General features: G+C 33.2%; 7 protein-coding genes across 8 annotated transcripts; 4 read left to right on the forward strand and 3 right to left on the reverse strand.

The window, feature by feature from the left end:
- Positions 1-9,665: 9,665 nt before the first annotated feature.
- Positions 9,666-85,020, reverse strand: LOC124371370 (probable cleavage and polyadenylation specificity factor subunit 2). The gene is made up of 16 exons (XM_046829703.1): positions 84,690-85,020; positions 71,908-72,064; positions 65,337-65,496; positions 64,565-64,670; positions 61,520-61,765; positions 59,873-60,060; positions 58,490-58,612; positions 57,627-57,727; positions 56,929-57,081; positions 56,345-56,551; positions 51,421-51,506; positions 46,192-46,469; positions 30,962-31,121; positions 25,699-25,769; positions 21,774-21,911; positions 9,666-9,957 (listed from the first exon to the last, which is right to left on the reverse strand). The coding sequence occupies exons 2-16, from the start codon at positions 72,054-72,056 to the stop codon at positions 9,865-9,867; spliced, it is 2,259 nt and encodes a 752-aa protein (XP_046685659.1). The 5' UTR covers positions 72,057-72,064; positions 84,690-85,020; the 3' UTR covers positions 9,666-9,864.
- A 528-nt stretch (positions 85,021-85,548) lies between these two features.
- Positions 85,549-129,656, forward strand: LOC124371379 (meiosis-specific coiled-coil domain-containing protein MEIOC-like). 2 transcript variants are annotated; one of them, XM_046829716.1, is made up of 11 exons: positions 85,549-85,729; positions 100,448-100,528; positions 103,086-103,195; positions 104,040-104,148; positions 108,342-108,398; positions 108,630-108,723; positions 109,672-109,796; positions 112,724-113,074; positions 117,721-117,959; positions 121,561-121,967; positions 127,616-127,787. In XM_046829716.1, the coding sequence occupies exons 1-11, from the start codon at positions 85,664-85,666 to the stop codon at positions 127,744-127,746; spliced, it is 1,770 nt and encodes a 589-aa protein (XP_046685672.1). In that variant the 5' UTR covers positions 85,549-85,663; the 3' UTR covers positions 127,747-127,787. The 2 variants fall into 2 exon arrangements, with proteins under 2 accessions (XP_046685672.1, XP_046685668.1); XM_046829712.1 differs by lacking the exon at positions 127,616-127,787 and adding an exon at positions 127,830-129,656 and having other exon boundaries at positions 85,552-85,729.
- Positions 129,657-160,731: 31,075 nt separating this feature from the next.
- LOC124353201 (39S ribosomal protein L43, mitochondrial-like) lies at positions 160,732-179,861 on the forward strand. Its single transcript, XM_046803095.1, has 4 exons — positions 160,732-161,007; positions 167,324-167,430; positions 169,653-169,855; positions 179,775-179,861. The coding sequence occupies exons 1-4, from the start codon at positions 160,871-160,873 to the stop codon at positions 179,859-179,861; spliced, it is 534 nt and encodes a 177-aa protein (XP_046659051.1). The 5' UTR covers positions 160,732-160,870.
- LOC124371392 lies at positions 173,213-177,074 on the reverse strand. The gene is made up of 3 exons (XM_046829726.1): positions 176,484-177,074; positions 176,141-176,297; positions 173,213-175,462 (listed from the first exon to the last, which is right to left on the reverse strand). Exons 1-3 carry the CDS (start codon positions 176,640-176,642, stop codon positions 173,340-173,342), a joined length of 2,439 nt encoding a protein of 812 aa, XP_046685682.1. The 5' UTR covers positions 176,643-177,074; the 3' UTR covers positions 173,213-173,339.
- A 213-nt stretch (positions 179,862-180,074) lies between the features above and the next one.
- LOC124353209 (39S ribosomal protein L43, mitochondrial-like) lies at positions 180,075-191,614 on the forward strand. The gene is made up of 4 exons (XM_046803106.1): positions 180,075-180,101; positions 183,216-183,384; positions 185,602-185,804; positions 191,440-191,614. The coding sequence occupies exons 1-4, from the start codon at positions 180,075-180,077 to the stop codon at positions 191,542-191,544; spliced, it is 504 nt and encodes a 167-aa protein (XP_046659062.1). The 3' UTR covers positions 191,545-191,614.
- A 4,480-nt stretch (positions 191,615-196,094) lies between these two features.
- LOC124371402 (E3 ubiquitin-protein ligase BRE1-like) lies at positions 196,095-215,397 on the reverse strand. Its single transcript, XM_046829736.1, has 7 exons — positions 215,159-215,397; positions 210,868-211,070; positions 207,458-207,608; positions 206,772-206,928; positions 203,082-203,239; positions 196,909-197,054; positions 196,095-196,583 (listed from the first exon to the last, which is right to left on the reverse strand). Exons 1-7 carry the CDS (start codon positions 215,253-215,255, stop codon positions 196,455-196,457), a joined length of 1,041 nt encoding a protein of 346 aa, XP_046685692.1. The 5' UTR covers positions 215,256-215,397; the 3' UTR covers positions 196,095-196,454.
- Positions 215,398-220,648: 5,251 nt separating this feature from the next.
- On the forward strand, positions 220,649-244,464 carry LOC124371410 (DNA-directed RNA polymerase II subunit RPB11). Its single transcript, XM_046829742.1, has 4 exons — positions 220,649-220,848; positions 230,053-230,142; positions 236,735-236,909; positions 244,313-244,464. Exons 1-4 carry the CDS (start codon positions 220,796-220,798, stop codon positions 244,346-244,348), a joined length of 354 nt encoding a protein of 117 aa, XP_046685698.1. The 5' UTR covers positions 220,649-220,795; the 3' UTR covers positions 244,349-244,464.
- The last annotated feature ends 13,750 nt before the right edge of the window (positions 244,465-258,214 follow it).

The following is a 258,214-nucleotide window of genomic DNA, read 5'->3' on the forward strand; positions in this document are numbered from 1 at the left end:
ACTATGTGAACTGTAAATAACTTAAAGGCAATATGATTTCTTGTTAAAACTAATCCCTCAGAAAATACTGTGTGTCTCTTGTGTAACCCATTTAATTAATTTACATCCTATTAATATTAAATTAAGCAGGAAATCTTAATGTTCTGTTATTTACCCGGTTTTAACAAATGGCATTCAAAACTATTCCTGTTTTTTTATTCTTGGCGTAGTTTCTGATTGACACCAAGTGTAAAATGTTGGTATGCAAATTTAACTAATGGCATTTCAAACTGTATAATGTACTTGTTATTGTTTTTACAATTATACCATAATGAGGCAAGCAACCATTCTTAATTCGGTTTTTTGACCACTCGTCGTTTATAAATTTCAAAATAGAAAAACAGGTGCGTAATAAAAAATATAAATAAAAAAATAAGTAAATTTGCGACTAAATAATCTAAGAACGGAGAGGTAATTTTCATTGCATAATACGTAAATACATAACTTAGTTTTCGTGAAATCAATGAAGACATTTTCCCTGATAGAGAAATCAAAGAAAATCACACTAGTTCCGGAGGTTACCTAAATAATTAAAAATACCAAACTGTGTATTTTTCCATGTCATCCTTTATCATGACACGTTTAATCCCAACCGTCAACCACGTAAATAAAAGAATGAATGAGAGACCGACATTTGTCATTTTCAGCCAGATAGTCGTCGGCCTTGGTATGATTTGCTAACACTAATTTAATTTTCAATAAAATGTCAGATGCAAAGGTTGGTTGTGTCAAGTTAAATGACACGATTTGAGAAAACTTATCCCCTTATACTCTCCCATTACGACGACCACCAAAACTAGCGCGATTAAAGATCGATTCCCTAAAGACAATTTCTTTGTCGTTTTAAGAAAAAACATGGCTTATGTGCTTATTAATGCATTAATGCATGTTGGCTCTCGACTCCTGGACTAAAAGGAGACGGTTTACTTTTTTTGATCCAAGGAAACTTCCTTGCAGGTTTAGGGAGTTCCGTGGCAGCTCCGTAGATCGGAGAACAAATCCGAAACCGGTGACTAATCAGCAGCAGCCCTGCCATAGCCAATTATCTGTGTTTAGAACTGTTTAGTGGTTGAGGAGCGGAAGTGCTATATTTACCCTTGTTGTCGCCCATCTCGCCGATTCGCGAGCTATTTCCAGGCTGCCCGCTATATTTAGAGTCGCCACTATTTTCTCGTATTGCTAATAACTCTCACGTATTATTGTAGGTGAGGGTTGGCACCTCGGGCGTCACCTTCCACGCTTCCCGGTCTTACACAAATATCGCGTTGTCCGCCGTTGATTTATCTGCCACTGAATCTCGCTGCCGCGGACCACCCGTGCATTTGGAACGGCCCCTGATTCTCGACACTTCGTTCGGGAAAATTAAATATTGTGTGTGATTTACGGAGAAAATAAATCATTCGTATCTTCCGGTAGTCGGGACGAATTAGCCTGTTCATAATTAGTGATCATTTTACTGACTACTGACTCATAATGATTGATTCTTTGAAAAGAATACACAACTGTACAGAATGTACGCATTTATTGTGCAAATCGCCTATCTCTATCTGAAAACAAATTAATATAAATAGTCTTATTTTCTTGTCAAAGAATAATTAATAGGAAAATATCAAAGTAGAATTAGAAAGTACCGTGAAAGACACCCTCAAATGCATCAACATCGTATTTTCTATTGTCTATCTAGCATTATATTCTGAAACTGTTATAACTATACAGTCAAATTGTATAACTGGTTAGACACTTCTGTTGGTCTGATGTAAAATCATTTTAAAATATATATAGTATAGAAAAGTTTGATGATAAATAATTTTGCAACATAATGAATAATATTTACCTATTTGGTGAGTCAATGTAAATATGACGAAACCATTTTCAAAATAAGATTAATACAGCTACAGCTACAAACAATATTTAGTTTCTTTTAACATTACAGAAAGAAAAATATAAATCACTTTATATATCAACTAAACGTGGTTCCTTCATTTGCATAGATCTGCAAACATTTAACGGTTTGTAAATTGCGTCTGATCCCTTGAAGGCGGTCTATACAAAAGTATTGCAGTGACTGTACTTCTTTTTATACATTTCCTCTGAGAAGAAACTATTATTTGTTAAAAGAGCTCATGGTGCATTATTATTTAAATCTTTAGAGTGCAAACTTTTGTTAAACGTATCTCTAACATGTTCAGTATTTATCATATGTGACCTGTGAAATATCCCGGCACTCACTATTTTATTTGTTTTGGAACTCTCAACTAATTAATTTATTCTATTTTCCCCGAACCAAATTAAATTTGTATTTTCTGAAAACAATTTTATGGCAAATTCACATAAACATCCTTGCACAAGTAGGATTATACTAACTAGGATTGTAATATATGAAGTGTACAGGACTGTACGATAAAATAGAGTGTGACAGATCATCCATGTTATATTTTTCTTCTCCTAGTATGATTATAGAGAACCGAACTCAATAAAATTATTTTCAACATTAAAAATACCTCAAAAGGGCTCTATTTTGAGGTTGCTGACGTATTTGATATATGTATGATTGATACTATTATATATGATTAAATTTAACCAGTTTTAATTTCACAAGTGATTTTTATTTAGTACTAGCAGATACCCAAAGCTTCGCACAAATATTAAAAATTTACATTCGTAGCCTTTTAATTGAAAACACTTATGATGGGAGGCCGATGATATTTTTCAAACTAAAGAAGGCATATATCAAATATGTTATTTCAGTGTTCATAGTAAAGAGACTGGCTGTTAATCAGTTTTGCATGTGTAGAAACATTTCTGTTTGAATTATATTTCCAATGTCACAGTTGTATTTGCCTTATTCTCCCAATCAAGAAAATATATATATATATATATTTGTATTTTCCTACTTCTGCCAAAAAGCAGTTACTTCCGGCCCTTTTAATATACTTCCAGTCTAAGATAAGTATTTCTGGTACTATAATTTTGCTTTGTTACCTCAATGAAGAAAATACATACAAAGTCAATGAAGCTAACCAGTTTAAAGTACCTTATATTTGCAAACATCCACAGCTTTGTTCATTAAGATGGGGTTTATAACAGTGTTTAAACAGCATACCCAACATATAAATGGTTTAAATTCATCCCAATTATTCCTGACAACTATTCATTTTGCAACTACTGTACTACCTGTTCATGAGATACTGTGAAGAATGGTAGATCAGCCCCTTCATCAAATTGAGGTAAGCAACATGCACATCAATTTAGTTTTTAATAATTAACTTACTTACGGGCTGAATGTTTTCTTAGTACCGAGCTACAAAATTTTACATATTGTTAGTGTACATGAAAAATATTTTATCTCGTATTTAATGGACCACTACGCTATCCGGGGGACGACCTGCGAGGAGTCAATCTTTAATAGGAGCTCAGGTCGAGTTCCATATCCAATTAAAGACACTTATTAGATGTGATCACTGATCGATCCTGTCTATCAAACATCCCGCCTGCCCAGCCATTGGTGGTTGTTCAGAAGTCACCTTTAAGGAATTGGTCCCGAGATTAAGTGTTCGAGAGGGCTTCTTAGTCCTATCTCTGCCTGGTAAAATAAGACATCTTTATTTTTCTTTATTTTAATACAGATAAATACTGAAAATATTGCTCATTTTGACTTTTTACAAGTATACCCGCTAATCAAAAACGTTTCTAGTCTCCAATAATTTCTTCAAGTACAGACACTTGTCTTTCATTATGCGATATCCCTGGTAAGCCAGACGTTTCATCAAATCAAAGACAATTCAATTCTTCGCTAGATAGCAAGATGTATCTAATTTTCACAAGTTATGTCCCTTCTGTTTCTCTACTAATCAGAGAAGAAACTGTTGTTTTTACAAAAAAACTTTTAATTGCAACTGTGGGAAATTGGATCATGTCTCAAAAGTTTGTTGTTCTCAGTCATAACATGAAGCAAACAATTGAAGAAATTCATTCTCTTTCACAAACTCATACTTGCATCTCTTTTTGCTTGCATCTATATTTGAGCCGGTTTGGATACATGTACATTGTTTAAGGCCTCTTTATATCTAAAAAATGGAGCCAGGACAAAATTCTTCAGGCCAGGGCCCATTCCTTTTTCTCAACATGAATGAATCTGATAAGGCCGAAAATGATAGACATTTTTGGATTTAGGCACAACCAAGACAATTATAGTTGTCAGTGAACAGCTCCTGTATTGATGTGGTTATTTCAAAGTCACGATTAATCCTAACAGTGATGTTGAGAAGTACCTTTACCACATTTTGAAAGCCTTATATAAATAAATTTAAAGGTAGATAAAGTAGATAAAGGTTGTCTTTAGTGGATCTTTAAGATAATTACTTGTTGCTGGAACTTTATGATGAACCAAATGCTGAAATTTAGAGCTTTTCATACTCTCTTAATGCCAGAATCTGCCTTTTGTTATCTCTAGTGCTCCAGCAATATTTCAGTATTCCCTATAACAGACTATATCTAGAATTTCAAACTATTCTGATTAATTATCTTGATAACTTAATTGTTATTTGAAGTAACACCAATGAAAACTTACTTAATTTAGATGAACTGTATGCTCGATTACAAGAAAATATCATCTATAATCTGAAGAAATGTTTTATCCAGGATGTGATTAAATATTTGGGTAGTGATACTTTATCTTAAGTAATTTTTGTCCATCTGAGTCCAAGCTTAAATAACTTTGGATAAGATATTATCCAAAGAACCTAACTGAATTTGTGTCTTTTAAGGGAATAATTTTATAGGTTCATTCCTAAATTGCCATTATTGCTACTAATTTGAAGAAACTTCAGAAAAAGAACATGTTATGTAAATGGGAAAGTTTCTGCTTTTGAAGAATTGAAGGAATTACTTCTTAATACAATAAGGCAGGAGTAAACCACACCATGTGTCACACAACAGGCTTCGCTGAGATTGCATACAAAATTTCAAGCCTATAACTTATTTCATTAGGCTATTATTATGGGGATAGGACTTAATTTGAAAATAAATAAAAACTACTCACCGAATTTTAGCATTGAATTTCCACTCTATGAATAACAATGTCACATGTTAGGATCTCATATGATTGTACACAGTTTGTTTATAAATTTATATATTCTGTTAATTTCTTGTTGCCAACATGGTTAACCATAAAACAATATAAAATATTCGTTAATGCTCAGCCAAATGCCATGGTGAAACATGCACCATCATTGAATTCAGTGTTGCCTATATAGAAATTGAGCTTTATGTAAAATTTTAACTCTATAGCTTACTTTGTTTTCGAGATCTCGTGCAGACTATGACTATAAAAATGGAATTCTTTCAGACCCTTGATTGGTAGGCTTCACCCACCCAAAAAGACTTGTCCCTTATAACATTGATTTTGCTACCATAATCATCTACAGGGCTTTATTGACATATCCAGTTCGTTATGAACATCCTGTGCAATAGTTTCTAAGACTCTTAACATTCCAAATGTCTTGCCTACTTCAGGAATCAAGTAGTATAACCTACTTTGTCTCGTGGCGGCAAATTGCTCACACCTTCTTGCCGTGGCTATAAGTTGCAATTATAATGGGCTAGCAATGAAATTGGATGTTTTAACTGTTATATATATGAGAATAATTGTTTGGTTGTTTTTTATTATTTAATATTATTATACAAGTAATGGAACATCAGCAATATGATGGCATACATAAAATAATTGTTTCTAAAGAACGTTATAGAATAAAATTTATGGTTCCTTAAAATTTATTTGAATTATTAATTAAGCTATAAGATAACATTTAAGAAAACAAATGAACAAACAATTCGTGCAATACAACCATTTATGTAGTATTTTACCATTATGAAAACCATCAGTCAATATCCATTTCTTCATTGTTCACTGCACATCAGTACAACTTGGTGTGGTATGTTCATCTAAAATAGGTATTTGACAAGCACTGCACTTCTCAGTGGTTTGTGTCTTGGAAAATATTTCAGAGCAAGGATAATGTCCCTGTACAGCTGCACGAACAGTTTGTTGCTGAACATGTTCAATATTGAAAACCTCTCTTATACTCAATTTCATTCGTCTTGGAATGTTGTAGGCATCAATAATTACTCTTATTTTAGCTTGATAAACAAAAAGCTGTCATCAATAAAGGTGGTTTATTCCACCTACATTCAAGAAAATAAATCATTGTAAAAGGCCAGCAGTTAGCTAATCTAGATACTGTTAAATTCTAGTACTGTTTCTGCATTGCATCGCATACATGTACAACGCATTTGTACTTATTGTTGAATGCAATTATTTTTGGCATGCAGTCTTTCCTAGTTGTCTTGTTAATTTTGTCCATCTTTTTTTCTTGTCACATATGAAACCAGAGTCTCTCAGTTTGTTAAAGCAAACATTTAACTGTTTACTTTTCAAGTAGAGACAGCTGGAAGTGACAGAGCTGTACTGGAACTTACCTCCTATTTTTCCATTTATACCTACTAAAAGTCAACTTTTTCAGGTAAATCACACACTGGAGGCAGGGAGGTAAATAAAGTGATCACAAGTTACGTTGTGACCTGTGTCTGTATTTTTGTTGATATAGAGGAGTCCTGATATAACAAATTCCTTGATATAAAGAATTTTTTTGAATACCCTTCAAATGTCCATAACACTCAATGTAAAATATATGCTTACATAGCCAAATATTTTGGGTTTGAATCCTTGATATAAAGTATTTGTATGACTTCAGAAGAGAAAATAAAACCCCTCAACCCGTGAATTACGAAAACAATAGGACCTGCTTCCCTCCCCTTCCCCTACAACCCATCAGTCAGTCAGCGCTGCATTGTCATTATATTTTCTGTGTTCGGTAGTGTTGTCATTGTACATTCACAGTGTTATCGTTTTTATTATGTGTTCGTGTTTGCTATGGCGCAAAAACACTCAAAAAAATCACTAACAGTCAACTTTAAATGTAAGATGACACACTTTATTGAAGAAAATCATTCCCTCCACATTAGCCGCAATAATAAAAAGTCAAGAAAAGTACAGGTCCCATACTACAAGAAAAGTCTCAATTTTGCATAACAATTAGGACATGCAAACTTTTGAGCCAGTAATGGCTGGTTGGATCGGTTAAAAAAAGGCACAAAATAAGTATCAAAACAGTTTGTAGTGGAAGTGCTAACCGTGGATGATGCAACGTGCGAAGCGTGGAAAGCTAAATTGCCAAACTTGTTCCATGGATACCATCAATATGACATTTACAATGCAGATGAAACAAGTTTTTTTTTAATGCCTGCCAGATAAAATGTTAACTTTTAACGGAGACTCTTGCAACGGGGAGAAAAACAGCAAAGATCATTTGACAGTCTTGCTCCGCACTAACTCATCTGGTACAGATAAACTGAAACCTTTGGTTATAGGAAAATAAAAATATCTCAGACTTTTCAAGAACATATCAACCTTACCAACAGAATATAAAGCAAATACAAAAGTGTGGAAGAAAAGCTGCTTTCAAATGAATTATCGTAACCATAACCAAGATGAGGACGATCCACAAGTTCAATGTACAGAACCAATCGAAGGATGTTGACTGAGTGAGGGAAGCTTTAAACATGGACTTGGATTTTGAAGATTTTGTCAACTTCGATGACAACGTTGCAATCTGTGGAGAGCTCACTGATGATGGAAAAAAAACAGTACAAGCAGAAGACAACGAGGATGAAGAACTTGTTAGTGATCAAGCAGATCACAACGCAAGAAACGCACTTAACATGTTCAAATGTTTTTTCTTAAGAAAAAGTGCTTTAAATGGTTTTGTCATTAAATCTATAACTGTGCTGGGTTATGAAACGGATAAGTTAACACAACAAGGTAAATAATAAAAAATCACTTACTTTTTAGTGGTAATCAAGGTACTGAATAACTATGTAATATTCTCTTTCTGAAAACTATGTAAATACATATGTAATTTTCAATGTATGGTGTAAAATAAATTACGTAATTTTCAAAAACATTGGTTTTTTTCGCTGTTATAGATAACTGTACTTGGAAATAGTTACAGTTGGACATAGGTCTACAGTTATGTATAAATCATTTGTAAAACAGAGGTTAAGTAGTGAGAAGTGCGTTTCATAGAGCTTTGCATTCAGCTTTAAGAAACCCTTTATAACGAATATTGGCCGCAATTAACCTCAATATAATGAACCCCGTTATTGAGAATCTCCTGATATACCAAATTTTATTTTGGACCCTTGATATTTGTTATATCTAGGTTCTACTGCAATACTTCTTGCTGAGTTGTCTAAAAGATAGGATCCAAGTTTTTGTTTTGAAATGATAATTTTCATGCTGTAAGAATAAAAAGTCTACGAGTCAGTCATAGCCCATATTCTGAGGCCAAATTTCCCTGGCTTATTGGCCATGTATCCTGAAAGAACACTTAACTCAGAAGTTAGATCATGAAGAGGAGGTGCGGCAGAATTATTAGCAGGGCTGCCAACAAACAGTGAAATTAGGGCAAACTGCCATGTGCACTACACATCTGGTGTGTTAATGATGCTGAGACTGGGTTTAGCCAGATTGAGAAAGAAGCTATGTATATAATTTTTGGGGTCATAAGAAGTTTTATTGTAACATTTATGCAAGCAGTGTGAAACGTAATGCTTTTTCAGTTACAGGGTACAGACCACAACAAGCCATGCACTACAGGAAAATGTACTGAGCATCCTTAGTGTTATCAAGCTAATACAGTAGATCAGTTCAGACATCAACATTTTGTACCGTAAATAAACCAGGTTTGATTTTACATTAAGTAAATATAGTCATGTATTAGTTTAGTTTAATCTGACAGTGTGCTTCAAATACAAGTTGTGGATGAACTGTGCATTGGGTAATGGTGGGAGAGCCAATGATTGGTAGAAACGTTGATCTTTGTTTATTTACTAAGGTGTATATTTTATTTCAAGGAGACACAGTAACATTTAGATCTTTAAAATCAAGTGAAGGCGCATCAATTCAACTTGTTCTTCATAAATGAATAAGGGATTTAGCTGCAAAAAATAAACCATATAGTATAGTTAAAAAAATCAATAAGTGATGATATCTTTTAAGTTCAAAAATTAATAATGTATTTCTTAGTGATATTGTTACTGCTGTATTCAGATGTATTTTACTGTAGCAATAGATATACAGCAAAACAAAATAACTTCATAAAATGTCTCAGTACTGTGCCAAGAACATTATGTTTTTATAATGTTTTAAAGTGTTAAAATCAGAGTACAGTAATGGTTTTATTATATATTTTATATACCTTCCATTAAACAATAAGAGTAAATTATGAATGATTGCAAGAAGATTTCTGTGTTGAGTTGTTTAATCGAGATAATTTGAGGATAGTATTGTGCTATAGATGTAAAAAACCTATGTTATGCCAATGGTAAGTTGTAGTTTTCACATTTTAAAAGATTTCGTAACAGAATAAAAATGTACTAAGCTCACTCACAGATAAAATGAATGGTATTTAGAGAAATAAATTTTAAAATGTTTGCTTCTTCAGTGAGAAAATCACAATATTCCAAAAACACAGAAAAAGAACTCTAGGTAATTAAATAGATGAAGATAAATTTCATGAAAATAACATATATTTATAACTATAATACAGTAACGTGTAAAAAATACAATAGTAAACACATAAAAACGTACTTAACTTAATAAAAATAATTGATATATTTCAGCGTAGTTTATTAATCTCACATTAATGTTCAACACCAATACTATATGTACAATAGATAAAACACAATAGTTAAGTAACCATACACTCAGACTATAGCGTACTGCTCATACAGTAGCTCTCTCACTCTGTAGTAATCCTCTGACAGGCAACCTTCCAGCGTCACCCTTCCAGCTTCATGCTACAACAGAAAATCAGGAATCTCATTTTTTACACGTTTCTACAACCATATTACTGTATTTCGATTCATGTGCAAGAAGGTTACCAAATATTCCCCAAAATATTGATGCATTGGACAGAGGTTTCTAGTACACAGCTTACTCCCAATTCAGGTCAGTCAATTTGTGACCTAGAATTTTGCCTCTAATTAAAATACATATTTTGGGACAGTTTTTCAATTCTCCCTAGATTTTTTTTTTTATCACGGTGATTGATTTTAATTGTGAGCTATTGTGAAATTTCCTGTCTGTCAAAGGAAAACATGATAGAATCCATTGTGATTCTATTCTATTCAATAGTGCAAGAGTAGTTTTCTATATTAAAATAAATTGGAATATTAATAAATTTTAATATGACATGTAGAATCTTGGAGCGTTGGAAAAACGGTTTATTGTAGTATCACTAGTATAAAGGAATACAACATTTTCTAATATGTAATTTTTTTATAATGTCCAATATCACATTTTCCAATAAAAAATTATATATTGGAAAATGTTGTATTCCTTTATACTAGTGATACTACAATATGACATGTATATACTCCTTAATGAAAAGAAACTGTAAGAAATTTTGCCGATATGTGGTTTAAAACAGAAGAAATTACTAAGATTTTCGGAAACCACTTGAACTTCAGTTCTGCAAGCATTAGCTTAAGCTATTGGGACAAGAGTTACTGTAATATTTGTACCTTGAAACCGCCCGCCCAATAAACCTGATCATGCGACAATCACAACTTCAAAGTTAAAGTTTGTTAAACAAAAACTTACACAACTCTACAAACTTGTGATTATTTTTTTCACTAATTAAAATAAACATGGAAGGACAGTGTTTTTAAGAAGTGCAACAGATAAATAACTTTGAAGTAAAATGTTAAAATGGGTAAAATGTTTACTGAAAAAAGCCAATAAACAAGTGAAAATATTTTTACAAAATGGCATGAATTTTCCAAGTGAATGATCCTATTTAATATGTTGAGCTTGGAAAATTGATTACAACTCTGTCCTTGTAGAATAAATGCATATTACACAAACTCAGTTAAGTGTAGTACCAGGAGCACTTGGTTGGATACTCTCTTCTAATACTATGTGAACTCAAAAGTCAAAAATCATTATGCAAGCTATTTTGCAATCACTTTCAGTTCCAAATAGTTTTGACTGCACTATTCTTTAAGAGCTTGAGCAAATACTCTCCTTTTTTAAACTGACATTTGTTTGTACCTTCTGTGGTTAGATTCAAATACTGAAAGGAACAGTTTATTTAATGTCTTAAGAGTTGATCAAATTAGACAGTCAAGCAACAGGTTAACAAAAATTGTTACTGCTGGATTCACACCTGAACCCTAACATGTGGGCTCTACACATATCAGAAACTGAAACCTTGAAGCATCACCAAAATTCAAATATATTGATAATTTAAATAATATGGACATTGAAAGCAATCTTGAATTTTTACATAATATGCAATTTTATATATCATATTAAAGAAGAGCAATCTTTGTGTGTGCTGTCAACTTTAGAACATTGTAAAATTTATAAAAATGCCAAAACTACTTCTGACATACAATTAAATAACAATTATGTATTTGCAAATCAAATAATTTGCAATACTTCATAAAAATATCCCGAAAAAATATTATGCTATTTTTCATCGATTCAGAGATACATTGTCTACCACCTGATGATTGTAGAAGAAATATTGAGTTGGATCTTCCATACTCTTGTAGAAATATAACTAATACAAATTTTAAAAGCCCTAAGAAATAATGTAAACAAACAAACGTTTTAACTGTTCCAGTTAAAATCTAGAAGATTTCAATATGTTTATAATACAGTCAATCGATAATAGACAAACTTCTTTATCTACAAATTCTTTGACAACAGTAATTGAGTCAACAGTTTTACATCAAACAAAAGTTTGGTTTAAAAAAAGTTCAGATATAATTTGCCTTGACTAAAATGTATGTAAAGTTAAAAACAAGTGAGATGAGTCTGGTTATTCCTCCAGTTAAAAAATTCGTCCAAGGTGTAGAAGGTGTGCTCCAGCAACCATTCCATGAGATACTTGTTGCAGGTTTTGTCTTCACGTATTCTTTTTAACTGTTCAGGTAGGAGGTTTAACAGCTTGGCTCCTGCGTAGCACTTTTTCTTCTCATAGAAGGACGTGTGGTGAATCGTAATGGCAAAGTTTGTGTTATTATTAGTGCTGTATTGGTGAGCTTTTCCTAGCTCTGGTGATTCCTGTCTACTGCATGTTTGACCACTTCAAGAATGTAAAGTGATGTGACAGTCAGTATTTTAAGTTCTCGGAACACACTTTGACAAGAGTCATATTGGTTTAAAGTTCTCACTGCTTTCTTCTGTAGTACCAAGACTCGGCTTACATTCCTTGCAAAGGAGTTTTCCCACACTATAAGTCCATATTGAATATGTGGCTCAAATAGCGAGTGGTATGCTACTTCAAGGCCACAAGAGTTTTTTTATTCTCTTGAGTGCATAGAGGCTGGTATTTAATTTTCTACAAAGGTTGTCTACATGTGATGCCCAAGTGAGTTTGCTGTCAATTATAACTCTGAGATAATTTGCTTCACTTCCTAGTTCAATCTCTGGTAGCCCTGGAAAGTCAGTGGTTCTGTTTCCGAAATATAACTGTTGATTTTTCTTTTTTCAAGTACAAGAAAGTTGTTTTGACAATACTGCTTAGCCATGTTGTATGTAACAAAGGATGAAATTTCTAATGTTTTTTTCTGTTTGTCAAGAGTGCAGTGTCATCAGCGTACATAATTGCTTACCCATATTCTTGAAGATAGCTTGACAGGTCATTGGTCAGCAGGATGAAAAGGATTGGTCCTAATACTGAGCCTTGGGCTACACCTTTATTGATTGGGAGTAAAGGTGACCTTGCTATATGGCTAGTGTGGTTTTTGATGTATGTTAATTCAACTATTTGTGTTCTTCCTGCCAGATAGCTTGAAAATCAATTTGCAGCTTTGCCTTTTTTTATTCCAATGTTCTTCATTTTGTTTAGCAGTAGAGAGTGTTCTAAAGTTTCAAATGCCTTACTGAAGTCTGAGAGAAACCCAGTAACAGGTGCTCATTCCGCCATCTGATCTATAATGTACTCAACAAGGCTAGTCAGGGCTGTGATGGTTGACCTTCCCTCTAGGAAACCATGTTGTTGACTATTGAGGATATTGTTATTAATAATATGACTCATTAATCTGTCAAGCATTGCCTTTTCAATTACTTTGGATATTGTAGATAAGAGGAATATGGGTCTGTAGTTTTTTATTGAGGTTGTGAGTCCTTTTTTAAATTTTGGATGATTTCAGGGCTTTTGGGAAAATACCTTCCTTAAAGGATAGGTTGATGATGTGATAAAGCAGGCATGATGTCCTATTTGCAATGTTTAAGTAGTTTTGAGAAGATCCCGTCTAATCCTGAAGATGGTTTTTATTTTACGGTAGTGTTATTTTTTGACATTTCAGATCTTGCGGTTGGGTTTATTATGAGTTCAAGCAGATTTTGGAGTTCAAATGCTTCTGTTTTGAAATTAGGTACTGTACAATGACTCTGGGTGTTATCTGCAGCTGTACTGAAATGGTTATTTAGATGTTGTGCTATTAGGAGAGGATCTTTATTCAACCTCTCATCTATTACCAACTCTATGGGGGTTGAATGCTCTCTGTTTCTGCATATCTCATGCTTAATTACATTCCAGACGGTTTTTTGTTTGTTTTCTGAATTTTCAATTTAGTTTTATGTGGTTTCTTTCCTTAACTTAAATGATTCAATCTAAGGTCATAGTCCTTCTTTGCTTGAACTATAGTCACCTTCTCAGCCAATTCCCCACTTTAAACCTCGTTTTCTAATGCCCAAAGGTAAATATTTTAAATCCTGCATGCTTCTTGCTCGATTGTATTTTTGAAACTAAATCCTCTTTTTGATCTAGATTTAATCAAGGTGCATTTAGAATTCAGGGCCCAGTTAAGTGTGTGATTGAAATTGTCATATGATTCGTCAACAGCCAAAGCACTATAGACAGTTTGCCATGACTCATCCTTCAGGACTTGTTTTAGATTGTTAAGGTTTGTCTGGGAGAAACATCTACTTATTGAGATCAGGAGTACTTTATTTTGAGTTTCCAAGTTTAAGTTTCTGAGCAGTGTGATCACATAGGCCAGTTGCTAAGATTTCTGCCTTGATGCCGTCATAGTGAATGTTGGTGCATATAGAGTTAATAGAAGTTGAAGTGCTACGTGTGACTCTGGTTGGTGGGAGGTGTAGCCTTCGGATATTATGGCTAGGCAGCATGTTTATTAATTCCCTATTACCCATATTATTAGTTACATTATCAAAATTAATGTTCCCCATAACAACAGTAGAACATTTCCATGTTGTTATCATATACAATGTCTTGGATAGGGCGTCAAGGGCTACATTTAGATTACTGTTTGGGAGTCTGTATACTCCTAAAAGGTAGGTTTGAGTTTTACCAGAATTAATGCGGATCATGGAGAGTTCACAGACTTTTTCAATTGTGTTATCTGTAACTTTTATATTTTCAAGGCTGACATTTACGTAAATGGCAACACCCCGTTTTTGGATAACTTCTCTTGAGAAACCTCCTGCAAGGATGTAGTTGTTAATTCTGGTACTAGTCAGCTTCTCACTTCGAAGACTGTGTTCCGTTAGTAAAAGTTAAGCTGGGTTTATTTGTTTCTAGTAAATCATTAAGTCTCTTTATCTTACTTTTCACAGTGCACTCTCAAAAATCAGATCGCACTAATCTGAACTGCGTAAAGTCCGGACCAAATATTAAATAAAAAATATTTATTGAAAGATAAAAGTTTTAACACGAATAGTCCGCATAACACAATTTATTTTAATGCACTTCATATTTTCGGGCGCTTGTTGTTTAATACAATGGTTTCATTTGTGTACCTGATGGTGGAAATTTCCAAGTGGTTGTGGAGAGGGGAGTGCTTAGCCTTCGCCTGTTGTACGCGACCTGCAGTAGTGTCAGTTTAGTTGCTTTCTGTTCAGTGCACCAGCTTGTTCCTTTATTTTTGTGTCACATTGAAATAAGAAGAGCGAAACATGTAAAAAAGTGTTTGTGTCAGTGGAAGAAAAGTTTTGAACCATAAAGTGCATCAGTGAAAACAATTGCGTTAGAGTTAGGCTTTGGAACAAGTACAGATTTCGATAGGAGAAAAACAAATTGAAAAGTGGTGTTACTCTCAATCTAGTTGAAGTGCAGTGAAAGTGAGGAAAACTATGCATAAAGAAAACAGGCAGAAGTTGAAGAGGCATTATTTTTATTATTTCAGCATTTAAGGAGCAAGGGTGTTCCCGATAATGGTTCCATGCTTCAAGAAAAAGCTCTAAAATTTAAACTAAAAATTGAAGGAGGTGAATTTACAGCTAGTGATGGTTGGCTTGACTGATGAAGAAAACTGTATGATATTATTCTGAAGGGTTTAAGGTGCTAAACAGGGCACTAGAGTACATCACTCAACAATAACGAACATCAGCAGCCGGCATTATGTGTTTTAAAAATTGAGAGACTTTGCGGCAAGAACACAAGCCAAAAGAGTAAAGCAGACGCCCTTTATTGACTTCTTTAAGAAATAAGTTCCATTCCTTTATTTGTTATACCAGTGAATATTTCATACATTCAATCTCATAATGTTTATCCCTTGTATTTTTACTTAATTTAGTTGTACAATTCTTAAGTATAATTTGATTTTACTGTGTTTAGTTTAGAGTGTACTATATTGTGTATATGTATTGTATTTGTACATGATTTTACGTTTTATTAAAGGTTTAATACTCAAAAAAGCTCATTGTTGTCTTTACATATTACCAAAACGTTTTCTGCCATTAATTTCCACCGTAAATCATTATATTTTTCCGTAATAACGACAAAAATAATGAGATGTACCAACCTCCAGCAAATCTGGATTTTTTAAAGTCCAGATCTGCTGTCCGCTACATTAGTCCGGATTTCTCAGAGTGTACTGTATTTAGTTTTATTTGTAAAAACAAAAAAGCAAATTATAGCTTTATATGATCATTAATAATGATATACATTTTGTTGTAAAACGTTGTTAAATATCTAAAACTGGACTGGTAGTTTTCAGTAATATTAAAAATGCTAAGGGTGTTTTATTCTTATTAAATTTTATTTAAAACTTTTGGAGGCTACATTACTAATATACAACTTTTTGTAACATATAATGCTATGTGTTGGAAGATGGCGTCTGGTAGTAAGTTCAAGTGTGGTACATGTGGAAGAAATGTCCCAAAAAACTGTAAAACTATTCTATGTGAAGGCAAATGCCATTTATGGTACCATTCGGATTGTGTCGGTATAACTAATCAAGAATACAAGTGTTTCCAAGACTTAGGGAACAAAGCATTTTGGAAGTGCAACAAGTGCCGAAATTTGGAGGTTAACGTGAGTTCTACGGCCATCCAAACTGATTTATTAAAGGAAAATAACGAACTAAACTGCACTGAACATATTAAAATTTTGACGGACCAAGTTTTTGAATTAACAAATAGTTTAAGACAGTTAAGTGAGTTGTAAGATATTTTGAAAAATGAAATAGGAAGTGTTAAATTTTCTGTGGCTAACCATACTGAAGCCATTGGGGACCTTTTAGTAAATGACAAGGGAATTGTTTCCTATGCTAATAAAGTTAAAAATAGTAATAAAAACGACATTTATAAGGAAATGGATGGTGTTACTGTAAGTAATAATCGTACAAGTTCTGTTTTTAATAATACATCTGACCTCGGCAATAGTCGGTTCTCCTAAAGACGTGACTCCACAATCGTTGAGAGTAACAAGATCTACATCAAGTTATTCCAATACACCAATTCTTTATTCCAATGTACAGGAGGAACGTTCCAACAAGCATTCCAGAGAGGAACGAACCAGTTCCCCATTACCAGTCTCAGTCTGTGAACCGGATCTGGATCAATATTCTGATGTGGACCAGTGGAACATGAATATGATCGACCAACAGTATCACAAGAATGTTGTAGGTGATGAATACGTTGGTTGTGGATCTAACTTTACGGAAGTTAAAACAAGAAGACATAGAAGGCTGGATTATAATTTCTGAAAGAATCATAATAATAATGATAACAAGAGACCTTATCCATCTAAAACGTCTAGGCCTAAATTCATTACTGGTAAATCGACCGAAACTCATAACCTTACTATTGCTGAAAACAAAGTGTTTTTATTTGTGTCCTGATTGAGGCCTAATGCTACCTGTGAAGAACTAAAGTCTTACCTAAACACGAAAATTAATGGTAATTACATAGTGGAAAGTCTACGAGGGGGTACCCAAAAGTAACCGGAATTGTATTGCAGGCAGCCGGCAGCGTGTAGTACACATTCCTGCCGCTAGGCGTGTGTCGCACAACCCATTACGAGCTCAGTGACCCCAGTTCCGTTGTCCTAGTGCATTCTGTTCGTTCGTAGTGACTGTTTTCGCTAACCCTGTTTTGTTCTTGTTTCGTTTTTTGTCATGGCAAGTTTAAGTGAACAACGTGCAGCTGTGAAATTTTGTTTTTTACTTGGTAAAAATGCTGCAGAAACTATTTTAATGTTGAATACAGCTTACAAAGATGATGCTATGGGGAAAACTCAAGTCTACGAGTGGTTCGCTCGATTTAAAATGGCGACATGTCGATTAGAAGTCGCCATCTTCACCTCGTCCAAAAAAATGTCGGCAAGTCAAATCAAACATCAAAACCTTGTTGATTTGCTTTTTTGATGCTAAAGGCATTGTTCATTCTGAGTTTGTTCCTCCAGGTCAGACTGTCAACCAAACATTTTATTTGGAGATTTTAAGAAGATTGCGCAACAGTGTTCGCCAGAAAAGACCCGATTTGTGGCAGACTGGAGACTGGTTCTTCCACCAGGACAATGCACCGGCACACACAGCCATCTCAGTTAGGCAGTTTTTAGCCAAAAACGGCATGGTTCCGCTGCCCCACGCACCTTACTCGCCTGACCTCGCTCCATGCGACTTTTTTTATTTCCACACATGAAAAGAGGCTTGAAAGGTCAACGATTTGACAGCGTTGAAGAGGTTAAGAAAAAAACGAAGCTCGAGCTTGCAGCCATTTCTAAAGATGACTACAAAAAATGTTTTGATCAATGGAAATACAGTTGGGACAAGTGTATTAGTTGTAATGGAGATTATTTTGAAGGAGATAAGGTCGTATTGTAAAAAATTTGATAATATATAATTTTTATAAAATAATTCCGGTTTTTTTTGGGTACCCCCTTGTAAATGCAAAGCGCCCAGAGCTATATGCCTCCTTCAAGGTAGGTGTATCTGCAAGTTGTTTTAAAGATATTTTTTCATCTGACTTTTGGCCAAGTACAGTGTTTGTGTCTAAATTTGTGACCAAGAGAAACTTAAACACCCACAAGGAAGTTTTAAACTCCAACCCTCAACTCATAGAAGGAGTCTTATAAGTGATACTGTAGCTTCCCATAAACCTAATTATAGCAAACATAATGAGGGACTAGGCCTAGGCCCACTTACAGTTTTTTCAATAAATATTCAATCATTAAGAAATAAAGTTGATCATCTGGAGTTAATCTTAAAAGACAGTCAAACCCATGTTATATGTCTTACGGAACATTGGCTTGCGGATGATGAAGTATCATTGTATGTTCCCGAGGGATTTATCGTTGGTGCGAGCTACTGCCGACAGCCTCCTCGGGTGCATGGCGGTACTTCAGTTTTAGTCAGAACTGGCATTTCTTTTTAATTATTAAATATTAAGAGTTACTGTGTACATTATATTTGTGAGGCATCAGCAGTAATATTAGTAGATTTTGGTTTTATTGTCTTAAGTGTGTATCGCACACCCAATACAGGTTTTAATAATTTTATTGACTGTTTAGAAAAATTACTTATCCATTTCTTATCTAGGCCTTTTAAATACTTTGGGCTTTCAGGTGACTTCAATGTTGACCTATCTAAATCAGAAAATCCAGAAGATAATTATTTCTTAAATATTCTTAGATCTTTGGATCTGTACCCTGTAAATACAAAACCTACACATAATCAGGCATGCCTGGATAATGTTTTCACAAATGTTAATAAAGAGTGGACGAAATGTTTCTTATTAGGTCAGGACATTATTTCTGACCATGCTGGCATGTGGGTAGATTTTTTAACCACATCTTGTAATAGTAAGCCTACTTTAAATAATATAAAAGATAATGATAGGCCTTCTGGTGATAAACGTCTAATGAATAATGACAGGATTAGTGATTTAAGCCAAAGCCTTAGTTTTATTGATTGGAACTGTATATATAGTTTAACTGATGTACATACTGCGTTTTCAGTGTTCGTTCATGTTTTGTCTAATTATTTTAATATGTATTGTCCTATTTTTACTTGTAAAAATAATGCTAAATCTAAGATGTTGACTAATTGGTACACACAGGAATTAAAATTAATTCGTTCTTATATGTTAGTGTTGTATGATAAGTGGAAATCAACCTCGTCCATTGTGGACAAAGTAGTTTTTAAGAAGTTTCGAAAATTGTATTACCAATCAATACATGATGCTAAATTAGCTGCAAACAATTTATTTATTAAGAACTCGCATAATAAATGCAAAGCTGCCTGGAAAATTGTTTACAACACAGTAAATAATGGGAACCTAGTCAATGAAAAATGTAAAATAACTATTTCCCCGACCGAGTTAAATAATTATTTTGTCAATGTAGGTACCTGTTAATATGAATTCCTGTAACCAAACTAATGTAAATAATAAGATACATTATATGGATTTAGTGCGTAATTTGTCTAATGCAAATGTTTCTCATAGTTTTAGGTGGAAAATGGTAGCTGATAAAACGGTTAAAAATATTGTTGTTAAACTTAGTAATTCTCGTAGTGAGGATCTCTATGGGTTTTCAAATTATTTAATTAAGAACATCACTGAATCAATTCTACTTACATTTTTAATTAATCTAGTTATGTTCCAGGGTCAGTTTCCAACTTGTTTAAAATTTGCTAAGATAACACCTATTTTTAAGAAGGGGGATAATCGTCTTGCAGAAAATTATCGCCCCATTGCCATCATTCCTGTGTTTAGTAAAATAATAGAATCATGTTTAATGACTCAATTGTATGATTATTTTATTGCCAATAATCTAATGTACATACATCAGTATGGTTTTAGGCCTAAGCATTCCACCTCTCTTGCTCTGGAAACTATTGTTGAGTATATTTTAAGTGAGTTAGAAAATAAAAAAAAATGTTGGATCTAGTTTATTAGATTTAAGTAAAGCCTTTGATCTAGTCAATCATACTATTTCATTTGATAAGTTAAAATTCTATGGAGTTACGGACTTAGAACTGCAACTAATCCAAAGCTCCGATAGAAAACAGATGATGGTAGTAGTAAATAAATGTAAATCTGAATTTCTAAATGTCTCTGCTGGTGTACCTCAGGGCTCAGTATTTGGACCTTTCCTTTTTGTAGTCTTTGTAAATGATTTTAGTTTTAATGTACCTACCTTTTCTGTATTATACGCTGATGACACAACATTACTCTGTTCGGGTAACAATGTTGATAAGGTTAAAGGTGAATTATCTAATGTAATTAAATTGTCAAAAACTTGGTTTTTAGCTAATAGTTTAGTAGTTATTAATGAAAGCAAAACAGAAAACATAATTTTTTTCTTTAAATACAAATCTGTCTATTGATAGTGACTTTGCCAAACATGTCAAACTTTTAGTAATACATATTGACACCACATTAACGTGGGATGTACATGTAAATAATATTTGTAAAAAATTAGCAAGAATAAACTACCTGTTGCGTAAGTTAAAACCTATTGTAAGTCTAGATGTACTGTTAATGACATATTTTGGCCTTTTTAATACTCATTTAATTTATGGAATAAGACTATAATACCATATTATGGTAATTCAAGTTCTGCAAAAAAAATTCTTTCTATGGCAGAAAAAAGCAGTAAGAATTATAGCTGGACTTGGTTACAATGATTCCTGTCGAGTCAGTTTTACAAACTTGAATATTATGACCCTTGCTTCCCTATATATTTATAGTAATTTAATTCATGTTAGAGAAAATATAAATAAATTTGACAGTCAAAGTTCAATACATGAATATGACACAAGGTATAAGTCTAACTTGGTCTTGCCTAGAATAAGACTTGCTAAAAGCCATAAGAGCTTTAGCTAACAACAGTTAAAGATGTTTAACAAGTTACCAATGTTAGTTAAGAATCAACCTATTAATAAGTTTAAAATTTATATTTCTAAGTGGTATCTCTAAAGCCTTTTACACTACCGATGAATTTTTAATTTCTGATTGTTTAGATATTTTAACCTAGTTTTAGTACTTTTATGTACCAATGACAAAATCTATTGTAATATGAGATATTATTTAACGGTGAATAAAATCTGAATCTGAATGCTAATGTCTTAAATTGTATTATCCTTTCAAACCATCCATCATTAATAACAAACTTTAAACAAAGAATATGCAATTGTCTTAACCTTTCAAAATCACTTTCACAGAAAAATAATGAATGGGTCATTACTTAAAGAAATAATTAGTTATAACCAAATGTTTTATACCCCAAAATAAGTAGTTATTCCATCGTGTGAGTTCAACAGAGAGTTCTGCATTCTTTGTAAATAAGACACAAGTTAAACAGTGAGTATCTTAGTTACTGGATTCAGGTGATTACATAGGAAAAACTCACCCGTCTCACAGCCACAGTATTGTTGCAGCACCACAGAACTCCACCAGAAAATTCAGAACTGATGTTGTACTTGGTCAGGACCTGCTTGAAGTCTGACAGCTTTAGCTCGTTAATGAAAGACGGCTGATGTCCTACAATCTGTATACAAAAAAGTTATATCTTTTATTAACATTACCAAAAATGAATAAATTTGGTACCAGCTAAGATGGTGGCAATTTTAAACCTGTTTGCTTAACTGGACTGTTTATCTCTTAGACTGGAGATATATAGTCGAGACAACTCCCTAGATGATACTTACAATAATGGTCAGAACATAGCACCAGACAATTTTCTGTCCCATTGCTTGTTACTTTAAAAATCCATTAATTGCCTGATAAAACTATCAGTTGTGGAGTTGGTATAAACAAATATCGATCAAGAATATTTTTTTATGTCAATCTCCATGTTATAATCTGACATAAAAGCTGAAAACACAGTAATGTAATTTTTTTATTTTATTCCTATCTAGATGCTAGGGTTCTAACTGAAAGTTAATGTAGTTCTTGTACAAAATCTTTTTGGAGGGCTATCCAAAAAGTGAGCTCTATTGGGCTATACAAATACACAGAACATGTATTATTTACATCACAAATAAAACAAATTGCCAAAATCTTTCTACACATTTGAGAGATCAGCAATCAAAACATTTGTTATATCTCTAAACTAGTTTAAAAATTCTGTTACAAAATTCCGCCACTTGAGATAGCACCCATTCAATGGCAGCATCCAAAAAGTTTCTAATTGGAGCTGTATCATGTGCACAAACAAATGCAAAAGCACTTGGCTATAAGTCCATATTGTGCTGGAAAATGTTTCATTTGAATTCATAAAGTTTGTATTCACTGACTGTGACTGACTGGATCATATAAAAACATGACAACAGAGCTAAAATGACTATAGAACTCGTTTCGAACATCTCACTAAAGGTTATAATAAGTCTCAAAATAAGTGGAATATAGAATTAAAAACAGTGAATAAACTCCATAATAGGAAAGGGTGTCCAGCCAACTTCAATCATGAAATTCTTTTAAAATATTCGTATTTTTCAAGTACACATCTTTAAAATTCCAGGACGATCGAACCAAAAGTTGTAGTCCTTGTAAGACTATTGCAAGGCTAGATAATATGTAGTTACTGCCTTAACCCTTTGGATGCCAAGCAAATTTCAAGATTCGTTTTGAGTAATGCCATGCATGTGAGCTGTGGGTGTTTCCTGAGTGCCAGTGGTAAATGGCCTATAACAGCCAAGTGTGCCAAGCACAAAACAGCTATTTTGTTATGTTAGACTAAAAATTGTATAACTCCTATCCTAATACTGATAAATGAACAATTTTTGGTTTGTTTTGTAGGTTATGAAATATACTGTTATATAATAACAAAGTTTCATGATAATATCCAAAAATATAAATAAGTAAACTAAAAAAAAAATATTCGTTTTTTTTTTTTTAATTAGAAAACTTATATTATTTTACTATTTATGTAAACATATGTTACATTTTACATTAGTATGTATAATTATGAACCAATATAGAAAATTTCAGAAAGAAATATTGAGAAATAAAAGTTTTATAAGATTTTTAATAAAACTTTACATTTGGACTAAAATGCTAAAATATTGACAATGTAATGTAAGGGCATGTTATTGTAAGGACTTTTCTAAACAAAACTATATTTATTAAACTAGCATTGAGATGGTTGAAAAACATTGGTTAGGACCCTAATGCATGTTCACAAAAAATAAAATCATGACAAATAGCCTATTTTTTTATATTATTTGCTTTTACTCACCCTCAGTTATTGAAAGGCAGAAAAAGTCCAATCTTCAATCACTCACTATTTTTTAGTGCCTATAGTCTATAGCATAGGCCTATTGAAAAATGTTACTAAGTCTATAAAAAAACTATGCAAAGAAATGTCTCTATATAAAATATATACATTGTTACATAAACGTTCAGTCTATTTACACTCGTGGCGGGGGAGACAGTCAAGGTGGCAACCCCGGGTGCACTTGACACATACTGTCCTGGACCTTATACTATAACGAATTATATATCAATTTGTTAAGTAACTCTTCCCCTTTCGTTTGATGTATCTGTTATGAAGATTCGCTTACTATATGATTTAAAAAAATAATATAATCGCAAAGCCGAAAATATCGGCCCGCGGCACACTTCAGTTAAACGTAATGGGCCGACAACATCGGCTCTCGGCACACTTCGGTTAAACGTTAAAGGGCCGAAAATATCGGCTCTCGGCACGCTTTGGTTAAATATAGTGAGCCGATAATATCGGCCCTGGGCACCCAAAGGGTTAATTTATATTTGTCTGGAACCTTAAAATATATTCTTTTTGTAAATTATGTTTTATCTTATTAATATGATTTTTTTTACATTTGAACATATTGTCACAATGACATTATTTGTGTAAATTTAAATTTCATTAGACTAAGTGAGGAATTTGAAGAAGTAAATTAACTGTCCTGTAACACTTTTTATCAGTACAAAAACAAAATAGCAAATTTATTACACTCCATAATTTAAAATAGAAGAGCTATTTTAGTTTGTAAAATAAACACGATTATGATATTTCTTTCAAACCCAATAACAAATTATTGCAATACTGACTGTCATATACCACATAAACTAAACTATACAGGGTGTTGGCTTGGAGAAATTCCCTGACTTTTCCATACAAACAAAATAATTTTTTAGAAAATTAACGGTTTTTAAAAAGTTAGTTTTATTTATAAGTAATGTGAGTGTTGACAAAATATGGTCACAAATACTGATCAATAGTAAGTTTAAAAGTTAGTATAAAGCTAATAATTACTTGGAAAAAGTTGATCAGTCAACGTTAAAATAATGTTAGGCTGTAAGTGCAGTATATTGCAGTGTTTTGAATTTAAAACTCGACTCCAGATCGTTCCAGAAGGTCTACAAAACTTGACTTGCATCTTCTAAATAATCAAAGAAATAAACTATTTTGACAATAACAAGAGAGGGTATCTACTGCTGAGGAGTGACTTTCAGTGACATTTGAAACAAAATATTGATGACCTGTTCTCACGACAGAAAAGTAATGTGCAAAAGCAATATTTTAGGGTATATTTCGTTTATTGAACTGGGAAATATGCACAGATTGAAGAAACCCTTTTTACAACAATTTTACCTTACTTTGTGTGCTTGTGTAGTATTCAGTAAAACAAGCAATATTAATACTTTTTAAAAAATTAAGACAATTTTGCCTGACAAAGTTAAGAAAAATACAAACCGAAAAAATTATTATTGATAAAAAATTACAATTTGTTAATTTGGTAATCTATCTATGCTTTTTTATGTACAAAGTACGACAACATGTTTTAGCGATCGGTATAATGTGATCAGCTGCAGTCCTTACGCCGACTATGCTGAGTATATTCACGGCGATGTGTGTGAAATATACAGAACTGTAAGCAAAATATTTACAAAAGTAGGATAATTTGTTAATTACGTTATCTATCTACAGATTTTCATACACAAGGTCAAACAATAACACGGTTAAGTGATTGATAACTCGCATACTGCCGATCGCTGTTGTCTTCAAATATACACAGCAGACTCATGGGGATGCATGTACATAAATACAGATCTATAAGCAAAACTAGGATAATTGTGTTAATTAGGTTATCTACTCATATTTTTAATTTTGAATAATAAAATACTATCTAAATTTATAGATACTTAATTTATTATATATATATATATATATATATATATATATATATATAGTTTGAGTCCCGGCGGAGCAAGTACTTTTTGTGATTCAATGTTTATTGAAATTATATATAATTTATAATATAAATATATATATATATATTGATATATAAATATGAATATAGACTACGTACCTCGTGTGTAGGGATTGGTTCTAGAGTGTATATCTCATCCTCAGGGGATTCAGATTCCACTTCTTCAGTTACTGAAAAAAATCCAGAAAATTAACAACAAATTCAACAAAAATCTATAACTAACCTTTTGAATGCAAAAATGATAAATTTTCATCACTTATTCTTAGGAAACAATAAAATGACAAGAATATATATAATGAAATATAATAAAAATGCAAGGCCAATGGTAGGCACTCTCAACCACTGACATTCTTCTGTTTCACATACCACACAAAGTGCGGATGTTGATTTTTCAGTGTCTTTCACTTTCTCTGGTGCATCATCATGTGTATTTAAAGTGTGCTTGTTTTGTGCATTGATATTCTTTTGATTATTTTAAATGTCATAAAATTTGTTATATAATATTAATAAACATGCCAAAAACTAAAATTTATATTCTTTTGAAAGTATTAGTCTACAATTTTATTATTTAACACATTATACGTTAGTGGTATTGTGTTCAGTTTTAATTGCAGGTTTGAACAGAATTGCTTACATCTTTAAAACTGTTTCATATGCATAATGTTGCAACCAATTCAGCACATCCAATATATTTTTAAACTCTACCTCTGTAAAATATAAGTAAAAAAAAACTATTAGACTATTATACTTAATGGTTATATATCCTTTTGAATATTTAATTTGGTGCAGATCGAAATTTGCACATCCATCTCTATTAACAAATGAGCAATTAGCTAAGAAACAAAAGAATAAATACATGCCTATTTTACCTTTGCGTTTCTTGGCATCCTGCAACACAAAGCGGCTGCCACTCACAGAGTTACAATACATGATTTTTGGCACACAACCATCATGAAAGAGCTATCCATGCTTCTAAAGTTTACCTTTGTAAATAACTCAAATCTAGTTAAAATACCTAGAATAAAATATCTATCTGATTAAAAATAACCATACCTAATGCAGGTTTTCAATATATTTTTAATCATACACAAAATGATAAAGTAAGAATAATCAAGAGGATAGTAAATAGTCCATTGGTTATTTGCAGTTGCAACATTTTGGCCCTTCACTCTTTTCAGTGTGGTTTCACATGACTGTCTTAGTCGGAAAATTTACCCTATGGTGCAAGACTTTACATGAACAACACCTTTCTCTGTATAAGTCTAGTTATCAAACTTTTATTTTATATATATGTATATAATGTAAAAAAGTTACATAATAAGCAACTATAATTTAGACGGTTATTTTGTTTATTACATTTTAAAAAGTGCCCTAAAAAATATGAAAAATAACAATGACCAGATAGCTGATTCACAATGTCAAAAATGGTAGGCTGTTAACTCCTGCGGACAACAGTAGGTGTGCTCGTGAACAGTCTCGCATTGATGGACTAAGGATAAAAACATTTTTAGAAATACAAAAACCTTAGATATAAAACAGTAAGTTGAATGCACTGAGACCCAAAAAGTAAAATAAAATCAAAAAATTAATTCCAAATGAAAAACTTACACAAAAGGATATAAAATAATTTTGTTAGGGATTCATAACACAAACATGTAGTTTTTATAATAAATCAAAATATGTAATCCTCACATATATGTTTTTCCACATGTATGTTATGTTATATGTTTTTCCTAAGTGTAAAACTTTTGTAAAAAGTATTTTAAAACATCCTTGTGTTGAAAATATTTATATAACTCTCTATTCAATAAAAATGAAAAATAAAAATAATACGTATCATTGTGGTGCTTACTTGTAGCAGACGAATTTAATAACTTCTTTGTGAATGTAGGCGAAATATTAGCAAACAACATTAACCCTAGCGGCGACCCAGTTGTGACTGACGAGGACTACCGACAGAACAGTTGTTTCACACTGCATACTAGAGGAACACATCTTACGTCATGTATCCGGTCTGCGGGGAGGGTCTGCCCCCGGTTTTGCGATGGCATTTCAGCTGAAGTTCTTAAATTTAATTTAAATATTCTTTGCAAACCTTTACTACACTTAATCAATTTGAGCATTAGTTCTGGTACTTTCCCAAATATTTTTAAAATAGCTAAAGTTATAACCGATTCATAAAGCCGACGAATATACAGATAAAAGTAATTTCCGACCGATATCTCTGCTAAGTGTTTTGTCTAAAATATTGGAAAAAAAATAATAAAAGAACAGCTGGTTCGAATATCTCTTTACTCATGATATTATGTCGAAGAATCAGTATGGATTCCGGTCAGACAAAAACATTTCAAATGCTCTATTCGATGTCTGCAGAGAAATAAATCAAAGCAATAGCAGGTCAAGAGCGTCTAATGTTAATTTTTTTAGATCTAAAAAAAGGCATTTGATTCTGTAAACAGGAATAAGCTCTTAGATAAGCTTAAGGCTGTGGGTGTTCGGGGCGGCGCTCTTTCGTGGTTCCAGTCCTACCTCACAGATAGGCGACAGATAACAAACGATCTGTGGTGTGTCAACAGCGATCAAATGCCCATTAATTACGGAGTGATCCAAGGAAGCACACTTGGGCCCATTTTATTTTCTATTATATATCAATAATATATCTAAGTTGAATATAACAAGTAAATTAGTTCTTTTTGCCGATGACACTCTTATTTTTAACGCGGGGGGGAAAGACCTGGAATGAAGTACGCTTAAATGCTCTAAGTGATTTGGCAATAGTGAAAACATGGCTCGATCAAAAATATTTTAACACTAAACATTTCAAAAACTAAATTCTATGCCAATTTCGTTGTCTACACAATCAGATTATGTACTCTCTGACTTGACCATTCACTCTTGTGGAAATTACACAAACACTAATTGTAGACTGTGGAAATATACAGCGTGTTAGCAGTTACAAATATCTGGGGAATTATATTTGATAATCGTATGAAATGGACGGAACATGCTGAGTATTTGAAAAACAGATTAAGGAAATATATTTTTGCTTTTAAAGAGTTAACAAATATTCTGAACGTAAACGAAATTAGAGTAGCTTATTTTTGCATTTGTACAGTCGATTCTGTCTTTTGGTATTATTGCGTGGGGTGGAGCAAATAAAACTTTAATTCATAACCTTAGTTATAATTCAAAAATCAATATTAAAAGCTGCTTTTAGGAAGAGTAAGCGTATGCCCGACCAGTACCCTATTCCAAGAGACTAGAGTTTTTTACGGTCAGACAAATTTTCATTAAAACTGTATTAATACACACGTTCAATAATTTTACCGAAATAATTTATTCCAATTACTCATAATGATTACAGCACTAGATACTCTAGAAACATAGGAATTACTACCTCCAATCTTATTAAATCTTTTTCAACTACTAATTGTTATTACATTTCTCAACTACTCTACCGAAATTTGTGCTTAAAAAATATGAAGGCGTAGAACTTTTTCAAACAACTGCATTATTGACTTTTAAAAGGAAAGTGTCGGAACTGCTTATCAGTCTCAGTGACGAGGAAGTCGAGGCCCTCATTGTGACCGGGTACAACAGGTCGGACCTGACCTTGACCCCCCTCACCTACCCCTCAGTCATTGCGTCGTGTATTGTTTGCGTCCGGCTGCCCCTGGAAGGAAATAGTTGTATCCGACAGATATTAGATTGTTATGGTTTGATATATTTTTATTTATTTTTTTATTTTTTAGCTTAAAGAGGTGGGTTTGTTTTCATCGTTAACTGATTGCTCCAAAACTATAAACATTAATGTATTGTATTTCTTTTATTGTTTTACTATTTTAATATTTTCTTAATTACAAAATATTCTATCACATATAACTAATTTTTTTTCTAAAAAATCCGTTCCTATATCGTTGCCATAATGGCTCGGGTCTACGCACAGGCTACTTGCCCATGTAGACCCTATTTTTCCCTGATGGAATAGTATTATTGAATATTTTTGCAGCCGTTTTTTACCATATTTAGATGATTATCTATTATGTTAATAATGGATGTTGGATTTATAGTAATATAGATACATTGTACGTGTTATTAATTTGTATTTGGGAAATAAATATTATTCATTCATTCATTCATTTTACTTTAAAAATGTTGCAGAAAATACAAAATCTGTACTGTGTAAAACTGAATTCTTGAAATTGTTTAACTTAAAATGCCACTGATCTCACAAGTGATGACTTTGAAAAGTTAAAATTTTTAATGTGAATATTAGAGCTGTAGTTATTGTACGAAAACCAAATCAAATAAAAATTCTGTTGAAAACCATCTAATGGAATCCTTGGACACGAGTATGAGGAAAATATACAATTTGCTTGATGAATAGCTAGAGCATTCTAATGTCCTTATTAAAACTCTTAATGAAGATTTTATTCAAACACAACAGGAAATGATAAAAGACGAAAAAAAAAAATTTCATCTGGAACACCTATTGCTGCTGAAGGTAGAGCAAAATCTTAAACCGGAAAACAATCTAGCAGACTCTGAAAACAAGCTTGCAGACTCTGTAAACAAACTTACAGAAATAAAAAACAAATCTGAAGAAAATTATGCAACAATAGTTAAAAAACATTACCCACAACATAGAAGCTTTCCATGAAATTATAGTTATCCTTCAGGACAAAAACCTCAGAGGAGAAACTTTCAACCACATTAACAAATACTTATAACAAACAATTCCATCGAAAAAATAAAAAAGTTATATTAAGAAAAAACTAAGCACAATATTGAAAAAAAAAACATTGTATTCTATTCAAAAATCCTTTCAAGGTTCTTTGTCAAGAAGATATTGATATAGAGGTCCAAGAGAAAAATAACACAGAGTACTAGGGTGCCACATAATCTGTCGTGCAACAGGCTTTGGAAAATGTTCAATGCAAAATTTAAAGTCTAACTCATTTCATTATTGACAGATAGAATAACAGACAACCATATAGCAAAGCAGTTTTTCATCCCTATTACAAACAAAAGAGAAATTGTGCTATCCTACTGAGTGTTTCAACGACGCTCGGCAGCCGTGGTATAATTCACCAGTGTAAGACTCTTTGTACCAATTGTATTCTTTGTTTATAAGCTGACAGACCACAGAGGTGCATTAGATATAAATTAGAAATTATACACTTTTTTTCTTCTTATTTAAGTTACCTTAGATGTTAGATACTCAGTTTTAATATTTGATTTTTTATGATTATCTTATATTGTATGTTTACTTGTAGGGAGAGAAACATGTGTCTCCACATACCTTCCCTATTGGATTCAATACTATTAAGGCATGGACTACAAATTTGTTCAACCCACTTACCACTTGAATCTGGAGCTGCACCATCAGTCTCCATACCCTCAGACATGGGTTTGGCAACAGCTTTGCTCCTGGTCACCATGACAGCATCCAGCCATGCCAATTCTGTCTCTTTGGCTTTCTTGAACTCCAAGGAAGACACGAGAGCATCTGTTAGTCTCACCTGCAGACAGAATCAAACATTAAATGGGGTTTAATTATTCACTTATGTAACCAATTGAATAGTTTTTGATGGTTCATACACATCAACATAGCACTTGAAATACCTATTATCAAAGTATCATAGTGCAATGTTATGTAATATATGATGATTAATTTAACAACCAGCATTTAAATTAATTTGTATTTATATAGGTGTGATAAAAGTTATTGTCATGACTTAGAAGAGTAATGTTTCTAACACTAATAAGTGTAAATGTGCCCATTAGAGCAGCCGGCACCAAAATAATCCGAGTCTGTTATGATTTACATGATCTGTTTTGTAACACTCAAGGCTTGTTGTATAAAATAAATTACATTGAAATTTTTCTTGAACATGAAGAGAAAGATCTATTATTTGTTTTAATGGACATTGGTTAAATGAACCGAATATTGAAATTTTGAAAATATTAAAGGGGTTTAAACTTGCATCTTACTTTGTAAGAAAAAAAACCCTTAGAAGTGGATCATACATCTTAGTCAAATCTGGTTTAGAAGTGGATCATGCATCTTAGTCAAATCTGGTATTAAGTTTGAAGAAAACATTAACCATAGATGTTTCAACGCTGACTTTCATTTTGACGGTTGCTTTATGATTAATTGATTACAACAACCAACAACAACAACAACACAACAACAACAACATTACAATAGCATCTATTTATAGAACTCCACCTCCAGCTAAATATTATTCATCAAACTCCACAGAAATCTTTTTAAATAAAATACAGAATTGGTTGGATTTGGTTTGCAAACATAAAAATAACAGAGTATTAGTGGCTTCTGATTTTAATATCAACTTGTTGAATGAAAATTGTAACAATGCTAAATGTTTTAAAAACATTCTGACACAAAATGGATTTTTATATAAATTTTCAACACCAACCAGAATTACAGATTTCACAATGTTATGCATAGACATTTCTCAAGTATGAACTGTATAGTAAATGATCAAATAAATTTTGACTTGGGTGGTCAGATTGTAATTCTTTGTTTATTTCCATCCTGAGAAAACAAAGAAAATAAATTTTAACCCTCTGGATGATACATGTTTTTACCCATGGTGATGGGTATATTTTGATTAAATGTGCGCATGTTAATAAAACATTTTTTAAACAACAAAAACTGCATTGTAATATATTGTGTTGCATATCATTTTATTCTGTACATTCTAAGGAATCAGAAAATAATACTATAAGTGAACTTACACTAATATGATGATCCATTGTACTCTGCTGAATGTTCAAATTTACTTTTGCAAAAAAGTTTTTTCAAATTCTCACAACCAGTATTATTATGTACAAATAAAAATTAAAAATCTGAAATAGCCATTTTGCTCACTTTTTTATGTACATTCAGAAAAACTACACATGTATGGCTCAATTCATAAAAAAACTCAATCTATATATACAATAATGAAACTATGTACACCTCTTTTTCTGAGCAAACTTCACTCGGAATCACTGTTGGGCCTCATCCTCTTCCTCCCAGGCTTTAGGGGCCTTGGGTAGTGATCTAAATATGGAAAACACTCCTTGTGAATACCACAATTACACTGAGGACACCAATATCTGCTTCTTTTGGAGGTTGTTGGACCACAAACAGCACAAAGGCGCAGGCGACTTCCCTCAAGATGAGCAATTTTGTGGCCTGTATCACCACCTGGTCCTGGCTGGATTCTTTGGGGAATATTGTCTTGACTGTTTACCAGATCATGGACTATTTCTACTAAAAAATCATACCTTGAAACTGGTCTATCAGTATTATTTGAATACAAAATAAATGCATTGAACAGAGCGATGTCAATGAAGTTCATGAAGAGTTTTTTCCAGTATTTAGGAGTAGTTCTAGTACAAGAATAATGATATATTGACTTGTCACTGACATCAATAGCTCCCATAGATTGATTATATTTATGTATTACTAAAGGCTTCATACATCTCAATCCTTTTTTGCTTGTGACCATCTGATCTTCTGCATTGCAGGCCAATGTTAGGACTAAAACTGGCTTCCGAGATTTTTTCTGCTGGTACTTGACCAAAAGTAACTTCTTTTTTCTAAAATAAATACTCTCTCTTTCTCCAAGCTTTGCTAATAGGATAGATTTAGGTAAACCTTTAGAATTTTTGTTAATTGTCCCTGTAACAAAAGTGTTTCGAAAACTCAAAACTTCGACAAGTGGAATTTTGGTATAAAAATTATCGAGGAAAATGTGATAGCCTTTATCTAATAATTCAGACTTTTCAAGAAGTTGAATCACAACCTTTTGGGTGAAAGGGCCACAGTTATCTTCCAAATAATCTGATCCACTGTACAATTCAATGTGATAGATGTAATTTGAACGGCTATCACATAGTTCAAACTTTTTTATTCCATATCTGGAATGTCTTTTATTGGGAAGATACTGAATATACGTGCATCTATTTTTCATCCCAACAATAGACTCATCTATACTTAAGTTCTGAAAGGGAACAAAATACTTTTTTATATTTTCATTGAGGCTTTCCAATAAAAACCTTATTTTGACCCAGGGATCGTAACCTGGCTGTCCTCTCCTTACGGTCTCTTGTGATGTTAGGTGAAGCATCGAATTAATTAGTTGGAATCTATTGCAGCTCATTATTTTTGAGAAAAATGGGACATTTTGTTCAAATCTTGTATCTCAGTAAGTTTTTAAAATTTTTTTACCAAATAGGCCCATGTTTATTAGGATTCCAAAATATTTTCTTAGTTCATTCAGTGTCAGGTCAATCCATTTCTGTAGCCTAGATGCATTTCTCATCTTACTTGAAGTTCTTTTAGTCTGGATAGTCTTATTGGTATATTTGTTCGTTTCCCTGACAATACTATTCAATACTGCACTAGTGAAAAACAGTGAAAAGTATGATATTGGTTTTGAGTTTCTAGGAGGAAGGTTTCTGGTACCAGGATTTCTAACCCTGAACTCTGATTCAATATCAATGGCATCTTCTGGTGTATAAGTTCTCAACCACATGGGATTGGAAAATTCTTGAATAGTCCTTTTTGGATTAGGTGTATCATCTTCATCACTATCACTATTATTTACAGTATGATGAGAAATATCTACTTCAGAAGATTCTAAGTCTTCAAAGTTTGGAACATATTCCTCACCGCTGTCAGAAGAATAATCCTCTAATGATACATCTGAATCAAGTTCCGGCACATCTATATCACTAGTATTTTCCAAATCACTTATTTCATCATCTAAAACATCTCTGATTTGATCTGAGCCTAAATTGTTATCCATTGCCACTAAATACAGCACAATTCAAAACAATAACACAGCAGACACCATTACTGTATGGGTGTAACAACAGAAAACAACTGGTTGAAAAACATCGATATATCGACCGTTAAAACAATCTATTAGATTCCATAGAGGATATAAAAGAAACTTCACAATTCGATGATTACAGCACTATATGAAACGTTAGATTTCAACGAGAATTGTTGAAGGAATTACAAATACAAATACAAATACAAATACAAATATTCTTTATTTTCAAATACATTAAGTATTGAAATGGCGTCATATAAAATCATCACAAACAGTTGTTACAATTTCAAAAATAAGCTTTTCAAATGGCAATGTTCATTGTCTTCTTTCAATAAACTCGTTAAGTGAGTAAAAAGGATTGTTAATTAGCCAGTCAGTAAGAGTAGTCTTCAGTCTTCTCTCCCGGTGAGGCATCTCAATTCTTCAGGTAGAAGGTTGTGCAGCTTCATGCCCATGTAGGAGGGTTTCTTTTCATATAGGGAGAGATGGTGAACTGGTAGTTGGTAACGAGTACCGTGGTCTAGTATTGTAGTCATGTAGGTGTCTATTCTGCGTCAGGGGTTGTCCAACAGCAATACAAGATGACTTCTTTTATGTAGAGGTTTACTATTGGCATAATCTTCAGGGTTTTGAAGGCTTCTTCTACAACTTTCTCTGTAGCCTAGCTCAGCTAAGGTTCTTACGGCCCTCTTTTTGTAGAATCAAAACTTTCTGAAGATTACTTGCAGAAGTTCCTCCCCATATCATTAGGCCCTACCTGATGTGAGTTTCAAACAAGGAATGGTATGCAATTTTCGCAGTAGATATGTCGCTTATACATTTTGTACGTTTGATCATATAAAGGGAGGAATTTAATTTGGAGAGAAGATTGTCTACATGCTGTGACCAGGTAAATCCCTCATCAACAATGACTCCTAAATATTTAGCTTGGGTGTTTCTTTCCACGTCGGGTATTGTTGGTACTTCATCACATCTTCTCCCAAATGCGACTTGACTAGTTTTGTCTGGATTTTACCACCAAAGTCATTTGAGTGGCAGTAACTGATAAGCCATGTTCAAGGCTGTGAATGATCTGATATCTAGATTGTCTTTTTTTCCACTCAAGAGCAAAGGTGGTATCATCAGCGTACATTGAAACTGTACAAAATTTGTCCAGGTGTTCGGGTATGTCATTTGTAAACAGTATAAATAATACTGGTCCCAAAACAGACCCCTGGGGCACTCCTCGATTTATAGGTAAAGGTCTTGATCTAGTTATTGCTGTGATTCCACTTGTTTGCTTGTTTTTATTTCTACTATTTGTTTTCGGTCTTTAAGATAGCTTTTAAACCACATCTTGGCTGTGCTCTTAATTCCTAATTTGTCTAATTTGTGTATAATATGAGATCATGGCTCAAGCAGTCAAATGCTTTACTCAGGTCTAGGAAGAAACTAGTAACATGTTTTCCTTCCCTCAAGGTTGTCAATTATGTAGTCAACAAAATCGGTCAGGGCGGTCATGGTTTGATTTTCCCTTGATGAAACCATGTTGTCTCTCAGTTAATAAATTAAACTTCTCACAGTGGTCCCAAAAGCCTTCTCAGGACAACTTTTTCTAAGATTTTAGAGAAAGTTGGCAATATTGATATTGGCCTGTAATTGCCAACTTCGGTTTTTACTCCCCTTTTTATGTTTTGGGTAAACTTTTGCAAGTTTTAGGGCTGATGATGGAAATTGACCTTGACTCAATGATTTGTTAATAATACTTGTGAGGGGGATTGTTAGTGATTCCTTACAATGTTTAAGTATTTTTTGTGGAGATATTGTCGGTGGCTGCAGAAGTCTTTTGTTTGAGATTTTTTATAATATTTTGTATTTCTATTTGGCTTGCGTGTTGGTAGTTATGTAAGTCATGGCCGGTGTCCGAGGTTGTGTGTGGGTCTATAGATGGTTTAGGATTGTTTTTTCAGCGTTCTCTCAGCGATGCTGGTAAAGAAGTGATTCATATGCTTTGCAATTTTATAGGGTTATCTTCTACATGTCCATCAATTTCAAGCTTGAGTGTTTGTTGTATTACATTTTTTTTGTCTGTCTTTCATCGTTTATTATCTTCCACAAGGCTTTAGATTTTTATTTTCTGCTCTATTTATGAAACTGGCTGATGCCTCTTGTCTTAATTTTCTCAGCCTCAAGTCATATTCTTTCTTAGCCTTTGCTAGATTGCGTTTATCTTCTTCATTATTTGTTTTCTCATATACTAGAAGTTTCTGAAGGAAGTTTTCTTTTAGCAAGTTTACCTGAATGGTCTACAAAATGTTTATTTGTCACCCTTCTTTTTCCTTCTAATTTTCTTTAAATGGACATGCTGATTGAGAGCCATGGTAACTATTGACATAAATTTAGTATATGCTTCTTCTGCAGTGTAAACATTGTGCACTTCATCCCAATTTTCTTGTAGCAGTAAAGCATTTAACATACTAAGGTTATTCTGGGAATAGTTTCGGCTCATTCCACTGTAATAGGTGTTTTCCTGACAAGTCCTTATTTGTGACGTACAAAAGTTGTGCAGTATGGTCAGATAGGCCGCTGTGAAATACCTTACTTTCTACGTCTTCAAGTAGTAGATTTGTACAAACACAGTCAATTGAAGACCTTGTATTCGATGTAATCCTAGTAGGAGGTAGATTCAATCTATAAATGTTGTGACTGGCCAAAAACATTATTAAGTTGTTTGTTTTCGTTGTCAGTCTTTAAGCAGTCAACATTGATGTCACCTAATAACAGAATGGGGTGATTTTCTGCTTTTGTTGGTTTTTTCTAACATTTCTGATATTAGACTCAGTGCTTGATGAAGGTTACCAGAAGGAGGTCTATAAATTCCAATAATGTATAATGGTTTCTTGTTCAATGTTAGCTTAATCATTGCTGTTTCGCAGATTAATTCTTGACAGTATGCTGAAACAGGGATTGTCTCTGTCAGGTGGAATATGTTTTCGTCAACATATATTGCTGCTCCTCCTTTAGTATGGTTACTTCTACTAAAGTAGGTGGCAAGTGTGTAGCCAGAAAATTTTGATATTTTTTAAAATGTCTTCTTTAAGTCCATGTTCTGCTTGAGTATTAAGATCCTTGGCTGTAGTTCTTCAAGAAGGTGGACTAATCTGTTAGTTTTATTCTTCAGTCCTTGGATATTCTGATGTAGAAAAGTGATTTTTAGGTTTAACTTGTTTGCAGGGTGATGGGGATTTACAAAGATCCTGGTTTTGTATTTTTGTTTGAATTTGTGAATTGCCTTGGATGTTTGCCTAAAAAATGTTTTTCTGGATGAACTCTATAAAAAGTACTTTGTCTAGGTGGTGAATAGTCATTTGGAAAATGTACCTGCGCTTCAACAACTATCTTATTGCTATTTAGTACTGGAGTGTCTGGTGTTTTCAGTTTTTGTGACGGGGTTTGTCCTGGCTCCCCCACTCTTCTGTTCATGATGGTCAGGTATCGGGCCGGAACCCTGTGTCACAAGACCTGGTCAGTTTTTGTGACGGGGTTTGTCTGGCTCCCCCACTCATCTGTTCATGATGGTCAGGGTATCGGGGCCCGAACCCTGTGTCGCAAGAGAGCTGATCAGTTTTTGTGACGGGGTTTGTTCTGGCTCCCCCACTCTTCTGTATAGTCTGGTCAGGCGTAATTAGATCAAATTCCGGTGTTTTGTGGTCTCTACACTTTTTTACTTGTAATGAAACACTTAAAGTAATTTGATTTTCTAGTTTGTCTTATTGGGTAGTTTTTACTTTTTAGTTCTGAAACTGGCTTTAATTTAGTAAGACGAGCCTTCTGTGTCTTCCTTATATTCATTTCTTTGTTCTGGTCTTCTTGTCCCCGTTATTGTATTCAGGACATCAGCCTTAAGGGCTGGCAGAGGGGCATAATTATTCATGACATAACTCGCAAGATCTGCCATGGACTGCTCCATATGGTCAAATTTTTCCAGGACAAGAGCTAGATCCAACAAAGAAGCAGGATAAGGATTTGTCGATTGTGAGCTAACAAAGGTTGTTTGGGTTTCCATGTTTTTTAAAAGTTTTAAAATTGTAACTATCAGTTTGCTCAGTCATTGTTTTCAATTTTGAGATAATTTTTTTCTTGCTCGTCTATTTTATATAGGTAACCAGTGAGCATTTCTGATTGTTTTATGTCGTGTTCCTCAAAAATATTTTGTAAGTCAGATTTATCTTGTTTACATTTAATAAGCTCCTGCTCTACATCCTCCAACTTGTTTAGCAGGATTTCAATTTTCTGTATATGTTTAATTTCTATGGCTGAGAGTTCTTCAACTTTTGCTTCCATACTAAGTGAGTTGGCTTCAAGTAGAGAAATTCGACTATTTAGATAGTGGATGTTATTTTTCAGTTCATTATTCTCCTGTAGTAAGATTGTTCCGGCCTCCTGCAGCTAGGGTCAGAGATTTTTCTAAGTCCTGATCTTCTAGCTTTTCATGGTCAATCAGTTTTAGATTTTACTTCGTCTAGTTTTAAGTCAGTCCAGAGAGGGAGGGATAGAGGGAGTTGTGCTTCCAAAACTAACACATTGAGTAAAACTATTTTCAAGGCCTTGAAAAGAACGGTCTGGAGTGATTAGAGTTGTATTTAAATTTAAATTTGGATCACTATGTTCTTGATCAAGCTGATGGTCTCTTCTACAGGTAATACATTGCCATTTTGCAAATTTCAGAATCGGTCCATTTTTTTAAGCTTTTTTTCTGGAAATGTTTTGGCATCCTGAGTGGTACCATTTTTTACATTTTTCCTGTACATTTTATTCCTGAAAATCTGACACCTATATCACAATTGCCACAAGGATATTTTGTGGGCATTTTGTACAGCTAGGTACAGAGTAGAGCAGGAGTACAGCTTAAGCTAGGTCAGTAAAGTACACAGCTGCTAGCAGTTGTCAGCAGGTTGTGTAGCAAGTGCTGAGCTGGTTGTAATGAGGTGTCAGGCGTCGGTAGTAGGTCATGTGTGGAATGTGAGATGTCAGAACAGTCAGCACTGCTTCCAGTGGTTACCATATGGTACCAGATTATTCCTACAAATGTTATTTTAAATTAAACAGAAGCTTCTCCTTTGTCAGAAATAGTGTTGTTTAATATGTAAAATATACATATATTTTTGTATTGTTAAGCTTGGTAATGGTTACTTAAGTGTTCTTTGTTGATGTCATATGCTTAGGATTCTTGCAGTAAGTAAAGTTGTTGTTATTGAACTTGTTTTCTTGATTTTTTAAAATGGAAAATACTCACAGTACTTGACAGTCGTTAGTGTGCACAAGTTAGGTGTTGTTTTGTACTTATACCACTAAAACTATAACTTATTACTGGAGCACTTTCACTGAGATTGTTGGCTGGCAGCCATGTTGGATTTGTCAATTAGCGTTTCAAAAAGCGCTTACATAATAGTAGCGCTCGCGACGATATCACCAGGGCGGACGATATAATCGTCACGGCCGATACTATTATCACCGCGAGGGTTAATAAGTAAAAGATTTTTTTCTGCAATTTGCGTCTTCATTTTTGAATTAAGAATAAAAAAACTAAATTAGGCTTTAGACCCATCTGATAATGTTACCAATAACTTTAATGCTTATTGTCCGCATTCTAGTTAATATTTTATGAACGTTTTCCAATTAAAACGTTAGTGAAAAGACAAGAATTACTAAAAACTCCTGGTGTACTACAGGGATAAAAATTTCAAGTATAATAAAAGAGAGGTACACAGCTTAGTCAAAACAAAAAAAATCACCATTGCTTTTAAAGTACTATAGAACATATAGAGGGATATTTAGAAAAGTTGTTAACAATGCAAAACAAATTTTTAATGATGAACTGATTTCCAAGTCGAGAATAAATTCTAAGGCTGTCTGGTCAGTTGGGTGTTAAGTCTGAATTGGGATTCAGTTAAAAGAACAAAACTCTTGGACAGTTAATTATTGAAAATAATACAATAACTGATCCAAATAAAATTGTTCAAGAATTCAATAAACATTTAGCTTTAACTGCAGAGAAACTTAAACTAACTTCCAAAAGTATACCCTATAATGAACATATGATTTTTCACAATATGAAACAAATCCCTCACGAATTCAAATTGTTAACTATAAAAAACAAAGACGTATCAAAAGCCATAATAAAATTAAAAATACAAATTCCACAGGATGGGATGATGTTCCTACCTACCTTATAAAAAAAGTGAATTCCTACATCTGCACCTAATTATGTACTCTAATTAATTTCTCTTTTATGAAGAGCAGGTTTCCTGATAGACTGAAATATTCTGTGATAACACCTATCTTTGAAAAAGGAAACAGCTCATATTGAAAACTATCACCCAATTTCAGTTCCAATAGATTTTTCAAAGATTTTTGAAAGTGTTGTAAATTCTCAGTTGACTGGATATTTGGAACAATATGCCTTATTTCATAAGAATCAATTTGGCTTTAGGAGAGGTCATGGCACTGTAGGGGCCCTGGCTCATTTGGTAAATGAGGTTTCTCAAGCCTTGGATGAGTCGCGGGCCACTGCCGGTGTGTTCTGCGATTAATCTTATTAACACGTTCGCTGCAGGCGGTAATTGTGGTTACCACAGAGCCTTTGTTCTGAAATGAGGTCAATGTGCGGCCAGCACTCGAGCTATAACAACGATGTATTTCTCGCTCCTCACGAGGTACTTTTCCCGCATTTTTATGCACTTCGTTTTCACATTAGTCTTTTTCATTATTTTTCATGATTTTTAAATTTTTTATATTAGTAAGTGGTTGTGCAACACAATGCATTTTCCCCCTGGAACAAGTGGTGTACAATAACCAAGTTCAAAGCATACAACAGAGCCCAGTATTGAGTTCAAACGACGAGGATGACAACATGGACGATGTGGAGTACCAGACGGACTCGGAAGTTGAGAATCCTGATTACGAGATCAACCCACACCAATGGAGCGCTCACAACTGGATTGGAATACATTTTTATAAACTTATGTACCACGATATTTTTTTATCATTTCAAGTAAACATTTAAATATATTTTGTTATAATTACTCACCACATATTTGTAAATAATAACTGAATTTGAGTGAGTTAGCGGAGATTTATATAAACTTTTTCACATTTTTATAAACTTTTACGTTCATTTTGGTTTTCACATTTACGTATACATTGTTTATATGTGTCTAAATTGAATAAAATACTATTTACTTAGCTACAATGTATTCATTTGGAATATTCCCACTGCCATAAAAGGGCGTTCCCTAGTGCGAGCGGTAACTAGAGTTACCAGCTGGCAAGGAAGACTGTCCTCAGAAGCTAGCGGTAACAACAGTTACCGCATTCCCAAAATGGTAGAGAGTGATATAATAATCTTGCGATGATTTCTTAATGCATTATTTTAGTTTAAACTATAGTTTTATCACGTTTGTATGTCAATAAATGTTCTCCTCTGGTAATCCGACCTTTTTACTGATCCGACCATACTCTTGGTCCCTTAGGTGACAGATTAGCAGGGTTCTACTGTAAATTATTTGAAATGTCCCCTTACTACAAAGGACTAAAATTTTACAATAAAATTCCAATATCTCTATCCTCTTTGCCTCTAGAAAAGTTCTCTATAAAATGAAAAAGATATCTTAATAGAGAAAGAACATTATTCAGAAAATGATTTTCTAATCGATGCAATCTTCATTGAATAAATTACTTTCCAACCATTCCAAAACCTTTTAATGTATATATATATATATATATATATATATATATAATTTATATATAGACAATAGACAATATCCTTTATTACAATTTCTTCAAGAAATGTTACAGCGTCAAATTTAAGTCAAATTAGTATAATAGGTACAAAGTGAAATGAAAAAGCTTCTTCAGTGTTATGTGGGGTCTCCGCAAGTAAAGAATTCATTTAGGGTGTAGAAAGCCTTGTCTAGCAGCCATCTCTGCAGCTTCCTCTTCATCAGCACAGGGCCTCCAGCTTTCAAGTGGTCTGGTATCTTGTTTAGCATCTTCACTCCTGCATACAATGGTTTCCTTTCATACATGGCTGTTCTGTGACCTGCAGCACATAGTTTCCTGCATATCTGGTGTTGTATTCATGCACGTCACTTTGTTTAGGGGGGTCTTTGGTCACACAGTAAAGGACAGTATCTAGGATGTAGATGGAGGTGACCGTCAGGATGTTCAGGTTCTTGAAAACATCTCTACAGCTTTGTCTTGGACTTAAGCCTGCTATTACTCTGTTTGCCCTTTTCTGCATACCCAGGACGCAGTTGAGATTGCCCATAGTGGATCCACCCCAGACAGTAATACCATAGCGTAAATGGCTTTCAAACAATGCATAGTATGCAGTCCTTGTTGCCTCAGGAGTACTAGTTGCCTTGATTCGTTTTATGGCATAGAGAGCTAACCCGAGTTTTAGGCAAAGATTGTCCACTTGATTATTCCAGGATAATTTTTCATCAAGTATGACACCTAGATGTTTGATTTTGTCAGCTGCTGTCAGGTTGGGCATTTCAGATACTGTAGACTTTTTACTCCCAAATGACATTTGCTTGGTCTTACTTTCATTGAGAACTAAGTCATTTTTCATACAGTAGTCTTGTGTCATATTGAAGGCAATAAAAGTGTTCACTTCTAGTTGTTCTACGTTTCTGTTTGCAGTAAGCAGCACAGTGTCATCCGCATACATGACCATCTTACTGTATTCCTCTAGATGTTCTGGAAAATCATTGATAAACAGCACAAACAGAATTAGCCCTAGGACAGAGCCCTGGGGAACTCCTCTGTTAGTCGGTACCAATTCAGATCTGACAGTACTTGTAAATCCTCTTGTTGTTGCTACGGTCCCCACGTTTGTGTGCCATTCTGCTACGATCCACTTTGGTCACCCTTCTGCTACGGTCCAGTCCCCAGTTGGCTGTGCGATTTTGCTACGTTCCAGGCCCCCGTTTGTTGTCCCAATTTTCTCACAATCGGTATTCAAAGTGTGCTGCCCCTCATTGGTTGTGCGACTTGCTTCGTGTTGGCTAACTCATATTGTTCCAAGTTGATATTTAAATAACGATCAAACTTCAATGTCTGTGGTGTTGTTGATAGTGTAGTTTGTATTAATGAAAGTAGGCTACACGTTATATATCACTAGCACTGGGTCTATATTATCTCAGGTTTTTTAAGTAGGTTGAACAATGGTTCAAACTTAATACTATTCTTTTGAAAGTTCTGATCAATATGATTGTTTATATCATAATAAAGTTCACAAAATATTCACTGTTCTTACCAATCACTTTGAATCAAATAAGTTTTGAAAGTAATATTCTTTAATTTAAAGCTTATTATCTTACTTACCACATTTCTTTGTAGATGGGATACTCAATGAAAGACAAAGCAAATGACTTTGACGTCAATTTATTTTATATTATACTGTCTAATTCTACTCACTTTGCTTTGATTTTTGTTCACTAACACAACATCCCATCCCTTATTACAACTTCAATGCACTATTGTACAGTTTCAAATTTCATCTATACGAGTAGGACGTCCTTACTGCTTCAAGTCCAGACAGAGAAGAAGGATTCTCCATATAAAAACTACGCATACCGGTTCACACAATGTTCATCCCCTCTCCCGTTCAAATCAGCGTCTTCACGATTAAATATAATTTGATTCTTTTCTTATAATTATCAAAATTTATCACGTTCACTATAATTGATCAATTTAAGTCTTTCTATTTTCTTTTATTATTTTTCTAAAGCTTTTTTATTTAAATTTTTAGCAACATGTGCTTTCTGACGTCATCAATACGCAAGTCATTTTATCCCACAATTGGCTTTTCTGCGTAATTTTATTTAGTACTTTTGTAAAACACGAATTTTGGTTATGTTTAACTCATTTTAATTAATTAAATTTGTTCCCGTATAAAGTTTAATATATTTCTCCGTTATTAGTTAAATAAATCTCAATTCCGACAACATGTGATTCACTGACGTCACAGTCTGCCGATTCACTGACGTCACAGTCTGCCAATTCCCCGCGAATATTCAAATGTCGTAATTTGACCTGTCACATTGTGTGTTTTAGTTCTACCATTTGGCTTCGTCCTTTTAGATAACTTGCAAACCATTTTAGTGCTGTTTGTTGGATTCCTAAATTTTGAAGTTTAGCTAGAATAAGATCATGTCCCAGACAGTCAAAAGCCTTGCTTAGGTGAAGATACAGGCTGGTGATAGTTTTGCCATTTTCTATGTTCTCAATTATATACTCAGCAAGGTCTATCAGTGCAGTTGTGGTTGATTTTCCAGTAACGAACCCATGTTGGCTGTCTGTCAATGATTGGTTTTGACTAAGATGTTCCTGGAGTCTTACTTTAACAATCTTCTCAATAAGTTTGGAGACAGATGAGAGCAGTGAGATAGGTCGGTAGTTAGAAATGTTTTGTAGGTCCCCTTGCTTGTGTTTTGGAAATACCTTGGCTATCTTCAACTTGGATGGAAAAATATAAATATAATTCCACTGTATTTATTTTATCACTCATTATTTTTAAATGTGTTTTATGTTTTGTAAATTATTTTATTTTAGGATAAGAATAGCTACATCTAGCTGTATTTAATTGTAATATGAATAATATGCATACTGGATCACTGTTTGTGTGATTAATATAGATTATTTATCAATGAATTATTAATTATGTTTATAGATCTTTTTAGGATAAATATATTTTACATTATATTGACGAGTCACCTGTTCATTATAGATCTTATCTACTACAATTATGTAATGTTACGTGACAATATATTTAAAAAAAAACATGTTATCTGAAAAACAAATCCTACTACATGTTTAAGGTAACAACTAATGATACTTGTTTTTTCAACAGATGTTGAAATGGATCAACAATTTTTTATACACAAAATGGACAACAGTGAGAGGACAAACGCACAATGTACAGAGGGGAGGATTGAAATGCAACAACCATCATTGGAATATAGTGACCTGTAATGGCTTGTCTTCGACGTTGTCTAGTTCGTTCAGCATTATTTACGTTACAATTGCGTGATAAAGTTTCAATATAATTGGTGATTGTGTTATTTAAATTATTCAGTTATTGTAATTTTTTTATTATCATTTATAGCAAAAATAAACATGAGTTTTATACTATTTTCATAAACTTCTGCTGAATAGTAATATCGTAAAATGGTAATATGTGTAGAATAGTAAAAAGTTGTAAAACTCAGGCTATGGCTCTAGTGTTGGAACTAATATTCTTATTTCTTGTAATATATATTCTTATCATAAATGGAAAAAAAGGAAAACATTCGAGATAGATCATCAGATTTAGAGAATTTGATAGACTTGGAGCCTTTTACTAATCAATCAAACTTGAAAGAGAGTGATATAGATCATGTTTTTTGTTGCAGATGAGTTATTTTACCATTAAAGCTAAATGAAGTATATTTTCATTAAATAGATCATATTTAGCTAATGTAATCTATTTTTAATTTTAATTTACCACATTTTTTGGGCATAGTCTTCTCTTTTCTTGAAATGATGTATATTTTTCTTGATGTAAATTCCAATGTTTAAAAAAATAAACTTTATCAATGGTTTATTCTTTTTTTTACATTTTTTACTGAAGAGATACAACACACCTTATAAATGTCAGTCTTGGGTTTTTATAAACGTAAAACTAGAACCCGAAAATTGACCTGATACAGACCTGGTAGATATATGTTTCAGTGGTGACATCTACCACCTCCCCACGTGAAGGCGCAAACACTCTCGCATCTGTGCGCTGCTTGGCATGCGCCTCCAGAGCGAGTGTGCTTTCAGGAGTGCCTCGGACCAGGATTAACCTCCGAGGCTTCAGTGCTGTCAGGATCTTTTGGATGGACTCGCCGTCAGAGCGACCCTCAAAGTCAATAAACTGCACCTGCGCCTGCACGTTAACCTGGCGTGTATATTTGACGCACTTGGTTGGCACTTCTGTTATGTCCACTGAAATAGAAACACAGAACAGTCACATATTTATTGTATTGCTACTAAACTGACTAACTATTTATCAAACGAAAGGCATCCTATGTTTAATACATAAAATACAAATGTAAGACGAACATACAGTATTCAGGCTGATTTCTATCTATTTAATGACATATCGTATTTCTGAAGGAGGAAACTTTAGTAGGATTCAAAATGTCTTAATTTTACAAGAGAAAGGAATTAAAACCATTACATTGTCTGAAACTACGTGTACCAATTGTAAGTCCTTTTTTTAGTGCATAAACAGTGACCATTATTAATCTATGTTTATATGATCTTGTAAATTATAATGTCAAGTCAAACAGCTCTCAGATATGTTATTGTATATTTATGTAGCATTCACTGAAAGAAAAAATTTCACTTCCTGCAGTTGGTAGCACTGTTGCTGAAAGCTCTAAGACATCTGGTATTTTTTCATTACTCCTGTCAAAAGTTATAAGTGATAGGACATATGAGACAACTTCATCTCATTATATTGCTAACATGATTTTCTCGAAATTACTGAATTATATTTTTTTTTAAACCCCAGACCTTGCACTATAATCTTTATATATAAATAATTCTTTTGTGTGTGTGGACGGACATTACTGAACCCCTCCTAAAGGGCTGGACAATTTTAATGACATTTTTTGTATGTCTTCAGGTGGATTTGAAAATAGTTTAGATTTACAATTCAGTCTATTTTAAATTGCTTATTTAATTGATTTGTTATTTATAAGTTGTTGATTTTGGAATATTTTACTTTAAATTCGGCAGATTGTGCTACAGGTAATAGAAAGTGCTGTTAACATTTTCAGGTGAAGTTCACCAAGTTATTATCTAATTTAAAATTTAGATTGCACCAATGATCAATAAACCATCAAATGCAATGGAAATACTATTTTTAACTCAGTTATAAAAACTATCTTATTGTATAAAGCTGTGAATGTTTGCACATAAGGTAATGAATCTGGTTAGATCGAAAGTAAATTAAAAGAGCCGAAAGAAGTTGGTTTTCACTAGTAGGCCTATATATTTTCTTAATCATGGCACAAAGCAAACTCTACAATGGTACTGGAAATATCTTAAAACAGAAAGTATAGAATAAGCATAAAAATAACATCACTTCTTATTTCAGTATTTTATGCAATCACTTTTGGAACTCAGAGGTTATCTAGATAATACAATTAGAAGTTTTATTAAAATATACTTTTAACTGAAATTCTTAGTAAATATGAAGTATGCAGTGCTTGATCAGTAGTGTAATGCAGGAATTAAACATAATGTTACTATCTAGCTTTTGCTACAAATTTCAAGACTTTTACAAAACCTAACTTAGATGTGTTTGGTAAGAAGTAGGCTTCTCAGACCTTTATAGGCTATATATATATATATTTTCTTACCAACAAAACAAACTCAACTGTGGCACCAGAAATATCTTAGAGCGGATGTAAATTACAACAGCCGAAAGCAGACAATTTATTACCAAAGTAGTCTTCTCAGACCTGTGTACGTACACACAAGGTATGTGTGTGCACATGCACAGGCGTGCGTGGTGCATGCGTGTTTCAAAAAATCAAAATCGGGAGAAACAAGACAAACTTAACTATGGCACTAGAAATACCTTAGATAGAATTAAACTACAATGGCTATAACTATAGACTTTTGGACATATTTTATTAACTGTGGCAGCATGGGAAACTCAACCATGGCATAGACAATATATATTGCTTTTAAATGAGAAGTAATTACCTACATTTAGAGTCTAAAAATAGCCATTAGTAATTCTTCTTATCATTTGAAGTTGTTAACCATGGATACTAACATGATATAAATCTAACATAATCTTACTTCCATTTCTAAACTACACTGAACTCCACCATGCATTACATCATTAATTGCTATTGTCTTCGGCTTAAGGATTCCTCCACACTGGCTTAAAATAATTCAATTCTTACTGAAATTGTCAGAGCAATTCAATAAACTATCGTGGAATGTTTGAAGGAAATTTGAATCTTACAAAAACTATTTCACTCTATGACTTCAGGGTCCCAAAGTACTGTTCTTTAAACTTAAATCTGAAATGGATCAGGAGATTGGAATAGCTCTGAGTGACTATCAATTATCTCAGGAGTGCTTATAATGTCAAAGAAAAAGAATACATGAACATAGTGACCTATTTTTCAACAGGAAATTGCATGTGAAGCCGTAGGTAACTGCTAGTTACATATATAAATTTAATCAATAAATGATTATTAGATGCTGACAAGATAGGCTTCGTCAGTATTATCCCTCAATCTAGCCTAGGTATGCTGTCCTCTTTGTAATACATTTGATGTCAGTCAGACTGTGTGGTGAGATTGTTTACTTAGTATGCTGGTACGTTTTGGTATCTTTGGAATGCAGGTCAGTGAGGGCTAGTGGTGTGTGCATGTGAGCATGTTAGTGAGTGGCACATGTATGTGTGGTGTGTGGGATTTAGTGTTTTGTACAGTGTGGTGCTGCTGTTTGGGATATGTACGAGGGCGGTTCAGAAAGTAAGTTTCTTTGTCGGCTAGTTGGCGAACGGGTGGGGGTAGCGGCATGATCCGAGTAGCGCTGTGTGGCTCCGTTCAGTGCGTGTCTGGCAGTGCCGCTGTGAAGGTCGTGACGTTATTTGTTGTGCTGCAACCTTGCTTTCAAAATGGCCGCCATTACCGAATCTCCCGCCTACTGTGAAGTACGTTCGGTTATCCGATTCATGTGGGCAAAACAAATGCCACCAGTGGAAATTCATCGTGAGTTGTGTTCGGTATATGGAGAAAACATTATGAGTTACACTGCCCTGAGAAAATGGTGCCAATTGATTAATGATGGACGCACAAATGTCCACGATGAAAAGCGATCTGGCCGACCATCTGTCATTACTGACGACCTTGTTGCGAGCATTGACCACAGGATTAGGGAAAATCGCAGATTAACGATTACAGAACTTTCTGAGTTTTTTTCTAACATCTCAAGAACTCTAGTGTATGAGATAGTAACACAGAGACTTCGTTTTCACAAATTTTGTGCTCGTTAGGTCCCTAAACTTTTGACTGATGAGCACAAAAAGAAGAGAATGGGATCCGCTTTAACCTTTCTTTCGCGCTACCATGAAGAAGGTGAAGAATTCCTTAGTCAGATTGTGACAAGTGACAAGACATGGGTCTCCTATGTGAAAACCGAACAAAAGAGACAATCGATGGAATGGGGTCACACGTCATTGCCAAGAAAACCCATGAAATGTTGGCAAACATTTTCGACAAGAAAACTTATGGCAACAGTGTTTTGGGACAAAAAAGGGATTATTCTAGTGGAATTCATGGAAATAGGGACAACCATAAACGCTGCAGTCTATTCTGACACTCTCAAAAAACTGAGAAGGGCTATACAGAATCGTAGGCGGGGAATGGTGACTTCGGGCATTGTTCTCCTGCATGACAATGCGCAGCTGCATACAGCTGCCTGAACTCAGGACCTTTTGAACAGTTTTGGCTGGGACATCTTTGAACATTCCCCCTACAGTTCAGATTTGGCACCCAGCGATTTTCACCTTTTTCCCAATATGAAGAAATGGCTGGGATCTCAGCACTTTACAGACGACGAAGAACTGAAAAACTCTGTTAGCGGCTGGTTATGTGCACAGGCGGCAGACTTCTATGCGGCGGGTATTGAGAAGTTCGTAACCAGATATGATAAGTGTTTAAATAATTTTGGTAATTATGTTGAAAAATAGTGTAAGAGTTGCTCTTTAAAATGTGTGTAATAAAAAATCTGTAAGTATATTCTGCATTTTTTTATTAACCAAAGAAACTTACTTTCTGAACCGCCCTCATACATGTGAAGTGGATAGATCCAACTCTATATTCATTTTAGACAATTCTATATTATATTCTTTTTTATTGCCGTCTTTTTTATGTATGCCTATCAGTTCATCAACCAACAAAACAGTAATATTTTTTATATTATTTATTTACATTATTTTTTTAGTATGTTATTTTTTATCTTCTGCATCAGCTACACACCTTTCTAATTTCAGAGATTTAATTTCTTAATTGGCTAATTGGATACAGGTATTCTATGCTATAGTCTCGTACAGTTTCTTTTGTAAGTTTAATTTTTAGGCATTAATTCATTTTTTAATGAACATTTTGTTAATAATGTTAATTTATTTCCTTCCTGTAATTTAATATCTTTTTAGTGCCATATCAATTAAAACCTTAGTCAATATGCATATAACTTTATAGTTGTTGATCTTTTTTTTATTATTATTTTTTTTTATTATTAGTATTAGAACATAATGCTACAAACCACACTACTAAAGCTTTATTCATCACAAAGTGGCAGCTGTTGAAGATCAATATTGAACTTTAAATGACTACCAATACAAAATGGATATTTTAAGAATCCCAAAAAGAATTGTCAAAAAACACACTTTGGATACTCCATTGTTTAAACAAAATCTACCAAAACAATACTATTTATGATTGCATACCATTCCTCTTGTTTTTCCCCTAATTTTATTCAGAGTACTCTAGAAACGAATATACAAATAAATGGATTTGAAGGGATTAATAGAAGATTAATAATTTTAGAACCATGCACGTTTTAAAGTAGATTAAAATTTTGTTCAACATTATGTTATTAGAAAAAATTAATATTGATGTCCAAAAGTATTACAGTTAACATTTATTATTCATTTTTGAGCATAAACAATATGACTGGGGTATAAGTTTGGTACATAAGTATAAATACATAACATATTCTGATATTTATTGATAATAAGACTTTTACTTCTTTGATTCATACATATAATACTTCTCAAGACCTTTTTGGTGCAACTATAGTAAATAAAATACAATTGCAAACAAATGTACAGTAATACTGTCAAAAAAAGTTTATGTGTTACCGGTCAAATCCTCTTCCTTTTGGTCAACATTCTCTTTATTTTCTTCAACTTCCATTGAGGCATCTGCTAGTTTGTAATCTTCCGGCCTAAAAGAAACAAAAAAACATAAGACTAAAGGATATAATTACATACAGGCTATGTTATAATGTAATCTACCTTGCAGTGTGAACAACTCATAGAAAAATCAATAATTGGCAGAAAAAATAAAATCAATATAGTGGTATACCTATCAATGGCACTACGTAATGTTTAACTATAATATTTAAAAATTCTTTCCTGTATTATCTATAATTTCAATAACATAAGTTCATTGTATCATTGCATGTTTACTTTGTATAAAAAACCACTGCCGTTGGTTCATTCAATAAATAAATAAATATTGAATGTACTATGTGCCATTTTGTGAATTCAAATTTTAATACCTTGAACCCTTAGAGCTCGGAAGGCCTCTATGTGTGGCCATAACAAATTTCTCACACAGCTCACCTGTGATCCTGTCAACTCAGCAGGACACACATAGTGGCCAGTTATGTTCTGAGTCTCGACTTAGCAGTCTATTACAGTGCATATCACTCTGACACGAATTTGGAGAAAGGAAAATCTAAACTCCAGCCCTTTAAATCACTGGGATTTGGATGCAATCATCTAACACTTACAAAGTTTACTAGCTTTAAGTGTATATATTTTCTTTGTTTGCTCAGTTAACCATTCTTTTCTTGTTAAAGCACCAGTGTAGCTATGTAGTTCAAGCTATGGTTTTTATTTTTAAGCGTAGTTGTAAAAGTATTTTATCTCAAGTAAATTCCTTATATCAACAGATTATAGGTTTATTCGCAAACTTTGATGTTTAGTTTCACCAAATGCACTAATATTTCAATAAAATAATACTGTACAATATAGCAGTTACAGAGACACTGACAATCTTGAAGAGCAGTTACAGAGAACTTGAAGCCCTCAAGGGATGCTCAGAAAATGACCATTTTCAAACCCAGCAACGCCAAAATAAACCCATCAGTAAAAACTTTTCAAACCAAAGTCAACCCCCACAAATATACATCAATATGGAAGTCGCCTCAAAAAATGAAAACGCTTTTTTAGAAAACTGCCAACCAAAACAGGAAAGACACAAAAACATACAAAACCACAGGATTTTCATCAACTCCACTCTGAAAAAAAGGACTCAGCCTCAGAAATCTCAATTTTCCACCAGAATATAAGGGGACTGTCTAAAAAAGTTGAGAGGCTAAATCACTTTCTGAACCAGTTGCGCCCAACAGTACTGATATTAACTGAACATGGGCTAAATCAAGATAATCTACGCTCAATATCAATTCATGGATATAAACTAATTACAGCTTTCAGCAGAGGCAATCATAAACTTGGAGGAGTTGCGATATATCTGGAGGAAACATCAGGCATTGAGGGAGAAGCAGTGGATATTGCCAACTACTGCATAGAATTAGTGTGTGAAGCAGCCTTGATAAAGATCAAAATTAACAAACAATCACTACATATATTGGGAGTTTATAGACCTCCAGGAGGACAAAGTAAACAAGCAATCGAGATGATAGCTAGTATCCTGGAAAATATTCGAGCAGAGACAAATCCAATACTTTTAATGGGTGACGTTAATTTTGACAGACTAACTGACAATCCAGAAAACCAACATTTTGAAGAAGAGCTGCTAAGTCATGGAATAATACGCCTCCCTCTCCCAGAAACACGCATAACTAACACTTGCAAATCATCTATAGACTGCATATGCACTAACATGCCCAATTCAACTGTCAAATTCAATATTTTTCAAACAGGCTTATCAGATCACACAGGCCAACAATGTCTTTTACACCTAGAAAGTAAAATCCCACAAACATCAGTGAGTGAACACAGAAGAAATTTCAGTAAACAAAATCTTCAAAATCTTAAAACGGAGCTTATGAAAGTAGACTGGAGCTGTGTGTATAATGAGCCTGATGCTGAAGAAATGTACAATGCCTTTTACAGGAATGTAAGGCTGAATCTGGACTTAACTTGCCCAAATAAGAAATCAAGAACCAAAAAAAGATCTAAGCAAAATGGCAAGTACGATGAAGAAGCCAGGAGATTGAAAGAAATTTTTCTCAGGGCCTTTCGGAAATATGAAGTAACTGGCAATGCTGCAGATAAGGCTGAAATGATCACTAAGAAAAAAGACTACGACCTCAAGCTTAGAAACCTTAAACGTACTGCAGCAACAGAATACATAAATAAATCCGACAATAAATCAAAAGCACTGTGGACCATAATAAACTCAGAGAAGCAGGCTAAAAATCCAAGTGTAACACCTCTTCAAATAGAAATAAATGGTACATTTGAAAACAATCCCTCGTTGATTGCTGAAAACCTAAATAAATTTTTTGCAGAAGTAGCAGAAAATACACTGATAAAAAACAGAAATGATCTGCATTATGTCCCGCAGTCAATTCAAAACCCTCCCATTAGGCAATACATCGAAGTGTTCAACTTTGCTCCAACTAATGAAAAAGAAGTTTTAGAAATAATTAGCTCTCTCAAATCAAAATTATCATGTGGTTTGGATGAGGTACCATCCAAGGCTGTCAAGCATTGTGCTGAAAAACTCGCTGCCCCCCTTGCTGCTGTGATAAATAAATCATTTGAACAAGGACACTTCCCATCATTACTAAAATTATCGAAGATTTACCCAAAACACAAGACTGGAACAACTACAAAATTAGAGAACTATCGGCCAATTTCATTGATATCCACATTTTCAAAAATAATAGAAAAAATTGCAATCAAAAGGATGACTGAACATCTGCAAAACCAAGAGCTGCTAACAAAACATCAGCACGGCTTCTTAAAAGGAAGATCAACACTAAGTGCATTAGTCAGCCTAGTTGAATTTGTCACAGATCAGCTGGAGGACAACAAACTTGTAGCAGCTGTTATGGTTGACTATAGCAAAGCTTTCGACTGCTTGGGACACGACCTCATTCTAACTAAACTGGCAACTCTAGGTGTCAGGGGAGGGTCGGGGAACTGGATAGCGAGTTACCTAGAAGGACGCCAACAGCTTGTAGAATTACAAACATCAACAAATGGTAAGAAGACATCCTTCAAATCCACCTTTCAACCCTCAAATAGAGGAGTACCACAAGGCTCAGTTTTGGGCCCTTTTCTGTTTGTCCTTTTTACCAATGATTTTCCAAATTCCATAAATTATAACTCTGTAATGTATGCCGATGACACTACTCTCCTTCTAACCACAAATACTGCTGAAGAGCTCAACTCTGACATAATATCATCAACGCAAGAAACACTTCACTACTGTCTCCAAAACGACCTGGTAATAAATCCAAAAAAGACAACCTGCATAAACTTTAGTAGGCGACTGGACGAGATACCAAAAATTCCTGATCTCTTGGTAGAAAAAGAAGCCAAATTACTGGGAGTTACCATAGACTCTGATCTTTCCTGGACTACTCATGTCAATAATTTGAGCAAGAAGCTGGCATCAGGAGTTTTTGTTGTGAGAAGAATGAAGTGGATTGGAGGACTCGATATAGCGAAAGCAGCCTACTACGCCTTGATTGAATCCCACATTAGGTATGGTTTGATAGTGTGGGGTGGCACAACCAAACAAAACCTAAATAGAATCCTAGTCCTACAAAAGAAAGCAATAAGAACACTTGCTGATCTAAAACCAACAGAGAGTTGTAGAGAATCTTTCAAAGCACTAGGAATTCTAACAGTGATAAGTCTCTATATCCACACTGTTGTTACCCACACACACCAGCAGGACTACAGACGAGGGGAGAATATCCACCACTACAACACGAGACGAGCAAAAGACTACATACTTCCACTACACCACACTACACAGTACAGCAAGAAGCCGTCGTACATCGGACGTAAACTGTATAATGCACTACCAGAATCACTGAAGAACCTGAACACCCAACAACTGAAGAGACAACTACAGGACTGGCTGGTGGAACGACCGCTATACACATTGGAGGAATTCTTCACCATGACACAAACCTACTAATTTTGTAAAGCAAGAAGCATGAAGACAATTCTGTATTTTGACGCCATTACATTTTCTTGATGAAATTGTAAATAAAGCATTTTGATTGATTGATTGATTGATTGAATCGGCTAAAGAGCAACTCCAAAAAATGTTTGCTATAATATTTGCTGCAAATAATGAAATATCAATTTAGTTCCATATTTGGCTATCTCCATTACAGCACATTCCAGCCAGTGGCCGGCCGAGCTTAATGGGAGCCACTTGGTGTAGTCCACTGAGTTGACAGACTGGACGTAATGATAATCCTCCAGTACAACATGAAGCTGCCATAAATACCCTTAGCGGTTTCAAGCTCAGAGTACATGTATGTGACACACCAATCCCTAAGTGTTAATTTATTAACAGCAAAAATATACTAAAGTCAAAGTTAAATTCAAAACTTAGAAATGTTAAAAAAAATGGGCTGTATAATAACACTGGTGTGACATTAAATAAATATCATTATCAAGTGATTATAATTTAATGTGATAAATGAAGATTTTCTTCATTTGCACATTATTTGAATCATCCAATGGTTTTACTTATTTTGAGCCAAATTAGAATGTTAATATTTCACAGTAATGTTGAACATTAAGTATTGTTGTAACTAAGTAGAAGTCAATGTCATTGTCATTTACTAAAACATGAAAAGCATCAGTGGAAATTTAATATTTTTAATGATTTGAGACAAAGTTTTTACCAAGATTTATTATATTCTAATGTTTAAAGATGTCTTGATGTACAAAATAAGTAACTGTTTTGAAGGAATGTACGGTAACTTAATTTTATTTTTATAATTCATCTATCAGTTCAAAAATACTCAAGTCCTCTGATGTCTTTCTTCCAGATACTCACTTGATAATGTCTCCATACTCATCAAACTTGATCTTCTCCTCATAGAAGGGGAACATGGGATGTTGTTTCTTGCTAGTCTTGAAGAAGCCACTACCAGCTTGCCCCTTAATAGCTTCAGATTTGACCACTAGCAGGTCATGTTTACCTCTGATAGCTGCTAACTCCAGTTCATCCTCCGAGTCTGAGCTCAGGTACACATCCAACTCTCTGGAAAGTAACACTTCCAGATCAATTTCACAGCTAGATATTTTATTGTGATTGATTGAAAACAAAAAACAAACAAAAACAGTAAAATTTCATATCTGCCAACAAGCAGGAATTCATTTTCTATACATGAAAATATTTTACTATTTATAGTATTTGAGAGTTTAGTAAAAGTAATAGAACCTTTTCTTGAATTAGAAACCAGTCAAAATCTAACATATATGTGTATGATTATATCCTGGCGTTGTTAAATTTTAACCATTTGATATAAAATTATCTGATTAGAAATAAAAAATCTGTCAATTCATAACACACTATCCAAACGAAAAACAAAAGAAACCAGTACTTCTGATTAAACTGTAGAGTTCAAAGAAACTTACGCTTTTTCTTTTTCCTTTTCTTTTTCTCGTTCCTTCTGCAAATATTCCTCCAGTTCTGCACCTTCCAACCGTACCCTCTTCTTGACCTCCACTTGTATGGTTCTGTTACCTCCGCCGTCCACCAGTTCCCGAGCAAGGGTCCCGGGAGATGTCCTGTTACAACCACTTCACTAATACATTTATCACTGAGTTGATACATGATATGGATTTCCATCTTTGAGCAGAAACACAGAGTGATTATACGTTTTGTAGACAGAGACTTAAATGAGGTGTGGAATGCAATCACCTAGACTTTGGTTAAATATATAAGAATGACACACAAAATATCCCCCAACATTGAATTAAATATCTACTTTATTATTAACCCTCCAACTGATGACTGATAAAGATTATAACAATTATTTTAAACTTCTCAATGATACAAGGTGACACTCTTACTCTGGTTTTAAATGTAATACATTGTGGATACAAACCCATTCCTGACATACATTTATTACACATTAGCAGGTTTAAAGAATAAAAGTATAATTATAACAACATTATAATTTTTATAGAAAACTGGTAACATAATAAGCTGATTTATGATTGATCAATTTAGGTAATCTCAGCTTTGCCTCTAATAGGATGACAAGTTGAAAATAACAAATAATTGTTACTATATAAAATATATTATATCAACAGAAAGAAATGTAGCAAACCTATTTGTAATGATGATGCTGTTGTTGGGTTTGGTACACCACTGCAGGAACAGTTCCCGGGAGAAGCCACATTCCATATCTGCAGAACTAGCCAGCACCACCTATCAACACGAACAGCCAAATTGTAAGATCAGTGATGATACTGTTATTAGATGTGTTACAGCAATGCAGGAACAGTTCCTAGGACAAGCCAATTCCATATCTGCAGAACTGGCCAGCACCACCTATCAACACGAACAGCCAAATTGTAAGATAGCAACCAGTGATGACACTGATATTAGATGTGTTACAGAAATGCACGAACAGATCCCAGGACAAGCCGCATTGCATGTCAGCGGAACTGCCCATTACCGCCTGTCATCACCAACAGCCAAATTGTAACAAAGCTTCCCTGTGATGATACTGTTATTAAGATATGTTACACTAATTCAGGAACAGTTTCCAGAACAATACTCCAGACTATACCCTGTAATTTATGATTCTTTAATAGCTAAGCAAGTACATATTTTCTAAATTTTAAAGTATACAAACAGCAAGCCTTAGAGAACTCAAATATTATGATCTGAAAATGAATAAGAGATTTTTAAACAGAATTGTATTTAGTTGTTTGTTTTTTATGAAGTAAATCACAAGATGGAAGCTGTCTTTTGAAAACTTAGTTGTTTCCAACTTTTATTTTTAATAAAGAGTCAATTAAAAACAACTCATACATAGGCTTTTTATGTTTTATACAAATACAATTTTAGGGTTAAGTTTGCTTTATTTTCATACTGTAAATTCCTCTAACCTCAAAAGGAAAATAAGTAATTTTATCTAAAAAGCCATGTCTATTCAGAGTAAAGGATGTGTTATCACAGACTCACCTTGGGACTGGAGACCCTATTCAATTCAGCCATGCTGTGGCAGAGTTGAACGTGTTTGAACTGGAACGGGTTGTTGCGAGCACCTTCAAAACTTCTCATCAGTTTGTCACTCATCCATTCAATCTAAAAAAATCCAATGTACTTTTATTTACAAGGTAATTCTGTTGACCATGAAGCTTGATACGTTCTCATGTACTCTTGACTGCAATTCCCATATTAACAGTTAACAGTAGATATAATTCTCAATCCCATGCTAACATGTTTCCGGTAGCTTCATGATTATGCAATGCCAAACAGTTGCAAGCTGAAAAACTAGAGACACCAGTAGTTTGTCACTGAACAAACATAACTTGACAGTAGCTTTATTTGATTGCTACTGCACTCTAATGGTAGACTATAAAATTATTACCAAAATATTTGGTGAGTATTCATTGAAATCAATACAGAATGTTGTCTATGTGAGATTTTTAGTCCCTATTATGATTGTATGTCTTTCTTTTTTTAGTGTTTCAGTTGGTATGGCAGGGACTAATAGAAATAGTGAAGAAGAAGAATTACTGTTTTTACCTAGTCCTGAGTTAGGTTTTGAACGATGGACTATTCTGAAAAATTATTTTGAAAAACATGATTTGAATGTGAATCCAACTATCACACAATACTGTATCTAACAGTAAATCAACAGACATATACATATCACAAATGTATATTGCATTTTATTAATTGTAATAAATTACCATAAATAAAATTTGTGTGATAATTGTACATGATTATAAAAATATACCCTTAAAAAATTAGTATAACTGTAAACCTAGCATTCAAGGGACTACTATTCAAATACTGTTGCAATACTTCTGGAGTGGCAAGTGAGGGGAGCTTTCTGTTAAGATTCCATGGAGGTCTCAGCCATTGCCATATCGCAACAGACTGACACTTATAATTCTTACCAGTTGTCAAACACACAAAGCATGACTGTCCTAGATCTAGGCTTACTACAGGTACTGAGGAAACTTTGTCCAATCCAACCACCATCCTCTCAAACAAGTCATTTTCATCTCAACATTTGAAGTTGATGATGTGCCACTTCAGGACAACCATTGGGGTTATCCAGACATAAGTGACAAGTTTTGTTTATAGAGTACCCACTGCAGGTTCTACTAAACAAGTAAAAACTAAGAGGTGACTTATTATCTCTTTGAATATGTCCACGATGGTCAGGTACAAAAATATTAAGAGACTAACTATTGAGTCAGCATCTTTAAAGTACATGTTTTACTTTATATTGTAATCTTGTACTTAACAAATTTATAATTGGGTACAAAATAAAATTAAGAAAATGAATTACTGTAACACATGTCTGTGAGTATAAAGAGAAAACTAAATCACCTGGGACTTTGCAAATTCCACAACATTGTAGCTGACATTGTTAAGCAGAGCAAGCGAGTAGGCCAGCAGGCCCGAGTCTTTGTTACGCCACAACTGGTCCAACATGTGTGCTAACTCTAGCACTCGCCCGGCTGTATCCACTGTTACCAGCACGTTCCCATTGTTTCGCAGTGTCTGCAGTATATTCGCTAAAGACAAACACATTATAGTGAGAAAGAAAATCCTTATGAGGCTACTTGCCAAGTGTTAGAGCTTGATGCCATTAGAATTATGATTAGCACGTCACTGCTACCCTAGGCAATAACCTAGACAAATCCTTTTTGTTGTTTCACTGTTTTTGTTTATTGGATTCAACCGTAACACAGTCACATGAGTGTTGCTACATGTGTTTGTTGAGTTTTACTGTTTCTTTTGTTATTAGCTGGCAGCAAAGCTGTTCACTGTATTGTCTGACAGTTTGTTTACATTATGTACAATGATGATCATGAAATCTAGCATGATTCTGAAGTAGAAAAGGTTTTGTGGAGTGATTTTGAATATATTCAAGTGATAAAAGTAATATATAAATATCAAATTCCACTACCCATTTATTTGATGTGGAAAATTGTTTGAAGGCTTTTTAGTGAAAAAAGGTGAACCTTATAAATACTATTATGTATGAACTATAAAAAAGAGTTTGATGACTTAAAATTCATTGTTGTGAACTATGAATCTTGCCATTAAACAAAATAATGACTGACTTTTTTATGTAATATTAAAAACGTACAGCCTATTCCAAAACTAGCAAGCCTTTGACCAGAGCATGTCTTAATAAGTCTGCCAGGCCGGGCTTAGGCATATTGCAGTATTGTACATATGTACAACGTTTATGTAAACATTCATATAATCATTACTACTTACATGTAAAGTTAAAATTCACTTTGTTGTACCTGTACTTCAAAAGAATTTTAGTATTAGCAATAGTATTAAAATATTCTATATTAAAACTTGAAAAATAAAAAAAGATGTTTGTTTTCATTGTTGTTTTCATATATTTATATTTTATGAATTTAACCTCAAAAGGAATATTGAAGATCCAACTCCATATCAATTCTACAATTTTAAGCTGATACACAATACAGTGCTTGCAGACAAGTTTTTTTTAAAACATTTATTGCCAAACAACTTTTCAGTACAGACATCTGTCATGTTTTTTCTTGGGGACAAATTTTAATTTTTCACATATTTAATTCTGATATTCTTTTTTATTTTCATTCTATTCTTTTATTTAATACAAATCTATTAGGACTGACTTTAATTTTAAACTTCTTGATATTTTAATCTTCATTATAATTTGGTAATTAATGTCATTCCTGTGTTTAAAATTTGTTTGATCAAATATATTTGTACTGTGGCTTTTGATTTTAATATTATTTTTTCCATGAAATTTCCAATTATTTGTATGTAAACCATAAAAGAGATAGACATTTTTATAAAAGAAACATTGCTAATTCTGAAACTTAACCTTGCTGGAAGCTGCCATCATGACAAAGTTAATTATTCTTAAATTATAATCACTAAAATTCATTTACATGAAACAAAAGTATGTTAATAATATCCAAAACCAATCTTTAGAGACAAAAAAAATTTAAGCAGTGTATCACTTACTCATGAGCTTTTCGTCACGCGCCCTACGCCTGGCCTGCTGGTAGGTGGCATTGAAGGCGTCAGTTATGAGCAGAGATGGCCGCTGGAGTCGCTCTAACTCGCAGCCATTCAGGTGCCTCTCCTTTTTGTGGTTAAAGTCCACAGCATAGATAATGTCTTCCTCTCCTACCTTCATGATCTTCCACATAGTTCCCCCGATCATGTGGCCAGCGGGCAGTGGCGTTATCGTTATCCCGTAGCCTTTTCCTGCCAATTGTTAACATAAGACTGATCAATATTGCGTTTTTTTACAGTTTTCATGTTCAACATAAAAATATCAAATTTGAAAACAATAAGTACTATTCAAAAGAAGACTTTAGAGAGTGAACAGTGAATAACTAAGACCAACATTTTTTAAATTTTAAACTATTTGGTTATCTCCAAGGTTTTAGGATTATAAAGAGGCAAGTCTGAGTGCGCGAGGCATCATAATGGCATCTGGTATAAACTCTCTGTAGGTGATGCACAACTTTTATGACCTACGGCAATAGCAGTGTCCATCTTGGATTCGGGTAGAATGTTTTGAACAGAAAGGGGATCATGTGGCACATTATTTTGAACTGTCTCATTCTCAGGAATATTAATATTAACTTTGTTGTAAAATACCTTTATTTGTGTGAGTTACACCCAGTTAAAGTTTAACTGGTAGACTTTCACAGGCCATTATCACTACACAAATGAATCTATCTTAAAACAAACTTCACATTTGTTCTCCTGGGAATGAGACAATTCAAAATAATGTTCTACATGACCCCCTTCCTAATTGAAACATTTAACCTAAATCCAAGACGGCCACGGTGTTACTATAATTTCTATAAGTTATGCCCCCACATAACAGAAAGCCCATACCAGACATGATTTCTCACACTATTCATCTTTTTACAGCGGTATATCCAGACTTTTGTGCCATACCCTGCCAGTAAGGCATACTTATACTTCCCACAAAAAAAGAGATATCTAAAAAAGAATTCAAATTTGTATTCCTGAGAATGAGGCAGTTTCAAATGAAGTAACCCATGACACCTTTTCCATTTGAAAATGTTTACCCAGATTCAAGATAGCCATTGCTGTTGCAATAACTCCTAAAAGTTATGTAACCACTTACAGATATTCCATACCAGATACCACCTTGTATATAAACACACACACACACACACACACACGCACACGCACACGCACACACACACACACAATCTTTCCCTTTATTTCTTGTAAAAAACAAATTGTCAAAGTCTCTATAAATTCAAAAGAATTTTGTCAAACATTTGTTAAAAAACTTAACGTTGTATATATACAAAAATGTTCATTAATTTTATTATTAAACCTATTTTGAATTTTAGCAGAATGTTTTATTTGATGTTTAGATTAAGTGTTGGTAATATTAATCTTGTAAGATAAAATAACAAGACTAAGATAAATGTGTATAACATTGTGTGATATTCTAAATTAATAAAATATGTTATCGCACTACAAGGCGTGTTAAGAAAGTAAGTACCATTATAAAAAATAAAACAATTTTTTTACGATACAATTTTATTTCTACATGAAAGCCCAAACAAACAATTTTTAACATAGTTTCCACCGATGTTCAAACACTTGTCGTCGCGGGTGATCAATTTGTCTATACCCTCTTCGTAGAAGGTTCCTGCCAATGAATGTAGCCATGACTCCACAGCAGTTTTCACTTCATCGTCAGTTTCAAAGTGTTGGCCGCCTAGCTCACGCTTCATGTGCAGGAACAAGTGGTAGTCAGATGATGCCAAGTCCGGCCTATAGGGCGGATGATCGAATTGCTTCCAATGAAATTGTCGAACCTATGTTTAAGTGTAACCAACCGTATGGGGCCGAGCATTGTCATGGAGCAACACAATTCCATTACTGAACATTCCTCTCCATTTGCACCTTAGTTTTCTTAAGGTTTTGCAATACCTTGCTGCATCAATGGTTTCACCTCTTGGAAGAAAATCAATCAGCAAAACACCTTTCCGATCCCAAAAGACAATGCATGTGATTTTTTTGTACAGACATTGTCATATTAAATATTTGTTTCTTCAGGGATTGCGTGTGTCACCACTCCATTGATTGCTTTTTGGATTCTGATGTGACATGACAGACCCAAACTTCATCACCTGTCACAATATTGTTTTAAAAATCCTCACCATCATCACTGTACCGTGTGAGAAAAATCAAAGCACTTCCGGGTCACTTGGTTTTGTTTATGTCAGTGAGCATTTTTGAAACACATCGGGATCACAGTTTGTGGTAATCTAAGTGGTCCGTAACAATTTTGTACAAAAGAGTGTGTGAAATTTGTTGGAAATCATCAGATAGCGTTGTCATTGTGAAACGTCTGTTCTCTTGGATTTTTTGTCAACTGCTCTTACTAGATCATCGGTGACGAGAGAAGGCTGACCGCTCTGATTCTCATTACGCACATTTGTTCAACCGCCATTGAACATTCTAACCCACTTTCTCACAAATTCTTCACTCATCACGTCTTCCCGTACACATTTCAAAGTTGATGATAAATTTCAGCTGGTTTCACATTCCTTGTGTTAAAAAAAATCTTATTACAGAATGAATCTGACAATTGGTGGGATCACTAATTGTCTTAAACATTTTAAAAGTTCAGAGAAAACTGAAAACACAACATATAACAACTAAAATGGCGTGAGTCGATAGCCAGTGAACAAGGACAACTAGTGCATGCGCGGAACACCGATTGCAGTGCTACAGTGGCAGTAGAATGAAACGGTACTTACTTTCTGAACACGCCTCATACATTGGTTTATATTTTCATGTTTATTCTTTTATGATATTACAACAACATAATCTACAAATAAAAATGAAGAATTAAAAAGATGACTTTTAACAATCAAAATTCTACATAGTTTCTCATAAAGTATTTTTAAGGAAAACTTCCATATATTTTATATCTGTTATGTGAAATGAGTATGACATTGCAAAATGTTACTGACTATATTTATTTCTAGGCTAAACTAATACCTTTCATATTGATGCTTTGATTATACTTTAGCTGTACAATTTTATCAAAGGCTGCGTCAACATCATCGAGTGTAAACATGTCAAACTCTTCCATGTCATGCCGTGACTGTAACAATCAGATAAATAAGTTTTCAACTACAACAAACAATAGAGAATTGTAGGTTAATGTACAAAGTGATTACATGAACTTAAAAATGTATTACATCAATACATCACTTCATACACCAAAAAATTGCTACCATTGCATGTAATTGACTCAATAAAACTAACTATTTATTGAATTATGGTTTAAAATTTACAATTTTCAAATTTTACTTTACCAAGTGAGTTGCACTAATTTCAGACATCATCTGTTGTGCTGGAATAAAATTAATGGTGAACACCAGTATAAATTAAATACAATACACACATACAACTTTAATTACAAGTAGTTGAAGAAGTTATGTTATGTTTTTTAAAACAAAAAATATTTTAATGTTTCACCCTAAAAGTATAAAAGTTCTAATTTTATGTTGTATCAGTTGCAACGATAATTTGTAACAATTGAAATTAGTATACTTGACAAACATGAGCACTAGTTTTAACCCTTTGACGTGGTTTGATGTTGTATCGACACAGCACCTCACACGATCATATTATATGGTTTGATGTTCATGAGAAGTCATAGCATTGCTTTACAAGGCGTCCAACATGCTCTACTACTATTTAATATGAAAGATTCAAGAGCGTAACAATAAACTTATTAGCTTAATTTTTATAGTGAAATACTCACCTGGTATAGGTCATACATGAACATCTGGCCCATCTTATAGACAGGGATAGTGGCGTAGATGGGACAACTGAGCCCACATTTCCCTACCATGTAGGGTAACGCCCCCAGATGCAGGGGGTCTGGGTATGACAGTAATACTGCATCTATCTGGTTGACGTACCTGTGCAAAAAAACACAGATTACCTACTTTAAAAAAGTATATACCTATGGGTTATTGTAGATAAAAACAATCTGAAAAACATATTACTGATTAGATTATTTGCTACTTTGTGAATGTAAGGACATACTGTAGGACATATGTTCTGATAACGTTCAGATAGGAAATCTGACACCAATAAATCTAAACAATAGACAATATATAGACAATAGGCTTTATTTGTACATTCTTAGAGAATTACAATTGCGTCAAAACAAAAGTATAATTCAGGGATAATACATATATTATAGTTTTAAGTGTCAAGATTCCATTGAGTTTTCCAATTTAAGAACTCTTTAATTGTGTAACATGGATGATGCAGCAACTTTCTTCCTAGCTCTCTCTTCATGGCATCACTACTGCTCTGTGATTTGATGTCTTTAGGCAGGACATTAAAAAGCTTGGATATCATGTACGGTGGCTTCTCTGAAAACAGTACCGTTCTGTGTACTGGTAAGGTAAAATCTGCAGCCCGGCGGGTGTTGTGTGTGTACCCCTTGTCAAGTTTTTATTGTATGCGTACATTATCACTTGAAGTATGTATAAAGACACCACAGTGATTATACGGAGCTCAATAAAGGCATATCTACAAGTTTCTCTAGGCTGTAGACCAGCTAAAATGCGGACACACTTTTTTTGAAGAATAAGGGTTCTTTGTAGATTTGCTTTACTAGAGTTACCCCATGCTGAAAGACAGTAGCTGAGGTAAGACTAAAAAACTGCATAGTAAGCGGTAGTTGCTGGTTTTAGATCACTTATAGACTTAATTCTCTTTACAATATAAAGTCCTGTGGCCAGTTTTTAGCAGAGATTGTAAACATGTATAATCCATTTTAGGCTGTTGTCAATTGTAATACCCAAGTATTTGGCTTCATTCGATGATTCAATGTTTGGCAGCAGTCCCACCTCCTCTTTTCTGCGACCCATTTACTCTCATTTACCACTAGATTGTTGTTATGGCAGTACTGAACAGCCATCTCCATTGCTACATGGGCTGAGACTTCTAGGCTACCAGGTGTGGAGTCACTGAGGAGGAGTGCTGTATCGTCCGCATATGGTTGTTGAATATTCTTCCAAGTATTTAGGGAGGTCATTAGTAAATAAAATAAAAAGGACAGGCCCTAAGCAGAAACGTACGGAGTTGATGCCATTTTTAAGATGTCCGTATAATACGGATGTCAGGGTTAAAAGAGTTAATGAAAATAACACAATTATAGTATTGATATTTCCTCTTATTTATCACAATTTACATGCTGTAACAGATCAACATCGGTTAAATTTTAAATTTCAAATGGTTCGCGGCAAAAACGGTAATCAGAAAGTGAAGTGTAAGCAGAAGTTGACATGTACCACAAACAGCTGATAAAGCAAAACAGGTATTATGTTTTTCATCACATGTAAGTTTAAAATAATTCATAAAACATAGGATAAATTAATCTCAACAGAAATCAATTTGAGCTGTTCCATTACGATAATTAATAAAAAATTTGATATTTAATATATATACGAGGGGGTACCCAAAAGTAACCGGAATTGTATTGCTGGCAGCCGGCAGCGTGTAGTACACATTCCTGCCGCTAGGCGTGTGTCGCGCAACCCATTGCGAGCTCAGTGACCCCAGTTCCGTTGTCCTAGTGCATTCTGTTCGTTCGTAGTGACTGTTTTCGCTAACCCTGTTTTGTTCTTGTTTCGTTTTTTGTCATGGCAAGTTTAAGTGAACAACGTGCAGCTGTGAAATTTTGTTTTTTACTTGGTAAAGATGCTGCAGAAACTATTTTAATGTTGCTTACAAAGATTATGCTATGGGGAAAACTTAGGTCTACGAGTGGTTCGCTCGATTTAAAAATGGCGACATGTCGATTGAAGACAAACCTCGTTCTGGACGTTTATCAACCTCTCGAACGGACGAAAATGTTGAGAAAATTCGTGAACTTGTGCTCACCGACCGACGACAGACAATTGAGGAACTATCAGAGAGTAGTGGGTTAACTTGGAGCTCGGTTCAGCGAATTTTAACAGGAGATTTAGGACTGAAAAGGGTTGCTGCCAAATTTGTTCCTTGACTTCTGACTGACCATCAAAAGGCACATCGAGTTGAAACTTGCCGCCTTCTGAAAGAACATCTCGAAAAAGATCCCGATTTTCTGGAAAAGGTAATTACTGGTGATGAGTCATGGTGCTATGGTTATGACCCAGAAACGAAGCAACAGTCAAGCCAATGGAAGTCGCCATCTTCACCTCGTCCATAAAAATGTCGGCAAGTCAAATCAAACATCAAAACCATGTTGATTTGCTTTTTTGATGCTAAAGGCATTGTTCATTCTGAGTTTGTTCCTCCAGGTCAGACTGTCAACCAAACATTTTATTTGGAGATTTTAAGAAGATTGCGCAACAGTGTTCACCAGAAAACGCCCGATTTGTGGCAGACTGGTTCTTCCACCACGACAACGCACCGGCACACACAGCCATCTCAGTTAGGCAGTTTTTAGCCAAAAACGGCATGGTTCCGCTGCCCCACGCACCTTACTCGCCTGACCTCGCTCCATGCGACTTTTTTTTATTTCCACACATGAAAAGAGGCTTGAAAGGTCAACGATTTGACAGCGTTGAAGAGGTTAAGAAAAAAACGAAGCTCGAGCTTGCAGCCATTTCTAAAGATGACTACAAAAAATGTTTTGATCAATGGAAATACCGTTGGGACAAGTGTATTAGTTGTAATGGAGATTATTTTGAAGGAGATAAGGTCGTATTGTAAAAAATTTGATAATATATAATTTTTATAAAATAATTCCGGTTTTTTTTGGGTACCCCCTCGTATATAGATTATGACAGGTTAAAAGTCAAATGATTGTACTCATTTTATTTAGAAATCTGTTTATTCTGAAATTTTCTCATTGCAATTATGGTTACACATAAGTCCAATGTAAAATGTTTGCTAACGCTCAGTCAAATCCCATGCAGTTACATACACCTCCATTAAACTTGATGTTGCTTGTACAGAAATGAAGTTTCATGAAAAATTTTAAGTCTGCTGTAGCAAGAGACGTACCATTGCAAGTTTGAGTTATGTCAAATAAACTGTTGGATAATGTTTTTAAGCCTTAGATATATTGTTTGAACTTCGCATGAGTATGGTTAATGTTTTGCTGTAACACAAGTACTGATATCTCTTTACATTATTAATGTAAGCCAAATTACCAGGTTTGTAATGATATGTATTGTACTATAGTCAGTTTGTTCTTGAGAGATTGTGCGGACAGACAGACATACACAAACAAAACTTTTTTCCACCCTCCTGATTGACAGGCTTCACTAATGCTGTCAATAAAAATAGCAATATTCCTCAAAATAACCTTATTAATTTAAGAGACTACTCACCACAATTACCAGTATAATATCGAGTGGATGATAGTATTGATAAATTTTAAATGAGCTACGGTTTCTATATGGTAACAGTTGATTAGTACACACAATTTTCTGTGAGGTCAGCTATCATCATCATCTCAAATGCTTCTATTCACTGTATTTTATAAACAATAATATTACTTCATTGCTTGAATTTGAGTACTTGTTTAGTGTATATTTAGCTCTAAATTGTTTTGCTGAAAACATTCTACAGATTTTTAATTTTGGTTTTGTTCAGTTCTCAGTTTTTGAAGGCTCCTATTACACACCAATAATATGTAGAATAGAAGTTCACTTCAAATTGATCTAAGGAGGAAATGGTAATGTCTACTGTTTTGATTTAAAGGTAGTATGAAAATGTAGAAACGCTCCAACGGAACTAGCAAACAGGGGCAAAATAATAATAATAATCTATAATATAATAATAAGGTCTCTTAATAGGGTAAGAGCTGGGTTGTTAAATAGTCTTCAACTACCATATCATGCAATATTATGGTGTAAAAGGGGTTGAGCTTCAGTTTTTCAGATGTTATTTGGAAAACCGTATTCGAAGGGTTTGTGTTGATAACATTCTTTCTGAGACGGAGTCAACAGAAAGTGAGATCCCACAGATATTGGTCATGGGTCTGTTTTTGTTTTTGGTTATGATTAATGATTTGCCAATTAATATTACTGAGTTGTTCTTGCTGACAATTTAACTTTTTTAGCTCAAACAACCTTCTATTTTTAGAATATTTCACAGTCTAGAAAAAAGTAGTTCCTAGATAAGTGGTCTTCTGCAGAATGAAAGTAATACTCCAAATATTTTATTTAGTTCTCAACCCATTCCTAGCAGTAGTCTTGACTAGTAGTTTAATTTGTAATTATTGAGTATCGCTTTGGATTATAAGCTGTCATGAGGCTCTCAAGTAAGTGTTTAGTAGGCTGTCAAGAGTAATCTTAGTATTGAGTCACTTAAAAAAGTTTGTTAACAAATCTCAACTTAAATTAGCCTACTTTGCTTTCTTCCATAGCATTTGGTATAACTTTGTGGAGAATTGGCCAAGATGTCAATAGGGACTTATTGTTACAGAAAAAGGCAATTAGAATTATAACAAGTTAAATTTTTTTAGCTCATTATAGACCTCATTTACTAGTGAAGGGATACTCACAATTTTCAATCAGTTTATTTTTTTAACCTAATTATAGTAACACAAGACATTCACAATTATCAGTTAAGAAGTTCTGTTTATGCTTATTTGATAAGAAATATCCATAAAATTGACCAACCTCAATATACTTTGAGTAAGGCCCAATTTGTCAACTTTAGCAATTAAAATGTTTAATAAGTTACTTGTATCTTAAGTCATGTAGATGTAAGAACTTTTAGATCTGTGATACATAGCTGGCTAGGAAAACAAAATTGTTATAAAGTACAGGAATGTTTTAAACAACAGTAGATGTAATATTTTAAATAATAATTTAGGCCTATTTTACCCACGCTGACCTTCCGTGTTATTAAAATAGAAACTCTACCTTTATTTTAATTTTAAATTTTACCTTTAATTGTTCAAATGAGATATTAAGACTAGATTTCTTTACCTGCTCTCTTGAACTTTTAATTATTGAATGCCTTGTTTATTAATTGTGTTTTTAATGTTCAGTTTCAGTTCTTATTCTCAAGATTTAAGGCTTTTTATTTCATTTTATGAAATTTTTTTGATTGTAAGCCACAGTATTACTAATACCTAGGCTACACATTTACATAGGTTAGGCCTACTTGATGTAACGATGCCTTGTTGTTTATTTGTATGAACTGTAATTTGATATTAAAAGTTATTTTTATTTTGGTACAGTAAAGCTCTAGATAATGCCTAGAAAAAGAGGGTCAGATCCTAGACATGGAGAAAGGCCTCTAGACTTAGGCAATCACAAATGTTTATCTCCCCTTATGCCAAAGGATGGAGTAGCTCCTACAACTAAGCTTGGAAGGATATACAACTAGTACTTGAAATGCTAATGGCTTCATCTTTGGAAACATCTGATGGAGGTGAGTTTGAGCCAGGTCACACTGGCTTAACTGCACTTGGTGAACTGTACTGTTGTTTGTAAAACCAGGTAAAAGTGCCTAGGGGCTTATTTCTTGAGCCCAAAGCATATTAGAGAAGAGGAAGAGGAAATTAATGTATTTTAAAGATCTAGAAGCAATAAATAAACACAGATTTTTTTCTCAAAGGTTTTAATAAATCATTCACTCTCATACTTACAATTTAGATAGAACAGAAATTAATGTTTCAAATAATGATTAAATCGTGTGAATATGGTTTCCTTTTCTATAACAAGGTAATATAAATTACATTGTTACCTGGTGGCTCCTATTAACAACCATAAACAGCCTATCATTGAAAGGCAATCATAGTACTGTAGGGTTGTAGAAACAAAAAGACTGTTAATTGTCAACACTTGGTGATTTAGGTTATGTGAGTCACAGGCTGACTAACATGGTTGGGGGGGAAGGAAACAAAAGGACGCTGGGCGGATTAAAACAAGTGGTGTGATGGGAAACCACTAATCAGATTTAATACATACAGTAATACACACTAGAACACTGATTACACTAATATAATAAAATATTAATAAAAGTAAATTACATACACTGTAAAATAAAACAAATAAGAATGAGTATTTTATTTTGCAGCGTAGAATATGTAATAACAGACAATCTAATTGTACCTAACTGTGATAATCAATGATTGTGGTTCAATTATAGACTGTTTATGGTTTTCAATATGAGGAAAATATATATATGATTAAGAATGAATTTATTTATATTTTCTTATTTATTGATATTTTACATTAATACATAAATGACAAAAATGCCTTGTGTTTTTAGATTTTAAAATTTCTTAATAACTTTCATGAATTGCTTTTCAGCTGAAAAAAATAATTACTCAATCCTAAGCACTAACGTACAATATGCACTCTACTCACTTTTTGAGCTCCTTGATAAAATCTTGGTCAAAGGTCTCATCCCACCCGCAGTCCAGCAATATTCGGAATTCATCTACCTGCAATATGTAGCAAGGTGGAGACTCATCCATGGCCCCTGACAGGGCATGCACCTTGATTATTGAGGTCATGATGCGGCCTAAACACAAGAAAAAAGAATATATTTAGATATGATTTAACATAATCTAGAGATGTGTTATCACCTAGTTTCACCACAAATTTGTTAAAGCCGTACCTTTAAAATGAGATAACCAATAAGTTATTTTCAACACATTGAAAAAGCTGTGTGAAACCAAATATACAGGAAAAACAGTTTACAATTTAGTATTGTATTCTGGACTGAAACTTAAGATGATCAGGTCTTAAATGTGCAATCCTGTGCTCTAAGTACTTTCTATGAAAATTGTTTAAATTTTAGGTCTAGTTAGCATTTTTAATTATTTCCCAAAAAATATTACACTTATGAAGGAAAGTATTGGGACCAAACACAAACATTAAACTTCACTTCCAAGAAAATGTCTGATTTGGTATCTATTATGACAGAAAGGTGGATTTCATAAAAATGTCCGTCTGTACATGTATACTATATAACTGTGTAAGTACATAGTAATATGTATGTTGCCTGTAACCATAGACAGTGACCAACCAATCGACAACTATTTTTACTAAATTTGGCATAAGTGTGTACTTTATGTTTTCTCTATTTCTCTTCAATTTTTTACCTATGGTTTAGTCCAAAATAAATAATAAAAGCACTAATTTATAGATTGTAAGTTTGATTAAAAACTGTATTTTGATCCCAGATACACATAAGAGGACTATATAGACTCTAAAGCATCCTCTGCTAATCCTCTCTAGTTATCCTGTAACACATATATAGTGTATATAATAATAAAATATAAAATTAGTAGTAGTTTATACCAGCATATGACTGTCACTTACTGTCACGAGCATTACTTTGGGGAACATTTACGAACCTGGATTGAATGTTAAAATTTTCAAAACAGTTACATCTTGCACATTAACAAATTTTCAAGTGTAATTCAGATTTTTCATCAACGAACTTGGAAGATTAAGTATCTTAATCTAAGTATGGATGTATCCAAATGAAATTTGTATTTTATTAGATGACTTAATTTTTACTTATTGCAAAGAGGTATGGTTGTAGAAAGATATCTCGACCTTCTAATGGGGATTGGATTTGTTCAATGCACAGACAAACTGACAAGAATGACTTAATACTCAATGACCTGTCTGGATCACATTTTTATTAAATATACCAATATTTCTCAAATTAAATTGGCCATGTTTCAGGCAGATGTCACAGTACACTTAATCACTAGCCTAATAGTGACTGACATCTCACTGCACACTCGTACTGCCCAAACTACTACTATATTACACAGTTTAGTAAGCTTTTGATTATGTTAATTGTTCAGCATACTTGAAATAATTGGAGTATGTTCTTCCATGGATAAATAGCTACATTTCTAGCAGATCCCAGTTTGTTGCTATACATGGTACAAACAGTTATGTAACTCCAGTGGATTACAGGGTGATGCAAGGCAGCAATATCGGGTTAATTTTATTTTTGATTAATATTTATATCAGTATTTATAAATAATATATCTGAGTTATAAAGTACTATTAACACTATTTTATCCAATGTCACTTATTTCCCAAAAAAGAGTCATGGCTAGGAGTACAAGAAAAAGCGTCATGCCTATCTCTATAAAAAAATAAAATACTACAATCTGCAAGGCTTCATAATCCATACCTGTATTAATTTTGAAAGTAATGGCTCCAAGGGCATTAACCACTTTACAAGTAGAAATTTTTCTATTTTTGGATCAATACATTTATATCTGTGCAACAAATTTTCACAAATGACTTCTGTGAAATCCATTTATAGAGGGTATTTTTCTTATTAACAACTAAAATCTATTTTGATATAATTAATATGGGTGTCACCGTTCAAGCCAAGACAGACTAACGTTGTTGGCCAAAAACAACTGCATAAATCTGTCACATACACAAGAAAGAAAAGGGATGGCTTGAAAGAAAATGTAACTGATGTTTTATCAACAACTGTAAAGAATATTAATATTATTAAACACAAGATGAATGTGCACGTGTTCTTTTTATTACTTTTTTCATAGTTCTCTTTAAACGTACTACATTGTCTCAGCTATTGTAGAACTCTTAGTACTTGGTAGTTAGTATACATACCCATAACCACTTTGTCTTAAAAAAAAAAACATGTGAAAGTTCTTGGCCTATCTGCCTCAAAATATTTTTCAATTTGGCCCTTGAACAAAGAAGTTTGGAGACCCCTGTTCTAGACGGGCATCTCAAACCCATAATGTGACTACACTTTGGTTTATCACACATCTCTAATCTGTTCCTAAATATTCCCTATCACAACTACATTTTATACTGTAAACCACTGATTTCCGATCTTTTTCCCTAAGGCTTTTCCCTAACAAGTACCACCTTCTCGCCAATCTCCTCTTAAGCAATCATTTACATACAGAGACTTCTACTAATCTTAATATCAATTTAGTGTAAAATGGCACAAAAAACCTCAACATATCATATGAAATATATGATTTTTATTTAACAACACAAATTTCAGAACAAATTGCCACATAAAACAACGGACAAACATGATGAAAAACTTGTTTCTATTATTTTTTAAATATTACTGTCATGACAAAGTTTATAAGTTTACTCAGTGGGATCATTGAATTTGTTTGCCAGAACTCAACTTTTGAAAACCTCAACTTGATGACAGGTACAGCCCCTCTAACTTACCAGAGCTTCAAACTTATTTTTATATTTATTTTTTATTAATGCATGCAAAGATAATGCTCTCTCAACAAGTACTGTGTTTGTAAATAAAAATAAACACCAGTGCTTTATCACTGTTTTAGTTTTGAATTAAATTTATTTCTGAGAAATAACAGTTAGGTATGGCTGATGCTGAAGCCAATTAATTACTATAAAGTAATTTTCAGTCTAGCTCAAAAGGATAATCTTCAAAAAATTGTTTATCCTCATTTCTCAGTTAAAATGATTTTGCCTCAGTATGAAAAAGCACACCTACATTTAGACTGTCCACATCTTCACATAACAACTTAAACAGCTTGATTTTTGTTGCACTGTCCTTAATAAAATTAACTATTACAGAATGATTCAACGCTTCTTTCAATGGACCAGAAAGGTATTTTGAAGCTAGATTTTGTCTATGAATATCGCAATGCCTCCAAAAACATGAGGAGCTACTTCTTTTAGGTGACCTCGCACACCTTTGCAACAGCCAGACATACAATTTTCTGCATTAATGATTTGGTGTTCTCATAATGATATTTTTGGTTTTGGGTTACTTGGTAACTAGTAGTAGCTGAGGCCATTTCGTGCAAGCAATGTGGCCAGGAATAGAAATATTACACTTTGCAAGGTTAATTTGTGATGTAAGTAGGTTTAGACTAAATTATCTAAATATGTTATTAGTAGTACCAAAGTTAAAAAACCTTTACAAGCGCTTACGTGGTCTCAACTTGAGTTTGGGTACTATTTCGAGTAATATTTTTCCTTTTTCGCCAGGAGTGCAGGGTGACGCCGATGTCCGGAATCGGGAAAATACCAATCAGAAATGCCCCTGGCCATCAGTGGCCCACACTTCTGGAGAAATAAGAAAAACATTCTTCGAGATAGTACCCAAATTGAAGCTCAGATCACGTGAGCACTTATTAAGGATATCTTTAACTTTTTTATATTTTTAACACGTAAGTATGTACAACCTTATAACACATAGTAGATAAGGACGTCCTATTATCCAATAATTGGATAGAGTATGATTTAAATAGTAATTAATTTGAACAATAACTAAACCATATGCATAAACTGTACACACATTTTCATATTCTAAACACAATTTTTTCTATAAATAACACCCTTTAAATAAAAAAGGATGATTTAAATTTAGAAAACTATATATACAAAATAACACTAAAAGATTATTGACTGTGTCTTCCTTAGTTTCGAAATGTTTGTTTTGTTATTACGTTTTCTTTATTATTTAAATGCAAATTTTCCTGTCATCTGTCCTTATTTTATTGTTTGATTGATTATGGTTTCCTTAATATTTACGACATTACATAATTGTTTAAACCATTTCTATTAACATTTTATTAAGTTGAAACATGTGATTTTAATTTAATATTTTAGATATATTGATTAATAGTTCTGTTATTCGATATATAAAGTATCGATGATTGTAATAAGCGATATAAAAACTGGATCCACTATTCGTACTATACCCAATAATTGTGTTGAAAAGTAAAAATTTAAATTAACCCGTCAGGGTAGTCAATCAAAACCTCTTTTGAAATTCCCGGTAATTTCCCGATTCAGTGATGATTTATCGCTATCACTATTTTAAGCTCCTTAGTTTTTATCTCTGTCTTTCGATGTGTCAACATGACATTGTGTATATCTAAAAACTTTCCTTTCTGTAATGATTATAAAATACATGTATCTAATTCGTAAATACAAAGGCAACAAATAAATATAAACACAGCGCTACCATGGGGCAGACTGCAGTCCAGTATAGCGGGTCAGAGGTCTAGGTGGACGAACCCTTGGTACGGGACAGTGATATAGCCAGTACACAAGGTCGGTTCAGTACAATCAACAAATAAACCAAATAACCAACAACGCAAAATACGACGTACGGATAAGATGCAAATTAGTGATTATCTGTTTACTATCGAGGAGCTAAAGTCGGCGCATAGAACCAGTACACGCTAGCATTGACAAAAAAACGAACTTCAATTCAAACATTATTTATGAATCATGTTATTCTGTTACGATATTTTCTAAATAGTTTTATACACAAAGAACTACAAAAACATGTTTCACTAATCGGTAATTTGCGTAATGCCAATTGATTTTATCCACGAACAGACAGTGCAGACTCTCAACGATTCGCCAAAATAAATATAAAAAATACTAATTATAAGCTAAAACATTATTTGTTAACTTTCAGTAGTCTGTTACTTTGGTTATATATCTAAATTTTGTCATACGGAAGGTACAAAAATGTTTTAGCAAGACTTATTTTTGGATTCGAGATTCAATTCCTCCATATTAGTAATGTTGTGAAATCGTGATTTTTCAAGCGTATTTAAGCACTTCTGTTAGTATCGGAAACAATCCATTCTCAGTAAAATTTCCAGGGACAATATAAAAATTCACGCATATCCACCCATTTTTCCCAGAGTCAGAAATTCATGCATAATGCACGCTTTTCCAGATTCTCATTTTGGTGGTAGCCCTGGTTAGAGTCCCGCAAAAGTATCGTGGCTCTCAATATATATCCTACTGACGGCCAATACATGAAGAATGTTCAGAATGTTATCTGCTAAGGAAGTTACTGAAGTACGTTTAGTTCGTGATCTTTGGAATAAGTATCTAGACACCAGTAAAGAACAGTACCTTCTATATTTGCACTCAGATAACGACCACAATTAATGTTATCAATAACTCGTTCTTAAATATTTTGTATTAGTCTTTAAAATAATGAAAGAATAGAATCGCCCCATCACAACTACAAAGTAAATAAACGCATAAACGGCTGTGGATCATCACATTATAGTCGTATTCGTTAAATTATAGTCAAGGACTACGAAACAACAAGACATAAGGCTCCTCATGCACGTTGGACTATTTGGTTTGAACAGTTCGAACAATCGTCACATATGCGGAGAAGTCAATCCAGTATATAGTTGACCGGAGAACTGACTGGATTTTTAGCCGCTGTCCAACAAATGCCGTTCTCACTAAAACTGATGTGTCTATTTTATTCGATCGGCTGGCCGTCTGCCGTCTGTAGACTGGCAGTAACTTAAGTTGCGTTTACCCTGGCAAGTAAAGTTGCGAGAGAATTTGCCCAACTACTGTAGCATAATGTGAACAATGTAAACAATTTTACTCACGAGAAACACAGTTGTATCACTGGTTGTTCTGAGAGTCAATACGAAATCTGTTCACACAAGGCAGTGATGTCTCGGCAATGTTTACAGTTGAAATTTGAATAACCAACAATGTTCTCCATTTCTTGCAAACAACTGTCTGACACTGGGTTCGGTAGCACTCGCGAGAGCTCTTGCATTCGTTTAGACTAGCAATTATAACAGTGGGACACAAGACTTGAGCAATTTTTTGCTGGTATACACTCAGTTCAGTCGAGATTTGGATGTAACCATGATATCAAAACATAACCCAGTTTTTTTTTGTTTAAACTTATGTAATTTGATGACAATCGGAATGTGTTCATACACCAACCGAGGCCTCGACCGCGATACAAGTGGTAAAAGCTGTGAGAGCTGGATCGAGCGGCGACTTAAAGTTTAATGTTTGTGTTGTAGATAAAGGGAATACTCGACACTAACCATGGTAGACGTGAGCGGCAGAACAGTACACACGATGGCGCTTATCCGCCGCCAATTCTAGATATTAAATGTTTCTCCTATCCCTCAACCCTTAACTCATTCTTCATTGCTGGGAGACAGGACGTAAATGCCCCCTTCTCGGCGTTCCTTGTTGTAGCTAACCCACTACTTTCTTCTCTAAAATCTTCTTCTTTAATTAGTTTCCACTCTAAAATAATTTTACTATGATAATTAAGTTTGGGGGTACGGTACGATAAGCGGACCCGGTTTTTTGTATCGAAATTGGCAAACGATATTACTTAATCATAACCATCAATCGATACTGATTAATTATTTTGAACTATTAGCTTAAATAACCTATATCAACGGCTGTAAACACTCTAAAATAATACACGTAGGATAATATTTCAATTTTACATAAGTAATTCTGATTATTAACAATGGCAGTCAATTTTATAAAACTACATGACGTTGCTTCTTCCTGGCTTCAACATGTTGGACTCATACCGAAAATCCCGGTATCAATTTACATTAACGTGACCATGGAAAGGTATGTTCATTTTTTTTTTCCTGAAAACAATATTGAAGAAAAAAATCGTTGGCAACGAAAATCAAAGGAGCTACGTTTTTTTTAAATCCTCTGAAAACTCCGTTTTTGACAGTTTCCTATAACTCCGCGTCTGCTCAAACTCAGTATAGCCAGTATAGCCAGATTTGATAACAGATTATCATACCAACAACGAGAAATTATCATAATTTCATATAAAATAATCGTACCAAACACATTTAATGAAAAAGTATGTGGTAATTCTAAGCAATATATGGGTCAACCTCGATTTTTCTCATATTACAATATAATGTTCCAATAGTCAATTAGAAAAGGAAATGACTAGAATTTCTTGCTGGAAAGCAGTTATAGGGAGCAGGCAACCGCCAGACGGTCATGTGTTTAAAATTGTTTTACATACATTACCTACATTATATATTGTAATATGTAATAACAATTTATCAGTAATTTTTAATAAAAAAAGGATCACGCACGATGCCTGCCCGCTGCACAGCGCTTCGCGCTGCTTGCTCTTTTAGAAAAAAAATTAACTCGAGTAGTTCCAAATTTGAAGCCCAGATCACATCAGTGCCCCTGATCACTAATAGGTAATTCTAAGCAATATATGACCGTCTGGCGGTTGCCTGCTCCCTATAACTGCTTTCCAGCAAGAAATTCTAGTCATTTCCTTTTCTAATTGACTATTGGAACATTATATTGTAATATGAGAAAAATCGAGGTTGACCCATATATTGCTTAGAATTACCAAGTATGTTATGTTCGTTTAATAAATTATGTTATAATTCACTTTTGGTTTGTTACTTGTATAAATTTGTCAAAAATCTTTCATGGTACGATAATAACTACCCATCGTGTATCTTACCGGCGCAGAAAATCAATGAAATTATCGTACCTTTACGATAATTATCGTACCTCTGGCAACACTATCTATATTTGACAGTTTGGTATTACTCAAATAAAGAAGGGACGCCATTTTGAACTACCGTTGTACCTCCACGTCTATTCTTAACCTCCTAGTTCAGTAGTGGTAATGGCACACCTTTGTGTTGGATGTTCGGTATCTCACGTGGAAGCAATTCGTAAAGACGAGTCTGACTAATACGTTAACCCTTTTAACCCCAGCCATTTTTCCATGGACTTGCCAGAAAGCCCATGGCGATAATGGACCGTAGTGCAGAATTGAGGGAAAATACATATAGTTTTCTTATTTTTGAAGATAATTTTTAGGTTTTTGTTTTAAATTGTTCACAAATAAGTGTACTCTTAGATGTAATAGTTAAAAAGTACTTTTACAGAATGATTTGTTTTTTTTAGCGTATTTATACATAAAAAAATTTTTATTTTTTTTATTTTTTATAGTTTGGACATACATAAAGGGTAGAAAAAAATTGTAGCCCCTGAAAAATGAAGCAATTTTGTTGTACACATATTTCTTACTACACACACAAAATTTGAAGAACTTTCCTTGATAAATGCAGGAGATATATCGCATTAATTGTATTGCTGCATAAGCACTTCTTCATATATTTCCAAATACACGTCAGTAGAAGTATACAGATATGTATACTTGTTTTTTTACTTTTGAAATAATAACAATAATTGTAAAATAACACAAAATAATTGTAATGGTTTGTAAGACTAAAACTTGTTTAATTTTTCAAAAAAGTAAGAGAAATAATATTTACAATATACATTTTATATAAACAACTCAATTCATTGTCTTCAAAAATAGCACATTCACCACTAATAATAGGGTACTTTGGGATTATACCGACCACACTAGTATGAAGAACACAAAAATATAAATTTATAGAAACAAACATGATAGAACGAAAAAACAACTCTCTTTAATTACAAACTTACAAGCATTTCCAGGCATTGTTATCGGTATTAATAAGACATTTTATTTATCCTTCAGCATGTTACATACATTGCAATAGATATTGTCATTCTCAGTTTTTATCCTTAGGTATACTCAAGGATTAGAAATTAGATATAATACAAGTACTAATATTCAGATGAAATGTTGTACAACTTTTACAACTTCTTACTACTTAATAGGCTACAACTTCATATCATATCTTTTATGGCTTTATAATATTTGTCTAATTTATAGAATGGATTTCTAGATAGCCAGTCATGTAACACTACTGAAAACTTTTTCTCTGCTAGATTTTGCCATGCAGCAGGTAGACTATTGTACATTTTTAAGCCTTGATACTTATGGTAATTCATGGTTCTAGTTAACCTATACCTTGGTAATTCAAGCTTATTACTATTTCTGGTGTTATGGTAATGCGTCATGTTTCTTAAAAGGTATTTGTTAAAATCTTTCTTAACTAAAAGTAAAACGTCAAATATATACAAATTTACAATGGTTAAAATACTGGTTTTTACAAAAAGTGGTCTACAATGAGTTAATGGCTTAGAGCCAGTTAATATTCTTACTGCTTTTTTCTGCAGGATTAAAATCTTCTCTATGCCTACCCCATTCCCCCATACCACTAAACCATACCTTATAATACTCTCAAAAAATGAGTAGTAGGCCATTTGTACATAACTGGTAGTTACATGATTCCTTAAATTAGCAAGTAAAAATATTACTCTAGACAATATTTTACAAACACTATCAATGTGACATTTCCATGAAAGTTTAGAATCAATATTTATTCCTAACAAGGTAACTAGATTATTAACATCATGTTTTATATTTACAGATCTCAAAGAAACAAGTAACTTTTGAGTTTTATCTTTGTTTAATCGAAGGCCATTGATTTCAAACCAAGAGGTTGCCTCCAACAAAGTGCCCTCAGACAACAAATCAAGCTGTTCCATATTTTTATGTACATTAAGGAAAGAGGTATCATCAGCATAAATTGTGGTAAAGTTTAACAGATTGAAACTTAAGTCATTTATTAAAATTAAGAATAGTAATGGCCCCAAAACTGACCCTTGAGGAACTCCAATATTTATTTCAACAATCTTGGATCTCTTTCCTCCTATCTCAACTAACTGTTTACGATCTTTGAGATAAGATTTCAAGACAGCTAGGTTTGCACCATGAAAACCATAAAATTGCAATTTTGCCAACAATACATCATGCTGCACAGTATCAAAGGCTTTGCTAAGATCACATAAAGTGACCTGAGCTGCACAACCGCCTTCTAAAGTTAATAAAATTTGTTCCACAAGAGTATCTATGGCCTGTACAGTTGATCTTCCAGTGCGGTAGCCAAATTGACTGTCACTAAATAGATTATGGGATCTATTGTTGTCGCTGTTATCTTATCTTTCTCGAGAATCCCGATTACGACAGGCCACGCTAGACAGGCCACGCGGCATCACATGATTTGCACGGTACATAATTGCCTTTCCATTACAATTCAATTTATATTTCTGATCAGATCCTCTAGAATTTGATATTTTACTGATAGGTACTATCTCGAGGGATGTTTTTCTTTCGTTGACATCAGCGCGAAGGCATGGCACTCGCATTTTGGGTGGCGGAGTGTGATCAAGAATAAAAACAAGTTTTGAGTGTTTTTTCAATAAAGAGTTTAGTTTTAGTTTGATCATGTTTGTTTTTATTGAATTTTTGTGTTTGGAGAAATGTAGAGGTAAAACACGGAAGTACAACAAAGCGACGCACCAGCTGAACGGGCGGCGAGACTCTGCAATCACGTTATCTACTAGACGTTCGACTTTGACCTCTGTCTGAGGATGGGGAGGGGTTTGCGATAAGACAATTCCTGTTTTATATTGACGAAATATTGTTCTACGCTAATCTAGTAATCAGTAGAAGCAAAATGTCAAATAACGATTCATGTCTGGGTGTGGTCGGTATAATCCCAAAGTACCAATAATAGTGTTTATCAAAGTGTTTTCACTCACTGGTAACTTTTCTCTACAACGTTTACTCATGTTTTTTTACTAATAATACAATAAGTCACACGAAAAACAACCGCTTTCAATCACGCAAACTAATTGAGGTTATAAGTCAGCATACAACAACAATGCAACTGAAGTCGTCTGACAGCTGACATCGACAAATAAACTACGCTCAACGACGACGAAATACGATGCCAATTGGAAGGTTTATTGTTTTTCCATGTAGCCCGTTTCTTCACCGACTACTATACCGAAACTGATGGCATTTGGACATATTATTAGCCAGCTACATTAAATTCTCGAGACGTCCGGTATATCGGACGTTGGGCATTTTAGCTAGACCACGTCTGTCCGATATATCGGACGCCGGGGCTAAAAGAGTTAATCCTGTCAACGATGCCTGCCCGCTGCGAAGTGCTGCGCACTGCTTGCTTTTTTAGAAAAAAAATTAACTCGAGCTTGCAAAAGTCGAATCCCAGATCACGTGACGCCCCTGCTCCTTAACGCAATAATGTCCAAAAGGCATCAATATAATACAATAATATACTTTCCCCCCAGTTCATATGCACCTGTGATAATAATACTTGGCTATAAATGCCCAACCCATGAAAAAAGTCCATTTTCCATGGTCACGCTAATGTAAATAAATACCAAAATCCCATTAGCCTATGTGAAATTTGTGGGAAAGAAACAACTGTGAGAGGAGTACATATGGTCGTCTTCAGTTTTCCTAATTTTGGTTATATATAATAATTTGTTTGATCACTGTAAGTAAATATTAAATTCATATTTTAATTTAAAACGGGTAGGGTCCAATAAGCGGACCTGGTTTTTTATATCGAAGAATATAATCATCGATACCTAATATTCACATATCGAATCATAGACTATCAATCGATATAAAAGTAATAACAATCATATGTTTAAATTAAAATGTGAATTTAATTATAACAAATAATAAATGAACATAACCAAAATCAGGGAAACTCATAACTTTAACTAAATGAAACAGAACGAAAACGTTTTTACTAAAGTTGTGTCCACCATTACCTTCTTTTTTTGCATCTGAAGACGACCATGTTAGCTCCTCTGACAGTTACATTTGTTACCTTTCCACAAATATCACATAATGGATTCTTAGGTACTAACCCAACATCCTGAAGCCATAAAAAAACATATTTTATCGTCTTTTAAAGCAATTTCGTGAAGCTTCCTAAGATTGACGGCCATTTTAATACACAATGTTACGTGAAATTTAAAATATTACCTTGTATTATTTGAAAGTGTTTACAGCTGTTCATATAGATTATTTAAGTTGTTAAAAATAATTCATCAGTATCGATTGATTATACCGATGGTTATGATTAAGTAATATCGTTTGCCAATTTCGATATAAAAAACCGGGTCCGCTTATTGGACCGTACCCTTTAAAACATATGATTGTTATTGAGGACTATATGTACTTTTATATCGATTGATAGTCTAGGATTTGAGATGCGAATCCTAGAATAGTCATTAGGTATCAATGACTATTCTTCGATATAAAAAACCGAGTCCGCTTATCGTACCCTGTGACCCAAGTTTGGCTACAGTATAATAAGAGGCCACCAAAACAGTTTAACATTTAGTCATGTTTTACTGTTTGTAAGAATATACTATGATTCTATTGTTGATAATTAGGAATAAAGGTGGTTTTAGATCATCATTGGTGGTGGTCAATAAATAAACTATATAATCTTGGTTAATTGAGGCACAATTAATGTACAAACCTTCAGCAAATCTAATTGCATATTAATAAGTTAAGATTGGTGAGACTTACTACTAATAATAGTTTATTAAAGATTAAAATATACCTTATATGAGAGTTCATACAAGAAACACTCAGTGTTTTATACAATTGTGAGTGCATAAACCTCAACAGAACACAGTTACGCACAACACTAGATACATACCGCACTACATTAAATCTACCGTTTAAAAAATGAATGGTATAATATAAATATCACTTTCTTTTATAGTTAAATTTCAAAAATTCAATTCTACCACACAATCAAACATCAAATTGTACAAGATCATAAACAAACATAACCCAAAGTCGGTTTTGGTTTATATACAAATCACAAATCACAAATCACAATGTTGTTGAAACTCTTACAGAAGAGAAACAGGCGACAGGTAATATTTTCACCAGGCTTCCGATTTTGTTAACCGGTAAAGTTGATGCACAAGAACCAGAACACAAGAAGACCAAATAAATGTAGTTACTGCAAAACAAACGATTTTTTTTATAGCGACAGTATATATAATTGTACAGTTATTGGAAATACAGAAATGTCGTTTGTTAAAATACTAATACACATAGTATAGTGCAAAAAGTACATTATTCTATACTACAGAAGAACGTGAACTGTTTCATTCGTCTGCATTAAAAATGCATGTCGTTTTTCTTAAATAAAATAATTATTAACTTTCTGGTACTGTTAACTGCTAGCAACAAGTTTTGAAAATACAATAAATAACTTTCGGTCTTGATTATCGTGATGCATGGATTATTAGTAGTTTAGAAACGTTACTCTTTGTTTCCTTTAAAATCGAGAGAAAGGTCAAAAGAGAGTATACCTTTTTACTCTATGATAGCAGACTCTCCAGAGGGAGTATACTGCAGCGCTATGGCTATAGAGAGGGAAGAGAGAGAAGAAAGACACGACACAACTGATCAGTGATCAGAGTCGAGATAGAGAAGAGAGTAGGAAAAGCAATAAGAAGAAAGAGGTAAAGAGGAATTTAAAGTGGGTCTGGCTGGACTGGATTGAATCGGCTCAATCAAATGGCGCTTTCTGAAGTTTATGGTGTAGAAAATTTACTTGGAAGAAACAATATATCTTTTCGGCCGGTAAGTTTAACGTTCTTTTTCTTTTTCATCAATAAAACTCTAAATCACATAGGCGATTCTGCTTGGAATCATCGTTTTGTTCAGATACTGCTAAAGTGACAGATACACAATTGGCATTTGAGGTGGCAGTTCCAGTTGTCAGAAAAATGAAACAATATTTTTTATTGAATTAAGCTATCGGGCTTTTATACAAGAAGGTGCAAGTAGTTTAATTTATAATGCAAATCAATACAATATTTTCGTTTTCTTACTTGACCTCATTAATTGAGATGGCCAAGAGTTCCATATATTTTAATTTAGGTGTGGTTAAAGAAATTGTAACTATCTATTAATAATTGTAAACTTTCAACCAGGCTAATTATGTTACTTTGCATATGATTTAGACTATGTAATCTATAAATAGCCTAGACTAAACATCCCAAGTTATGTTACCCTAGTAGGAGCTAGTCAGCAAATGTCAATGTAGATTAAAAGTAAATTGTTAGGCTATCTTGGTATGAAATCTAAGGCTAAATTAAAAAGGTCGAATGACTATATTTGTAATAAGTTGCAGCCTTTAAGACACCAATTTATAATAATTTAGGTGAAAGTTTTGTATAGTATAGTAAACGGCCATCTCCACAACCAAATCATCAATATTTATGGTTATAAAAACCTAAATGTCAAACCGAATTACATTATGTATTTCAAATTACAAAATAGCCTAGATCAGCTGTTTTTATGTCATAAAAGAGTAATGATTAAATGATAAATAAAAAACTATGTAATCTATGCATATTTGTTAAATAAAACAGGATTGTAATATTTAGGCCCAGCTACTTTTTTATTATTTTGCAGGATAAACATATTTGACAGCTTGTGACACAAGTAACACATTACTTAAATACCATAGGCATACACGTGATTTTACTTTGTTTGAACTTATTTGGAACAGTTTATTCTATTTATTCAATACATTAAAAAGAGCTAATTGGTTAATTTTAATTATTTATAATTAGAATGTTTAACTATTTGAGATATTTCTAATCAATAATTTGGTGCCCTGATTTGATTTTATGTGGTGGCTGCTTACTATACTGCAGCTTATGTTACTTTGATTGTTTTGTCCTCAATGTACTATTTCAATCCGCGATAAGATTTTATGAGCAGTACTAGCCTGGACAGGTGGAATTAACAAAGAAAATTGAATAGGCCATAGGAGATGACCTATAAGCGTGAGTAATTAACATGTTTAAAATTATTGAATTACCCTCTGCCTATGGAGAGAGAGAGAGAGAGAGAGAGTGAGCAAGCTTAATCGAAATCATTAAGATCTGACAGGCGTTATTTTTTACAAGTATTAGCTTACAATCACATGATATTTAAAGTCGTGTTTGGGAGAGTTCTATATTCTAAAGTCTCTCCAGGTCAGGAATTCACCGACTGTGTAGAAGGGCTGCAGCGATAGCCAAGCTTCAGGTGAGGTTTCAGCTTAGGAGGAGGTAACATTTTGAGCTCGACTGGAAAGATGTTGAAGTATCTCGCACTGGTGTAGGATGGTTTCTTCTCGAAAAGTGTTCATCTGTGGGATGGAAGGTTGAAGTTTTTGGCGAATCTGGTGTTGTGGTCATGTACTGGGCGTTTCGAGTGAGCCCCCTTGAGCAAGAAGAGATGATCACCTTGAGGATGTAAGTAGCCAACACTGTCATTATTCCCCATTCAACGAAAGCCCCTCTACAACTAACGCTATGAAATTAGGACAGTAGTAACTTTAGTGACCACAAGAAATATGTCATCTGCTGACACTCATCGCAGCGTTTTGAAGTGTACTGAGACACCATATTGAGTGAAAGTAAAGTTTGGAAATGGGTAGGAGAGGGTCTTTCAATGTTAAATCAACCAATGGTCTGGACCTTGACCTCAGATTTTGATGACTTTTATATGGTAGTTGTACCTACCAAGACTAGTTAAAATACAAACTGTAGTAAAAAGCTCCAGTGATTTGATTGTGATTTTTAGAAACATTGAAGGCTTAAAATACATATGCATATAAATAATTAGCGAAAGGGAATCAACTAACTACAATGAAATCTGAACAGAGTGTCATGTATTAATTAATTGTGATTTGACCAAAAGATATTCCTTCATCTTACGAGATGAGATACAATCTCGTCAACATCTTAAAAATATGTTTCATATCAGATTGTCTGGAACACAGTTGCCTCTTATACTATCCAGAAAAAACGTTTAGAAATCTTAAAGCAGACTATGCCTTTTCCTCTTAAAAAGATCACTTACTATGATGGCAATGCTACTCAGTAGTAGAATAAAGAAATTTCTATAATTATGTTTGCATAAAGCAATGTTTGGGATTGAAGGCAAGTAGCAGTTATTTGCAACATCTCATTTCAGTAAGGATGAATCTCTTGAATATACAGTATGTCAGTTTACCAAGCAGGCTTAAAAGCATGGTAGTAGGCTGCCCCAAAGAAGAAGAACACCAACTGGTTCGGAATATATCACTTCCGATTTTATGACAGTAGTTGTCAAACAATACAGTTTCACGACGAATATAAGACATGTCAGACCATATTGACAAAAGGGTAATTCAACAAATAAAAGAAAGCCCATATTTCTCAATTCAAGTTGATGAAAGCACAGACATTGCTTCACTAGCGATTTTACTTATTACCACTAGGAATATTAATATCAATAATGAGTTTGAAGAACATTTATTGCTTTCTTATGCAATGACTGAACGAAGTGCAGGAGAAGACATATTCAATGTAATTTGTGGTTACTTTTGTGAAAAAGATATAGATTTAGCCAAGTTGTGTGGCATTTGTGCAGATGGAGGAAAATACCTGTCTGGCTGGTAAGTCAGCCTTCATGGGCGTATGCAAGAAATTGCTCTCCATGCAGCATGAAGCCATTGCTGCATCCACAGGCGGAACCTAGCATCCAGAAAGTTGCCAAACTCATTAAAAGAAGTACTTAATGAAGCTGTAAACTTCGTAAAAACAAACTCAAGATTATTTAAAGTTACGATATGTGTAGTATTTACTTTACACTGCTTTTGCATATGGAAGTCAGGTGGCTTTCTCGTGGAAAAGTTCTCACATGATTGTTTGAGCTGAGACATGAATTACAAGTATATTTTTAACAACACCCTTTTCACCTGGCTTCAAAGTTTTATGACATTGACTGGCTTGATAAGCTTGCTTACCTGGCAGACATTTTTTCACAAATAAATTAACTCAACTTGGGACATGTTGAAAAAATGATTTCTGGAAATTGTGTCATGAAAACAATCAGGCTGAGGTTTTTGAAACACTACACTGCTTGCAAACTTGCTGTGAATTCCTGGATATTTTGCTGGTACTGGATTATTACAATGATTCACATAGACTTGTCCTTTTAGCCTGGCCTCTTTGATTTTAGTAGTTGTGCAAAGTCGATACAACCATTTCTCTTCTGCGTACTTCCAATTATCTCTTCCATTTGTAATATCCTACTACTATTATTACTTTAAATAAATGGTTAAACTTAATTTGTATTCTGATTATAGTTAGAAATAACAAATAACTCAGTATGATATAAATGTGAAATTTAATGATGATAAATTAATTGACATACAAGTTTGAATTTTGAAACAAGATGGAGGATACAATAATGGTAAATTTTTAAATACAATTGTTAATTTTTAGGGCAGGGTGGTCGTGCTGGCTTAATGAAATAGAAATATTGGGTATTTTATTTTATAAAAGATATTGTAATTTTGAAAAATAATTGTTGTTAAATTTTAATTATATTAAAATTGAATTATTAGCCAAATCGAATGTTCCTGGGTTTTATGTTCTTCCAATGAATCACTAGTAAACTTAAAAGGAATTTCTCACCCAATGTCTGTCTTCTGCTTCTTTGTACTTCAGTGATAATAAGAATTTAATAAAGTAACCTTTCAAATACTGCTGAATAAATGTAACCAGTTCCTTTATAATAATAATCTTGCTTCACTTCTTTCAGATCCCTCTCTCCTCTTCACCTTTCAAATATCTGCTGAATAAATGTAACCAGTTTCTTTATAATAATAATCTTGCTTCACTTCTTTCAGATCCCTCTCTCCTCTTCACCTTTTAAATATCTGCTCTCTTCACTCTTCAACAATCATCCCTGCACACTGTATCACTGACTTTAGTTCACTTTATAACTTTTGAGTTTTATATGTAATAAGGTGAATTTTGATTAATTTTGATATATTTAATTTTGTATTTATTATTGTTTGTATTAAAATTTGAGACAATTTATAAATAATTATTCATTAATTATTATTACTAATAAAGTTCTAAATTAAATTAGGCCTAAGTATTGAAATGGATGTGAGATGGGTGTATGAAATGAGTCATTACACATTATACACAAGGCAAGTGCTAAATTTAATAGAATAACACGCTTACAATAACAACAAATTAAATAACCAATCGTTACTTAATTCCACAATTGGAATCTACTAAAAGACTGCAATTGAACAAGTCTAGTTTTTGTTAAATGGCAGGAGTCAACTCTAACCACAGCTGGTATATCATTTCCAGCTAACTCAGGTCGTTTCAATAAAACTCAAGAATTGACTTACACCCTTTTTAATACAAGCCACAAACTTTTGCTATTTATTGTGCTCTTACAGTTGTATTTAGAAACACCATTTTAACAAAAAATAATAATTTATCATCTACCATAATAAATCCACATCTAAATCAATTATAAAAAACTTTACTTGCGCCCTTTTAACAAAAGTGAATTCATATAGTTTTATTGGGTCCAGAAAGAAAAAAATTATATTTACAGAGAAAAGCACAAAGTGGTGAGTTTTTTACCCAATTTCGTTTTTAAGCAACATAATGAGGTAATCATAATAAAATTCACTCTCATGCAAATTAATGTGTTTTATCGTCACATGAAGATAATGCAAGAATTTCCTGAGACTGAAATGCTAACCAATGTATCAGATGCAATGGTTAAAAAATACTCCTTTGAATATCCATATACTGTCTCTATCGATGGAAGGGAGAAATGGATTAAAAAGGAGGCCTACCCTACAAAAGGAGTCCTGAAGTTTTACACAGATGGTTCACGCCTTAACTCTAGGGCAGAATACGGAATATACAGACCAGAAGTTAACATGGCAGTGCCCCTAGGAAAACATGCCACAGTCTTCCAAGCAGAATTCATGGCAATAGACTCATGCTCGTCATACAAATGAGGGCAAAAGGAGTAAAATACTTGATACTATCTGATAGTCAGGCTGCATTAAAGGCACCTGTTCGTTTGACTTGAAAGCAGCCTGGGAATGTAAGAATGCTCTAGCTGAGCTGGCTACGAATAACAGAGTAACACTCGGTTGGGTGCCGGGCCGTGAGTGCATTCATGGAAATGAAAAAGCAGACATCCTTGCCAAAAAAGGAGCGGAGTCCATAATGGTGGGGCCTGAGCCAGGCTACGGGATAGCTTTCTTATACAGCAAAGCTCTTTTAAAAGATTGGGAAAAGAGAATAAGGAACATTAACTGGAGCAGACCCTCAGGATTAAGACTATCCAAAATGTTTATCTCTCCTTACACTAAAGGGTGGACAGCTCTCCTAGATCAGAGTAAGGAGGATATAAGATTGATATTAGGGATGTTGACAGGACATAGCCCCCTAAGAAAACATCTTATGAGGGTGAGCCTTAGCCAGACTGACAAATGTAGACTCTGTGGAGAAGAGGAGGAATCAGCAGAGCATATTTGGTTAAACTGTCCTGCTGTCTCAAAAATTCGGAATAGATTCCTGGGAGCATATCTCTTCAGCCCCAAGGATATCAGAAATCAGGAGCCCTCAAATCTGATAGGCTTCTGTAAAAGCCTTGAAATTTAACTAAGGGAGGTGCAAAGGTCCTTTTAGGACTAAGCCCAAGGACAAACCATCCTTTTCCCTCAGGACAAAATAATGGGTTTTATCTACCTTTGGTATGAGCAAAGCTACTTTGTAGTAAAATATCAAAAAACTGTTTTTGTTAAGAATGCTACATTTTTTGAACAAACATAACCAGCTTTCAATAGACCAATTTGGTTTCAGAAAGATAAAAATCAACCATTGACACTATAGTGAATCTTGTCTATATAGCTGTAGAGGAAATAATTGAAGGTCATAATCACACATTCAGTGTGTTTCTTGATTTTTCTAAAGCATTTGATTGTATTGACCACAAACCACTGCTTGTCAAATTAGAATCCCACATTTTGCTGCTTTTATGGATTAGTCTAAACCATGGAACTCATCGTCCAAATTTCAAAACTTACGTCACTGAGTTATGGAGTTGTCCAAGGATCAATACCCAGTCCATTTATTTTCCTGATATATGTTAATGATATATATATGAATCATTACTATAGCTTGGAAAGCTTGTGCAGCACGTAGATAACACGACTCTGTTTTTGAGGAAGCTCAAAACAAAATTTGGAATTACAGGTCTTTGTTGATCTTAACAATTGTTTCCAACAATTCAGTAGCCTCAATCTTCAAATAAACTCATAAAAATTAAATCTCCTGAACTTTTCAATGCGCTCTATAGATATTGAAAGTGATTCCACAGTTATGGTCGCAGATACATTATTGGAGGAAGTCTATTCTTTAAAGTTCCTTGGATTACACCTTGATTGAGGGTTGACATAGAAAAATCACATTGGCTATGTTTATACCAAATTATCCTCAAGAGTTAAAGTCTTTGGCAAAATATTGGTTGAGTTGGGTGCTGATTACGGCTTAATTTATCCCTACCTTTCATATGGAATCATCTTGAGGGCAGCCTGTTCAAACAACCATTTTATGAGAGTTTTTAAATTACAAAAAAAAGTAATTCTCATTATCGTTTATTTGAACATAAAGAGACTCATGCCGGAAAGTATTTAAAAATTGGAAATCATTGGCCTTGACATATCTCTACATCTTAGAAACAACCTTATATTGTTTGTCTAAATGTGCCTTAACCAGAGGATGAGACATACATGAATATGAGACAAGAGGCAGAGACAACTACCATTCGGAAATGCACCGAACAGTAGGTTTATGAACATTTGCCTTAACAGGCAGTGTTCATTTTAGAAACAGATTGCCAAACTCAATTAAAGATTTCAAAACCAAGGTGTTAAAAACTCTTATCTAACTCTGCCTGGCGTGAAACGCTTTTTACAGTGTTTATGAGTTTCTGTTCTGACATTTAACTGGGAGACAACACTATGAGGAAACTGAATCCAGTGCTGGAAGTGGGTGTAATTGGCATGGAATGAATGTGAAAAAACAACTTCTCTGTCTGAAGATCAGTCTCTAAAGTTTTCACCAATAATGAACAACTAAAACTGTAACCTAAGAAAGCTAAACCACAACAGTAATAAAAGTACTAAAACACTATAAAATACATTTTTTTCCAAAAATACTATTGGATTTGTAACTCAAAATATAAAACACAGCACTTGTTTACAGTTTCAAAACAACAACATGGCTGTCGTATTATGTTCACGTCAACTGTCCTTTGAGAACGATGTTCGATGTTGTACGATAATTGAAGTAAGAACAATAAACTACTAACGGTACTATACTTAATACTCTGTCAGAACATATTAAAAAAAATAATTTTTATGAACTTAATTAAATGCCTAAAATTTATATAAATAACTGTACATGTTAACTTTAGCGACAAATATCCGTTGTTACCAAATCACACCTTTGGCAACGAAAATTCTTTTCATGTCAGCTGTAGGGTTAATAATTGATGTTTGCTATGAAATCTATATTGTTGACTGCAATTGAACAGTTTAATTTAATAAATTTAAGTGATATAAACACTGTAAAAGTCAAGTTTTTACTTCAAAATAAATAAAAAAGAAAAACTATTCTATTATAACAACAGCATATGACAAAACTTTACACAATTTGTATTTCCGAAATCAGGAAGTTCTGTCCGGAAGGCAGCGATGGTTAGTAACACAGCTGACTGTCCGCCCTCGCCTGTTCTGCTAACTGGTAGACGACGTCTCAAGACGCGCAAACCTCACACTTCCAATTTTTACGAGTTGCCTTCTTCCCTTGTTCACAAGTTAAACACTTCAGGTGGTAAAGTTCTCCACACTCAGTTCATTTAACACCCTCTCTGTTAATTACAAAGTCCAGCTTACACTTTGAATATTTGTCCACCATCGAACTTATATATATAAAAAACACACTTATTTTATAAAACCAAGTAGTGTTAATTATTATTAATACAAAGAATAAAATTTGAAATGGGTTGTTTATGAATAAGTAAAACTCAAAAAGTTGGCATGACATAAACACGGAACGGCATGCTGGAAACGACAAAACACATTAACCCTTCCCACGCGGAATTTATCTTTCAATTTTGACTCATAACGCGTAATTAACTTTAAAATTATTTTCTAGATTTTACCAACTCTAATTTTTTTTTTAGTTAGTGGTGGCTATTAGGAATAAAAAAATAATACAGTATCACAAAATAATCAGACCCCTATATTTTTTTACAAATTTTCAAAATGTACATAAAATTGAAAAAACAACCTTTTTACTTGAATTTCTAAAAATATTTTCAACAAATAAAGTAATAACAACAAAATAAAAAGATAATATAATGCTAAATACAACAGAAACACGAACAGTAAATAAGGAAATATGGCAAAACAGCGTTAAACACTAAAATATGCTGTGCCGGGATATATCCGTTTACTGCGTAATGGTTCACCGCAGACTGAGGCAAAATCACGCCACGAGGGACAAAGCCACGCCCTCCCACCACTGCGAGGCACCAATGAGGTTCAAACTGTAACATCTGATTTTCGGAACAAGTATTCAACACTCCCTTGAACTCTAGCGGATTCCACGGCAACTACAATTTATTAAATAACACAAAATAGACTTTGAAGGATATATCCGTTTACCGCGTTTTGGTCAAAATTAAACCTAACGGATATATCCGTTTGCGCGTGGGAAGGGTTAATTGATAACAGCACGGAGTTCATAACAAGGCCGAAATAAAAATGACAACATTCAAATGTGAATTTTACCGTTGTTCTTACCTTCACATGTTTTCTTTGGGCATGATTATAATACAGCCAAAAATCTGCTTCAAATAACACCATTCCTCATAGCACATTAAAAGATTTTCCATTTTTCTGTCTTCTGAAAAGGTATCTTAAAGGGTTATTACCAAATTGATTTCGTTAAAAATTTAGAAAAACTATTTTAAAAATGTATTGCAAGGCTAGCTACTTGACTTTAATAAATGTCAAATGAAGGAGATTGGGAATCAACATGTAGCAACATGAACACTGCACTAGACAATTTCCTAAAGTTAACATGGTGAGTGTATTTTGTCATGGTGACTAGAGACCACTCCCAGTCACATTTGAATCGCTGTTGCTGAACACCAAATGTGATCCACTTCATACTAAGTTAACGTGGCTGGTGTCAAGGTTTTACGGTTTAAAGCACGTCAAAAATTGTGATTACAATTTAAATCTTTATATATTTTGGTTTTGTTATGTGACTCTCCTTTAGTTCTGACTCTCTCTTAGCATATTTTGTTGACAACTGTTAAACTGGTAGAACCATTAATACACATCCGCACTTGAATGAAGAAACAGAGCTTGATTATGTTTGGTTGAAACTTAACCAATCACTGATCAGTCTTTGTTAAGGTTAGCATTGAAATAACTTCAACAAAAAGATAGTCAGAGTACCAAAAACTTAGCAGCCTGTGATAATAAAGCCATATTGATCACTGATTGGTCGTATTGATCGATTAAGTTTCAGCCAGTCACGATAAAATGTATTACTGGTTCTGCAGTTTTTTTCTAACAATTGTTGACTGAAGATGGATCTTCACAGCAAGGCCAAAATATTTCAAGATTTGAATTATGATAGCAATTTTTCAATGTGGTTTGAACCGTGAAAACTTTGATTCATTTACTTTACAGCATTGGTAATGCCGCGACAAATACGTGTAACTTAAACATGACACTATTCAATGTTCTTTTTGTATAATCTTATATCTGAGTAGAAAACCCCATTCACCACTACACATGTCCCTCCCTACCAGCACCCTTCCCCCAATCACCAGAAAAACATTTCAACTTAGTTGTCTTGTAACAGTTTGCTCAGACTCTTTACATTTTTTATAATCCTTAAATTCTTAACCCTTAGCGAGCCACAAATAAGTAACCAAAACTACTCCTAAGAGCCATACACCTTAAAAATAAAAAAATTCCCACATACCAAAACCAATTTTTTTTATAATTCTTAACACATAACAGGTAAAAAAACGATAAAATATATTTTTTCACTCTTTATTGTTAGTTTACAGCCAAAAAATGGTAAAATCATAATTTCACTGAAAAATTTAATTTTGACATTCTCTGTGTTCATATATAAAATTAACAATAGTTGAACACAATAATTGTAAATTTTTACAAAAAAACAAGAATATAGTAATTTTTATTTAGAGAAAATATAAAGAATATAGTAAAAATGTATATATACAAATTAAATAAAAGCAATGAAACTAAAAAAAAAAACTTGACAATAAAGCCCTACATCACGATAATAATACATAAACTACACTGTACATTGCTTAACACGTTAGATGCCAAGCCTAAATATTCTGTTTTTAGCGTTAGAGTGCCAAAATTATCCGTGGCTAAAACTAGGAACTATTCATGTTTTTTCTGTTAGTTGGTCACTTACCATTGTGATTTGATAATTTTTTTTGTATATATAACGTTTTTTACATCGTCGGTCATTCCTGGCCGACACGATCATTTACAGTTACATAGTACACTATAAAATATGCCGTCGGTCGTACATGACCGACACAATATTAGGTGTGGGATATTACGTTTTTTGTGGTTGGTAGTGCAGAATAGGCTCACTGGATTGTACTGCAGCTGTAGTCAGCTGTGTATTACATCACTCTCGGACGACACCTCACTGTACTTTCGCGCCTTTTCCTCATCAACCTGCTATTGTTTTGAAGCTTTAGCCTAGAAAGTGGAAGTGCGTTCGTAAAATGGGCGATCCTTTGCGACAATCGGAAATTGACAGAATAATTGACCTTCCCTCATCTCAAGGTGATTTATTTGCGGGATTAAGTGAAGATGAAAGTGTTGAGGACCATGGACTATAGTGTGGTTGACGACACGATTCAGACCCTGACTTTCAACCAAGTGATGGCTCGGACGAAGCTGCTGAAAATGAGTTTATGGTTGCAAACGAAGACACAGACGCCGATGTTGATAATACCATAACGACAGTTAACAGTACTCCTGACGAAGGTGACAATTGGCATAGTTTTGAAGGTAAACAGCAGATCTTTTAGTTTAACTCTAGGCCTACATTCAAATTTATTACCACTAATGATTCAAAACCGATCGACCTTCTTTGAACAGTGTCTTAATGCCGATGTCATTGATCTGATGGTCACAGAAACAAATCGGAATGCTACGATGTAATTTTTCTAAATTACGATTGAGCCGTAAAGAGTAGGCTTAAAGATTGGCGAGACACCAATCCAGAAGAAATGAAAAAGTTTATAGGCCTACTTTTGTACATGGGCCTAGTAACACTTCCCCGAATAAGTGATTATTGGTCCACAAATGCTTTATACAGCTTCTCAGGTGCCTCAAAAGTAATGAGCCGAAATAGATTCCAATTAATTTTACGCTTTTGGCACTTCAATGATAACAACAATCTGCAAAGAGAATGGGCGTATCGGCAAAATAAAACCCTTGCTTTCTATTATAAATGGTATGTTTTTTAACCTAAAAAAAGAAGCCGAACAAGACCTTGTCATCGATGAGACAATGATACCATTCCGTGGTAGGTTACTTTTCCCGCCAGTACATACCTCTGGCGCAAAGCTCATAAGTACGGTATTAAAATATTTAAACTTTGTGACAAAACTGGCTATACTTATGGTATAAAAGTTTATATGGGGAAAGGTACCGTTGCTGCAACAGACAACTCAGTAGCTACCTCTGTAGTAATGGAGCTCATGGCAAACCATTTTGAACAGTGGCCACAACCTATATGTTGACAATTATTATACCTCTGTTCAACTAGCAAACTCTTTGTTATCGAGACAAACTCATCTTTGTGGAATCTTAAGACGAAACCGAAAGGGCATTCCAAAAGACTTGACAAAAGAAAAAATCCAGAAAGGAGAAATGATTTGTTTAGAAAATGATGAAGGGGTCCTTATAACTAAGTGGCAGGATAAAACGAGAAGTTTTAATGTTGTCAACTGTGTGCACAAACCGGAATATGTAGAAATTCCATCCAAAAACCCAGACAAGCCGTCTGTACTAAAGCCACTTGTTGTCACAGCCTACAATAAGGCTAAAGTAGGCATAGATCTTCTGATCAGATGTCTTCATACAGCACCGCTGTGAGAAAGACTATGAGATTGGTACCACAAAGTAGGTGAAGAACTCGTTCTTGGTACTTCTGTGGTTAACAGCTGGTTGGCATACAATACATTTTTGAAAACAAAAAAAACCTCCCAATGCTAAAAAAGAAGCACTTAATTTTCGATTACAAAATTCAAAGAACAGCTAGCTTGCTCCTTAATGTGTTTGCAGGAAACGCCACGCATTCCTGAAGTATCAAGGACTGGGCATCACTATCTAACATCATCTGCTATGGTTGGAGAAGGTGCAAAAAAACACAGAGTTAGGAAAAGTTTGCAAAATGTGTTATCAAAAACTGTCCGAACAGAGAGGCCCGCAGTGTAGCAAGAAATATGACAAAAGTCACTACATTTTGTAGCGTGTGTCCTGACAAACCATTTTTATGTGAAACATGTTTCAAGGACATTCACAAATGAAAAAATTTACTAATGTAATACAGAAATGACATTAAAATTAGATCATTCATTTGTGGTAAGTTAACAAAAACCTTATGTCACAAAGTGTTAATTATATTTGTAATTTAGGTATAAGGAAGTCAACTTTACAAGAAGCTATAAGAAAGCTTGTAGTAATGTTCTGAATTATGTATGAATATTTTATTCCTGACAGTATAATTCTAAATAATACTGTACATTATGATATTCATGTAAGTAACCTTCTCGGTTACAGATTAATAATTAATTAACACTTTTTGTGTGGTAATAATAAAACGTATATTTTATTACAGCATAATACGTATATTATTTTACAAACAACATCTTTAAATCTTAAAAAACAAGAAAAGCACCATACAAATTGCTGATTTCCTTTAAATTTTATAATGCAACACAGGGTAATAGTAATTTGCTATAATCACTACTATTTTTTTACAATAAAATAAAAAAATTATGTTACACCAAAATTACAAAAACATCTGTCGGTCATCTTTGGCCGACGAGATGCTAAAGAAATACTCTATCTTTCGAGCCATATAACAGCACTTTATTGTAGCGTATCTGAACTGAAACAGTGTTCTGTAAATAGCCAATGTCATTCTAGGTCACGTAGTTTTGATAATTTCCGCTAGAGTGTAGTGCATTATACAGGACGGGCATAATGGTTGTCTGTTGCGTAGCAAACGCTGTCGGTCAGGTATGGCCGACAGTTATCTGTACAAACATCATAGGCGTCGGTCAACTCTGACCGACTTGGCATTTAAAGTGTTAAAAATATTGATTAACATCAAAATTGAAAAGATAAATATGCGGATCGAAAATGGAAAGGCGAATAAACATCTAACCTCACGGAGGCTACAGGCAGACTGAGCGCGCGTCAGTAGACGTCGTTGACTCTGCGGGAGACTATGAACATCCGGCCGCCCGCTATTTTGTCGATCGATCAAGAGCCGTGACCTTCAAAATAGACACGAACGGTTGTCCCTTGTTTAAATAAATCTTGTTTAACAGTTTTTACTAAGTTTGGGCATGACGTCTAGTAACGTCATTGGCTCGGAAAGGGTTAATTGCATTAATTATACGTATTGAGTGATCCTTGATAGTGGTGTTGGTTTTTTTGTTTGGTTTCTAATAATACCAATAGGCCCTGTATTTACTATGTTTAATAGAATTAGAACAAAGACTCGGAAACTGAATAAAACACAAATATAAATGCATATAGGTCATGTACATTTGGAAACATTGGAACGCTGTAGTATGAGACACCCATTAGAGCATTATTGATATCAAATGTAAAATATGTATCAAATGTTTTATTGCCTTAGCATACAGCAGTTTGAAAGATCTAGTGATATTTTTGAAGCTGTACAACATGCAAGACTTCAGTATGGCAGCACTTCAGTTTAATATACTTTTGAAACACAGTATTTTAATCTTGAAAATTTTGCAAATGTTAAAAGTGAAAACTTAACAATTCACTTATATACTGTGATGAACCTCTTTCTAAGAGGTTTTCTCACTAAAAAAACTTTTATTTGGGGGGATCGGAACCCCTGAGTCTAACGATTACCTAGGCAGAATAACACTACCACAACAAGACATCTAATTTTCTATTGCTATTTAATTCATTACTAACCAGGTAAAACCTAGTGTAGCCATTTGGACACAGTACTATGTTCAGTCCTCATGCAGAGAGTTCATCTCTCACTTTACTATCTGGGTTGTGACTGGTTTACATTTATTTTTAGACAATTGTAAAATGCATTTAAATTATACATGTTCTGTATTTATTGGCAGGCTGACAATGAACAAGAAAGACAAACAATGGACAGTTACTCACCATGGTCCTACCAGTTCCCACACATGGACATCTTTCAGGTATGTTATTTTCAAGGACAGTGTCTCTCTGTATTAGTCAATTGACCATGCAACTGGCGTTAGTTATCCCAGTTTATAAAGTGTTTTTTTATTTTTTATTTAAAAATGGAATTCACTGTTTTTACAGGTTAGGAAAATCTTAAAATGTGGTCTAAACCATCTTAGTGCCAACATATTGAATCCCATGGTTCTTTGCATAGTACCAATGTCCAAAAAATCGGATATGGAAGTATAACAACATGGTTTCTGTTCACGAAACAGACTGTCACCAGTAGAAAGTACAGATTAGCCTCTCAATTTTAGGTCATAAATGACATTATGCCTGAATTGTTAGTAGATGTGGGAGTGTAACAATGTGGTTTCTAAAAAACATAAATATTCAGTTCTTGGACATGAATGAATGACATAATTCCTAAACTGTTAGGAGATGTGGGGATGTAACAACGTGGTGTTCTGTTCATGATATAGATTGTCACAGGAAGAAAGTACAAATTAGCATCTCAGTTTTTGGCCATGAATAAATGTCTAATCTGCTAAGAGACTGAGCCTGTAACAATATGGCTCTGTTATCAGAACTGCCAATCTCGTTAATAAATAACGTTTTTATTCAGTAAGCATTCTTCAAAGTTACAGACTGATTTACAAGACAAATGTTGTCATAGCATACAGATAAATAATCATCATTCAAATCTAAAACTAAATAAAATTATATAAAATCTTGTTGACATGATTTTTAAAGGAATGGTAACTAAGGCTCTTCAAAGCAAGGGGCAAAGCATTGTATATTTCCAGTCCAAAGTATCTAAAAGCTTTCTTGATGATTTCTAGACGAGCCCATGGCAAATGAAGTAAGCCATCCTGTCGAGTACTGCGAGTGTTGATTTCATGCCTGAAAATAAGCTTTTACCTGAGCTATTCAGGCTTGTCAGTATGAATAACTTTGTAAATAAGTTTAATAGTTTGCAAGTTACAGCAATCTTTAATAGAAAACACCTTAGAACTTAATCTAAATTCACTGATGTGATCAAATTTTTTGAGATTGTAGACAAATCTCTAGAGCTCTGTTTTGCAATATAGTGAGAACTATTAAATTTTGCTGAGTAAACCAATGAGCGAAAGATGAAAGAGCATAGTACACAGTAGGAAAAATTGTTGAGCGGACAATTTCCAACTAAGCAGACACGGGCAGTATTTTTACACATCTATATAACATCTTCAACTTGATCACGACGCCTTTACATATAGATATTACATGACTTGTAAAATCAAGATTGGACTCCAAAGTGACTCCAAGAATTTTTAGAGAACTGTCCATAACCATAGGTTTGCCATCCAAAGTGATGAACTGATTAATGTAATTATAACGTGATTGACAATTCAAAGATGACCCGTTCACCTACAAAACAGAACATTTCTCCGAGTTAAGCAGAAACCCATGATCGTCCGACTATGACTTCAACCTCTCCAGGTCCGAATTGATGTTTCGCACAGCCTCAGCTCTCCCTGGTGGGTTGTAAGACAACAACAGTTGTGAATCATCTGCGTAAGAGTGAAGAGAACAGAACTTTAATTGATCTTTTAAATCTGCAGTGTATGCAAGAAAAGGTATTGGCCCCAGGCAACTACCCTGTGGGACACCAATGGATCTGGGTAGCACGGAAGACAGCCGATCACTTACCTTGAACTGAATTGTCATAAAAATGATAAAATCTAAGCTTTGCCAACAATAACTCGAAGTTATAGAATCGAAAGCTTGCGAAAAGTCCAAAGCAGTAACCAAGGTCTGAAACCCCTTATCCTTTGCAGAAAGCAGATTATCAGTAACATTGAGAAGCGCGGAGCAGGTGCTAAATCCCCGCCTAAAACCAGATTGTGCTTCAGGCAGTAACTCCTCAGATCCCAAGTAGCTGACCATTTGTTCTGACACAACCCTCTCTAGTATTTTAGGAATGACCGGAAGGATGGATATTGGTCGAAACTGAGAACTTGAAGTAGGATTGTTAGTCTTTGGAAGAGGAATCACTACGCTCTGCTTCCATAAGGAAGAAAACCTTCCAGTATTCAGGGGCACATTGATTAGATGCGTGATTTCCTCTCACCATAACAATGGATATTCCATCTATACCAAAAGCAATACTGTAAGGTTACTCATAAGCTCTTTTACCTTTTGCTCAGACACAGACTCAAAGGCGAAAGGAGAATTGATACATGCATGCCTATTTTTGTTGAAGAAACTAAGTTTATCCATGCTTTTGTTCTCTCCTTAGCCAATAATGGAAACAGTTTCACCACATGAGGATGGCACAAAACAGTTTCTTAGCCTTCAGTAATGAAACATCTTTTATCTAAAATACTACCAGGCACTACATGAGCAGGGTATAATCATACATTATCTAATATTTAATGAGCTAAAATTTGTTTAAGTTTATTAGTTTTAGTTAATTTTAAAATGTTCTATTTAAATATTGCACTTTAAATTGTACATAGAACGAATCAAAAAAAATTATTATACATGGAAAAATATGTGGTTTATTAACTATGTGGTTTCTGTTAACAGAATGGACAGTCACATGCAGAAAGCACAGAAACAGCATCTCAGTCCTCAGTCATGAATGATTTGGTATCTAAACTGCTAGAAGATGATTGCTGTGTACAGAGTAATAACATGTAAGTTAACATTATATGTACCATCAATCATAAACACTGTTCATAGTTAATTTCAGTTTTTTTTTTTAATTTTGCATGTTCCTATATTCATGAGCTAATTAAAATATCTTTTAATTACAAATAGTTCTCATTTTGATTTACATATGTTTTTAAAGATTTTTTTATTCGTACCCGAAATCTGATATCTAAGATTAATAATAATGACAAGATCATCACAATAAGGATATTTTATCGATCTTAAACCTCTCTTACCTAAATATCTTGTGCACTTCATCCCCAGCTAATAAAGAGCAAATGTGTATTTGATTTTAATGTAATTTTTCATAGTAGTGGATAACATCTTTTTGCGAACTATTGAGAGCTTCATCTAAAATTAAATATAATATCGCCAAAAACCAATTCCATGACATAATTAATACTTTTATGAATTCTGTAAATATTAAAATTATTTAAAATTCAGATTTCGTACTTTAATTCAATAAAAATAGCTTCTTCTAGATCAGATTTATTAAACTTCGTATTAAATATTCCTTAGTCTTAAATCACATCCAAGTAATGTTTGTGCGAAAACATTAATTATTTGAAGGTTTTAAGCTCTCTTCCCTTTACACATACAAGGGGAAGAAATAAGATAAAATTATATTAAAAATTCTAATTTAGTCTGAAGAATGTCCTTCAGAGTTTTTGGTCTATTTTCATTATTGAAAATATTAATAAGAAGGGGTGATTTTGTTATTCTATTCTTGTATAACTCTGTGATTGAAGTTAGCAATGAAAGTGGTGAATGAATTTTTTGAAAACGGAAGGAACTTTTTTTAAAGACATTTCTGTTATAATATTATAGATCCCGACCCATCAATGGAGATAGCTTCTCTTCCATGAACAACATTGGTAGCTGGGTCCCTCCACCCACCAACAAGCCCCCTCCTCCTCTGCCGCAGTCGTCTTCGTTTGTGAGTACTATACTACTGTTACATTGTTTTCAGAACTGCATATAGGAATAGATGACAAATGAATTTAAATAAAACAAATTTATTGGATAATATTATTTAATTTTCTGATGACAATGTCTGTGATTAAAGATAATTAAAATAAAATTGTTCTCAAGAAAATAAAATAATAAATGGCTTGGCATGCCTTGTTAGAAAGAAATACTATGTAATAATGAATTAAATGTGCTGGATTGTTAAAAATGCCATTACTAATCAATTTAAATTTGTATAAAAAGTCCTACTTATGTTCAGGGCCAAATTATTTAAATAGATATTTTTTATACAGTAAATACGTTCTTTCAAATCTTTATCCATAGTATCAGAAACCACATGCAAGTATTCATACAGTTCCAGACTGTGTTATAAAAAATAAACTGGGCTCTAAAGGAATTAGTGGGTGTCTTTAAAAGTCCCATCTCTTCCTATTAACTTTCTTATGAACAGAGATAAGGTGATTTATTTTGGGCATGTTTATATGACCAACTAAATTTGTTTATGTAAGAACATTTTTTACTCCTCCCCCAAATGGGGCATTTTGGAAGTAATTTAAATGTTTTAAATGAGAACCCGTAGTAAGTGGCATTTCATTTTAAAGGTATTATAAAAAAGAAGAATGGCACAAACTAGAGCTTGCTAATTTTACTCTATCAAATTTGGTGGCTAATTAAAGTTTGAATTGTGTTATAAAACCCCCACAATTTAACATTTAAAGTTATTGTAAGGAAGATAAAAGATTCACTCACTAGTTGTTTTGAGAACTTACTACTCCAAATCGTAAAACAAGTTATTACAAACATCAACAATCATAGCATTTATTAGGTTTTGTTTTGTCTGACTATATCCTGTAGGAAGTCCTGGGAATACTAATGGCTGGTTTTGCCAAGTTATCTCTAACCCTTTAAAATGGTTAGAATGGCCCATAAGGAGTATGGACGTCATATGATGTCTTCTTTTGATAGACTAATATGAGTAATCCTGGATGAAATCCAAAAAATTACCAAAAGGAGTAAAAAATTATAATCTTTAAAATCTCTGAAAAAATGTTTATTTACATTTGAAAGCTTAATAAAAAAGGACTACGTGTTCTACAAGTCAATATTTCAGTACTTTTTCAAAATCAAATGCCTTATTTCCTCACTATGGCAGACTTAATCAATATTGCCATTTGGACAACAGTAACAAACTAGATGGTTACTCAACAAATATGTCACTCTAAATATGGCCACAGTATGCAGTATACAAGGAATGGCAATTATAATGTGGCGGCATATTTTGACAGCAAAGCGATGCGCACGCGATGCGACCTTGATTCAGTGGCTTCTACAAGGTGGCTACTGCGATCTGGTGGTAAAATCAGATTACAAGTGAATGCAATCACAAACATGGAATATGTTGCTGATAGATGGAACCACTTTACAGACAAATCTACTTAAAGGCAATCAGTAATAGCATCGCATTTACAATAATACAAAAATACAGATGGTAAACGTCATATGACATCCGTTCTCCTTTGGGCCACTATAAGAATATACGTCATATGACGTCCTTACTCATTATGTAGAGTTTACACGCACCCCTTAACACTTTGAGTGCTGGCCCTAAATGACATGTAACTCTGTAGAATGCTGGGCGTTTTTGGTGGTTTTTAAAAATTTATTTAAAAAAAAGTATTTAAGGTATGAGAAAAATACTTACATACCTTAATTCAGCTTACTTTCGTCTTTCTTTTAACGTGAGATTTTTTGTGGTTTTTTTAAAAACTACACATAAAAAATGTTTTTTAAAAACATATATATTTGGAAAAAAAAATTATTTTTTGAGACAGTTTTTTTATCTAATTTACTAAACTAAGCATACATACAATTATTTACAATGACCCATTTACAAATATAAACTGTCCTTTGAATAATACAAATCATGTTTTTATGTTTTGTAGTTTTTTAACAAAAAACTATGCCGTCATATTGATGCGTCGGCATCACTTTCGCTGTCAGCACTGTTTTCAGCATCTGTAACATAATAATATTCTATGTAAAATATGAATATATTTTTTATTCATAAGAATAAAATATTAGTTGTATAAAGTTAATTTATTATAATACAAATTATAGTTTGATTCACGAAAACAATAACATAACCAAACTTTTAGACTGATGTTTATATGATAAATAGACTTACTTATTCTTACCTGAAGTATGTGTCTAATCTTCTTCTATTAAAACAGGATCAATGTCAGAATCGTCAAAAATACTATCTACTCTAATAAAATTATCTTTATCTAATACATCACTGATCGCGACGTCGTTCAAGCTGCGAGAAGCCATGATTGCGACATCGACTGCCGGCTGCAACGAACGTCACGTTAGCGGCACGTAAACAACGCGACCGAAGTTGCTTTGTCATTAAGCTCATACAATACATCTGACGCTTTCTAGCGGTGAATTGTGTTACTAAAAACCCAAATAACATTGTAGAGTAGGCAAAACCCGTTTAAATACGGACAATGTAATATAATACCAATTGAAATGACAACCACGTAAAACTACGGGATTAGCATTCTTCGGAAGTTTCGCCGTTCCGTAAAATTACGGGATTAGCACTCTAAGTGTTAAAGGGCTAATTGTTTACTAGGAGACACAGTAACTGGACTGAATGTGTCTCACATACTAACTTAATCAGTTTATTAATCAGTTAATCAGTAAGAGAAATAAAAAAGGTCTAACTTTCAAATAAGGTAATATACATCTGAGCTTTTATAACTTTTTCAGAAAAATCTGTACAAGTATCATATTTTATTTATTTTTATTGCCAATATACGTTCATTGTTTATGAATGCTACATTTTGTTGCTTTTAAGTTACAAATGTTAACTCCTGTTCTCTAAAATATACAAAATGTACATGAATAATGTATTACAGTATATATTAAACACTGAAACTGATGTTTAAAAAACCATTCTTTGAAAAAATAACTAATACATAACTTAAAAGTGAAAAAATCTATACTTTTATCACTTGCTTTAATGAATGTGTCCTCACTCATTGCATACATTATAGTAAAAACAAAAAATTTGCACGCAAAATAATAAAATATTTGTTGTACACATTACCAATTATAATAACCAAAACAATTGGCAAAAGTCTGCAGCTGCATGTCTGAACAAAACAAACATCACAAATATACAATTGATAACCCCCCAAGCTGGACCAGTTATAGGTAGGAAAAGAATGAAAACTCCCAGACTGAAACATTTGGATTCTAGCTGCATTAGCCAGAATACTGAAAAAAATAGGAAATGGTTATAACAAATTTTAAGTGTAGATGTTACTACCAGTCCTTTTTTTACTAGTAGGTACCGTTGTTTCAGCAATTCTCAGCACTCGGATGATTAATTCAAATAATCGTCGCCCCATGGTGATATAACTGATAGAATGGATAATCGTCACTATTATTTCTAACAAAGTCAACTAAGACTACATGCAAATAATTTTTAATATTAATTACTTTAAACTCATGGAGAACTGCCAATAGTACACAGTTTCATCTTGCAAGGCTGAAAGTACACTAGTTTGTTGGTTATGCAACCAGGCATTATTATATTGCTCTTTATCAGGCTGTGCCATTGTATAACATTTATCACATAAGATATAGGATCATTTATAAAATTTACAATTTTTCAATTTCATTAACTATTCTCTATATTTGGTTTATTACATTGTTTAAAATTAGTATTTCAGTATTATTACATGTTTTGGCACTGTGCAATTTGTTATATATATACATTATTTGAACAAAGTTTTGTTAAATTGAATTGAATAGCTTCATTTTTTAGTTTTAGTACGTATTTATATAAATTGTTAATCCAATAATTTTTTTACTGAGATTAAGTACAAAAATTATAATACGCTAATTTATATGAATAAAAGAGTTTTATGATTACGTTTTTAAAAGATCCATTCATCCTTTCTTCTCACATTATGGCTTATTTCATTAATAAATATTCTCATAAAGTAAAGAATGTTATAGTATTAAAATTAGCACTACAATATCACTTGACTTTTATTTCAGAATTTAAAAGCACTTTTTTTAAATTAGCATAGTTTTGTTTGGTTATGACCATCAAATACCATATTAATATTCATTTTTTGTCTGAAGCTGGACTATGGAATGAGTCTTCTCAATATCGAAACCCAACCTCAAGTACACACAAATGTAAGTATATTGTAGTCAGCTATTTTATAATATGTCTTTTACATGTCCAGTATAAAATAAATCTGAAACCCTAAATATATGTACATTATTGATTTTTATCAGATTGATTTCTATCAATGCTGCATTTAAAAAAGGTTTTTTTTGTCATATTTTTGTGTTTTATGCTTGTGAGAATATAATTATTAATATAATCGTATTTTAATATTTATTTATTGTGTTATTTGTTTGTAGGGTTTCCATCTGGGTGACGATCTCAAGGAACCGAGCTCTGTCAGTCCATTCATCAACAACATGTTCACGTCTGGCTCGGCTGACCTTGACTCAGGTAGGCCCACGTCATTTTCTGTGACATATTCTATAATACAGATCATTTTTGATTCTGTGCCATATGTGTGTTTTATTGTGTTTACTGTGTGGTTGACAAAGGTCCCAATGAACATAAAATATCTCATTTGTTTTTTTCATATGTCTATGCTAAGAAGTTAAATTCTTACAATCTGGTAAAGATAACCTGCTCTTCCCATCTTATAAAAACTCTCTTGTTAAAACCTGGCTTTTTATCCTCATTAATTATATAAATCAATTGAAATTTAAGAATTTAAGACTAGTGGTAATTCTCCATAGAACCAGTAAGGATGATTCTCCTGAGAAGTTGAATCACAAACCCAAATTTATTAAAAACACTGTACTCATAACATTAGGAGATCAAACCAGATCATTGTTTGTAGATATCTTGACTCATACACTTTTTTCAATTTACAAGTTAAAATAGTAAAGCAGAAAACAAAGGAAATGTGAGAGTTTTACTTTTTACTGATTATCATTCTGTACCTCTTTCTTAAAATTTTGATTTGTAATTAGTTTTACATCAATTTTAATTTTAAAACGTGTATGTCATGGATTTTGAAACAAAAAAATTTGGTTTAGTAGAAAATAAACCATACAAAATAAAGGTAGTATTCCTATAGCCATAAAGGAAGAAATTAAACCCACCTACAAGGATCATGAAATAATGTACTTCTGCAACAAATCAATAATCACAATGAAGCTGAAAGTTGCTTGACAGGGTGTAGCCTTTATAACTTATTCCTAAGTTTTGTCTTCTAAGCTTCCTCATTCTCTGTATTCACTAGTTAAAAGAGATTGGTATGGAATTATTTATAAAAGTGAGTGAGTGAAATTTTTCTTTCTTTTTGCTGCTATTTTTAACTTTAAAAGTCTACACCCATAATTATATGCTTTTTTAGCTAATTATTGTCCTTTGGGGTTTCAGTAAGTTCATTGTTCGACAGTGAATTACCCAACGAACAACAAATGTATAACTATGTTCAGAACAAAATGAGTGTCAATCTAGAATCCTTGCTGAATGATTCGGTCCCAGTTCCAACAACTAACAAGGTAAGCCAAGTACAGTAAATATTTTTAACGTTTTGGTCTAAAACTCACTATTTTAATGTTATTTTTAATTTTCTATGATTTAAAAATGTAGTTCAGTGAAAAAAAGATAAATAATTTTAATGGTATTAAAATATAAACAGGATGGTCACCCAACCGGGAATAAGCTGGTTAACCCTTCAGGGCCAGGAGCAAATATGAGATGTTAAAAAACACTATTTACCCAGAAATATTTACACAATTTTATTTGAAATTTATTTACTCTTTTTCTATTTACAAATGTGCTATTTACAATTTCACTCCTGTGAGATCGCAAATTGTCAGTCATTGTAACAACTACACACAATAGCTAAGCACGTAACAACTAATATTTACATCCACAAAATAAAATAATTAAGAAGAATCCAGTATACAATAATACGATTACACTGAAGCATAAAGAATAAACAACGAAAGATCAAGTCAGCTGATAATGTCACATGACAATTACAAAATAAAAATGCATAGACCTCCAAAATAAAAATGATATTTATATTAATTATCTACAAATATACCAGGGAATAAAAAAACAAAAATCTTTAATCATTTGACGTCGTATTTATTTAAGAAAACAACGAATATCAAGGAGACAATATATTGCCGCCTGGTGCTTTTCGCATATGTCACTGACTGCAATATTTTGCCATCTGGCACTTTTCAGACACAATCTATGGTGGCAATATATTGCCTCCTGGCCCAGAAAGGGTTAAATCCTGTAGAAGGAGGAAAATCTCAAAAACTGTGTTTCTATATCTAAAAACTTATGAAATCAAAAGATAATTTTACAGCTCCTTGAGGCAAGAGTTGATTTGACAATATGTTCGCAAGCTCCATCTGATACTGGTTAAACCAAGGGGGTTTCCACTAGTGTAGTGGAGTTTGTCTTGGTTAGTTGTACCCAACTGTACAAACTAACCAGGTCGGGTAATCTCCCATACACGGACATTTAAAGTCAGTGTCTGATTGGTCATCAGATTACATAGGTTAAAAAACCAAGAAAGTGAGATTATGTTTTGATATCACAGTCACATCTTAACTAATATTGTCACCAGTCTGTATACAATCGGTCTATCGAATTCCCCACATATATCAATTTTTGTCTTATCAACTGGTGGAAATCTAACTGTTCAAACCAAATCGTCCAACCAAACGTTACATGAGGAGCATTACATAATGTAGTGCATAACTACAGTCTATCAAAAACATTACTTGAACCACACCCTTTTGTCTATTTATTTATTTTTTAGTTGTGTTTCGTGATGGCATGATTCTATTATTGTATTATCTTAAGGCAGGCACAAAATATTTAAGAGCCAATAATTTGATAACAATAATTATGCTCTATTACCTAATAACATAACTGAGTTTATATGCATAGTGCCGCTGTCGGGTAACTTCACCCGACAAGCTGTCTTAACGACCATGGGTGTCGTGTGTTGGTCTTGATAGCTAGAGTGTTAAGGAGGAGTATCAAGTTGTGAAATATGTCCAATCTTATAAACAGACAGATCTCTGTAAAGTGATCTCATCAACTGAATCTAAACCGTAAAATCGATATGCTTCCATGTAGGGGACGGTGAGAAAAAAATAAACCCAATATCAGTGAGGGGGGAGAGGGAGGGAGTCAAATATGTTTTACACAATTTTGAAATTTTCCCTTGATTGGAGATTATTTGCCATAATATGTTTCACTGTAAGTGAATATGAAGTGTCAAAATCCAATATACTGTTTCTTGTAAGACCACATATGGGTTTTTAATTTGTGTTATTTTTATGTAATGCTTAAAACACTGAAAGACAGATGTTTTATAATACTGTATTACAACCTACATTGATGTTACTAATATACATGTTACCCAACATGTTGATTAGTGATGTTTCACCAAAAAGTTTAAATAGACATAAAAGTTGAGTTATAAGAAGCTAATTACTTAAGTACTAGTTAAGTATGTCAGGCAACTTTAAAATTATTCAAAATAAAATGTAAACATATTTGGGTAATGCACTCACTGAAAGATCAAAATTTGCCAAAAATTTAAACTTTGTTATCTTACCTTTATTAAATCTAATTTCAAAACCATATTACACATATCATATATATATAATGGACAACCAAACGCTAATCATACCTTTAACAAGTTGACGAGTATTGGGAAGTGATTTGGGTGGGTAGTGTGGGCAAGTCATAGTCATCTGTTTTGTAAAATTCGATTTGGTGTTGCTTTCTAGTGACATCTCAGTGGACTGTATGATACCCTATTTTTGTGGGTATTTTCCATTATGCATACACCCATGCTTTACACTGTGTTATACCATGAAAATCATACACTTTTTACCTTCATAACCATTTCGAGTCAGTATTATATGTATTTTATCTTATTTTACACAACTATGTATTTAAAAAATGATTATTACACTTTTACCTTGTGTTTTTATTTTACTATTCATAAAACGTGTAATAAAGGACACCAATTTGACTTTTTTGGCAAAATTAGTCATATAAACATTTTATTATGCAATATATAAAGCATAATTAAGAAATAATGAAAGTTGGATGACTCCTTACTCTTTTGGAATCAGACAAGGACCGACCGGCACACTCCTTTGTGTCAGGCAGCAGCAAGGCTTGCCCACATTCTTCAGTTGGTTAATAATATACATACAAATTTAATTTTTCAGCTCATTTTAAGAAGAAATGCTTGTGTGCTCAGTTCCTATTTATGATTAGTTATTATTGGTCTAATCAGTTGATTTTCCAGCCTTTACAATTAGCAAAGACACAATTCACCGTAGCATATCAGATGTAATTCACTATACTGTAATTGTAACTTACAACATATGTTAGTCTTAATATTGATAGTGCGTGATATTTAATTAATAACATTTTTCAGGTGGAAGAGTCCTCACCATTAAATTTGATTGAGAATAATTACATCAGTGGACCAGAAAACAGTTTTATTAAGATGCCATTGTTAGAAAATGGCTACACCAAAGTACCGGAAAATAGTTTTCAACGAATGGAAGTCCTAGACAATAATTTTGGTAAAAACTTACCAGAAGCCAGGTTTAACAAAAGTGTAGCGGACATGTTTAACAAAGGACTTGGACCTGAGAAGAATTACAAGGGCCTTGATTTGATGAACGAACCAATGTTAAAATCTCCCAACGTTGATCTGTTCACACCCCCTCCCAATAAATATTCCCCAATCGGGTTCCCTCGTAACAGAATGTTACCCATGCAGGTAAGTTTGTATGGTAGTCAAGTTAATTTGTTATATTGTACTGTCTATCGGGTGGTCCGAATTGCTGTAATCTTAAAATAAATGGAAATAAACATGAACTATTATAGAAATTACGTTATTGAGTGTCAGAATCAGTCCATTCTAGTTGTATCATGAAATTAATTTTATTACTAGCTTTGTGGTTGATACCACTTGCAAATAAAATAGCTCCAGAAAAGATGTTTCAATCCCGTAACAATTTATTAAAAATACCCTAAATCAATTTTTTGCAGATTTTTCTTTTTTGTAATGACGGGTTTTCTTAGTTAGGATATTAAGTTTTTTAAGTAATTAAACTCAATATAGTAACTATTTTAATTTTTAAAGTTATTTTTGTCAAACACGTTCTATTAATGTTTTTTTTTTTTCATAATTTATTGTTTAATCAAATAATTTTCTGTGTTTTGAATTAATATTGCAGTAAAACTTACCAATTTTGCAATTTTTACAATTTATTCAGCCATGCACTGCTTTTCACCTATTCTCTCCTTATCAGCAAAAGCATTTGATCACAAATAGCTAATAAATCCATTGTACACTAAAACATTTCAGTCTAGTAGGAAATGCTAAAACTATGCGAATTGTACTGTTAACAACTCCTTGCATAATATAATTGACAAATGTGTTGAAATGAAATATTACGTCATTAGTATATTTTAGTAACATAGCTATAAATTTAATATTATGACAGAAACCATTGCAAATAAATTTTTGTAATTTAAATAGAATAGAATATATTTATTTCCATCTTTTTCATTTATATTACATAATAAGATGACAACTTGGAAAAGGCAAATAACCACCATTTGCCAGTATTCGGTGGTTATTTTGGTAATTTAATTATAACATAATTACAACTTAAATTAGTAGTCTTCCGTAATAAATTAACATTTTATTTTTTCGGCTTCTGTAGCGCATACCAACTAATAATAATAAAAATAAGTATGTAAGAGAACGAAAAAAACCATATTTAATAATTGCACCTATTTTACAGTTATATCACCGTTAAAGAGAAAATAATTGAAGAGCATCACATTAATTAAAGATATACAAAATTTATAACAATATAGATTAATACTAAATTAGATCGTAAGCTAGACAGTCAAGGTTAGGAAACAATAGACAGTAAAATGCCTAAATCGTCAATATTATTGAGCCAAATTTTAACCTTTTTGGAAAACAATTTAAAACTAGTAATTTGTTTTATATTATCAGGTAAAAGATTGAAGCATTTTGGACCTAAGTATACAAATGTTTTTCAAAGAATGATCTGTTTACCTTTGGTCTAACAAAAAAACGGCGGACTGTGCTTCGAGTTGAATAAAACAAATTTTCAGTTCCACTGTTGCTGCTCTTTTTGAAAAATGCTTGAAGAACTTTAAACACAAAAAGGTTTTTTATACGTAAAATTTGCAGATGTGTGAAAAGATAGTCAGTGTGTTCACGCTGTTTTTTAAAAAGCATAATTCTAACAAAGTGTTTTTGGGTCACAAAAAGTTTATTAATTAAGTTATCATAAGCGCCACCCCAAAACTGCAGCCCATATTGAAGGCGGGAGTTTATCAAAGCGTAATACAGTGATCTTAAGCAAGTTATGTCACAGATATTTCTTAAGAAATAGAATGTTCGAATTGATTTCCTGATTTCGGCGTGCAATTTATTTATATGACTTTTCCACGTTATTTTGTTGTCAATTAAAATTCCAAGGTATTTAATTTCGGGTGTTTGTTGAATAACTTCGCAGGTACAATTTTGTACACCTAAACAATTGTTGTGGTACTTAAACTCATAGTCAAATTCAAAACCAGTCAAATCAAAGTTTAAAATTTTTGTTTTTGATGCATTTATTACCATTGCATTCCTGTTACACCAATTGTTCAGTAAAGCTAAGTCATGAATTATCGACTCTTTAATTGTAGCCCAGTTTTCAGACGAATACACGAATGCAATATCATCGGCAAATGCTATGATTTCTCCACGAAACTTTTCTAATAAGAGATCATTAATAAAGAAGGAAAAGAGATCTGCCGATAGAACTGAGCCTTGAGGAACGCCGATATTTACTAAATTTATGTCACTCAAAACGTTGCGTATCCGAACTTGTTGTTCTCTATTTTGAAGAAAAGTTAGAAACCAATTTAGTGTATTAGTTAGTCAAAATAGCAAATTAGTTTTTATTGTTCAATAAACAATTCTACAACTAACTAAATAAACAATTACTCGTGAGAAAAAACATTTTTAAAGTGTGTTAAAAAATATTACGAAGAAGTGTTCGTGAATTCTTTTTCTTTTCTTTGCTCAAACCAATTCATTGTTAACCAAAATTAACTCCAACTTGCTTGTTGTCATATACATGTTCCTATTAAGGCTAGTGCTATTCTGTGCTCTTGCACAGTGCAGCAGGATTTGGAGGACGGCAAAATTCTCATATTTCTTATATTAGAATTATTTACAAAACAATAAATTATAATACATTTTAGCGTTTTTGGAGCATTTCACCCAAACTTCAACTTCGAAAATTAGTATCTCAGAAACTTGTGATCCGATAAAGACCAAATTTTTATAAAAGATAGTTAAAAATATAATGTTTTTTAACCCTTTGAGTGCCAAGGGCCGATTTAATCGGCCTAGCAACGTTTCCGCATAGTGCCAAGGGCCGATATAATCGCTCCGATGGTATTGACGAAAATTGCCAAAGGCCGACTAGATCGGCCTTTCCAATATTGATCATCCTGTTGCTAAATATTGACGTATAATATCGTAAAACGTATCAAATTAAAGCCCAAGAAATGTACGACATAATTCACATAGTGATAGTTTGTATATATAGCATACAATATTTTTATGTAGCTGATATCTAGAAGCCTGTGGCGTGAACCGCCTGTTGTCACGCTGCAGTCGTTTTGTTTACGTTCAGTTGTTTTTGCTAGCTGTCTAGTGTGGCTGTGTTGACATTTAGTTAATGTTTTAAAGTTTCCTACTTTTATTACTTCAGTTCAATTTCATTATTGAATAAGGTATAGTTTGCCGAAATGAGTAAAAGGAAAAGATGGGCCTTAAGCGAAAATAGGTCAGATTCCGTTATATGCCCCTAACGCTTAAACTTTTTTCAATGAACTTAGAACGTTATAACACGATGTAGTTGAGTAACAGAACTAACATTATGCCCCCAACGCTAATTTAACTAAATTAATCTATACTTAAATAATCATGTGATGCCGCGCGGCCTGCCGTAATCGAGATTCTCGAGAAAGATAAGGTAACAGCGACAACAATACCGATCGCAATACCTGGAAATGCTTGTTGATTGATGGAATGTTAGTTCTGTTACTGAACTAAATCGTTTTATAACGTTCTAAGTTCATTGAAAAAAGTTTAAGTGTTGGGGGCATATAACGGAATCTGATTGCGAAAATACATTAAAATACATTAATTCATTTTTATGATAAAAACACTTACTCAGTTATTTCATCTGAAGGATTTAGTATAATAGGCCTAATGAAATAAGCCCCAAGTAATTATTTTATCTGTTCATAATAAATAAATAATAGTTGTATAATCTAACTTGATTTAATTTCTTAAAACTAGTAAAGTATATTTTACATGAACAAGAGTAAGCGTGCATGTTGGGGCAGGTTTTCAACATTTTGCAGCAATATATAAAAAAAATCAAAACTCAGTTATATATAAATGTATTTTTATGAAACTTGGTACATGTATTTCAACTAAGATGGGGAACATAAAATTGGCACATAAAACTCATAAAACAAAAATAAATAAATACTTTTTGTATTTTTGTTTACACATATAAATATATTTTTTTGAAATTTATGGTCAAATATATATATATATATATATATATATAAACAATTTGTAGCCTGTATCTTACCCTAAATAATAAAGCAAAAAGTGCCCCATCATGTTAATCTTAAGGAAGGTGTTAATGTTTTAGTAAAATACTGCAGTAACATAAAAATAGTGCTTGGCACTTAGGGGAATGGCCTGTCACAAATGATTGGCACTGGCTGCATGACCTCCAACACTTCGCGTGGCACTCAAAGGGTTAATATGTAGTTTTTTAACTGTACGAGTTAGACTTGCTATCAAATTACCATCTTAATTTTTATTTTCAACCAGACAAAGTTTATTTTCAAAAAATACTTCATTGGTCATGTTATGGAGCTCTTAAAATCATTATCTTGGGCATCTAATTTTGCAATCACTATTCAAAACTTTAATTTTTAATACCAGTTTCATGAACATATTTTGTTAATCTATAATTTACTGCAGCCGGCACCCATTAGATGACACACCAAAACTGTCAGACTGCTGAGAACAGTGTTGCAACTACCATATGTGGCCTGCTCGAACTTTAGGTTTAAGAAATTTTAAGAATTTTAAGAAAAGGTTTATACTTCAGTCTTTTATCATCTGTTAATGAAATTTATATTTGATTTAATGTTTCTAGCATTGAGAAAATCGATTATAAATCTAATGTCACATACCTACATCAAGATCATCCATTAAATTTGCTGTTATTTTTCAATTCAATTTTGTTTTAAGTCATAGTAGCTCCTGTGTGATATCAGCTGTCATTGTCATTACAGCAAACACAGAATGGAGTACTAAATCAACGGGACATGCTTGCCCTGGTGGAAATGGGCTTTAACAATAACAACAACAATCCTCTAGTGGCGAATAACAATCTGGAGAAGCTCTGCTATGGATTCCCCATGGGACAATTCATGGATCCTGCACTCCTCATGCATTTCCGACCTAACAACCCGGAAATGTTCCCGTTGTATGACTCAGTTCCTCACCACCTACTTGCCTTCCGGAATGCAAGGTCAGTTGAATTATGTTTTACATTCGGTTTTCATGCAAAACAATAAATAACATAATTAGAAAAACTTAAATTGGCTTAAAATTTTATGCAATTAAAAGCAATAAAACGTAACATAAATACTATGGCTTCAACAATTCCTTTAGTAAATTGTACAATTAGAATATGATCATATTAATAGATAATAAAAAAGGCAAAATATAATACATAATAAACAGTAAAATTGTCATACTCAAATACCAACAGTGAAATAAATACCTAATATACATAGTAAATAACTTTAAAATATTTCTTTAATTAATTCTTTGGAGACCAGAATCCAATCTGTCAACAGTTAAGAAATTGATATTTTAACCCTCCAACTAATGACCGACGGAACAGACGCTTATCAATACCACTTGTGAACTAATAAAGACGGCACAGCCGTCAGTCAACTTTCCGCTATTATTACGCGAAAACCGTTTAAGTTATGAAGACATAACTGCACCAGCCGAATCCTCTACTTATAAATACCAATTCATTTTATTTAGTTTATATTCGTAATATTACTCGTCAACTGATATCGATCCAAATGCTGCACGGCATACAGCTGATGGACTATGCAGCTGGTGACACACAGCAGAGCCTCAACGATCTTTGTTGCTAGGTTATTATGTAAGCTAGTTGTTTATAATTGATTGTGAAATGGACGGATCCTCATTGTTCAAATTATATACGTTAACTATTGGATGATGAAAATATCAGCTCTGATGATGAAAGTGAAATATCGGCAAATAAAGTGCATGATCATATTTTTTTTTATCAGATTTGTTGTCAGGTAGTCAGGATGATTATAAACCAGTGGAATGTGACTTGGGTTGTGAAAATTGATAGTGACAGTGAAAACAATTCATCATTATCTGATATTCCTCTTGTCCAAAGAATTCATCAAAACCAATATGGATACACGTACTTTACATTTTTTTCAAAACCCTTTTTTGTGTTGTAAATAAGTGTATGTATGTTATAATCTTTCTGTTCACAACAAAAACTTGTACATTTTTGTACATTTAGAGTATCTTACTATCTCAAGTCGTGAAAGTTACATGGAGTGAAACTTAGAAACCAAACATTTACAATACACATTATTCCATTTATGTGCAAATATAAAAAAAAATACTGTAGTAAATACATATTTGTATTATTTCAAATTTGTTCTGGCTTATAACAAAAAAATGGATATATAATACTTATTAAATAGCACTTAACACTTATTTTTTTTAATATCCGAAAAATATAATACGCAAAGACAAAATCAATATCATTCTGGTTTCTTATTATCAGTCGGAGGGTTAATATCAATAAAAATTATGTTTTAACTCAAATTTTGTATCTATATATTATTTATTAACCATTGTATCCAAATATAACAATATCTCCAATTAATTTATGCTAATTTATGAAAGAGACATAAATAATCTCACTTATTGTTATCATTGCATTACTCGTTCCTTTTAGTGTTCCAATTGCATAACCCATTACTTGTTTTATTTCAATTGATGTTGACAGTTCTTTAGGTTATGTTACAGTACTTCTTTGTTTGTTTGGTTTTGTTCTAGTGCTGATATTCATTGTTGTAATATTAGGTATTTTACTTTATGATGAGTAAGTAAAATTTAAGCAATAACAACTTGAGTCAGCTACATTTTTCTGAATTGCCCTATAAATAATCTGTAGTAAAAAATTAGAGGACTCCTTTTAACAAAATCTGAAAATAGGTAAAATAACAACAAAATATTAATTTTTGAGATTACAAACAATAGTTACTTTATTCTGTAGAATAATTTGCTCAACAAAATTATATATTGTGTGGAAATCCAGATATTTGACTAACACTTGGAAATAATATAGCCAAATAGGAATAGAGCAGATAACAAAACACATATTAACCCTTTGAGGTCTCAATAAAAATTGCTTCGACTGTCCTCAGGTCGTATTTAATTTCTGTTAGTTTACAGTTCTTTGACAATACACAAATGCAAGTTTTAAATCCCTTTTTCTGCAACTTTTTTATTTTTTTCTCTTTATATATCAATGTAAATAACCTAAAAAGAATGTTTACATTATTTTATAGTATTTTTTTATAACTTTAAGTAACATTTAAAAAATATAAAAAAGAAGTATAAAATTATAAAAACATAATTTTTATTTTTTTATACATATGTAATAAACCAAAATTACATGAATACAGGTGAAAAGGCACTAGGATCTCATCAGATACATGTTATTCATTATATAATATTATATATAATACATTATATATATTATAATTTTGCCTTAGTCCAGCCCTAGGCCTACTTTGGGTAACATGTCTAGCTCTTCCTCTTAGTCTACTAGTTTGTAGCCTAGGCCTAACTCTATTATTTGCATCTCCTTGTCCTACTTCTATCACATTATCCACGAATTGATCAAATTCTTCCCCATCATTACCTAAAGTTTCCAATCTAAACACATCACTTTCGTCGTCTAGGTTACCGGCGACTAGGTTACCGTCATTTACCACAATGTTTTCAGATGAATTTTCACTATGATTCAACTAACAATCACTATCACGGTCTTCTTTAATAATCTGTTTTTCATTTTGGATACTAATTTCACTGAAAATACTATCACAATCATCTAATTCATCTAATATTTCGTCATCGTCAGTAAAACTTGTACTTGGACCAGCCATATTTGTAAACACGGCGCAAGTGCAGACGTCAGTTGTATTGGTCTTCTATTTTCACTTCCAATGCCTCCTATATCGTGAATAAAGATCGACGTAGCATTCACGTAACCAAAATAGAAGTCCAAAGTACCGAATAACTCAAATACCGAACAGCAATAGGTTAGAAATGGACAAACAAGCAGTGACATTATCCGGTCGACCTATTGTCGACATGCGAGCGTTCAGCGAAACTGCCGCGGTCGACCTATAGTCGACGACCGACCGCAAAGGGTTAAGTAAAGTTAAACATTTTTCCTCAATATAGTAAATCAAATATTTTAATTTTATTTCCCACAGTTAAAAAATATAGTAAAAGATTTTAAACATTTTGTACTTGAATAAATTGAAAGAGTTTTATATTATGAATAAATCAATACAAAATTTTCATACCATCTATAAACATCAGAGTTACAATCGTATTGGCAAAACTATGCAAAATACCTCAAATAAGCCTGGTTTTTTTATTTTTGACTGGTTTCTAAAGGGTTAAGGAAATTTGTTTAAGGAGTAAATATGGATCTTATATTGTAGAAAATGTAAGTTGTTTTATTTAAACGATAAAAATAATCTAATCTAGTGAGTAGATTGTACATTTTTGACCTTCTGGAGTCAAATCCAATGTCAGTATTGGCTAATTTGTTCTTATCCCTTCATAAAATGTAAACACAAATGAAAATACACAAACAATTATTTGAGTAAAAAAAAACTCAGTGGCTCTCAGTTCCTATACCAAATTTCTATTTACCTGATAAAAATATTTTTAGTCACCAGATCCATTATTTTTCAAGTTATAATTAATTGATGTTATATTAAAACTGCCACAGAAACAAATTTAGTTTTATATTGAAATTTCAGGCGCAGTGGACCAGCAACTGAGCTTCACGGATTCCTGGAGCTTTGCTATGATGAATTCAAAAGGTTAGAAAAGGAACGGAAAAAGACTGAAGCAGATCTTGCACGGAACAATCCAGGAAAGAAGGTGTCTTCAGCTAACAATATCCCGGTCCCACGCCTGCCTATGAACCCATCTCGCGTAGACCGACTTATTGTGGACATGCTACGGGAACACGCACGTGTCATTACGCTGGTTGCCAAGATGGAAAACCTGCGTGGAGACAGGCTGCCAGACAATATTGGAGTCAACATGCAACGCTGGCTGGATGCCATCAGGCGCGTGCAGGCTTGTCGGCGAGAAGAGATCCTCAACTCCGGCAACCGTCGTAGCCACCCACTCTCCCACCTGCGAACTACTGACGAGAAAGGTAGCCTCAAGTCTACAAGCTTTATAACAGTCACAATTTCTTTTTCCTAGATTGTGTTTATAAATCCAAGGAGAATGAAATGAAATGCTTAAATATTATATATATATATATATATATATATATATATATATATAAAACAACTATACCATATCATATTAATTAATATATGTCATGTTTTCTGGACTAAACTATTGTACATATAAAGATATTACTCACTTATGCAATAAATTTTATGCACTGCAAACAAAATTAAACTAAAAACATTTTTACTTAGTATTTATTTGTTGTTTTTACAAGAGTTATTTTTTTTTAATGGCCAGTACTAATTATATTACGTTTAAGTCAAATCACATATCTCGCCAAATTTTATTATCTAATCAAAATTATAAATAAAATATTAGAAAGTTAATCCTTTTTACACCAGCATGATATTTCATGGTATAGTGATACACTAGGCCAGTATACAGGTGACAAATGATAATTGCCAGGCATATTTTGACCAAAATTGAAAATTTATTTTTTGGCGTATAGTGATGAAATTATCATTGTTTTTAATTTTAAAATGGTTAAAATATATATGTATAGTTTTTTTATGTACTTAATATTTGTAACTTGCACTATAATAACATATTTTAAACGTCAAACTAACACCAGTATTAGTATTTTATCTTATAATATATTTCATGATTAGCACTCACACAAAATTTCGAGCGTTGACCTTAATAAATACAGAAATTGTGTTGAATTTCCCTGATATGAGGTGGCATCAGAAAGTTCCCGGACTATACTCGCCTTTTATTTGGACGCAACTGTACAAAACGGCATCTGCTGCAATAGCCGCTAAGTCATTGTGTAGAGTTTTGTTGTTGTGAGTGTTTAAGTTATATCTACAAGTTGTGCATTGTTGTTGTGTGTTATCATTAAATAGCGATTATTGTGATGACTGATAAATTCTAGCAATGAGCTTGCATCAAGTTTTGCTTTAAACTTAAGAAATCATTAACAGAAACTTTTGCAATACTTCAAGAAGCTTTTGAAGAACAGTCACACATGTTGAAGGAGAACACAGGTTTTTGAGTGGTACACTCGTTTCAAGGCTGGTAGAACTTCAATTGAAGATGATTATCGTTCAGGACAGCCTTCCACAAGCAAACAGATGAAATTGTTAGAAAAATTCAGCACCTAATTCATTAAGACCATTGTCAGAAAATAAATTAATTTTAACTGAAAATCTAGGTATACATCGAGCTTTAGACTGTCGATCAAAAACAGTGACGTGTTAATGTGTGCAGTGAACTTAAAGAGACATCATAACTGGAGATGAAAGTTGATATGAAAGTTGAAAACGCATATGAAAGGTCATCATTTTGATAGTTTTTAAAACGTATGAAAAAAAACTAAGGAAGTTCTCTACAGCTCTCCGGAAAAGCTGTTTTTATGACACTTTCCAGTCATGGAAAAAATTCAGGGTTCATTGTATCAACTCAAATAGAGCTTATTTCAAAGGGGATAACAGCAATAATAGCCCAGGTAAGAAAACAAAAATGAGCAGAACTAATTTATGAACTTTCTGATACCACCTCATATGTACATATTTAGAAAAATCACATTCTTCCACAATATATATCTTAACAATCAACATAATATCTTCTATTTCAAGTTCTTAAAACCTCTCAAAATTCATAAAAATGTTTATAAAACAATTAATCTTTTGACGAATTTTGTAGCACTAAGTACACCGCTGCTCTCTACTTTGCGTAAGTTTTTATTTACTCAGTAGAAAAGTTTATTTTCTAAGTAATTCCGGGTTTGAATCATTTAAATCGCTTACTAGTCATTCAGAATTACAAAAGAAACCAATATCTATCACTGAAAAGGTACTGAAGTAAAATCTATATATAGTAGAGCGTCAATTATCCGAAACAATTTTTGTGGGGGCGGGGGTTTCGGTAATCGAACAACACTGTAAAAACATCTAGTTTTTTTGTTGAGGGTAGGGGAATGGATGGGATAGCAAAAAACATGTTTTAGGAGTAGTACATACAATAGCACTTTTTAATATCACACAAAAGTATAAAATATTATGTGAAGATAACACTTAAAAGTAGGGATTGCATATACAGTAAATACAATTTTGGCTCAGTGACTTCGAGGCGTGTTCAGAAAGTACCGTTTTATTTCTACATAAAAGCCCAATCCTTAAACTATTTTTCAATATAGTTTCCACCGCTGTTCAAACACTTGTTGTAGCGGGTAATCAATCATTGTAGAAGGTTCCGCCTCTTCGTAGAAGGTTCCGCCAACGAATGTATCCATCACTCTATGGCAGTTTTCACTTCGTCGGTTTCAAAGCGTGGCCGCCTAACTCGCACTTCATGTGCAGGAATAAGTGTTAGACGGTGCCAAGTCCGAGCTATAGGGCGGGTGATTAAACTGCCCCCAACAAAATTGTCAAACCAATTGAGTGTCTCTAGCGGTATGGAGCCGAGCATTATGTCCGTTACTGAGCATTCCTCTCCGTTTGTTTTGAATTGTCCACCGTAGTTTTCTTAAGGTTTCGCAATACCTTGACGCATTAATGGTTTCACTTCTTGGGAGAAAATCAATCAGTAAAACACCTTTCCGATCCCAAAAGAAAGTGCACATGATTTTTGTGCAGACATTGTGGTCTTAAATTTTTGTTTCTTCGGGGGTTACATGTGTCGCCACCCAATTGACTGCTGTTTGGATTCCAGTGTGACATGTTGGGTCCAAGTTTCACCACCTACCACAATTTTGTTTAAAAAATCTACACCATCATCACTGTACCATGTGGGAAAAGTCAAAGCACTTCCGAGTCACTTGGTTTTGTGCACGTCCGTGAGCATTTTTGGAACCCATCGGGAACACAGCTTGCGATAATCTAAGCGGTCCGTAACAATTTTGTATAAAAGAGTGTGTGAAATTAGTTAGAAATCGTCTGATAGCTATGTCAAATAAAACGTCGGTTCTCTTGGATTTTTTCCAATTTAACTACCCTTACAAGATCATTGGTGATTAGAGAAGGCTCCGATTCTCATCATGCACATTTATTCAACCGCCATTGAACATTCTAACCCACTTTCTCACCAGTCCTTCACTCATTACGTCTTCCCCGTAAACATCTCAAAGTTTTTGCTGCTAAGTCTTATAGGTGGGTTAAAGACAGCAGCTGCGCAGCATCACATTCATTTTGCTGTTCCAAGATGTTGCTATTTAATGCCAGTCGGAAGGCTTCTTCATTGGTCAGACCTTTTTCAACCTAGACGTCATCATCTTGATAATGGTCTTCATCAATGTCATCTTTCGGCTCTTGTACCTGCGCTATTATATTGTCATCTGTCAACAGTTTATAGCCAGGATCATCCTCATCACACTCTAGCTACTCAAGAATTTTTTCAACTAATCTGTGAGTGGTGCTGCGTGTTCAGTGGCATGGTAATGTAGATGATATAGATCCTATAAATCATACTGCTGATATATCACATGATTTTTATTGATACTATTATTTATCAATGTATATGAACTTCTCAATGATTTTCAACAATATAACCGATACCAACAATGCGAAGGAACAATTGGTAGGTATCACAAGAGCACACAGTGCCACTTAGTATCCGACGACAATAAGAGCCTTCATAATCATAATGTACAACCCAAGTCAGATAGGGCTAACCAATCGTAAAATATTGGTGGTCTTTGGCTTTCGGTTAACCGTCGTTTTGGATGACCACCTTCAGATAATTGACGCTTTACTGTATTCCATAAATATCGTCCTTTGCCATGATCCAGCTGGCCGTTAATTGAATTGTACCATTAATGTATATATTGTCGTTTCATTGATCTTAATTTGCTTTGACCACGATTTAAGCTATTACAGTTATATTTATGTGGTGATTAGCTTTAGATGTGTAAAATACAGTTTTGAGTATGCACAGTGAACCTTGTTTACAGTCAGTGTTTAGTTTATACAGGCAATCGTGTAATGTGCGATCTCCTCCATAGTCTCAGTTTACAGCAAATTGTACGGTTTTTGTTTTTATTGACTCAGTTTTATTTTCGGATAATTTAAAGTAGCATATTCTACTACACAGTCAAATTAATCACATGATTCAAGTAAAATAAAAAATAATGATCTTTCTCATGAGAGTAGCTACCTCTCATGTTTTACTAGTGAAGTCAGAGAAAGAAAAAACAAATTATGGAAAAACTATTTGGGCGAGTACCAACATGGTGCTGATAAGCAAAAAATCTACTTGTGAACTAGTGTTGGAAGCAATCTAAGAAGTTCATCAAACTCAATTTGAACAGGCTACGAATTGTCAGTTTTCTTCACAGGCACCTTCAGAATATGTGAGGAACCTTGATTTCATTAAAGATAATACTTATTCTGTCCGATATTTATCCAACATGTAATCATATCTTCACATTGGTGCTATTCTTCGTCATCCAGGCTGTGGTATCCTTCGAAATAGTCCCCATTTGATTGAACCTCATGCTCCCAGCGGAGCTTCCACACCTTAAAGCAGTCCTCAAACATAGATATTGCAACGCCCTTCAGCTCACACATCTCATTACTTTGAATTATCTCGATGTCGTTGAACCGCTTTCCTTTGAGCGCTATTTTCAATTTTTTGAGCATCCAAAACTCGCAGGGCACTATGTTGGAACTGTATGGAGGCTAACGAAGCTGTGCAATGTTGTGTTTGGCCAAAAATTGCTGCACAAGATTTGATGGTGGCGCGGAAGAAGTTAGGTACCTCTTGACCAGAAACCGTTTTCTTCTCAGGCATCACGCAATCTTTTCAAGACTGCAAAGTAATAGGCTTTGTTGATCGTTTGACCTTTTGGAGTAAATTCGTAGTGCACAACACCCTCAAAATCAAAAAACCTAATCAGCATTGTCTTGAAATGCCTCCCAATTAAACATGCCTACACTCTTCTACTGTGAAGATTATGTTTAGTTTCAGCATCATAACCATAATAATCTATGACTCATAACCAGTAATAATCTTCTTAAGGACATTTTCTAGTTGACCATAATATCACTGACCACTTTCAAGTTGCCCAGAGTGATTTCACAGCAAAGTTTTTTCCTGTTCGGTTGTGATCAATTTCAAATGTTATAAAAACAATGTTCTTCCTTCTAAAAATTTAATCTACATATAAAAGAAGAAGACAGTATTTAGAGGCAATTGCTATCTCAGATAATGTACTAAATAAGAGAATAAACTTTCAAGCCAACATACTATTTCATACAGTGTTTGAACATAACAAATTCCTATATTAGATTAATGGTATCAATAACACAATCAATAGAGCCATGAAAATCTTTACTGTTCCATGACCACAAGTATAATAACAATGAAAGTGGACAAGTAATTTTTAAGTTTTGCTGTCCAGTATTTTAATTGAATGTGACCGTTTATTTATAATTATTTCTGTGCGTGCTAGTTTGTTTATGCAATTATATTAGAATCTCATATGTATTAACAAAATAATACAACTAAACAGCAATTTTCATCCCTAAAATATCTCCAGGGGCAAAATTGGTTGTTGGATACATAGCTAATTTTGGGATGATAAGGTGATCTTAATATTATAACTAATCTCTGATATTTATTCAACAGACATGGCAGCCCTGAGCATCAGTATCAAAGAGTTGATCAAGATAACTTGCAAGGCAAAGAAGGGGATATACATCGCTCTCAACATGACCTTGCCAGGAAAACAAGAATCAGCTATAAAAACTTTCAAATAAGCAGTTGCTCACCTACCAATACATGTTAATCGCTTGATTCCTTTCACTTAAATTATAACTAATCTTTGGTGTTTATTTGACAGACATGGCAGCCCTGGCCATCAGTATCAAGGAGCTGATCAAGGTGACTCGCAAGGCACGGAAGGGGATGTACATCGCTCTCAACATGACCTTGCCGGGCGAACAAGAATCAGCTACAAAAACCTCCAAATAAGCAGTTGCTCACCTACCAATACATGTTAATCGTTTGATTCCTTTCACTTAAATATCTTATTCACAAAGTAGATATATCTTTGTTATTGTTTTGTTTTTTTATATTATGAGATAAATTTTATAAATGTGATTCGACCCTTGATCGTGCAAAGATTTCGATGGGTAGATTAGTCTTTGATAGATAGTACGATGTGTATAGAATAGATTAGATTTTCATTTTTTGGCATAGAGCTCATGACGGGTGCAAGCAATAATGTCAGAGCCTCCTACGTACCAGGGTTGTTGTTGAAACTTTTAGTAGATTTCTCACTTATATTTTTGTGACTGATGCATTTTCCAATCGAAGATAGGTTTTCTAGTTTGTTATTCTTAAGTATTTATTTATTCTTATTAACCACAGTATTTATTATTATTTTATATTACTAGGATCTTAGCGTTTGTATTCCTTACAAAATTTTACTTTAATGTTTTGTTTGTTTATTGCGGTCAAGCCGGTTTGTAGACATCGCTAGACTTAACCATTGCTTTCCATGCTTTTATGTAAGTTCTGGGCGTATAGAATCTCTGCTGTGTTGTTATTTAGCGTATTAGTGGAATATTTTGTTAGGCCTAAGTGTGTAGAAACAAAAAGTTTGTTATTCTAAATTCATATCTATGGGGTGTGTCTATGTTGTGCCCCCAATATGGATGTAATGCTCAACAGTATATTGTTCTTTTCGCTGCGACCGCGAGTCAACTCCACTGGCGTTCCATTTTTACTTATTTTCATTTATTACATCAGTTATAGTTTTTAATACAATTTTTTAATGTGTTCCTGATGAGAGATGTTGATTAATGACATGCCAGATCGTAGATGTGATTTTTAGTTTCTATCCATTGACTGCGTTATATTATATTTTATTATATACTTAAGCCATTTTTGTGTCTGGAACACTCGTTTTTATCACGTTGTAAATGGAAGCTTGAGCATGTTTTATTGACAGGCCCATCATTCAACAGTTGAGACATACAAATGAGGCAAATAGATAAAAATTATGAGACACTATTATTTGTATTAATTCTTACTTTTACAATCATTATATTGTTATGAAAAGTGTCATGTTACAATCTAACTTTTGTTCAGAAGAAATCTTACCTAGTTCTGTCCGTTTATATGTACAACTCACACAACTTCATAATCTTAAGAAAATATATAGATATTTTCATCAGATTATTTTTTCAAAAGGTGTTTTAAAGATCTGTACATGAATACTCATAATTATATATTATAATAAAGTGTTTGTTTATTTATGATTGGTGAATAAATGTAACCAATATATAATACACAATTTTTATCAATCACAAAGTATTATTTTTTTAATTTGTCTTATTTTTATGTAAATTGTTGCTACTGATTTGGATGAGAGGAGTGTTACAGAGATTTGTTATTGTGTGTTGTAAAAAAAATATCACCAGCACAGTGTTTTAGTTTTTCTTTTAATATTCGAACATTAGCAAAGGTTTTTAAAAATCCTTAATCAAATCCTTAATGTTTTTAAAAATCTTGACAATTCAATGAGTGTTGAACGTTTTGATGAAACCAAAGTTATTCGCCTTCTCTAACACATGCTCTGACTTGACTGATGGTCGCCAGCTATAGTTGTGGAATGGTACCAAACCAAAATGAATCCTTTATAATAAAACCAAATGACTGATGACGTAGTGTATTTTTTGTGGCTTCTAGATATATACAGTGTAGGCCTATGATGTTCGCATTGCAATAGTAGGTGTATAGAGACATTGTGATAGATCCACTTCTTAAACATCGATTTTTACAGTACTGTATATTGTATCGTGTATGGTATGGCTAGCTGTTAGACAATCCTATTTTAAATATGCATGTGATATTAGCGGTCCTATGTAATATTCTAACATGGGGTCGGGACTCCATAGCACAAGGCTCTCTCCCGGATGTGGGACTCGTGGCGAGACTCGACATTGTATGCTCACTCTCTCCGAGTACACTTTGTGTAAGAAAAACTGTCACTTTGACATGAGCCACAATATCAGTACATTCCGAGTTCTTTCTTGTTAGAATAACAAAAGGTTTGGAAACTAGTTGTAACTGATGTCTTGAGTAAAATCATATTTAAACATTCAACCATTTTCAAATAAAAGAACTAATGAGGTACAGTAAGAATATCAAATATTTACACAAAAAACACAAATCTTCATTTAATTAACTTATTCTTCCTTTAACTAATTAACTTTATGGCCCAGAGCCCTTTCAAACCAGTTTGATTTCTGGTAAAGAAATTGAGACAAACTGTGTAAGATGATATATATCAGGGAGGCCTATTAATTATCTTGTATTTCTGTAATTTATGTTAGTTTTTAAAAACTAAAATTGATTTATTCTTTTTATTTATATAATTGGTGAAATCTTTTTACTGACAATATTGATTTTTGTAGGCTCTTTATAGGATGTCCTGAGGCAAAGCCTAATTATAATCTTAACACTAATTGGGTGGTTGATAAAATTACTTGGTTTGTTAACTTATGGGTAAAACAAAACTATTCAAAAAATTAATTGATGCAGTTTTACCCAATTTTTACGTAACCTCAACATTTAATTTAATTATAACAATATGCAACAATACACGTATTTTAATTCTCTGCTGTAATCCATTTCTCCTTTTAAATTCACTATTGTGATTAGTACAAAAATGTGCTTTTATTTTTTTTTAACACTTACCAGGCATTTTCTGCTCATAATTAAGCCTCTTTCCCACCAATATCTGGTAACTTTTTTGCCCATTTCCTTATCTTTAAAAGAAAATTAACTTAGGTTTAAAAACTGATGAACTGATAGTGACTTTCCATTTTTTTTATAATTTCATTCTGATTTATTAATTAAATTTACTTTCTTAAGTAAACGTTAGAAAATTCTGTTCAAATAAACAAGAAGAGCAAAACTTTTGTAAAAGAAATGCGTTAAACAAAGAACTGTCAATGAATAATCATAATTAAAATATCCTATGTACCAACTTTGTAATCTTTATGAAGTTGAAACACAAACACAATGCTCATCAATTCAGTAGAACGTTGTTCATGACACAGCACACGGAGAGACGCAGCCGATGTCGAGAACTCTGCCTCCAGTCGTGATTGTTGACTGTTTGTTAAACTCCGCTTGATTGTTACATTACTTGTTGTCCTACTGGTAGTATTAAGTACATGTGCATTGCTTCCACTGGCATCTTTGATACCAAATAGTGAGACAGATAGGTATCTCCTAATCAGGTGGTGTGGGAATTATTCTAAAAAGTGTGCAAAGTTGTATAATTTATTTGTTAGACTGTAGTTACCGTAGCCCGGCTTGTGGCTTTTCTCTTTGTTTTTTTAATAACTGCCAAAGTGTTGTGCCTCGGTGTTCGGTATTGAATGCAATCTCAAACGCATTTTCTACTGTATCTCGACGAGATGTTAGTATTGTCTAGTTGGTTAGTTTTTACGATATCACACAATAGTGTTGTATGTACTTAAGTCAAATACTGTGTTTTTAAACGTTTCAAAGCCGAGTTTGAGCGTTTGATTTAAATGCGATCAAAATCCAATGGTACTATAAAAGTAAAGTGTGTTTAGTAATAATTTTTACTCTTTTATAAGCATAACTTAACCAGCCTTGATTGAATATCGAAACAAATCAAATGAACAAATTTGAATTAATTAATTAGTAGGAAGGAATTTGTTCATTTGCCAACAAAAGTTATTAGTTTTCTCAAAACTAAATTTGCTGAATTTCTTAGCCTCATTGCTTTATGAAATTTAAAATTTATTAGATATTAATACAGAGCAAGTTATCCAAAATAAATATTTGCATCCGTTGTTGTTGCATTTTAAATGTTTACAATGAATTTAACATGTACAAACATGTAATATAATAAAAACAAATGTCAATGAATTCAACAGATTAAGTAAATTACTTTCAGTCAAGGTTGGGGCAGAATATTTTTTTCTGAAGCAGTTTTCACTATCCAAAGTCTTATGTATTGAATTTATTTTAATGTATTATATGTATTTTCAGTTTCTTTGTACAAGGTTTTGTAATTTCAGGGTACTCGGTAGCTTTTCACCATGTAATCAATATTTATTGTTGTTTTAGTTTTATATAGCGTTATTACGGTTTTTATTAATCATCCTCTCCAGTGTGTTTATACTACGTAATAGCGTACAGGTTTCATGTGTCTAAGATGTTTTAGCTTTCATATACTTATCAACATTATTATGCTGACTGAAATTAATCTATGCAAGAATAGAGCATCATAATTTTACAAGTCGTTATTTTAGCATTTTGTATGTAATTCATTGCAGTTTACTCCTGTGATTGTGAGGGTTTCGCCTGGAATGTATTTTTTTACTCGTAACGTAACGTTCTCGTCGCAGTATCCCCCTCAACTTGTGGTCGGCTGCTGCAGATAAACTGCAATGATGTTTCTTGATCCGTCTGTATCGTATTGCACTCGCACAATCTTATTTGTTAATAAAGGATATGTACGAAAATACTAATAATTACTAATTGATGGGCTGTGGTAGACTTTTAATATTTATTGTGGGTGATAACATGTACTCTGACCCTTGTAGTTACGTAGTGTAGTGCCATCGGACCATTATTATAAAGTAAAGCTCACATGATCCTGCCAGGTCAGGGGAGACACGCACGTGCAACGTGCGCAGTCTCGTCTGGCGCTGTATCGTATACATACTGTAGGTGCGTATCACCACTCCACGTCTTTAGGTTTACATATGAGCTTATCCTTGAATCAAACTTTTATAAAGGACTATGGGATGTTAAGAGCGGACTGCCATGTGAGGCTATGTACAGCTTGAACACCAAGTCTCTGTGATTTCGTAGAGTAGTAGAGTTTCTTGCCACCTCTTGAATGTACTGTACTGACACCATTCTATGGCAATCACAACTACTAGTAAGTCTAGTGTACCTATAGTGACTTTACTTTCTCCCATTCATAGTATCACTCCTTGTGCTAACTATTAAGTTTGTTTTTCATTTTAAACCTCTTGAAGAAATTTTGTTTATAGGTTAAAATTATGATTTTTTTTCTTTCGGAACAATTTTTGACTATTAAATGGAATGAAACAAAATTGTCAATCATTGATTTTTCCTTTAATTCTTTGAAAAATTACAGTTAACTTTTCATAATGTCTAATTTTTTTATAACCTTGAACAAAAACAGTGCACTGAATTGGAATCTAAAATTTCCATATAGTGAATTTAAACCTTTGAGTGTCACAGCTACCAAAATCACGTGCATAAAGTGCTCTAGGCCCATTACAAGCAATTGGGAACAAAACTATTGTACAATAACTATACAACAGATTTTAAAGATTGTGATTTTAGCAATAAAGTGAAGAATATGACACATACCCAAATATATTTTACTTTCTTTAACAAATCAAATTTTAATCTAATTGTACTGTATATTAAAAGGCCAAAATATAACAATATTACACACTTATTTAAACTGAAATCAAATTTAACCTACTACTGAAACTAAGATTTTACATCAAATGTGAGGCTTTGGTAAACATTTATGTACAATAAGTAACCAGTTTCTCTTACATATACTTGTTTAATTATTTTCAAAATAGCATATAAAACAGAATGTATTTATAGTAACCAATTTTATTTTCAACCAAACATACACCTACAAAACTGAATACACAGAAACATTATCTCTGTTTTTTATGCAATGTATGGTGGTTAAATTAAATATTGTAAATAATTTTTATGTTTTAAATGACTAAAAACTGACGTTTTCATTTCAAAATAATTTACTCATAGTGTTATTACAACAAAACTTATAACAGTAGCACTAATAAGTTATTCAGTGCTTATTTATGTCAAAACATAATTATCAGCATGTACAAATGATGCTAAATTCAACCATCAGCTGACAGAAAAAAATATTGTTTTAATCACATATCAGAGAGAAAGAATACAGTACAAGAAATACAGAATAGGTTGTTAGTTTGAAACCTATTAAATACAATAAAATGGTCAAATGGCCAGAATAACTTAGTATAGTATTAAATAATATTGAAACATGAATCATTGACACTGGCACTACATGCATATTTTATACTGTTGACATATTCAACCCCCACAACTCAGTCGTAAAACATTTTTAAGATTTTAAATATTAAAGTTTGATTTCTTCTGTGATGTACTGTGTACTGTGAGGTAACTTATTTTTACTATTAATGCAGAAATGGTATTTACAATAAAAAACTAAATTAATAAATAAACAATTTATTGGCAGATATTTGAAACATTATTTTTATAAAGATTACAAACTTATGATGGTTTTGAATTGAAATATTTAAGAAGTATGTTTTGAGAAATCATAAAGTATTTTAGTTTGCATATTTGATCATACTAAAACTTAACTCAGATAAAATGTTTGAAAATTATCTTTTTGATTTAATGTTCAGCATTGTATTAATATAAACTCTGCTCTGTTTTCTTAACTTTTTAACCCTTTGAACCCCAGACCAAAATATTGATGGTGGAAAAAAACGTACCAAAATCATTTGACCTAAGAACTACCGAGAATCCCCGGAGCAGAAACAGCTGTTTTGCATACTGTTTGTAAAAAATTAATACTTTTGCTATTTTTTATGCTATTGTCTTGTATTACACACCAAAATGTCCAGAATGAAATTGTATTCACAGAAAAAGATTAGTCTGAAGTATAAAAAAATGTTTAACAGCATTAAAATAATTTTAAAATATATGTATATAGATTTTTAGGCAAAAAAATTGATTTTAAGATTTTTTAATTAAAAAATAAGAAATATTTTTACCATGGGCACCCACATTTTATTTTTCTAAATTTAGTTTTGTGTATGTCCAAAAAAATTTATATTGATATCTCTAAAAATAAACTTTTTTTGAATTTTTATATAAAAGTATGCGACTTGTAAAAACCTCTAGGCGTACAACACAAAAATCACTGATATTACCTAAATAAATAAGTTAGTAAATAAATAAATAAAAAAATTAGTATTTTAATAAAATACATATAAATATGTATTAATACTCATAAAATAAGTATTTTACGATTTCAAATAAATATGTATTAAACGCATATACCATGGCGACGATATTACGTCGCCCGGGGATTCTCGCAACTTCATTGGCGACGATACATCGTCGCCGCGGGGATCTTCGCATATCTTCTCGGCGACGATATTTCGTCGCCTGGGGTTCAAAGGGTTAATATTAAAAAATTTACAAAAATACCAAATTATGATTAAAACATCTCTTTAGTTTTACACTATCATAAATAATAAGTAAAACAATATTTTTTTAAGTATACAATAAAAAAATCTGGATACATTTACACAACCTATAGTTTTATTTTATCATTTTTTTTCTCTGCTTTAAGCATTTTTCATGTTCTGAATTAGATTTAACAAATTCTGGTACTTATCCTTTCAGAACTTATAATTTGTTTGTGTAAATATTGTTTCCTTCATAACTGCAGTCCTTCAATAATTATTTCCAGAGGAAAATCAAACCTGCCCTTGTGCAAAGATTTACATAAGACATTTTAGAATATAAAGGATAAGGATCATTAATAGTAAAACATTGTGATGTTTTAGCCAATGCAACTAAAATTTTCCACCTGTGCGATGTAGGCTCAGGTAGCTTGTGTTTGTCCAATTTCATGTACAGTTTTGCTGCAATCATTTGATAATATGGAATAAAATGTTTGAGTGTGAGTTTAATCTGAGAAAATAATATCCCCTTTACCTTATCGAGTACAGCATTGATTTTCTTGTAATGTTTCTTTAGGTGAGCTGTACTCGTTATCTCACATTGATTGTAATTAATTATAATAAATTCAATTCTTACACAAATGCATCCATAACACACAATATATTTAATGATTGTAATTAGTACTGAAATTTAACCAAGCACATTGGAAGTTAATTTTTAAATCACATTTATGTTATTAATTTAAAGATGAGTTGTCGAAAATCCTTCTAGTTGTAAATCATTCCAGATATGTGTGTATTCAAAAATAAATCCACATGGCCAATCCAAAACTCCAATTCAGTCATTGCCAATTTTTTTTAAGATTGAGGGAGAAAGTAAAATTAGTTTCTACACCATTTTAACTATTTTTCATATAGATTTGTTATTTTTCGGCACCAAATATAATTTAATTAAATCAATGTCAAAGCAGACTAGGCTGTTAGAATTAAAATATTACCCTTTTAATTTCACCTTATACAACAATGTTACATGGTAAATGTTTTATTTCTATTTTAAGTTCTCTATTTTATATATAAATATAGTCATATTCATTGATATCGCTAACATAATGCTTATTAAGAATTCTTAGAGGTGATGTTTTTGTTTAGTGCGATAGTTTCAATGTATTACAGTACCGCCAAGCTTGCTGCTAATAGTTAATGTTAGTCTAAGCTGTTCTTTATTGTTTTTCGTTCTTTAAAATTGTATTTGGTATATTTGGTAATGAAATGATTAGATAATTAGTCAAAATAGTAGTATTTACTGCCTTTAGTACCTCATAAGTTAAGTTTTTGAATTCTTGTTCTTTTTTAGTTCAAATATAATATTTGTTATGCAGGACTAGAAAATGGAGTTAAAAGTATTTCTTCAGTCACTGTTTTTAAAATTATTATTTGTAAAATACCCAAAATTCTGTTCAATTATAAAAGAAAAAATATATAGTAAAATGTCGTTAGATTAGTTTATCAATCTATATAATCATCAGCATTTTCTTTAATCAATAAAAAATACTCATTACATTCAACTATAATATATTGCTTAAATATATATCATAAAACCAATTAGTTTTAATTCTTATTTATTGATATTTTTAAGTTCTGTTTCTGTATCACTTAACTGGTCAAGATTTAAATTATTAGAAAAGAATGCCTTAAAAGCCTTATAAATTCTGCAGAACATAGCGGTAATCAAAAGGTACATTTTGGAAAGTCACTTGTAAGATGTGTTCAAAAGTGAAAATAGCAGCAGATAGAAAACATAATTCGATTACAAATTTAAATGGATCTTGTCTCCTGTGATTTGTAACAAAATGTTATTAATTCTTTTATTGCTGATTTTTTAAACCAACAATATCAGGAAATGGTTACCACCCACACGTCTTTTAATGGTTTAACTTTTTCTTATACATATAATTCAGTTCTTTTTTTTAAGTTGTCTTGAAAAATATGCTGTGCATATGATAATTTTGATCATACTAAAATTGTGAAAAATATATCATTATGTACTTAAAACTAATTGTAATAACATAAACATTTCAAGTTCATTTTATAAAAAGTAGCTATGCTAAAGAGATTATTTCAAAAATATTCATATAGTTCATTTAGGCTTCATTATTTTTATTGCTAATTGGATAGGTAACATTAAGTATTTTTCTCATTATAAATGCAGAAGGTGATCTGTTAGCAGACCTATTGTCTTGGGATCAGTATTCTAATTAGTGATAATATTTGTATTAAAACCCAGAGAGTTTTGGAGAAATTCAAACTTTCAATACATTGAATTTTGGTAGAATTGGTCACCTATAAACACACAAAATGTTGGCAGTAAAAGGGTTAAATGTCGTAAAATTAGGATTGGGCACCTATCGCATAATTCTGTTGTAATAAATTAAAATTATTATAGTCATGTTACTTTTAACTTAAATAGTTTAATAGAGTATAACTCAGTTCAATGTTGCCATGATATAAAAATAATTACTAACTTTACATAAAATATTTTTAATAAAATAGATTTTATAGTTTACTGTTATTTTCTGTCTAACAACATTATTATAAAAGAGAACATGTTTTAACCCTTTGAGTGCCGCAGCATTTTGCTATATTGTATGCATAAAATGCCGAGCGAAAATGCCTGATTCTGCAAGGGTCTGGTTAAAAATTCATAACAAATTTATTTATTGGTATAATGTCTTGGGTTTGAGTTTTTTTTTTTTTTTAGATAAATATATTTTCTTTATACATATAATACATTGATCTCTTATTTAACGTTTTTATACAAATAAAAAAATCATTAACAAAAACTTTATGAGCAAAAACATTTAGTTTTTTATTTTGACACAACTTAGTGTTATTGAAATATTTTATTTTTTCACTTTTAGTTGTTCTATCTTATACTTCATTTAATTCTTTACAAAAAGACATATAAACATTTTTTTATACTTATAAATAAAGTTTGGAAAATAAATATGAAAATATGAACCACTACAAAACTAGAAATTTTCTAACCTAACCTAACACTCTGTGTTTTGTCTACACTGATAATGCTTAAATCTAATGCCTGCAATACTAGTTCTTCATTGTCAGAAATGTTTTACGACTCATTGTTTATAAATATCACTGAACAAACACAAAAAACATAAATACTATACAAACGTATTTAGTAAAGTACTAGCTGCTTACGATCGCCGTAACTCACGGCATTGTTCTAGTTACACAGAGACTAGAACAACATACACAAACGAAATAATTTGAATATACTAACACTACAAACCCATTTACACTTAAAAAACTTTCAATATCATTTGTGAAATAAACAGCAGCGCAAACAAAACACGTGCCGGCTCGTCCGCGTAGCGGTCGATTCTAAACTCAACTGACGCGCTCACTTTACAACCGTAGGAAAAATCAGAATCTAACCAGAATGCAACAAAACCTACATCAAAAGTTACTTTGAATCCTTTGATCCTTTAGATCAATATTATATAAAATATAAGCGTTACTGCAGAAGTCGCTAACAGCGATTCTGGCATTTCTTGCATATAATGCGGGATCGCTGACAGCGATGCTCCGGCACTCAAAGGGTTAATAATTAATCATTTGTATTTATAACTAAACAAAATAATATTTAAAGTCCCAACACAGATTTAGTTAAAAATGTGTAATACAGTACCTTACTTTTTGTATAAACCATTATTATCTGTTGACAAGCAGTGTGTAAAATCTACTTCCATGGCATAAACAGTTCTTATTACAATAATTATGTATATAAAACCTTGAATAGGTTTAAAAACATAAACTAGCATATATATATTTTTGAACACATCTTGTGTGATATCTGTTAGACTGTAATGGAATATTATAGTCCTACCTCTAATATCAAGTTCCCCTTGTAATCACAATTATGTGGCACTTTGATTATTTATGTTTGTCAGATTAAAAAGTCTTTGAAGTATTGTTTATATAATCATTTTTATGCCTTCTAAAGGTATAAAATGGTCACTTCCTAAAGACCAAAACAGTGTGTTCAGGGTTATAAAAATTACCATTTACCTCAATGAGAACTATGACAATATCATAAATTCCTTTTTCTTTTCATATCAGGTGAAGTGAAAAGAGATTCAGAAGCCAGTGATTTATTAATCAGAAGGCATTCAACTATTTTAACCTAGAATGTGGTAATTTTACTGATACCATCTAAAACATTTAGATGCCTAATAATTCAACCAGTACAAGATATTAAATTTATATATGATTTTTTTTATCATATTTTTTTAATCAGACATGCACACCATGCTTTTAACTTTGCAAAATAAAAATTGTTTTATTTCTTGGGTACTTAATTTTTGAAAATTTTAAGTTTGTAGCAGTGTTATTTTGTGTGTAGAAAGTACAATTTCCAAATCTTATTGTTTAAAAATTCCAAGAGAAGCTACTATTTATGAGTTCTTAAAGAAGCTATCTATAAAATTAACTTAAAAGCAATATTTAAGTTTAAAAAAAAAATAAAGCAATTAATCACTTAAAGATAAAATACTTGTAATTAATGTGAAAATAAAATGATTTAATAAGGAATTTATTCATAAAATAAATTACAGATAGTGAAGAAAAACCATCACACTATTAATTTAACAATTTACAGTGTTTTAATTGTTCCCATATGTAATTTTTTATTTTAATAAAGCATTGGTATCGGTAATAATATTCGAGTTTACAAGTTTCAAGTTAGTTATTGGAACTGCTGATATAACCTGTTAAAATATAAAAATTTGTCCAAATTTATTCAAATGTTTTAAGAGTAATTTTGTGATAGAACAATTTTAACTACAAGATTTTTATTAATCCTCCAAGTTCTGATCAAACCAATTCTGGGCTATTTCAGACATATTACCTGGGTCCATTAAATAATATTCCATTTTAAATACAGTTTTTCTAATGTCATATATATGTACATACATACATATAATTTCGTATTTAAAATATGCTTTATTTGATAAAATAACTTTGTACTACCTATATAAAAATAAAACCTTGCTAACTAGGAAAGTAAAATAAACATTTAAAAGTTTTAAAAGTGCTCGAGCTGTATGTGAGTGTGTGTGTGTGTGTGCACATGCTTTTCTTTGTATGAAATTCTCTATGACAATATTGGTGTTGACTGTAGAAATAAATAAATAAAATAAACAACATCTGACTGTTACAATTGCCAACTTTTGAGAACATTCTAAATAGTACTTCCAGATTTGTTAAGGACAAGATAAATCTTTCATAAGTATTAGTAAACAAGCTAAAAATGTATTGAATAAACCGTTCAGACATAATTTGACAAAAAATTATCACACAGTGCGATAGTAGTACTTGGAGGATTAATGTAAAAAGTGCCACATTACACCCCTTTTCCAACATTTCTGTAAAAATATTTACCAAACAAATTTAGGTTTAAAAAATTAATGTAACAGCTATGATTTAAGATGTTTAAGTTATGAAAAGGAAGGAAGGCAACTATTTATTTAGCATTAAAAGTTCCAAATTTAAGTGCTGAATTCTTATGATATGTAATAATATTAGCTATGCACATTGTTACATCGCCTTAAGTTCAATAGTTGAATGATGCTAGAATTGTTGTTGGCAAGAATGTGATTGATGCTCTAGGAGTAGTAAAATATTATTATATTTTGATGATTTTAATTTTGATAATTTTAAGAACTGCAAGTTAAATTTACTAAGGTATCAACAAAATGGTAAGGTAAAGGGTAAGAGTAGTTTTTTAAATTAAATTTTTGTAAATAGTCAATTAATGATACATTTTTAAAAATCTTTGATTTTAATCATTTTATTTTCATACTTTGCTCAAAATGTACAAATTATATTAGTAATTGTGAGAAAGTTGATTTTTTTAAGACGTAAAAGGAAATGTTGGTTGTGTTAAAGGTTAAAAGCAGTATTAAAAACCAAATGATTTCTTAGCCATTTTGTACGCTTTATATAATGTAAATGACTATGCAATGTTTATTGTAAGTGTAAGGAAGTAGTGTCCGCTCGGCAGTTAACATCCCAAGTTGGGGTTGTGCTTGTATATCCTGAGTGCATATATCTGCCCATGTTACGTGGCCTTAGTCATGTTATTTATCCTATTGGAATTGTGCAATATTCTGCTCAGTTCAAACACAGACATCACATACAAACAAGAGGTTATATTGTTCTGTAATAAAGTTAAAAGTTTGGTAAAAGAAAAAATTTGCAAATTAACTTATTAATTTTTTAATTTGCTATTACATTTGTAATAATTTAAAATGTTGTTTAAACTGTGTAACATTTTGCTCTTTTAACTTTTCAAATCTGTAAAAGTGATATAAACTATTAGTTCTAATGTAATTTTATACTTGAAGACTAGTTTTTTGTTTTATTTTTGTTTTCTTCTTTTTTTACTGTACAATCTCTTATATCAAAATTACGAAATATTCAGTTAAATATTCCATAATGTAAAGGTTTCCTTCTCATTGTTCAAATTTAGTAAAATATTTCTGTTTTTTATGTGGATCTTGGTAATATTTATGTGATAAAAATAGGTAGTGTTTGATCTATAGAACTGGATTACGCAAAATTTTAACTTCCTAAAGTCTGGTGATATGGAATACTGAGAGATTTACTGCAACATTCCCATTCCCATGTGTTCCACCTCAAACCATGTACTGAGTAGCAGTAAAGATGATCCAATTAATTTTACTTAAGTTCTTAACTTTAAAATGATGTCATTTCAATATTGTATTTTTACAACTAAAATGAGGTATATTGTAATGTAACGTGAACAACAGTAAATTAAATTTAAATTATTCTGCTTTTGGATTTAAATATAATGTAGGAGGTTCTTAGCAGCATATTACAATAATTTTTCATGGGTTTGTTAACCATATAATTTAAAATTGTAATCTTAATTTTTGTTGCGGACCATACGTGTTTAAAAGTGACCACTATAATGTTTAGTACCAGGTTAGAGGGAACCGATGTATGTCTTGTGTAAAAAATTATTTAGATTAAATTTGTTTCTAATCCAATCTAGTAGTTACATTAAAATTGTGTATGATGTGATGAGATAGTACAAATTTGGAATTGGCGGGCAGGTATATGCACGAGTAGACAATCCACGCATACAGCACAACTTTACATATCAGAATATGCAACGAGTATTTTGATACGCTGTTTTGTTGGCAAAAAATACCTCTGTAACTTACCTTGGACCAATATTGTGACTACTGTATCTCTTTGTTTGAGGACAATTTGTTGATGTACTATTTTACTATAATGACAGAGGTCTAGACAGTTCCTCCATGTACCCTGTATGTTGACGTTTTACATGTAAACTCATTCTTTGTGTAATATGTCGTTAGCTCGTGTTGACAAAATCTTCTATATTGCGTTACGCTCAAAACAGTGTTGTTGTTATGTTTTAAATAGTGTTTTATGTTTACAATGTTATTGTCAGTTAGTGTTCTGTAGGTGAGAAATTGAGCAATAGATAACCTAATATTATGATTATGATCTGTTTGTATTAATAATAAACCAGTTTTTGCCGTATCGGTGTTAATCGGTGTTGATTGATTTGAAATGATGTGTGAATACAGTACTACTTAACTTTGCTACTAAAGGTGCAACTCAAGTCATTTTAACGATTTGCTTATTTATTTAATAAGCGAACTTACCTTTGTTATATAAAGTGACCTTTCTGTACTAAGCATTTCAATATAGGTGGGTAATGTTTAACAATCTCTCTTGTGTCTTATTTAATCCTTGAACCTCTTTTATTCTTTCTTAATTATATTGTCTGAATGTGATATTTCATTATTGGTGAAGGGTATTAAACATGCCCAATTAAACTTTATCTGTTACTGTTATCTTAAAATAAAGGTCCAGTCAGTTACGCATTAGTTGACAACCGCTTTGGAAGAATTCCGAACAATCTCAAAATTTTTATTTATTTTGGTTGCCAAAAATCTAAACTTATTTCTACTCTTATTATAACGTAGTGTCTTCCATAAATGAATGTTTAAAGTAACTATCATTTACATCATGAGTGTCAATCAGTGATATGGTGCATGGTGGTGGTGTGACCGAAAGCACACTGTGCTCATTGTGTGAAGATCACAGTTCATAAACACTCACATCCAAAATAAACTTGTAACATTTTATGGGTAAATTAAAGTTAGAATTGTTGCATTTGCTGTACCACTGTATTAGTTATGATCTTTTTTTTTAAATATGTTCAACAAGACTATTGTATTTGAGATAAAATATACATTTATACACATAACAAAACATTCATAAACCTAAAACATTGTTAGAACATTAATTGTACATAAAAAGTCCTTGAGAACCATTTAACTCCTTGAACTTGGAACTTTACCACGGGAGTATTTCACTAGTCTTAGCAGTAAGAAGTATTACAAATGGTTAATTATTTCATTTGACCTACACCAGGGACCACCAGAGAGTGCAGTTAGGGAAGAGTCTATTTAGCACGTGACCTTGGAGCAGCCAAAGAGGGCTGAGCAACATTACCAAACTTGTTTACCGCTGTAACCTCAAAATCCCTTTAACAAGTAATAATGTATTTACATAGGATAATCATGTCCAATAAATATTCAATTTGATATTAAAGCTATCAGATTAATCTAAGATCTACACTTGTAGATAATAGAAGCTACTTACTTAAACAAAAAGCAATCGTAATATAATATAGAAAACAGTGATAATATTAAATGCTTTTTAATTACTTTTTTGTCAAGCTTTTATCTTAATACTGATAAGATTTCAATCCAAATCAGTGTTACATTGAGGTTGGTACACATCGCGTGGACCTGTCCATTCTATTGATTTCTGCCAACTGCACTCTTGCATGGCCCCTGGTGTAGTGTATATTCGAGTAAATTAAAAGTATCAAGTAGAAATTAATAAGTATCCATGTGGGTTGGCTTTTTTACCATGCATTACACCCAAATATTTAGCTTCTTACTGGAGAGGTTACACTATAAATATTGTGGTTATATATTATAATGTGCTTATGGACAGAGGCTAATTAATCTTTCTCCATCAGGTGCAAGGAACTATACTGGTTTTCGGGGGGACACTTTCCCTTCCAGCACTTCTGTAACAGATTCAAGGCTTTTTGCATGAGTCGGATTAGTACAACCTCATTAGACCAATGAGGTCAATTCAATAGACCATCATTAACCAGACATCACAGAAGAGGCAATAGGGCTTCTCTTTGAAGATAAAGTATCATTGTGTTAACAAACACACACACCACCACTCGCCATCGAGGTTAGCTATTACTCTACAGCAGAATAATAGCGAACTAATCCAATGAAGAGTGACAGGTCTAAGTGCAGCTCCTTACATTGAATCTACAAAGGTGTTATTAAAACCACCTCTGAATACACAAAAAGCTACTCCTTTGTCATCAACTATATCTCAGTCCTAGAAACCAAGCTAATGAGTTGTTGACTTCCCAGATTGATAACTTGCTGTTCAAGATGTAAATAAGAATTAACATAAACTTCATCCCTAATGTACCAATCTACAATTTTTTTCTGTAGTTTTAAATTAATGAGTTAATATGATTTAAACTCATCCAAGGGCCAGGGACAACAAGCTTTGGGAATGAAAATCACCTGCTCTTCGTAATTTGGCAGATTTATTTCAGTGCAATACGTGACCCAAAGACATACATACAGCAAGGATGGTAAAACCAAATCAACCACCCCTCCCTACAACAGGAGACTTGAAGGAGTTCACTGTCCAGCACATTTTATCTGAAGTCCTTTTTTGACGATGGATGAATTGTGAAGTAAACAGGATTTTCCTTTACCTGAATTGAATAAATTCTTAGCCATGCAATTATTCTGACTAGTAGATTAAGGCATTCCAAAAACCCTGATTAAGGTTCGTCAAAGTGGAATACTAATTGTCCACAGATGTATTGGAACCTGAGAAGTGCTGAGCCTGACTATATTTTCTTAACAGTTACTAACCTCAAAGACTGAAAGTTTCTTTTTATTCATTTCGTTTCCAAGTTAAGGCTTCTGGAACAACTTAGACATAGCTAGGCCTAGTTAGAGTTATCCCATTTTAATCACACAAATGTTAACAGTTGCTAAGAAAAACTTAAGTGCTAGATTTCACTCAATAGTTGTGTATAAGACAGATTTGGCCAGGGGCTCCGCCTCCTTGGTTTTATAGCCAGTTATGAGCTATCCTAGTTACTACTTGCTTTGTAGAACATTTAAGTAGATTTTGACCAAAAATCCACCCAACAACAAGATGTTCAAAGTTATTGTACATTTAACAGTTAAATCCTATAATGCTCCCCCCCCTGACCCCTTGTCTCAAATGATGCTGAAAATCCCTCCCTGGTTAACTTGTACCATAATATAGAATATTTCTGCCAATTTTTGCTTATTATACACTCATTCGTAAGGTGTATATCGTAGTTATTTTAGTCCGATTTACCTTAACAACAAACTTGACATTGCCATTCGCTTGTACAACGTCCCTTCCAATATTCGAGAAAATGCGTTAAAACTGTGACCGTAATTGCCTATGCAATTAAACAATTCTCTATCTATATAGAGAATTGTTTAATTTATACATTTCAACACGTAGACTTGACATCTACCTAATTCTGTAATATTATATTAATTTTCTAATAAAAATTTTGCTATTTTTCTTTCTAAACATTTCTCTTTAAGATTTCAAATGCTTTTCAGTTCACTTTCATGTATTGCCATAAATGATAACTTTCACTTAATTAAGAGAAATGCGACTACAATTTATGCAAAAAGAGTAATAAACATGTTACATTAGTATAACATCAGCCTTAACAAATTTAACTCATTCAAAAATTAAACAAATGACGAATTCCACGATTAAAATTGGTTTGTGGGAAACTAACGGCTTTATTATATATTATCAAGATACCAAACTATTTCTAACGCAACGAAGAATATATATTTTGCCACTTTCTTACATACATTTTACTTCTAGAAGTTATTTCAATGTTCCAAACTTTATTCTATAATCTACAAACCATCCAAACGATAGAAACGATAAAGCACGCGGGGATCAGCTGCTGTAATCAATAAGGAAATTAAACATTATGAACTTCTAAAGTTCCAACAAGAGTAAGTATTCCAGTATTTTTATAGAAACTCAACATGGACCTATTATTTTATCAGCAGTTTATTGTCCCCCTTCATGTACTACTCGCAGAAATCAATTTAACGATTTATCCTCAATTTTTTTTTTTGTGGGGGGAGGTTTGGTAGGAGGTGATTAGAATGCTAAAAATATTAATTGGGGTTTCAGATTATCAACATTAGGTCGGGAATTATATGAAGCTATGTCTGAGAAACAGCTATAGTTTGGTTTTATTACAGTAAACCTACTTAATGACCGACCGACAGGAGTAAAATACCTAATCTTTTAAACTTTTTCATTGTGAAAGTATATCCCTTAAGAAATCTGTCAGTATCATTTTGTTTAGATTCGTCTTGTGATCATTATCCGGTTATATTGGTCTAAGTGCTCAAGCTCTAACTAATCCAAGACCACCAATTTCATTAGGACAGCACAAATTTGGACAGCTTTAATGAAGAAATTAAATTCAAGAATCAATTGGAATGCCTTGGTAACTTAGAACAGACAGTTAATCGCCTCAACACGATTATTCAGATTGCCGCTTAGGCATCAACACCTGATATATCTCACAAACAACAGAATAATAATATACTTTATCCGGTTTACATGCAACTTATAGCAGAAACGTATGCTTAAGCGCCTTTGGCAGAGTACAAGAAGTTACAGTTAGAGAGCCGAGATTATATCCATTAATCTACAGAAAAAACTTTTTAAATATTATCTTAAATGTGTCTAAAGACAGGGTTCAATGGATAGGCCGTGAGCATTTACAGAGTGGAGAGATGCCTAAAGAGACTCGTGATAGCGACAGGATAGTACCCAAGTTTGTGGACAAAAAGTACAGTGTTCGAAAATTCATAGAACTACAAAACTCCAGTGAGCCTTTTTACGGTCGCAGCAAGTCTATTATAAGGCATTATCTTGCAGATACCTCAGCATTACTAAATTATTTAAAGTGCACAATGACTCCAAGATAACCTCAAATTAAAGAGGTTTTTTCGCAACATATCTTCAACAGAGTATAATATTGATTTCGGAATACAGGTTCCAAGTGTTCTAGTTACAAAGAGGAACTGAAACTTGAAAAATACCCTAACATAGATAAAAAATCATAATTGATTATCGTGTACACAAATTGCACACAAAAGCCTTTTTTAATAAACTTAAAGAGGAAAATGAAGGTCTTGAAACATTTTTGTTTTATTGTAAAAAAAAAACCTTAGAGATGCCTAAATTTCTAGCCAAGCTGCCTATTACAGCCGTCAAACTGTACACTTACAGTTATACAGTGGAAAGAGGCTCATCTAAAAGCAAAATGATAAAGGAAAATGCGATAGTATAGACATTGGAATGAGAACAATTACGCAAAAGATTAAAATGCAATTTTCTCTTCTGTCTTAATTTGTTTGTCCTGTCGAAATGCATGAAACTAAGACTATGTGCTGATGGTTGCAGAGGATAAAATCACAATTCCACGATATGTTTGTTGTATATGTTCATACTTCCTGAATACAGCATCTTCCAATGTTAAACCAATAGAAATAGTTTTCCCTGTATCCAGTTATTCTTTTATGGCATCTGAACGAGTGTTCGGGGGAATGAAAAAAGTATTGAAGACTAATCAGTTATAAACAATCCTCAGCTATACATGGATATTTGTAATAACCACGGAACTGTTTACAAACTACAGACCGATTGTATGAGAAAGAGGCAACAAAAGGATACTTCAAACAGACTAGGGATTGGCACTTCAAATTTTTACAGAGCAAACGGTTTGTGTTCGTTCACCAGGAGACTGTCTGGTCAACAGTGTTCTATAGAGGAGAGGAGTATTACATATTAGACTTCTTAAACAGGGACAAAATATTAAGCATACTCTACTACCTGAAGTGCAACGTGGCCAACCAATAAAACCCGACAAAAGGTAAGGATATAACAACCCTTCTCGTAAAACACTATTGTGGAAACTAGCGTGCTATTGCAGGTGACAATGTCTTGCAAAGGTTTTTCGATCAGGACATTATTATAGGTGATGACATACTCCTGAAGAAGATATCTATGAACTTCGTGAAGTAAATATTATCCCGGTGGAAGTGTAACAAACTCTGTATTGTACAGTTTGAAAACTGGACTGAACAAACTAACAAAATGCTTAGCAAATTTTGATTTAAAAAACTACATTTTAGCAGTACTGCTTTTTTTATTTAACCATAGTAACAATTTTCCATGAATTCTGAGTGCATTCTTTAAACATTCAATGGAATACAGTTTAAAAAGAAGTGAGAATTTTTAAACTTTGTTCTCTATAATTTACCATTTATTTTTTGCCTCATTTAGTTAAAAGTAAAACTTCCTATGTATTTTTTAAAACGACTATAGCTAAATAAATTACAAAAGTATACTACTTTTCACTGGAAAAGCTACCTGGCCCACTTAAGGATGATCTGTAAAAATAAATTGTAGACATAGTAGCAACAGTAACAGGAATATTTTAGGTGTTTTCTGTGCATTCTTTTGTTTTTGGACTTAGCCAGGGTTTTGCTTTACTTATACTTGCTTATGCCTCTCGCTCTAACGGACGAGGTTGACTTTTTACCTCATATGACTCTGTGCTGAAGAAGAAGACCTTAGAGCTGGTTTAATTAATCTTACTTCCATACTGTCCTCCTCCGTTAGACTAATGGTTATAGTCTCGGCTTCTCTAACCGAGAGATCACGGGTTCAAATCCCGGGGAGGTCCAAATCAGGCATATACACGATTGATAGTGTACTTTGTAAATAAATACTTAGACACGATTGATAGTGTACTTTGTAAATAAAAAATACCAGTGTAATAAAACATCAGTGTACATCAAAGCCAGCATAGCTTAGAAAGCTGAGGCTTAAAAAGAATAAAAAAAAACAGTAGCAGTCGTGGGACTGCTGATAGAAGTGAAAACGGAACTATTAAGTTGAGAGTAATTAACAATACGTTATAGTACAGTACATCTGTAATTGTAAATGTGACGCGTTTTTAATTTTCCAATTTAAAAAATCCACGAAAAAATATTATCAAATAACTAGAAATATATTTTACCACGCTAGTAAGATAAATCTTATACCGTAATAATACTCATTTCATGATGAAGAGGTTAAATATTAAAAAACACAATTAAAATGAATAATGCTAAATTTTAAATACAAATATTCGTACAAATATTAAAAATGTTTAAAAATATATTCGTTGTTTTCATTATTCAATCCTTTATCTGTATATAAAAATATGTTGTAATTGCTCAATATTAATAGTTAGTTAAACATAGAATACAAGTGAGTAAACACCGAGTGAACAACAGTGAGTTGAACACCGTTGTAAATAATACAGTTATTGCTACGGATAAAGTATATAATTGCAATAACAATTAAACCCACAATATTTTTAAAACTAATAAAATTAGTTAAATTAACTTGGTTCTTAACTAAGTTAAGCTTTATGAGGAGGTTGGTGGTCCTGACCTCAAGCATGCCGTACAGGAAAATTAGTGCTCCTCGTTAAAATTTATATTTGAACAGTTTAAATGAGTGCTCTGTGGTGGTGTTGTATTTAAAAACATTTTTTGGACTGTTTGGAATGCAACATTTCATCATCACATCAGCGGCTGGGGAGAGTGAGTAGCTGAATGTTGAAAGCGGCGTGACTAACATTTCACGTGCAGGCAGCGTCTGAAGCACAGCGCACGCTTCGTCGCGCAGCTCTGTGCGTCTGACAGCCAGCAGAACCAACATAACCCGGCCGGCTTGTAATGTCCCGCGACTAACCTGTGCCAGCGTCTGGTCGTGGCCACCCAGTTCCAGTACTGCCCACCGTCAGGTTTGCTGTTTGCGCCTTTCAGTTTTGGTGACGCAACTACGCTATAGCCCTGCGAAGTACATTGCCTTCTTAAAACTCACGGCTCTTCGTTCCTGTACCTGTGATCGACCATACTCGTTATTGGTCTGTTATAATTTTGTATTATAATTAGTTGGTCCCATTGTTAATTAACTATCAATATTAAGAATAGGTTCTTTTAATATATTACCACTGTGTCATATTGATAATTTTCAGGGAATATTATGGATGTCCTGATGAAAATGCCAAGTGTGGACTTAATTGTAAAATAATACAAGAAATCTCGATGACGAAATGGAAATGGTAGTTCTGTCATTATTGTCTGAACTAAACCGTATATCTGTAAATTTTACCGATGTTAACCTCTCTAAGATATTGTCTGCACTAGGTGCATTAATTAAGGCTTATGATGAAATAGCTGATAAATCGTAACTCACTAAAGTCTATTAACAATGAACTAAAATTGTGAAGTAGCTTTCTTGAAGGCCAAACTGGACTCCGAAAAAGAGTCTAGAATAAATGATTTAAAAATGATTCTTTTCAAGACCCTTGATATCTCTCAAGCTGAGATTGAAGTATTGCAAGGTGCTGTACACAGCCTGAAACGACAAGTTGAAACTTTCCCAGCTAAAATCAAAAAATTTAGAAGCTGAAAATTTGTCACTGTCTGAGCGAATTGATGACCTCGATTCGCAGGTGAGCGCTCTCAAAAACAAAAACTGATGAACTGACTAGTTGTAGAGATGGTTTGGTTAACAGTTTGAACAATCTCAGAAGTAAATCGAATGACTGGGACAAAAGACGTTGGCTGGATGATGATAACTTAAAATATTTTATCGATGCTTGTGACAAAAGTCTTTTGAATAGAGATGATATTTTAATAATTGACCCCTCAGTAACACATCTTTTGAAACTATCCTGCATGGAAGATACTGAGTCTCTCCTTGCACAGTTGTCAGTTAATGCAAGAACATATATTTTTTGCTTGTATTAGTGATAGTACCAAAGGTTTGACCGACGACAGTGCTTCACAACTGGAGTCTACTGCTGGGTTGATAACGTCAATAAGTTGTCATTTCATTTTGATTCATCTAAATGTCTAAACCAGGTGCATGCAAAGACTTTGGTTCTGTCAAACTGGGTGTCTGTGAGTCCAAGTTCGTTGAAATGCCTTGTGCTCAACAGCGTAATGACTTTGAATGTGGGATCAACCTCATTGTAAATCTTAAGTTTATCCTTAACTTTTACGTAAATACCTAAAGTTGCAATGCGTTTCTATGAATGGTATGTTGGTACTGTCAATGCTTTGCATCAAAGCCTATTTTTGTAACAGGTAGTTCCAAGCCATCTACAGATATAGAAACAACCACTGCCTCTTCCCCTGAGCACACTCAGACACCCTTTCCTTCTACACATTGTAGTCAAGCAACAGAATCGAACAAAAGTGATAGTTTGATTCCTAAACTCACTCTATTTCGCTCTGAGTGTGGTCGGTGGGAAATTCAGAAACCTAAAAAGTCCAAAAGAAGTCCAAAAAAGAGCTCCAAGCTTCAAAATTCGACAGAGTTGGCTGGAGGAGTGACACTTTATAACTCTTTATTCTGCACTCCAATGCGAGGAAGCACTGTGCCATAATACAAATAGCATGAATTCCGATGAGTCAAACAGTAACTCTTATTTCTCTAAGACTATTCGGAATAATTCGTTTTTGTCCTAAATCAAAAACGGTACTATGGTCCCCAAGGATTTGACGAAGGTGTTGCCATCCAGGAAATCTGTTAATGCTGTTAATCCTAAAAAAGACTCTACGGCAAATCCTGCAGTGTATGTCTACCAGTGAACTTGATAAGCATGTAAAATCTAGTCATAAGGTGCTCTTTTTAGGTGACTCTCATGGACGCACTGTTGGTTACAGTCTAAACGCTGCCACTAATGATGATTACGTAGTAACGGCTATGATAAAGCCAGGTGGGAAACTTGAAGATGTAATTGATGGCAGCACCCATGTCGTTAAAACCTTGACGAATAATGGACTATGCTGTAGTAATGGCTGGAACTAATAACATCCCCGACTGCTGTGATAACCTGTTGGACTCTTTCGAATATCTTATGAATAATCTTAGGTCATACAAATGCAGTAATATTGGGCATACCTAAACGATATAATAATACAAGTGTGAATCCCCTCATTTCCGAAACAAATAGAAAGCTTAAAACTTTAGTGGACTCACATAGACATGCAACTTTTATATCTCTTGAAGGTGTTCCGAGGCGCTGTTACGCGGGGCGCGGGCTACACTTTAATATGGGCAGGGAAACGCTTAATCGTGGACCTCTCGTTTGGGTGCGCTCGGGCCTCGGGGGGCGGTAAGTCGCGGAGCTCTTTTATCTACCAAACCTGTTGTTCATAATAAAGGAACCATTTAAATTCGTCTCAAACAGTATGGACAAAACGATTCATGACTAGAACATGGTATAATTCCAACTTAAAACGAGATGGAAAGTTGCGGGTGTCTGGTGCCACAAAACCCTTCCTAATGGCGGTCGTCGAGCAGTAATGATTTTGAGCCAAATTTATCAAAACCTAGATCGAGCTGCTATCCGGTGGTGAGAAGTGGAGTCTGGACCCATTCATCATTATCAAAATAATTTTTTTATGGAAGAGCTGGGGCCGAGAGCTGAATACCTAACGGGCGCTTCCCTTGCTTCGAATAGTCATGCCAGGGATGGCCGGAGAAGCCAATTGTTGTTTTCCACCAAAACATTTGTGGCCTTAAAATCTAATGCCGATCTACTTCAGATCCATCTTCAATGTGAAAGTCATGACGTAGTATGTTTGACTGAACATAACTTGACTAGGCGAGCAGCTTAATTGTTTTAGTTTACCTGACTTCAGGGTTGTGTCATCATACTGTCGTGAGGCCCGGCTAAAAGGTGGAGTCTGCATATTGACTAGATGCCACATTGAGTCGGATGCTGTTGATGTGTCTAGATTTTTGCGTTGAAGACTTCTGCCAAATGGCTGGTGCCAGGGTGAGACTGGCATGCGGTAAATCTGTGTTTGTCTTAGCTGTTTATAGGATTCCTACCTATAATTGCGAACAGTTCCTGAGTAGTATAAGTGATTGTTTAGACAGTGTTTTTTATCAGGAAAAACACCTAGTTGTTGTAGGCGACTTTAATATAGAATTTATCATCCTGCGTCATCATGGTGTAAAAGATTTCTCCACACAATGGCCTCGTTTGATATCTGCGTCATACAATCACATCCTACACTAGAAGGTAAAAGACTCTAAGACTGTGATTGATAACATTTTTTACAAACATAGATGATCGGCTGGTAAACAGTGAGGTTGTGTTAACCGCATTATCTGATCATCATGGTCAGTTAGCTACTTTTAACCTCTCTGTCGCTGACTTGAAGCTCTGGCCCTTTGTACAGGTTATCACGTCAATTCACACCGCAAAAATATTCGTAGTTTCCACTTTCATCTCAAAAGGGAGCTTATTGGAGTGAAGTTTTTGAATTGGGTAGTCCTTGATACATTGTTTGATGTCTTCATGAATAAGTTGAAATATTATTTTGATATTCTTTCCCTTTACTCAGGAAGTCCTATTAGAGGTAGAAACTCAACTTTGAAACCTAAACTTACTCCACAACTGTTATCTATGAAAGATCAGCTGCTTTCTCTCTATTCTGACTCGAATCATCTAGAAGCAGCTCACCCTCTCTCCGATCTGAATACCGGCAACTGAGAAGGATGTACAAAAAGGAGATTCGTAAGCACAAGTCTGAGCTGTGTTTAAAATAGGATCCAGAAGTCTACCAACAAAACAAAGACAACGTGGGAAATCATTAACGACCTTAAATCATCCAACAGTGAGCGAACTTATTTCATCCATCTGTCTGACGAGAAAGGATCCAAGATGGTGGAACCCAATCTGGTGGCTGAAGCGTTTAGTTCATTTTATTCCAGTGTCGGTCAACCAATGTCTACAGGCAGTAGTATTGGGTCGTCGCACGGAGTTGTACAGCCGGAAATGATCAGTAAAACACTCTTCATTTTTCCTACCTCAGAAGAAGAGGTGATGAGGGAAATTAGATCTCTAAAGCCTAAAAAGTTCTGCTGGACCTGATGAAATCTCTCCAAAGCTATTGAAGCATGTCGCTGATGCAATAGTCAAACCTCTTACGTATCTTATAAATCTGTCATTCAACCTGGGTCAGTTCCCTTCATCACTAAAAAATGCAATTATAAGACCAGTTCATAAAAGGGGACAGAAGGACGACTGTAACAACTATAGCCCATCTCGCTCACTTCCACATTGTCTAAGGTATTTGAGACACATATTCCTAACAAGACTCCTGTCATCATGAATTCAAACCAAGTGTTTTCTTTGAACCAGTTTGGGTTTATGAAGAATAGATCGACATCTGATGCCATGCATTGTTTGGTTTCTTCTGTGGTTCAGTCCCTGGATTCTGGCTTTGAAAAGTACTGGGATCTTTTTTCGACTTGTCAAAAGCATTTGACATGATTGATCATGAACATCCTGTTACGTAGGCTGTCTTGTCTTGGGACTAAGGGGTGTCGCTCATTTCGTGGATTTCTAGCTATCTTGGTGGAAGAGGTTCAATTGGTTCAAGTTACCTTATGTGGATGGCAGTGGCTGTCTAACATCGGTTCAGTCGTCACAGGCATTGGTCTCTAGGGGTGTTTCCCAGGGGTCGGTGCTTGGTCCCATTCTCTTCCCTTCTTTTTGTGAATGAGCTACCCAAACAGGTCACTAGAGGAAAAGTCTGCCTTTTTTGCAGACGACACTACCTTTTCAATTTCAGCTCGGCATCACAATGAACTTGAGGTTGCTATTTTATGAGGAGACAGGTGCTTTAATGCAGTGGTTTCAGGAGAACCGCTTACTCTTAAACAGTGAAAAAAAACTAAAGTCGCTTTGATTTTAAGATTGCGAGTTCTGTCAGTGGATGATAACAGAATGTTTCAAATTGGGGATGATACAATGAACCATGTCTTAACATTAAGTTTCTTGGGATCATCGTTGTTGAAATCTTAATTTTGCTCAGCAAGTTGATGCGGTCTGTAAAAGGATTAGCTCGGGAATCTTTGTGTTGAGGTTGGCCTGTCTGCTTTCGCTGGGCTGCGGTTCATACTTACTAGCTGCTTATTATGTGCATTGTGTAAACCTTCCTTCTTTATCATATTGCCATTGAAATTTGGGGGCTTTGAGTGCACAAGGACCCAAAGTATTATTCAAGCTTCAAAAGAAAGCAAATTAGAATAATATTTGGGAAATCATGGCGTTCTTCTTGCAAACCTCTTTTTACTGACAACAACATATTAACTTTTTCCATCCATTTACATTCTACATGTTGTCCAAGTTTTGTATGTCCATAGAAACTTACCTTTGTTCAAGTCTGACACTCTTCCACACAAAAATCTCGGGAATCGGAGAAAATCTCTGTTCCTAGGGCATAAAAACTGCTTTTTATGAACACCACCATAATATAATGGGATCAGGCTTTACAATGCACTACCGGGGGAGCTCAAGTCAGAGAATAATTTCATCCAATCTCGGGGTTTCTGACACGGGATATAAAGAAAATTCTATTATTACAGCGGTGTTGTTACAGCATCGGGGATTTCTTGTCCTGATGACGAATTGAAATGAAATAGGTTAAGGGAACACGAGCGAGTTGTAGAATAGTCTTTTCTTATTGTAACCCATAGAAATGTGCAATGTGATATCTGGGGATCCTGATGACGTAATGTAAATAGGTTATTTTTGGGTAACTAGTTGTAGATAGCTCTGTTTTTTTTCTCTTATTGTACCCAAGAACTGTATGTTTATGTAATTACTGGTTGATTCTTAGTTTATTGGTTGACACTATTGTATGGTTGAAAAACTGTAAAAAAATAGATTTTTGAGTTCTGAGTTCTGAGTCTTTCGTAAAGGTATTTTTATTGCACAATAAACTAATTTATTGAGTTAATACGGTATCAGTGAGCCAATGCGCCAACTACAGTTCCGGGCAGAAACGTTTCACTCATCACTTCATACGCTACTACAGGCTAAACTAAACTTCCAATAAAAAAAATGATAAATTAAAAAAAAAATGAATAATGCTAAATTTTAAATACAAATATTCGTACAAATATTAAAAAAATTATGGTTGCCTGTAAAGTCGGTTTTACGGGCGAAGATTTTTACGTGACAACGTCTTTTTTCGGTAGAATATTTTTTATTGATATGAATATTATTAAATTGGCACAAATAGGGAACAAGGAATTGAATGAAAATAAGAATTGCACAAATTTTAATCTATAGAAATATATTTTGTTTACTAAAACATTGTACATAATTTGAAATTAATTAAAATTTGTTATTGTAAATGGTAAAGTTGAATAAAACATTTACTAAAATTGGAATTTGAAATTCTTGCTAAACACAGTTAAATTCTAACTCCGCGCGTGGTGATTGGTCGGTTTAGTTCGTTTGTTTGGTCGCACTGTTTATGACAGGTTAGAGGTTATAATTTGTTTATTTTAAATGTTTGACTAGCCAATAGGCAATAAATTAGGTTGCGGCTCGGAGTCACTCATGAAAAAGTGTAACGCCCGGTAACGTTACGATGCCCGTCCAGTGGGTCCGCCGCACGGGATCCGCACGGGATAAAGCAGATAACTGTGGGTCCGCCGCACGGGATAAAGCAGATAACTATGTTTATTCGTGAAAATGTGGAGTGCTTAGATTCGTCATTTACAACCAACTACAACAATAAAGGTAAATAATTGTACACTGATATTTCATTATCGTAAACTATGATTGATTGATTAATTGTTTTAGATTGACACAAAAGTTGAGAAACTGAGTTTATAGGTTATGTCATACTATTGACAATAATGTTGATAGTGTTAAGTAAATTATTAGTTTAAATCACTCTGCAATCAATCGTAATTTCAGTCGATTGAGAAGAAACAGCGCGTATTGCTAGTCAAACATTTAAAATAACAAATTATAACCTCTAACCTGTCATAACAGTGCGACCAAACAAACGAACTAAACCGACCAATCACCACGCGCGGATGCGGAGTTAGAATTTAACTGTGTTTAGCAAGAATTTCAAATTCCAATTTTAGTAAAATGTTTTATTCAACTTTACCATTTACAATAACAAATTTTAATTAATTTCAAATTATGTACAATGTTTTAGTAAACAAAATATATTTCTATAGTTTAAAATTTGTGCAATTCTTATTTTCATTCAATTCCTTGTTCCTATTGTGCAATTTAATAATATTCATATCAATAAATATTCTACCGAGAAAAAAGACGTTGTCACGTAAAATCTTCGCCCGTAAAACCGACTTTACAGGCAACCATAATTTTTTTATTATTGTTATCATAATATATTTTTAAGTTTGTAAGCTTATGATATTGTAATTAGAAGCTCTTGTTACATTCAGTAAGCAGCATCTTAGAACCTATATGGCTAGACATACAGGTTGACATTTTTAGTTTCATCTTCTTTTAATACATTTAAAAATGTACACAGTAAACATTTAAAAAGATGGGACAGTATACCATATTGTATATGTTCAAATATGTGAAGTGGTGTGTTCCATATTTAAATAAATAAATTGAGTCAGGCGTTCCTAAAGGAAGCGTTCTTGGCCCGTTTCTTTACTCTTTATTTATAGCGGACATACCAACTTCGATTGAGACAACGATGGCTACTTTTGCAGACAATACTGCTATACTTTCATGCCATAGATATGCAGCATCTACTTTTGAAAATTTACAAAATGTTCTTTATAATGTTGTCTTGTTGTTAAAAAGAAGTGGAGGATAAGTGTCCATGAATGTAAATCAACCCATGTTACGTTCTTGTCAAGACATGAAATGTGGCCACAAGTCAGCCTCAATCATGTTTTTCAGATGGTCAAAGTGTTGAATATTTAAGGCTCCACCTTAGAAGAAAACTTAATTGGCGTAATCAAATATTGACAAAAATACTAAAACTACATTTAAAATCTCGTAAGTTGAATTGGCTTCTTGGCAAACAATCCCGAATAACCGTGGAAAACATATTACTCTTCTTCAAACAAAATAAATTACTCTTGTACAAACACATTTAAAAACCTATATGGACTTACAGCATACAATTATGGGGTATTGCCAGTATCTCCAACATAGATATCATTCAGAGGTTTCAGTGAAAAGTGAAAAGATACTTCATGTTTGTTGTAACAGGTTGTGAATAAAATATTGTTAAAAATATTTATCTCAGCCCTTTTTCAACTGATACCTTGACGCTTAGTTAACCATCATCAGCCATCGATACCCTGTCCAGCGATAATCACTACATTTCATTCGGTGTAGTGCTTAACGAAGGTTAAAGAAGGGAACATTATGTCCCACGGCCTGTCACTGTAAGCACAATACACGAGCTCCTCCCGTTTGTTTTCAATGGGGTGATCGTGACAGGCGGAGAGAAAAAGTGGGGATGGAGGGGCCCCTCCTGCCAACTAGAGATAGCCCGCGTATTAGAATAGTGGAATAAGCAGTCCGCGCGTTCTCGCTCTGTACTACTCTGAATTTAATAGAGCCTGGTGGTGTAATATGTATATGTATGTATATGTATAAATGTAATATATATATATATATTACATTTTCAAAGCTGGATGCTGCAGGATGCAGCGCAATTAAATTTATTTCATTGAACCGTGATTTTACAACGTAATTAATGGCAGGCAATTACTCTTGTCTACATACAAATAAACCAATACAACGGAGTATCGAAATACCAAAAAACTACACTAGAGGCAATGGCCACTACTGCGCAGATACCAGTTAAGGTAAGTCCAATCACTTTATGACCAGTTTTAATTAAACCACTATTTATTGTTTAGTAGTAACATTTAAATTGAATTAAATTTAAAACAAGTAATAGTAGCTCAAAACTATGCCACGGAAAATTCTGTCAAATTTATCGAATTTATGTTTTAGGAAGAAGAGTGTAACAGGCAACCAGGTAATAGCAATATTACCAAACAAAGGAGTTATGTTTCCACGAAGAAGAAAAAAAAATCCTCGCAGAGAAGCCTCACAGAGGAGAAAAAGTTGGAGATTTGCCTGGACTTAAGCCTTCTGAGTAACAATGGCAGACTTCAATAAATTGTATAAATTTGTATAATTGTATCATAAATCTGTACAGTAATATAATATAATTAGGATAATTTTGTATTTATTAATTATGTCACGTGCTATGTTAGGTATTTAAGTCAGGTAGTTGTCATTGATTTTGTCATATTTCTATAATTATGTTTTTGGTTAAGTAATTATTAATTTATTTACTACAAATTAAGGACTCCACATTATAATATGTTGCTTTTGTCCTATTAATTTGAATATATTCCAATATCACAAAAAGATAACTGGATATGGTTATAATTTATATTTATGGCATTTTATGTATACTGAATTAGCTTTAGACTTTGAAAATTATATAATGTGTTTTTTATTCAAATTTGTTTTATTAAAGCTTAGTTTAAATGGGTAGATTTATCGTATTTGAATTTATTTGTTAATTTCATTTGCTTGAGTGTTGTTTTCTTTTATTTTTCTAAGAAAGTTGGAGCCTCTACACAGGCAGTTCCTTGCCTTTTGAGGTCCTATTTTGTTTTCTTGAATTTTGTTTATTGATGTACCCTAGCTGTATTAAAATAAAAAAAGACATGTTCATATTTTCTTTAATAAAAAAGTAACATTGTTTTATTTTTATTCTCATGTCAATTGTGTCTACAACTAAGGAGCAATGTTTGTGTTTGTGCTTAAGGTATAAATGATGTTTATATAATTTTACTATTGTACATATTTTCAAGAAAATAAATAATTTTTCTATTCTATTCTAGATTATGACATTTTATTCGTTGTGCACCATCTCACATTTTGTAAAGTATCTTTGGAGTTATAAAGAAAGTTCAATATTAATATAATTAATTCGATATAATTTCTATGTTTTGCAGATATGTTCGGATATATAAAACGACTCATTAATTCGGATATAAAACGACTCATTAATTCGGATATAAAACGACTCATTAATTCGTAAGATAATAGAAATCAGAACCGTTCCGAACTGAGGTCGCTATCAGCCGCATGTACAGGGTTTGTCAGGAATGTTCGGGATTTATCGGTACTGCTCGGCTCTGCCCCCACTCTTTCTCTCCGCCTGTCACGATCACCCCATTGAAAACAAACGGGAGGAGCTCGTAGCACAATACACGCATTACGTCCCACAGCCTGTCACTGTAAGCACAATACACATATGTGAGTACACCGGCCGTATATTCTCTATACAAGCTAGCAGAAGAAAAAGCCAAAGTGAAGCTAGTCTGTGGTGGTGTAGCAATTTTCGTTTATTGTGTTTTAATTTTTAGGTTAGGTGGCTTGGTTTGGTGAAGTGGACGGTTTTCTGATTTATATGTAATATTTCGTTATAGCTGTAAAAATATGTCATACTCACATTTATTCATGAAGTCAATGTATCCCCGAGCTCCATTGAGAAATGGGGTCGGGAGGTACGTGTGTCAATTGCAGAGGTTAACATTGAAGTTCTGCAAATCCCATGGTGGTAGCAAAGGCATGAGGTAATTATAATTATTTTTTTAATTTATGAAAATATATTTATTTTATACTAATTTAATTTATTTTTTATATCATTAGGTTGAGATGACAAATAACGAAGTTAAAGAACGTTAAAAGGAGAACTATTCTCATGCAGAGTAATATTTATTGTTCTCTTGCGTAAAATACCAATAACACTGAAATTAGGGGAATTTGACCTAAATAAAAGACGATTTTTGTTAAACCTTCTAAGAATAAAAGTTATATCATCCCGACACAAGTACCTCTGGTCATCAGCACAGATTTAAAAATAGCATCAAAATTTGGAGTTAGGTTCTATTTACCCTCTACTTCAAAGTTGGCTCTGTGAAGGGGTTGATTTTTATTTGTTAGGGGTGTAAAGTTCCCCCATTAGAAAAAATACTAGTTTTGAGAGTGCAACCATCTGTAAATACTTTAAATTAATGTCAATAGACAATTTCTAATATGTTAAACAGTTTTGCTCCTAAAAATAATTGTGTTTGTTTATTGGCTAATTTTTCACCATTCTCTTTAGAAATGAATTACCTACAACTTTTGGTTACAAACTTTGCTTGTTACTCATTAAGTGAGGTTAATGTACTCATTTAAACCTAAATTAAAATGTAAACAAAGCAGGTTTATCGAGACCTAATTTCAAATATTTTGTGTGATATCTCAGAAATTAGTGGTCTTACAGGTCTGGGATGTATTTTATTCCGTTTTAAAAGTTCATTTTACATAAAATATGATAAATTAACACCCTGAAATATCAGTTTCGCTTTATTTCTGTTCTTTCTCAGAAAATCAGGTGAAATCTTTCTGGACATATGTTTATATGATTTGTTTTCATTATTCTGATGAGAGGAAACCACCTAAGAAATTTTGTCGGGTTACTTGTAGGACACCCAGTATATAAGTGACAGTTTGATTAAGCCTAAAATATAGCCACTTCGTGTATTCATGAATATAATAGGTAATTATCATATTAACCGCCGGGGCGGAAAAATACGAGTTTTGCGTTCTTAACTTATTGGAATCGTCCTATATAAAAAAAAGTATAAGGTTTGATGGGGTGGAAATGAGAAATAACGAAGTTCTAGAAAATAAAAAATTAAATAACTTTCCAGTAATATCTCCATGTTCTACATCCACGTCTAGCGTCACGTGACCTTTTGTGGCCAATGATTGAACCTCGTGATGACGTCATCGGTTGCGCCGCCATCTTTGCAAACGTAAATGAGAAATTACAGAAATGAGCAGAATTTTGATCAAAGTTAATAATGTTTTTCTTAATTTCGAGAAAAAAATTAATTACGAGTGCCTCCGGCCATCAGCGCGGGCTTCGGCAGCACCTTCGGTGCTGCCCCGCGCTGATGTCAATAAAAGAAAAACATCCCTCGAGATAGTACCTATCAGTAAAATATAAAATTCTAGAGGGGCTGATCAAAAATATAAATTGAAATGTAATGCAAAGGCAATTATGTAAAGTTTAAAAACTAAATAAATCATGAAAAACTCAAATATATAGATGGATATTAACAGAGAACACTTACCATTAGTGTGTTGGCGGATATAGCTAAACAGCAGCAACAAAAAAGTGGTCTATCACAACGAAACGACACAGTCTCCCGGTTTAAAAACACCACTCGACCGCACGACGAACAAATACACTCATTTTTAAAAATGCCCTGTTCTATTAAAAAAGAGATAATTTCGTTTCGGTTAAAACGTAAGCTCTTTACGAAACACTCCGACACACACAATTCACTAGGGTTGGTTGAACTAGTGGATGGTTGATTCATCATTGTAAACTCACTCACTCAATCCGACCTACTGAACACAATATCTTGTGTAGAACTGACCTATGCACCGGACAACTCAGATAACAGGTATGCTATCAGGCTGCTATCAGTCCCGGCCGCAGATAATATTCAAGTAAACAGATTATCGAGACACAGCACACAAACTGAACATTAAAACATTAGAAACTTTACCACTTATCAATATACCCCCTAAAATCATGTTATTTGTCATTTGCACCCCCTAGTACTATATATATTTTTTGTTCAGGAGGGTGAGCAGAATACGTTGGTAACGTCAAATTCGTGATTTGCCGCCCCGGCGTTTAATCTTACTGGTACCATATAATAATATACAGTCATATTCTAATTTCTAAAAAATGTGATTTTAGTTTTTACCCATAACTCACTTAGTTTTTAAGCAATCAAGTCGTTCAAAAAAGCATTTTGTAGGTATATTTAATTAGACCCATGTAAATAATTTTTTCTCAGATTTGCTAAAAGGGCTCCAAAAAAGTAATTTGCTTAAACACAAACGTTTACGGCTCAATTTTTACCCTTAAAAAATAAAACGACAAAGTTTTCAGACAACAAAAACCTACAATATTGTATTCTACAAAATTTTATTTGAAGAAATTAATAGTGTTTAACACTTTCACTGCCGCCTCCTAATTTTGACAACTTTCTTACACTGCCGCCCATTTTTAACGATTTTTAAATATATATAATTTTTTAACTAATTATAAGAAAACCATAGGACTTACATTTTTTTAAAGCTAAGTTCTTCCTCTTTCTACACAGATGCTCATGCATAAATATTTTCAAACAGAAAGTCTTGGTTGAAAACTTAAAAACATAACGTTTTTTGTAAAAAATAAAAAGTTGACCAAAAAACATCACCATGTACTAGTCTGTAGCATAATATATTTTTTATTATTTTTTTCTGTATTTAGAATTGTCATTACTAACACTATAGCTACACATGTTTACAATTAAAATTTACTTATGCTGAAATATTTTTTTTTAGTGTGGAAAGTCTTGAATAATAAAAAATAAAAAATAAAAAATAAATAAAATAAAATAAACAATAAACTGTAAAATTCTGTAATAAACCAATTATTTACAAAACACAAGAATAAATGTTTTTATTACTAATTTGCTTATATTTGTTATTTGAGTAAAAATACAATGTCAACAAACTTACTTGCATCTCCAAGAAGTCCATCAGTAGTAAAATCGGGATCATTATCTGTGTCATCTTGGAATAAATCATCACTTTCACTGTCACTTGAACATCTGAGTAACTCTTCTAGAACTTGATTGTCTTCAATACTGTTACGATTCATTGTATTTACTCACAAAACAATCATAAACAAACGTAATAGCAAGCAAAACAATAACGACGCAGACGACGAACTACGGTAGCAGAACGACAACAAATAGCCGACGCCCGACGCGAAGCGGTAAACAAACCACTTTTTTTCCGATGTTACAGATGACTGCCAACAACATTTCATAGATTATAATACATAGAGTAAGAAACAAAAACATCGAATTAGCGAATGACTATCAATGCCGAATTTCATAGTCGTTTAAATGAGTTTTTATTACTGTAAAAGTCGGCGCCGTCAAATGACGTTGTCGGCAGTCTATAGAACTCCTTGCGCGACGTCAAATTACGTTGTCGGCAGTGAAAGTGTTAAGTTATTTAAAAAAAGGTGATTTTTCGCTAAATTACGAAAATGATTTTATCACTTCAAGCCCAATTTTTTCAAAAATAAGTACTTTAAACTGGTCAAACACTCAGAACATATTATAAGAACACAAATTTAAAGTGAATTGTAAAGTGGCAATAATTTTTTTCAAATGAGGTGAAAGAGAGGGTGAGATTTTCACTATTTTTTCCAACGAAAGAACTGCACATGGTAATGCTCCCTAATAGAATATAATCTGGAAGTCCTGCCAATTTCACGTAGAGCACTATAGCGCTGACACACTAAACTATCAGACGCCAAAGTTTACCATCTTCATGGGTAACCAGTAACTCATATTGTGCAGATTTAATACAGCTTTATGAAGTCACTGGTAACTCAAGTTGCAATATGAGAAACATTACAAAATTTAACATTTCACTGAACTGTTAAAAATGGAGTTACAGAAAAAATGTCTACGACTAGTCCACCTACTCATTCCTTTAGAGTTGTGACTGCAAAGTTAATGAAGATGGTATTCAAACTCATTCCAAATCACTCCTACTCTCCCTAGATTTGGCTTCCTTAGATTTTATCTCTATCTTGATATGGTAAAGTGGCTAGTGGTGAAGAGATTTTACTCACTTGAGGATATAACTGCTGAAACCAGTGCCTATTGGTGGAATTGAACTAATCCTCCTGCTGAGATGAAATCAATAAACCGAAGCAGTGTATACATAAACTGGACAAAGTATGTACAAAACTACTTGAGAAGACTATTTGAAAAATATTGCTCATCAAGAAAAATTAAGTAGGCCTGTGTTTTACTAATGAAGTCACTATTTTTTCCAACGAAAAATAGGAATCAACATTATTCTCTTCATAACTTGCTTAGTTTTAATGCTAGGAACTTTCATACAAAATAAAAATAAAAGGTTTTTTTTAAGGATTTTAAAATAAGGTTTTATGAGTTTTCCCCGAAAAATGTATTGGTTTTTGGTTCTTGTTTGTAGAAACTCCATTTTGGCGTTTGAAAATACCAATCAACTTTCAACAAGCAATAATTCAATTTGTATTAAGTGTCTGCATATATCATAAATGCATGTTTTATTTGTTTTTTATAAGTTATAATTTTGTTCTCATCAGGTTTTTGGATTAAATGCATATTTTTCCAGTTATTCGCAAAACACTATCTGTAAACATGATTTTTTTTCTGGAAACCAACAATTTCACTTGTGAATATGTCGAAAAGTATTGACTTTCAGAAAAACCTTTATAGAACAAAAGTTGCTTATTATTAGTTAATTTATTGATTTCCACAATTATTTTCAATAAAAACTTGCTCAACCCCGAGAAGGAGTGACATCCACCTCCAGGAAAAAAGCAATCCCTGGCACAGTGTAAACATTGAAATAGAGGACAAGAAGAACCTAAATCTAAATTTTTATGGAAATTGGTGCTGTATGGGATAAATAGGCTACATGGAAAATAGTAATTGACTGGACTATTAGGTAACACAAGTGCCTCTGGCCATCAGTATGGTGACGAACGAAAAAACATTCCTCGCGGTAGTACATATCACTTAATAAGATCAAATTCCAGAACGTCTGATGGGCCTAATCACGATTACCCCAGCCATTACTGCGAGCTAGGCAACACAATTTGATAAAGCAAACAAATATTGTAAATTCACTTAACCATAACTTCTTTCGGTCTTTTTAGAAAAGTAGTTCCACTTTTAATGCTCCACAACTTCATTGTTATTTTCATTTCCTTAAATATTACATTGCTTTCTTTAGGAGGATGATTGTAATTTGATAATAAAATAAATCTTGTTACCGGGGTGGATGAAAGCAGATATGACAAAATGCAAACAAATTTAATCAGCAAAATTAATGTAAGCATAACGTCTTGATTTTGTATATTCGTGTAACCTACTTACAAACCATCAGATAACTTCCGATCACAACAAAATATTAGATTCCTGATTTAATAATAACACAAGAGTACACAACGAACCCATAAGTTACTCTCATTTTGAAAAACACGATGATCATTAAAAAATGAATCGGGGGCATAACACTGAAAAAGTTAAATAACAAAAAGTACATTACCTACACAAATATAACCACAGTATAAAACATAGTTATTTTTTTTACACCCCCTAAAACTACATAAAATTAACTTCAGGAGGACGAGCAGAATACATAAAACTATGGTTGGCAACTCAAGCTGTTAACTAACTTCACTGGATACCTTTTTGAACAGGAAAATGCTTTAAAACATTTAAAAACCAAAGAAATCTAGTTTTGGAAATCCCAAAAATTGAAGAAAAACTTTCTTGTAAAATAAACTAATAGTTTAATATTCTGACAGTAATAAATAAACACAATGTTGGGATGTTAAAAGACTGCTGTTTGTTGTTAAGGGCTGCTGTAGTTTTTGCGCACATGTAGAATCTTTTGATAAAAAAATGTCTTGTTTGTCTCCTATCTTTTAACTTAGTATTCAACATGTAAACTGTTCATGATATAAATCCCTTGCAGGTAAATGTATGTGTTTGTATAGAACAGTCAGTTTCATAAATTTTAATCTGATTTCATTTCAAAACAAAGAATAAGTAAATTTTGAACCAAACTGAAAATAATTGGTTCACTGTTATAGACAATAGACAAGTACTTTATTTACATAATCTTGGAGATTAGTAATGCGTCACATGGTTACAATAATGGTTATAATGAGAAAGAACAAACCTTACTTCATTAGTACGTTACTCCATATAATAAAATAGGTAAAAATTTAATTGAACCATTGTTTTTGTTTTGCAGGGAATTTATTGAAACAGATCTAATAGATTTTGCTAGAGACAATCCGGGAGTTGTAGTTTATCTGAAGCCAAGACGTCACAGGACTCCTTGTCTCTGGGCTGAATACTGTGAGTATGATAATGTGACATTAGGATATTAATAATTTTGCTATAGCTCTTTCAACTATGGAACTGGCATTTTCCCTAATATATCATGCGTATTTCAGCGATTGGAAAAAGGTTTTTCAATCATTGTTCACATGTCTTTAAAACTATCAGCTTTCTGGAAATAATATTTTAGATAGCCTACATATTATTTCTTCATTTGAAAAACATGTTACCCAGGCGAATTCAAGACATTGTAAGGGTGGTTTGATAAGTCCATGTAAAAGTAAAACACAGGCCTACCTACTTTTTCTTGATGAGCAGTATTTTTCAAATAGTCTTCTCTTAGTTTTATATATACTTTGTCCAATCTGTCAAATATCCTACTTGTGTGAACAGCATGTATGAAAAGTGGTGAACTTTAAACAGTTATAACTTGTGGTTTATTGTTAGTTTTTGGAGTAAATGTTTTAAATATGCTTCAAGTATGAGTTTTCAGTTTGAATTTGATTTATTGATATAACTACAGACTAAAACTATCAAGCCAACCTGTAAAGTACTGTGATGATGAAGTAATTTTTCAACTAATTCGGTTGTATTTTATTGTTTTACATCTAAATCATAGCTCAGTAGTAGTAAAATTGCAATAAACCTTTTTTATTAACAAGGTTTAAATTTGTTATTTTGAAATGTTCAATTTACTTCTTTTATTATTTGTAAAAACAATGCCAAATGTTTGATTTTGATACTAAAGAATAAGTATGTTTATAGAAAGAAATAATATAAATGTAGATTTAATTAATGACTAGTAATCTTCTTCATACAGTAATTCCTTTTAAGGTCAAACCTCGTTAGTACGAACCTCAATAAAACAAATTCCTTGATAAGACGAATTTTTCCAAATCCCCTTGAAACTTTCACAACACTCAATGCTAAAGACACCTCTAGACAAAGGAGTAATTAGATAAAAACATCCATAAGACAGATTTTTTGTGATTTGGACTGATTAATCTCTGTACAACCTATAATATTAGCACAGAACCTCTACAAGACAAATGCGACCACTATAGGACGAATATTTTACGTAGCGGCATCTATAGTATGTAGTTTTCAAACAAACAGTGACTCAAATGCGTGGCTTTGATATGAAATCGCAGCCGAAACAATCTACGCATTCCTCTTCAGGACTGGAGTAAAGATAGCGAAATACTAGGGGCCAAGAATTAGAGTTTCAAGGATTTGTTGACTTCAATGATGATGTAGCAGTATGTGGAGATCTAACGGATGAAGATACCCAGCTTCTGTTCAACCCTCAAGTCCTCAAGAAGAGGAAGCAGCTCAAGATGATGAAAAGGATGCATGGACGGAAAGTGATCTACCTGAATTGCCAATGAAAGACACAAGAGAAGCTATTAATTTATTAAAGTGTTTTTTTTTTTTTCGTGGAGAAAAATTGTTTATATGAAAGTGTAGTGAACAGTTTCTTTTAATTATATTCCTCGAAGTATCGTCGAATTAGATTCCACTTTGGATATGGCAACCATTTATGCAGGTAAACAATAAAAAAGACTTCATTGCAATTTTTATTTTTTGTGAAATATTATTCTGTTATGTATTAGTTTCTAAAACCATGTACCAGTGATTTAATACATACATAGGTACTGTATTTTTTAAATTATTGCAGTCTTTTTTTGACCAAGGCCTACATTGAAAAATATCTTCATTTACATTAACAATGATTCGTATTATAGAGGTTGGCCACAAAAATCTTTGTTTTATAAAATTTATCTCAGAGTGAGGAAAAACGTCTATAAGACGTGTGACGGCAGTATTAAACCTTGATAAAACAAACCTCTTTATTAAGAATACCTCGATAAGACGAATTTTTTCCTTGGCCCTTGAAATTCGTCTTATCGAGATTCGACTGTATTTAGAAAATGAGTAAAATTTTCATGTAAATACATACACGATCAAAAAACAATGATAACCTTTTTAGGGTTAAAAAATCTATGGTTTTAAATGGTCTAATCTTTTACAGAACTTGTAAAGTATACATAATATTTGTTTTTATTGTTTAAAATAAATAATAAAAGAACAATTATTATTGGGTTTGTAGCTGTATTTGTAATTTGTTAAAGATGAAGGAATTAAAATGAAAGATTTCTAAAATAAGTATATAAAGCTTAAGTGGATTTAAATGCATTAGTTTAAACCAAATTTTATAGCAATTAAAAAATTATTTGTAGTGAACGGTGGTGAAGAATACATAGGAACAAACAACATGTCGAAGGAGGAGATAGCAAAGTGGATACAATGGATGAGGACCAAGTCCGGGTACCAGGATACGCGTTACCTCAGCTACTGGCACACAGATAGCCCCACAGTACAGGGAGTGTGGAGTCCCTTCACTCATCGAGATCCTGCTCTCAACTTGGCTACCTTCCCCATGGTGAGTATACAACTAGAGAAGCACTTTTATTATATTGTTGGCTACATAAATAGGAATGAATGTGAACAAGGATTTGAATAAGGAAAAGGATAATACAAATGGTCATTGTATTCCTCAAACTTTTAAGTGCCCTGTAAACTTTCATATTCTCTTGTAGGTTTAACCCTTTTCCATCAAAGTACTGTGACATGCTTCTAGCACTACTGAGCTGAATTCATTGGGCCACTCCATTGCGGGAGAACACACTTTTGTTTTTAATACTTTAACAACTTTATTTGAACTAAACTGTTACAGAATACACATCATTGTAAATGTTATTAATTTCTGTGTAATATGGTGATATTAGAAAAATGATTACACTTAACAGATAAACTAAATCTAAAGAAATACTCGTTTGTACAAGAAATGTTTGTTTATATTGTTATATTAAAAAATGACTACATGTCTTGTACAAAGAACTGTAAAAACAAAGTAACGATATTTCAGTAAATATAGTTGCAGGAAATTACAAATATATCTAGTAATTCTATAAGATAGCAAAGGAAGATTAAAGGAATTATTATAAAAAACCACTAAATCACTGTCATTGAAGAGGTTGATAAACGTTTCATATATTACTCCTAGATAGTGTCAAAAAGCATTAAAAAATGCTATAATTGAGGACAGCAGTACAATAAGTGTCAATAGATATTACCATGAGCAATTCCATAGATAGAAATATAACACAATAAGTATGATAACAACACAAAAGCAGAGAGCAATGATAAAACGGTTTGTGGTGATTGAACTTTAACACCAGGCTCTCTGTCAAGCCAATAGGAGGCGAATGCCCGGAAGTTGGTTTACTCATAAAAGCTGGATCATGGTTTTAATTTTTACTTTATAGGCGATATTGTACATGTATTTTTATAAAAATTTCAAATTTTGTATTGGTAAAAAGTGCGCATTATGATGATATATTATCTATCATTTTGAATAAATAAAGATTTCAATGGTTTTTTACTATGCCGTTTATGGATCTGTAATGGCCCATGCTGAACTGGAGTGATAGCATATTTACTATTGAAACTAGGAAGCATGAAATAAGACAAAGTGAGTCAACACACCCATTCTGTGCAAACTGCCCTACAAAAAACCCCAATTTTGCTATAACAAAAGGCATTATAAAATAAGAAAACTGTGTTATAATTTTATTTATAACGATGCAAAATTGTTTTTCAGAGGTTTTATGTTATTTAGTTTTTTATTATGCTTAATAGCTTTCTCTGTGGTTGTATAGAGTAAATAAGATATGTAATACAATTCAAAATCCTGTAATTTTATTTTTAATGGTAAAATTTAATTTTTTGAATTTTGAAATTTATTTACTTTTTCGCATTACAGAGCGATGATGTGATTCTGTAAAGGGCTACGGTCATTTAAGATATTTCACATATAGTATATAGGCCTATGTTAATGTGTTAAGCAATGATATTTATACTGTATTTCAACCTTTTCTATAATAATATAATTATGCGTGCATGTTTTACTATATGAGGCTTTCATTTAAAAGTTCCCTCGTTTGGTATTCATTTACTTATCAATAGACTTATATTGTTTGGTAAATAATTAATTTAAAACTGTAAAATGTTTCTAAATGGTATGGCCACCAACTGATCTCTTATGTGTGACACACATTTTAAAGCTCGTACAAAATTGTGCATTATGGTAAAAACAGAACCAAACTCAGATTTCTTAACCCTTCCCGCGCTATGGCAATTTGGGACGCACCATACCCAAACGCTACATATACCTCAAAAGTTTTTTTCTATAAAGTCAACGCTAATGTTGTATTTGAGTTTGTTACCATATAAAAAGACTTTTGGGAACGAAAAAAGTATAATTTTTTTAATACGTTTATTTAAATTATAAAACAATATAAATACACCAAATTTAACGAAATGTTGAACGAAATTTTACTATCGTGTATAATATTATATTATAGTATATTATATGTATATTATACAATTAAAATAAAACATTAATGGGTATAAAAAGATCTAAAATTAGCCATCACGGTGTTCAAGATAACGTCAACGTGTGGTACGTCTTGAAACACGTATCCGGGTGCAGGTTCGACCGGGCGGTACATGTCTCGCACACGTAAATGGTCTCCTTGCGTAAACCGTTGCGTGTACACACAACACGTCTTCCCAATATGTCAAAAACCAATTTGACAACGTAAACACAACAGTTCCACTCGCAGTCCGCGAACGAACTAAACCGGCGAGTTAGTTCGTCAGTAGCGCTTGAGTCTGGCAAAACAGGCAGTGGCATGGGTAGTGCGCTGCCATTTTGCAGCTTGGAGAAAAACCGGGAGGCGGGGACAACTATTACTGTGCTTTTCTATTGAGGGATAAATATTCCAGCAGTTGCTGCACTCCACCGGCAAAACTGGGAACTACTTACTCCCAATAATAACCTCAATGTTTAAAAGCGAATATATTTGTCAACAGTGTTTTGAGCAAAGTAAATATTGGCGGTTATATTTGTCAACAGCGTGCGAAGGGTTAATTGCATATATTACTCAAATACATCTTCAATCACATATTTCAAGATGAAAATTACACATAAAATTTCACTGTCTTCCAACTGTGCTGGAAAGGATATTTTGAAATCATTTGTCCCATAAGTAATTATAAACAAGCAAATCTGTTAGTGTGTGAAATTGCAAAAAATAAAATAATATAGTATTTCAACAAACATAGCACAACTATTAACAAACAAATAAATAAACATACAACCACATTGTAAAAGTAATTGTATCTGTTAATGTAAGAAATTAAAAAAAATCTAGTATTTAAACAAAAATAGCACAGCTATTAACAAACAAACCGTTAAACATGCAACCACATTATAATAAATTGTTAGTGTTATTTAGGCTACTTATTTTTATTATTACCACTTAGGCTGGTTCATATATCTGTACCTCAGAACTATATGGGCCTAAGTCACATTTAGTAGATTTTACAGGAGAGCATAAAAACTACGAACAGTTGTGTTTATTCTTTATTATAAAATTATGAACTGTGTTTAGTTTCTACTTCACAAGTTAACTTACTTATGTTTATAGAAGCATTAAACTGCTTTAGTATTTTTATGTAATTATTTTTTTGTTACATTAAAAATGGACTTACGATATTTTGGCTCTAATCAAAAACATATGTTATATTGCTACTTGGACTTAAGCAACCAAATTAAGTGTATCCATTAGCAACCAATATACATGGTTTAGTCAATAAAAACACTATTACAATGCTAATAAAATATATTATCTAACAATGTTGTAATGGCATCTGGAAAGTAGTTTTTTCTAAAATCAAAAACATTTGTTTTAATGCTATTTGGACTTAAGCATTGTATTTCCATTAGCAACTAATATACATTGTTTCGTCAATAAAACACTATTACACTGCTTATAAAAACTATAAATATAAGGTAAGAATTAATCTAATAATGTTGAACTGATATCTGGAAAGTCATTTTCACTAGCCCCATGTGGAAGGTTCTCAAAGTAAGCCTTGTATTCTTCAGGGACCCACTGGAGGATTGTCATTAAATCTCTGAATTTTTCATTACTTATTTTCCTCTTCTCAGATCTTAGTTTCGGAACTGATTCAGGCATGATTGTTTCTTTTCTCTTATTTCTTCTCAAATCCACACTTTTAAAATCAACATCATCAAAGCTTGTTTTATAGTACAGTATACCAAGTTCTTCTCTTCGAACCTGTAACCAAACTGTGTTGGAAATGAGGAAAGGTTCTCCAATAGTATTTTTTTTCCTGTTTATTAATGGTCCATCTTTATTAGTAAGCGAAAGAAAATCAAGAAAGTGTTCAAGAGACATTTTCTTTACAATGAATGGGTTTTTATTGCTACAAGATGCGATGAAGTTCGCCCAATCATTAGTAGTAAATATTGTGTTAGTTTTAAGATGCTTTTTTGCTCTTTCTATTAATCCATGTTTACCATCTACCTCCATATGTGTATGCCCAGCTAATAAAAATTTGTGGTTTATTTCATTAATGTTGGGTAGAGTTTTCAAAATCCAAATGTACATAAAAATCATATTAATATTTCTATTTTGACCGCTGCAGTTATCGGTCCAAACAGTCAGAGTGTCAATGCTGCTTTTATTGAGCTCTTCATTTGCCCAGGTAAACAAACAAGAAGCCATCTCACTTCCACCTCTACCTGCAGTGGTCTCATTCCAAATCATGCACCACGTTTTCTTTCCACTACTGTCGTCAATGGTGTAGTTTAGAGTCCAGAGCTTTCTCAAGTAGAAGCTTTGACAGTTTGTGAGAGCTGGAGTAGGAAGACACTTCTGTAGGTCTGCCATAACAACTTTAAATTTTTCATTTCCTTGTCCCAAAAGCTTATCTTCTTTTTTCAAATGGTATCTACGTGCTGCTTCATCTAGATGCTTCTGCTTTTCTGCTTGAAGGTTTTCTTTTTGCTCACCGTTTGCATTCTTTAATTGGCAATCAATTCTGTCACAAAAATCACATGTGTCATTGTCTGGCAAATGAAATGACAAATTGTATTCTCTATTGAAAATTTCTGAAAATAACCATTTCTTTTCGGGTTTGATATTTTTTTCTTTACATTCATTTTCATACATGGTATACATTATGGAAATGTTTAAATCATTACCCAAGTATTTTTTGTTTGTCCTTTCCCTACTATAGTGACTTTCATATGCTGGATATTTTGATATGTGGTTTCTTATGATATCCTTTGCTGTCTCTGGTATTTTGTTTCCTGGTACATGTTTGCCACGATGGTCTGGTTCAACCATACCAGTACTTTGGGTTTTTAAGAGAGCAAACTTAACAAATGTTTCTGATATTACTAGTGTGTTCAAGAAAAATTGTTTGCAAACTTTTTCAAAATTGTTATCCCATTTGAGAAAATAAGTATGGCTGTTTTTTCTACTATTTCTAGAACCATCTCTTTGTCGTGACCTGGCTATTGGCTTGGTTGTAATACAAGAAACTATATACTGGCGTTTAGAACTTAAGTTTCTTTCACTATTATAATAGTCAGAATGAATGTGTACTCTTTGTGCATGACTTATGCGCTGAGAGCATTTCAAGCGACAAGTAGTTTTACAAGGAGGTCTTAAAGTTCTTTCTTTTACAATATCTCCTTTAGAGTTGACATGCTCTTTTCCAGAAATTCGTCCCTGCTTTCTAATGTTTTTTTTCCACTTTTTTTCATTCCTTATTCTTTTTCTTCCTTTATTTTTAGGTTGAGTAACTATCGGTAACTCGCTCTCCGTGTCATCTGAATCGGTGTATGGTACCAGAGGTATTATATTATTATTATTTGCTGTAGTATTTGTACTTACAGATTGACTTTGTACTTGTTCTAAATCGTTACTTAAAGTTGAATCACTCTCTGAACCTGAAGGTGGAGTGTATGTTGGATCATCGATGTCATTCTCAAATAGGTCGCTCACAGAAGATAGCGCATCATCTAAATCTTCCAGTGTTGTCGATGCTCCAGATTCTTGTTCCATGTTTGTCACTTGTGTTATCGTCTCTAGCTCCCATTCATTTGACTCTGAAAAATAAATTGTTAAGATATTTTGAATATTTAATTTTATTTAAGTGTTTTGCTTTTAATAACATAGAGCTTTCTTTCCTACAAGTGTTCCCAGCCTTCAAGAAATAGAGAAATTCACTCGGTTTTGTCCAATTTATTTTAATTTTTTAAATTGATGTTCCGCCAAAACATTGATTAGTTCATTATATAGATAGCCTACACAAAGAATGTGGATATAAAAAATATTATATCGTTAAAGTGGATTTCTATTGAATTTTTATCATGTTTTTGGTAATTATGTGTAATTTACTCGTCACTCACGAAGTTTTTCATATTGAAGTATAATTTCTGTTAAACATGTAGAATGTTAAATTAGGTAGAATAACAAGTCGGAAAGACAAAGAACCCCTAAGAATATAACTATTATCGTATGAAATTAATGCTCTCTGTCCCTACCGACTACAGCATTTACAGTCTAATGACAATGTACTAGGTCTAGGCCCAGCTTAACACGATTGAAATGGAACCTAAATTATTGCTAGGGTAGGCTAAAGCCCCCGAGTAAATACCTGCTACAATATGGTTAAATGGTTAAACATAACAGTAATTTACACAAAAAAGATTTTTATAACAACCATAAATTTACTGAAATTTATTTAAACTGAGCCTAGAGTATTATGTACCTACTAATCTCACCTGGTTCTACTGGAGTTGAAATGAAATTAAGAAGATGTACGTCTTTACTAGTTTCTCTTTCAACTTGGATATTTTCACTTTCATGCATGTTAAAATTCCATTGGGTTGAGTCATTGTCAGGTAAAACGAGGATGGATGTGCAATCTGGATTCAATACCTAGAAATAAAATTGAAAATCAAACATACACTTAGGCCTACTTCTCCTATTGGCACAACAATGTTCTAAACCTAGGCTAATAATAATAATAATAAAAATTGTTCCTTGAGGTCTGAGTATAAAATTCGAATTTTACTTTAAGTTTTACATATTGTTAGCTTGTAAACATATTTAAAAAATACTTACTTTTAATTCGGTTAAAGTCGGTGAAGGAGTGGAATTTCTTCGTGGAACTTCTACTGATTGATTGCTAGGACAATCATTAGTTTCAGGTTTCAGATTATCTTCAGTGAACGTATTAAGGTTTTTCAATTTGGAAAGTATAAACTTTCCCCTACTTTCCATATTAATACCAAAACGTTTTGTTAAAAGTAGAATAAAACTTTGATTAGTACAGCTCAGTCCTAACCTCAATAATCTCTCTAATAGCAGGCAGCAGCAATATCAACAGTATTATTGACAGTCATCAGCTGTTCAGAAAACAGGACTTGAGACTAAATGAGTATAGTGGCTAGGGCCAGACAATGGCAAGTCCATTTTGTGGACTTAGGTTTTTGCTGAAATGCTCAATGTTCAGAACCATAACATCATAGGTGGAGTTAAGTTTGTCTGGTTCTGATATACCTCAGGACTTAGACTCATATAACCTTTGATAAATCATAAAAATAGAATTTTTAGCGGAGTTACGATGGTATGGCTGGATGTAAAATGAAATTTTAAGAACATACGTGCAATAACCTAAAAAATAAGAAATTTTGGACTTAGGCTCATATGGTTCTGAGGTACAGATATATATTTCAATATATCTGGCAAAATCTATTAGTGACACTAAATACTTCTCCTAAAAATGTACATTTTGTACTAATTTGTAATTTCTCTCAATATTTACTGCAATGAAATGTCTGATCTTTCTCATGCTTGATAAGTGTTTAACTAGAAATGGCAACTATTGGATTTCTGACGATCCTGTACTATTGTACTTTAACTCATGATTTAATTTTTAAGGCTACGTAACACCCTTAATGTATCATATATATATATATATATATATATATATATATATACCAATGAAAAGACAAAATTATGAGCTTTCGGTTTTTGTATATAAAACATAACTAACCTTTATTTAGCTAAGAGTAGTAAAAGAAAATTAAAAATTATCCATAAACGTCAAGATTTACGGCAGTTGATGACCAGTTTCATCAACAAAATTCAGTATTTTTGAAAAATTCCTTAGGGATTATTCTTTATACAAAACTCAGAGTAGCATCACTGAAAAGTTCCAATTCTAGTGCAACTTAGGTCAATTTAGTGTTTTTATGTAGGAGTTATAGTTTTAATACTCCTTTAATAAAATTATGAGTACGGTTTTTTAAATTATGTCTTTACTTGGATAACCACCAACAAAAGTTTTAATAGTCGGAAAACCGACGTTTCTTATTTTATTTGTACATATGACAAAACATTTTTAGTGGTGTTAATTATACCAAATGAAAGTCTATGATATGTAATATAATTTGATTCCATTTTTAATAGTTATCGGTCAGCAGTCATCGTGAAAGCTGTTTCAAAAGCAACAATTTTGTAGGTCTGTTTGTTTGGGTTGTTTATTGTAAGGTGCATATATTAATGTTGTAATAAAACTAATATATCACTTCCTTTTATTATGACACGCAATTTGTAGTGTGAAATCATTTTTTTTAGTATATCTCTACATTTGTATTTCACTTGATGCAAACTATAATTAGTTTTTTTTCAGTTGTGATGTGTATACAGAAAAAATATACAAACATTTGTATATAAAAATTGTTTTTTTTAATTCAATTTCTTTTGCTGTAGAATGAATTACCTGTAAAGTACTAATTTACTAATGCCCATGATTCCAGCAAATTTTGGAGTAAGTAAATCAGTTATGACTATATACTCGTATAAATATATACATTTGTATAAACCATTTGAATGATTTTTTATTAAACGTATGTAACCACAACATTAAAAATAACCAGTGCATTGGGTTTTTTTAAATAAAATAAACTTTTTGTAACATAAATTTAGAAAATGTCATAGAAAACAGTTCCAGAACAATATTCAACATTTTCATAATTACATAGTGTCTTCAAAAAATAAACTGTTAGAATTTGGTATTGCATATGTTATAAATAATTTATGTTCATATCACAATTCCATATCCAGCTCTAATGATATCCGGCCTACTCTGTCTCTACATTAGACTGGACATACTGTATATTAAGCCATATCATTTATATACTTAGACATATACAATGTAGTTTAGGTTTGTTGTTGGTGAAATAAACTTTAGAAATAAATCTATAGATGGCTTAGTTGTCTTGCCTTTTTATAGCTAATTTTTGTGTTACTTATTTGATTATAACAAACAACAAATTTATTTAGTTTTTTTGTTCAAATTACTCATTTCATGAGAAAACTCGGCCAGCACCAAAAATCTCAACTTTGGGGCTTTTTATTAAATACTAGCTGTTTCCTGTAGCTTCGCAACTTTTCCCGTATATGAACACTTCTGGTTCAAGTGAATTATGTTTTTGTATGTACTAAACTTTTCTACTTTAAGACTACAACAATTATGCTCATAAGAGACTCTAAAAGTAAGTATTAGTGGTCTTCAACCGTTTTTAGTGGTCTTCAACCGTTTTTAGTGCTTTTAAAAACACCAAAAAATCACAATTTCTATTCTCTATTACCTGAATTAAGGTTAGAGTGGAAATTATGCACTGTATGTATAGATAAATTGTGTCGACTTTTTTTTTGAGGGGTGTCCTTCTGAGGAGGCAAATGATTATTGAGGAGCTCTGCTACTGAGAAAACAGAGTTACTGAAAGACTATACTCCTGAGGAGGCAAAGAGTTACTAAAGAGCCCTTCTACTGAGGAGGCAAAGAGTTACTGAATGACCCTCCTACTGAGTAGTAAAATAGTTGCAGGATACAAAGAGTCATTGAGAGATCATCCTTCTAGGTAGTCACTGACAGAGGTGGTATACCGAGTTTTGTATCCATTAGCATAAAAACAAAATATTTCTAAACCCTGTCAGGACTTTTACGGGGCTTTGTATCAGTACAAACCATTATTTATTCTACCCAAAATGAACTATAAAAGGTAGTCTGAGTTCTTAGCATTACATGATCAGTGTCATAACTAATGTCAAATGTCTAATTTCTTACTGTTCACACCAAGTCAAATCATTGTTTACATAATTAATACTTGAAGCATTTTCAGCCTTGTTGATGAGAGCCATTGTAGTAAAAAAAGGTCAATCCAAAACACACATAGAAAGGTCAAAATATTTCAAGAAGTTAATTGTGGAAGCAAAGTTTTGATACAGTTTGGACTGGATGACTTTAGATGTTAGTCATATAAGGTAAATTGGAAGAATTGAACCAATTGATATGGTTTTGTTTATTCTGATGGTAAATATTTTACAGTTATGTTATTGTTTCAGACTGAGAACCCAATGGCAGAACGCCAAGCCCCTACTGCCACAGAGCTGTTTGATGGAAATGTACAAACAGCAACAGTCCCAACATAATACGCCACAGTCTTCTTAAATGTGTATTAAATTTACCACTAACCCTGTATATAATAGGTTTGTCACTTAATAAATAGATTATTACCAAATTTGTCTCAATAATGATCTTTAATATATTCTAATATATTGTCCTTTATTAAATGACCTAAATACTTTAAAACTTTTTCATTTTCTTCCATGATAGCTTATAAAAGTTTAACCCTTACCACTCAGATGGATATAACAGAAAACGCCCAGCAGGTCTGATGGCTAAACACACAACCCATATTGTTCCAGTTGTGTAGGTCGCGCACTTCATTTTCAAAGCGAGCACTCACAGATCAGTTGGCCACAAGCAAGATCCACTGCGATTGTAACTATTATTTATGTTACTATTATTTCAAATACAAAATAAATTCTTGACCCCTATGAGCTTGTCAACTGCTGCTTTCTATTGGAAAAATGTTGCCATAAATCTGATTTCCTATTACTTTAGTTTTATTTGAAAGCCAATGCACATCACAAACGTTTACGGCTCAATTTTTACCCTTAAAAAATAAAACGACAAAGTTTTCAGACAACAAAAACCTACAATATTGTATTCTACAAAATTTTATTTGAATAAATTAATAGTGTTTTAGTTATTTAAAAAAAGGTGATTTTCCGCTAAATTACGAAAATGATGTTTTCACTTCAAGCCCAATGTTTTCAAAAATAAGTACTTTAAACTGGTCAAACACTCAGAACATATTATAAGAACACAAATAAAGTGAATTGTAAAGTGGCAATAATTTTTTTCAAATGAGGTGAAAGAGAGGGTGAGATTTTCACTATTTTTTCCAACGAAAGAACTGCACATGGTAATGCTCCCTAATAGAATATAATCTGGAAGTCCTGCCAATTTCACCTAGAGCACTATAGCGCTGACACACAAAACTATCAGACGCCAAAGTTTACCATCTTCATGGGTAACCAGTGACTCATATTGTGCAGATTTAATGCAGCTTTATGAAGTCACTGGTAACTCAAGTTGCATTATGAGAAACATTACAAAATTTAACATTTCACTGAACTGTTAAAAATGGAGTTACAGAAAAAATGTCTATGACTAGTCCACCTACTCATTCCTTTAGAGTTGTGACTGCAAAGTTAATGAAGATGGTATTCCAACTCATTCCAAATCACTCCTACTCTCCCTAGATTTGGCTTCCTTAGATTTGGATCTCTATCTTGATATGGTAAAGTGGCTAGTGGTGAAGAGATTTTATACTCACTTGAGGATATAACTGCTGAAACCAGTGCCTATTTGTGGAATTGAACTAATCCTCCTGCTGAGATGAAATCAATAAAACGAAGCAGTGTATACATAAACTGGACAAAGTATGTACAAAACTACTTGAGAAGACTATTTGAAAAATATTGCTCATCAAGAAAAATTAAGTAGGCCTGTGTTTTACTAATGAAGTCACTATTTTTCCAACGAAAAAATAGGAATCAACATTATTCTCTTCATAACTTGCTTAGTTTTAATGCTAGGAACTTTCATACAAAATAAAAATAAAAGGTTTTTTTAAGGATTTTAAAATAAGGTTTTATGAGTTTTCCCCGAAAAATGTATTGGTTTTTGGTTCTTGTTTGTAGAAACTCCATTTTGGCGTTGAAAATACCAATCAATTTTCAACAAGCAATAATTCAATTTGTATTAGGTGTCTGCATATATCATAAATGCACGTTTTATTTGTTTTTTATAAGTTATAATTCTGTTGTCATCAGGTTTTTGGATTAAATGCATATTTTTCCAGTTATTCGCAAAAGACTATCTGAAAACATGATTTGTTTTCTGGAAACCAACAATTTCACTTGTGAATATGTCAAAAAGTATTGACTTTCAGAAAAACCTTTATAGAACAAAAGTTGCTTATTATTAGTTAATTTATTGATTTCCACAATTATTTTGCTCAACCCCGAGAAGGAGTGACATCCACCTCCAGGAAAAAAGCAATCCCTGGCACAGTGTAAACATTGAAATAGAGGACAAGAAGAACCTAAATCTAAATTTTTATGAAAATTGGTGCTGTATGGGATAAATACATATGGAAAATAGTAATTGACTGGACTATAGGTAACACAAGTGCCTCTGGCCATCAGTATGGTGACAAACGAAAAAACATTCCTCGGGGTAGTACATATCACTTAATAAGATCAAATTCCAGAACGTCTGATGGGCCTAATCACGATTACCCCAGCCATTACTGCGAGCTAGGCAACACAATTTGATAAAGCAAACAAATATTGTAAATTCACCTAACCATAACTTCTTTCGGTCTTTTTAGAAAAGTAGTTCCACTTTTAATGCTCTACAACTTCATTGTTATTTTCATTTCCTTAAATATTACATTGCTTTCTTTAGGAGGATGACTGTAATTTGATAATAAAATAAATCTTGTTACCGGGGTGGATGAAAGCAGATAGGACAAAATGCAAACAAATTTAACCAGCAAAATTAATGTAAGCATAACGTCTTGATTTTGTATATTCCTGTTACCTACTTACAAACCATCAGATAACTTCCGATCACAACAAAATATTAGATTCCTGATTTAATAATAACACAAGAATACACAACGAACCCATAAGTTACTCTCATTTTGAAAAACACGATGATCATTAAAAAATGAATCGGGGGCATAACACTGAAAAAGTTAAATAACAAAAAGTACATTACCTACACAAATATAACCACAGTATAAAACATAGCTATTTTTTTTGCACCCCCTAAAACTACATAAAATTAACTTCAGGAGGACGAGCAGAATACATAAAACTATGGTTGGCAACTCAAGCTGTTAACTTCACTGGATACCTTTTTGAACAGGAAAATGCTTTAAAACATTTAAAAACCAAAGAAATCTAGTTTTGGAAATCCCAAAAATTGAAGAAAAACTTGCTTGTAAAATAAACTAATAGTTTAATATTCTGACAGTAATAAATAAACACAATGTTGGGATGTTAAAAGACTGCTGTTTGTTGTTAAGGGCTGCTGTAGTTTTTGCGCACACATATGTAGAATCTTTTGATAAAAAAATGTCTTGTTTGTCTCCTATCTTTTAACTTAGTATTCAACATGTAAACTGTTCATGATATAAATCCCTTGCAGGTAAATGTATGTGTTTAGAACAGTCACTTTCATAAATTTTAATCTGATTTCATTTCAAAACAAAGAATAAGTAAATTTTGAACCAAACTGAAAATAATTGGTTCACTGTTATAGACAATAGACAAGTACTTTATTTACATAATCTTGGAGATTAGTAATGCGTCACGTGGTTACAATAATGGTTATATAATGAGAAAGAACAAACCTTACTTCATTAGTACGTTACTCCATATAATAAAATAGGTAAAAATTTAATTGAACCATTGTTTTTGTTTTGCAGGGAATTTATTGAAACAGATCTAATAGATTTTGCTAGAGACAATCCGGGAGTTGTAGTTTATCTGAAGCCAAGACGTCACAGGACTCCTTGTCTCTGGGCTGAATACTGTGAGTATGATAATGTGACATTAGGATATTAATAATTTTACTATAGCTCTTTCAACTATGGAACTGGCATTTTCCCTAATATATAATGCGTATTTCAGTGATTGGAAAAAGGTTTTTCAATCATTGTTCACATGTCTTTAAAACTATCAGCTTTCTGGAAATAATATTTTAGATAGCCTACATATTATTTCTTCATTTGAAAAACATGTTACCCAGGCGAATTCAAGACATTGTAAGGGTGGTTTGATAAGTCCATGTAAAAGTAAAACACAGGCCTACCTACTTTTTCTTGATGAGCAGTATTTTTCAAATAGTCTTCTCTTAGTTTTATATATACTTTGTCCAATCTGTCAAATATCCTACTTGTGTGAACAGCATGTATGAAAAGTGGTGAACTTTAAACAGTTATAACTTGTGGTTTATTGTTAGTTTTTGGAGTAAATGTTTTAAATATGCTTCAAGTATGAGTTTTCAGTTTGAATTTGATTTATTGATTAACTACAGACTAAAACTATCAAGCCAACCTGTAAAGTACTGTGATGATGAAGTAATTTTTCAACTAATTTGGTTGTATTTTATTGTTTTACATCTAAATCATAGCTCAGTAGTAGTAAAATTGTAATAAACCTTTTTTATTAACAAGGTTTAAATTTGTTATTTTGAAATGTTTAATTTACTTCTTTTGTTTGTAAAAACAATGCCAAATGTTTGATTTTGATACTAAAGAACAAGTATGTTTATGGAAAGAAATAATATAAATGTAGATTTAATTAATGACTAGTAATCTTCTTCACACAGTAATTCCTTTTAAGGTCAAACCTCGTTAGTACGAACCTCAATAAAACAAATTCCTTGATAAGACGAATGTTTCCAAATCCCCTTGAAACTTTCACAACACTCAATGCTAAAGACACCTCTAGACAAAGGAGTAATTAGATAAAAACATCCATAAGACAGATTTTTTGTGATTTGGACTGATTAATCTCTGTACAACCTATAATATTAGCACAGAACCTCTACAAGACAAATGCGACCACTATAGGACGAATATTTTACGTAGCGGCATCTATAATATGTAGTTTTCAAACAAACAGTGACTCAAATGCGTGGCTTTGGTATGAAATCGCAGCCGAAACAATCTACGCATCCCTCTTCAGGACTGGAGTAAAGATAGCGAAATACTAGGGGCCAAGAATTAGAGTTTCAAGGATTTGTTGACTTCAATGATGATGTAGCAATATGTGGAGATCTAACGGATGAAGATACCCAGCTTCTGTTCAACCCTCAAGTCCTCAAGAAGAGGAAGCAGCTGAAGATGATGAAAAGGATGCATGGACGGAAAGTGATCTACCTGAATTGTCAATGAAAGACACAAGAGAAGCTATTAATTTATTAAAGTGTTTTTTTTTTTTCGTGGAGAAAAATTGTTTATATGAAAGTGTAGTGAACAGTTTCTTTTAATTATATTCCTCGAAGTATCGTCGAATTAGATTCCACTTTGGATATGGCAACCATTTATGCAGGTAAACAATAAAAAAGACTTCATCGCAATTTTTATTTTTTGTGAAATATTGTTCTGTTATGTATTAGTTTCTAAAACCATGTACCAGTGATTTAATACATACATAGATACTGTATTTTTTAAATTATTGCAGTCTTTTTTTGACCAAGGCCTACATTGAAAAATATCTTCAGTTACATTAACAATGATTCGTATTATAGAGGTTGGCCACAAAAATCTTTGTTTTATAAAATTTATCTCAGAGTGAGGAGAAACGTCTATAAGACATGTGACGGCAGTATTAAACCTTGATAAAACAAACCTCTTTATTAAAAATACCTCGATAAGACGAATTTTTTCCTTGGCCCTTGAAATTCGTCTTATCGAGGTTCGACTGTATTTAGAAAATGAGTAAAATTTTCATGTAAATACATACACGATCAAAAAACAATGGTAACCTTTTTAGGGTTAAAAAATCTATGGTTTTAAATGGTCTAATCTTTTACAGAACTTGTAAAGTATACATAATATTTGTTTTTATTGTTTAAAATAAATAATAAAAGAACAATTATTATTGGATTTGTAGCTGTATTTGTAATTTGTTAAAGATGAAGGAATTAAAATGAAAGATTTCTAAAATAAGTATATAAAGCTCAAGTGGATTTAAATACATTAGTTTAAACCAAATTTTATAGCAATTAAAAAATTATTTGTAGTGAACGGTGGTGAAGAATACATAGGAACAAACAACATGTCGAAGGAGGAGATAGCAAAGTGGATACAATGGATGAGGACCAAGTCCGGGTACCAGGATACGCGTTACCTCAGCTACTGGCACACAGATAGCCCCACAGTACAGGGAGTGTGGAGTCCCTTCACTCATCGAGATCCTGCTCTCAACTTGGCTACCTTCCCCATGGTGAGTATACAACTAGAGAAGCACTATTATTATATTGTTGGCTACATAAATAGGAATGAATGTGAACAAGGATTTGAATAAGTAAAAGAATAATACAAATGGTCATTGTATTCCTCAAACTTTTAAGTGCCCTGTAAACTTTCATATTCTCTTGTAGGTTTAACCCTTTTCCATCAAAGTACTGTGACATGCTTCTAGCACTACTGAGCTGAATTCATTGGGCCACTCCATTGCAGGAGAACACACTTTTGTTTTTTAATACTTTAACAACTTTATTTGAACTAAACTGTTACAGAATACACATCATTGTAAATGTTATTAATTTCTGTGTAATATGGTGATATTAGAAAAATGATTACACTTAACAGATAAACTAAATCTAAAGAAATACTTGTTTGTACAAGAAATGTTTGTTTATATTGTTATATTAAAAATGACTACATGTCTTGTACAAAGAACTGTAAAAACAAAGTAACGATATTTCAGTAAATATAGTTGTAGGAAATTACAAATATATCTAGTAATTCTATAAGATAGCAAAGGAAGATTAAAGGAATTATTATAAAAAACCACTAAATCACTGTCATTGAAGAGGTTGATAAACGTTTCATATATTACTCCTAGATAGTGTCAAAAAGCATAAAAAAATGCTATAAACGAGGACAACAGTACAATAAGTGTCAATAGATATTACCATGAGCAATTCCATAGATAGAAATATAACACAATAAGTATGATAACAACACAAAAGCAGAGAGCAATGATAAAACGGTTTGTGGTGATTGAACTTTAACACCAGGCTCTCTGTCAAGCCAATAGGAGGCGAATGCCCGGGAGTTGGTTTACTCATAAAAGCTGGATCATGGTTTTAATTTTTACTTTATAGGCGATATTGTACATGTATTTTTATAAAAATTTCAAATTTTGTATTGGTAAAAAGTGCGCATTATGATGATATATTATCTATCATTTTGAATAAATAAACATTTCAATGGTTTTTTACTATGCCGTTTATGGATCTGTAATGGCCCATGCTGAACTGGAGTGATAGCATATTTACTATTGAAACTAGGAAGCATGAAATAAGACAAAGTGAGTCAACACACCCATTCTGTGCAAACTGCCCTACAAAAAACCCCAATTTTGCTATAACAAAAGGCATTATAAAATAAGAAAACTGTGTTATAATTTTATTTATAACGATGCAAAATTGTTTTTCAGAGGTTTTATGTTATTTAGTTTTTTATTATGCTTAATAGCTTTCTCTGTGGTTGTATAGAGTAAATAAGATATGTAATACAATTCAAAATCCTGTAATTTTATTTTTATGGTAAAATTTAATTTTTTGAATTTTGAAATTTATTTACTTTTTTGCATTACAGAGCGATGATGTGATTCTGTAAAGGGCTACGGTCATTTAAGATATTTCACATATAGTATATAGGCCTATGTTAATGTGTTAAGCAATGATATTTATACTGTATTTCAACCTTTTCTATAATAATATAATATGCATGCATGTTTTACTATATGAGGCTTTCATTTAAAAGTTCCCTCGTTTGGTACTCATTTACTTTTTTCAATAGACTTATATTGTTTGGTAAATAATTAATTTAAAACTGTAAAATGTTTCTAAATGGTATGGCCACCAACTGATCTCTTATGTGTGACACACATTTTAAAGCTCGTACAAAATTGTGCATTATAGTAAAAACAGAACCAAACTCAGATTTCTTAACCCTTCCCGCGCTATGGCAATTTGGGACGCACCATACCCAAACGCTACATATACCTCAAAAGTTTTTTCTATAAAGTCAACGCTAATGTTGTATTTGAGTTTGTTACCATATAAAAAGACTTTTGGGAACGAAAAAAGTATAATTTTTTTAATACGTTTATTTAAATTATAAAACAATATAAATACACCAAATTTAACGAAATGTTGAACGAAATTTTACTATCGTGTATAATATTATATTATAGTATATTATATGTATATTATACAATTAAAATAAAACATTAATGGGTATAAAAAGATCTAAAATTAGCCATCACGGTGTTCAAGATAACGTCAACGTGTGGTACGTCTTGAAACACGTATCCGGGTGCAGGTTCGACCGGGCGGTGCATGTCTCGCACACGTAAATGGTCTCCTTGCGTAAACCGTTGCGTGTACACACAACACGTCTTCCCAATATGTCAAAAACCAATTTGACAACGTAAACACAACAGTTCCACTCGCAGTCCGCGAACGAACTAAACCGGCGAGTTAGTTCGTCAGTAGCGCTTGAGTCTGGCAAAACAGGCAGTGGCATGGGTAGTGCGCTGCCATTTTGCAGCTTGGAGAAAAACCGGGAGGCGGGGACAACTATTACTGTGCTTTTCTATTGAGGGATAAATATTCCAGCAGTTGCTGCACTCCACCGGCAAAACTGGGAACTACTTACTCCCAATAATAACCTCAATGTTTAAAAGCGAATATATTTGTCAACAGTGTTTTGAGCAAAGTAAATATTGGCGGTTATATTTGTCAACAGCGTGCGAAGGGTTAATTGCTTATATTACTCAAATACATCTTCAATCACATATTTCAAGATGAAAATTACACATAAAATTTCACTGTCTTCCAACTGTGCTGGAAAGGATATTTTGAAATCATTTGTCCCATAAGTAATTATAAACAAGCAAATCTGTTAGTGTGTGAAATTGCAAAAAATAAAATAATATAGTATTTCAACAAACATAGCACAACTATTAACAAACAAATAAATAAACATACAACCACATTGTAAAAGTAATTGTATCTGTTAATGTAAGAAATTAAAAAAAATCTAGTATTTAAACAAAAATAGCACAGCTATTAACAAACAAACCGTTAAACATACAACCACATTATAATAAATTGTTAGTGTTATTTAGGCTACTTATTTTTATTATTACCACTTAGGCTGGTTCATATAATATATTTCAATATATCTGGCAAAATCTATTAGTGACACTAAATACTTCTCCTAAAAATGTACATTTTGTACTAATTTGTAATTTCTCTCAATATTTACTGCAATGAAATGTCTGATCTTTCTCATGCTTGATAAGTGTTTAACTAGAAATGGCAACCATTGGATTTCTGACGATCCTGTACTATTGTACTTTAACTCATGATTTAATTTTTAAGGCTACGTAACACCCTTAATGTATCATATATATATATATATATATACACCAATGAAAAGACAAAATTATGAGCTTTCGGTTTTGTATATAAAACATAACTAACCTTTATTTAGCTACGAGTAGTAAAAGAAAATTAAAATTATCCATAAACGTCAAGATTTACGGCAGTTGATAACCAGTTTCATCAACAAAATTCAGTATTTTTGAAAAATTCCTTAGGGATTATTTTTTATACAAAACTCAGAGTAGCATCACTGAAAAGTTCCAATTCTAGTGCAACTAGGTCAATTTAGTGTTTTTATGTAGGAGTTATAGTTTTAATACTCCTTTAATAAAATTATGAGTATGGTTTTTTAAATTATGTCTTTACTTGGATAACCACCAACAAAAGTTTTAATAGTCGGAAAACCGACGTTTCTTATTTTATTTGTACATATGACAAAACATTTTTAGTGGTGTTAATTATACCAAACGAAAGTCTATGATATGTAATATAATTTGATTCCATTTTTAATAGTTATCGGTCAGCAGTCATCGTGAAAGCTGTTTCAAAAGCAACAATTTTGTAGGTCTGTTTGTTTGGGTTGTTTATTGTAAGGTGCATATATTAATGTTGTAATAAAACTAACATATCACTTCCTTTTATTATGACACGCAATTTGTAGTGTGAAATCAATTTTTTTAGTATATCTCTACATTTGTATTTCACTTGATGCAAACTATAATTAGTTTTTTTTCAGTTGTGATGTGTATACAGAAAAAATATACAAACATTTGTATATAAAAATTGTTTTTTAATTCAATTTCTTTTGCTGTAGAATGAATTACCTGTAAAGTACTAATTTACTAATGCCCATGATTCCAGCAAATTTTGGAGTAAGTAAATCAGTTATGACTATATACTCGTATAAATATATACATTTGTATAAACCATTTGAATGATTTTTTATTAAACGTATGTAACCACAACATTAAAAATAACCAGTGCATTGGGTTTTTTTTAAATAAAATAAACTTTTTGTAACATAAATTTAGAAAATGTCATAGAAAACAGTTCCAGAACAATATTCAACATTTTCATAATTACATAGTAAGTGTCTTCAAAAAATAAACTGTTAGAAATTGGTATTGCATATGCTATAAATAATTTATGTTCATATCACAATTCCATATCCAGCTCTAATGATATCCGGCCTACTCTGTCTCTACATTAGACTGGACATACTGTATATTAAGCCATATCATTTATATACTTAGACAAATACAATGTAGTTTAGGTTTGTTGTTGGTGAAATAAACTTTAGAAATAAATCTATAGATGCCTTAGTTGTCTTGCCTTTTTATAGCTAATTTTTGTGTTACTTATTTGATTATAACAAACAACAAATTTATTTAGTTTTTTTGTTCAAATTACTCATTTCATGAGAAAACTCGGCCAGCACCAAAAATCTCAACTTTGGGGCTTTTTATTAAATACTAGCTGTTTCCTGCAGCTTTGCAACTTTTCCCGTATATGAACACTTCTGGTTCAAGTGAATTGTGTTTTTGTATGTACTAACTTTTCTACTTTAAGACTACAACAATTATGCTCATAAGAGACTCTAAAAGTAAGTATTAGTGGTCTTCAACCGTTTTTAGTGGTCTTCAACCGTTTTTAGTGCTTTTAAAAACACCAAAAAATCACAATTTCTATTCTCTATTACCTGAATTAAGGTTAGAGTGGAAATTATGCACTGTATGTATAGATAAATTGTGTCCACTTTTTTTTTGAGGGGTGTCCTTCTGAGGAGGCAAATGATTATTGAGGAGCTCTGCTACTGAGAAGACAAAGAGTTACTGAAAGACTATACTCCTGAGGAGGCAAAGAGTTACTAAAGAGCCCTTCTAATGAGGAGGCAAAGAGTTACTGAATGACCCTCCTATTGAGTAGTAAAATAGTTGCAGGATACAAAGAGTCATTGAGAGATCATCCTTCTAGGTAGTCACTGACAGAGGTGGTATACCGAGTTTTGTATCCATTAGCATAAAAACAAAATATTTCTAAACCCTGTCAGGACTTTTACGGAGCTTTGTATCAGTACAAACCATTATTTATTCTACCCAAAATGAACTGTAAAAGGTAGTCTGAGTTCTTAGCATTACATGATCAGTGTCATAACTAATGTCAAATGTCTAATTTCTTACTGTTCACACCAAGTCAAAACATTGTTTACATAATTAATACTTGAAGCATTTCAGCCTTGTTGATGAGAGCCATTGTAGTAAAAAAAGGTCAATCCAAAACACACATAGAAAGGTCAAAATATTTCAAGAAGTTAATTGTGGAAGCAAAGTTTTGATACAGTTTGGACTGGATGACTTTAGATGTTAGTCATATAAGGTAAATTGGAAGAATTGAACCAATTGATATGGTTTTGTTTATTCTGATGGTATATATTTTACAGTTATGTTATTGTTTCAGACTGAGAACCCAATGGCAGAACGCCAAGCCCCTACTGCCACAGAGCTGTTGATGGAAATGTACAAACAGCAACAGTCCCAACATAATACGCCACAGTCTTCTTAAATGTGTATTAAATTTACCACTAACCCTGTATATAATAGGTTTGTCACTTAATAAATAGATTATTACCTAATTTGTCTCAATAATGATCTTTAATATATTCTAATATATTGTCCTTTATTAAATGACCTAAATAGTTTAAAACATTTTCATTTTCTTCCATGATAGCTTATAAAAGTTTAACCCTTACCACTCAGATGGATATAACAGAAAACGCCCAGCAGGTCTGATGGCTAAACACACAACCCATATTGTTCCAGTTGTGTAGGTCGCGCACTTCGTTTTCAAAGCGAGCACTCACAGATCAGTTGGCCACAAGCAAGATCCACCGCGATTGTAACTATTATTTATGTTACTATTATTTCAAATACAAAATAAATTCTTGACCCTATGAGCTTGTCAACTGCTGCTTTCTATTGGAAAATGTTGCAACTGCCATAAATCAGTAGTTCACATTATTTCCTATTACTTTAGTTTTATTTGAAAGCCTTTTTTATTATGTCGTGCCCCTGCTGCTAGTAACATAAAAGTTAATTTTTATTATTGTACTAATGTTATTTTAATATTAAATATGTTATCATGGTTGATAATAGTGACCTAGGTTCTGAGGAAATAAGACAAATTATTGAAACCCTTGAATTTGAAGATAGTGATGGTGATTTTGACCATTTGAATAGAAATGATGCTGAGCAAAATGAAGGACAAGAGATGAAAGTTGACATTTTCTTTGATAGTGATCATGATGTTGTTAGCTTAGATGATACCTCGGTACCCAAACTTAACATAGGCCTAGAACATTCGGACAATAGTGACTGAAGAAAATCCACCACAATCAGCTCAACCAAATCATCCCATTACAAGCAACAAGTGATGTGAGTGGAGAGACAATCAAGTAAATTTTGAAGTTTTCTTATACAAACAAAAGTGGATTTCATCCACCACAAGGTTTTGATAGCGAAGATGAAATGGCTTATCTTAGGGTTTTTTCAGATGAGTTTTTAGTACAAATTGTCATTGAATGTAACAGATTTGCCAGTCACAAAATAAACAAATTAAGACCTCTTCCAGAGAAATCAATGTGGCAGTCTTTGAAGAATATAATACTCCAAGGGTTTAAAGCCTTCCTAGGAGTAATCTTAAATATGGGATGACACCCGAAACCAAAACTGGGAGATTATTTCTCAAACAATTGGCTAGATTCCCAACCATTTTTCAAAAATATTTTCAGCAAAGAGATGTTTCCAGATTTTTTGGAACCTACATTTTTGCCCTCCACAGGCTCCAAATGCTTTAGACTATTAGGCTTTCTTTCACACTCTGCCAAGGTAAGATGTGATTTTATACTTGGACAACAAGTTTAAAAAATTAGTATAAAAGAAAGCACAATAGGCTTCAAAGGAAAGATAATTTTTAAATTATACAACAAGGACTAGCACTAAAAGTGGGAAACCAGTGTTCATCCTTACTGATTCTGTAAATGGTCACATTTGTGCTCTTCAACCTTACTGGAAGGTAGCTACAACTAACTTTCTTGTCAATAAGCCTGATTTGGTAATTATGACAAGAGTCGTGTTAACATCGCTAGAAAGCCTCAAAAACACATATGGAAGCATTGAAGGCACTGTTTTTCATGACAGATATTATTTTAGTGGTGAACTAGCCCCAGAGCTTAACGAATTAAAGAAAAGATGCATCTAACCAAGTTACCATTGCTAAAAACAAAGTCTTTACCCGTAGAAGTAAAGAATAAGAAGACAATTTTAAAACGGGCTATCACTGCTTGCAGGAAAAATGATAGGATTAGTATCTTCTTTAGGAAGTAGAAAGAAAAAAAAGGAAGTTTTTATGATAAGTAGTCTCTATGATCCATCTACAGAAAAAGTGAGATGAATAGTTATAAACGGAGTTGAAGAGGTAGTTAAAAATCCTGTTGTTGTCTGCAGATACAAAAAACGAAGGGAGTTGTCAATCTTGTAGATAATTTTATCGCTTTAGATTCGTTAACAAGGAAACAATTAAGTGGTGGCACAACATTTTCTTTTGGTTGGAAGTGGGTATTGTGAATGCCTTTATATTATACAAAAGCAAGAGACCCCGTAGGATGAGAGCAATGCAACATCTTCAGTTCAGAAAGTTTGATAAAAAAAACTCATAAGAGGAACAAGAAACTCAAGAAAAAGAGGGAGACCTGCTGTTTTAGTTGAAAATGAACCCTTAATGGAAAAATTCATATTCCTTATGAAAGGGAACAGAATAAAAACTGTGTAGTGTATAGCAATCAATTTCAAGTGAGAGGAAACGGACAAGATTTTACTGAAACACAAGTAGTAAGGAACCAGCACTACAGCTGGGTCAATGCTTCCGGTGCTTTCTCTTTTTATTGGTTTATTTTTCAGCTTGTATTGTACTATGCTTTTTTATTGTTTGTAAGGTACATATATGTTTCCTTACTATTTGATTTATTTTCAGTCATAAAATTAAATGTAAATCAAATTACTAACTTTATTCAACTGAATTAGTAAATAATATTTCAAAATTGTATGCCATAATTGTTTTTTTTAACTTTTTTATAATTTTTTTTATGCTTCTAAACTAAATAATGTAGTTTTTACTTCTTAACACTAAAATTAGTATTTTATATAAGTAGTATTATATTTTATATATATATATATATATAAAAATATAATACTATTTATATAAAATATAAAAATATAATATATTTTATATATATATATATAATATAATACTATTTATATAAAATATAAAAAAATATAATATATTATATATATAAAAGCTTTGAATATTTTGACATTTATATTTTGCATTGTGTTATATTGCAATTACAGGGTGTCCAGCTTGTGGGAAGTGCGCGAATTGTAACTAAATTTACTATGTACAAGGAAAATGCAGGATATGTACAGGAATTTTGGGCAAAATACTTAAGGAGTTAAAAGTAAACCAAGCACGTCTAACACTGATTTTTTGTGATCAAGTTGAAGGATATTGGACAGAGCTGTCTTCGTGAAAGAGAGGGTAGAGGGTTGTGACAGTTCAAGGTCACTCGCCAACGGTGAAAGTGTCGTGGCATTGCACTGTGGAAAAGTCAGAGAATTTCATGATAGATTTCAAAAGTCGTCTGATTCTTGCAGATTGTCTACCGGTAATAGAAGTCCCAGAAAAGTTATGAATTTTAATGATCATTCATGGAAATCACCAAAAATCATGGATTATGACTTTGTGGTAGAAATGTTTTGTTTAAAATATTTGTTTTATGGCATTATGATAGTAAATAGTAATGCTAAGAAGCCAAATTTTTAATCTACAGAATCTTCAAGAAAGATTATGTCCGAAAATCGATTGACGGGATTTGACATTAGAATCTGGGGTGACTCGCTGTGTCATTAATTATAAGCTGATCACCATTATACAAATTATCCATTACAAAAATGTTTTTGTCGTATTTTGTGTGTGAAAAATTTTAAATAGATAGTATTATTAATAAATAGTCTGAGCTTTGATACAATTATTTTGCTTGCAGTTAGTATTAAATTTACGTTAGTAGATCGCCGCGAGTCTGCAGCGTATTTTACCGCACCACAGCTGATAGGCATTACGCAAATTACTGATCACAAAAACATGATTTTATTGTACCTTGTGTATGAAAATCCGAATAGATTCTTTATATTACAAAAGAAGAATATATTGATTTGTTTAAATCTAGTTTAGAAATAGAAAATTGGCAGATGACAAATGACTTTCAACAGAACAAAATTAATGTAAGAACGATAAATATTTTAAGAAGTATGTAAATCTATACCACTTTTGCTCTCCTCTGATTAAAATATCTAATAATACTAGCTCAAAAAACTCCAAACTAATTAATTGGTATACTCCTGCCTTAGCAGAAACAAAAACTAGAATGTTGACACTTTATACAATTTACAAAAATCTAATAAGGCAAGAGGGTCTGTGCACTGTTAGGCTACATATAATATCTACTTACAACAAGAATTTACGAAAAATAATTACAGCAAGCAAAAAGATTAGCAGTCGAGGAGTATATTGGAAATGCTGCAAACCCCTGCAAGGCAGCGTGGAAGGTGATAAGCAATGAATTTTCTCCAACTCATAGTAGTAAGGTCAATCTTGATCCAGAAAAAATAAATTCTTTTTTTATACTCTATTAATCAGCCATGCAAAGGAATAAATCCAAGCCTCTACAATCCAGAACTTTTGAGAGAAAGGGAAGGAAATCAACTGTCATTCACATGGTCTGAAATATCTTCATCGAATGTAATTAAAGCGGTTTGAAAATCTTTAAACTCAAATTCTATGGATTACTATTGGCTTACTAACTCTATCATTATACAAACAATTCATCTGATTCATGAACCATTTGCTTTTATTTTCAAAAAATGCTTGTATGAGGGATATTTCGCACCATCACCCCAATTTTCAAAAAATGAGATAAAGATCCATAATCATGCTCACAATTGCATATAAAACTATATTATTCTATAGTAAAAATATTTTTATAAAACATACACAATAATTTAAATGATGGTTTGTTGTATTTACATCATTGTAAGTATTGAAATATTACAATACAACAATATTATGGTCAATGGAAATTGTAGCAGGTGAAACAGATTTGGAGCTACCCAGAAAAATAATTCCGATCTGGTAGCGTTACACGGTAAGCAGAGAATTCCAATTGGGTGGGAGAACATGCAGTGGACCTGTAGCGTGGCCGCCTGATCGGGAAGGACAGTGCAACACATTGAATACCTGAGTGCACTAAAACAACACTGGACCCTGAGCATGGCCTTCCAAGTGCTAAGGGTTAAAAATCACAGTTTCTTTCAAAGTGATTAAATCAATTTAATTTCCAGTTTACTCTGTTGACAAGCAACTTATTCTTTGTTTGTAAAAAGAATTTCCTTCATCTCCTCATCTAGTTTCAATACAAGTTTCTCATTTAGCCTTTTTCTCAAGCTTGTACTGGGTGACTTGGCCTTGAAAATCTTGCTTCCTAAGATGCTCTGGAAAAGAAAATTAAAATCAACTTCAAATTATACTTTTAAAGATAGCAATAATAAAGAAAGCATTAATATTAGTTAGTTATTCAATGTGTACATATCACTTAATTTCAAATCACAAAAACAAATCATTATACTTTTACTTTTGTGAAGTGTCTGATGAAGACAGCCTTGCTATCAAAATGCCTCACTAAACAAACAGCATAATTAATTATAATTTTTGTTTACTAAGTGATATTTATAACTTTAATTTTTACTGTTTACAAACAAATCTCAAATTTGCCAACAATATTAAGTATAAACATATGATTAAAATTAAAATTATTACCTTCAGTTGAGGCGAAGAAGAGTTCTGATTTACTTCAACAGTGCTCTTGAACTGAACTCTTTTTACTTCTGACTGTTTTTGTTTTATATTCCATGACATTTTGGCATTATTAGTATCCAGATTTGTTTGATCATCCTGGTGCAAGTCTATACAAACATTTCAATAGTTTAAAACTTTTTAGTAGGTTTTGTTTCAATAAAAAAGTTGTACAGACAACATTAATAAAACATTTTCCTTAGTTCAACAGATTCCAAATAAAAACAAATGTAAAAATTTGTTCTGTATTACAATTTGAAACTTTTGAAATATTGTGTTTATTAAAGAAACTTTGATATAAAAATAGATTTGGCAATATATTTTTGCTGAAAGGTACTAAAAAGATTCAAATAAAACAACCCTTTCAGGAGTAATGACGTACCGGTACGTCACCAGTAGCATTACGCACGGGAGTAATGTAAAATACAACAAAAATACGCTCAGGAATAAAAAAATTTGTTTCCACATTTTTATTTAAACATATTTATTTTGTTACAAAATGAATATTATTTACATACAATGTGTTGTTTTTGTGTTTCAATGGCACAATATTCAAAATTCAACATTTTTAAAAGTTTTTTTGGTATGAAACACTGCAAAACAGGTATATACACAAAGGGCAACATTACAGTCTGGGCACTCGTACTGTGTATCTTTTCATTTTTTTGTCTTGAGTTTTTGAGTTTGAACAAACGTAACATCGTTTTTTAATTTTTCGGGTGTCCCTCACGGGTTGGCATTGGACGTGGAAAGTGGCGGCCAGTCAGGTGCAAAGGGTGCTCGTCATCATTTGGGGCAATTGCTCTTGGTACTGCCTTTTTTTCTTTTGGAGTGTAGTGGGATTCAAAAATCTGCCTTATTAGATTCATCCTGAACTCCAAAAAAGAGATCTTCTTTGTAGATGCATTCATCAAGATAAACATGAAGAACGCATTCAATACAGTGATGTCCAATAAATGGAAAGCCAACTTTCGGTATCATTTGGTTGTTTTTCTGGTGGAATCATTGAACGATATCATCATATCTGTGTGATCAATTGCACCTATGTCCTGCCAGTAATCAACTACTATGTTTGGTTTTAGTTTTATTTCTCCTATTTTTTTTAGTTTCCACCATTTCATGCTTGTGCACAGATGAAATCATTGTGACATTTCTCTGGTCACACCATTTGACTACAAGTAACTTTTCATTACTTCGGACTACACACTCACCTTTTTCTATTTCCTCAGAACGTATATTATTCCGTTCCTCGAAACTCATAGTGTAACACTTATCACACAAACAGCAGTATTAAATCAAACAATACGTCTAGTATTGTGTAGTAGCTTGTTGTTATACAGCGAAAGAATAATGTAATGGTCTAGCGCCAATAGTTACCCGCCAGTACTACTGAGCATTTCGCACCGAAAGATAATCACATGTTTTACTTTGATAGGCACAAGGAAGGCCTGGGAAGGGGACTGTGCATGCAAACACTTTACCATGCCAATAACCCAACAATATTCACTGATTATGGCTCACAACTATTTTACTTAGTTATAACAGTTTATCTTTATATGGTGTTAAGTTTATTACTCCTAATTTTATAAACATATTGTTATACTTAAAACCTGATTGAGCCTTTTTTAACACGTCCACTGCCAGTCTGTACTGAGTGAAGTTATATCTTCCAATAAGATGATAAGACAGCAAGCCAACCAGGGCGTCTGCCTCAGTGAACATGCTAAAACATTCATATTTGTGGGTTCTTCAGTATAACAGCTAAATTTTAAAAAGCATTAGAATAACGTACTTTACTGCTTTTTATTGTCCTTATTTTATTTTATTTTTATTAACCTTTGATAAAAATGGTCTAATAGGATTATTTTAGAATGTAGAGTAAAATCTAAAATGCCACTTGTAATAATTTTCTTAACATCAGTCATTATTCAGCAGAATAACATTCGTAATAGTACTCTTCTGAAGTTTAAGAGCACTAATCATGTAATAAAATTAAAAACATAGTGTTGTCTTTGTTATTATCTAAAAATAGTAAGTATTTTACACTTTTGAACTTCTCATAGAAGGTAATTAAGTACAGGAATTGTTTTGTTAAATACACTAACTGTTATTTGAGCACTAGTAATTTCAAATACCTTAAAAATGAAATTAACTGGTTTCAATCTGCATATGATTTACTGAAATATAAATTTATTTCTGTGAATAATGTTTAAAATAGCTCAACATTTTTAGTAGTACAGTACAACCTTGTTTACCTAGATTAATTGGGACCAGAAATTATCCAGATAAGTGAAAATCCATGTAAACCAGAAATACAGTAAAATATAATAGATTATTGACAATAAGGAATTTATTTGTTACATACAATAGTTACAAGAGGAAGCCAATTTTATAGTTTTACTATATACAAAAATAAAATAACTTTAGTTTACTGTTTCGTAAAAATCTGTCACCTTATGTTTAACTTTTTTACACTGTTTCCAGGAAGTAAGATCATGCAGAATGCCATCATATCTGCTGACAAAGTATTAGACTTCCGTTAAAAATAACTATATGCCATGGCATCAGAATGAATCGTAACATTTTCTGGTTCTTCATTATTATAATCGTTTCTACTGTCCTCTTCTCTTACCGGTGATGAACAAGCTCCTGATACAATTTATTCATCAATCTGAAGCCAATCATCTACATTTTCCAAATTTACGATTATCAATCTCTTGCAGACCTATTACAACCACTGTTAATAGAATAACAATGCTACTGTTTATTTAAAGTGTTGTGAAAAGTTATCATCTGTGGAATGTCTGAATGTCTCTAAGGTTAAATTTCGCCTTGAAGGCAATGTCATTGACTTGAAGTCGTCTCAAGATAATGTGAGTTTACTAGGCAGTGACATCCCTCATGGTAGCTTGTAACATGTGCCAGTAGTCGCATAACATAAGTGGACAGCTTAGTCGATTGTAATCGTGTCCTTACTGGTACATGGCTGAAATCTATCCTTCAGGGAGTTTGAAGTTGAGACTGAGAGTGTTTTGTTTGTTATATGTGTGTTGTTATGCATTATTCTGAACGTTGGGAGTATGTGTTAATCCCGACTTTTGCAAGGCTAAGAGGTCCTCACATTCCATGAGGGTCTTTTACTAAATTCCTCTAAAGGCCAAATAAAGTGACTCTGTTTTATTGTAATATACAATGTATCACAAATAAAGTTGATGATCTCGACACTTTTATTGATGGTCCAGCACGCCCTTCCATAGTGTGTTACAGAACATTGACTGAATGAAAGTAACCGTACTTTACATATTTACCTGAGGGCTACATCACTTTTATAGATGGTCCAGCACGCCCTTCCATAGTGTGTTACAGAACATTGACTGAATGAAAGTAACCGTACTTTACATATTTACCTGAGGGCTACATCACTTTTATAGATGGTCCAGCACGCCCTTCCATAGTGTGTTACAGAACATTGACTGAATGAAAGTAACCGTACTTTACATATTTTCCTGAGCGCTACATCACAGGTAGTATATTCTGTTGTAGTTTTCCTAAGCATGGAGGTGTTGCTATTTACATTACTAGGGATACAAACTATGACTTTGAAACAATAGATGTATCTAATTATTGTGTTGATCATCAAATTGAACTATGGATCTTTAAGGTTCTGAGCCTAAAAACCATCTTCTTGTGCTGTTATAGGCCTCCAACAGATGATGTGGGTCTAATGTCTAATTCTCCTTGGTGACCTCAATATAAATATATGTGTCACTAATAATGGTACTCAACAAGTTAGTGACATTCTAGCAACACTTGGTTGTCACTATGCTAATTCCAAAACAACTCAAGGTGATTCATCTCTTAATACTATGGTGACTAATTTTTCCTCTGACAGATAAAAGCTAAGTGTTATTGATCTCTCTTTATCTGATCAGTGCGTGATTATAGCTGAGTTGCTATTCTGTGATCATTCTGACGGTGATGTGCCTACAGATAATCATTGGTGCTCATTCGGATTTTCTCACACAGTAAAATTAACCTGTTTCGGGATCATCTGAGTACTATTGATTGGTTCTTCCTTCTGTGTGATCAGAACTCACCTTCATCGTGGATTCTGCTTTTTGGTACAATTTTAAACCTGTTGCAGATATATTTCCCATGCATACAACGGAGGCAGGGTTCTAAGATGGGTAAAAATCTTAATACTAGCAAGCAGCTGGTACTCAGCTCCACTTAAAAATGATGTAATGACTGCATAAAATTTCAAATTGTACCAAATCACCTTAGGATAAGCAGGCGTACATCAGTGGAAGAGATCTTTATAAATCTGCTATTCGAGAAGCTAATAAAACTAAAGTTAAAGCTGCATGGCAGGTGGTGAGATCTTGACTGACTCTTCCTCTTATTCTGTCATCACCATCTCTAGAGGAGTTCACCACATTCTATGGGGCATGGTGGAGGAGCTGCGGCAGAGGATTCCTCCTGCGGTGGTGTCAGTACAAAGCATTCCTAAACCAGGAGCTCAGACTCGATGTCCGTCTCAAGTGGAAGAGTATGACACCGAATGAAGTGCTTGATATAATATTTAGTCTTAAACCATCTAAAACTAAAGATATCTACCACATGTCTAAAATGTCTTTATAAAATTTATTGCTGATGTAATTGTTCTACCCTTGAACTTGTGCATAAATACTTGTCTACTTGAAGGCACATTTCCTAATCAACTGAAGTTATCAAAGGTTTTACAAGTTTTTATGAGGGAAAACGAGGATACAGCTAGCTATAGGCCTATAACCCTGGTCCCTGTTGTATCAAAGATTGTGGAAGTGGTAGTCAAGAACCAGATTGATTTTTACTTTGAGACAAATCAGTTACTGACTCCTACTGAGTTTTGTTTTAGGTGTGGTATGTCTGTGGTTGGCGCAGTTGGTGGTCATGTTTATTCAATACTTGAAGGTTATGAGAAAGACGAGTTGTCACAAGCTCTACTATGAGGCCTAAACAAGGCTTTCGACAGAGTTAATTGTGGCATACTTCTAATGAAGTTAGAGCATTATGGGGTTACCGACACAGAGTGAAACTCTTTGACTCTTACTTAAGTAATTGTTCTTAAAAAATGTGCGTCAATGCTGTTATGTCTGATGCTGTTCAAGTTAAACATGGTGTCCCACAGGGTTTCATTCTGGGTCCTTTTATCTTTTTGATTCTGGTTAATGACCTCCCTGATAATGTATGTATCTGCTAATGTATATATTTGTTGATGAAGTCATATTTTTTTAGTCTGATAGCTGTTATTAAATGTCAGATATAGTTTTAAGTGAAGCAGTTGAGTGGTATGCAGTAAACAAATTCTTACTGAATGTTTAAAAAAACTCAAGTAATAAACTTCTCTGTAAGTAATCTTGTAGATAATGTACTACCTGTTAAATTGTTAAGCATGTATTTTGATCCAAAACTATTGTGTCATACACATATAGAACATGTTGTAATAAACTGGCAAAAGTAGTGTACCTGAGTAGAATATTAATAGAAATTGCACCCAAAAACTTTTCAAAACGATGTTATTGTGCTTTTTTTCACCGTGTATTGCTATATGATTTTTTGTATTGCCTGAGTGTCAATAATATTCCAGTTGCTTTAGTGTACATTATTTTTATCGAAATATTGGACATTTGATGGAGTGAAACATCAAAATATGGAAAAGAAGTCTATGTTCTGATGATACTATAGAATATTTGAATGTAAATCTTCATATATGGGAAGAATTAGTAGACTCAACACATCTTACCACCATGCTTGGCCTGCTGACAATTACCTGTGATTACAGGTGAGTTCCATGAGAAATCTGTTATGACAACATGAAGTGAGCTGCTGAGCTGAGGGTTCATTATTAGGAATCCATTAAATATTTTAAATCAAAACAATCAGTTTGTGCAATATTAAGTGAAGATATCAATTTTAGCAGGTTGAAAGTTGGCAACAAAGGATTATCCCTTTTTATTCAAAAAACAAGAAAATTTTATTTCAGAACTAATAACTGTATCTCAAATAAATTATAAAATTAATATGAGAATTAATTTTTGAATTGTTAAGTAACGCTCTTATGATATTACTTTAAATTGTGAAATTACGTTACTTACCTGGGCTATTGCGTTGTTTCTTATATTTTGTTTGTTTGGTAGTATTTCTTCTTTTCAGTAACAGTAGTTCTTTCTGTGCTATGTTGTCTTTCAATGCTTTTGTTTTTATTTCCACATTTTCCAGTTTGTCTTTCATGTCTTTCAATAAATCTTGCAGTCTAAAATTTGAATGCAGTAGTTAAAATATTATTTATGAAGAATGGAATCCAGAGTACTACTTGGTCATTAATGTATAAAATATAATTTCTTTGTTGTAATATAAATATTTACATTAAAAGTGGTCCAAGTTGCTCACCTTCTTTAAACTATTAATAGCCCTGGTGAGAATCCTCAATATAGAGTTTTGGGGCTCCTTCCATTTTATGAATAAGACTATTGTAAGTGGTCAGAGTGTGTTAATATTGTGTACTGTAGCTAGTTGGTTATTGCTGCAAAATAATGCAGTTTATGTTAGTCCACAACAAGTGTAATTATCCTGACCTGCCTTACTTAATTATTATACAGCAATAACTTACAAGCTAATGTACATAGTGTTAACACACTCAGGCCCATGTGAGTAAGCAGGTCAGGATAATTATATTTATAGATTAACATAGACTGCTGTCCTTACAGCACTTTTTAGTATTATCAAGATTCTTTTAAGGATTGTGGCACTAGTACCTCTCCAGACTGTAGGTGTAATTCAAAAAGGGAAAGGTATGCCGTCATGGCTATTTTTATGTTGCTTATCTGTTTAATTCCCTATATAAAAAAGGTGTCCAAATTTAGTTTCTTGTTGAGCTGTTCTAGATGAGGTTCTCATGTGAGGTTATTGTCAATTATTATACCTAAATATTTACTATTAAATTTGACTGTGGTAATTTCTGGTTAAGTTATAAGACCAGTTCTTCTCTATGGAGCAGAGACATGGATTATAGATAAACAGGCAGAAAAGAGATTGGTTACATTCGAGAATAAAATTTTGAGGAAAATTTTCGGACCTATTAGAGATGGAGATGGATGGAGAATCAGGCACAACCAAGAAATCAGAGAGATGTTTCAATCTCCAGACGTTGTAGGAGAAGCAAAGAGCAAGAGACTTCAGTGGGCAGGCCATGTGATGAGGAGGGAGGATGATAAATTGATTAAAGAGGTTTGGAAAACACAATCCAGTTGGAAGAAGACCTCGAGGTAGACCCAAAAATCCCTGGAAGGACCAGGTGGAGAAGGACTTGCGGAAATTGAGAGCGGGTCAGGGGGATTGTGAAGACAGGGAGAGATGGAGGCAGCTGGTTGGCGAGGCAAAATACCACCTAGGGTATCCATGGCCATGGGAGTAAGAGTAAGAGTAAGTAATTTCTGGAAGCCCTTAATTGTGGTTTGGATTTGATGTAAAAATGAGTTGGTAACTTTTTCTTTCGTTTAGTACTAGGTTATTTTGTTAATAATAGTATTAATTTTCAGGCAGTGTTAAAGGTTATTAAATTATCTAATTCCAGTTTTTTCCTTTTGTATTTGCTTAAATCAATGTGATATCATCAGCAAACATCACTGTTTTGCAGAGGTTCTCCAAGTAGTTTGGAAAGTTGTTTACTGGGAGAATGTAGAGGACAGGTCCGATCCCTGGGGTACTCCTCCATTGATTGGTAAAACACCTGATTTTGCTTTCTTTACTTTTGTTGTCTTTATATGTGGTCTCTACCAGTTTTTTCCTATTTTAAAGTAACTTAAAAGCACTGAAGTTCTTCTCGAGTAATACAAATATTTTGTATTTTTTGTGTTGCTATGTAGCCTTGTTCCAGTTTATCTATTACACTTTCAATTAGTTGTATAATAGACTATTTTATGTTACCGTTTACCTGTTCCTAATGAAACCATGTTGTGTAGGAGTAAGAATATTGTGCTGTTGGAGATGCTTAAATAGCCAATTTAGGACAACTTTTTCCAGAATGTTCTATAAATCCAATAGGGGCTATGGGCCAGAAAATGTTATAGGGTGTGCAATATACCAGGATGTGGAAGGGTATGGAATACTCCCCAGAACAGAGGAAAACGTTTTGGAAATTGTAAATTTTATGCTAATTTAGTACTTAAAATGTAATACTGTTTCCTACACACTGGGCGGCGTTCATAGGCAGGGATTGAAAGAAAATTCAGACTGTATTGATCTAGCAATCAAAAGAAATGTGTACAGGGGAGATTAAAGTTTATGGACTAACCCAAGCAAAACAGTTATTTTTGATTGTAGGAAATTGTTTTATCTGTGTTGTAAAGGAGTTTTTATTTAATTAATTAATATTTTTTATTAATTTAATGTATTGCTTCTTTTAAAGGTTTGGATGAGCTGGAGGATTGCATTGGTCTTAATATTGAAGTGTACAATGATGTGTTTTCAATGTGACAATGTATGACAAATTGCCATGTAATCTTTACCAGTAATAAATGAGTATCAGTATGAAAACTAAATGTTTATTTTGACTACTAATACTTTTGATTAATAATACTAAATATACCACATTTGTAATAATTCTCATCAGACAACAATAATGTACATATTATAAAATGTTTGTTTTTTAACAGACTTCATTGATTTTAATACAATATGTCCAGAACCTGGGTCCAAACGCACTCTCCTGCTGGCATCTATGGATTTAAATCTTCGATTTTATTTAGAAGAACATGAAAAATATGTATCTTTTTATAGTAAAAATTTGTGATCAACTGTCCCAAAAATATGTTTTGTACCATAAACAATGAAAGACTAATTTTTGTTTCTCTCCCCTCCCCACAGTTGTTACTGAGATAAAAAAATCATGCTTTACTGAGGGGGGTAGCAACAGAAAATTAGGAATTTACTCTTACCTGAAATTTCACTTTCAAGAAGATAGTGTGTATCTTCAATTATTACTTAAGTTACAATAGACTGCAAATCTTAATAAATTAATTAATAAAGTGAGTAAAACAATGTTGAAAACAGCATAAGGTGATAATCCATAAAGACATCTGTCTGTTTTGTGGTAAACAGGTGTAAGTGAACCTGCATCTTTCTGCTACCAAACAAAATGGAGCTTTCATTAAAGTTGTTCATCTAAATCATGCAAGGAAGCAGCATTTGTCAAGTAGATCATTAACATCTCTTTGCCACCAAAAACGTTACCACTCCCTATATCATTAGCACTTGTTAGCCCCAAATTTTATATTTCGTCACTTTCATCTTTACTTCCCACTGCCTCATATATGAATGACAGGCATGTTTAACCTGAATTAGCCCGTTGCATGGTCAACGTGGCTCCGTCTTAAGCCCCATAAACTTTTTTGAATCAGAAGAAAAAGTGAAAAGCAATAGAATGGCATTCTTACAAGGGTTTGAAGATGTAGGATCTATATTGAACACAAAGGCCACTAGAACACTATATCAAGTCACTTTGAAAAATGTGTGTATCTTTGATAAATAATGTATGTTAATAAAAAAAATAAGAATTAAGTGTTAACTCAATTTTAAACTGATCTAATAAAACTTACTTTTTGCTTTGAGCACATTTTAGAAAAGGTATCTAAGGGTATAAGGTACCTTTATGACATTTACAGTGTAAACAACTAATGCTATTTATGTTTTTTTCTATAGGGTCAAAAAATGTGATGTAACTTCTGGTAGTACACTATTGTTTGGGGTATATTTATAAAAGCAACTTAATATAACTGCTAATCTACCTTAGAAAATTCTCTCCACAGGATGGTTCAGATTGAAGCTGGACTTTGTACAATTTAGCTTCTTCAATTTGCTTCTCATCTGCTCTCAATTCTTCTAGTTGAGTTTCCAGATTTTTAATTTTAGTTGCTAAATAATTATGTTCTTCTGAATCTTTCTCTGGGAAAATACATAGTTAATGTTTAGTGCTTTATTATAACATATATATTAGTGTACAATTTAAAATTTCCTTCAAAATATGTGAAAACTTCAGTAATATAAATGTTTTTAATCTATAAAAATTATTAAATACATTTACTCTTTTACCCCTCTTATGTAAAAAGAACTGCCTATTTTTCTGCATTTAGAACCCCACTGTGATTACCCACTAAGTTGTTAGAAAAATGTTCAATAATAATAAAACATGTAAAATCACAAAACTTTTATACTTCAATGTTAAGCATGCAATTATTGTATATGTAGTCTGTAAAAGTACTTGAAAAAATCTGATGAACTCCACATTCAAAGTTTGAAGTTTAGTGGTAGAGAGGACTTTATAGTCCAAACTTCTCCAGACATTTTTCATTTCATTTCACTCAGTGAGTTATGACATAAAAGGTAACTTAAATATTTCTGAAAAATATTAATATATTGTTCACTTGCATATATTAAACAATTAGTAACAAAACAATCTCAATAAAATGCATACCTGTTTTAATTTTCATTTCTACAGTCATCAGTGATTCATTTTTCTTGACAAAGCCATTGGAGATATTTAGTAAATTGTTCTTGTCTAGGTAATCCTTTGTGTTTTCACAAAATGATATTCGGTTTAAATAGATGCTTTTAAACAACTCATTCTGTAAGAAATGTTTAACAAATAAATTAGTATTAATTTGATTAGGAAATTATTATATTACGAGTTTAAAAAGCAGTTTAAATGAATGGCTCCTGCGTACAGAAGTTTTACAAATATAAATGGGTGATAGAGTTGTAGTCTTACAACTAGCTAGAGATGTAGCCTTGGTACTAGCTAACATTAAATATGATTAGAGCGTGTATCATAAATTTATATTAAAATTAAATTTTCTTATAGTTTTATATGGATTATAAACTACAGGGATTCCAGTCTTAACTACTTTTTTAGATTGTTAAAATACAGTTTCCAATCCTCAATTCTACCTAAGGTATACCACCCAAAGGTGGGTGAAGGCTTAAAACACTCTTAAAATTTGACCTACAGATACAGCCAAAGTGCATCAGTCCCAGTAAAAATAATTACTGAGTGAATTGTTGTGTAACAAGATGCAAGATGTTTGAGTTTAAATTGTAACCCAAATATTATTATTTAATTGTTGATCCTCAGACAACAATTTTATGGGTGGGAAGAATCACAATTATATTCTAATTGTCATATTTAGGGCCACTGGAGCTCTTAGAACTTCTGAGAGGCTGTCCTTGAAAACAAAGAGTTCCAATACACAACTTATCTTTTGGCTATAACAATCCATGGTCAAATGCTTGGTCACATACACAGCATCAATCAGTTTTATCAAATTTGTTATTCCAATTTGTGATTGAGTTAAAATAATTGTAATTATTCTTAGATTAAAAGTATGGAATGATTAGCTACAAGATTATACAAAGTTTGCACTTGAGTTTTGTACTTTTCAAGAGCAGCACTGATTAAGACAGTGATTTCATTCACTATTTTTCACACAAAGCATTTAAATCATGGCTGCCATTGTGAGTATGTGTTGAATGAGTGGTAATGAATTACTCTTGTTGACTGGAAAACTCAAGTGAATGCTAGTCTGAAGGAATTTGTCAACCCATTCAGGATTAAAAATAAATTTGGAAAATAAAATAAAGATATAAATAGTGTCGACTGACAGAGTGACCCCAGGTTAAAAATTGATTCATACTGCCAGTTACTCTTGTACTGTGATACTCAATTAGTTCGCTGGAAATAAGAGATTCTACTCGTAGTTTCTGGCACCCACTATGTAGTGTTGATTCTACCTCAACGGCCATTTTCTTTCAGGGAGAAGCTGGAGCAATATATATCTGTGCACAGAAAACTATAGTAAATATTGTATCTTACCAAGCAACTCTGGATTTTTATGAGCCAACAAGTTTATTCAAGGTTTGTGATAAGTTGCCAAATGTTGTAGGAATTGGTAAAACACAATCAGTTAGCATATTTCGGTGCTATGACATGAAAAACCATCTATAGAAATAGGAAGTGAACTAGTAGCAGGGAAGGGGTCAAAATCTCTTTTGACAGGTCCAGAACCTCAATGTTGTGCCTCTCTTAGTTTTGGAAAGGAAATTGTGAAGAGGTGGTAAATTGAAACCTCATAGTAGAATACCTGTAAACTAAGACAGTCATAGCTGTTAACCCTGTGGAAGAAAACAAACCAATCACTTACTGAAAGGAAAATTTACTTTTAGATTTGAGTGTTAACGGGTCATGGATCTTTTTTCAACATCTTAGGACTAAGTTGCTCAGAGGTCTGTAGTCTTTTTTTAATTAAGAGGAGGACAACAAAATCCTCTGCCTAGCCTGTTAAACCACTTTTGTCAGGAGAAGTAGATTTGAAATATTTTTTGTGATCCCACGAACATGAGAGGCAGATCTCAGGAAATTGGCAGAATTTTGCCATAATCTTTAACGAAATGAAATGATTTATTAATGAATAGAACAATACACTGTTATGGTATGTTACGGCTGATGAACATATAAGAAATTTGAACACTAAATAACAACGTTAAATACTAACACCAATGAAATATCGCTTAAACTAGGTGAAGTATGATATACATCTTATTATTTTCAGATGAATTCATACAAAAATCATCAAAAGGTATAAATTTCAGTTTGAAGCATGTATTCATTCTTTAATATATTTTTTAAAAGCCTTTAATTTAGGAATTTCCATCCAGACTAAAAGTAGTTTATTGAAAAAACGCTGATTATTTTAAGGAAAAGACATTTTAAAATGGGTTGTTTTGTGCATGGGCACAGGGAGAGAATGAAGATTATGTGTCATGTAGTTATATGATGAGAGATAAGGGGATTGAATTGTATTTCTTTGAAAGTTTGAGTTTCAACTCCAATTATGTAAATACTTCTGTCAATATTTTACAATTTAAAAAATGGCCCCTATATATAATTAATTAAATTATTAATTTTCTAGGATTAGGATTGCTCTCTTTTAGGTTTAGAAAATCTGCTCAATAAATGCTGAACTACCCCAGCATACAATCCCATTCCTCATTACATTCAAAATATCCAAAATAAATAATTCTTGCTGTTCTTACTGTGTTAAATCTCTATGTTCACAAATAGCATATCGTGTTGAATTTAGTTTCCCATTTAACTGACTTATGTGATTTTCCCACTTCAGATTATCATCCAAAGTCAATTCAATGGAAACACAATGGTTTAAGATACAATCCATATCCTATTTAGGTAAAAGGACAGTTTAGAATTGTACAAAAAACTTATTACGGTCAAATTTAAAAACAATTTCTCATATTGTTTAAATTTAAAACAAAACTATAAAACATTTTGTTCAGAAACTTAAACTTTTAGACAAACATATTATTATATTTAATGAAAAATGTTAAGTACCTATTTAAGTTAATTATGTGTTATCAAGTTAATATTTTGACTAAAGGCGCAAGATATAGTTTAAGTGTATATTATTTTGAGAACCTGATTGTAAGCTTTTATATTGTAGTTTCAACATAACAACTATGTTGACTACTTTCAAGAAATATAAACATATAGCAGCAGTGTTCCCATTGAATTGGAAAAACTGTAAGAGATTCCCTTATGTAAAAATTAGATGTTTACATCTGTCCAACAAAAGTCCATGGGCAAAACTGGATTGCTTGATTCAGTTGGTATAAATTCTTGAAACATTTTGACAGGTTTTCAACTTATAAGTATGCTTGACCACATCATACGGCCTTAAAAATGTAACTATATATATTTTACGTGTTCCTCACACTAATTGTAAGAGACTTTTTGCTTGTTTTCACATTTTTGTGAAGCATTATTTTCTTATAAGCCTTTATTCAAAAAATGCTTAAAAAATCACATGGGTATACCATTTTCGCTTCTCCTTCCTTCAGTTCTTTGCGATTTTTCTCTAGTAAGTCAGTCCATATAAGTTTTGTGTGCTGCAAAATCTCACGTTTAATCTCTAATTTACTGTTCTCAATCAGTTTCTTCTCCAACTCATCTGTAAGTTTTTTTTTCAACTCTGACAGTTGTTTAATATTCTTCTCCTCTGCTTGTACTATTGATTCATCTAAAACAACAAAAGCATTTTCTTAATTACCCATAATTTGAAGTCTAGCTTATTTAAACATTCATCTCAATACTGTGTAAAGAAGTTTCATATTTAATTTTCATGTGCATTTTTTAAACTTCTAAAATGTGAAATCCATAAATTGAACTTGAGGGAGCAAGATTGCTACTTCTGAAGTCAAAAACACACGTGTGGGTGATTAATGATAATGGCTCTACAAATTAACCTAAATTCACATATATATATAAACTAGCAGTTACCCGCGATTTCGGAAAAAATGTTGTAGGTTTTTTACCAGTATGAGCACTTCTGTTTTAATTGAAAAATATTTCCGACGCTAATGTTGAGTTTACCTTCTTCCCACAATCAAGAAAATATGTTAAAAAGTGTATATTATGGTAACTTACTTTGGTGTTAGTATTTTTTGTCCCATTGATGATTTTGCCTCGTTACTAATGAAGAAAATATACATACTCGTACATACCCTATATACACAGTCTTGAGAACCCTACTTTTGTCAAAAGACAACTAATTTAGGTTTGATAATAGTCTTTAAATGTAAAGTAAAGGTTAGACTACATTGTCTCTTATATTTGCACTGCTAGCAGTTATCCGCTCCTTTGCACGCAATTTAGTAGGCATTGCACTTGTATGACTACTGCTGGTTCGAGTGAATTATATTTCTGACGCCAATGTTGAGTTTTCCTTGTTGCCACAGTCAAGAATATACATCAAAAAGTTTACATTTATGGCCATTCTAATTTACTTTGTTAGATACTAACATTGTCTTTTAGATCTAATACTTAATATATGATAAAATGCACAGCTAAAAGTACATCACAATGACACTACACGTTTGTTTCTTTTAAACTGAAAAATATTGTTAATATTTTAGAACATTTAGAGCTGGAATTAGTACATTAGTTCAAAAGCACAGTCCAGCGAACTTTCATCAAGCATAGTTCTTGCTGACTGCTCCAAAGGGAGTTTTCAGTGTTAAAAACATTTGTACTCACTATAAATGTAAACAAATTGAAAATAATAAACAATGTTTACACAGAACAGTTGATTACATTAGAAATGCTCTTCCAATTAATGTTTCACAACTTTTGAGACCAATGTGGGATTTTGTCGCCACTTTAAAGGCCAGTGGGGCTTATTTTTTTGAAATAAGAATAGGTGTATATTCATTGCCTTCAAATAGTGTTTAGCTATTCAATATACTTAACTGTCACATAATTGCAGTATACAGGGTGTCAATTAAGTCTGGAACCTCTTTTTTAATTTTTAAACCACAATATAAAAAAAATACTAAAGTTCACACGTGCTTACTGGTGATAGTAACGCACATATCTGCCCAATTACCGACCAGATGATCCCTTTGGGGGACGGTCCACAAGGAGTCAGACAAAATTCTTAAATAGCAGCATAGGTCAAGTTTGGTATCAAATTAAAGGTATTACTTAGCAGAGTACAATTCAGCAAACCGGACTTAAAAAGGTGGATTCATGCAGTAGTTATAGCTATTTGAATTTTAAAACAATTGAACAATGTAAATTATTAAGTATTACAAGTAAACACCAATTTTTAAGTACCTGTGATCAAAGTAAGTGTTCAAAATGTTCCCCTACTATCGTCTAAGTAAGGCCTTTAATTTGATACCAAACTCGACCTATGCTGCTATTTAAGAATTTTGTCTGACTCCTTGTGGACCGTCCCCCAAAGGGATTATCCGGTCGGTAATTGGGCAGATGTGTGCGTTACTATCACCAGTAAGCACGTGTGAACTTTGGTATTTCTTTCTATTATGGTTCAAAAATTAAAAAAGAGGTTCCAGACTTAATTGACACCATGTATAATGTGCAGGCACCTTGAAAATTTCAATCTTTTATCTTCTACATTAATTAGTAACTGCTTAAACTTTTATATATATATATATTTATCAGTTAGGGCCAAAAAATTATGTACTGATAGTGCAGATTTTCAAAATTATCTAGAAAAACTTGGAAATGCATTTGTCAAAAGAAAATATCCTTCAAAATTTATAAATAATCAAATTAAACACTCTAATGTTCATAAAATCCAAAAGAATGATGACGTAAAATTTATAACAAAATATTTTCCTGGTTTATATAAAACAAACAATATTCTAAGAACGGCACACAAAATTCTTGAATCTTCACCAATTACTAAAAACTTATTTTCAAAACCACCCAGGCTAGTGTTTCGTAGAAATACTAACCTGAAAAATCTTCTGGTACGGCCCAAATTGCCACCTACTGACATTCAAAATTCAGAAAAGAAGAAAAATTTTAAGTTTGTGTCAACCCTGTAAAGACAAACGATGTAATACTTGCAAAATTATAAAATCGTCCAATTTTTTTACCAGTAGTAATACAAAAAAAACTTACCCTATTAGAGGAGAAATTAATTGCAAAAGTAAAAATGTAATTTATCTATTAACATGTAAAAATTGTGCAATGGATTATGTTGGATTGACAACAAATCCATTGCACATAAGAATGAATAATCATCGTTGTTCGTCTAAAAAACAGGATGAAAAATTGGTTTCACAACACGCATTAGGCCACCAACAAAATTTTGAACAATGTTATTCACTGAAAGGTATTTGCAAAGTACCCGAAGATGGAAACAAAATTGACTTAGAAAATTTAGAACAGGCACATCAGTTAATATTAAAATCAAAAGTACCCTTTGGTCTGAATAAAAGAAGAAATGATAAATTATTTTTATTAAATGTATTATTTTTTCTAAATTATTTTTCTAAATTCTTTCTCTGTTCATGATATTATTTATTTCTCTTTGGTGTTAATCACATGTTTCAAAAATTCCTGTTTATTTATTTATGTCAATTTTTATTTATTTACTTTTGTAAATTTTGTTGCTGTGTTGTTATTTTTTATTATACCTTATTATACCTTTTTGAAAACGGCAAAGCCGAAATATTAAAGGAACTTTATATAAAGAAGTCTAATAATTTATATATATATATATATATATATATATATATATATATATATATATATATATATATATATATGCAAGTGCTTGCAAATGTACAAATCAGATAATAAAAAACATTTAACAGACAAGAGGAAATGGAAGTACAGGAGACAGACCTAGAAATTTGTTTAGCAGTAGGTATACATACAAACACACGTGTGTGTGTGCGTGTGTGTGTGCGTGCGTGTGTGTGTGTGTGTGTGTGTGTGTGTGTGTGTGTGTGTGTGTGTGTGTGTGTGTGTGTGTCCAAGTGTTTATTGTGTAATAAAAATGTTGCTCATAAATCTCAAAATAAGTTAATTTGGCCAAATTTGATTCACTTATTAATTAAGCTGACACACTACTGGCCTACCTTCCTACATTGATCTGTATCTTTCATCAAACAATTTTAAAAGGATACCTACAATTCTCTGCTTGAATATTTCCTATGAATTTATATTTTAGTATAAATAAGCTCAATTATAATAAAGTAAAGGCCTAAAATTATTTACCTTGTGATTGTGATTTACTGTATGTGATTATGAAACACATTGGCACAACAGTCATGTTTGTAAACAAAACAAATAACGACCAAATTACTTTAAAACAATTACGAAATTAAATTAAGAAACTTGTGTAAGGTTTATTTTGACTAAAAATTCATTTGCGTTTGGATTTATCAAACCCAAACTAGAATTTGTTTTCTTTAGTAGATGGTAATTTAAATGTGAGTCATCTAGTTTCAGTATCAGATATAGATGAATTTTTATCAATCTTTTATCAAACAAAAAACAAATAAAATTGTGGCGCTTATCTGGTTTGCAACAAAACCTTGTGATATTGTGAGGTTTTGCTGTAGAACCTTTAAATTTTTCTAGTTTTGTGGCTAAGCCTTATTATCTATCACTGTTTGCATTAAAACCAAATGCATCTCACTCTCAAATTTATTGTTTTATTTTTTATATAAATTTAAGAAATGTCGCATAATGTGTGTTAGACCAAATAATACAAGTGATGAGTTAGATTTCACTAGGAACTAAAAACTTTTTAATGATTACACCACGTTTTATTTAAATACTACTTACTTTCTTTGATTTTCTTGGTATAAGCATTGTCACGGTTATCTTTTTCTATTAGGTGTTGCAAAAAGGCATTTACATTTATAGGTTCTGGTACAGTCATTTCTAATTTAAATATAACTTATTCTAACAAATTTTAAAATGTGTTTAAGAATAAATAAATATTGGTTTTCCCTTTACTTTGAAGGTCGAAAGTGCTTGCTAATGTACAATTCAGATATCAAACAAACATTTAACGAAATAGAGGAAACGGAAATACAGGAGACAGAAACCTAGAAATATGTTTTGTAAGTAGCAATTCATTGCTCGTACTGGTTGCAATCTACGTTATACTGACCGGTGACCGGTTCCTTTGGTTATGTAACAAAGTCAAAGAGATGATTCTCATGTTTGAATGTCGTATACTCTACCATAAAATGTTATTACTACAACAAACGACTTATGTTCTTTAAAAATGTTTACATTATTCTAGATTCTTTTTCAAATTTAGAATGCCATTATTGTTATTTTAAAATTATATTTACCAGGGTCGTTCGGAAAGTAAGTTGCCGAATGGGTAGGGGTAACGGCGAAAACTGACTGTTAAGCTACTAGATACGTTCGTTCAGTACGCATCTGGCAGTATAAGAGAAAAGCTTCATGTACAATTTTTAGACAATGCTACCGGCTCTGGCTACCCCGGCCTTTCTCCGCCCAGCGCAATCAGAATTTGCTACCATCGTGCCGCAAGTTTTGTCATGTGAGACTAAAGAAAATTGTATATATCTTTTTAATCAACTTCAAAGTTGATTGTCATGCAATAATCTCATTTTGGATGATGACAATCGTAATTTAGTCATTTCTATTCCAGTAACTCAAAAGACTACAATAGTTTTATTCTGAGTAGAATTTGATACTCATATTTGGAACTCAATATAATTTCTTGGTCTTATTAAAAATTCAGATCTCAGGTTAGAGAACAGAAAAAGCTGTAGATGTCATTTTCAACAATACCCCACACTTTTAATAATTGTAATAAAGTGTGGCAGGAAAGACCTGAAACAGTTTACTATTTGTAACAAATATAATAAAGTAATATATACGCAATTAGATATACTACTCAATCAGCGAATGCACAAACTACATTGTAGTAAGTTACTTTGGTAGCAAACCCTCTCGAGAAAGGTAAATGAGACCCTGGGGAGGTCCGGAATTAGTATCTCCCTCCTCATCACAACACTCTTCCTGGTACGATCGGCTCTTGAGATGCAAGTCACAGAGAGCGCCGTGTCTAACCCCACTAGTTTGAAGCGTCCTAAACTAGTGTTAAAAATGGCCGCTGCAATCAACTCCCCCACTGACTGTCAAGTATGAGTACATAGCGTCATACGATTTCTTTTGGGAAAGAAAATGCAACTGGTATAAATTCATAGTGAACTGTGTCCTATGCAAGTAGAAGACATTATGAGCTGTAGTGCCAATTGTTTCGTGCGTTGTTGTTGAACTAATGTTCAAGATTTTCCTTACTCCAGTTTCTGAAACTGAAATTGCTAATATCATAGGTTCCCTAAAAACCAAGACATCTTCGTAAATGGACAATATCTCTTCCAAATTGCTCAAGAACTGCACTCTTATTGATCCAACCACTTTGCCATCTGATAAAATATTCTTTTCAAAATGGTGTGTTTCCTGATTCCCAAAAACTTTCCATTGTGAAGCTTATGCATAAAAGAGCAAAGATGGATGAAACTGATAACTTAAGACCAATTTACATTACATCTACATTTCCAAAGGTTTTTGAAAAAGCTGAATTAAAAAAGGTTATGGTCGTTTGTTTATCAGAGTGGCTTTTTATTTGAAAATAGTTCGGTTTTGTAAAGGAAAGATCAACTGTTAATGCATTAGTTGGTCTGCCCCAGGGCTCCATGTTGGGGCATATACTATTCGCCATCTTTGTAAATGATATTAGAAGCTCCGTAGCAGGTTCTAGATTATATCTGTTGGTAGATGACACTTCCTTGGTAGTCAATGATAAATGTCGTAATGTCATGGAGGTGGATTCTTTCGTTCAGTCAAACAACATCATTCAGTGGTTTTATAGCAACAGTCTTCTTGTTGATACAGAAAAGACTAGCTTAATCGATTATAAGTATCACCTCCATCAATCGATACATTGAGCCTACACATTGGAGATGTGGCTGAATCTAATCAGTTTGTAAAATGTTTAGAGATCTTAATAGATAGAAACATGAATTTTCAATCTTACATAGAAATGTAGCTGCAAAGTTCGGCTCAGGATTATTTGCCCTTCGCAGATTGTCTTCTTTTACAAACACTGACATGATGCTCACTGCATACTATGCTATCATTTATCCACATCTATCTTATCCTGTTGGTGTATAGGGTTCTGAAAATAGTTACATAAAACATATTTTATTTTGCAAAAAAAGGCAGTTTGAAGAATGGCTCATCTGAAACTGGTAAACCCTCAATTTATATTTTTCATACCCTACTTTACTTTAAACAAACACCTGAACTACTTCCACACTTTGTGCCATAATCTAAATATAAAATCAGAAACAAAACAATTTAATATTCCACCGCATAAACCTTTTTTAACCAAATGTTTTACAATTCAGATATATTTTTTAACGTCCTCGCCGACTACCTCAGGATGGAAATGACTATCAATATGTTTTAAAATTCTTAATTTCCAAGTCTTATTAGTGTTAAGGAGTTTATAAATGCATTTTATTTTTTCAAATTATGTTATAAATTGTATTATGTATAACTTATTGACTCATGCCGATGCTTGTAATATGTTGAGTTGCAATAAAAGAAGATTTGATTTGATTAACCCAACACGGTACGGTGCTATCTCGTGTAGCTCTGGAGAAATTAGTATTAGCTTTAGCTTTGACTTTAGAAGAGAATAGATCGTGTTTCCATAATGAGGTTGTAAAAGAAAACGAAATTTTGTGAGGTAATGCCAGTTCTGTGAGGAGGTTTGTAGATAACGGTAGCATATCATATTAAAAGTTTTGCCAAAAGTTGAAATTAATTTAAATTTTCTAGTGATCATATTATATTTATGAATTACTTTTAAATATTGGGTATTTTTTGTTATTATCAGAGTGTAATCAGTGTAACACGTTTGATACTTTTCTGTAATATAAAGTTATATTTAACATTTCAGCTCTTTTTGTTTGCCTTAGGTAGCGCACAAACTGAACATTTTAAGTGACAGCAGATTTTAGTGTTTTTGACATAATATCTTCTTATAGACATTAGTAAAAGTAGTAGGCTTAGTGGGAGCGATATGGGGGTCGTCAATAGAGGACGGCGATATTATGATAGCTAATGGGTAGCAGATGTTCAAAAAATCTTATAAAAATTTAAAATAGTGAATTAGAATTCGTGAATTTAGAACCATAATGCTAAGAAAGTTGACGGATTTATCTTTAATTCTTGCTTCTAGTAGTTAAAAAATTAGATATAACTTTTTTCGTAATTTTAGTGCCAATATCATTTCGACCTCTCAGGCTAAGGAATCGTGGTCTGAAGTATTTTCCTGTTCTGCATCTGTTGACGACAAATTTAAAACATATATATATATATATATATATATATATATATATATATATATATATATATATATATATATATATATATCGGTTTTGCTGTATTATTTGGATGCAGTATTTTATACTCGTGGAATAAACATTTTTAAAGCTGAACTTGCTTTCTAAAATCTTTCTTGATTTATTGCATTTGAAATAAGACCTATTGGAACTAAACAGAAACCTCGATCGTTTGGACCATGGAAGATAATCTTACAACTAAAAACTAAACTCTAACTAAAAAAAGAGTTTAGACCCTTTATCTGCATATTTCAACCTGAATGGGCATTATATTGTATAGTAATGCAAAAACAGAATCAAAAGCTGTGAACAACGATCATTAAATGAAGAAATAGTAATCGTAGTTTATAAAACATGTATTTGACAGAAAGGCCTACTATTGTTGACGATCATCTGGACGAAAATAATTTATTTTTGTTAGTGTAGGGGTAAAATTCAATACTAAACTCAACTGTTTGTTCAAACATGTGTTTAAATACTGTATAGGTTAACATCTGTCTTGTATTCTACATATCTAGAAGAGATAAATAATACTATAATGTCTTGTATGTAAAGTATTTTGATCTTGTCTCGATGCCGCTGGTTCATATAGTTAATTGTTATTAAGTTGAAGCTTACTTCCTTCTCATTTTAAAGTGACTTCTAAACCATTCCAAAATATCTTTTCTTGAAATATATATCAGCTATAGACCCATTTCAATTCTTTCATAATTTTTAAGGTGGCTGGAAAATAGTGTCAAATAGACCAATTCATATCCTTTTTACTAAAATTAAAATTCTGTTTCCAAACCAGTTTGGAATAAAAATAAAGTACAATGAATGTAATTAGGTTATTTGTTTTGTTAACAAAATAGTCGCTTGTGACAATAAACATGTGCTTTAGGTATATTTGTTTACCTAAGTAAAGCTTTTGATCTGGTTAACCAATTTCCAAAAACTTTGTAGATTAAGTCTCAGAGGTATAACTCATGAGTAGTTTCCTCTTTAGTGACAAGCGTACTCAGAGTAGAAATAAGTTTCGCTGGCAATCATGGATTTGCGGAAGGAATATTCTAACGATTTAGATGTTGAAATAAGAGTTCCACAGGAATCCGTGTTATGAACCATGTTCTCGACTTTTATCCATCTAAAAAACCGCACTAATAAAGCAGATCAAACAAGTTAGACCTAGAGTTTCTGACATTTTGATGTCCGTAATAAGAAAATAACCGCCAGGCCTAGGTCTTGCTTATTTGCGCTTCGAGAAGTATTACAATATACAAATTCGCATGTTCTTTAACAGCCTATTACGGTTGCTTGTATCCTCAACCTGTCCACATCATTCCTGTTGGTAGAAATGACAATTTTCGGACTAAGTATAGTTTTTGCTGCAGAAAAAAACACTCCGAACCATATTTGGTTTAAAGAGGACCCAATCTTGTGGACACTTGTTCACGGGAAAATATTTTTAAATATACAAGGCATGTTATAGTTGAATCTTTTATTTAAAAAAGTGTGTTTTCAGTCTAACCCAGATCTCTACAGCATAATCACTTAAGACATGAAAAACATACAGTCCACTATCAAATTTCGTAAAAAAAAGTATAACTGTATTAAAGTGTGCACCTCTTGCCTAATGTTCTTGAAGGAAGACCTTGCCAATAAATTAAAAGTACATGTTAAAAAAAGTTGTCATTGACAAATCATTTTACAAAGTTAATGGATTTGTTAATTATTAGATATTATATTATAGTCTGATTAAAATTGATTTTTTTTCTAGATGTAGTATAATTAACATATGTAGTATAGCCACTACTCACATTTTATTACTTATTCATTATGTCTGATTCTAATTTGTGAGGTTGTAAGGCTGCTTGGTTTAAAAATCAGCCGATCAAACATTTTGCAATTGAGGGATAAGTTTTTACCTAAAAGGTATTAAGAATCCTTTTTAATACCATTCATTGTATGTTGTATTCATTGCGTAGTGGGTTATTAGTTATTGCTCTATTTTATTTCATTATATTTTTAATATTTGTTGAAAATGAATGCACCTCCGACATTTGAGTCCTTTTTGTTGTTTGAAGGAGAAAAGAAGTGAGTACTTCGTAGATTTATTAAATTTTAGGATTTATTCTTAGTTTAACCTATATTAGATTATCTATTCGTTATAATTAACTAGCTTATTTAGATTTTAATAAATCAATAATTTGGCTAGTAAGCTCTAGGGAAGGAACAATCTTACTGGGATAGAGTAACAAATTCTCATTACAACTACTTAAGGAGTATAAAAAGTCCAGTACTCCAGTGTTGGATAATATTGAATCATCAATTAGGCCTAGAATGGTTTGAATGCTGTCAAACATGTTTGTTTACCCTGTCAAATAATTGTAATTTCCCAAACTTAGTGTAAAGAAAGTTGCATTATTTTATATTTAATCTAAAATACATATATTTCTGTAACATATAAATTTATAGCGTTATTGTAATACAATCTTAAAAGTCTATAACGTAATTCAGTTTGACATTGTTCCAAAGTAATTGAAACAAAGTTAAACCATATGCGTGTGATTTGAGTAATGGTCACTGTGGACGGTTTATACTGTTGTTTATATCGATATTATGTCATTAACTTGACACAACTACACCTCAGATGCATAATTTATTGTTTGTCAATACCTATTATAAAATAATGTTTTGAGTTATTACGTTCCTGTGACCTGTTAGGCCTACTATGGTAGCAACAATTGTAACTTACTATTCAATTTAACATAGACTGATGAACTGACTGGGTACTGAGAAGTCCTTATCTACTATTTGTTATTAAGCTCTACATATGTACATTATAAATATAAACAGTTAAACATAACCTCAACAAGCGCTCACGTGATCTGAGCTTGAATTTGGGTTTTATCTCAAGGAATGTTTTTCTTGTTTAGCCAGCAGTGTGGGGTGGCGCCTTAAAGGCGCCACTGAAGACCACACTGATGGCCAGGGGCATTTCTGATCAGTATTTTCCCGACTTCAGATAACGTCCCAGATCGTCCAATTTCTCTGACGTCAGATCATGTCGTAAGATTTAGGACATGATTTAAAACCGGGAAAGTAGATACCCATACTGCTGGTAAAAAAAACATCCCTTGAGATAGGCTAGTACCGTCTTAATTCAAGCTCAGATCACGTGAGGGCTTATATATGTCAACTTTAATTTTACATATTTATAACACACGTGTTTGTAGCCTAATAACAAATAGTAGATGGGGACTGAGTGGTCCAATAATTTGATTGTATAGTGCAAAGTTTATTAGTCTTTTTTTATTATTATAATTTTATTAGTCTATCAGTCTAAATATTACATTGCAATGAGTTAATTAACTTTGTGTGTGCTATAGGTAAATAGACCCACACATGTATATATAGTCTCAGTTTACTTTGAACGTATAACATCATTTCAGTAACAGCAACATGCTAATAGCAAGGTTGGATAGGCTGGTAATATTTTACCACAGTAACTGGACTGTAATATCTCAACAGGTTATTTTGTAATAGTTTAGTGATAAATAACAGTATTTTCTAACTCTAATAGCCATTACTCAAATAATATCAGCCATATGATAAAACTTTGTTTAAATTAGGTAATTTGGAACCATAAGTTGTACTGAATTATGTTATAGACTTTTCAGATTATATTAAACTATATTTTTATATGTAAAAGAAGTATACACATTTTAGATTATAGAAAATAATACAACTTTGTTTTTACTAAGTTTTAGCAGAGTAGTACTTACAGTTACTTTACAGGGTAAACATGTCATAAGAACAATCTTGTTCGCAATTAAAATACACAGTGACAGTCTTACAAATAACAAAGGAACCATAACAATCAAACAAACAATTAGATCTGAAACCGACATCCCCGTTCGCACATCCAATGTAGACAATTAGGAAGGGAGCACCCATGGTGGCGAACGGGATGGCGGATCAGATCCATTTTGTTAAGAAGGGGAAAAAAGAACACTGTGGATAGTGTGCTCAGATTCATTTACTAATTTGAAGGTTACCAAAACAGAGTTACTTACTTACTTACTTGATACTTGAAGTCTTCATCGATGACTGGAATTCCAGATAGATTGCGTCAGTTTGGTTGATCCCGGAAGGTGGGACTAGAAGAGTGGCGTCGCATCCAGCTCAGTGAGTGAATAGAGAGGCCTTTCTATTAATTTGTTGTAGATTTCACTTCTGAACTTTAAACTGTTCAACGCTTTTTTCTCTTCAGGTAGGCTGTTAAAGAGTTTCAATGCTGCTACGGGGAAACACTTTTGGGACTTTGACAGTCTACATTTCGGGATGTTCAACGCTTTTGCTCCTCTGGTGTTGTAGTTGTGAACGTCTTGTCTTTGGGTAAAATTTTGCTAGTTATTTTTTACGTACAACAACGAGTTTAAAACGTACTGCCCATATACTGTCAAAATTCCCAGTCGTCTGAAGATCGGACGACAATGGTCCAGGTGTTTGGCAGATGTTAGGGTGCGCATAGCCTTCTTCTGGAGCAGCAATACCTCACCACACATAGGGGCATGTTCCCAGAGAAGCAATCCGTAGGACAGGTGGCTGTGAAAAAGTGCATGGTACACAATTTCAAGGTATTTCTCCGTAATTACATGTTTGAGTTTCCAGAGAAGGAAAACTACCCTGGAGAGCTTTGTGCAGATTTACGTTATATGCTGATTCCAATCCAGCTTAGGATCAAGCCAACAACCAAGCAGCTTAACAGCCTCCACATTATCTTCCGGATTTGTCCGCTTCAAAGTGCACAAGATCTGCTGGGTTTTATCTTCATTTAATTTCAGCTTGTTTGCTGCAAACCACATTTTTGCCACAGACAGCAGATTTTCGGCATCTCTGAGAACTTCATCCATGCACCCTCCTCTTGAGACCAGTGTGGTATCATCAGCAAAAAGTAATGCCTGGCCGTTTAGTCTGAGGTCGTTGACCAGGATGATGAACAGCAATGGTCCCAGTACGGAGCCCTGTGGGACGCTGTGCATAATTTCCCTGCTGCTAGATGTTGCGCCACCGATGGAGACTATCTGGCGTCTGTTTTCCAAGTAGTTTTCCAGGGTCTGTAGAGCAATTTCCCTTATTCCATACTTCTTCATCTTATCAAGTAGGATTCTATGAGGCACACAGTCGAAAGCCTTACTCAGATCGCATAGCGTTAAGGCCAGCGAATCCCCATCCTCAAAGGCCCTGATAATTTCCGCACACAAAGACAGAAGAGCAGTGGTGGTGGAGCGGTCTCTTCTGAAGCCATGTTGGTGATCTCCCAACAGAAGGTGAGATTCAAAGAAATTTGTCAATTGAGTTTTTAGAATTGTTTCTAGCACCTTAGACATTATTGGGAGGACAAAGATAGGCCTGTAGTTTGCAATGTCTTCTGCATTTCCCTTTTTAAAGATAGGCACAGTACGTGCAACTTTCAATTTGGCAGGAAAAACACCCTGTCTAAGGCAGCTGTTTATAGCTGTACACAGAGGAACCGCCACAGTATCAACCACCACCTTTAATACCTTGCATGACACTCCGTAGATGTCAGGGCTGCTTGATGCTTTGAAGTTTTTAACAATTTTGACCACCTCTGATGGGGTCACCTCTTTCCATTGGCTCAGGCAAGGGCCCTGGCCATGCTCGGCATTTATAGTTCTAAAATTTAACGGGTCCTGTACTCCAGCTGGTATGCTTGACACAATTTCTTCTACAGTGTCGACAAAAAAGTTGTTAAAGGAGTCTGGACTCGAAGAACTGACAACTTTAGGCTTTTTAGATCTAGAGTCGTTAACCACTTCCCAAGCAGCCTTGCAGGGGTTTGGGGAATTTTCAATGAACTGTACATTGTGGGTCCTTTTTGCGTCAGTAACCTTCGACCTGTAGAGTCTGTTTGTTCTAAGATAGGTCGAGTAGAGTTTGATTTGTTCCTCCACTGACTTGGCAGATTTGTAGCGATCATGAACTGCAACCACAAGAGACTTAAGGTGACGCAATTTCGGCGTGTACCATGTTTTGTCCACAATTTTGGCAGTAGGCCTAGTTCTTTTACTCTTAACTCCACTAAGTGTTTTAGCTGGGAAGAGATTGTCAAATTCAAACATGAATGAGGTGAAGAATGAATTGAAACAGGATTCCGGTTCCAGAACAGTAGATTCAGGCATTTCCTTCCTCCAGTCCAGTTGTCCTAATTGCCAAGATAACAGGGGTAGCTGGTCATCTTTGACTGTCCTTTTAATAAAATTGTAGTCTTCATGCCATGAAGGAGGAGTTTTACCTTCAGATGTGGCTGAGCACGGATAGTTTAAGTCCATCACAACCGCGTCATGGTCAGCGACCATAGGGGTTACAACTGAGACATTATAGTCCCATGAGTCAATATTTGTAGCCATAGTGTCGAGACAAGAGTGACCTCTGGTAGGGAGCCTATTTGCCACAAATAGACCTTGGCTAAGCAGTAAGTTTGTGAAGCGTCTTTCCTCGGTGGATGGGGTTTCCAGATGTATATTGAAATCTCCGCAGACCACAATCTTCTTTTTTCTAAGAGAGAGATAACTCAAACAGTCCTCCAGTCGTTCTAAGAATTCAATGAAATTTCCATCCGGAGAACGGTACACCGACATCACGATAACAGAGCTATCCAAGAGCTCCACTGCCCACAATTCCAGGGTTAATTCTTCACAAAATTGTAGAACATTTATTTCTTTATGTTTAACTGAGGAGTGTACATACACTGCAGAACCTCCATGTTTGCAGGCTTGACGTCAGTACATGCTAGCCAACGTTAAATTACAGAGTCTATTGTATAGCTCATACTCACATTCCCGCAGCCAGTGCTCGGTAACACATAAAACATTAGGATCTAAGTCCTCAATAAATAATGACAGAACATTTAGTTTGGTTTTCATACATTGAACATTTAATGTAGCTATAGCTAGGGTACTATTTACAGTTTCTGAAGGCCTAGGTAACGGGTGTGTTTTTGGCTTAGAGTTTTGTAGGCCTACGCCTTGCCCTAACTCATGAGAGGTTTTGGCGTTCTTAGGAATAAAAAACGCTTGAGCGTGACATTTTTAGGCCAACAGGAGCCATCCATAACTGTATCCTTGTGTAGAAACTCTACACCTAATTTGAAGCTTTCGTTTACTCCTTTACTCTCCAATTTATCAACACTAAAAGCCATATTCGGAAAGGTTTTACTAACAAAGTCCTTTATATCTTCCTCTTTTGTTCCTTTGGCTACCTTTCCTAAATGGAACCATGCCTTCTTAGCTCCGAAGAACTTAGCAAGGTCAGGTGAGCTGGCAGTACCAACAAGGATTTTGTTTTTCTGTGGTCTCGAGCCTTTAGAGCTGTTTTTGGACTTCGGTTTGTCATCCTTATGTAGGCTATTTGTTTCTACATTAGGCCTAGTGTGAGACTTTTCATTGAGTCGTGGGTGGTTTTGTGACACTGGTTGATTTAAGTTAGGCCTATTAGATTCTGGTTGAGCAGTAGGACCTAGGCCTATATTCACATTAATTTCATTCCTTTCAACAGAAAGGTCGTCAATTTGATCAGAGCTAATTGAGTTTTCACTAGGTTCATGAAATGATAGGCCTGTTTGTGCACTCGACTCCCGTTTATCAGAGCCTAGTCTAGGCCTATTACAGCTTTGGTCTACTTCTTTTTTAGTGTTTAGGCTGTGCCTATTTACTTTCGAGGCCGATTTAGATTTAGCTGTATTTCTTTTTAGAATCTCCGACATAAGCGGCGTCTTGATTTTCGAAAGTTTATCTACTTCAGATTTTTCGACCTGAGATTTGTTGAGGTTAGTGGCATGGTTTGTCGGGGTTACGTATCTCGGTTCCAAGCCCGCTGAGCTACTCGCTGGGGAGTTCGGTTCCGAGCGATTTGTTCCAGACTCTGGATCCCGCGATTTCACGGTTCCGAAGCATTTTTCCATTAGGTGACTTAATTGGGCACTGATTTCCCTGTTTTCTTCTCCAAGCTTTTGTATTTTCTCTGACATCACTAGGTTAATTTTATTTATTTCACTAAGATCTGACACAACACTATTTAGTACCGTCGAACTATCACCAGCGATCACAGACCAGTGATTTGATCCCGCGGCTGAGCCGTTCCCTGAACTGTTGAGCGAACCGATCACTACGCACTCGCGTCAACTTTCGCAGTACCACTTTATGCCTTGCATTTTAGAAATGAATTTAAAATGGTCGTAATGACTTTTAGAAATGTTAGCACATACAATATGCCACCATTTAGCGCAAGTTCCGTAGCACATTACGGCATTATGCCTCTCCTGTACGAGTTTTTGGCACGAGCCACACAGACACTTGTTCGAATCCGGCGCCATCTTGCCGCGAACTCATGTTGAAAGGAAAAAAAAATCAAAGACATCTTCAACCAAGATTAGCATGTGCTCTTAACCTTCACAAACTTTGAACACTGAATAAACACTAAAATTAAGAGTGAAAGAAAAACTTACTCATCAGTGAGAAACGCAGAACTTACACCAGCATGTTAGTGGGAAAATAAAAAAGGAATTAACATAAATAACATGAAAAGACAGAATTTTACTACAAGTACTTCCTCTAACATACCAGAATTTCAGAAGTTCCTTGCTACTCTAAAAAAGATGTGCAGAGCGCTCTGAAACAGTACAGTCAGTGCCTTCTACAGCCACAACGAACAACACTTACAAGTACTATGTAAAGACACTCATACATGAGCTGGGGAGATAACTGGGCTCAAGGCTTTCAACCTGCTCAAATCAGAAAATAGGAAAGTTGCGGGACTATTTATACGTTTTATTCTTAGAAGCAATTATTAACGGCTTTGAAAAAGTGGTGGAAAGCATCCTCTCCAGAAAATTATCTCTCTTCTGTAAACATACTCACAGAGATAATCTGTAAGCAAGTTGGTTGTTATATCACTTTTTAAAGTTTGTTTCACGGCCCTCCATGAGCTTTCGACTCTCTGAGTATTAACACAAGTTGCCAGATCAAAAAATTGCCTTCCACATATCTGTGACTATGGTTGTCCACATAATGGGTTTTTCGGTACCACACCAACATCTTGAAGCCAAGGAATACATGTTTCTTGTTTATAAAGTAATTTAATTAAGTTTTCTAAAATTCACTGTAATTTTGAATTCAACAAGTCACTTATTACTAGTAAAATATTATTTTTATTATCTGAAAAATCATTTACAGTTGATAGAGATAATATAAATTATTTATTTTTTAAATTTATTGGTTGATTATATTGATTATTAGTTATCATTTAGTAATATTGATATAAAATACTGGGTCCATTTATCGTACTCTACCCCTGGCTTTTATTGGTTGTATTGGTACTAATTTATTAGAACCACTTGACATTTTTTGTTGATTAAAAAAAATAAAAAGTGCTTAGTAAGTGACATAGCTATAGCAATATTAATTAAATAAACATGAGGAAAGGTCTTAAAAACAAAAATAAAAAATCCCCCAAAGGGAGAAATTTTTGTAATCCCTAAACTCTGGGAGTTAGCCTATTTCCCATATCGCACTTTTTAAATGTCGCAGGTGTGTTCCTATGACCAATAGTAAGAAGATGGCTCATTAAGTTGTACAACTATAATACCTGTAACTAAAGAGTGACTTTTGTAAAAGATAATCATGGTATCCTCCAAAGGGGGTTTTTGAACGTAGTTAACATGGACTTTTCCATGGTTGCTTATTCGTACAGTTTAGTTGTTATGGATATAAGTACATGTACTTCCATGCCTTTATTTGGCAAGGTTTTCTGTCCCCTCAAAAGTAAATTAGGGAAAACATTTTTAGTGTGTATTTGAAAGTAGACATTAAAACAAATGTTTTATACAAATTTGGTGAAAATTAGACAACTGTTATAAAAGGGAGAGGTCATGGTAACCTCCTCCTAAGGCTTAGAGTCAGGGATAAAATGTACATTGTATATTTACTACTGACCATAGGAAATAAACCAGTAAAATTTCAAAAAATTGGGCATAGGAAATGGGCTAACCTTTAAGAGTATCACTGAAAATCCCTCCTGGATAGAGTGGTGAGCCCTCAAATAGGGTGGTTGATCTTGAGAAGGACCTTCGGCACTCAAGTAGGACCTGTTAAGCCGGTAGAACGTTGGGCTGGTGAAACAGTCAGATTGTAGATTATGTAAGTTTATCTTAGCATCAAGAACAGTGTTATTCTCTAGTTTTTACAAATAAACTTTTGGTTAAAATCTTGTTACTTTAGGTTTAGGATTGTTGTCAGACAACAAATAAACATTGTTCACTTATCCCAAGCTATAATCTTTACAACTTATCTTAGTAACATATTACAATATCAAACACTTTTGTAAAGAAAATTCAATTTTGGTAATGTAAATAATCCAAAAATATGTTCTGGTAGGACAATACCACCACTTTTGTCCACTAAAGCCGCCATTTACTGTACATCCAGAGTCAGCGTCAGAAGTCTTTTGAGTATTGACAATATTCGGTAAAATAAAACACCCAAAATTAAAAAAAAATATGAACATATATTCCTTGTTTTGTTTAGAATGTTGTTTATAGATGGATTACTTAGTCGGAATAGTTCAAAAATTGGCCGTAAGATGGAACCACATGCCAGGCTGTCGCTATGTGTTATATGGACATCAACCACATAATGATGTCATAAGTCGTGCGTCCATGTAACTTCAAATCACATCAAAGCGTTAGGGAAATCTCTATATTGAGGGATTTATTCCCTCTAACGGGAATGTTTTGTATTGCGTCTCTTTACTTTTTACTTTAATATTGTTATTCTTAACACTTTAATATATTTTCTACTATAAAAAGGTTAACAAATCATATGAAGTGGTACTGATAAACGTTTTTCTGATATTAATCTGTTCTATTTCTCATGAACTGGAAGCTGTACTGACTAGGCATATGTGATTCACTGTAAGCTATCTAATATTCAATACTGTTCTTATGTTGGCCACACCAGGCTGATTAGGCTATTTAAATCAGTTAACCCTTCTATTGTAAAATAATACAATTTATTTCAATTGTAATACTTACAGTTTCCCATAATTATTTGTGTTATGTTTGTAATTAAACTAGATGGAAGTAAACCCTCCAGGAAGTTGATAAAAAGTGTAGTAGAAAAATAAAACTTCTGCAATTCATATTTACATATTAAAAATGTATTAAGTATAAAATATTTATACTGTACTGTTAATTCATTTAAAAATGGTTTTTTACAGGATCATTAAAGAATTGGATACAAAAGTGCCCAACGCAGCGATATTTACTGTGAACAAAGAAGATCATACATTGGGGAACATGATCAGGAAGTAAGTACGACAACTAAGTCTTTGTGTTTGGTACCAAAATAATTTGAGAATATTTAAAGTTTGATCTTTTTAATCAATAGTTCATGTATAAATACCTGAAGTGTTGTAAATTGTATTTTAACCCTCTATCTGTTATATGACTAGTGGCTAAGTTTTTTAAGGACTGAATCTTGAAGGCTTGCTGGTACAACTCTTGATTTTCTGAAAATTATGTTAGAGATGGTGAACCCTAAGTCTTCTTTGCTGTCTAGAAGTAATTCTTGAAGTAGCTTCTTCTCTTCTTCTTCTATGGGGCAACTTATTGCCATGCACTTAAGCCTCAAGGGCCTTTTGTGCACCTCGGAAGCACACCATGAGGCCGACTAGTCTATGGTTTCAGCAGTTCTACAAATTGCCAAAAATAACCAATCAGATCCTCCTTGGGAAATTCGCCACCCTTGTCCAAACTACCATAGATGGCGTACCCCTCCTCTTGCTATTGCAGGGCAGTCAAAGAGCAGGTGTTCTGAAGTTTCCTCCTGCACTTTCTACAGAGCGGATCCTTACGAAGGATACCGACTCTGTGAAGATGCTTCCTCAGGTGACCATGATCCGTAATCAGACCCTTAACTTGAGAAGACACCAATCTACTTAGTGAGATAAGGTCAGACGCCACCCTAGGGGAAGGTGACGAAGAAGATTCTCACAAGCATACTCCATAATGGCTGTGACTTCTGCCTGAAGGACTGTGGGATAAGGACCCATAGGGACCACTAACTCCCTACATGGTCTCACCCCCATAATTCCAGTGCCTGTGTCACTTTTTGTTTTAGACCTATCTATAAATCATTCAAGCTCTGCTGGTGAAAGAGGTCTATTTCTCTCCGACAAAGCCCCCTAAAACATATAACAATCCTGAAGGGTTTGTTGAAGGAAAGTCTTTGTGGGATCTAATCCGATATCATGTGCAGAGCATTTCTCTGAATCAGGATGCTAATTCTGCAGTGCCCCCTGCTACAGCCCAATGCCGACCAAAGTCCCACCTGTTGAAGATGTACCGATTATATTAAATAATAATTCTGGGGTAACTGGATTACCGGTGGAAGGAGTAGGGCCCAGATGAATGATAAGGACTGGACTGTACAAAAGAAGCTGCTATCGGCGAGGCGCGCATCGCAGATGGCAGTGTTTGATAATGAAATTGAGAGGTGGGGTGAGGTAGACGTGCCGTACCTCCGTCTCAGTTAATCGGAAGTGATTGTAACGAGTAGAGTTGAAAGTGCTTAGAGTAAATCTTTTTGCTAATCATCATCGAACCTGCGTGTAAGTGAACCTTTTAACTGGAGTCCAGTCAATATACATTCTTAGTTATTTTGGAATAATTTTGGGGAAAGAAATATTATAAAAATTAAATTTAATGGGAATTTAGGAACTTGTCCTTTTGATCTGTGCAATATAAAACTTGTTGGTGCAGTGAGCACATGTATATAAAATTTTATGTAAAAATACTATAAGAGTTTTGTGGTTGTTACAGATGCTTTCAGCAATTTTTTTGATTTTTAAATCTCTAACACTGAAGAATTTTGATTTTTAAATCTCTAACACTGAAGAATACTTTTAAAGTAAAGTAAAGAAAATTAGTAACAAATAAAATTGAATTTTGAAGATAAATTAAAGTGAAGAATTGCCAGATCAGATTAGAGTGTGAATGTTTGAATTTTGAAAATTGAATAAAAGACAAGGTGTAAGAACTTTGTACATTTTTGGGAGTGAAGAATATATTACAAGTTTGAATTTAAAAGTCATCAAGAAGTTTTTATTTTAATTTTAATTCCAGTAATTATTTTTAAGAAGAAGTGTTATTTTAGTTTGAACTTTATTTATTTCAGAAGATTTTCTTTTATTTTGAACCTTCACAAAAGTTTTAAATTTCAAAGCTAACCCCTCATGTGCCAGTAAAACGGTACAAAGACAATAGGCACTCCTCCTAGCCATGGCCCAAATGACCATGTCCAGGAGGGCCACCAGACAATAGCCCCAAAAATTAGTGCAAGTCTGACCACGGAGACATAATGCCAATACAAAAGCCTCGGCTTAAGTCCCCAAGACCCACCTATCGTATGTCTACATTGAATTAAAGACCATTTCTCTCTGGGGATAATCCTTTCCAGATAGGGTTCCCAGTTCAGGACCCTATCTAGTGTTACACCCAGGTACTTAACCTCAGACTTCAACTCAATGGAAGAGCCTAGTAAGAATGGACCAGTCCCTCCAACTGACACCTCATAATAAAGGCAATCACGGCAGCCTTGGTGGGGTTGACACTAAGGCTCATTCCATCACACCATGTTCAGAGCAGCATTAGTCAGCTCTGTGACTGTTGTGTTGAACTTGCTGCATCGAGAATCATCAGTGCCCCTCGTAGTCCTTGCACTGATGCTTGCTCCCACAAGAGTGGTGGCCACCACCCAGTTTTTGAGCAGGGCTCTTATGCAGTCACATCTCTGACTATCAATATCACGTCTTGAGACCACTTTGACAATCGCCTGAGTGCCTGTATTGTCAAAAGCTCCTTCAATATGTAGAAAAACACCTATGGCTACTTCTTTGGCTGCCAGCGCCTGCATACCAGTGGATGCAAGGCTGAGTCGCATGATCTTCCTGTAGTGTAAGCATGCTGATTTGGATGTAGAGGACACTCCAAAAGAGATCCCGTTCCAAACAAACCATCTTTTCCATTGTTTTGAGAAGAAAGGAGGATAGACATATCGGTCTAAAGGACTTAGGTCGAACCATGTTAGACTTCCCCTGCTTCATTATAAACACTATTGTGTAAACCTCCAGGACAGAGGAATGAACCTGAGGGCCCCAAAGGCCCTGAATAGCCTGTACAGCAGGGAAAGGAGGATATCCAACCCCCGCTGCATGCAACCCGGTCTCACCCCATCTCCACTAAGAGCTTTATATGGCAAGATGATACCCCCGTCATCATGGTCACATCTAATAGTAGTTGCACGCAGTCTGTATTTTTTTTACATTTCTCACTGTGATTAATTAAAATGTGTGCTGCAATTAAAAATCCCACCACTTGTGAAGTGCGTTTAGTGATAAGGATTTGATGTTGAAAATCAATGACAAAGTTCGTGAAAATCTCTTTTTCACAATGACTGAACTCTTGGAATAGTTCCCACAAATTTCACAAAGTTTACTTGTTGTAAGGAAGCTTGGATATCACAAATTTTTTGCCAGGTGGGTTTCAAATACCCTTATGGAAAATCACAACTTGCTACATATGTCAAAGACTTGTTACATTGTTAACTTTCCTTGATGAATACAACAAACATGGAAACAAAATTCTTGATCATCTCGTTACTGGTGATGAAACATGGGTCAATTGTGAAACAAAAATGTCTCTAATCTTGGTCAGTAAGAAAGATTATGGCAACTGTTTTTGGGGATGCTAAGGGTGCGATTCTGGATGATTTTTTTTAAACGAGGATCAACAATCAACGCAGAGAGGTTAGGTAGAAACGTAGGGGAAACTTTAACTAAAACATTTTGTTTTTTCATGACAATGCATATCCCTATACAACCAATTGTACACGAAAAGTCTTGGGTCATTATGATTGGGAAGTGTTTGATCATCCACCTTACAGCCCAAATCTGGCACCAAGCGACAACCACCTCTTTCCAGAGATAAAGACGCAGAGCTCCAATAGTGACACTGAACTTCACGCTGGCATTAACCCTTTGATGTCGTTTGACGTTGTATGGACGCGACGCCTCACGACCTGACCTCACTCTGTGGTTTGACATCCATGTGACACAAGCGATCAGTCTTATCATGTGGTTCCATCTTATGGTCATATTCCAAACTATTTGGACCAATTAATAATGTGAGAACGTTGTGGAAAGAACAAAGAACATGTGTTGCTGTTCTTTTTCTTCTCGTTATTTTATTTGTCTGATTATTTACGATATTAAACAGGCTGTTGTCGTAAGCTGACTGCAGTAATGGCGTTGTGAGTAAACAAAGCGGCGTGACTCGTTTACCGGGACGTTTTTGCTTGTGTTTTACGTTGCTGGTTTAGTTATTTGATAGAAAAGTGTTTATGATTGTAATATGTGATTTTAGTAGTGTGATTAGTTGTAAAAATGACGGCACGGGATAGTGAAATTGACTGCTGGGTGGGCTATGGTTCTGATGATAGTGTTAGTGTTGATATTAATTATGCTCAGTTGCAAGGAACACCAAATTGTGAGGAAAGTGGTGAAGATGACATTCTTGGCTGCTTTTCACCTAGGCCTACAGGTAATCAAGTACCTGTACTTATGGATATTGACCATGACAATGTTAGTGAACATGAGTTTTTACTACATAGGCCTACTCAAAATGAGTTTGACCAAGGTAGTACCGACATATGGGTTAGCATGTATACTATAAGTACCGCGCGTCAAAGGGTTAATCAGTGATAGAGATCTCAAGTGGCAGATTTCTACAAAGCTAGAATCGAAAAACTTGTGTCACATTATGATAAATGTCTCAATTTTAATGGGGATCATGTTGAAAAATAGCCTAAGAGTGTAGCTTTTAAATGTATGTAATAAAATTTCATATTTCAGTTAGTTAATTTTTTATTTCAAAAACATCTGTTACTTTCTTGATAGCTTCTTGCAACACCTCGTGTCCTCAGCTGGTCTGCTTGACCTGCACCAACAGCACCTATATCAACACCACCAACTGTTGAATCTTTGTTGATGGCAGTTGAACGTGACAAACGGGCAGAGACAACCAAAGTCAAACTGCCAGATGCAGCTGTCTACTGTAATCCTTTCCTGGTCTGTTGGGTTCTTGATTTAAGGATCCATAAAAGGTCCTACGAGTACCAAGGACATAAAAGGTCTGTCCAGTCAGAGCCCCGCGTTACCAGGAAAAGCTATTTATGCTTGAGAGGGCGCCCAACCCCCAAGGTCTCCATTCGTGACGTACTACCCCTGCACCATGCATCCCTTAGGTACAGGTTGCTTCATACTGAGGAATTGGGGGCTCTCAGTCATGCAAAAGCAGTGTGTGGTATGATTCCGGACAGACCAGTCGAGATTGGTCATGGCCGACCCGCAACCACTAATATGCGGCGCCAAGGACAACCACTGCGCCGAATGCACGATCGGGACACTAGCCTAGATCCTGGGGTTCAGTTGAAAGCAGGACCACCTCTTGCCAGACGCTTAACTATCGTTTATCCGAGCCCAACCATTGGTTGGATTCGGATCCCCCATTGGTCTTGAGTGTCACTCCTGAGGAGGTACTTTACTGGTTCATTGGGAATTACCCGAACTAAGGTCAGCCCATCCCCTAGACCCTGAAGTAGCTTGTATAGGTTTTTGAATTTTCTTTGTTTCTTCCTGGAGGGTTTCATATATTAAGTTGATTGTGGTAATGTTAATTCGAAAATTTGATTTACTTCAATGTTTCCTGAGTTTTCAGCTTTAGGTGGTGTTTCAATTGGCGCTCTTGATAAGCAGTCAACATTTGAGTGTTCACTGCCTTTCTTATAGATTACCTCATAATTAAAACCTGATAGAAATGCAGCATACCACTGGAGTCGAGCTGATGTCATTTTAGGTATTTTTGCGTTTTGATGAAAAATTCTTACAAGTACTGTTAAAAATGTCCTACTAAGAATCAAGGTTTAAGCTGAGATGGAAATTTTCTTTGCAAAAATTCTACAAGCTCTTCAGAAATTTTAGTTTAGAAAGGTACCTTGTTTGCATCTAACCCGCTCATTCATCACCCCCAAAACTACCTGTTGCTGTGTCTGCAAACATGATCAACTCTTGCACAGATGAAAACCAGTTTGGAGGTGTAATCATTATGTAGTGAATAAAGAACTATTATGGATGTGTGATAAAAATGGAAGTTGAGGCACTAAATTAAGGTCTTACACAGGTTATGTTTTTATCTCACGTTGTTCCTTAGCCTGGTCATCTGTTATCTCAGGTACTTTTCTGTCTGTACATAAGCTAGGCAGTTGTATGATGTTTGTGTTCTAATATAGTTTGAGAAGTTATAATGACGACCTTCCAGAGTATGACATAAACTTTATTTTGCACACTATTTTGCTGTTTCCATATTAATGAAGGAACTTAATATTAAATTTAAGTTCCCTTATTAATATAGTATCTGGTTGGTTTGTGTCATTTCAACCAGTGATTGCACTTTAAGTGGTGAATATTTATTCAAAGTTCTATTAATTTTTACAGCTTTTTGTATGTGCTTCCAAACTCATAACATAATAGTGGATTTCATCAAATTCAACACCATATGGCCTCTTTTTATATATATATATATATATATATATATATATATATATATATATATAAAGAGGCCATATGGTGTTGAATTTGATGAAATCCACTATATATATATTTAAATGCCAAATTTGATAAAATGCTCCTTTAGTTATGGTCACTGTATGTCATACTTATGTTTGAAGATCACCTGATTGAACTCTTTTAACCACACAGTACTTTTTTTACAGTGTTTGAGATAAAAAAATGGAAAATTGCATTGCAATATAAAAGTTGTGAGACTATGCATCGCTTGTTGTAGCCAACTGTTGAAGGACCCCAATGTGCTGTTTGCTGGCTATAAATTACCTCACCCCTTGGAGCACAAGTTTGTCCTCCGTATTCAGACCACCTCGGACTACACTCCCCAGGAGGCTCTTATGAATGCCATCACTGACCTCATTGCCGAGATCTCCTTGTTTGAAGAGAGGTTTAAGGTGAGTAGCGTACAGTAGACCTCTAGTTTGTAGTTGTATCTAGTTGTTGTGTTTTAACCCTAGAACTAATATCTTTGAGTGTCTAGAATGATACAGCAATGTTAACATATTTTCTTATAAAATATTTTAGAAGCTATAAAAGAATAGATTTTAACAACAACAAAAAAAACAAACAACGCACAAATTGTGTAATACTGAATATGCAGTAGTTTAAATCATTATGACTTAAAGAGCCAGTAAAAAAATGTATGAAATGTTCACAGTTTCATATATAGTGTATTGAAGTACATAGTGTAACTTACATTTTAGCAATTTTTAGCCAAATTAGACTATTTACTTTATATGAGTTGTAAAATAGTCACGGTTCTGAACAGGTTTAACAGTGAATTGAATTAAAATATTCTTTATTCATATTAGTACATAAAAAGTATATGAATGGTGTCAGTTATTTAGAATATATATATATATATATATATATATATATATATATATATATATATATATATATTATATATATATATATATTCTTGCTAAGGACCACACAATAATTGTGTATTAACTAATATGCACTTAACTGAAATAAAGTAGAAAAAAACAAATTCAATAATATCCTATTTTAAAATAATTGTATTCTCCCAATCTCAAAATAGACTTATGATCTCATAAACAGTGTACAGCTATGCTTCAAACTCTTCAAAATTATATAGCATATTATCAATAAAGTAATATTTTAGATCTTTTTTTAATTTTTTAAAACTTCATTTTTTATATTTTTAGGAAGATTATTAAAATATTTTTCATCAATGTAAGTTGTTTTCTTTTAAAAATAATTTAAGTGTATATGATTCAATTACTATATTGCCCTTTTGTGTAGTATGATAACAGTGATTGCTTACTAATAAAGGTATTTTGTTAGCTGTCATTAATTGTTTAGTGTAGAGAATAGCTTGGTATATATAATGACTATAAACTGCCATGATACCTTAACTACAAAATTTGTTTTTGACTGTATCATTAAAACCAAGGTTCAAATAATACATATAACCTTGTTTGTGGTATTAGTATCCTATTTAAATAAAATTTTGATGTAGCTCCATAAATGCATAAGCCAAACGCAATTACAAAGTCTACATAAGCAAAATAAAGGAATTGGTTTTTAACAACTTGATCAGCATGCAAACCCCAAGTTAAGTGTTGATCCCTATTTGATTTAACAATGTGTCTTTAAATGGTATTACTAGCATACTGATTATTTTAGTGCATTTAAGGAGAGTACAATAAAATTAGTTTTTCTTTCAACATTAGATATTCATTTAGAGCAGAATAGTGATGTGGACCAGGAATATTCCCAGTGAGAGGAAACTTATGAAATGGAAATATTGTTGGGAATATTTCTTTGGCCCAGGAAGAATCCTAAAATTGGAAATGTGTGCAAATTTCTAGATTTTGAATGTTTTAATACTTAACTAACAGTTAGAGAACCATAAAACTGAATTAACCAAGTAAATTCATACATTTTAATCGAAGAAACATCATTCCATGCATTAATTTCCTGTATTAACAATACCCTGGTAATTATATAACTCTAACATATAACTAAATGAATTTTTGTTTGTTTCCTGAACCCTTTTTACAAACACTAGAATTTAAAAACCAAGTTTTTTAACGAGTAATTTCTCCTTGTAACTCATGTTAACATCCTAGGTCTAAAATATTAAAAAAACTACCTATTTTTATCATTCACTGTTTGTTTTTTTTTTTTTTTTTTTAATTTAAAATTTGTAATTGTTAGGCCAATAATTTGCAATACTGCCATACTATTTAATACATAAATGTTTTAATAAACAATAGGGGAATTAAAATAATATAATATTTACTTAATAATTGTTTGATCTTTAAAACATTGAAAATAAGAAATGTGTTTATTTCTAACATGGAGGTTAAGTCTAGATCCAAAAACCTAAACCTATATGTTTTTATAATTTAAAATAAAAGGTAGAAATGCTCAAATAGAAAACATGTTAATTATAAACCATTGTTAGTTCTTAAGAGTAATTTAATTACAACGAGCTTTAATGAGAAAATTATAAATTCCCAGGAATTTGATTTAATTATAATTTGATTTTAAAATATATTTCAGGTTTTTTGTTGATTTACCATATCATTACTGGTTTTATGTATTAATTTACAGTTTTTTCAGCTATCTTGCCAATTAATCATAAAATCCAACATTTATTAATATTTCCAATATTTTAAAGTCCTAGGAATCTTAAATCTCTAGAGCAGAATTTACATTACATATATAAGTCAAATGGATTAAAATCGCTGAGTTTAACACGAGCATCATTAACAAATATGCAAATGTTAAGTGGCAAACCCTTTAATAAATGGCAAAATAAATAAAAGAGGTTCTAAAATAGACCATTGAGGTACACCATGTTTAATTTCTAATACAGGGTGAGGCAGACCACCCGTACAGTACGTATAGTGGCCAGACCAAACGAGGTAGATTATTCGTAACAACTTAAACCCCCCTATTTCCACCCCAAAGAATTTGGAGAAATTATTTTGAAATCTCTAAAACTCCCCAAAAGGGTAGTTTTTGGGAGTAGGGGTGGTTTTTGGAAAATTTTCAAATGTAATGGTATGTTGAGTGATACCTCATTTTAAAGGTATCTCTTCATTGATTATTTTGATGCAAAAAGTTTGAACCTATCTTGCCGCTTATGTACAGGGTACACCAAAACGTTAAAAAATCAGGGGTTTGTGGGTAAATTTATTGCAACTACCTGCACAAATGTAGAGAGACGATATTTTTATTCAAAACTAATGATGAGACGGCTTATCGAAAAATATCATCAAATGCCACCCTACCCCAAAATTTACACATTTTAAAAATACATAGAATTTTGAAATACTTAACAGCCCCAATCTAAAAAAACTCAAATAGCAACCTATGTTGTGTTGTACATCATTAGAAATGTCTCTAAAAAATAAATATTTTCTACATTTAAAGTTTGTCTCTATCTCCAATGGTTTCAAAATTGTAGTACAAAAATAGATTTTTTAATAATTTTACTCAATGTATTTATTATAAAAGTTAGTACAATGTGCAAGTAAAAAAAAGTTCCAACAGTAAACTGGTCTCTTATGTTTATGATTGAAAAAAAAAATACTGTACCCAATTTTTAAAAGTCTTTTAAAATTTAAAAAGGTATTGGAACACCGTAAACTACAATGTCTTACGATAAGTGCTGAGTTATCTCATGAAACAGGAAAATTACCCAGTTATTAAATTAGTACATTTTGAATTATAAAAGTTTTACACTTAAATTACTCAAAATGTATAAGAGAAAACCTGTTGTTATTTAATCATTGATGTGAGTGCCATGGAAGGAAGGAGTATCCTGTCATTATTAAAAAAGATAAACACTTCAAACTGGTTTTGAAAACAAATCTACCATGTTACAGCAGCATCATGGTAAATTATCAATATGACAATTATCAATTATCAAACTAAAACTAACAATAACTTAGTAACTGACCTCATGAAGAGTTAAAACCGGTGCTCAAATTGCAACCCATTGTTTTCCAGACAGAGTTCAATCCTTGAGGTGAAGCTATCTACAGCTCTCATTATCTCTTCTCTACTGATCGTGTTTATAGCCTCCCTTATCCGCCACATCATGTCTTCTCTAGTTGTTGGTCTTGATTTATACACTAGGTCTTTTAGTCTACCCCACAAGTAAAAGTCCATACACGTTAAATCAGGAGATCTCGCTGGGTAGTTCACAGGGCCGCCTCTTCCAATCCATCTGTCATGGTATTGCTCGTTTAGAATTAATCGAGAATCTTCGGCGTAGTGTGCTGGTGCCCCATCGTGCATAAACCACATACGTTGTAAGACACTCTCAGGTATTTCGATTAGAAAGTTGATATAAACTACTCGGTCTAGGCGATCGTCAAAGAAGAATGGCCCTACAATTTTGTCACCGATAATACCGCACCAGGTATTTAGTGTCCAGTACCTTTGGTTGTCCACTTCTTGCATCCAGTGTGGGTTTTCAAACACCCAGTATCTCATATTGTGACGGTGCACTTCTCGATTACTCCTAAACGTAGCCTCGTCACACCACAGAATGTTACAGTGAGTAGTACGGTAAGTTTTGATTTTGTTGTAGTTTTTCTCAAGCCCACAAACAAAAGTTCATTCTCTGAAGGTAGTCATCTCCATGGAGTTCTTGATGTAATGACATCCTATATGGGTGCATTTTATGATCGTGAACAATTCTTAAAACAGATCTTTGACTCATACCAGAATAAAGAACTACTCCTCGTGTAGAATCATGCGGATTCAGTTCAAAGGCTGCCAAAACTTCGGGTGCCCTATCACTTCTCACGGGTCTAGCGAGTTCCTTTCCTTTGTTGTGGTCAGGTTGAACATGACCTGTTTCACGAACTCGACTAGCAAGTCTTTGAAAAACGTTCCTGGAGTGATGTTCGTGGTCTGGGTAACGTTGGGAATAAAGAAGAGCGGCAGCTGAGTAATTTTGGAAACATCCCCCTAATACCATAAGCATCTGGAATCCCTCCTCATTTGAGAATGGCATATTAGAACAAACAAAACTTACACTACGTACTTAAAAAAAATTTTAACTAATATCTACCTCATACCACGTGGTCACAAGAACAACTGAATAGGGAAACGATAATAACAGAGATTAGATAAGAGAATAAGGAATTGGTTCCAAAATTTTTCCAGGGGCAACTCGTGTATTTGGGATTATTAAAACATAAACACCACGGTTAGATTGCTTTTGAAACATGTTACACTGATAGAAATCCTGTTTTTTATTACATTATTTAAAAACAAATTAAACTTAAAAGTCCAACTTTTCTCCATTTTTTCATTGGGTTTTGATATTAAAATTCAAACTAACTTAGTAAAATTATTAAAAAATCTATTTTTGTACTACAGTTTTGAAACCATTGGAGATAGAGACAAACTTTAAATGTAGAAAATGTTTATTTTTTAGAGACCTTTCTAATGATGTACAACACAACCTAGGTTGCTATTTGAGTTTTTTTAGATTGGGGCTGTTAAGTATTTCAAAATTCTATGTATTTTTAAAATGTGTAAATTTTGGGGTAGGGTGGCATTTGATGATATTTTTCGATAAGCCGTCTCATTATTAGTTTTGAATAAAAATATCGTCTCTCTACATTTGTGCAGGTAGTTGCAATAAATTTACCCACAAAACCCCTGATTTTTTAACGTTTTGGTGTACCCTGTACATAAGCGGCAAGATAGGTTCAAACTTTTTGCATCAAAATAATCAGTGAAGAAATACCTTTAAAATGAGGTATAACTCAACATACCATTACATTTGAAAATTTTCCAAAAACCACCCCTACCCCCAAAAACTACCCTTTTGGGGAGTTTTAGAGATTTCAAAATAATTTCTCCAAATTCTTTGGGTTGGAAATAGGGGGGTTTAAGTTGTTACGAATAATCTACCTCGTTTGGTCTGGCCGCTATACGTACTGTACGGGTGGTCTGCCTCACCCTGTATATTGGAGAAGAATTGTATGTTATTAAACTATTAACCTCACGTCTAATTTCAAAATGTTGTCTCCTGTTTGTTAAATAATTCTTAAACCACATACAATTTTTTGCAATACCAATAGAGTTTAGTTGATGTAATGGTAAATTATGACACACACTACAAAAGCTCTGTTCAGATAAAACAAAATTCCACATGCCTTCTCTCCTCTATCCACGTAATGTATTATGGATTGTATCAGGCAAACAATTCCCACAGTGACAACTGATGTACCTTTTCTGTAACAATGGTGATCAGGGTCATGCAAGGAATTCCCCTCTAAATAAGTAATTAACTGATTGTACATTGCTCCCTTATACATTTTTTAGAAGGGGCAATAGTTATTTAGTTCTTTATGCTCCTATTCTTATAGTTTCAAGCTGATGGAGGCATATATAATGACAGGCATTGGAACGTCTTCAAATCCTGATGTATTTTCAATATGTTTTCAGTTGACACTGTTGCATATGTAAATTTAGACATTTTCAATTGTGGCTCCACGAAGTAAACTCCTTTCTAGTCTGTTAAGTTAGTTTGGGTATTATAGACAAATCCACAAATTCATTATTATGTACGGAAAAAATGTGGGATATATACAAGAATTTGGAGAAAAATGCGTAAAAAATTCAAAATAAAGGAAGGTGATTATTTTTTTCCCAGACTATCATCTTCAATATTCTGCAGAGATTTAAGCAATGTGTCTGAAAATATCATTTCTGATACTACGTGAGAATTCAACTGTAGATACTGATAATACCACAAGTACGCTTTGGGCACCCTTTGTTATAATGTATGCATGTATCAATGAGCAAGGTAGTGTGCTGTCAACTGCCCCCTAAGTGCTCTCAGTCTCTTAGTTTAACAGACGTAAGAGAATGTTCGTAAATAAAAATAAGTAAATGCCACAATCAACAATATTAGTTTTTATTGTCAAACCTCAAAACAGTGAAACTTGTGGGCCACAATAAAACTAAACTGAGTCGTCTGTAACACACTTATTTTCCTATACTGTTAAAGCAATTGGAGTGTATCATAAGTGTTAGAGCGCTTGTTACAAGTAGGTGTTTTTAAAGCAGTCTCCTCTTTTTGAGTAGAGATAGAATTTGAGGAACATTAGACTCTTCTAGGTAGTTTTGGTAAACCTTGGAGTGGAGGAGACCTTTTTTTGCATTTCAGTGATGTTTTGTTTAATTATTGGGGGTTTTATATTAAATGTTGTTGGAGTTTTTATATGCGCATTTTCTATTTCATTCAGAGTTATTTTATAACTGTCGTTATCCTTCTTTGCTTCTGATTCTATGTGTACTGGATCTGGTTCCATTGTGAATATTTGAATTATTCCTTATTTTGTACACGTCGCAAGCTTTTAAAAATAGAAAACGCAACAATATATGCCTTGCCTAAATTACACTTTGTCAGGAAATCTAAATTACTGTAGTGATGTGGACAATGGTACATGTTTACTAAACACAAATGTTTACATGAGATAAATGTAATCTGTTTTTATGTAACAATAATTTTCCTAATTCCTATGTTTCTCTACGGATAGTAAATTAATTTTACTATTCGAAATATACAAAATAATAATTTTATTAGGAAGTAGTGTGTAAAATACTTTGTTTTCTAATAGTGAATTTTTTTAAAATGATTATAACAATGTTAGCAAATTTACTAGTAACAGATATCAATCACTGTTTTTAGAAGATACTAATACATACTATAGAGGTGTATTTGGTTTTCACCCTTAGTTACTTGTTGGGAGCAGATTGTTAAGAATAATGTTATTTTTATTTTGTGCAGGAATCTATCAAAGAAAAGAAGGAGGGACTGGATTGAGCTCTTGGAAAACTCAGTCGACCCATACAACACATTTTATTGACTAATATTTTTGTATATTAAGTTATTTATATTTTTCACTCAACTGTAAATAAAAGTATTAATATTTCTTTTCACTGTGCATTATTTTATTCTCACTTTGTTCTTGTAATATCCCATTTTCTGATAATCCTGTTATTTGTTGTTTAATAATTGTTCTTGACAATAAAAGGATTGTGAAGGTAACATATTTTTTTACATTTGTGGTTTTTCATACACAAAAGATGATTTGTGATTATTTGTTTTTGTTTTTTTTTTAAATCAGTAATACTGTTGTGTAATCATTGTTGTAGTACTGATTTATTGTATCACTAAATGATGAACATACATCATCATTATAGTACAACCTTGTTTATATTCCCGGTTATCTGGATCGGTTTTATAGAGTGGATAGAATAAAATTTTTTGAAGAATAAACTAATTGTATTCCTTTTCAAGAGTAATTTGGTTTTCTTTTTGCACGTCTTTCTTTGGCGCTCAGAATAATGAGTAAATATAATAACAAATAACATTGTTGTAGTAGACTTATAAAAGGTTGATCAATTGTAAATTTGGAAGAGGTAAACGATTTTGGCTTTAGATTGACAATAATATCGGTATGATGACTGATATAAAAGTTGTATCAGCAGCTTGTTCTTTAACGATAATTGAGAACAGGGCGAACTATTCTGATAATAGAGAACCAGATCATGTCATAATTTTTTCTAATATCACGGCACAGTTAGTTAGACTGGATGAAAATTTATTGTGAGCGGCAGTCCAACACTTTTGCAGTGGAAATGATGACCTTCTTCCAAGGTGGCTTGATGAAGATATAGAGTCTGCTATCCCTCCTCAAAGTGGCCCCTACCACTAACCTTTCCCCTCTTGAAAATCCTATCATTTTTGAAGCAATCCTTTTATAGTTGACAAGTGTTCCCAGTGTACAAGATAGGAAATTATCTACACTCAAATGACTATTGCCCAGTTTCAATTGTACTGATTTCTACAAAAGTAATTAAAAAATAACGCTATTAATACCTGAAAATCATCTGTTATCTGTGACTAGTTCATTCTCAAACATTATATCAGCATAGCTGTTCTTTGCATTATAGTAATCTACATTTTGTAGTGTCTCTGAATACTGTTCATTGCTGCACAATAATAGAAAATGTGCATCTCTGTGTTTGCAGCCAGTATTCGTGTAATATTCTTTTATCCACTTTTAGGGTTGAAAACAATATACATGCATTCATAATAATTATGATGTAATGTCAGTGACATAACAACCTAGGATGTTTAGAAAAACAAGATTTGATATAATAATGCAAAGTTTAGTAAGAAAAGTGGATTTCTCATCATACAACTTAGTCTTACACCTTTAATCAATAAAATTTTCTTGACTAACCAGATTCAGTTGTGTTATTCCTTTAGAAAAAGATTGCAAAGGTCATTCACAGTGTGAGTCATTGTATGGCTGGCCTTTCTACTTCAGGACACTTTACATTAGTTGCATCGTCTAAAGCCAATGGAGTGGTTAAGAAAATATTTTTTCTCTTGGGGAAGCTCATTTCATAAGGTTCTTTGCTTAATTAGGTATCAGGATGTTTTTAATTTTCGTGAAACTAGAATTAATAAAAGAGTTTACATTATGTAATTAAGAAGATGATATAAGAGGTCGTAATACGGATCTATTGTCTGTAAAATATACAGATCATTTCTGAATACAAAAAAGTGCGTTGTGATGCACTTCAGCCGCAGTGAAGTGGTTTTCTCTTATGTCTACGCGATCAATGGGAACAAGCTGAAGACAGTTGATGAGGTGAGGGATCTGGGTGTCATCACTGCTCCTTCCTTATCTCCTTTTCCTCATCTCCAACTCATTTCCTCAAAAGCTTCTTCCCTTCTTGGTTTTGTCCTCCGCTCTACTAAAGAACTCAGATCTCCCCATACCCTTGTTATTCTTTATAAAACCATAGTTCTTCCTTTGCTGGAGTACTGTTGTCTTGTACATGGAGACCCCAATCCACAACGTGGAGGAACTGTTCGACATCCAACCACTCTTTTTGCGGCGGGCTTATCAAGACCTCAACTTTCTGCGAGGGCTGGTCAACGGCGATATAGACTGTCCTGACCTGCTGGGAGCTGTGACTTTCACTGTGCCGAGAGGGACTCGCTCGAAGTCAGTTTTCAGTAGGCGTTTCCAGCCAACTAATTATACTCAAAACCACGGCATATCCAGACTCCTGAGGACTGGCGAAGCGGCTTCTTCCGCGATTGGTTTCCTAAGAGACTGGAAGTGATGCGTGGTGCATGAGCTACGTAGTCTCTTTTTCACAATTAATTCCTATATGTTAAAATACCTCGATATTGTTTTGTTTGTTTTTTTGTTTTGTTTGATTGTATACTTATTATCTATTGTTGGTTTTATTCAGATCTACTTGTAATATTTGTAAAATTGGTGTTGTACCGTTGAAATAAATAAATAAGATTTTTAAAACCCTTTATAAAACATGCCTTAAGGTGAGGCAGTCCATACCTACGATAGACAATAGACAAGTTCTTTATTGACATATTCAATTGAGAATAGTACATTGCGTTATATAGTACATATCATGTTTCTAATTAAATTAAATTATTTAAGAATTCATTTTCTGAATAAAATGGTCTTTCTTGTAGCCAGTTGGTCAGTGCATTTTTAAGATGTTTTGGTGGTTCTTTTCTTAGAGGTTTTGGAAGTTTATTGAAGTAAAGAGCTCCTTTGTATGACGGTTTGTTTTCAGAGAGACTCAGATGGTGGACTGGAAGAATAAAGTTTAAAGCATTATGAGTGTGATGCTGGTGGAAGTCTCTGTTTCTGGTTTGTCCTGAGTTGACAGCATGTAGGATCACTTCTTGAATGTAGAGGTTTACTATGGTGAGGATCTTCAGTTGTTTGAATGGTTAACTGTTAAGCTTACAACAAATCATTTGTATTATAGGTGACATAAATATTGAAAAACGAAAAGTACACATCCAAGGGAATTTAATGTTTGATGGTGAACTCGCAACACACAAAATTAGAAGACTTCCTCCCTTATTGACCCATATCACATCTCGCAACCATGAGATAATCTGGATTATCAGACCACACAGCTCAGTTATGTAGACAGCTAAGATAACATGACTCAAACTCTCCGACGACAGATTAGCAGAAAAAGTCTTGACTACTTTAAATCTCGGCTCTCAATAAAAACCTAGGATACTATTTACTACACCGTGGATACAGAAACTGCTTTTATCATATACTAAGAAGTACTGCATATTGCCCTAGACATCTGATCACTGAGAAAAACAAAGAATAAAATTAAAAAAAAGACCATTTGCCAAGGAATCAGCTGCTATAAAAATCTCCCACCTCAGAGCCTCACAAAATTATTAATTGACAGGAAGTATACAAGCCAGAGAAATCATGTTGGACAGAAAAAAGCATATGACCAAGTAACTCAGGACACTCAACAAAATGCCAATACAGAATTTAGAAACATCTGACAATATGCCTAAAGCTGAGAGACAGTGCAAGCAAACCATTCGATCTGGTTATATTACTGTTAATAACAAAACTATAGACAATCCAACTGAAGTAGCTGAACATCTCAACACGTATTTCACCTAGATAGCTGAAATTATTCTGTAGAAGTCTTACGAATACCAGAGAGACAGACATCTACTACAACTCTTTTCACACAACCACTTACACTGACTTCCACAACTCAGAAAGAGGTCAACTCTGTAATCTGCAGCCTAAAAAATAAATCATCTAGTGGCATAGAGAGTAGTTGTCTAAAATTGTAATCATCCCTCACTACAATTATAAATAAATTATTTGCTCAGGGCCATTTTCCCTCTGGACTGAAAATCTCTAAAGTATACTCCAAATACAAAAAAGGACTGCCATCAGAATCTGAAAAATACAACTAATATCACTGATCTCAACATTTTTCCAAATTGTTAAGAAATTAATTTTAAGAAGACTAATGGACCACCATAGCTTAATTTCCAACCCAGCATAAGTTTCAGAAACTGAGAACAACCTCTGCTATTATTAGACTAGTTGAGGCTATCATTGACAACGTTGATGATGCAAAATATGTAACAGCTTTATTCCTTGACTATGGCAAGTCTTTTTACTGTTTGGAGAACAGCTTGATCTCAGTAAAATTAGCATCCTTAGTAGTTAAGAGGTATCATAAATGATTGGTTTTCGAGCTATCTGCAAGGATGATCCCAGGTTGTTGAGCATCAGTGTTGGAACTACAATGAAATCAAATCCATGGCCAATAACAAGAGGAATCCTTCAGGGATCTGTGCTGGACCGCTATTTATACTGTACTAATGACTTTCATTCACTGCGTAAAGTATATATATGAAAACCTTGCTGATAACAAATACTCAGAAGATGAACTTTATTCTAACTCCTTAACATCACTGTAGAATACTTTCACTTACCATATAAATAATTACCTTAACCCTGGTCTAAATCTTGACAAAACAGCAAGTATACTTCAGTATAAAAAAAGACCAAATACCAAGTATCCCCTGTTATATCGGTGGTTAACCAGGTTAAGTTCCTAGGGGTTACTCTAGATAGTAACCTTTCATGGACAGAACATGTAAACAACATCTGCAAAAAGATTAGCTCTGGCATCTATGTTGTTAAACAACTAAAGTGGATTGGTGGCTTGGGGTAACTCTTCTGGAAATTTCAAAAGAACACTCATTCTACAGAAGAAAGCAGTTAGATTTTTAGCTAGCCTAGGACCTTTTCAAAGAATTGGCAATAGTTGTAAATCATTCTCCAAGACAATCTTATGACATACACTTAAAAGACTGTTTGACAGTGCCTATTAATACAATGTGCTGGTTAGCTCGGCTTGAATTATTTTAGGTCCCTTAGAAAGCTTGTAAGGGCTGTTGGAAAACAATGCTGTTGAAAAGAATAACAGGCACAATTTGGATTTAGGGTCTGCTAAATTCTGGGAAGATTCTGTCCAGACATCACCTTTCCCAATAGGTATTATCAATATAGCCATGTTAAGTTCTTGCAAGGAAAAACATATATTTCATATGCAAGTTTGGCACACTTGTATTTCATAAAAGTCTATTATTGGAGAAATATGTGTATGCACTCGTCAAGGGGGTTAAAACCTAAAAAAATTATTTCTCATCTATTCAAATGTGAAAAACGAGATGTATAATGTTTGTCAATATATGTTATCAAGATTCAGATTTAAGTCCTAGTTGGACTTGAATGGACTAATTAAATATTTATTTATAGAATCATATTAGTCAAGTGAGTGAAAAGAAAACTAACTGTAATTAATATTCAGTAGTTTTAGATAACCAAACAAACAGGTGATATGAAAAATAAACAAGTTTATTTACTGAAACAGCTTTTCTAAAACATAAATTCTTTTTTATTTGTAAATATTAAACTACATAATAAGTACTGTTTGAAAGATGAATATAGTTGGAAAGTACATTATTTTGACAGTAATAATTATTTGCTTGGTAGGGCTTGGAACACTAATAGCAATCCTTGGCCCCAACAAGTGTGTGCGAAGATCCTGTATCAGGAAGGCAAATTTCATCCGCAACTGTATGAATCTCGAAATAAATCCATGTGATGACTTTTACAAATTTTCATGTGATAACTTCTCAAAAGTTGTGGCATACAGGAAGGGTGGAGTGGCCTCAGTGTTAGATCATATAAATTATGATATCACTGAAGTGTTAGAGCGTCTAACTAAAGTTCCATTACAAGTGACAGATGATAGAATTTTGAAAATTGTAAAAAAAATTTACCAGCCATGTCTAGACACAACGCTGATAAGTCTCCAGAGTGTACAGCCTCTTTGGGATGCTGTCTGGTTAGTTGGAGGCTTTCCGGTGGTGGATGGTGACAATTGGAAAGAATCTGACTTTGAGCTTGGTCATTTTGAATACAAAAGCCGTAAAAACGGTTTTGGAAGCCAGCACATTTTTCGGTCTTTTATTAGAGAGGACTCTAAGGACCTATCAAAGTTTTCTATTTACATTAAACCTCCGAAACTTCCTAGTCTTCCTGGTAATGAAATAGTAACTAAACCGTACACAGAGAAAATACATAAGCACTATGACAGTTTCATCGTTCGAATGATGTTTCTGCTATTAAATCATGATGATTATGAACGAAACCCTGCGCTTAGAGATACAAAGTTACGATTTGAAAAGGAACTTGATGAAACAACAATTTTTAAGCTAGAACTTAACAAACATCAAAAGGCTTATTGGGCTGAAAAAGATCCAATTGATATTTACAATCCAATGACAATGCAGAGGATCCAGAGTGAGTTTCCTTATGTGGAGTGGAAAGAGTTCTTTAGAAGAATGCTTCCGAAATCAATGAAAATTCCTAATGAAATAATTGTAGTTGGTTCTAGTTACTTTACAAGCATCAAAGACTTACTGCTTAAAACTAGTAAAAGAACCATAGCAAATTTTTTGATGGTCGAAAATTGTTTAGAAGCATCTCTGTTTTTACCGAAGCAGTATTTTGCCACATACAATAAATTCACAACGCAAATCGGTATACCTAATGTCAAAAGAAGCCAGGTCTGCGATAAAATCTTACAAACTACACTAAAGGGGGCACTTTCCTCACTGTTCCTTCAAACCTATGTTTTTACAGAAGAGTCTCAACACATTTTAAATGAAATAGCAATTGCGATGAAAGAAAATATGAAAAAAAACATTGACAGTTTGGAGTGGATGGATGAAAAAACTAAGGAAGAGGCTTTTTTAAAACTGAAAAATGTAAGATTTGCTTTGTCCTTATCTGATGATGAGATTCATGAACTGCAAGATGCAGAAGCTCGTGCAAAATACTTTGAAGATCTCTGTTTGGGTCGGCAAGTGAGCCATGTGCTACCATCTTACTTCTGTGTCAACAAATACCTCTTAAATAAAAACTGGGAGCTGCTGTCGAGGAAACCCACAGTTTTTGACAAGGACATTGATGTATTCTCCAAAGGAATTACATATGATCAGAAAAGAAACAGCCTTTTGGCTGTATATGGTGTTTTAAAATATCCAGCTTTCGATGGGATTTGGCCAATGTACATGAACTATGGAGGTATTGGAAGTGTATTAGGTACAGCTTTCACAAATGGCTTTGACATATCAGGTTCCAATTATAACTATATGGGATTTAAAAGTAAATGGTGGACAGCAGAAACTGAAAATCTCTACAATAAACAGTGTGAGTGTTTTGAAAAGGAATATGAGGCATATGCCCAAAATTTGACTGGACTAACGTTAATCAAATGGGATTCTAAGGATATATGTACGCAAGTGTCAAAGTTTGAAGGAGTCAATTTGGCTTATCAAGCTTATAAGACGTTTCTACAGACAAGATTTTTGAAGGAGCAAAGTTTACCTGGTTTTGAAAACTTTACAGCTGAGCAACTATTTTTCATCAGTTATGCCAACATTGGTTGTGGGTATTATAGAATAAAGAAACTTCAATCAGTTCTAACGAAAGGGAATGATATCATTTATGAATACAGAATCATTGGGAGCTTGCAGAGTTTACAGGAATTCAGTGAGGCATTTCAATGTAAGCATGGGAACAAAATGAATCCAGAGAAAAAATGCAAATTTTTATTTTAAATTAATGATAAAACACTCTAAAAATAAAATATTACAGTAAAAAAATCTTGTACAATGTTTTTATTGCACAAGAAAAAAACAAGTAAGCCTCACTGTATCAACTGTGTAGCACAGCCGACAGCCAGACATAGTACTGCTATCTATAGGATCTAGCGCAACACTAGTAACTTCTGTTGACTGGTCCTAGTTCTTTGTTTGAAGTTTGTCGTTGTTGTTGTTTGACAATATATGAGGAAAATGTCCTAAATCCTATAGTCCTAGTAGTTAATAACATCCATGTTCAGGTTTGGATTATGGTTCGAATAACTAACTATTACAATCATATTACACATGGCGGTTTCTTGAGAGTCTTGTAAATTTTCCCCATGATATTTAAAAACCTAATACACTAAAAATATAAAGACAGTGAGAAAATAAAGTTAACCTTTTAAATTTATAATAATTTAAATCAAAGGCTTTATGGAGTGTTCATTAGACTTCTTGAAGTTTGATTTAAGTATTTTTTCACTTTTTCTCTTTTTCAAAAATTTCACCATGATTAATTGTTAATATATTACAATTTTCAAATGGCAACCCCTATGTTTTGAACTATTAAGTTAAAAAGAACTCAAAAATAAAATCCAATGTTGTTAAAAAAAACTTATCTTATTATTAGTAAGTACAGTACATAGTGGTAGCTGCCTAAAGTTTTAATATCTTATTTTAGTAGTTCAAATAACAATTAACCTCCTAAATATCATCCAATGTTATTTTCCCTTTCTCCCCAAATTTGGTGCTGTAAGCCCAAACCAGGGTGTCCAGCCAACTTCAACTATGAAATTCCAGTACAATGCCTGCATTTTTCAAATGCATACTTTTAAAATTCGAGGACGATCAAACAAAAAATTTTAGTTCTTGGAATTCTTTCCCAAAGCTAGATAATGTTTAGTCACTGCCTTAAAAATATAGCTGGTAGTAAAAATGTATTATTTTTTAAAATATTTTCTACCTAATGTTGATTTAAATAAATAACATTAAACATTTCTTTTTACAATGACATTATTTGTATACATTTATTTTGAATAAGTGAGAAGTTTGAATTTTGAGAATTTCACTCCATAAAATAAAAAAACAGAAGAGCTATTTATAGTAGTAAGAAACACAAGTATAATAATTCCTTCAATTCATATTAAATGGTAGACTTATTATCTCTGCACTCTGGTATGTCTGAAAATTCTAGGGCAGGCTGAAGTTTCTTCTTGAATCACTAAACCCAATGGTAGATATTATAAGAAAACTACATCTTTGCAACCTCTCGTTTCTTCAAGACAAAATCATAAATGTGGGTCATAAAGAAATTACCCCAGATATTGCTAAATTCAGGCATTGTAGTTGGAATATATCCCAATCTCATCATTCTTTCTATTCACGATGCTCCAGAATATATTTTGAATAGCCTTTCACAAACACCATAACAGAATTGTATCAATGCCAAGGTAACATAGTCATTATTATAAAATGCCTCCTTTGTAATTCACCATATTATTGTTACTTCAGGAAATCTAAATTGATAAAGTTCTTATGATCTCAGTACATCTAATTATTGGATCACATACTCCAAAACAGTGACTAAAAATTTAAATTTATATCACAATGTAGCACTATACGACTTGCTGTAAGAGCAGGCCTAGCTCCGTTTGTATATCTTTTCTAACCAGCTAGGAAACTTCCAAATGAGTTTTATGCTAAAATCAACAACAAAATATCCCCTATCATCACTCAATATTTGACAATAACTTAGCAATTTCTCATGCCCTCCAATGAAGAAGTAATAAACACCCTTAATATAAACAGCTAAATGTTCCCTAGATAGATATGTGATGTATATTTAAAAATAAGTTCATTTTAGTACTATAAAAGTATTTCAGGAGGATTACACTGACCCCTAAGGAGGACACTTGGAAGCAAAAAATATTTATTTACTCTGAGGTAAGTAACGGATGATTAAAAAAAATTCTCTAACTGCACCTAATCTATCCCACTGCTCCTGGACACATTATAGTTGGCCTCCAAAGGAGAGGTTTTAAACAGATATTCCAATCTCTGCACTGTGTCCTTTATCACTAGTTCTGTGAATACATTCTTCATGGTCTGATAACAAATTAAATATAACAATCCTCCAAAGCACTACTTGTAATTGTCTGAAGTATATATGCATAATACTGTATCTGAATTTTGCACAACCAGTCTTTTGAGACTTCCAAAATGTGCATCATCTGAAACTGTAACATGAATGGCAAAATGTTTCCTACAATTACTGAGGTCAGTAATCTTAATTTTATAAATCACAATCTAAATATTACATCTCATCTCCCAGCTCCAGAAAGACTCAGACTTTCAGCAGGAAAATCATTGTTATCCTTAACATATTCAGCAAAATGTTCCCAAGCATCTCTGAGGTAAATTGAGAAACATTAGAAGAAAAGACTCTCTTCACTTAATTTGCCTGCCTCTCTGCCCCAAGACAACCTCCATAGCCTCTTAACATCGAGTCACCCTGAAAACTCAAATAAACAATGTAATATTCTTTATTTTACTTGAAATAAGCAATGGATATCGCAAGAAAAATTCAACTCTGTATTCTATTGTATTTCCATGTTCCAGGACATATTACTAATGGTCTCCAACAAAGAAGTCATCACAACATCAAAATGAAAAACTAAATGTTCCCTGCTATCCCTGAGGTAAGAGAATAGATAAAGTGTAGCTCTGCACTGGATCCTGTCACTGCCCCAGTATGGCTTGCTATTATCTGCCAACAGAGAGGTCTCCATGAATGGTGTAACTATGGGGGAATAGGATACGCTCCCCGTAAAATTAAAAAAAATCATATAGCAGCAATCCCACTTGTTTGAAATACAACTATTAAATGGTTAATTTTGAAATAGGCCAATCTAGTTTATTAAATTTCAGTCTTATTACATATCTTCCTGTGTAGTATACCATACAATCAGATTCATGCCCCCCAAGCCAAGTTCCATTTACACCACTACTTCATGAACTACAATATCGATATAAATGTTACCCTATTACCCCTAAGGTTGTGATGGATATTGAAAAAATCCTTTTGTACACTTCATTATATCTTGCTGCTCCAAGATAAGTTAAAAATGTCCTTTTAGTCACTAGGAATCATAGCATATACAACAATATGATCCATATCAGTGAAATGTTTTCTACCATCCCTAAGGCAGATAGTCAATGGAGGAAAACTCCATCTCTATTCTATTTCATTTACTGCTATAGGACAGATTATACTCGGCCTTCAACAGGTGGGTCACCTGAAATCATAATATAAATTGTTACCTACTGTACCTGGAGTATATGATGATCATTATAGAATTTCTGCAATCTGTCTTGTCTGGTCTTCGTGCTCCAGGACCGAATCCCTGTAGGTTATAAGAGGAAAATCATTTGAAATTTAAATACTACACATTGATAGTGAGATGTTCCTTAGTACTTCTGAGTTAGTAATTGTTATTGGAAGAATACTGCATCTCTGTAATCTATAATATCTCTTTGTGCTCTGTGATGTTGTAAAGACCTCCCTAATAACTGTCATAAAGAATCCCAAAGTAAAGACAAAAACATCTCCTACCATATATTAAAGATTTTCCAAGTTTTTGGTTACTTAGAAGAAGGTTATTTGTAATGATTCCGATCTCTGTACTCCATGCTAACATAATGTTTTGGGATACCGATTCCATTTAACATCTCAATAACGAATAAGAACAGTATATTTTTCCTAAGCATAACTGGAATAAGGTGTGGTTATTTGAAAAAAACACACATCTCTGAAATAAACTATTTCTGGCATTTCTACAATGATTTATGTCATCAAAAGTGGGTCATCATGAACTGTGGAATGAACTGAAAAATGTATTATACCTCATTTTAAAGGTATTTCTTCACTGATTATTTTGATACAAAAAGTTTGAACTTATCTTGCCGCTTATGTACAGGGTACACCAAAACGTTAAAAAATCGGGGGTTTGTGGGTAAATTTATTGCAACTACCTGCACAAATGTAGAGAGACGATATTTTTATTGAAAACTAATGATGAGATGGCTTATCGAAAAATATCATCAAATGCCATCCTACCCCAAAATTTACATATTTAAAAAATACATAGAGTTTTGAAATACTTAACAGCCCCAATCTAAAAAAATCAAATAGCAACCTAGGTTGTGTTGTACATCATTAGAAAGGTCTTTAAAAAATAAACATTTTCTACATTTAAAGTTTGTCTCTATCTCCAATGGTTTCAAAACTGTAGTACAAAAATAGATTTTTTTAATAACTTTACTCAATGTATTTATTATAAAAGTCAGTGCAATGTGCAAGTAAAAAAAAGTTCCAACAGTAAACTCGTCTCTTATGTTTATGATTGAAAAAATACTGTATCCAATTTTTAAAAGAGTCTTTTAAAATTTAAAAAGGTATTGGAAAACTGTAAACTACAATGTCTTACGATAAGTGCTGAGTTCTCTCATGAAACAGGAAAATTACCCAGTTATTAAATTAGTACATTTTCAATTATAAAAAGTTTTACACTTAAATTACACAAAATGTATAGGAGAAAACCTGTTGTTATTTAATCATTCATGTGAGTGCCATGGAAGGAAGGAGTATCCTGTCATTATTTAAAAAAGATAAACACTTCAAACTGGTTTTGAAAACAAATCTACCATGTTACAGCAGCATCATGGTAAATTATCAATATGACAATTATCAATTATCAAACTAAAACTAACAATAACTTAGTAACTGACCTCATGAAGAGTTAAAACCGGTGCTCAAACTGCAACCCATTGTTTTCCAGACAGAGTTCAATCCTTAAGGTGAAGCTATCTACAGCTCTAATTATCTCTTCTCTACTGGTCGTGTTTATAGCCTCCCTTATCCACTGCATCATGTCCTCTCTAGTTGTTGGTCTTGATTTATACACTAGTTCTTTTAGTCTACACCACAAGTAAAAAGTCCATACACGTTAAATCAGGAGATCTCGCTGGGTAGTTCACAGGGCCGCCTCTTCCAATCCATCTGTCAGGGTATTGCTCGTTTAGAATTAATCGAGAATCTTCGGCGTAGTGTGCTGGTGCCCCATCGTGCATAAGCCACATACATTGTAAGACTTCCTCAGGGATTTCGATCAATAAATTAGGCATGTGACCAATGAGAAAGTTGATATAAACTACTCGGTCTAGGCGATCGTCAAAGAAGAATGGCCCTACAATTTTGTCACCGATAATACCGCACCAGGTATTTAGTGTCCAGTACCTTTGGTTGTCCACTTCTCGCATCCAGTGTGAGTTTTCAAACGCCCAGTATCTCATATTTTGAAGGTTCACTTCTCCATTACTCCTAAACGTGGCCTCATCCCACCACAGAATGTTACGGTGAAAGTTTTAATTTTTTTTTGTTTTTCTCGAGCCCACAAACAAAAGTTCATTCTATGAAGGTAGTCATCTCCATGGAGTTCTTGATGTAATGACATCCTATATGGGTGCATTTTGTGATCGTGAACGATTCTTAAAACAGACCTTTGACTCATACCAGAATCAAGAGCTACTCTTCGTGTAGAATCATGCGGATCTAGTTCAAAGGCTGCCAAAACTTTGGGTGCCCTATCACTTCTCACGGGTCTAGCGAGTTCCTTTCCTTTGTTGTGGTCAGGTTGAACATGACCTGTATCACGAACTCGACTAGCAAGTCTTTGAAAAACGTTCCTGGAGTGATGTTCGCGGTCTGGGTAACGTTGGGCATAAAGAAGAGCAGCAGCTGAGTAATTTTGGAAACATTCCCCTAACACCATAAGCTTCTGGAATGCCTCCTCATTTTAGAGCGGCATTTTAGAACAAACAAAACTTACACTACGTACTTTAAAAAAATTTAAATTAATTCTTGTGACCTCATACCACGTGGTCACAAGAACAACTGAATAGGGAGACGATAATAACAGAGATTAGATAAGAGACTAAGGAATTGGTTCCAAAGTTCTTCCAGGGGCAACTCGTGTATTTGGGATTGTTAGAACACCACGGTTAGATTGCTTTTGAAACATGTTACACTGATAGAAATCCTGATGTGTTTTGTACTACATTATTTAAAAACAAATT

This window comes from Homalodisca vitripennis, chromosome 1, assembly GCF_021130785.1.
Source record: "Homalodisca vitripennis isolate AUS2020 chromosome 1, UT_GWSS_2.1, whole genome shotgun sequence".
Taxonomy (NCBI): domain Eukaryota; kingdom Metazoa; phylum Arthropoda; class Insecta; order Hemiptera; family Cicadellidae; genus Homalodisca; species Homalodisca vitripennis.

Excerpts from the sequence above, each read along its gene's own strand:
- LOC124371392 (XM_046829726.1), bottom strand. The coding sequence starts at position 176,642 with ATGGAAAGTAGGGGAAAGTTTATACTTTCCAAATTGAAAAACCTTAAT. Across the intron at positions 176,298-176,483 it reads CGACTTTAACCGAATTAAAA|GTATTGAATCCAGATTGCAC; the intron begins GTAAGTATTTTT and ends TTTTATTTCTAG. Across the intron at positions 175,463-176,140 it reads TTCAACTCCAGTAGAACCAG|AGTCAAATGAATGGGAGCTA; the intron begins GTGAGATTAGTA and ends TTTATTTTTCAG.
- LOC124371379 (XM_046829716.1), top strand. The coding sequence starts at position 85,664 with ATGGCGCTTTCTGAAGTTTATGGTGTAGAAAATTTACTTGGAAGAAAC. Across the intron at positions 103,196-104,039 it reads TGTGTACAGAGTAATAACAT|ATCCCGACCCATCAATGGAG; the intron begins GTAAGTTAACAT and ends ATAATATTATAG. Across the intron at positions 113,075-117,720 it reads ACAGAATGTTACCCATGCAG|CAAACACAGAATGGAGTACT; the intron begins GTAAGTTTGTAT and ends TTGTCATTACAG.
- LOC124353209 (XM_046803106.1), top strand. The coding sequence starts at position 180,075 with ATGGATATAACAGAAAACGCCCAGCAG. Across the intron at positions 180,102-183,215 it reads TAACAGAAAACGCCCAGCAG|TACGTTACTCCATATAATAA; the intron begins GTCTGATGGCTA and ends TTACTTCATTAG. Across the intron at positions 185,805-191,439 it reads ACTTGGCTACCTTCCCCATG|ACTGAGAACCCAATGGCAGA; the intron begins GTGAGTATACAA and ends TTATTGTTTCAG.
- LOC124371370 (XM_046829703.1), bottom strand. The coding sequence starts at position 72,056 with ATGACCTCAATAATCAAGGTGCATGCCCTGTCAGGGGCCATGGATGAG. Across the intron at positions 57,082-57,626 it reads AGCATCATCATTACAAATAG|GACATCTCCCGGGACCCTTG; the intron begins GTTTGCTACATT and ends TGGTTGTAACAG. Across the intron at positions 21,912-25,698 it reads AACCAATCCCTACACACGAG|ATTGTAGGACATCAGCCGTC; the intron begins GTACGTAGTCTA and ends TTTTGTATACAG.
- LOC124371402 (XM_046829736.1), bottom strand. The coding sequence starts at position 215,255 with ATGACTGTACCAGAACCTATAAATGTAAATGCCTTTTTGCAACACCTA. Across the intron at positions 207,609-210,867 it reads AGGAAGGAGAAGCGAAAATG|AATGAGTTGTTTAAAAGCAT; the intron begins GTATACCCATGT and ends CATTTCTTACAG. Across the intron at positions 197,055-203,081 it reads GAAACAACGCAATAGCCCAG|ACTTGCACCAGGATGATCAA; the intron begins GTAAGTAACGTA and ends ATGTTTGTATAG.
- LOC124371410 (XM_046829742.1), top strand. The coding sequence starts at position 220,796 with ATGAATGCACCTCCGACATTTGAGTCCTTTTTGTTGTTTGAAGGAGAA. Across the intron at positions 220,849-230,052 it reads TTGTTTGAAGGAGAAAAGAA|GATCATTAAAGAATTGGATA; the intron begins GTGAGTACTTCG and ends GGTTTTTTACAG. Across the intron at positions 230,143-236,734 it reads TTGGGGAACATGATCAGGAA|CCAACTGTTGAAGGACCCCA; the intron begins GTAAGTACGACA and ends CGCTTGTTGTAG.
- LOC124353201 (XM_046803095.1), top strand. The coding sequence starts at position 160,871 with ATGTCATACTCACATTTATTCATGAAGTCAATGTATCCCCGAGCTCCA. Across the intron at positions 167,431-169,652 it reads TTGTCTCTGGGCTGAATACT|TGAACGGTGGTGAAGAATAC; the intron begins GTGAGTATGATA and ends AATTATTTGTAG. Across the intron at positions 169,856-179,774 it reads ACTTGGCTACCTTCCCCATG|ACTGAGAACCCAATGGCAGA; the intron begins GTGAGTATACAA and ends TTATTGTTTCAG.